This window comes from Strix aluco, chromosome 8 (assembly GCF_031877795.1).
Source record: "Strix aluco isolate bStrAlu1 chromosome 8, bStrAlu1.hap1, whole genome shotgun sequence".
Taxonomy (NCBI): Eukaryota; Metazoa; Chordata; class Aves; order Strigiformes; family Strigidae; genus Strix; species Strix aluco.
Genome location: NC_133938.1, coordinates 18,825,613 through 19,083,647, shown reverse-complemented (window position 1 = coordinate 19,083,647; position 258,035 = coordinate 18,825,613). Strand labels below are relative to the sequence as shown.

Sequence of the window (258,035 nt, the reverse complement as noted above, 5' to 3'; positions counted from 1 at the left end):
CACCCCTGCTCTTCACCTAGTGTGCAAATCTAGACTCATGACCATCTACTGAAACCAGTATTTTTATTGAAAATTTGAGATTGTAGTAAAAGTTTTTCCTTTTTAGAGCACTTTAAAATACAAAAGAAGTAATCTCATTTATATATTAAAAATTATACATTTAAATAGCAAATTGTCTAGCTTGCTTGGAAAGAATTAGACATCTTAGTGATTTAAAAATTACTCTTCTTTCTGTTTCAGACAAGAAGTGGATTCGCATCTGATTTCCTACTTCTGTTGCTCAAATACACCCAAGTTACGGTTACCCCTCACTGCAAGAGTATGGAAATGTCATGCAACTTTTAATAGTAAGTCAAATATTTCTAATACTGAAATTTTAAATTTCTGTGGAGTATAAATGTGAAAGTTAGCAAATTAAATGAAAATAACAGATGTATGAGGTACCCCAACTGCAGTGTTCTAGAGAGCTGTGACAGGACCAACACACTGTGAAGCCATTTCCTGTAACACAGTGGAGCCATGTGCTCTGACTGCATACAAAAATGAGGGAGTTAAGAACATCAGGAATTATTTTAAAATGCAATTACAAAATAATAAGGCAGTTTTATGGTGATTGATGATCCCGCTGACATCTGCCAACGTGAAGTTTGAATTCATGCACACTAAGGATGAATTTGTGTTTCAGTACACAAAGTAAAGAGTAGGAACTATTTTGTTGTAGTGGTTATACTTGATTTATAACACTATAGTGTATCTGAATTCATATTTTGGAATATGTCTAATATGTACATGCATTAATTGAATTGCAACAATTCAGATGGAGAAAAAGAATAGGCAGGAATAGAGTGGAATAAAAAGATGATTCACAGTATAAATGTCTTAACAGGTGAGTAGATTTTTTTTTTCCTTCGGTGTAATACTGTTAGAAATGTATGGTACATAAAAGAAAGGATAAATATTACATTTAAAAAAAAATTACAGAGAGATTTAAACACTGGATTTAGGCTCCTGGGATACCAGCAGATGCCTTTTTCCCTGATAGCCATTTATCATACATGAAGTTGGACACTCCCCAACTCAAAATACCCACTTGAGAGGCATCAAAGTACAATGATGGGTAAGTGCAGGACAATGAGAAAAACCAAAACCTTAACGGAAACTGCTTCCTGTCAGTATTTTGACTCCAGTTGTTATATTTTAACTTGTGTAAATTCTGTGTATCTTAGTTTCATTCAGTTGGCAAAAGGTTATACTGGAAACTTCACTGAATATATTTCTACCTGTCATTACATTTGATAATAGTTCACATTTGAAATAAAAATAAGACTCTGAGTTAGAAAGTTCAGAGGGGAACAGACCCCACTGCCTCCTGCGTAAGAGCCACCCAGGCCTAACACTCATCTGGTCCAAGTCTTACGCAATGGGACATGCTGAGCCCCTGGGCTAGGAACTGCTCAAGGAACAATTCTGGTACTAGTTTGTTTTGCAATGCCATTTGAGTCTGAATCTCTCAACATGACTTGGCTTTCTCTTTTTATGAGCCTCATGTCAGAAGGCTAATTAAAAAGATCTTTGACTCAAAGAAAATTTTTCTAGATTGTGTATTCTTCAGAGCATTCTTCTCCCCAGTAGTTTCTCTTTGAAAAAAATGATTTTGAGGGATTCTGTGCTGCCTGATATTATGAGCTAAATTTATTTTACTACTTACAGTTTTCTCTGCTGTGACAGTTTCTAATATTTTGCTAGTCAGCTTTAAATCTCAAAAGCATTCCTTTTCCACATACCTACATGGTGCATTTCACATATAGGTGAAGCTGCAAGAGAGAAAGAATAGCACTGTGGCTGGCACCATATCAAATAACTCCTGGAAGCAGAGCAAAGAACCCCATTTAGGCAGGAATAGAAGGATCTTGGGATTAGAACTCCCATATGATGAAGATAATGGCTTGAGCATTTGGATGAATAACTAATTTATAACAAGGCAAAATCTTTCATCAAATTAGTGTTTCTCTGTGCTCTCCTGGGCCATATCCTGTATGTTCTAAATCAGCACCACTTTTTGATTTTGTAGGGCAGTTACATAGGTATCTTCCTTCTTTCTGTATGAGAACTGATTGTTCATCTTCACACACATCACCTGTCTTGTTCTCTGATGACATGATCCAAGAAAAAGTAGTTTTTTCCTTTTAGAGGAGAAAGAGGAGTGAAGGTCCACTAAATGGATAGAAGAGGAAGGTAACGCCTTTTTTTGCAATTTACAGAGCACAAATAAAAATTGATGGCAGCAGTCCACAAGTTCAATGAATTACAATGACTCAGCGTTCAAGTTATACATAGGGTTTATTATTTTCTGTCATACAGAAATCAACTAAGACTCTTCAGTATGTAGCATGGGGAAGAAAGCTTGTGGGACTATGCAACTGTACAGAGATTCTGGAAACAGAAGACCGTGTTCACAAGGAGTCATTTGGAAATATGCTTACTTAGGCCCCACCTAATTATCTAGGTTTGAAAAGCAAGCAGGTGGAAAACATGCAAGCATTCAGTTTGAGAGCTTAACACCCTCCCTGACCTTCCCAAAGACTGAGTGGTCAAAATATTCTAGGACCATAAAGCCATGGACTACAGGTAGTGACTCAAAATTTTTCTCCAAATGCATCCCATTATACATATATAGGATTAATCTTGATTACTAGAACACGATAATCCAGAAAATAGAGATTGAAGTTTCCTTCTCTACCACAAAGATACAGGAGGACATTCTGTTACAGGTAGGAAGTTTGACTTATAGGTGGGTCTCATGTTCATTCTATGAAGGTAACAAAAAATTTTCACACTACCTACACTGAATCTGTCACGTACATAAGGTTTGTGCTATTTATACGGATCTTAAGCACACTGATATAATTCTACTGACAGGCAGGATGCCATGCCACACTCAAGGTTATAAAAAAAGAAGAACTAAAATTTTGTTAAACACAAGCGTAAGAAAAATCACACAAATGACTAAATAAGGATTGCATAAACAAGGATGCTGTAGATTTAAGTCATTTGGTAAGATCAGTCTCAAAATTGGCTTATACAGTTGTAAAGTTACATGAGCCAAAATTTTTACTCAGGTTACCAGTCTTTCTTTTCACTTAAAAATATCCTGAATTTTATAAATGTGGATCTGATATCACTCACACTAATTTCAGTGGGAGCTGAGAAAAAATCAGTCACTTTTACTTGTGTGCATAAATACAAAATCTGATGAACTACCTGGGTAATTGGGCTCAGTCCAGGTTCACCAGTCACTCTAATTCAGTTAACAGTCACCATCTGTTAATATAAAAAACCTATTTTGATCATCGATGTCCTTGTTAAATATATCTAGTTACTGAGTTATCGTCAACTCCCCCCAAATATTGAAGCTTCAGTTGCTGAAGATCTGATCAGTATTCATATTTTACTGTGCAATAGGCAAAAGATCTTTTGTTGCATGTAATGCAAAAAGTTAGATTTCTCAGGACTTTGATTTCTCTAATGGAACAGTCTTCTGAGCTGGGAACTTCAGCAATAAATCAAGGAGAACAGGGAAGCAACATAATTGAATTCCATTATTAATTATTGCATACTTTAACTGCATCCAGGTGGTTCATCAGGATTAGAACCTCTCTGAGTACCATGTAAAAATGCAAGTATGCACAGTGCCTGCCCCCAGTGCTTGTTTCATTACCCTTTCTGAAAAGTGAATATTAACCTGAAAGCCAATCCGTAAATGTTTAAGTGGATTCACTCCCATGTTTGTAGAACTGTGGCCTAATTGGCTATACAGTATAGATTGCAATGCAAAGTATAAAAGGAAGGTCAAATGCAAGAAATAAACAGTTGTGTGCACACATGCATTGTATAGCTTCTCTACTTATTAGTTACCAAGGTAAAAAAAAAAAATCAAACCCAGTATTTTTCCGCAATTTATATCCACTTTTTATATAAGTCACTTTCCTCTGTTACAGGTTTAGTTTCCTTAAACACACATAGTACTTGTCAATAGGAGGCTTGGTTTTAAATTAGCCAAAAACCAGATTTGAGCTGTAATTTTTTCAAAATTGAACACATTAAAGCTTATTTTTTAAAAACAGCATGTATAGCTTGTGTTCAAGAGATAGAGCTGAAAACCAGTATGAATTTTCTGCAAGAGATGAAGGCTTCTAATTGTATTGGATTTCAAATCCAAAAGCCCATTTCCATGGCATCAGCCACTGTAACAAAGCTGCTACTCCCATTCTATCTTTTGTCCTCAGTTCCTGTGTAGTCCCAGCAAGAATGTCATCTATCAATGTACAGATGTTAAATCACCCCAGTCATGAAATATTAACAGAATGCATACAATTATGACTTTTAAATTGAAGTCTTTCTAGCTGCAATTTGTCACATCTACAATTGTACAATGTTATTAGTAGAGTAAAACTAGAAAACTATGAAATAGATCTATTGGAAAAATAGCATTTCTAGTACATGCATTTAATATAGGTAAGCCCTGAACCTGCTTCAGCTGAGGTCAACAGGAGTTTTCCCTTTGACATTAGTGGAAGCAAAATAATGACTTCTCAAATGCCTTGATTCTGAGCAACAGATGAACAACATAATACCAGTTCTTAATTCCTTCATGCAAAAGTTTAGACTTTCTGGAACAAAGTAGAATGAGCATGCCAGTAATTATTTTCCAGATGGCAATAATACATATTCAGAGTTTTGAAAGAGTCTCCTACAATTGGTACCTAGAACAGATGCATTAATTTTTTTTTTTTTTTTTCATATTCCCTGAAAGAAACTGAGAGAAACAATGCTAGGGGAACAGATCCTATGGACAGTCTTTGTGAGAAACATGGGAAGTTCTCTGGCCCACTAGTTCCTCCAAAATAATAATAAAATTTGCAAACTCAAAAATTCAGTGTAATTTTGAAATAATTTAAAACTAAAAAGTGTGGAATAAGATTATTAAATGTGTACAGTTCAGTCACATACCATCCAGAACTTTAAAGTATTGCAAGCAACCCATATTTCTTGTATTTCATTACTACTCTTCCAACAATATCCAGAGTAGTTTTATTATAATGAGAATAGTTTTCTCTCAAGTAACTATTTCCTGTGAGCATTGTGTTCCTGCCTGCTGACTTTTTACATTTTACATGCTACGGACCTTGACAAGGCCCTAGCAACCTGTTCTAACTTTGAAGTTACCCCTGCTTTTAGCAGGAGGTTGAACTAGAGACCTTTGGAGGTCCCTTCAAGCCTGCGTTTTTCTGTAGTTCTGTGATTTTTCTGCAACTTTTCTGTAATTCTATGATTCCGCAGCAAGTTTTTCTAAGAGAAAAAATGATGAATATATGGAGTGTCCTCTCCACTACCCCTACCACAGAAGCAGATGTTTGTCTTTTCTTATGCTCTTATCTGATCACTTGTGGTAGCAGCCCAGACTGCCTGCTGATCTTATTTCATGCCTACTTATCACTCCTGATCTTCACTTTAGGTCTCAGTCTCAATTCTTTTGCTACACTATATAAACATGGTATAATCTCATGCCTTTAAAAACCAAACCAAAATATATTCTTAACTGGTGTGCTTTTCTAACCGTTGCATCTCTCTTAATGGTTAAGCTTAGTTTCCTTCCTGCAATTGTCATACTCCACCAAACTGGCTTCTGCCTGTCTTTCATTCTGAGGAAGCCAATATCTCATTTTGATCACAGTCCCTAAGAACATGTTCTTAACCAGCCTCAAAAGTGCTATTTTGTACTCATCTGTCTTGTGGGCCATCTTCAATGAAGCCAATGGTGCATTTTTCTTTATATCCTGTCATCATCATCCTCATTTGACTCCTGTAACCATCTTTGTTTATTCCATTTGCTTCCCTAATTGTTTTTTTGAGCAGATCATTTGGAAGAACCTCCACTTTCCTCTAGGGTTCCAAGTGTTTGGGCCTCCATTTCCTTCTCTTTTCCCTTCGCAATATATGTGTTGGTAATTTATTCCACAAATACTATTTTAGCTAGCATCTATATGTGAAAAACCTGCAGAGCTGCTTCTCCAGTCCAGACTAGACTCTAATTTTCCAAGCAAAAAAAGCGATTATGCCTATTGACATCACCTTTTGGAGGTCTAGCCTATTTTAAACTTAATATATCCATACATGTAAAACATCCTTATTTTTGACTTTCATAACATGTCATTCAAGGTAGGCAAAACCAGGGTCATTATAAACTCTGATTTCCGAGTCCTCTCCTCTAAATTTCACTGATATTTCACTGAATTTCTTGCTACTACCTGTAGGATACAGACATCTTTACCCATTCACATAACAATCTCATGTAAGCTGTCAGTATCACCTGTTGACTGCAACACTGTCTTCTCAGGCTTTGACAAAGCAATTTCATTGCTCTTACTCATTCAAAACACTACAGCAAAGGTAAATTCTTAAACATTATTTTGACTATGCCATCTCTTTCTTTAGTTTCTTCAGCGATGCCCTTTCACTGTTTCATCAGATGTACATACCTTGTCTTTACTTTAGGGGTCATTCAGGACCTCTTAATCACTATTCATTTGGAGCCCATGACACTAGCTTTGATTGCTTCTGTATGAAGTTTTCAAAACAAACCTTTGTCCATTCTCTCATATTTTGGAGAAGAGGCCAATACAGTGGCAAAATCACTGTCGGGAGACATGAGCAGGGCTCCAGAGAACTCAAGTGACTGATACTACATGTGCTTAAAGCTTGAACATTCTCCTGAATGAGGAGGGACTGCTAAACAAGGTCAAACAGGAACAAATGGTTGGTCATGAACAGGGCTCATCAGGAATATAGATTCTTACAGCTCCCTCATTATCCAGCCTCCAAATCCCACCCTCTGATTTCCCCTTCTCATAACACATACAAAGAAAAAAATGACAATATTTAAACTGATGGTATGCTGAAACCATTGCTAATCAGCTAGACAAATATTGACAGTTATTTTACTTTTCCATCCATGTTTTTTTTTGTCTTTTGTCTTAACTTGGATTATAACCACTCTGTGGGAAGTCTTTGTTTTTGTTCTGTGTTTGTACAATGTCTAGCCAGTGAGATGCTGGTCTGATTAAGCCTCACAGGCACTCTGGTAACGCAAATTAAAAACAATACCACTTTCTATTCCTGCTACTTCTACAGACACTATCTGGCTGTGGGAAACTGAATTCTATGGCTGCATATGTACCAAGTGAACAATACACCGAATCCTGATCACTGGTCTACAGCAAAACTATTAAAGGAATTGCAACAACATAACTGGGGACTTGAAGAGAGAAGCTAGTTTAATTTTCATAAAACTGGAAAAGTAAATTCAAACTAAAAAATAATTAAAAAACCCCTATACATGATTGTATTTTATACGACAAACATGGAACTTTATACGCCACTTTTCAGTGTTACTTTTTCAATTCAGCAAGAAGTTAAAAATATGGGTAAAGCAAAAAATAGACAAAAGAAACTATCAGTTTGTTACTTTTCCTAATCCTTTATCTTCTTTCGATCATTTAATTTTGTTTAACATGTGAATGCCCACTACCAGAATATCATCAGGATTTTGAAGTTGATTCAACTTTATTGCAAACAACTTTTACTTTAGTGTTTTACACAGAAATTGAGAAAACACCATTCCTCTGCCTTCTCTAAGAGCTTCTCTAGAGTTTCATCTTTTACTATGGCTAATGCTATAGTTCTTTCATTTATCCAAAAGATTATCCGCTATCAATATACCTTGTAAACTTGAAGGTGAAAAATAGGTTTTCTTGATGATTTCCACTTCTATAAGTTCTAACTCCCTCAGTATGGACTGAGGTAAATATAACATATTACATTTAAAACATTTTGAATATCTAAGACTATTTATGCTCCTGAAAGCTAAGAGTAGGGGAAAGATTTTTATTATGATACTGAACATCTTCCTTCCCTGAGTTTAGAGTCCTACTTCTTCACTGACACAAAGAGAAAGGAAGGCTTTCCTTTTTTTTTTTTTCCTGCCTTGATATTAAAGAATGAGATAAAATTCTTCTTCCATTTATTTGGGGGAAAATAAAACATCACTTTTATTTCCGTATCAGAAGTTCAAGAAAGTGGCTTTCTAGATAAATTATTTTGCCTCACAGCTCTTCATTATGTCAAGTCCAAAGACAAGACAAGTCATAACTTCTTTAGTCATATGCTGGGGCAACTTCATATTTTCACAGAACTGAGAGTTTCTGACTACAAACAAAAAGAAACGAAGTTTCTTAAGAAAATTAAGGTGCACTGTTGGAATTGTGCAAAAGCTTGCAAAACTGACCCTGTTATTGGTTACAGCCATCTTAAATTGTGCACTTATCTTAAATAATTTTAACAACAAAAATGTTAGTAGCCTTTTACTGCCATGTGGTACCCACTTCTGAAGGCACTTCTGTTAATGACTAAGAGGAGGTAGAATACTTCCTGATCAGATTTTAAGCTGTGGGAGTGACAAGCCCTGCTATTTCCATAATGCAGATATCTTAGAGGGCCTAATCTTTGCAGGGAAAAAACCTGTATGTTTCAGGAGGAGTTCCTACTTTGTAAGAATTACAAATATTTTCTCACTCCCTCCCCAACAAATCAGAAAAGACAATAAATAGTCCTATCCACACCCAAATTAATAGCCAAAAGCAGCAGCAGAATGAACAGTACCGAGAAGTATATCTTATTTCAGTCTTAATCAGAAGAATGGTTATGTTGACATTTAGTCTCAATATAAAAGCTCCACTAGAGGTATTAGTGAAGATGCAAGAATGCTGTTACCGCTCCAAAAATGTAGCATCTATGAAAACAAACAAAACCAAATTCCTGAGACTCTTGCTATGCCTCAGACAGCATCAGAAGGGTGCAAATGTAAGGAACTGAAGCCTGAAAGTAATTCTAGTCCATGTCAGACTTCTGATACAACACTGACCACAGCTACAGACTGAGATATACTTTTGGAGATATCAGACATACTGTTTTTTAGAACAGGAGCATCATTCTACCAACTCTGAATTCATGCACTATGCCATTAAAAATATTTACTTAAATATGTGCATTTCCAAGAAAGAAACAATGCTCTTCCTATAGCACACACCCTCTGAAATCTTGTATTTAAAGGAAAGACAATGAAAAAAATTTATTGGAAACTTCTAAACAAAACAAGCCAAAAATACAAAAATCAAATCTGAAAGAAACAGAGGAAACAAGCTGCTCATATTAATAAGGCCCAAGGCAGATTCATGTTGAAACGTTTTCTTTGAACATAAGTATATGTTTCCATCATTTAAAGCAGTGTTGGCACACATCACCTTTCGACACAGCCATTCTGAATCTTTATTGTTGTAAAATGAAGTCACCATATAGAGAGGGGGGGGAAAAAAGGAGGGGAATAGCTCTACTAATTGTGCAGTCATCTTTAAATTCTTGCTCAATGAGAACATTAAATGTCAGAAAGGAAGATAAAAGGGAGGGTGGAAACCAAAATTTTTCTTTCATGTAATCTAATTTTTCTAACAATTCTAGAAAATACATGCTCAAAGTTCATTTTTAGAAAAGACATACATTTAAGTCTTGAAAAATTATTGTAATTGTGATTAAATCTAGATTATAAATTAACATATTTACCTCATTATATCAGAAAGATTGCCTCAGTATCAAGAATTGCTCGTTCTTGACTGATCAGTATTTCAGTATTGTTTGGAAACAACTCATCAAAAATAGATTTGGGGAATGGGTTGGAGTTCAGTTGCAAACAGTTGATCACCTTAATGATGGGTTTCCAGTTCAAGAATTGTCCATTCCCCTTGAGGGGATGAACAGTCTTCAGATGAAAAGCTTGCCACTGTAATGCTTGCTGAGGAATCATCAAGTGGAGACATAAGTTCAGTCCACCTACTGAATGTGTCAACTTGTGATGTACCCTGAGGATTTGAACCATCTCGTGCCAGAAACAGTGTCTGATTGATAAGACATTGTGCTAAGTTAAGGTCTTCAGGAACAGAGTTTTTGAAACCTATATTTGAGTCCTGCTCAGATAACAATTGCCTGAGGAGAGTCCAGTCCTGTTCTGCAAACTGCTGATCTTCAAAATCCACATCTAGAACTGCTGTTTCTGAATCCATCCTCTGCTCAATTGCTTCTCCAACATCCATCTCATATATTGGAGAAAGGGTTTTTGAAGGCCGATGCTCATACATGCAGGTTTGTGCCATTGTGTCATAATCATCTATGTCTCCTGAAATAATTCACAATACTGTACAATGTAAAAATTGCAGATGATCCTCCCCTCAGGGCTGTGTAGAGCAATATTTAACTCATTCAAGAAGGACAATCCAACCAGGTTAAAAAAGGGGGTATGGAGGGTTATACAAAATTGACAAAATTTGAGGCATTTATTTCCTATATAAAAAACAAAGTATGATTTATAAATTAAGTTAAAGCAGCAATCACCACTGGTAATTAACAATAACCTCCATAATTAAGTTTCTGATACAGAAAATGACAATGTAAATATACACTTAATGCACATGAAATTTCTCATTTACTACATAAATTAAATTTAGACCAGGAGGTGCATGGAGGGAATTAATAGAGAATAATTACTGAATGGTGACTTAAGCTATGTCAGCTTAGAAGAAAGTTAAACCCAAAATTGTTTATCCACAGGCTTATTTCTACACTGCACATGCAAGGGCAGCTGCAGGCAAGGGCAAGCAAACTTAAAAAAAAATAGTACAACTTGTAATGTCTTCTTATTCTGTGGTCTGGCTGAACATAGATCATCACCAGCATTTCACTACTCCTGAATACACAATAGTTGTAATCAACACTATTGTATATTTTTGATGGGATAAACAGACTGAATTATAGGTATAAAGAAGACAAAACACAAAACTAGACAAGTATTCATCGAGCTACGTGAAACATTAGAACTTTTCTGTGTATAAGCATTAGTTCTAAGTATAATCTCTCTTTTAGGAAATAAGCTTTTACTGGTAAAATGTAGAATTTTAGACATCTCATAAGTTCTAAATCAGAGTTCAAACCTGCTCCCACTGATGTATATGGCAAATATTCAGTTATATTCAGTGGGAGAAGGATCCAAATTTGTGTATAATATATAAATAAATAAATTACAACAATAATGCATATAGCTGTTCAGGTAAACAGTTCAGTGCGCTTTAGTTAAGGTTATTACTGTAGTTATTGCACATCCCATTCAGACATACTATATGTTGTCAAGCAGACAAAACAAATACTAAGATTCCATCAAAAGCTGATGCTGTCAATGTTAGATTGGATCAAAAATAACTCAAATACAGACAACTGCATCCAATCTTTCTTTTAGCATTACATAAAATCTTTTTTCTTGTAGTCAAGTTTCTCATTGAACAGCAGGGTATTGACGGATATTTCAAACAGACAAGCATTCTCTACCCAAGTGAAATACTTAAAAATATTTAAATATAGTTTCAGCCAAAATTACTTCAGTTCAGGATTCAATCCCAGACAAATTGCCAAAGCTTTCCCTATTAATTTGTTTTTGAATGACTGAATGTTTCTATTTCTGTACATTACCTGGAAGTAAATCAGTATTAGCGCATTCAGTAGTTGCTGGTTGACTGTCTCTCACTTGACCTTCCTGAGTCAGTATCTGATTCTTACTGGCTTCTACAGGTTTTGCAGAGCTGCTCTTTTGCACATCAGAATTAGCTTCTCTCTGATGAAGATCCAAATGACATGGTCTTTCTTGAGATTTTACATCACTGTCTAAGTATTTATTGCACTGGTGAAATTCACTAGCCACCTCATTCTTCATATTTACTTTTTGTTTTTCTCCTGAACATGGACTAGCTGCTGAATATACTTCCTCTGAGCACTTTTGTTCAGTCATTGAAGTACCTTGATTCTCCTTCCCTGCAGTTTCACTGCCACGAAGATGTAGGAGAGAACTTTCACTTTTATCTGATTTATTGTCTCTATCCTTATGCTGTTTGCAATCCAGGAATCCCTCTTCAATTTCCAGTGAGTATCTTGAATAAAAAGTCTTTCCATGGTGCTCTTGAGAAACACTGTCAAATACTTCTGAAGGAGTAAGAGAATCTATTGAATGGTGACGTGAAGTATGAGTTTCCACTCTATCATCAGATCCCAATTCTTCGCATTCATCTACTGAAAGTAAAACAGATCGTTTGAAATTTTTAGTTTTAGAAAACTCTTGACTTGCAGTATCATTTTCTGTTGCATCTTCAAAAGCTAAATTATCAATTCCTTGGAACTGCTGAGTAGGAACATTTGATGGAGGAAAGTTTTCCGCAACATTCTCTGCTTCAGATCTGTCATCTTCTGTTTCATCAGCAGAAGAAGAAACTTGGTCTGCTTCCTGAGTAAACTGTGCATTACCAAAAGCAGAACTTTTGCTTTCTCTGCTATTGGTCCTTGCACTTTCTTGATGGGACCAAATTTCAGGTCTTTTTCTTGGTATTTCATCATCACTCGTTGAATTAACACGGAAGAGATCAGAACCCTCTTTTTTCATTTTCACTTCTATTCTTAGGCTGCTGTCATAAATTTTTAATTCCTCAGGTGTACTTGTGTCACTGCTGCTTCTTCCAAGAAAATCGTGGCATAACATAGTGCTGCATTTAGAAATACCTCTTTCATTGGATCCTTCATCATCCTGAGAGCCTCCAGCATCATAATCTTCTGATCTTGGTTTTATATCATCAGAGGATGTGGTTGCACTGCCAGTATCTGATTCGGGACTCTCTTTTGGATCTAGTGCACCAGTACTCCAGCGGTCCACAAAGGGAATTTCTGCATTTTCATGGTTTTCTGGCATTTCTGTAGGATCTATAGGCTCTGTGTAACTGGGTGAACATTTTTCTGTTATTTGTTCTGTGGAACATTCTGAAACATCATCTAAATCTGCTGTAACTGATTTGTATTCAGTCAAGGCTGATGTATCACACAGCAGATCAGCTGTAAGAAATCCCTCCATATGAATCTGAGGAGATGATGTCTCATCCTCTTTATTGGTTATCGTTCTGGAAAAGCTTAGTAAAGCATTTTCATCATAGTTAAGACCTGTTTCAGAGTTTAATTTATCACTTTGTTCAGTACAGACTTTTGTTGCTTTTGAATGTTTCACCACCTCTCCTGAAGCAGCAGCCTTCTGATTGGTTTCCTTGGAAAAGTCTGAGTATCCATCACTGGAAGACTGCGCATAACAGTGAAATTCAGCTGTATTATCATTTTTTTCTGTATCTTCAATCTGTTTAATTCCAGTCTGATCTCCACAGATTTCTCTTACTTCCGTTTCATTTTGCAGTGAAACGTGCAGTTTAGAAATAGTTTCTTCTGTAATGAGAGGAGAAGATTCAGATTGTATTTTGTATTCCACATTTTCAGAAGGATCTGATAATTTTTGTTTATTGGGTTGACAGGATGCCAGCAGTTTATCTTCACTGCTACTTTCCATCACAGATTTTAAAGATTCACTTTGCTTTGCAGAATAGCATTCGTTATTGTCATGAAGCTGACCTGCCACAGCATCAGCCATGTTTTTTTCAAGTCTGTGTCCTGAACTTCTGTGCTCAGAGGTTTGCATATTCTTCTGGACAACAGGAGATTCACTCCTTGAATGTTTTTGGGCAGAGGTTTGAGATTTTAATACAGATTGCCCTGCTGTTTTTGGTTTTGGGTCTTTATTATTCATAGTATCGGCATGCTTTGGTGGAGCCAGAGTTTTAGATGTTGTTTTTGCAGTGGCTTTTGCTACAGGTGTTTGTGACTGCTTAACACTCTTCTTCTTGGCTGAAGGATGTTTTTCTGGGAGTGTTGTCTGAACCAGATGTTGTAACACATTTTTTTCTTCGTTACGTTTTGGAGACATTCCTGATTTCAGTGAATTTGGTGATTCCCCCTGAGGTCCTAACAAACAGTAAAAAAAGAGACTATAAAGATTGTATATGCCAGTCAAAGTATATTCACCAAATTTATGTTAGTGTTTGTTTAAGTTGAGAAGCAAGTTATTCAACTTCTTATGTAACTAAGGCATTTAAGGCTTGTGAAAGAATTAAGAATTGAGAACTTAAACAGTAGACAAAAATGCCATCTTGCATTTACATGCCATCTTTAAAACTGAAGCACTTCATAGACTATACGTAAAGGAATTATTTCAACCTCTAACTAAAATAGTCATCACTGGGGTAGAAAGCAGCAGCTATCCAACAGAGCATAGAAACACTGCACAGCAGCTTAGCACAAAAAGTGATGAGTACTGTATTCAATTTATATTGTAGAGGAAATGAGAGTAAGCAGAAAATAATTATATTACTTATAATGTGATTAGAATACCAGAATTAATGTCCCTGCTCAGTCAGAATATACTGCGAGGTCTTTAATGACCACAAATTGACAGGACCTGTGTTTTCTACATCATAATGCATTTAAGATAATATAACTTGAGTTTTCTTTCCCCCACCAGTAAGTGCCAAGTCCAAACAGGATTAAAAAGAGCTCCATCCTTAACACTTTGTTTCTCTGTAAAGTAGGGTTTCCTCTCTGTGGTCTACAATGTAATTTCCCACACTTGCTATAAAAAGCTATTGAAATCAAGTATTGGTTTTTGTGGGGTAGGGCAGTACCAGTGGTGCTGCTGCTAAGGGGGATCACCAAAAAAGGGAGGCATAAACTAACAGTTCTTAAAGGAGTTTGCAGTCCAGATCTTTGATATTATAAATGCTTGACCTACAGAATTTCTATTGAACTCTGTCATGGTTCCAAGTGCAGAAGTGCAGGGGATCAAAAAATAACAGACTCTGCAAAGCAGATTAAATAAGCAGAAGAAAACAACAACTGGCAGTGAAGACCATCCTTTAAACATTTTGAAGTTGACACACATTCATTTGCATTTTACAGTTTAGGATTATCACCAAAAATATAGAAAATAAACAGAATTTTTCAGAGGATTTTGTCAAATGCTTGTGCTAAAAAAAAAATAAAAATAATGGCAGACTGTTTCATTGCTGTAGGAAACTTTACCTTGGTTCTTGGGAGAACTGGCAGATGTGTTTTGACCCTTTTGCTGTGCTGCAGAATTGCTACTCACATTCCCTTTTTTCTTTAGAACAGCTTGTGTAGTTTGTTCATTACACCCTTTTCCAGTTGATTTTTTTGTCAGACTGCAAAGAAATTATTATAGCCATTATTTCCAAGCTTAAGATCTAGCAGTGTTTAATTATGTTTAAACAAGCAATAGATGAGCTTTAATATGCACATATATATAAGCATTGAAAATGCAACCTAAAAGGTATACTTTTTGAAAATAAAACTTGTACGTGTGTATATATATACACACACATATATAAATGATCCATTTCACAATTTCACAGTGCTTCAGCTTAATCCAGTTTAATTTAAGATATCCCAGAAGTGGTAAATTTACACCTTGTGTAGTCATTAACTGTTCCATTATGCAGAATTCTGAATGACCTATAATAATTTTAAAATGATTAGCATGAAACAATCCAACACAGAAGCCAAACCAATTTTATATTTACAGCAATGTTTCCAGTAGCTAACTCAAATTGTTTTGCTAATAATGAGCAATAGACAACCATTCTCAGATTAAAAAGAACATGTTAACGGTAAATTTAATAGTTCATCTGAAACTTTTTTTCACAAAAATACACACACATATATATATATATGTAAAGCAGCATATTGATTTGTAACATACCTGCTTGTTGTGACATTAGCCTCAAGCTCAGTCTTTTTTTTTTTGTTGGTGACTCCATTTGATGTCTTCACAGATGACTTTGTTTTCACTACTGTAAAGTAAATTAAAAGTTAATTATATGGGGAAATGCATTGCATCTGAGTACCAAAAAAATTCTAATATATGAAGATCAGCTGTTGAAAACAGCATAGATGCTAAACTTGTAAAACTTTTACTATTTTATGTGGCTATTAGTAGATCATAATATAAGCCAGTTAATAGAGGAGAAATTTAGTATTTTTATCTCAAGTCAATATTCATTTACAGGGGAAGAAGGTGCCTCTTATCAATCTATAGTAGATTTTTTTAAAGCCTCCCAGGCTGTTTTTTCAGTCTATGACCAGCCTGGGACAAATCAGAAGGGGACTTTTAAAAAGAAAAATGTTAAAAAATTACCAGTCTGTTTTTTCCCTTCTTCTACCAATTTATCCTCTTTGGGTTCCTCTGTCTGTTCACTGGCAGTCTGGATATCTGTGTTTGAGTTTGCTGGCTTGCTGGAAGTTCCTGCCACAGTCACTAAGGAGGGAGATTCCTTCCCTGTGGTTTTTTTCAAAGGTTTTGTTTTGATCTGCACACTTGAGGTTACTGTCAGCACTTTAGGTCTGGCACCTGCAATTTTTCCTTCATGGTTCTTTAGTCCTTTGCCACTTCCTGAATTTTTTTGTCCACTTGTAGATGATGTCTTTTCTGTATCTTGCTTGGTAAGCATGCTTTCAGCCTTCACATTTCCATTATTTTCTGTTTTTGTCTTTATAACAGCTCTAGCCTTCGGTGAAGCAGCTTTTTCCCCAGGTTTGGAATCCTTAGTAATCTTGGAACCTAGTTTTTTGCCATCTTTCCCCTTTACATCCTCATGCTTTGAAGCCTTATTAGCACTGTTTCTATTGGTGCTGGATGTATGTCCAGATGCTCCTAATCCATCAGATTTCATTTTATCCTGATTAGTGGAAGAATCTCCCCAGCAATCTTTCTTGCTGTGTTCTGTCCAGGAAGTATTCCTTATACCAACAGATTCAGTAATAGATTTGTTTAGCTAGGAAAAGAAACATCAGGAAAAAAAAAAAACAGAAGACATTTATAACACCAAACTAGCCATAATCCTTCATTTCTGAGACACAGCTACTTTTTAAGTAGTACATGAATCTAAAGCCAAAAGATTCAGCATAGAAATACATTTTTTAAAAATTCTATTTTAGCTCAGATCGCTGGCTTTCAAAGATATAAAAGTACCAGAAATAACTGGAGTGCCTAGTAAATCTCATGTGAAATACTGCTCTATATAGAGGATATAGAGATATCTAAGCAGAGTTTCACTTTTACTTTGGACAAATTACTCTGTAATATTTATTTATATTATTAGTGTCTGCTGAAGTAAGAAAACTTTTTTTGAGTTACATGTGCATATTTTCCCAAGATAAATAAAGACTATGAATTATTACAAACATAAACCCAAAAATGAATTTATAATACATGTGATGTTTTTGACCATTACCAACAGTATATCCACCAGATAAGTGACAATATTCATTTCCTCTCTCAGGTAAAGATATATACTGAAACATGGAGAAATAAGTGCATGAAATGGAATCTTTGTGATGCCAGTGTCATTGCAATGTATCCAAGACTGTCAAATCATGTGAAACCTGTACTGGTTGTCTAGCAAATAGTAATGTAGTTTTGAGTGTGAGTCTGAATAGAAGAGTTGTTGAGGGCACTAAAATATTTTTTCAGGGCAGGGAGTGTAACAGACTCAGTGCTCTGGTGGCTTGTGATAATAGCAGATATTCATTAGCTCAGTAGCAAACCATTTGCTCTGGGAAACAAATCAGTTTCATTACGTAGCAACAGGGGAATGTGTGATTCTGAACACAAATTCCTGTCTTTTATTTGAGCTTATCTGTTTGAAAATGTAGCAGAGCATAGGCTGGGTCCTAAGATGTTTCCAGTAGTGGCCATTACTGATTCTGCATAAATAACGGTTCACAAAAAATACAAATTTTTCAAAAGCAAGTTCCATTAAATAATATGACAAATTAATATTAAATTTAAATCACATGATGAAAATAGTTTAGTTCTGGTATTTTTAATGTTTGGATATAATGTTTACCTGAGAACTAGTGAATACAGGTTTTTTGCCAAGTCTTCGGTCATCACCCTTGTCAAATGCAGCTGTAAAAGTAACAAGCAGTTTCTTTACTATTTAGCAGGAAAGAAGGTAGACAGAAAACAATCCAGCCTACTAATTAACATATCTGAAATCAGAAAGCAGTTCTTCAGGTCCTGTAATTATTCTAGGAAGTCTAACTTTGGTGACATAGCAAATATTAAGTGGAAATACATGGTTTTATGTTCAGAATAAAAAATGTGGTATCTGTAATGAGATCACATGGCCATAAGCAAGTTGTTTAACTCTTCATTTCCCCATTTCCATGGTAAGACACAGTTTATACAAGCTTAGTTTACTTAAAGCTTGCAGTGCACTGAGACCTTTGAAAGTGTACACAATTTACAAAAAGAAAGACACCTTCCAATTTAGAGTACTAATGACTTTTAAGTGATGTACTGTAATTTCTAGAATATTTATACCCTTTAAAGAAGAGATTAAGTAAATTGTACTAGTTTTCAAAAGTGGTAAAGCCAAAATATTGAAGTGCACACAGTAAGATCATAGTGCCTCTTTAGATAGCATGCAGCGTAATGTCATGAGAGTTATCCCTGTGATTGTCATGTGGAATTTTCAGGCAGTGAATGCCTTTTTTTTTCCTTCTGACTGGTTTGCTCTGGGAGGGAAGCATTTTTCAATAAAGCCTTTAAATCAATTGTGCTTGTAGAATACAAAAAGGATATTTATAGACACTGTACAGACCCAGAATCGATAAGGTTTTGGTTTTGTTTGTATTAACAAAGCTGAAAAAAGATTTTACAAAAAATGTTTTAAAAAATTTAACCATTCAGTGGCTCATGTTCTGACATACTATTTATACATGGATACATTTTTTGTATGTATAACACAAAAATTCTGCTGAATTCTTATTGAAGATGCTAAAAAGTAATTTTTATATAGGTCTGTAAAAATGACACAAAAGGTATGCTGAAAATGGCACCCCAGGGATCTAATCCTTTTTCTAGCAATGACTCTGCACATTAATACATACCAATATATTAAGACAAAATCCATATAAACTTGTGCCTAAGAAAACACAAGACATGTTGTGAATAAAAAAACCCTACAATATCATCTGTCTTCTTTTGGCATTTTTCCTTTTCTATTATAGCCTGCTAATTCTATATAGGTTAAATCTCTAGAAGATAAATGACCACCAGAAATCTTTAAGATGAAAGTTGATTTAAGTTATCCTAGACATATTACACCTGAAGATTAAAATTTGTCTACCAGTATTGTGTGATTGCTTTGCCTGTTATTGAAAACAGATAATTTATGCAAACATTTCAGCTTGTCTGTTTACATATAAAATGTATGCTAGCTCTGAGTTATAATTTAATCTACAAGAAATCAAAACAATTTCTGGCAAGATGGAGTTTGGACAACTAAGGCACACCTCGGTTTAAAATATTGTTTTGTATTGAAAGCACTAGTGCAAAGCAGCCTAAACATTATTTACAATAAGGACACGATTATCCTAAAAATAAACCACCCCAAAACAAAAAAACCTCCACCCTTGTTTCTAAAGCCAACTACTCACCTTCTGAAGGATTTTATAATCCAGAAAGAAATCATAAACCTGTTTTATACGGTAGCAGTGAGATGTTATTTGACTACATCCTTAAATCATGCTTAGAAAGACTGTCACTGCATCCTTCTTTCAGCATGTAATTGTAGAATAAAATTTTCATCTACCTATAGCCATAAACAACTTCATAACTATCATATCCTAGCTACTAATGTCTTTAACAAAAAGGACATAAAGATGTTTGTTTCTCCTTTGATCAAAAGTGATTTGATTTTAGAGGAGTCTTCAACACATTCTTTTCTTTTATAACACTGTACTGTCAAAGCTAATATTCAACCATAACCCGAACTCCGTCATCAGTTCTGCATCCTCAGAATACTTGTGTACTTCAAAACAAAGAAACGTTCAGAACAAAAACTCCTTTTTGTTGGAAGTGCTGTCTGTTAAAATTTTGAGAGAACACCATGCAGCTCCTTAGGGGCTCTCTGCAGTAGCATACACAATATCACAATACCAATCAACTGTGAAGTCAAGCTATCTGCATTTACTCACGGTGCACGAGATAAGCATTATGCAAGAGACAAGCAATATTTATACGTTATGGAGAAAAAGATAAAGGATAGAAACTGAATTCATAGAATGGATAATCTGCTTTGTGCCAATTTAATTCATCCACAGTGCTTATCTCCTTAAAAATGACAGAGATGAGGTTTTTAAAATCCTACTGCAGTATTTTCAATAATTTAGAGTAGCTGTAAATAAGCACAGAATCAATCTACATGGTTTTGGTTCCTATTATATACAGTCCTAAAAAACAAAAGCAGGGGAGACTTTTCACAGAACATGACTTACTGATTTCCATGTTTGAAACTAGCTAAGCATTCTGTCATGCTTCTATTCTGAAATACCACTTCAAAAACCTAAAGCATTACAAATTTTGCTTTAATTTCTATCTGGCTCCACCATACCACCTACAGTTTATCTACTAAACAGATTGCTAAAAAATTCTAACGCCATTTGATGCTAGACATACCTGCTTGTATTTTATGTTGATGGTCTGGCCTCATCAGCTTCCAGCCTTCTGTGTGACGAACAGCATAAAAAGACTGAACCAGGAAGACCCAGAGCTTATCACGCAGAGCCTGGATCTTGCACGTAAAACCCTGTGTTCAAGTAACAAATCAGCAGCTGGCGAGGGGCATATTGTCATAGCAACCAGTCATTATTCCTTTCAGAATCTACTTACTCCCTAAGCTAGATCAATGATGTCATCACTTATATTTTATAATGGTCTGGTAGATGGAGATGCTGTTTTTGAAGGATTATTGCCCACCACAGTAATTTTTACAATACTTTAAACCAAGGCATACTACAGCACTAGAAAACACATTGCTTTTTTTTTTTCCTTTTTTTTTTTTTTTTTTTTTTTTTTGAAGAACCCCATAATAGCTCTTTACTGTCAGCTGTGTCACAACAAGGTCAAATACTCTAGGGAAAAATAATGTATCTGATTAAATTTTCATTGCTTTTACCAAGAAGATCTACGATAGCACCAGATTGCAGTAATTCATTTTGCATTTTTCATTCTTTGCTTGTAGCATAATTCTGGATTTTAATCAGTATGTCATACTATTCATGAATTATCCCCAGCATTACAGTCAACCACAGCTTAAATATCATTGTTTAGATTGTGTAGGTATACAGGGTATGTTACACACATGGAGACTGACACCTCCCTCCAAACCAAAACACACACACTAGATCACTTCAGAGGACAGTCTTAAACAAAAGCAAACGTAGCTGTGACTTTTACAAAAAGGGGGGTAGAAGTACACAGAGAAAGAGAATAAGCTCTTTTCCCCCGTAAGTTAAAGGTAATGCAACATTTTGATATTTTTTTTCTCATCACAAATTTAAAGTGATAGTAAAGATCAACAGAGTGCTGGTGCCCATGGGACTTACATTCTCAGTAATACACAATAATTTTTTTATTGCCATAGATAGGGTTTCTCTTTAAAAGAAAAAATTGTTAATATCCAGTAAACAAATGGCAACATTTTCTGCACTTCCAACAGAACCATGGATTTATGCAGATGCTTTTCTGTGTGACTCCAACTGCAGGACTGAGCCACCTGAGCTCAAACCACATCATCTGATTTGAACCATTACATGAAACAAACAGCAGAATAGTTTTTCCTACAAACACTGCACACTGAAAAACCTACCATCTCCTTCACATTTGTGGAGTCCAACAACATATCCACAGCTACAAGAAGAAAGCAGCTATTTTCATTATTAATACTTTTTTCAATTGCATTAAAAATTAGTTCTAGAAGGTCAGGTTTGCTGCTCATTGCCTGTGCCTGAGGAAACAACAAAAGGCAGCCGTGTAAAACAAAAGAGTGTACTTCATATGCAAAAGCATTACTGAGCAGAGAGGATCTGCTATCACGCTGTGCAGGAGGTATTCCAAAGCTGAGCATCTTCCTTTGTATTCATTCCATAACCCCACCCCTCTCCAGGCCTCTAGCAAATCATCCTAAGGCCTCTCACTAACTCAAATTTTAGGAACAAGCATACTGTGATGAATTTACAGCCACATGCAACTCTAGATTCAAAGACAAAATGTTTTAACATCTCCCTCTTTATTTTTTTAACCCTCTATACATATTTAAAAAATCTTTCATGGGAGAAATGAACCAGCTAGATGACTAGATATGTTCTCACCAGGACCTGCAGCATTGCCCCATTCTTGTGACTCACAACAAAAATCAGTAGGAGTTTGAGTATACTGCTAATACTCATAATCATTCTTGTAAGTATATGCTGTTGTTCTAGGGCTCCAAAAGCTTTTTCAAAGCTTATGTATATACTTATCTCTTTTCAGCACAGAAGCTGTCCCACTAAATTCATTGGAACTTTTGCTTCACTGAGGCACATAACCTGAACTCAGTATCAACCCTGTGTATCGAAGTATTAATGTGCTTTAAAACAACACTGAAAAAAATGCCACCCCCAAAACCAACTTAGCACTGCTTAATTTTTTTTTTTAATTTTCCACAGAATTGTACTTTAAAGCAAACGTTGAAACTATTTTGATTATTTAGCAGCCTAAACTATCTCAAGTGTGATATAATTCAATTTATTTGGAAGCATACAATAACTTGAGGGTACTTTTACCTGCAACAAAATAGAGAAGCCTTCACTTTGTACTATGTGTAGGAAGTTTGCCACAATAAATGTTACACATTCTTCTTGTAGACTAGATGCCAAGGCCACAGCTGTCTCTGTCCATTTCACTTGGGGAAGACTATTGATCAGCCGGTCAGTCTCCATCAAAAAGAAAGCAGCATTCTTATGGTTCTTAAAATAAAAACAGAAATCAGCCTGTTGCCAAGTAATCACCTAAAGAATTGCTGCTCGTAAAATAGCTTCTGTTCAGTTACTGAATACTTACACAAGGATCCAATCATGTATTAGTTTTCCTTCTTTAAATAAATTTGGATTTTGATAATTCTGAACATTATACCTTTGAAACTAAAGCAGAAAAAGAAAAATCTACTGCTTCTGGTTTGCCTGCTGAAGTTAGGCAGCAAAGTTTCCAGTAGCTTTTATTGTATTTTTTCAACTGTGTATCATTACATACTGCAGTCCTGAACAAAATAAGGTAAATGTTAACTGGAGAAACTGAATAGAGAAAAACCTTTTAAGTCACCCAAAGATGTAATAAATTCTCAAATAAAATGGGTAAGTGAAAGTTTTAGGTGAGTATGGATGGCCTAGCATTCAGGATTCATAAATACCCAAGCATTTTCATAGTTATGAATCCTTTAGCTTTATTTGAAGGAGACAGACATCAAATATTTGTCTTCCCAGATGGAGTTTTAACTGAACTTACCCTCTTTGTTGTCTAATGTTTCTCTAAGAAACATAACAGTTATTTAAAACAAGCAAACAGATTTGCTAATATTTATTCCCCTGGTCTGTGCCTTTGGTTCTTTCGTGCATTGCATCAGCACAGTACCTGGGGGCAACTTCTACTGACTAACACATCACTTAAAAAGAACTTGCAATTTATTGTTATCCACATTAGAATGGATTGAAAGCTCTACTCAACATGACCTAGCAGGTCACTGATAAATTACGCAGGAAGATCAGTAACACTGAAGAAAGCAACAATTCAGATAAATACTTGACACAAAACTCCCTACTGTAAATTCAGATTATAATCATGTCTGTCCCATGCAAAGTAGAAAGCAGGGAGGATTTTCTTCATGCATACTATAGTTACAACATAAAATCTGGTCAGCCATTGTTCAAGTATATGCTTTTTATTATTTTACTTATCTGTGGGCAAAACCAGTTTGCTTCTATGCATATAAGGTAAATTAAAGATTAAGTATATGCTTATGGTTTGATCTTGCTCTCACTGGACTCAATTACAAGCTTTCTGAACTGTCCAGAATTCAGCCTCTGCTCACAAGGCAATAAGCATTTACTCCCATTAGACACTTCCAGTGAAATATAAAAGGCCTTCATTGACTTCTAATTAAATCAGCACTTTGTAGGAGTGGCTTTAACTGAATTTTACTTCTTTTGTTGTATTTTTTTCCTAACCATTCTCGAGTAGAGTGCACTTATCTAAAAAGACAGTAATTTTCTTGCATGTAGTTGAGGCACCTGGGATAAGTAACTGAACAGTGTTTTAAACTGAACTCCTATTTTAATGTTTCTATGTTCATCATTGTGGCTTCCCAAAGATTTTCTGATCAGCAATCTCCTTTTCTTTGTACCTTTTCTTCCTGAAATGGGCTGCCCCACATGAGCTAGGTTTTACGTTTCCAAGACTGGTAAATGAAAGGATCAGTAGAGTCATACTCTTTAACTGGGTGTAACTATTAAAAAGTTTTACAGCAGAGAACTGTAGCAGTGGAGAAGAGAGGATCTTAAAACATACAGTAGCCCCTGCAAAATTAATGTCAGACCTTTTCTTCTTTCTCCCTCAAGCAGCTTTAAGCATTTTTGCAGATTTTCAAAAACTCCACTGGGAATCCTACGAGTTTTTGGACTGGGTGTCTTAAGAGCTCAGCGCTAAATGATCACTTACCAGAACTGTTCTGTGGACCAAAGAGGCTTATGCTTTATTTTTTAGTTTTGGAGTTCTAAATGCCTTCTAGGCTTCAGTTCATAAAATACTAGTGATTCTTGCAAAGACACACCAATGCAAATTTTAAATTAGTAAAATGGGAACCAAAGCACACTTTAGTTCAGACTGCAAAAGTGTTCCAGAGAAGCTGGGTATGCAGCTGGAGCAGTACTGAGTACCACAGTGTACCACCTGAATATGCAGTAGCAGCTGCCACTCACAGCTGGCCTGCTGGCCTCAGCGCTTGACAGGGTAAGTACTCCATCAAAGAAGTCCTGAGATAAAAACAGTCCCAAGAAGCCTTCACAGCCCTTTCAGTGAGGGGCAGTTCTTGGCCAGAACCACTTAAGAATGCATCTCTTGAATTAGGGGTATGTTTGGCAGCGTGGGTAGCCATACCTGAGCTATTTAGCTTGGATAACAAGTAACAACAGTAACAGAGAGAGGGGGACAAGGACTTCAGCATGAGATATGAGACATCACATACTTAGCTATCTGGTGTGTGCTAGCACTAAAATCATCTTGTGAATGTTGCCTGAGCGAGTTACATGACACTTTGTGTATGCCAGTCCACATTATGGCCACATGCATACACAGGCAGCAGCTGTACAGGTTTACCTTTAGCTCCTCTACGTACTCTTCATATCTCTGTTATAATTCAGTGCATTTACAGGCTAATTGCCAGACCAAATTCCTGTTAACAGGTCTAGTTCAAAACTTTAAGTCAGCTCTGAGGGTAGTTTTATACAGAAACACAATTAGGAAGTAAGTTTAGGCAGATCTAAATTGGAACAATGTTAAGTATATGCCACAAAAAAAGAACGCTAAGCTTTGAGGGGATCAATTCAATAGTTATCTGAGAAGTAGAAGATATATATACTATACTGTTGCTTCATTTTTGAAAAGTCAGCTTGCCTGCAAACAAATGGCTTGTGATCACTGATAGCCAGTGATCACCCAAAGTCTGGAAAAAAAGTACATTTTTTCCGAATTAAAATATAGACAAATAGGAAAAGGCAATCACAAATTATATATGCTGCCACCTAACATAGAAATTGATACAGTGATTTGCTGTTCCTCACTATCCGAATACATAATGCTGCGCTATGATGTCACAGCTCTGTTTTATAACTTATTTTGTATTGTTATGCTGGACTTGGATGTGATTATCACTAGACTGTGTGCCACGAAGCATAACAATGATATCTGCATAACAAAATCTGGTTTTTGTTATTTTAATGGGAACTTTTATATAGTATAAGCATACTACAGATTTAAAATACTGTATTTATTATCTCTTAAATTACATTGTACAGCTAAATAAGGAAAAAATTTACATTGCTCTATTTTTATATAAAGCACACTATATACTACTTACCAAAGAGTTAATCAACATAACAAGACAGTTGTTCTGAAGTTCAGTAGGTAAACTGGCAAAGCTTCTCTCTGACAAACATTTTGCAAAATGTTTTCCTACCCATCTGTTGAAAAGAGAGCCTTTCTTAGGTAAGGAAGATGAAAAATGTTCTATCTTCACTTGTTAGCATAAGTGATACCTCTACATTATTGTGAAGAAAAAAAATGTTTAAAATATGAACATTTCATATGCCAAAATAAACCCAATCTCACAAATAATTTCAACAGAAAGCAGAGAAATTAAAAACATAAACCATCATTTATTTTATTTTACTTACTTCATGCAAGCAGAGTATAGGTTTTCGACTCCCAATGAATGAGCAATAGCCATGCATTCTAGTACAGGTTGCTGTTTTCCAGGAACAGGCTAGAGTTGTTAGCAAATCATCACAATTATTGTACATTCTAACTTATGGAAACTGTACACAAGTAGTTCAAACAGAAGTACTGGTAGCTACCATGGTATTTGTCTTTATGCAGAACAGGGAAATCATCTGCCTCCACCCATGTCAATAAAGTAGTATTCAGCCTAGTGCATGAAAATGCATGAAAATGCTCAACTCTAAGCAGTTGTTTGTTTTTAAACTAATTTTAATTGAACACAAATATTTTCTACATATATGCCAATGAAATCTGATATACAAATATATAATATTTCCATATTCCTATTAAGAACAATTATATATACAATGGAATGTATTAAATTATACTCCATGTAATTTAATATATTGAATGTGTGAAATACTGTTTTTCATCAGTTGTGGTTTACAAGTTTCTATACATACGTGGATGGTATTACAGGCCTTACTCCCATCATCAATCCCAGTGAATTTAGCAGATTTACACATAAGAATAGGGTCCATTGACTTAAGCTAACACTTTGACCACACAGTTAAGTATCTTGTCAATATGATCTGTAAGTAATAGAATCAAAATTCTTCTTAGGCTTTATGGCTCACAAAGTAGCATGAGAACTGACATACCTTTTGGAAAAAATTGCAGTAATCTCTTTTCAGAATGTAGATAGCTACTTCTTTCAGCCCATCTAGCCCATACATATCTGCAATGCCCAACATGCGACTAAAAAGAAAGCAGTAGCAACAGGAATCAAAAATCATTTTGATATATGCATTGTGCTTACAAGACAATTTACATGCTGATTTCACCTCTGTGTTCAGTCAGAATTTACTGCAGAAATAGACTGATAACCAAGTGTGAAACTTGCCAAAGAATAATGTTCAAACAGAAACGTGTATTGACCTAATAACAATCTCTCAACCACTGAGTTCAGTCTGTATAAAAGTTAAGCCTCAGCCACTAGCTGAGAAACTGTTTAGAAGACTCTCAGTTTCTCTATTTTAAGGTAGCAAGTGAAAAAGATATTTGTGCAGGCAGAGTTCTGGCATTTTGTAGGTTTTTTCCAAGGATTACATAAAATGTTATTGATGACATTGTATCTGAGAATTATGTCCGTTTCAAATACTAAAAAGCACTGTGAACAAACTGTTATTCTGTATAATATATATATAAATCATAGTTTTATTTCCTGCATCAATTCATTACCTAAATATTGACATTGTGGCATATTATAAACAATTCCATATTTTTATTTTAGATAGATAAGATTTGAACAACGATTTCTAACATTAAGAAATAGTAGCATTTTAATGTTTAGTGGCAGAGTTCAACAGCTAGTATAGAACTGGTTTCAGGGAATGATTCACACATATCAGAACTTACTTCACTAATACAGGATTATGTGTACACTGTGATTAAAAATTATCCCAGAGAAAATGCCAACATTTACATTGGTTGCTATATATAATCTTTTATGGATCTAAGACTCACTACTTAGCCTTCACATCAACTTGAATGATCATTTAAAAATAAATTCCAAATATTAACTGTTAAATACTATCACACATTGTATATATTATTCTGAAAACTAAAAGGAAGATACAGGAAAATTAGAAATTATTTGGGTCTAAAACACACTTCTGTTTTTCACTCTCCTCATAGAATATTCCAAAAATGACCGGCACACCTTTTCCAGTAGCTGTCAAATAAACAAGATTTCAACAGCTTTATTTTTATAATTTCCTCAAGTATGTTTAGGCGTAAAGATTATTATATTTGACATTTTTGTCTTATTCATACTACAGGAAGAATTTTCCTTACAGAACAAGTTTGTTCCTTACAGAACAAGCACAAACTACAATTAAAAAATAATAAAAGTTGACATATACCCAACATCAACTTTGTCTGGGAAGTCCAGAATACCTCCATATATAAAATGCAAGATGACACTCATTTCTATGTGGCTTATGCTGCAAAAAAAGAAAGAAAGAAAAAAAAAACAAATAAAGATATGTCCAGAATAGAATATAACACATTTCTTAGCCAAAGGAAGTTGGTCAAAAGGCTGATACATCATCCAGCTGCTCTGTGAATGGAAGGTGAATCTGATAAAATTAAAGCTATTTTCAAGATTACTGCAATGTAAAAGTATATGTACGTCTCAGTGTGCAATCTTCAGAACCCGTAAGTGCTGTGTACATTAGTATAAATGGATTATAGTCATGCAGATTGAACTAAGACCCTTTAAAACATTAGTCATGTTTAAGCAACAGACATCGATGACTGAAAGCAAAAGGAAAAAACAAATGTTGCAACATGCTGAGAAGCAAAATCAGCACAGTTGTCTCTCTGCATATTAGTACATGATAGCCATAAAATCAGCAAGAAGAAGTTTCCCCACAGTCTTGCCAGCTGTTATGCAGAATTTTCATTATTTCAGAGTAAGCCATATGTACTTTATTTATAAGTGTTTAAAAAGACATCACGGAAATCTGCACCAAGCAGAAAACTGAACTAGAAAAGGTAATATTATGAATATGATTCTTAGTAACATAAATTATGAGACATTGGCATGAGAATATACTCCTATAAAGATTAAGTACTTCTCAGGAGAAACCCTCTACTGAAAAATAAGGATGAAAATTTCTTAGCCATGTAAAAATCAATTACAGGGAGAGAAGTGTAAATACCAGAAGTAACTGTTGACTGTCAGTCTCTAAAACATACTGTGTATAGCATAAAAGCTAAGGAATCAATTAAATGTGTATTGTTTTATAAGGATTAGGAAGTTATAACCAAATCAACAGATAACCTTCCTGATTTTGCAGTAATATTATTACACTGACAGAAAATGAAAATTATGAAAATACAAGAAAGTATCACTTGGCCAAACAATTTTATATCAGCACAAAGCAATTATATTTTGCAGCACTGTAAGGTACACAGTTCTTTCTGAAGAAAACTGAGTCAGCCAACATCATGCCTAAACAAAAAAGCTAACATGTTACAAGTATCAGTATTAGTTTGCTTTTAAAGAAAATTTAATATATTTCAGTTTATTTTTCTGATAGCGAAAAGAAGTAACCTGGCACTCCCCAGTTTATCTATGAAGTCTTAAGTATTCATCCTACACCGATAGCTCCATTATTTTCAGCTCTCACACAGAAAGCCATTGCAAACAAGCACACCAGTCAAAATTCTTTTAGCGTATGATGCTGAAATATAATTATTAAACACTGTTTGAGAAATGTAATTGTTTATTTGTCTTTACATTGTAAATATACTTATTGTACAAATAGGTATGAAAATAAATTACACTATTCAGACATTCATAATACTTTTCATGACATGTACAACATGAGGTGAAAGAAGAGAATTGTAAAATCGACTGTGAATACTAAAACATACTTTACAAAAAAAGAGTAGTACGCTTCTGCTGATGAAAAAGACTTCTTCCCTGAACCATCTGACAATATTAACAAACACACTACAAGCTGTTTCATACTGAAGTCAAAACAGTGCTCAGGAAATGTATCAGGTTGAAGAAAAGTGTCAAGGCAGATTAATCGTCAGTACTCTATACACAGCACAGTTGTTACATATTTGCAATGATTTTAAATTGCCTACCTTTGCTCCCACACGACTTGCAAAGACAACACTTACCCTTGAAGAGTGATGTGCTCTTGGGAGCTTTCAGCCCAACTTCCACTCAGCATAGCAGCAAAGTAACTAGATCTGGCACATAAAATGGCCCTGAGAGAGAAAAAGTAAACATTATTCCACTAGATACAAAATTTATTATGAGACTCTCTGATAACATTGACTTAAATCTTTGCCCTTTATGCATTAAGGTGTCATCTGTATACTGCATGCCTTTTCTTCCAGTATGTTTGGAATTTCAAAATATGCTAAAGAAAAAAACAAACCGTACTCTAGATTTCTCGGTTAAAGCTTGTTTCTAGTATGACTCTGACATTCACGTGGAGGAAATCTATTACCACAAGCATTTTCCTTTCATATAATATAAAATTGCAAATTTATTTCTTCTGTTTTATTTACCAAGTAACACTAAATAAGCTTGTTTATAAGGCCCTATTTTAGCCAAAATTTTTATATATATAAATATATATTCTTTATATTCTTTTTATACTACAAAATGTGTATTTATTAAAATGAAAAGAGAACTATAAAGCTTTTTTTATTTGAAATTGGCTGGCCACCTACCAGCACATCCTAAAAGTCAAACAAACTTGATACTTAGCATATGATACAACATATCACATATACAACATATGAAACAGTGTGTTTCCAGCACTGTTTAAGAAGAGCTATCAATTACTTCTGTTTAGACTTATTACGCTTGTATATTTATAAGGCATAACTGGCCATAAAGGGACTAATTCAATTTACTACTACTTCCACCAGAGACAATAAAGGAAGCCCAGACCAGTAGTCTGTGTAGCTCAGTATCTTCACCAGTATTACAATCTTCAAAAAAACAGATGAAAAGACGTTTGTAATACAAGCTTCTCAAGGTGGATGTGGAAGTCCAGAAAGGGAGAGATAGTGGATGACAACTGCTTTATGATTTCAGCCTTCCAGATTTACACCAGTTAAACCAGTTTAACCAGTGTTAGCCTTTATATCTCTTACCTGCGCTATTGCAGCTATAGATAATATTCTCATACATACAATTTTCTTCTGACACCTACTAAGCTTCCTATTATTTATAAAATTACTTTATGTCTTGTCTTCCTGTGGCAGAAGAAGCAAAGTGTTATATTAGGCATGTGAATCCCTTCTTTTTACATGTATTTGTTGGCTCTTAAAATGTTTCAGAACGCTCTCATTTTGTGTAGGAAGAAGTATGAAGAATGCTATTTATGGTCTCTTTTCTAGTCATTATATATTCTGGAATCTCTTATCTCTGTTCCCTCCTCCTGCTTCCCAAGTCTCTGTACTTTAAATTAGGAACTTCTCACACATTCCTCCTGGGGTTCATCCAGCAATAATAACAAAAAAAACTTTTACAGAATGTTTCATATCTCAGTGAAATACATCCACATGTAAATGGGTATTACATCACATCTTTGAGTATGTGAAATTCTGAATACACACACAATCTTGTTTTTGTAAGATATAGTAGCACAATATCATGGAGATATGAAATACACTATCTCCAATTTTGTCATCTTCTTCCAAATAAATTTTAGTAATGAACAGGCTAGATCAACTTCAAGGATGTAGTTGAAGTGGATATTTCAAAGACTCATTTTAAATAATATGGACAAGTATGTATTACCTAAATATACATTGATAAAACTTTAACTTTGGTGATACCAAATGAATTTGAAGTAAATTTATCTGTGCTTTCCTACTGTCATGGTTTGTGCCACAAGTTTATTACTGGACAAATTTGACTTGCTCCACTCAGAGCTCTGTAAGAATACAACACAGCACTAGGGAGACATAACTTGGCAACTCTCTCGGAGCACTGCTGCTCACACTGTAAAGTCTATTGGAAGTTCATAGGACTTCATGAGAAAATAAGGAATACTGAGATAAGTGGGTGGGAGAGGGTACAGGCTTAAACTGTCTCCTGTTTGAGAACGTCAAAAAACTTCTTAAAATAAATAAATCATACTGGTGCCTCCACGACAATTATACCCAAAGTTAGATTTCCCTTATTGACTCCTACTGTTCACACGATGCAGTACTAAAACAAGCAAGTCTTATGACCGTTTCAGAACATCCTTGTTTTCTCTATCATTTACTGCTGTATTATTTGATGCTGGTTAGAGTAGATACGTTGCTCCAGGCAGTAAGTGGCCTAAATTAAGGAAGCTCTGCTGATGGAATCTTTCTGTTGACTTTCTTTTTGCACTGAAGTACTTGTTTCTCAAAGTTATGGACCTGAGAACATGTAGTTTTATAGTGTAGACCAGAAGAAACAAACATGCCTAACTACATTCTGGAAATTTAGTATATATCCAAATAATCACCCCCCCACACTATTATGACATACATTCTGTAAAGATATTTGTGATGTCAGGAATATAACCCCCCACACTGGTTTTGTGTTGAGAAAATACTAGAAGTAGTGGAGGGCTTTTATAATCTCTCTGTTATTTATATACTCAAAGGGAACAAAATACAGGCTGTCTAGTTTGCTATCTCAAATGCAAACAGAGTCATATCAAGGTTCACGGAATGGTACTGACACTTTAATTTGCCTTCCCAAGCTACAGAAGTCCAATAAGCCAAAGTTCTTAAATGGTCTTGGACTTTAGATCTAATAAAGGCTGCTGACCAATCTTTACATACATGACTAAATGAAAGTAAAATCAGATTCTGTATGCACAGATCCTGAAGAGCAGGGAAAAAAAATATAATTACAACACCAGAAATTTTCTAGCTGTATGGTAATTTTATTCAGTATTAATAGCTGAATAGTTTATTAATAGATTTTTCATTTTCTTCGGAGAGCATAGATTATTTAAAAAAAGGTTAGCAAAGAAAACCTACACAGTATTTATACCTGAGTATATACACATGATATGAGTTTACAGTGGCAATCTTAGAAGTGCTAAAACCACAATTGTTTTCACAATAGTTGCTATTAATGAGATAAATAATTTTCATTAGTATCAAAGTACGGCCACTTCTCACATAAGACCTAAAAACTATAATGGTTCACAGCTAGATAACAGCACCAGCAATAACTTACTATAGATACATCTTAGCAGCAGCATTTTATACTAAAAGGATTTTGGTTGAAAAATTTACAGTAAATACTTATGTACCTGTGAGCTTGAAAATCTTTGCCTTCTATGCAAATATTAATATCTGGACAGCAGCACTTTTTGTAGAGCATCATTAAGTCTTCTCCTAACACAGATGCAGTTTCTAGTTTGGAAACACCTGCAGACAGAGGGAAATAGCTATTTTTCACTTTGTCCAGTGTAGACTAGACTATTGGCAGTATACAGACAACTTAAAGTGTTTGAAAAGAAGAATCTGACAAAAAGAAATTTTTTAATATTGCATATTCAAGCTAGAATTTTCCTTGAAAGTTTTTCCAGACCATGCATTTTACTTCTTGTTTTATCTTGAGATACCAGATATTTGACCAATGCTTCGTATTTGATATCTACAGAAGTGCTACAGTTACTCTTTTGTAAGATTATATATCCAAGTTCATTTTTTCTACAGAGATCTGGTACCTCTGCATTAAAGAAAATAAGACTCTGAGGAAGTTCAGGGTCATGTAGCACTGTAAGCTTCTACCAGAACAGATTTGTTGCTTGATCCTATTTTAATGACACAGCTGTAGCAGCCAACACCTCTGGTGTAGATGCAGTTACACATTTCCTTGTGTTACTTATTTCATTCACAGTTGTAGTAGGGAAGATTCTGAAAGATTCCAAAATCCTCATAAACCAACAGTGGAACTAGTATAATTTGCTAGAAAAGGAAGGGAATGGAGGGATTCTGCTCTATTGAAGTCCTGCGTGGTGAGGACTCAAGTTTGCTGTATTACAGAGTAAAGATAGAACACAATGCCTGATGCCTGGCAAGTCCTGTCAGTCGACTTAAACTGTGAGTTAAAGTGAACCACTCCTGCCAAACTTCTGCAGCAATTCATTTTTTTACCGTGTGAGAGAATGAGGTATGCCGTAGCAAAGAATATCCACGTAAACTGTGTTATAACAACGCTTTAACCTTTGCCTGCATTTTTACATCTGTATAAGTCTTTGGATAATTATTTAAAAGAAAAAAACAAAAATAAACAAAGATATAGTCCCAAACCTACCTGCAGTGGCTTTGTTGCTTTCTGCATCAACGACTACTTCTGGCATTTCCTCTTCAATACAAGATAAGCAAGCAACTTCTTTCTGAACAGCTCCACTTGGAGTATTCTGACCAACAGGTGTTCTTTTGCCATCTCCAAGACAATTTATATTTTTTTGAGTGTTCTGAAGAGTAGCAATGTTGTTTTCTTGTATTAATTTGGGTTCCAATACTTTTTTCATCATAGCCAGCTCCTCAGCTTCTTTAAGATTTTTATCAGATGAATATACAAGCCTAGAAGATGACACTAAGTTTACTCCTGTAATTTTTTAATTGATCAAAACAAATAAAAATTGACTTTTTTTGTCTAACAAATTTCATGACCAAAACCCAAAAGTAGGACTCTACAGTGCTTAATAATAAACCAAACCTTTTAAAACCTGTATTTCTGGAAAACTTATTTCTGCAATGCTTGAAAAAGCATGAATCATAGAATCCTAGAATGGTTTGGGTTGGAAGGGACCTTAAAGATCACTTAGTTCCAACCCCCCTGCCACGGTCAGGGACACCTTCCACTAGACCAGGTTGCTCAAAGCCCCGTCCAACCTGGCCTTGAACACTGCCAGGGAGGGGCAGCCACAGCTTCTCTGGGCAACATGTGCCAGTGTCGCACCACCCTCACAGTAAAGAATTTCTTCCTTATAGCTAATCTACATCTATCCTCTTTCATTTTAAAACCCTTACCCCTCATCCTATCACTACACTCCCTGATAAAGAGCCCCTCCCCATCTTTCCTATAGCCCCTTTAAGTACTGGAAGGCCACTAGAAGGTCTCCCCAGAGCCTTCTCTTCTCCAGGCTGAACACCCCCAACTCTCTCAGCCTGTCCTCACAGGGGAGGTGCTCCAGCCCTCTGATCATCTTCGTGGCCTCCTCTGGACCTGCTCGAGCAGGTCCATGTCCTTATGTTGGGGGTCCCAGAGCTGGACACAGCACTCCAGGTGGGGTCTCATGAGAGTGGAGGGTAAGAATCCCCTCCCTCGACCTGGTGGCCACACTTCTCCTGATGTAGCCCAGGATACACACTGCCAGGTCATGTTGAACTTCTCGTCAACCAACAAACCCAGGTCCTTGCTTGTCCGTAGACAAGCATTACAAACAAAATATAGTATCAGGTTAAAAGCAACAAAGGTTTCTTTCCCCCACTTTGCTTTTTTAATTTAAGAAACATTTGTCTGCTCTTTATAGCTCAACTACTGGCAAAAGCAGAAGCAAACTGTATCAGTAATGATGACCAATTTATAAATTAGCATGACCAAGAAAAGGCATTTGATTGTCCTTTAATATCATCAAATTTACAAACCCCAAAATATAAAAACCTTCTAATATCAAGGTTACAAGTACAAAATCATAAGAATGGTATAGAGATATAAATAAATGGTATTAGAGACAGAAATTTTAATTTCAAAGGAAGTGCTTGAAAGCATGAAAATTTGCAGTTAAGATTACCCAAGAGCTTTCACTTTGCCCATATAGTAGTTCCAGCTTCCCACTTTCCCATCTGTTTCACCAGCTTATTTTTGGCTCAAGATCTGGAAAGGCTAACAAAGCCTGCAGTCTGTGACTGCAAGGATCTTGTATTTATAGAAAGATGCTGCACTCCAGCAACTTAATGAAGCCTTAAAAAGTCAATGTGAACAGTTAACATGCTTTATCAGTGCTTTCATACCATATAGATGAAGTTAGCAAAGTTTAACAGAAGAGCTACAGTTACTTTGGATTTAGCAGACATGTACTTACAGATCTGCATTTAGTCATTCATTCCATGGCAAAGAGGTTTATTGTTAATACTGGGAACATAGTAATTTGAGTATGCTATTTGAGCACTGTCCTCTAAAGGGGCAGAGAAAACATACAAAGAAATCATCTTCCTTCTTAAGTCCTGTATTTAAAGGATTGAGTTAGGTAGAATTTTTTCATCTGTGTGATACAGGTTGTCACCAAGAGAGAATGACAAGAAACAAGAATGTAGGGAATGGGAATTTTAGTATTTTATTAGATCTTGAAATCAAGGGCCAGAAGAATGTGTGACAGGAGTAATAAAATTTCACATTGAAAGAGTAAGATTAGTGGACCCTCTTTACATGGGTTTTTAAGGTTTTTGTACCTGTATGTGCTTTCAGAACTTCCAACCTGTGAACTTCACCTGACCATCTATTGCTTTTCGTATTTACAGTGCTTTCCAACCCAGCGTAACAATAGCATGAGGGAAAGACAAGTAATAACATGCCGTATTACCAAGAACAGGACCACAGGTTGCTTGCTGGAGCAGGGGGACTTTACAATTCTTCAGAAAATTCAAGACCATGACTTCTACACATTTTCCCTCTTCACTATGCTTCTCAGTACTTAACGTCCATGTTTTACAGCTCTGTGGCAATAGGACTTGAGAACAGAAATTCAGAGTAGAAACCCAATTAACCTAGAGATTTCAAAATCCCACAGAAGTATTCTGAAGTTTTGTCTTCAAGTTATTTCTCCACATTAGATCTTCCAAGAAATGTCACTATTAGACAAAATCTAACCATTCCCGGTTTATCCCTGCATCTTCACCAGATATAAGCAAATACCAGAATTACAGAAGTAAACTGGTAACACATACTGAATGTAAAAAACTGCAGGAAGATCCCTAGTAAGGGTTTGTTGAAAGAAAATTGCCATTCATAACATGTTAGGTTAAATTTGCACTGGAACTTTACTTATTCACCTTTCTGTTGCTGTGGAGCTATTGCATATTCAACATGTAAAGACAGTACAAACTGACTTTGAGGGAGAAAGAAAATTAGGGGCAACAAATACACTGCTTTGCCATAAATTTATTATTTTAATATTCTTGCTTACTTTCTGCCAGTAACTGAAAAACATATCCATAGGGAATCTGATAAGCTAGGCAATGAGGCAACAATCTCCTGGGAATCCTCAGGGTATTTTCAGATAATCAACATAAGAAACCTCAGGAATGCAATTCTATTATCACTAGGCTTAAGTCAATAAAAATGGCATCCTTACAACTAGGAACTCTGTAAATAAAACAAGTAAAGTGGCATGTTGTTAAAGCAGAACTAAGTAACTGGTTTCTAGATATGAAAAAGTTATTCTATTTGAAATGTTTTCTCCTGTAAAAAGTCAAGGAACCTTCATTACTTCAGTTAATGTTTAAAATCCAGTCATTGTCCTAGATTTATTACTTCCAAAAACACAGCAGAATATCTGTATATTAGAGTCCTGCTTAGTACAGACTGTAAATTTACTACTTTGAAACACTCATGGAGGCATCCATTATTCTGCTTCACAGACTGCAATAATGATTTTGGCACATCTTTTAGAAATTTTCCTTTATCTCAGTTAAATCCCATTAGATGTTCCTTCCAGAATGGAAGATTCTGCAGTTTTCTAAAATTGGTTATAGAAAAATTTGCTTGGCAACACCTTTTATTTTATAGGCTCATTTCTAAAGGCAGAGTGATGTTTTCTAGAGGGTCTTTCTACAGAGTATCAAATGGCACCTTCCTGCATAAATAAAAGCTAGGGAAATCTTTCATCCACACCAAAAAGCATAGCTCAGACCTTGGAGCTCACATGTTTTAGTGATAATGTAAAACCATCTCTTTAAAACACAGTTGCTGTAAGAAAACAGGACCCTTACTGCAGAATTATGATAGAAATAGTTTTTACTGTTCCAAACCTCTTGAGTAGGCATCATTCGATGTGACATCTTAGTTTAGTAAGTTAAAGTGCAGAAGATAACAATTCTACAGAGTTACAAATTTCTTCTTTGAATCAGATAGAGGTATCATCAGGAGGTCTTAGAGCTTGACCAGTTTTGAACCGAGTTAAGTATTTACAAGAAAGCAGTTTTCATAGTCATCTGAACAATCCAAGAATGCATAAAAACGTTCCAGTTCTTCTAACATCCCTAATGATGATCAGGGACGGACTAGATTGTACTCACTGTGACCCAACAGCTTCCTAGGACATATAAGCAGTATGGAGTTATATTGTTTTTATAACAACCCATAGCCTACACAGACATCTCAAAATGCACTTAGAAGAAAAGCATGTACTTTGTAGTTTGCAAAATACTAAGAAAATGATAAGTAGCCCAACCAAACTTACTTTTGAGCATCTAAAGATTTCATTCCCAGTTTCATTTTTAAAGGTGTCCTGAAGTTATATCTCCTCTCATTCCAAATGACTTAAGCTAAATTCTTTGGGAAGTTTCTCAGCCTTAGAGCTCTCTTTAGAGCCCACCTATTTCCATGAATTGTAGACGCATGACTCCACACAGTCTTGTAAACCATACAGTCTCACTAGAAGAATAATCATCATGCAATTCTGTTTTCAGAACAGCCACAAAGCCAATACTGACTAGAATGAGAAAGACATTTTTATGCTCACTAAAAATATAAAAAACATGATCACAAAATATCCTAAGGTAATATTTGTGTCGAAAAAGAATTTTGAGTTATGATCCACTTCTTTGGTCCTTTGAGTCAAGAGGTACATTTCACTACTGTGGGCCACATCCACTGTCTGCAGGACTGACAAAATCCCAAACAGAAATGTTACATGCCAATAATGACCCTGGAGACAACACAAATAACAAGGGAAGTGAGAAAGGGCAGGTCTTATTTTCATGAAATACCATATTTAAATGCATGAGGAACTCATTTTTTTGTTACTTCCACAAACACCGAAAGTCACTGGAATTAACATCATCATCATCAAACTTTACCGAATGCTGTTAGGACAGCCTCTCCTATTGTCCCAAAGTAGTTGTTAACCAAATAAATAAATAAATAAAATTTCTCATCTAATTAGGCATCCTCCTTTCAAATGCTCCCTATAGCAGCTTCCACTTGCTCTGAGTGAGAGTTCTTCACTGAGCGGCCATCTGGAGAAGAGTTATCTGCCATCTTCTCCTTACCCACATTCTCCTTAAAGTTATACATACACACACACACACGTCATTGATGTCACTAGAGACGAGCTTTTGAGTTCTCAGCCACTAGCTGTTTAAACAGACAGGCTCTTATACATTTTGTTATGGATATATTGCATATATGTCCAGATTTGCAGAGCATTAGTAAAGAGATTACAAAGCAGGCTTGAACAAAAGCCATTAATGCCAGGAGAGAGGATTTTTCTTTTTCTATCTTGATGTTTTTTTCTGTCCACTAGCAACACAGACTGATTGCTAATGCTAAAGTGTGTCAGAAAACCAGAAACTTCTCCATCATCAATCCTATGGATAGCAAGTAGCTGTCAGCACAAAAGTCTGACACACATAAAAACAAGAAATTCTGCTGTTTGACAGTGTATCAGTTTAATTGCCCTGAAAAAAAAATTACTATGGTAACTTTAGAACAGAGTGACAAGTACAGATGCCCAAACCAGGATACTTACTTGGTAGTGTAAGGGATAATACAATTAATGAAAACAGACAAAACAAGTTATGCTTTTCTTTTATTTACAAGTTGTACAGATGCTGTGTGTTGTTTTCAACAGGAACTTGGTATAGCACATACCAGAACTTCACATAATAACTAGATTAGCAGTGAGATATCTTCTGTACATGTGTAAAACACCATATTGTACAGTTTTACTTAAACAAAGCCATGTGTTATCACAATTAAATGCCAAAATAAAAACAAGATCTATTAACTTTGTTAATAAAAATAACATTGAGAATGTGGGAAGTCTCTGAACCTCTCCCTGCCCACGGTTTTAATGCACTGATGTCTTTAGCAAAACCAACTGCAGCAAATACTCTCATACACCGCATTTAATCTTGGTGGACCTGCAAAAATATTTCAGCAATACACCTGTAGCAGTGAATCTTTGTTAGTGCAAGTTAAGCATGTCATATGCACAACTTCAACCTACCTCAATCACTTAAGATTCTTTCATTTCCCTTTAGATTTGCTAAAAGAACCGTCTGCTTAATTTTTGCAGCTAAGATGGTTATTTTAACTTAATTGATTTCTTGAGACAAGTATTTCAGTAAATTTCTTCTCATGAGATGCAATATCAACTGCTTTGCTGCCTCACACTGATGCCAATGTTCTGATTTCCTGTGAAAGAAGAATCTGGCCCTTAAGCAATCATGGTCCCAGTGAAAGGTTTCTACCAATTTCTCATAAATTCAATTTTTTTTTCTTGAGGCATAAATCCCTGGCATTAGATACTATGTTTTCCAAAGCAAGATGTTAGTATCACACACGTACCAAATATACAGCAACTTGACAGTTTAGCTTCTAAACTTCCTCTGAGAAATTGAGATTAGATATAAACATGGATTTAAAAAAAAAAGCAGGAAGAAAAAAAGACCAACTCAAAGTTTCTATGTATATGGAAAGCAGATAAGGTTGCCAATGTTTGGCATGTGTTTAAAGCCTGTTTTCATCAAAAGAAACAAGTCACCATGGTGAAGGCTTTCTTCCTCCAATAAGGTATAGCATAAACTACAAGACTTACATAGTATCTTACTTATTTCCCTCCCTCCTTCCTTGCTTAGCAAAGTCTCATTATTCTCACTGACTAGCTTAGCTTGTATTTATAACCACAACAAACTAACTTGGTGCTGTAGTAACAAACTCAGACCAGAGAATATTGCTGTATGAACGAAAGCTATTAAGTTAAAATAGCTTAGCTATTCAGAGGAGCAAATTCCTTAATCCCTTAATTTGGGAAATAAACACTTTGGTTCACAATAACTGGTTCTCAACTTTCTCAGTTTTCACTGTTCACTGGAGATAAACCTTTACAGAGCATTTTAACTTCCACAATTCAGGATTTATCATTTCACAGAGTTTAAGACAGTAACATCAAATTTCCCATGTTGCCCATATTTGTAGAGCAGGGTTTGTTAATTCCATTTGTTTTGGGAGGGATGATTTTCTTCAGCTGTACTGCTGATTTCCGTATATCTTAATGCAAGGAAATGAATAGTTGTGGACCCAAAAAATGCACCTGCAAGTACCACAAAAAGCCCTTTTGGCAGTTAGCTTGTTTTCAAGTTACATGAATCAGTCACTCAGAGAAGATACTCCTTGCATGGTAGGGTACACCACAACAGGCACGAGTGATAAGAGGATAAAAGGGAAGGACCATATCAGAATAAACTGTATAACCCACAAAATTTCAAGAACGTGGAAGGCATGCTATTCTTCTGAAATAGAGTGGTCTGCAATCATAACCCACTAGAGGGGAATGCACAAGCCTAGATATTAAGAGTAAGATTGCTGAGGCATAAGCATAAAGGAACTCTGTGTGCATGAGCAGAAGTCACATTTGTTTCCTCCAAAATACCCAGTATCCAATGGGGACTATGACAATCTAGCAATCAGTAAGAATAATCTCAGGCACAAGTTATTTAAAGAAATATTTCCCTTTTTCACTACTTTGTGATCCAGTGTTATGGAACCATAACTGGGAATTGTATGTAAATAACAAATATTCAGAAAAAAGTTGTGTTGTATTTGGTGCAACTGCTTTATGAAAACCTCACATGCAAGAGAAGGTCAAGCTGAAAATAGATGTAAGCCGTCATCTTCTGTAGTGTCAGTCTGATATCCTGTAATTTTAACAGGTACCCCACCTTCTGGCTTGGCTTTTTTCCTCTTGCACACAGAAAAATATTCTGACAGATAGGATCAACAATGATATTGCAAGAGGTGTGACTAAGTGACAGGTGAAACTGGAACAATGCTATAGGCTATCTATTGTATTAATAGCAGTTACTACAGCTGAAGATTTTTTCTACAAAGGAAAGGTGTGCACAGACTCTACAGAAAGAAGTTATTTTCATCATACTCTCTAGGAGTTTACCTTCAAGAACATTTATGCCTGCACTTAAGCTAGATGTAGTGTCCTTCTACTGCCCAATACAGAACTATACAAACATAACACAGTCAGAGCTTATCTGGTCTACTTTGAATCAACTGCTGGTACTGCAAATTAACCCCCGTGGCAGTAAATGTCACAATGACAATTGTATTCCTTTGCATTTGATCCATATTTATTGCTTTGTAACTGGATCTGACTGCCATTAGATTCTTCTCTGTCTGTCCTTAAGTCAGATCCCTTTAATACAAATATTAGGAGACAATGAGAATAATAACTAGATTTTTATTTCTGAAGCTGTATTTTTTTCTGACTGAAAGGGTAAAAAACAGTTTGCCTCTCAGTGGACAAGACAGTAATGCTCTAATGATCTGTGACAGACTATTGTCCTTCAGGGATGCTAAGTTTCTCTCTTCTTGACTGCAATTGTTGACCCTTTTCTAGTTGTGTTATGAAGAGTGATGGAAGGCTATTGGAAGGCAGAGTCAATATTACATTAGCTTCATCGGGCAAAAACATAGGGTGAATGGTGCCTACAATATGGATGCTGCACTTGCTGGTGACCAGCAGTTTCTTGTTGGTGTCCCCAGACAGAGCAAGTATAGGGAGGGAAGCAAAGCAGTGCTCAGTTGCTCATCTATTTCATGCAGAGGCTAAGCAGAAAGATGAGTATGAAGTTCACCATGCCCTCCATCCTGCTCAAAAATGCTCAGAAGCCTGGCAAGAGGAGTGGCACAGCCTTCAGCACACAAGTGACATGTAGCCCACATCTGTCCTGATTAAGAGAGACAGAGGCCCCAAGGAAGTACATCTCACAGAGATGCATGCCAGATAGAGCTTGTGAGAAAAAAAAAAAAAAAAAATATCCCCAAATCCCCAAGGAAAGATGATATTTACTTGGGAAGATAAAAGCTGAACACAAACAGGAAAAGGAATGAGCTTTTATTATAACTCTGATGAACTCTTAATACTGTATGAGTATTCTACTTCTCCTATTCTACAGGGAAACAGTATTTATAACCAGAAAACCTAGAACTTTTGTAGAAGACTACAACTTTCAGGAGCTCAACTGCAGCTATGGGTCTTAGTTAGACTTTATCATGGTGATTCACATGCTCCAAGAACTAGACTAGCTTCCAGTAAACATCAAGCTGTGATTTAAGGCACTGTTTTGGATTTGTGAAGATCTAATTAATATGTATCTTAATGATAAGAAACCACTGAGATGCAACAGCCACTGATACTAGCAGAAGTCATAATTTGAACAATGAAATAAGGCTCTTTTCAACCAAAGCTGCTTCCTTTCCTTGGTCCAAAGCAGTTCACTGTGGTCAAACTCCAGTGCAAGCTGCAACACAAATTTTCACAGAATATGCTAGGTTAGAGGATGCAGAAGCTGAGGTATCAAACAGCACCGAAGACTAAGTTGAAAAAAAACAACCATTGTGCAAAATGCACTTCATACATAGCTTAGAATATATGAGGAGGTTCATCTGAAGTATCTAAACTTACAGTGAAAAGATAAAACGTTTATAATTAGATGAGCTGTTCTGAGTTTAAAGGTGTTTTTCAATACTATGCTTTTTGGAGAACATGCCGGACTCTAGAAATCATTACTTGCCTTCCAGCAAACAGACAAAATTGAAAGCAAGTATCAGTGAACTGTAGACATATTAAATGCTTACCATTAAGAAAACAACGGAATAATGTAACAGTATATAATTAAAATAATTATTCCAAATAATTATTTCCCAATTTCCAATTTAAAATAATTTAGGGTTTTTTTAATTTGCATTATCATGCTTCTGCATGAAAGTCTTCTGTATCACTACTTACATGAATGTGAAGCAAATTAATGAAATCCAAAAAATAAGAAAGATATGAGATAAAAGCCGTGCTCTTTTGTTTCTTACTGCTTGTTTTGCTAATGGTCCTGCCAGACTTTGACAGTAACCTAACAAATGCCAGTCTGTCAGCCTGTTCCACTAGAGTGTGTTTTAAATATTACTCGCAGTTCAAAAAGTTTTCTTTTATACTTGTTGTAATTTTAGTACTGTGAACACATATTTTTAGCTATCTGCTGCCGTATTTACAAATGTAAGGAGAGAATGAGTGAAACCAATAGGGAGACGTCCGCCTAGGTTATAGTTTGGGCACTAAACTTTAAAATTGCACCACCTTTCCCTTCCTTTTGCCAACAATGTCAAAAGGTTGCAAGTGCATACATTTTTTAGGCACATCCTGAAATCATCTGAATCCCAGCGTGCCTAACCACTTTGCTCCTGGGCATGCCCCGAAGTGCCCATCAGCTTTAACATCAACACTGTTTTATAGAAGGTAGGTGGCACCACCACAGCTTTGCTGAAGAAAAGCAAACACTGCTCAGTTCTTTGAAGGAAGGATTAGAGGCACTTACAGGCAAGGAGGATTGCAAGGTCTGGTGGTGGCACCAGCCAACACCCCTGATGTACTCACCAAAGGTTTGGAGCAAGACGAGCGAGATGTCAGATATGTGCTAATAGCTGGCAATGGGAAAACACACTGGCCCTTGCACCAGGCCCTGGGGAGCAGTCAGCCCACGCGACGGTGCAGCACGCCTCGCTCCGGGCTCCCAGTTCGGTGGGAAAGCTGTGCTGTGTTTGGCCTAGCCCATGGATCACTAGGACCTAAGTGACGACCACACAGTTTCTAACGATGTATCCTCTTGATGCATCTTCATCTAACTTGATGGAGTCCTCCCAAGTTTTCAAATCCATAACTTTTTTTTTTTTTTTTTAACATGACACTCGAGTGGTTTTTCTTTGTTGCTTTCATTAGGTAGTCTTGCTAACAAGGGTATTAGCAGGCACAGACAATTTAAAAGGATACATTCAGGATTTCTGCTGTTTTTTCTCTCGGTCTATTACAAAGCCTTTACATACCCTAAAAAACATGCTACGGTGAGAGCATACCCATGCACTGTCAGCAGAGGGACGAAGGCAGAGGAAAGTAAGTTAGTTACAGGAAAGTCCTCTGCAAACGCTGCAGCAAGGCTGTGAAGTTACTGCTTTGACCGGGAAAGCTTTAAAACAGGTGTTAATACGGGAACGAAGAAGAGGAAGGACACCGGAGAGGTAGTGCTGAGGCCAGCCCATCAGCCCGAGGAGCGGGGCCGGTGCCCGCGGCTCCCGACCGCCGCGGCCGCGCACTCACCGCAGGAAGCGCCGGAACTCCGCGGGCCCCACGCCGTCCAGCCGCAGCACCTCGCGGGGCGGCCGCCCCCCGCCCAGCTCGGCGAAGAGCCGGGGCGCCCGCGCCAGCAGCACCGCCCGGTGCGCCCGCACCGCCGCGTCGCCCACACGGATCGTCACGTCGCAGCGCGTCCCCTCCGCCAGCAGCCTGCGGGAGCGCACCGTTACCGCCGCCTCGCCTCGCCTCTCCTCTCCTCCCCTCCCCGCCCGGGCCGCCGCCCCGCGCCTACCTGCCGAGGTCCTGCCGGAGCTCCTCGGCCAGCGCCTCCTTCAGCCGCTGCCGCTCCACCCCCGCCGGGCCGGGGCCCTTCGGCGCAGCGCCGCCGCCGCAGCGCGCCATGTGCCAACAGCCGCCCCGCTCCGCGCCCGGCGCGACGGCGGGAACGCGGGGCGGGGATTGACAGGCGGTCCCTTCGCGACGCCGCCGACGGTCGGCCCGTCGTATTCACGACAACAACCGGGGCGGCGCCTGCCTTCCCGCCAGCGCCAGCCCCGCCGGCAGCCGAGGGACCGTCCCCCGACGAGACGCGGGAGCCCCGCGGTGCGGGCTGCGGCGCCCGCCCCGCTCCCTCGGGGGGCGTGGCCAGAGGTGCCCTCCGCCAATGAGGGCCAGCGGCGCTCCGCCTGGCCCCGCCCCTCCCCCGGGCCCCCCGACGGGGGGTGGGCGGGCCCGGCCCTCCCCTGCGGCCGGGGCGGTACCTCCCGGCGGGGGCGGGGCGGGGCGGGCAGGAGGGGCCTCCCCGCACCGGCCCGCCTTCCCCTGCCGCTCTCCTTCCCAAAGGAAGAGTAACGCCATCGCACGGCATCGGTGCCTGCCCCGGCCGGTTGTTTTAAAAGCGGAGTCAGGCTTGGGATTGCTGCCCGTTGCCTGTCCACCTGCTGCACACAGAACCGAGCGCCAGCCCGCAAACCGGGGCACCGGTGGGCAGCGCTCTGCGGCGGGGCTGCCGGCCAGCAGGTCCCAGCGAGGGGGTGCTCCCCACAAAAAACCGTCCTCCCCAGCACCGACTTTCTTGCCAAGAAATTAAACTGCTGCGGAGGTGATAAAAGTCGCTCTACAACACCCTTCTGAGACAACGTTATAGTTCAAATAAAAGAAATATGTAATCATCTAAGTTGATAAATGCTGAAACTATTCAGGGGAAAATTATCCTTGAAAGGGAGGTACTAGCCATGGATGGAAAGGGTGAGATCAATACCATTATCACCATACTGAGAGCTCTTCCTCAGATTTTGCAAACTGCATGAAAGGAAGCAGCACATCACCAGCCACAAGCTAATACGCAGCTGACAGCACCCCTCAGTCCACTTTCTTGCAAGGATTATGCCAAGCAAGACATCAGCAGGGGCTGCGCCAAGTACCTGTGTGGGGCACCGTGGCTCAAAAGAGATGATGTGTGTGGTGGTGTGGGACTTGTTGGGACTCCCCAGTAACTGTCGTCTCTCTTCTACTGTGGTGTGGACGGTTGTTTCTGGCTCAGCTGGCTCCACTGCCTCTTCCGATGGGTCCCTGTTCATCCTCGACTGCTCCCAGGGCACCGCGCTCACTCTGCAGGTGGAGAGGGAGCCTTTGGGAACCCTATAGGCAGGTGACTCACCTCTTCTGGGGACTCATGTTTTGTGCTTCTTTTTTCTTTGTTGTTAGCATCCAGTTTTCCTCTCCCTTGCCATTACATGCAAGTTAATTCTACCCTCTGCTTCCATAATCAGTGTCTCTTCCTCCTATAAACGCAGGAACTTGGCAGCAGTTCTTGGAGACAAGAACGGTAGTTGCTAACAGAGGAAGAATAATGCCAACAACGAGGCATTATTTCCAATAAACTATAACAATCATAGCATGAGGAAGGCTGCACAGTGGACAGACACTTTAGCTATTCAAATCCAGTTCTTAGCCTCAGTAAAAAATCTCTCCATAGGAAGTCAGATAAAGGGAGTAGTTTAAGTTGCATTTTATTAGACAGAGGTGGATTTGATACAAGTTGTATCTTAATTTTCCATTCTTCTTGTTCAGACATGTTGAGTGTACAGGTTTCCCATTTTTTAGTCAAGAAAGAAAAACACATCGCACAAAGCAGCTGCATTCAACAATACAACAAGATACGTATCATTATTCACTTGAAGACTAGAAATGTGCCCAGAAATTTTTCAATCATTCAGTATGCTAAAATATAGATAATAAAAAGAGTTAGTTACTGTTTAATGGTAAAATACATTAAAAAAATTCAGGCGAATCAAGAATGAAAACACATGACTTCCTTCAGTATGGCACCACTCTATTGTTTCATTATAAATTTGTAAAAGGCACCACACATTAAAACTGTAAAGCAAGGGAGAAAACAAAACCAAGCAACTTTCCATTATTTTCTTTCTGTACAAAGACATATATATCTTAAGGCAGGTGTCTTTATGTGCAAAATACAAGTATACAGATAAAACCAACGTTGGTATCATATATTCTCATACTCACTTCTTTTAGCAGTAACATTGGTGTCCAAATGTACAGTACATTGAAAACACTTTTCTCTAACAGAGCTCAAAATAGAAGGCAGGCTGGAAATATGGCCCTGGTAACAATTAGTTTTTAAATCTGAAGAGCTTTTATGTAGACGCCTTAAAACATGTACAAAGAGTCATTCTCTTTTTCTTGTTGTCTCCTCCTTTAGAAAGGTCCATATCAACTTGTTCACTATGTCAGGCTGATCCTGCTGAAGCCAATGGCTGGCTTCAGACAAAATAGTTAATCTGAAATGATTTTTAACATAAATCCGTGTAATTTCTGCCATCTCAACTTCCATAAATGCATCTCTTTCTCCCCATAACAGCAGGGTTGGCATGATGACTTCATGGTGCTGCAGAGGTAGGCAGCTTTAAAAATAAAACACACTTACTTAGGTCTTATTTTAACAAAAAATCACCAAGACCAATTTCAGTCAACTTAGCTTTTCAAATGAACACAATGAATCTCATTGCAAGCTCTCTAGGTTCCAAGATATCTTCTACAATACCAAGAAAACACTCCTGTGACTCAAAGTCCTTTAATTGTTTTTAAGGATGATAAAATTGTTAGAAGATACTTCTACTCTAACTTGTCTGTAATCAGCGGTTGATTGCAACAGAGGTCTTAGTTTTGGAACATGAATGATGCTTCAGCATGGTGCACAGCTCAGGAGCCCCATGATCTCTGTAAAACGGAATGCGGAACATGGCCAGAATTTTGTAGGTCAGTGGCTTTCTCTTGGCTGATGAATGCTATGGCAAGTTTCTGAACCTGCAATATTTACTGCAAGTAGGTTTTAATGAAATATGATGCTTTAAATCATTTAGATTACGGTGTTCAAGGCAGATAGCTACCTGAGTAGCCAAACGGCCTTACCAAAAAATGGTTGTCCAGGAAATGGAAGGCTGCCATTTTTGGACACTACAGAAGATACCAGCTAGAGTGTTTCAGACCTACTCAAAAGTAAATATCATGTAGTACAACTAAAAATGAAAATATTTATAGTAAAAAATATTCTATAGAACACTGATGTCTGAAATGCTGAACTGAATTCAGTTACATTCACTCATCTATGAAATTCGTGCTAATACTCCAACGGCATCAGAGATCCCTTTACAGAGAGCTACAGTATGTTTTTGAAGGCCTTGGACTTACATACCTACATCTGTATGCAGTGAAAGAAAACTGTTCCTTAAAAATCTGCTTTTCATGGAGTCATAGTCTCTTTAAAACTGCAACATCACAACCCAGAGCTTTGGCAGACTAGAAAGCGTTTAAAGATAAATACATTATAAGACATTTGAAGAATACTTTGAAGAAAAGCCCTTAGAAAGTAAAATGTTAATAAAAATTATACCACCACTATCACCTATTTAAACTTCTAGTAAAAATTTATTATTTTGTCTTAATACAATTATTTTAAATGGAATATTTTATAAAAATTTCCTCACATTAAAGGTAGACATTAGGAAAGATACAAGAAAGAAATGAAAGACTATTTCAACATAAACCATATTAACCCACCAGAATTTATTTCAGCTCATCTATTTTAGAGATGCTGAAAAATTTATCTAATTTATGCTTCAATTGTTTAATGTTAGCTACATATTGTAACAGAGTAGCTGCGGCAATTCAAACCAGATTCCATCTGATCAGATAAAAATCTTTATTGTTTTAATGCTCTAACATTATTATTTTAAACCAGTAATGTACAAAAAAGATTTTCTAAACAAACTTTTACAACATACTTAAGTGCTAAGTTGAAACTTAGGAGTTAGTTCAGGGACTATGCTCTGTAAAAAGGGAAAGAAGATGGCATGCATTAGTTTAAAATAAGAAATGGAGACTTTGAAGACATTCTTCCTCTCTACTTATACATAATGTCAAGAAGTATTAATAAAAGGTCACTATAAATAATTATTTAATTTCATTTTGATTGATGAATTAGGAAAATTCTTAAAATGGCTTTCGTAGCAGTGGATTTAAAAACTCATCTTGCAAACAACCTGACCTCACCCACTGAACCACAGCTTATTCACAGTATCAGTTTTAAAAATTGATAATCTGATTATCTGATTCAGTGCATTTAGACTAATCTCTACCTTTTAAATCCAGTATCCTGGATCTCTTCACTATTCATATGTGTATTTTTTCACTACTGTAGGGTTTACTATTTTTCTTTTATGTCTAAGTGCCTTGCAAAATTTGTAGCTTCACTTTGGAAAACTCTACTAGGCCTTTTACACAAGCTACATAGATAAACAACCTGTCATTTTTCATTGCCTATGAGCTACAATATATTTCTTTTTAGTCTGGAATATGGGACACTATATTATGCCTGAAGTTTCTAGAAATCTCCTTTACAAAGATTAACATGCAGATTTCACATTTAGACAGGGAAGTTCTACTCATGAAGTTTAAGTCTTTGAAAAAACAGACAAACCTTCGTACAGCCCTGTTACACAGTTCTTCTGTAAACAAACAGTGAAGGACTTCTTAATTGCTGTAAGAGAACTAATCCCATTTTCTAAAAAAATTGACATATCAGAAGAAATTCAAGCTTCAACTGCTTACCTATCTCTCTTAACTAAGCATGATATAAAAATGATTTTTATGATACTTTATGATTTTTATTCCTAAAGTGTTTGTATCTAAAGTATAGTGAAGGAATGACTGCTGTGCTTTTTATACAAGGATGTGTTGGTGATGGATGGAACTATGTGATTTCAATCATCTCTTTGGAAATAACTTTCCAGAAAAAATAAGCTCTGAAGAATGAAATTCCAGGTTGACAGTAATGAGTTGGAAACTTTTAACACATAGGTCACCAGTGCCAGCCCACTGGGAGTTACGGTGAATACAAGTCATTAGCATTGGAGTGCTGCTTAATGGCTTATATGAGAAGTGAAAATTTCAATCCAGTTTTAATATTTAATGATTCACATCCCATAAGGTGCGACCATGAGAACTGGCGGCAAGAACTGAATGAGCTGAAGACTAATCTTTTCCTTCCAGTCCAAAGCCTGCTGCACTGTGGCTGATAGCACCTAAAATAATATTCTCTGAATTCAGTACAGGTGTACTTTTAGTAGAAAAATAAAGCAAACAATGCACAAACACACACACATGTACAGAGGAATTAATAGCTGAGAAGATACTTTCTGATTAGTAACTAATACTAGGTTTTTTTGAGCCTGAAAAGGCCTGAAACAATAGTTTAAACATACACAACTGTTATATTCATCTCATTTGAATCCCATTGCAATTCAGCTATCAGCTATCACAGATATTTCACTATTATTGTCAGAGAAGCATCTGGTTAATGTGCATGCTCACTGATGCGAGGCACTGTGGCAAATGTAACGAACAAGGCTCAGGGCGCTCATGCCTCTCTAGCTCCTCATTAGCCCTACCCCGGGGGCTCCTGCAGTGCAGTTGCAGAGGGCCAGGGAGCTGTTGTGCAGCCACACAGCTCCCCATCGCCCTTGGACATCCCAGCTGATGTCATCAACTACTCTCTGCATAGCTTTAAGTATACTGTTACCAGCACAGCCATCTTATTTATTCCCCATTGGTGTCTGTGCTTGGTGTTATCTTGTTTAGAAGAAAATATACCATCTCTCTACTTTCTTGATCCAGTTTTGTTTCTTAGCCTGTACAAGACCTAGCTCAGATCCCTGTTTTCCTCCCAGTATTTTCCTGCTGACTGCTCTCATGACAGTGACAGCACAGAAGGCACAGAAAGCAGTAAAGGTGGCATCTAAATTTAGACCGGGGAAAATGAAAAGTTAATCTACCTCAAACACTTATTGTCTTAAGTTTAGAGAAAGAAGAGAATGGTCATTTTTAAAGAATATTGGGAAGCTAGTCTTGTGTTAGAGAAGCATGCAGGAGATTTAGCAATGTTGAAGACTGGAGGCAGTAAATGAAAAAAGAGTTGAATCCTACTCTTCTTGGCACAGTCCTTCAAGTTGGGGCTGTAAGTCGTAAGTAGAGTATATGCAGAGTTAAAAGACCTTCTGGCCCTGTTAAGTTTTTGGTAGATAAAAAGGGGGCATCAGTCTCTAAGGCCAAGCTGACTCTTTCCAGAAAAGTTAAAACCATTAGAAAACTGCTTGAGAAAATAAAATAATATTGAGCTTGCAAAAATATTTCCTATTATGATACTCTCAGTCTATGTATGCTTCCTGCTGTATGTGCTTACTGCTGCCAGTGAGTCTGATGAGACCAATGCAGGAACAACAACTACAAAAACCCTGTTAGTTTTAGGATTAGTTATGAAAAACCTGCCCCACCTTTTAAAAAAAAGCAACCCAAACACAATAAATTCAAGTCAGACATGCTTTTGTAAAGTTACAAGTGAGGGTAACATACTTGGATGCTATACTATCTAGTAGTATTATCTAATAATAATCTCTTCATAGATATTATTATTAGATAATATGAACTGTAATGCAAACAATTAATTGATGTTAATTTTGTAAGTATTATTTAAGAGATGGATTTTGGTGATTGCCATGGGTTCTGTGAATGAGGAAGGGTCTTTGCTTTATTAGATTTTGAAATAACGATTTTCCTTATCTGCACTCTGGTTGTTTCACCGTTTTGTGTGGATACCGCATACAATTCACTGTGCATCACACTGCTTGACACTGAATGCATTTGTTACCTGTTGAAACTTTAGAAACAGATGCGCATTTTCTCCTTCTACTTTAGCGGCAGAAGATGCAATAACATTTTTGGCCTCCAGGGGTCTCTAGAATATTTTACCTTGTTTCAGAATGTTATACTGACCTGAAAATATTTCTGTAATGGTTAATGGGTCCAGTTAATGCTCCGGGTTGTGAAAAGACATAGAGATAAGCTTCAATATCCTCTGCTGTTAATCTGCAGCCTTTCCTTCCAATTCCAGTGGCCTGGCTGGTAAATAAACTTTTCAGAACCTACAAAAGGAAGCATAAAAAGCCACCACATAAGATAGCTAGAAAATGTGATTTCTCTCCTTCAACAGGACACATCTTTCTAAAATCTATGTATACACCTCTTAGGGTATAGTGAATGGTTTAAATGCTTTTTTTAGAGACCTAAGTGTAAAGCATACGGTAAAACTATTTCTGGTATAACTTACTTCAGAATAACCAAGCCCAAGTTACTCAGTTCTGCACCCTGCCCTGCCATCAGTGACAGGCAAAGGAGTGCAGGCACCGGCTTTCCTTTGGGATGGACCCTGGCAGCTGACAAGGCGGGAGGGAGAATGCTTCAGGATCTCCCCTGCTTGCTGTGCCCTCTGTGCATGCAGCACTGGGAGCTCTGCATTGGGCTGTACGCACCGAGGAGGATGCATGCCTGCAGCTGCTTCTTCCCTTTATATGCTTGGACTTAGTTTTTAAAGTTGTACAAGGTGCTGGCCTTGGTGGTTCCTCAGGCAGAATTAATTGCCTGGCTGAATTTGATGCCCAGACTCCCAGGCTGCCTGCCCTGTAGAAGGCTCCACGGGATAAGAGGATGTCCCGCAGCACACAGGAGCTTCAGATAAGTCAACAGGAGTTCCCCTGGCACCAGATGTGTTCCACTGGCATGGACAGAAGTAAAACCAGCTGACAGGTAATGCACTGTAGTGCTGGATGTTAAAGATATGTACCTGAACACCTCCCAGAAATGCACAAGCAAGAGTTAATCTCAGAGACTCTATGTACTAATACCCTACTTTATATAAATATATAAAGTTTAAGAAAAAAAATCAGAAAGCTCCGTATTTTTTCCAGTAATTATAACTACATCAGAAGTAATCAACGTAGGTGGCAATTCTTCCATCACTCACAGTTAAATATATAAACAAGAGCATTCATTTTGCTCACCTTGAAATCATTTACTGTAAACATGAATTCAGGAAACCATGGCATTTGGAAAAAGAAGTAGTAACCAGATTTAATCAATTGTGATGGATGTCGTAGAATGTATTCTGAAACAAAAATGTCCATGAATTAAAAATGAAAACTGATGACTCAGACAAAATTACTGTTAATATTACTATTTTTTAAACTTAAAGGAATGTTTTAAAAAATATTACGTTAGAGCATGCTATGTGACAAAAGATGATTATTGTTTCAGGAGTAAGTATATGATGTGGCCATTAAAACATACTTCTTTTATATGTGTTAATAGAAACAGTCAGCAAACCACAAGCCTGCCAAAGATTAGGTGAGGGCAGTGACATTGGAGAGTTTAATCACATGATAGGTTTTCACTTAGAGATCTATTTTTGTAGCTAGCAATTCTACAGCAATTTTTTCAGCTGTGGAATAAGAGGCATAAATACAAGCCTTTAAGTATTTCTCTCATCAAAGATGTGATTCACAGAAATCTGTAGATGATAATCCACTTACATTCTAAAGACAGCACCAATCCTGTTTACAAAAGTGCAGAATTTTTCTAACAGTTGTCTTCTGGGCAATTTCAAGAACCATAATCAAGATTATGCAATGTCACTTTTTAAAGACATTGGAGCATATATAATAAAAGAAAATTATATAGCCAACTTTGCATTAAGTATTTTTTTTATTGTAATTTTGTGTCTCCAATGAGTTGCAAGAGCCATCACTGACATTAAAATATCTAACTTCCTCAAAGCAAGCACAGAATGTATGCAGGTACTAGGAAGATGCAAATTCAGGAAGGCAAAACTGCACTCCCAACACAGGAGATCTCTCTGAAATATTCATTCTGATAGTGAATAAAAATGGGTTTTAAAACAAAGTAGATTGAAGCGTCAGCTATCTTCTAAGCTTTCGTATCTTAAACATTCTTAAATTGCATCACCCTTTATATTTTTCCTTAACGGACCATCATCAACGCTGCTCGCCTTACTTTTCTGCACAATTTATAAACCGTGTATTTTCATTTAATCCACAGTAGAACAAATTTGATCCAGGGAGACTTTATGAAGCTACAGAACAGATTTTGTCTTTTAAAAAATATGCAAACACCAAGAAATACTGTAATAAAATGTATTTGTCTTCTATACAGCCTGGCTACTACTCTCGGTGAAAATACTGCAAAAAGCTTCTGCTCTCAGTGAAAATACTGCAAAAAGCTCCTGCTTGCTCAGGTGGTGGTGAACAGACCTTTCTTGGGGTAAGTGAGGCTTAAACTATCTCACAAAATGTTCTTTAATATCTTAGAAAGGTGACCAAGAACACTGTGAGAACAACATGTGTGAATGGTTCTGATTCCATGGTGGTGTAAGGTCAGATTTACATTCAACTGAAATGAAAATTAAAGCTGCACTGAACATTCTTAACTATTTCTGGGGAAATGAGATGAATTTTAAAATGAAAATAGGGTAATGTCAGCAACTGAAGAAATTAAAATTAGTGAGATACTACTTTCATTTTAATTACTGAATGTTGATCTTATCCCTATGAAATGTTTTGTAATTCTGGGTAGTAGACAAGCTCAAAGCTATCACACAACAAATTCTGCTAGTGCACCTAAATCCTTGTTTCAACTCACTACTAGTACATTCCTGAGCCTCTAGTAAGTAGCCTGGAAAGGCTGTCTTGTTCCAATGAATATTGTACCAGATCATAAATTGTCACTTGTCACCTAAATTAGGATTAAATTCTAATGTCTGATTCACATTTATACAAAGGCTGTTTTATGCAGATTTAATAATGCAGTGATGCCTTAGCCTAGGTGTAATGCAATATACACCTCTCTGCAGGGAATTTTATCCTGCCAAAGTGGTATAAAACAGATTACTGTATATGAAAATTATGTTTGTGGACTTCCAAGGATTAAGAACATCAGTAAGTTTGGTTGCACTCCCACTTCTTACAATAAATTATTTCCAAAAGTTAAATACTTGATACCTTACCGCTTCATAAAATACAGTCCAGATTGTGAGAGGCACTGGCAACTTACCTACTGAACATCTAAACAGGCAAGTAGTTGGTTCTTCTTTAGCAACCTCAAAGCAAACACAATCATAATGAAAATGCAGACACTCTGGATTAACAAAGACTACTATAAAACTCACCTGTAAACACAGAAGGATGAGGAAAATTAACCACAATCAGCTTAGTCACCATTTCAGGGTAACATATAGCCACTAACCAAGCGATCATTCCTCCCCAGTCATGGCCAATCAACACACACTTGTTGTATCCTACCACATAAACACAGATTTGTGCTTTTATTTCAATGGAATTTGTATCCATACAAATTATCACATACAATAAAATCATTATTGGGCAAAATAGGTGGTCCAGCACATTTATTAACTATTTAATACTGCACTACTTCCATTACTAATGGCCAGACAAAATAGTGCACTGCTATAGTTAAAAAAATAACAAATAATTAAAATTATTTAATTACACTTTAACTATACTACCTCAATGTCAAACTAAAGTCACTCGGTATCCAAATGGCCACCCTGTTCACATCTTGGCCAGTGCAGGGTCAGATATAGAATTCAACTTGCAGTCATTATAACGCATGTACATGTGTCAGAATTCAACTTGCAGTCATTATAACGCATGTACATGTGTCAGAATTCAACTTGCAGTCATTATAACGCATGTACATGTGTCATGTTTAGGGAGTTAGGAATTTGAAACTGCACACAGAAAGACTGAGCAATCTCCTGAGCCCCCCCTGAACAAAACTAAACCTTATGAATTTCTCTGAATATGGGAGGTTATTTAAGCACTGAGCAGCAACATTATGCAAAAAGTAGTCATTATACTTAATAGGCATGTATATATAGCATATATATACACACACAGAAATACACACATTTATATACTTAGTAGGCCTGCAGCTTTTCTCCATATGCTGTTTTGATGGCAAATTTTAAAGTTCTCAGCATTCACATACTTATGCTTCCATTGATAAAAATAGTAATTTAACAGCAATAAAAGGGGGGAGGAAAATCATGACTAAGTTTTTGAAAGCCTAACCATTCCTCCTTTAACCACTGCTGGAATACATACTGTAGTGTCAGATACCATCACCTTCCTCACTGAGGACTGTAATGTTCAGCACATACACTACAAATGAAATGCACAGAAGTCAAACTGTTTAGAATTTTGACATATATTTGGACACAGTTGTCAAAGCACCTTATAACCTGTCTTGAATAGAAATCTTTTGGAGCACTTCAGATATAATCAAGTAGTCCAAAAGAATTTAACGTGGGGCTAGAACAAACAAAGATAACAAGCCTCAGAAATACCTATTCAAAAAAAAATTAAATCCCTATGAAATTGAATTACGATGAGAGCACTTCTCAAGCATAACCATGGCATTACCATGGAGATTAACACAACCAGCAAAGGTTGGAAAATGTAAACATGGTGTGGAGACTGCCTGCCCAATCTTTTCACAATATTCAAACATCACAAGCAAAGCAAATCCTGTATTCAAACCTCAGAACTGTAATCACTGCTTTACTATTTCTTCATATGAAATGCAGTAAGTTGTTTCACTGTCCCTAGAGTATCCAGGGAATTAAAACAATTCAGAGAAGGACAGTCTAATCCTGTCTTGCTATTGGTATGGAAGCGAAATACCCTTCACTAGGTGTTAAGAGTTTATCACCAGAACAGCTTTTGCTTTGAACCGAACCGGAGGGGCAAATTTTGCAGACTCGCTTCAGCTCTAGACAGTTACACTGTGTATTTGCCACAGGGAGCAATGTGTCCCTTGTTCTCCCTTCTGTTCTCGCTGTTGTATAAGACAGAGTGATTCAGCTCTTGAGAACTGACTACTGTGCAGGAGTAGTATTTTGGGATTTTTTTTTTTAAATTCAGCAGATGTACTGTCATCATCTTTATAAAGCCCACAATATTTATTCTACCCTGTTTGTGGAAGAAAAAATGTCACCCGATTTAAATCCTTTGGTCTTCAAGGGCTATTAGATTCTAATTCAGAACATTATCCACTAAGTGCAATGGTTAAGAGTAAGCAAAGACCTTTTTAGGGAAGAAGACAATAGGTTTGTACTGCTGGATTTCACAGCCCATAGGGAAGATTTTTTTGAAACTCATGACAGAAAATCATCTTTACATATTGTTTATACCAACATTCACATCATAATTAGTAAACAAACCTTTTTCATTGATCATAGTCCATAAAACGAGTATCCTTAGATTTATATCTGTACATATCTGTAATGTGTATATATTAAACAGAAGGCAGTTTTTTAAAAAATCAATGCTAGATCTTTATGGGGTTTTTGCCAGAAAATCAAGTAATCATTGAGCTAAGTAGTTTGTGTTCTACTAACGCACCCAGAGACTCCAAAATATCCTTTATATCTGTTATCAGGCAATCTAACTTGTAATCTTCTTTGTGAGAAGGAGCATCTGTTTCTCCATAACCTCTCAAATCCAGGGCCACCACTCGATATTCACTTTTAAATTCCCGCAACTGATGGCGCCAAGAATACCTAACAAAGGGGAAAAAAAAGTTGGAGTTATAAGGTCAAGCAATATGATACCAAAATGCACTCAATGCTTTTGCTCTGAAATAGTTGAGAGTAAATTAGCATGGCTTTGTTTGTAATGAGATTCTTTTTTCTTTCTGTGGTATGCTGATGGTCCTTTGTGGCTACAGTAGTTTTGTGCTCCCTTCCTGAATTCCCCAGGGAGGAAGTGCAGCTGCCAGAAGGGGGTATGGCCAGAGCCTGGGTGTTTCAACAGTTCCTGGAGTCTGGCATGGTCCCTTTGCTGCAAAGGAAGCAAGCATAAACCAGAGCACACAGAGGACTAGTCTGTTTTATCCTTGGAGCCATAGTACCATCAAAAAAGTAAGGTCTGAAAAGCTTCCTCTTCTCCCTTGCTTGCTTACACACACATTTTGATGGAGTAGGGAAACATGCCTCAAGGCATGTGTTTGATTTTTTTTTTTTGCTTTTCAGAAAAGGAATGTCAGATAATTCAGACACTAAATAAACCAAAGAAAGAAATACAATGAATAACAAATTAACTTGGTGAAGTTTTTATTATGTACACTTTCATCTGTTGTCACTATACTACCAGAATTGTTCCAGAACAATTTCTCAACGTGTTGGTACTGCACAAAGTATTTCACTGCTTGTGTTTCTATGGAAAAAAGTGATAACATTACACACATTAGAAGACATAAAAAACTAAGAACTCAGGCAAAGGCCTGGGCTATTCCTCATTCTGTAACAGTACGTAGTGACTACATGTGTGTTATGAAGCAAAAATAACAACACAATGGTACGTCTCATCCTGCGAGAACTACCTGCCCTTCAGCTGTTATTGAAACCAAGTAAATTTCAAAATAGCCAGTACCAAGACAGACATGGCCTTATCTTGTACTGTAATAGAAAGATATACGAAAACCATGATCTTTCTAGGTATATATAATAATGGCTGCATCCCTCTGTGCTAGGATCTAGCTTTTACTTCTGCTCATTTCAACAGTCTCAGATAAACAATGTATAACATTTGGATCATCAGCAATCTTAAGAGCAATGCACAGAATTCTACCTAAATTCAAACTGTGTCCGTATCAGACCATTGGCTCTTTCACTTTAGCTTTGCCTCCAGCCTATTAGGGACTTTGAACATAAGTAATATTACAGTAACACTCATTAATTTGTATTTATATAAACAGAACAGTCAGAACCTTTTCATTTCAGTGCCACGTAATGCAAATACAAGATACAGCTGAGATCTCCAGGAATGAAATTTTTAAAGGCATTATACAATGACTTGGCAGCTGAATTTGCCATGGTAACTGTTGTAGCTATTCTATATCCTTCAGTAAGAAGAAACAACGAGGCCCATAAATAAATAAACTATTTTTGTTTTCAGAAAATGTCTACTTGCTATCGTCATCTTCTGTTTTCACAACAGTCCATCAATGTCTGACCTACCAAATGGGTAGGTTTTATAGTCAAAGAAACCCTTTCACCACGTATCAAGTATAACTATTGGACAACTGCTTTGCAAGCAGAATTTGGAAACGGTGAACGCTTTCATGTTCATAAGGTTGAATCATGGAAACTATTTTGTGACTTTCCAATCACGTTATTTCTAAAAGGCAGCCTGTACAAAATTTAGCAGCTCACACACAAGTCTAACAGGTACCCAGCTGTCTCAACACATTATGCCCAATTTCAAATATTTTGTCTTTCCACAACATTTATATTGATTTTCAAGGTTTTATGCATCTAAAGCACTTAATGGCTCTGGTGCATTATATTCTTAGGTGATCTTTCATCTTCAGACATTCCCAATCTAGGGTCAGTATTATCTGGTTATAGTTCTCCTACTTATAACCCTGAGATATTTGAAGGCAGAGGATTTGTTACAATTAAGAATTGTAACTGTGAATCATATCTGTATTGGTTTTGTGGGTTTTGCTAGACAAACGATACAAATTTGATGCTGCTTTAAATCTCTTAAATCGTGATTATTTTATCTTGTGCTCTCAGCACAATCTCTATTCTTGCATAAAAAATTCTTCACTGATTGAATTAACAACCAACATCGGTATTGGTAGCGTGACTATTTTATAGACTACTGGCATGTAGTCTTCTTTTTAAAAACAGTTATGTAAAATATGCTATTGGTGGTCCCAGTGACCTATATAACAGTTTCTTATTCATTCCTTTTGAATGGTCAGATAATACAATATATTAACTGTCACTTAAAGTGTGACTCACCATTCTAAACTGTAAGACTGGCTTTCTGCTTTTTGAAGATGTTATACTGGATCTCAGTAGAATACGTATATAAAATGCTAAATTTTCTGTTGTTGTTCTCACTGTGGGGGAAATCAGCTGTAGTCTCAGCTGTCTTACTGTGTTAGAATATGCGTTACGCAATGTATGCATAAATGTTTGTATAGAATATGCACCCCCCATCTAACTGTCTTTTTAATCTAAGTTTACAGTTTTAATCCTTTTAGATAGCAATTTATTATTAGAACAATCTACTTCTTTGAAAATTTATCTTAAATATGACTTTCTACCATCATCCTCAGTATCTACAGGAAATTGCTAAGGGAAGAGAACTGACCTCTGTTTTAACTGGGTCAATTTATCATGGTATGACCCGAGTCCAGCTTGAAAGATCACAGTTCCAACAGTGGACCCTAGCTCCATATCTGAGTTTAGAAAGGAAAAGTATCATTTAACTCGCTGTTTAACTTCCCCTGTTCCTTATTCTTTTATTGGTGCAATGTCTGTAAGCCATGCTTCACTAGTTAAACCTGGCAATGACAGCCTGAGCAATTTGGTTAAATCATTAGACACATGACTGCTTTTCATTGTTATAAACAAACATTTAGGATTGGGTTTGATTCATCATTCATCTTGTGATGAACTAATAATAGAACCTTTTTCCCTGAGTAGCATTCTGAAATTAGGCTGCACAATAGCCTGTAGAACTCACAGTTCTTCCCCTCGCCCAGTTAAAAATTAATGTATAGTGTTTTTAATAAATGCAGCGATCCATATTGCACTTAACATGTAATGGATCCTTATTTTAACACCCTCTGCTATAATTCATAATTTTAGCCATATAGTACAAATGGTATCAAACCAGGAAATTCATTAAAAATGAGCAGTTCCTGCCCCCAGTTTGAAGAAAAGTGTACATACTTGGGGAAAAATGAATTGACAATGCAAAAAAGATGGCTGGTTTGCGTCAGCCTGCAGGAACTTTTTTGTGGATGCTGCAAGTTCCAAAATGTTTCAATGGTTTGTTCTCTACTGAAACTTCATGCCGTTAGTTAGTATTCATAAATACATAAAACGGATCACACTGGGTATACTTAAGCTGAGATGATCACTCTTGTGTATCATAAGCAGCCTCTTTTATACAAGAAAAGCACGTTGGGAGTTTTACCAGAATTCTGGAAAGCCATGAAGCAGCAGCATGAGTGGTTTACCCCTTTCGCCAGCAGCCACATAGTGGAATCTTAACCCTGAATCCTAAAATGAGAGAAAAAGAAGTGTGTTTTTATTGCTGCATTGAACTGCTATACTGGGATTTGAGAATGAATATGGTTTCAGACAACTGTCTAAGAAACAATATATTGCTCCTGAAAAAAAATATAAAATTGTCAGTTTTTGAAGCTGAAGTCTTCTGTGATTCTGAGATCAGTTATCTGCTACACCCCGGCAATGCTGAGTATCCCACACCTGGACTGCCACAGCTTCTTCCAGGGAGGACCGGCTCTAACGCATGTCAGGCTATGTTGAGGATGTGCCAGTTCAGCCGTGAGCATGCTAACATGTCCGAAAGAGCACTGCCTGGCAGTCACCAGACTAGGAAACGCAGATTACTGTCAAAGCTAGCACCTTGATTTCACATGGAGAGCAGTCATGTGCTTTATGGAAAGACTTTAAGACATATTATACTTTAAATGCACCTTCCATCTTTCAGTTAGTTTGTAAGATTATGCAACTATTTAAAACCATCGTGTTGCCTTCTGGCACTATAAAGGACTGCATGGATTCTTAAGAACCAAAAGCAATCAAAATTAAATAACTGGAAAGCAAGTGGTTTTTGCTTGGTTTTACTGTTCAAGGTTTCAGACTCGCTTCAGAAAAGAAAGCCTTAATGTTATAATCTTCTTTCCGCCCTGTCTATAGTCACTATTTCTGAGGCACCTTTTAAGAAAATGGGTCTTATGAGAATTACCAGCAGGCAAGTTACTTACTGTTAGCAGTGCAGAGGCTGAACACTGAAATGCCATTGAAATGAATGAATGTACACAAGCTTACATTAACTCAAGGTCAAATCCAGTAGAATTTAAACAAGCTGAAATGTTGACCTAGAGCATTTACTGAATTCTCGCACAGAAGTGGATACAGAAGTTGGGAAAGAGTTAGCCCACAAAATACAACATGCTGTTTAGAAGTCATGTGAAGGAAACAGCAGGAAGAAAGGTTGTACAGCTCCTGAACGAATGTCAGAGCCTGCACTGTCTCTGCTATTTTAAAAAGGGAAGAAAACCCCCATGTCTTTGCTGTACATTAAGAGCTTGTATCACGCCAAGGATCACAAACAAATACAAAAAGTTCTTCTTGCCAGAGATGCTTCAACTTCTCTGAGTTACCTTGGCATTGCTAAATCACTAACCAGCGACAAAGCCATTAACTTACGTCTTGATTCTTGAAAGGGCTCTGAAGAGGGAACATCTGGGGGTTTTATACTCACTATGGATATAATAGGGACTTTTGCTCAGTTCTGCCCAAAATTACACTCATATTTCTCCTCTGGGATGCCAATGAAGTTGAAGTCCCTAGAGGTAAAAATAAATCCCTAGTAAATTTTAGGGCCATAATATCATCTTCACCATTCTCCCTATCGCTCTGCCTTGATCATTTTATATTAAAGAAGTTTCTCAGTTTCATTCCACGGTTTCTCTTCTCAAATTAGTGAGTAGTGGGTAAGCCTTCCTCCACCCTGCTTCCTTCAGTTGGTGTTCTCTAGGGATTTACCCTCAATCTTTTCATTTTAACGTATTTATTGCTCTTAAGGACATCCCCTTTACTCATACAAATTCAATCATCACTTGTATAGCAGCAGTTTAAATGTCACATGCCCCAAACTAAGCCCACCCTCTACCTTTTCAGTTCCTCCTGTCCCCTTTTTCTGCCCCCCCAAACAGACATAGGATGTTGCCATCTTTTCTGAAACAGACTTTTTCTTTATTCTGTTGAAATCTGTACAGATCTGTACAATACATGCATTTGGAAAGTGACACATTAGCCTGCTGTTATCCAACGGCAAGTTTCGTATTTCCTGAAACGGGTGATAGACTGTCATACTGACTGCAATTTGATTTGCCCCCAAATGCTCTTTTACTGCTGTCATACCCCTCACTTCCCCAGCAACCCGTTCATTTATTGCTTGGTGCTACAGGAAAAAAGAATGGGGCATATGAGTAGAAAAGCATGCACATGCCTCTTCATGATGTTAGAAAAAGAAAACAAGCCAATCGTGAGCAACTGAGAGGCTCAATAATTCCTATCAGTACTGCCTGGCACAAAACCATCTGCACAGAGAACTGAGGTCTTTGTGCTTGTTTTACTCAAAACAACACTTGACAAAATTTGCTGTGCGTTCTTTGCTCACCTATAACTACAAAAGAAATGGAGCTAATACAACTTCATTTAGAGCATGTGGCAGAGGAGCAGATCACAGGGAGAGGTCTAAGACAAGGATACAGATTGACTGGGGGCTGTAAACGGTGCAACCTTAGGGACAGGGCTTACCTCTTTACATTTTCCCGGCGACCCTGATGCACGAAAGATGCTGCCGGGTGCCACTGGGCAAGCCGAAGGTAACAGCGCGGCGCAGGGGAAGGTGCGGGCAGCGGCGGGGCACGTATCCGCACCCCGGCTGCGAGAGGCCCGGGGCCGCCCCCCGAGCCCCCCGCACCGCGCCCGGCCGGGGCCCGCTCCCTCCCAGGGCAGCCGGGCCGGGCCCGGCCTGCGGTCCCCCCCGAGCCCCCCGGGGGCAGGCGCCGAGATGCGCGCAGGTGTGCGAGCGCGCAAAGCCGAGCGGGCACGGTGCCGCCGCTCAGCCACGCAGAGGAGGGCCGGCGGGCAGGCGGGCGCGCAGGCAGGCAGGCAGGCAGGCGGGCGCGCAGGCAGGGGTGCCATGCAGGGGAGGGACCCGCGGAGGGGTGCGTGTGCGCCCCGCCGGGCCCGCCGCCCCCGCCCTCACCTTGATCCGGACGTAGCAGTGGGTGCCCAGGGAGGGGTCGTTGAGGCAGGCGGGGGGGTTCTCCCGCACTACCCAGCGGAAGGTCTCTCCCGGCCGCCGGCCGATGCTCCAGAGCAGCCGCAGCCCGGCGATGCAGGCGCACACCCCGCAGTAGCTGTACACCAGCGCCCAGAAGAGCAGCGCCCGGGCGGCCACCACCACCCGGCGGGCAGGCGGCGGGCACGCAGCGCCGGGTCTCGCCATCGGGCCCCGTCGCCGGCCCCGCCGCCGGCCCCGCCGCCCGGGAGGGGCTCGGAGCGCCGCCGCCGCCAGGAGCCGCCCGAGCGGAGGCACCGGGAACGGCGGCGGCGCGCCCGCCCCGCGGCCCCCCGCGGCCCTCGCCCCGCGCCGCCGCCGGGCACGGCACCGCCCCGCCCGCCCGCCCGCCGCGGCCCGGGCGCGCTAGGCCCCGGGCGGGCAGCGCCGCGGGGGCGGTGGCGCGCCCACCAGCTCGGCCACGCAGGGCTCTTCGCGTCCCCGCGCTGCGCCCCGGTATCGCGTCGTGAAACACGGAGAGACCGTCCCCGGAGCGAAGGAGCGCGGCGCTGAGCCCCGCGCGCTGCCGGGACCGCCACGCGCGCCCCAACTGCCCCGACAGGGGAGCGCGAGGGCGCCGGGGGCAGGCGGGGCGGCCGCGCTGGCTCGGGGGTCACGTACTCCAGCGCCCCAGCGCGCAGGGACAGGGCTGGGGCGTTTGTCAGGGCTGTGCCTTCTTTCGGGGTTGCTTCACTAGTACCCCTTCAAAGGTGATTCTGTAAAGGCATTGCAATTGCAGTTACTACAGGCCGACGAATGAGTAGAAAAGATAGAAATTTTGAGCTCCAGCACCAAAACGGATAATTTTTCAACTTACTCTAATAGAGAAATTTGCTAATAGAGGAACGTGGATCGTTAGTACTAACTGTTCCAACACAGTTAATTTAGTGCTGAGATCTCGGCCACCTAAGGCTCACCTTAGAAGTTGAACAAATCTTACGCCTGTCCCTTAGCTGCAAATTGCTACGTGCACAAGCTGAGGAGTCACAGTCACGTATGAGGCCACAGATGCTGGCTCCAGTCAGCACTTAGCTGGTATTAACCTACTGAGGTGCAGGTTAAAGGGTAATTTAGAATCAGAACGGTTCATGTAATCCAAAATTGTAAAAAAGAAGCATAACTATTATTAAGCAATTGATTTGACAGATGATGAAAATGCAGGTTATGCAAAATTACAGCTTATTAGTTCTGGGAGGTAACAAAACATGGACATAGTAGTTGCTGACTACAAGAAATGTAGAATTGAGCTTGCATGTCAAATCCTGATCCAACTCATCGCACAGCCTGCTCACCTTCGCCCCTTGATCTAAAGCCCTTGCTTCTCAGACTAGAGAGTACAGGCAGGTTCAAGACCTGTAGAGGCCACATGACAATCACAGCTAATAACATAGGCCCATGTGCAACTGCCTGCCTTTGGGGGGGGGGGGGGGGAGGGCGGAGTTGACAAATTTACTTGAATTTGACAAAGACCAAAATTTGTTCTTGGTCCAGGTGAGTTTGGAGAATTAGAATTTAGCTTCCAAGAAATTTTCTTTTGCTTTGTCCAGCAGTGCAAGTAGAAGCTGGTACAAAGACACTATGCATCTGTTAAGTCTAAGATATATAATTTAATAAGTTATTTAAAAAAACCAAATTGGATAAGCATGTATGCAGACAGAATATATATAATTTTTCACTGTGCATGGAACACAGCTTGTAGACAATTTTTGTCTGCAACATACCAAATGCTTTCTCCTACTTGTTCTAAATTCAGCCTTACAAATATAGACACTGATGTTGAATCCTAGTCCCACTGAAGGCAGTGACAGAATTAATGCTGGTTTCAACAAGTTCAAATTTAAAAAAAAAAAAAAAATCAAACAAAAACCTTAAGCAGCAGAAAGGAATGTTAGAAAGAATTACCCATTACTGCATTTTTATGCATTTGAAAGTTTTAATAAGATACAAAACCATTATATGAATTTATTTTTTACTACTAAAGATAACATCTTCAAGTAGGTGTAAAAAGCTGCCTATCTTCCCCTTATCAATCATAGGAATGAAATATCAGCAACTCACATCAGCTGACAACACTGAGTCATGCTGTTCGTGATCCCTGCTCATTGTCTGAATGTGAGCCCTACATAGTTAAGGTCAGGAGCTTTATCAGGCTGCTGGGGAAAAAGATGCTGGGCTGTTTGAGGCTCCTTCCTTCTCTTGGGCAAGAAGAGAAGGAACAACATCAGAAGCTGATGATTCAGTTAAGACACTAACCTCTGCAGACTCCAGTAGGATTATATGAATCATGCCTACCAAGCCTGAGCCTTCCGTTCATGCTCAGATTACTCATACCGCCAACCCTAGGATTAGCATATAGCTAATCTTTTATGCGTCAGACTTTGTGCCAATAACCTTTTTTGTAGGGAAGAAGTTTTCATAGATTCTCAATATCAGACTAGCTGCAGCAGGATTTTCCCTGAAGTGCACCTCAGTAAACCAGTGACCCAGTTAGATAAATTAGAAAGCTTGGCAGGAGCAAAGCAACCAGTGTGTTGTTTATATCACAGTAGTCTGAAGTTCCTCAATAAAACAGTATCAGAATGATTTAGTGGAAAACATCCCCTAAGAAAAACTGGAAAACCAAGGTTGGAAATCCTGGAGTTGACCACAAGCTTCCACTTACCTCTAAAGAAAGGGTGATGAAGGCCCAGCGATGGGTTCGACACAGCGTTCACAAAATGATAGTAGCTGTCTAGAATACAAGAAGGATTAAAGATAGAACCGTGATGTGCCTTATTATAAGCACGTATTTGGCCAAGCTATGCCATATTTCTTGTACAAACAGCAGAGCTAATTTTTTCACAAGAATAGAACTAAGTCTATTTTTAGTTTATACATCACTAAATACCTAGGTAGTTTTATGTCAGACTTCTAAAATTATACAAACCTTTTGCCCTTGGAGCTTGCTGTGTCATCTTCAGATATCAGGTACGGAGCCGTTATCAGAGCTAGGAAGAAGATAGCACTGGGGACCTAGCAGTTCTGAGCGGCTTTTGCCCAGTGAAATCGCTGCACACGCGGCTGCACATCCTAGCTCATCATTTCTGGGCACCTCCAGCTGTGCTACCTCAGCTGTCCCGTTTGCCAAGGAAGCAGTAGAATTCCTCTTTTATTGAGGAATGCTTTCTTTGTACTCTAGGACCATGCTGTCTACATATGTACGGCAAACCTGTTTGTACAAGGCAAATACCTTCCACGCATTTTCCCACATTTTGCACAAGAAAGCTTATAATCTTCTATGTATCTCATATGAATAAGAAAAATTGAGAACCTCAACAATTATTTTTCTGTCTTCCTTATATTTTGATTTTCTCATCTTCTACTCTAAATTATTGTTCTAATGGGTGCCAAGCCAAACCAACCCCAGGGCAGATTGTCTTACATGCTTTAACAGTGTGCTTTGCCCTCCATAATGTGCCATCTGCCTGCTATCTTTTCTCAGTTCAACTAATCCTATTTCTCTGAGAGACAAAAGAGGACAACTTTGCACATCACTGACTCCAGCCTGACCAACTCATAGCTGATAGTAAAAAATTTAACATATTCCGCTTGTTAGCGACAAAGGAACTTTTTAAAGCTTTTAACTGTTTTACTCTTCATTTACATGTAGATACAATCTACTAGTGTAGACACAAGTATAAAAATGACACATTAGTGCAGCTATTTTCACAAATGATCAAGGTAAATTAACGGCATAACAGAACTTAGTACACATTTTAACTGTTAGGTAACTAACAATACTTAGTCTGTTTAAGCAGCTTGTTTGCAGGGGGTATCTACACAAGTGGTATTCCTGCTTCCTTGAGTGTGGTGACAGCTTTGGGCAAACACGGTCATTACAGGCTTGCTACTCACTTATGTTTGAAGGCCACCTCCCTTTGCTCTGAACTCAGCCTTCTGTCTGGAGGTGGGAATTGATTATCCTCTTTGAGGGACTTGCAAGTTGCAAAAAAAGACTTCATCAGATTAGTGTTAGCAGCACTGACATTGTGATGTTAAGTCATCATGACAATATAGAGTCATGGAAGCCGGAATTAGTTTTTGAAGGGGCAAAAGTACAAGCTCACACCGTTAGCAATACCCGTATAGTTATATAGAATGGATGAAATGCAGAGAATAAATTCTTGCCCTTCCCTCCATTGCCTTGTATTTCCAAAGCAAGAGATCTTGAGCTTGCATTAACCCAGTCAGGAAGTATGTCCAGATGACAGCAAGGTAGGGAGTCCCGAATGTCAACTGTAATATTTTATTGTAGGGCAAATAGCTATTAATGGTGTATAAGCTACAAATGAGGGCAGGCCTAAGTCACTTTTGATGTGGATGTGAAATAAGACATCCTAATGGCACCATTTTACATTATAACCAGTCTTTCACCCCAAATCCCCTTCCTACCAAGTATGCAAATCTCCCAAACTGCATACACTTGAGCACGCATCCAGGCAAGGCTCATGTCAGAGGACTTCCCTAGACATTCCGAAGGGTGATACCCCAAATCTGAGCATTTGTCAACACACACTCTTTCTGCTATTGAATGAAATACTACCATTCCAGCAATGGCAGAAGTAGAAGATACAGAGCAGTATTTTATTGCAGAATAGGTGTTTTGGAGCTAGCACTAGCTCATTAGCCTGCTATACAAAAGACCAGGCTACTATTTCTAGGAAGGCTTTAGCTGTCATTTATGAATTTAGATGCAATTTATTCCTTTATCTGAAAATTCAGTTATTGGTAGAAAGTCTTGTGCACTTAGTTTACTTAGTTGGGTGGTCTGTAGCAGACCCTCACCACAACACTGGCAGTGTTACCTTCACTTCCAACTTTGATCTAGGAACTCAACAGACCAGAGGTCTCCATAAGGAGAGAAAGTTTTGAGGGAGAGGTTCAGCTAGATCAGTGGTCTCTGAAGTGGAGTGTGGGCAGAAAATATTTAATACAAAATATTTTTTTAGAAATTATAAAGTAAAACTAAGCAAAATTAAATAGACACTATTTAAAATATTTTTAATTTATCTTTTTGTGCATTTTAAAATAATGTAAATAATGTATTAGTACAGTAGAACATGTATATAGTTTATAAATGAATAAATATACATGTCTTGGGGTGCGTGCTTAAATTTTTTAAATGATGGGTTATGTGATGAAAAAGGTTTGGAGACCACTGAACTAGGCTATCTCGAGGGGGCCCCTTCCACCCAACATTTCTGTAATACACATTGTGTTTTGGTATTAATTCTATAAAAAAATGTTTTATTAGTCCTGTACTTAATTTGAGAGAGCTATATGTAATCAACAAGAATGCAGGATTTTTACACTCTAGTTTCTACTTCAGACAAGTATTCCAACATTAATAAAATCTTGCATTAATCAGAAAGCCTTTCAGACTGGAGCCAGAAGTGGGATGTTTTAGATAATTTCTTTCTATGAGGAACCAGAACTATCTGGCAAACATGCTTACATCCTTACCTAAATGTTATGTTAACATAAAATACATTAAACAGAAGATCAACATGTCTGGGCCTTAGACATGCAAGTATACAGGATTTGCTGCTGAAATTACAGTTCCAGGAAGTGTTTTTTCACTATTACAAATACTGTTACACACCCTTTAGAAATTATCACTGTTATTGAGGTCTTTTGTCACAGCCCAGATGCTGTGCAAGTGTGTCATAGTAAAGTAATCGTTTTAATAGCAATCACATAATTGATGAGACCTTAGTTTAAAGTAGTTTCTATAGGTGCATATTTAGTATGCTATGACTTAATACAGTCCAGCAAGAATTTGGGTCTGCTCAGTATAACAGATCCTCAAGTGTTTCTGAAAAAAACAGTTTTTAAAAACATGAGAAAGAAAGTCTAAAAGATGGTATTTTCTCATTTATATACATAACATATGAAACTAATCAAAAGACAACTACGTTTCACTGTGTAGCAGACTGGATTACACATATTATAAATAAGCAGCAGAAAGATCTTGTGATCCTTCAGGTGGCAATGAACAAGCTTTAACTATTAAGCATTTTAGAGGAGCTTACATGCTTTTTAAAGTGGTCTTAACATTTAAGCTTGTAACTAGTACATTTTCAATGTTGTACAGTTTGTAGTAGCATTGACGTTAATGTCAGCTTTCACTCAAGATATTCTTCAAAAGATGTCATAATATCACTCTGCAGATTCATATCAATTATACAAGCCATCTGCAAGAAAGCAAATTAGTGTATTTTCAGAAGTCAGACATTAATGAATATTATGGAGGTCAAATATTTAACTAATATTTAAGAAGAAACTACAAAACTTCTTCACCAAAAGTGTATGCTTCCTCTGTTATTACAAGTTTGAACGCGCATGTTGTTGAAACCCCCTCTGAAAAGAGCGGAACAGGACAAAAGCATCAGTAGACCTTATCTGAATCTAGCATGACCTCACACTGCAGTTCTTACATTCCATTGTACAATGTTATGAATTTTTAAAAAAATATTTAATCTAAAAAAAAGTAGCAATTAAAAAACATTCATTACCTACACCAATAAAACCAGTAAGTTAGTTTTAAAAAGGCTCAGTTTTGGTATTTCAAACCAGAACAGTATGACTAGCACTTTTGTGGACATGGAATGCATAAGAGGGGATAGGCTGGTTGCAAGACTTCAGGTTTGAAATTATTCAGAGGGCAAGGACTCCTCTTTAAAATTTTATTTTACCATGCATTTATTCAAAGCTTATGGGAGCAATAGGACCAAGCAGATAGTTTTTCATATTGCATCACTTGAATACCTGCTTTGAGTTTCCTATTTAATTTTCTGAACTGACTCTTCAGGTAGCATAGTTCTGTTGCTTTCAATCAGTAAGGACCTTTCCTAACATTTTTTTATTCTCTAAAGTTGAAACAAAATCAACTGGCAAGAGTCAACAGCTTACTACTTCTCTCCTCCTGCGTTCTTGTTCCATTTTTCTAGCCAAGTTACGGTCTTGAACAAGAGTATGTTGTTGAATTTCAGGCAGCTGTTTGCTCTTATGCTCTTCTTTTTGGGGCTCACAGTGTGTCTCTGCCATGGCATCCAATTCTGTGCCTTCATGGCCCCTTTAAAGACAGAAGAGATCAGTGTAGAATAAAAGTTGTTTATTCCTTTTCTTCATAACAAGCCTTTGCACCTAAACAGAATTCTGCAAATAATTTAGTTGATTCATAGTAATTTCCCCTCACAAAAATTATGTGCATGCAATTGTTGGGCTGTAGTAGGTTAAGGTTTCCTGTGTTCTATTTGCAATCTATATGCACACAGGATTTATATATATGCTACACAAAACTTACATGCACTTTCTTTGAAAGACACACACACTTAATGTTCTGTTACTTTCTTGGCCCGTGATGTTTTGCTTCTACCTTTTTCCCCTTCAACTAGTTATTTGAGGTAGATTTCACTAACTTCAGGCAAGCATCTGTAAAGTCTTATTCCATAGAGCTACATGACTGGGTTCCTCCTCATGGAAACCTGTAGTAGCTGAAGGTGCCTGTTCGCTATACTTTTTGAACAAGGAGTGTACTCTTAAGTCTCTCGAATGCTCTGTTTATTGAAATAGTACACTGCAAACAGGTGACCTCTTCTAATACAGCCAGTGATGGGCAAGGGCGGGAGAATTTATGAACCAGCTCAGACTTAATCTTTCACGGGGTCAAACAGACAAGAAAAAAAAAAAATCAAGACTAGAGAAGAGGGAAATATTACAGAAAGCAGAGTTTCAAAAAAGTGGCAAACAGCAATTTAAGATACTACTGCAATGCAGTAATTAGTAGGCACTTACTTATCCCACTCAGCATAATAATAGACCTCAGACTGGGATACATATGCGGGCACTCGGCACTCGCTAAAACAGTGGTGGCAAGCAACTAGGGAAGAATACTACACCAGTAGTTTATTGAATATGTTTCTCTACAGCAATGCAAAGAATGCTGCTGTCTGAAGTGGCGTACCCTGGAACTCCTTTAGCTTATGTTAAAACCAAGTTCTTGAAGATCACGTTATCCTGCTTCCCCTTATGATAGCAGTAAGATGGGGATTTTCCTGGCTACAGATATAGGAAAGTAAGATACTGAGGACGGTGTGAATTCTGGTCATGACCAGAGGATTGAGTGTTCCCAGGGACAAAAGAAAAAATAAAGTACCCAAGAAGTTTGTTTGACTGCTGAAATGATACTTATTTGCAAGGGAAAAAGCACCTTTGTGAATTTTGGATATGCAGTTGTACTTAGAGTAGTACAGCTCCCCCCCTTCAATTGACACATGGCATTTACCTAATCCAAAGCACTTGTTTCTGAATAACTAGGCCACCCAGTACCATAGAAGCAAAAAAATAGAATAATATTTAAACATATGTGGTTACAAACCTCTCTTTTTCTTGAGAAAGGTTTTTCAGTTCCCTCTCGGCTTGCACCAGAGGCCTTTTCAACTCCTGTGCTTGCCCACTCCTCTTCTTTAATGCTGCTTTCCTGAACTGTTTGAAGCTCTCAGCGGATGTTTTTATGGGAGCTGGAAGCATCATCATTTTACATAAGCTTACCCAGGAATCTGTATTCTTAAATCCTGTATCCTGAAGTTATTAGAAAAAAGAAAACGTGAAAGAGGCAAAAACACAGCTATTAATCATCTGTTATCTACTTAGTTCTTATATTAGCACAATGTTGTTTTGACTGGACTTCTTAGGAATATCTACAACAAAATATCCTTATTTTGGCAGAACATTAGTGCAAATACAGCAGTCTAAGCAGACTTCAATATGTTTTCTCGTCAACTTTGAAATTCTTTAGCCATATGCTAAAATTTGTTAGCGTTTGTAGCTGTTTCTACCCAATCCTTAATGCCCAGCTTTCCGTTGTTTAATTCCCAAAAACATGAATTCACAAGACTGAGCTTATGCAAGGTCCGCTAACAATATTGCAGAGAACATCTGTCTCATTTCTACACATCATCCTTACATAACAATAGTTTTGTATTAGGCTTGTGGGTTTTGTTTGTTTTAAATAGCTGTGTTTTCCTCCCCTCTCTGCCCCCAGCGGCATTTTCTTCACAGCGTAAACCCAGTATTCTTAGGAGGTACCACTTCTAGTAGAAGATAACATGTTTATGAAGGAAATATGTATTTTTGAAATTGAATTCAGTAAGTTAGTTAATACCTTTCCGAAAGCTAAATGCCTACAGAAAAAAATGAGAAATATTTCGATTCGACAGACATATACAAACTTTTTAGGTCCAGAGGCTGACATGATCAGTTATTTAGACTAGTAATTTTAATTTGATGTTTTTAAATAGCTGATTACCACAGAAGAATTTAAATAATAGGTAAGAAAATTCATCTGTTCCTCCATTTAAGATAACTTACTGTATGCTAGGAAATAGTAGGAAACCCTTCAGATTATTTATTTCCCAATTGTAATATCATCAAAAGTGTATCATCCTGTTTCAGAACAGGTTTTTCAATAGCACCCAGGGCTATATTCCATGCTACTCTTATTTTTGTTCCTGGATCAGCAAGGCAAAACACACTAATAGCTTGAATATTAGAACTAGATCAAGATCAAGGAACACTACTTCCTTGTTGAAATATTTAAATTAGATGAGATAAGCCATATTTTTAATGACAGTATGGATACATTATTTTTAACTTAATCTTATGTCATTTACCTTCTGAAATGATCAGAGTCCATAGATTGTTTGGTTTTAGCACTAGAAATGAGATAAATCTGTATGGATTATAACAATACCCAGGACTTATCAGACACTAAATATTTCAATCATAAAAGACCAGATTTTCAGAGATCTCAGAACAGGGAATTATTGTTCTTAATAAGTATACTCAAGCTCTTCTCTTAGAATAGGAATTGAGCAACACTTACCTTTCTTGAAAGAATTTTGGATTTCGGCTCTAGCGTGTTTTTACCATTAGGTTTATCATTAGGTGTACAATGACCTGATAGAAGAACAAAGAAGATTTTCACTCATGTTGATATTATGGATTGTATTTGCTCAAATTTAAGTGATAAAAATTTAGTCATTCCAGAAATTGACTTAAGAATTTACACTGCTGTTTTTCTCTTATTATTAGTATTTGGTTCAGAATGATAGAAATTTTCTCAAACATTTCCTAAGCTTAAATTGAACTGGGCCAGTTCTCTCCAGTTTGGGGCAGGGGAAGGAAAGGTTAAGCTCAACTACAGGTAAGGTTAACTCCTGGTTAATTCTAGGAGAGGTCCCAGCAGAATACCCCAAAAGTTTGGTCAGAAAGTCTCAACATAGCACCTTGCCAGTTGCTTACCTCCCGTGCCCTCCCTACCCAGCCCTCTTCCATTTTGATTCCAGCATTATTTAAGAGTAACTCATTCATCATGTAAACTCATTTTGCCTAAAGCTCTCCAGCCTATTTCCTTTTTCCCTTTTTTTTTTTTTTTTAAAAAAAAAACCCCAACAAATAGGTCAGCCAGTAAGGGCTAGTCATCACATTTCCAGTAGCCTACAGGATGTACAAATACTCCATGCTGTTACCTCTTTATTACTTGTGAGGGAAAAAATCCCCCAACACTTACACAGGCGAAGTCAAAGTGCTATTTTGATAACATTAACTTGATTAACATTTCTGATACGCTGTGTTACTGTAGAAGATCCTTTCTATTTTGTGTGAAAAAACACTTTTGCCAAAATTTTTAAGACTTAAAAAAACTTCCTAATTGCAGGAGCAGATACAGTTTCCTACAGTCATTATGGTAAGCCTGAAAATAGACTTTTGTAATGCTAGGGACCAGCCAGGATACCACACTATTAACAAAAGCCACATATTGTAGGGTAGTTTTGTTTTGTTCTGGGTTTTATCTTGTGTATTACTTCATTTTATTCCCTTCTAAAGAGCTTCTGGGATGAAAATCTAGGTGTATTCTGAAGAAGCCACTGTTTTAGAACCAGATATTAACAACAGATATTTTATATCATTCAGCAATGATACTCTTCTGAGGTTTGAGATTTTCAGTACTTAAGTCAATGTTTAATAGGAAACTTAAGATAACATGATGGGGGTTTTTTTTTTGCAAAGGATAAAGTTCTACATGTTTGAATCTAGAATGCTGAAGGCTGAGTATCAAAGCTTCAGCTACTTTGTCATAAAAGGGGTTTTCAGAATGACCTCACAGCCTCCAAAAGTCAAGACAAGAACAGTCCCTGGCCTTTACCCTATGGCCTCCTGCAGTGCCTGTGAGATGGTATAATTGCAAGTGGGCAGGAGACTTTTTATGATACAGTGGAACAAAATAAGCTTGAAAGACCTCTGAAGCCTCTCAAGTACTATTGAAGAGGGTTCCAAATCCTGATATGTCCATTCTCATGGATTCCAGATCCAGTTAAGCAAAGTCTACCTGGATCAAATTCTGTTATCAGAGACTTGTTCTCCTCCAGAGTAGAGGACTAGTGTGTTAGGTGTTCCTCTTAATACAATAGGCATCTTTCTTTCATAATTTATCTTTGTACAGGCAGCTTGAATCTTCAAATAAGAAGCTTGACAGTCTTGAGCACTGAATACTCCAGAATAAAGCAAGAGCTTCACATACCCAAGAATGTCTAATCCCAGTGTTCAGATCAATTTGATCAACCCATTATACCTGTGAAGATCTACCTGACGCAAACTTAAGATGAATTTAAGTTTATAGTCATGTCTGTCTTAAAACTCTCTATATAATACAGGAATATGAGGTTGTGTCAAAAGTATTGGCAGCCATGGGAATCAAAGCATGCCTTTTAGAGCTACTTACAGCAATGCCAGCCTTCATAGAACCTCTCATTGAGAGACACTGCTTTTTAATCTGAAGAGAAACTTGTGGTTACCAGTTTCATAAATTAAGCTTCTTAACAAGTCACCACTGAATTCAGCAATACACCCAGCCTGCACCCATACCAGAGGTGTCACAAGTCTAAAATCAAGAACTCTTGTTTCAGAGATGCAGGTAACCTCACAGAAATGCCCGAGACAGTGGGATTCTCTACAAAATTCAACAAGTTGCTCTAAGCATCCAGTTCTAAAATGAGTTTCCCTGGTTTGATCTAAGTAGAAACATCACGTACTGAGCACCCTCTCCACTTTCTATCAATAGATTACAGGCCCTACAACAGTTCCAGTTTAGCAAAGTTTTTATTGTTGTTTAAAACAAAAAAAACACCAAAAGCCATAATCCTGTATTCTCCCCTCCACTTCCAGTTTTCTACAGGAGTTAATAGTGGAACAGCCAAAATAACACAGAGCACAGCTGGGGCATGTATCATTGCCGGAACAGTGAAACACCACTGTGTTATGGAAGGGTACAAATAACTAAACTCACATAACAGTGTTAAAAGCTCTGCTATGCAACGTAATGCTGAAGTTCAAGTGTACTCAAAGGCAGTTTCATTACTGGATAGTTCCCATATTAAACACAGAGCTCCTCTACAACTGTCTACACAACTGTCCCTTGAAAAAGGGAAAAGATAGAAACAGTACAAATTAAATGAGTATTAGGAATAGGAAAGTTAAGAGGAATAAATACTAAGCAGTAGACAAGAAGTATGGAAGGGAACAAACTTTCTCAATAGTTTTGGCTATGCTTTTTTTCCTCAGATTTAAGCTCCATAACACAAATAATCTAACATATAAATCCTTTAACATATTAAGGTAACACCAGGATCTTGATAGTTACAGTCATGCAGTATATAGGACAGGAATTGAAGTTTTAGGCAGCATCAAAACTTTGTAAGTGAAGATCATGAACTGAATCCATGGAAACTTGTATCAGCTTCAGCTGCTGCAAGTCTAAACAAAGTGGGTCGGTATGTTTATAGACAGGTGTGTTAAGACTATTAAAATACTGAATAGAACATCTTGAAGAATTAAATCTCCATTTTTAGAGTTGTATTAAAGCAACTGAAGTACCCAGCATTATTTTTTGGCAAGAATTAAAGAGTTAATCAGCACGAAGGCTGCGTCTTTTAATTTCATCAAGTTTTCAGAAGCTTGTTCCCTTCCCCACTCAAGCCTATACAGGTAGTCTAGAGAGGAAAGAGTAAAGGAGGAACCAAACCAATCATGTCTGGTAACACTAGGCTCTCAGCTTGGATGTTCAATGTCCAGCTCAGAATTCTTTAGTTTGAAATACGTATGAAGTCTGATGCATCTCTATATGGAATGCAACTTTCAGAGAACCTGTGTTCTTGTAATAACTGCAAGTTTGTTCCATGGTGAAAGCCTATTTGACATTGATTTACTGTCAGATCCTTGTCACCAAGAGCTGGAGATGTTAAGTCAAAATATATACAAAGTGCCCTGAGAAGAGAGCTCCATGCAGCTTCAGCAGAAGACAGCTTAAAGGCCAGTGAAGTTCGACAGATTGGAGCATTGGTTCTCTCAGCCTTCCTGGAAGACTGGGTTACATATGCCTAGTACTAAATTCAGAAAGCTAAGTTCTTAAATCAAAAAGTCATTTGCTTTATATATTTTAACACAGAACAAGAACCAACCATTTAACTTCTTTTTTTTGAAAAGCAACAAATCGAAAAGAAAAAGACCAAGCAAGGAAAAACTGTATCCCCTCCATTATTCTACAAACTGATTAATGTACAAGTGTTCAGCATTTTATTTCTTTAAACCAGCTTCATATACATTTTTAACTTTGCACCCTTGATGTCAGTTACAGTTTTTATTATGACAATACATACTTTGTTCTTGACTTATGGATATTGAATCAGCAGTTCTCTCACTGGCCTTGTTTTGAGGTTTATTTGATTTGTCTAGATGTATTGTTTTCTCAGCTTGTTTACTCCAATCAGCACCGTCAACCTGGGAAGTTGTGTCAGATACCTAGAAGATAAGTTAGTGCTTCAGAACGTATTTTCAAGTCTAAATACGCGGATTCTTATTACATACAGCTGGATTACAGATTTAGGAGCTTAGAGCAGTAAATTGTTACAGATCTAGCTTCTGTGAACACCAGGGAAGAATAAGATTTCATTCATATTATGGTAGTCAAAGCAAGTTCTTACATTAACACTTTGGATTTAGAACATGAACTGCTTGGGGATCCCAAGTGATGGAGGGGGTAGAATAGGCTCTTTAGCCTGTAACATGGTACAATGTAATAGAAGTTGGCTTTTACTGTTGTAAAGCCAGTTGCTCTTCTCCAGCTTATGGATCAGAGTGAAGGCCAGCTGTATTGCTTCAGTTCAGTGGTAGTTTTGGTCTGTGCAAGATTGTGTAGTAACCCCCTTGAACTGGACAAGGTGTTGCACAAACCTGAGTCATAATATATACTGCTTGCTGCCTTGGATAGTGGATGCAAATGGGAAAGGGAGAGTTGCTTTTCTTCCTTTCTTGCAGGACACATTCTTGTGCTCATAGACTCAAGAGGTAGTTTTTCTCCATTTCAGAAAAAAACCTATTAAAACCTGGCTAAAGCAGCTATGTTTGAAACCACGTTGGGAAAGATAAACATTTTAAGATGGAAGAGATCATGCTGCTGCAGTAACATCAATAACTTCCTTTGTAACATAGATGCCCTTCTAACCAGAATACTCTCCAAGAATGTATTGAGACAGAAATCAACAGTAACTAAATATTTCACAACCTCATCTATGACCCTGAAAGCCTCAGTTTCTGTGGCTTTAGGAACAGGAAGAAAAAGCAACACACCTTTCCAGGATAGCCCCTAGAATCTTCAGAGTATTACTGAGCTTATGAGATTGATATTTCTAGAAACAGGAACGCATAGTATAAGCTGCCTATCTCTTTTGTAAAACTGTGGGTTTACAGGGTGGGATTTTAACCTCTAAGTGTGCAAGAGTTGCTTAAGTTTAAGCTATAGAACTTAAAAGAAATAAAATAAGCTTCATAGTACATTGTAAACTTGATATATTGATCAGCCAAAAATCTTTCCTTTTGTGTTGCAGCTGACATGCAATGAATTAATGCCCTATTAAAGCTAAGAATCACTTTGTTAGTGGGGTTTTAGACAACTTTTGTTGTAAACCTTAAGTGGTCTTCATTGCATCAAGATCAAGCCTGAAATATTAGATCTTATTTAAAGAAATAAGAATATGCATTAAAGAAGTTATTTGAAATGAATGCATTGAAGAGAAGCATGTATTCACCTCTGGAAGAGCATGTATGCACTGGGTGATAGAAGACTTATTTGTCCTTGGAGTACGCCGAGATGTTTGCTGGTCTGGAGCATCATGCAGAGCAGATACAGCTGAGATTATACCTGAGAAAGAAGTAGTGTATGATTTCCCCTAACTTGCAAGTGCAGACCTACATCTCAAAATTAGGTCACTGTTTAGATCTGTGAATTAACTGGATATGAAGATATGTATCCTAGCTGCACAATTTGAGACAGTTACTTTTAATTAGTTTTTAATTGATTTCTTAGTTAATCAGCTACCAGCTCAAGCTGTCTTTTACCAAAATCTCACAACTGTCTGAAGTTATTACACCTTTTGAAGTGAGGGAAGGAAAAGAATAGCTCCTTGGATCAAGTTTCTAAGCAACTTAATATTTGCTATGTCAAGACAACAGCAATCAATTCAGATGGCCTATGGCACCAAGCCTTAAATTCAGCTAACAGGGATTTCAGACATAAACTAAGTGGTGGTGAGGGGTTTAAGCATCTAATTCCTGTCTTAAGGTGTTCGGCACTTCCTGCAACCCTAGGTTCATTAAGGTATCATTTTCCATCTCAGAGGGAGTTATGAATACCTCCTCCTGTTTTAATACTGTTCTGCCCCACCACAAGTGCCCCAGAAATCTGGAACCCTAGCCAATCCTCCATGCTGCCACACTTTTACTTACATCATGCTCTTTATAATCTGTATCCTGCAATATCTTTTTCTATTACCCACTTGATAATCTCCAAAACCTCAAGATAAGCTTATTGGGCAATAAAAACATTAGTCCTGGCATCCCTTCTTTCCTCAGCAGTCAAATCTATCCACTATTCTTGCCATAAAGATGTTACCTGAGGGATACTGGGCATTTTGTTCCGATGGTTTAAGTGATCTATTCTGTAAAGGCTGAAGCCTCTGCAGTACATTGGGAGGTGGCTGCTGCAGTTCAGATGATCCATGATTTTGCAAGCTACTTGTAAGAGATGAGGGCTGTGCTTGCAGAACAGCATTGCAGGATGTCCTCTGTAAACACAGTGGTATTCTCTAGAAAGAGATCACAGTAGTTAATACAGCCAAATCTTAATTTTCATAACTATTTGATCCCCTTTTCTCACCACCACCCCCATTTCCACTGTTTATAGGATTCAGTAGTCCTTGTATTGTGATACTTATCTAGCATTTTCTAAGAGTTTAGATGACAAAAACCCGTGAGGTAAAGTGCCACTGCCTTCACCTGACAGATACAGAAAATTCATGAGAACAAAGGGTAATGTGAGGATTTGAAGAATGATGTTTGCTGTTACTCAGAAAGTCAGTTAGGGGCTGTTATGACTGACCAAGCTGAAGCTTAATTCCTGTATCCCATTCTCACATTTATTGCTGTCATTCTGTCACTGCAGAGGCTGCACTTTTTAAACAAAAAAGTGTGTTGCATAATTCCTCCCCTCAGTCTTTGCTTATGAAGGTGCAGAAGGAACAGCTGAATAATAAATTTGCAGCCTAGTTTCCTGTATCCAACTAAGCACTTTAAGTGAAGGCAAGCCTATTGTAAGAAGGATGAAGGCTTTGCTGTGATCTTGCTTTGAAATCCAAGGTCTCTAGCTCTGGTAGCTTCAAGGGAAATTGTGAAAGGCAGCTAACCCTGACAAGACTTAACACCCACTGTATATACACGAATAGAGTGGTTCAATATTAGAGGCATTAAAAATTATTTATAGATAAAACTGCTGTTGCTGATAATAGTACCATAATAAGTAATATAAAGCATCCTGAAAACAACCAGTGTATTGTACAATTTATTTACTTTCAGATGTAGAAGAGAGGTTATTCATAGATAAAGAAAAAAATATTTAAATGGGGCTTGCATGGTTTATTAGGTCAATTCTATACTCAAAGATCAAGTTGGAGAGGATTTTCATTTTCTGGGGGTGGGTGGGGTGGAGGGGTGGGGTGTGTGGAGCATTCTCCCTTCCTCATCTTTTCCTTTCTCCTTCACCCAGCAATGATGGTAAAAAGTCTCAGTTCTTCCAGCACATCAGTTTCTATACAGATACATAAACTACTTTTACACACAGCAGATTTTAAATCTCCATTAAGTCAGTCCTACAGAACAAGTAGCATTCAAGCCATATTCATTATTTCCTGATAAAGTTGTGTCATTTCCAGTACTATTGTATGTAACAAATAACTTTGTTTAGGGCAAAAATATTATATCCATTCCAGTTAGTTTACCTTTGGCTTTTCCATAGACGTTGGACAGTTCTGCCTGGCTCCAGATTGTTTTGAGCAGGTTTCTGTAACAGTAAAGACAGTGAGGTGGGTGGGGAAATAGAAGATCAGTCAGTCATTCGCATATGTTTCATTATTCACACATACAAGATGTGAGTTGCAGTTGTACCTAGAGAGCCAAACCTCAGTGAAAAGAACATTCTTATCTTGAATACTTTGACTTCAGCTTGATGTGTTTAGAGAACTTCTCAAAAAAAAAAAACCAACATAAAGATTCCTGCAGGATCAGGGTCTCTGCTACCATCGACGACTTCACTGTGCTTGCTTCCCCACACTGCAAATGGTTGAGCAATATCCTCACCTTACACTGTTAACTCATACAGATATCTACATTGTAGACCTCTAGTTTGGCAGATCTATTCTATCCTAGAAAAGTGAAGAGAGTTCTGTGTACAGAGAAAAACAGCACTCTGATACCCTGATGCTGCAGCACTGCAATATCCCTTGAACAAGCTTGAGACAGCTTAAGCACCAGGGTAGACTTTGGCTCTACAGTCAACGCTCTTGGCACTTTTGTCCCTTAGGGACTAAGCCCTACCCACAAGGTAAGGCACCCTCGTGCTGCAGCCCAGAAGATGAAAATAAAGTAAATCACACTTTCAAAAAGGAATCAAAACCACAAGAGTAAGCTATAGCCCAATAGCCAAGTCTCCAGGTTAGATACACAGACCTTTTGCTAGCTGATTTCAGTCTCTAAAGTCTTTCACTGAACATCCATTCACTGAGTGGATGTTGTAGTGGTTTGTTGTCATTGTGGTGTTGGATTTCTTGTTGTTTTGTTGTGGGTTTTTTTGGTTTTTTTGGGGTTTTTTTTGTTTGTTTGTTTTTTTTTACCCTACAAACTCAGTATTAAGACACTTGTTTAATAGCACTTGAATTGAGCCTTCAACATGGAGCAAACCTACAAGAATAACTGAAATCCTTGGTAAGCATGTAGAACAGTAGATGCTAACTAAGAAGGCAGATATCTTTTGCCTGCACAGACACAAAAGGAAGCTATCTGACCCGATTCAGAGTCGCTGCTATCTGAGGAGCTAGAACCACTGCTAGTGCTGCTGCCAGAGTCCGAGGAGCTGCTGCTGTCGCTCAGTCTGCTTGGCCCAATGCTGGACTCAGCGTTGTTTTCAACTGCAGGAGAAAAAGAAAGAATTTAGAACAACCTGCAGTAGAGCAGTTTTCATATACAAGACTAGGATCGCTCCCATATAACAGTTTGTCTTCTGCCATTTCCTTGCCCACAGTCCATCAGGCAGTGGATTTGAGACCTTTATAGAGGAGGGAGATTTACCAGCAGCAAGTTAGTTGAATGAATGAAATAGCCAAGGAAGAGCTGTAATCATACAATTTACAATCCTAAAGTAGGTTAAAACTGTGCTGTCTTAAGACAAAATTCAAGCAATTTTCCCCTGTAAGTTTTCCTGCTGCTAACAGCCTGTTTCTGTGCTTGCTGCTGCTGCCAGACTTGCATGCTGAAGTCTATCTGTAGCCAACTCTCTTCTTTCTCAAGCCATATGTACTCCAAAATCGTAATCTTTTGCCACCTCCCCACCATCTGACTATTTTGCAACTGCAGGGTTGATTTAACTCAGTTTATAGTGATTTTGCAGTGAAAAAGCTTTTTCAAGGTGTGTTGCTCTGATGGAAACTTTGAAAATGGATACCTGTTTCCCTGGACACAAGTCTTTTTTAAGTGCCAGCTTAAGCTCCTCCTTGTTTACAAGCCAGATGCCAGTTGTAAAGATTCCCTGGCCTGCCCTCTTCCCTCTCCCTGCAATGTATCCTTTGCTATTGATTTCAGCTGCTTCTTTAAGTTTTTCTTTCTAGGATGTTTTCAAGCCATCATGTATACCAGACAGGAAGACTGTTGACTGAGCTAATGCTGGATGCAAGCCTGTGTCTTGCAGGGCTGTTTCTCTCATTTCAACTAACTGGTTTTACATAGGAGCTTAATAGATATCTAATAGAGGGCAATAATAGCACTCACTAGTTTAATGAGGAACAACTTGACCTATAATAGTAGTGTCAGCTGCATTGATCTGACGACAACTACCAGTAAGTGTAGATATGTTCAAGTACGCACTGAATTTTTGGCTTTGATACTGAAACACATTATTGCCTGAAAAACTGAATTGATTCTCCTAGGACATTTCTTTAAGATGAAGGCAACACAGCACACCTGTCACCAGTGCAGAGGTTTTGCTAGCATGCAGCCTCACTAATGCTGTCAATCTAACAAATATGACTAGGGTTTGTTATTCTTGAATCTTTAGGCCGCAGAAAGTGAATTGCAAATACATAGACTGTGGGATGCTCCTTCCTCCCCACTCTGCCTTCACATGTCAGCATGAGGGAGAAGGTGTTCAGAGTCCCTTAAGCTATGAAGGTGTTATCCTCTTTACCTGTAATAAGGGATTAGGTGCAAGAATAAGGAAGATGTTTTAGACAGGAGAAGTAACTGACCACATTTGCTGCTGTGTCTCCAGCTCACTCAACATAAGAAGAATCTTAAGAGAAGCTTCCCATTGCTAAAGACCTCAACTGTTCTGAGGAGAAAGTCCCCAGCTGCATAACAGTACATAAGCCCAAGGGGAGAATCCCACTTTAAGCTATTTCTGTTGCAAATGAATAAGAGTCACTTTACACTTCAAGTTCTCCTCCTTTGGCTTTAGTTGACCATTGACATCCAGCAGTCTCTTCTCCAGCTCTTGTTTCCTCTCAGAATTAAGTTGTTCTTTTGACTTTGTTGTTTTTTTAGCTGCATGGAAAACAGAAGTTAACATTGCAGCAAACCAGAAAACAAGTCTAGGTTGTGGGGTGGGGTTTTTTTTGTAAAGTATCATTTGTGCTACATACCCTGCTGCTTTCTTGGTCTCTTCCTCAAACAGGTTGCCACATATTTTTCTAGTTCTCTGAGTGTTGAAGCCTTTAAAGTTTCAAAGTCTATTTCTATCTCATCAGGGTTAGAGTTCCTCAGTGAATGTTCTCTTGACTGTATTATATGGACTACTTTCCCAAGCTTATCTCCAGGAAGTTTATTTATGTCCAAACTCAACTGTCGTTTTTCATCATAATTCATAGGCTTGGCACCATCTTCATCTTCTGACTTATGTGCCAACAAGACCTGCTGCATGGTTTTCTTTGATTGACTGCAAGAAAAAAATATACCGCAGTAACAGCAGTTTAAAATAATTTGACACCCACATAAGTCCCCCACACTTACATGTTTAAAGACAGCTTTTTCTTAGATTTCTTCTTATGTTTTAGTTTTTTCTTCTTTTGAATCAGGCTTTTTATTTTAGCTTTTTCCTTGGTCTTATTTTTCTCCCTTTTAGTCTTCCCTTTTTTCTTTTTCAGTCTAGGGAAGTATGCTTTGGTCAAAGACCTCAACTGCTGGTGAACAGCTTTAAGCTATCAAAAAACAAACAAAAAAATGCTGATAATCTTATGCAGTGTAGGAGGAACAATAAACTGGTCCTAAATATCACAGGAGATTTGTGGTAGCTGAGTGGATATTAATAGGATGTTTGCTTTCCAAATCAGGTTTATTTTCCAAGCATCTTACTATATTATAGATTAGTCACAGACTATGGATATAGAAGACATAAGGCTACTTATTTTATGCAGACATTTCTAACAGCATATGTCTTCTAGCATCCTGTGAAAAATTAAAAAAAAGAAAAAAAAAAAATCACTGTAGGAGCATCCAGCAGCCTCTCTTTAGTTTCAAGCATTTGGGAAGTATATAAGCGCCTTATTAGTTTAGACCTCTACAGCATTACTGAATTAGGCTAGTGGGACTGTGCTTGTGCATCTTTAACCCATAAACCCCAGATGTTTTGTGATATAAAATGGCTAGTTGGAACATACTAACAGTTTCAGTGAAAGACCTAACACAAGTTTGTTTAAACCTCACAGGAATTAGAAGGAAGATGAACAGTTGATGAGAATTAGAATTTAGACACACTGAAATAATTCAGTGTTGCGAAGGCTGTCTTATAGACTTTTGGTTGTCCTTGTACCTATATTCATAAATTGATGATGTATTTTCTACTCTGACAAATACTGGAAAATAAACTGTCCCTCCTTTGACTAGGAGAAAAAAAAAATGCTAATTTTCCCCACAATTTATAGATACAGCAGCAGCGGCATTACATTCAAGCAAAAGCAAGACCCATTCCACTCTTAGCCAGCAAAACAAAGCGGTGCTTCACATCGGTGTGAGCACGAGATTCCTTTCATTTTATTTTATGCTGAACTTCCTGAAGTAGAATTTAACAACTTGCTTTTGTGTGGTTCAAAAGAGACTGAGTGTCAGAACAGAGCTCTTCAACCATATGAAGGAAACGTCATTGTTAGAAGAATATGCCACTAAGCTATGTGTGGAGTATCTGGATGCTCTCATCATACCACAGCAGCAGAGTTTTATTTTTTGAGAGTCATCTGAAGAAATGGTAGGCAAGAATACTAAAGCAATGATTTGCTAAGATCAATTTATATTGCTGAGGCACTATTCACTTAACATTTGGAGGTGCTTCCAAACAAAAATAAAGTTCTATATTATGAAAAACAAATTACTATAGAATATTTTAAATACTGATTCTCGGTGCTAAGTCTTAGAACAATTGCAAGTAGCACTATCAGAGAGATGATATCTGTCATACACATTGAGAGCTAATGCTTACTTGCTCCTGAAGCTTTACAAGGTGCACTGTTCTCTCCTGCTCAGAGTCCTCAGATGATTTTTCTTCTGAAGAGTCATCATTACTGCTCTCACTGGAATAAGTTTCTGTCATTTCTCTTGTAGGTTGTGGCAAAGGAACACTTGCAACAGGTTCATCAGGAATTTTGGCAAAGTGCTTCTCAAAAACATCCTAAAGAGTTAGGTTTGGGAACAGCAGAGAGGTCAGCATGTTTTTCAGATTTCTAAAAGCACTATGAAGTTGCTGCTTGTTTTCCAGAACTACATTAATAAATGCTACATAAGGGCATGAGATGACCACAGAGGAATCTTATAGTTCTACTCTTTTTCAAAGTCTGACTTAAGTGATAACTCACCTGAAATTTTCTTGCCATAGCAACTATTGCATGGTCTGGAGAGTTATGTTTGTAGCAGCTCATAAACATTAATCTAACATCTGTAGCAAATTCTTGTATATCACTATATTCAAAGTTATCCATTTTCTTCTAGAGGAAAAGAAAATTAATGCACATTTAAGTCTTAGAAGTAGAGAGCATCACCATGAACTTGCAGAAAAAGAGGAGGAACAAGAATGTTGACAACCAGTATCTGGTTCAGCTTGTATCAAGACAGTAAATATTTTAAGAACCATTATGGAAAGACCTGCTTCTCATTTCAGAATTGTCCCTTTTACAAAGTAAGAGAATTTCCTATAAATAGATTTGCTAACTGTAATTGCTGTAAGGACTTCATAGTACTAGTTTCAACACTAGGTCAAGACAACAATGTTTGGGTGATTTTATTTGGTCATGTACTCAGCACTTGTTTTTGATTCTAAGCACAGTATTTATACAAAGCCTATTCCATAGTTGCTTGAGTCAAAGTAATGGGCTAGAAATTTGGAAATAACCTTTATATTGTGCAAGCCAGTTTTCAAGATAATTCAATAGACTGTTGAAATTCAATCCTCCCCACAAAGATGGATCTTAACTTGACTAAATGTTTCAATCCCAGACAGATGTGTCCAATGTTCAAAAACCACTGGCCACATATCTCCATCTAGAAGGGTTCCTTTTCACAAAAATTGTGAGAGGTGTCATGTAAATATCCAGTGTTGAGGCTCCAGGGCACTTCACCAGGGATAATAAGATTCAGAGGGAAGCAGAAGTTGACATTACAGAATTGCACGTCCTTTCATAGAGCATTAGTAACAGCATTGTGTTTACAGACTGAAAGATTTAACATGCAGCCTGATTGGAAGTGCTTCATGGAGATGGTAGTTCCCTCACTACTTATATTAGCTTGTTCAACAGATAAGTAGATTAGCCACTATGCACATAGTCACAATGAGACTTAGAAGGGTTTTTTCAGCAAGCTGTGGCTTAATTGAGAGAGTTAAGTGTATATGGTTTCTATGCCCATTATTTCTTTCAAAGGAGAAGCAGCTTTCATGACACCTTTTCAGCTAACACTATTAAAATACAGTCATTACACAAGTTATCCAAGCAAGCACACAAATAATTCAGTTCCCTCTGAAACATACTTACTTTAATGGTTCCCAGGTCTGTTGGACATTTGGTGATCCCTTGGTTCTCACCAAGTGAGAAAGATGCCACATCTATAGGTTTTAAGAAAGGCCACGCATATGCTGCATGTTTCTTTGAAAACATTTCTTTAAGTATTTCATTACAATGTTTTAGTTGTTCTGACAAGTGAATCTTTTTAAGAATTTCAGGTGACTGTTGAGAATGTGTCAAGTATCTCTTCAGAAGCTTATTTGGCATCACACATTCATTTTCACCTCTGTGTGCTTTAGCAGCTTTTCTTTCATTAAACATTGCAGAAGATTCACCACTTGCTGTGAATATTGACGTAGTAGGAGTTGTAGTGTCAGCCTTCCTTTTCACACCTTTTTTTGCCTAGAAAAGAAAATTTTACAGTCTAAAATACAGGTGTCCAGAACAGTGAGAGAACGGTCAGCTTTCAGATTACACAAAAAAAAAAAAATCTAACAAGTGTCAGAACTTTTACAGCTATTGAAATCAGAACAGAATGTGGCACTTCCACGAGTTTAGACTTAAAACCTACAAGGCATTACAAGATCAGCATGCCAAGCTCAATCTTAGATGTAGACGAAGGAACAGGGTGTACTGCAGGTCAGGTTGTGGTCAGTTTTTAGCCATTTGAGAAGACTCCAAGAAGCTGTGGAGGGTTATGAAGTTACCATGAGATGACTGCCATGGGGAGGGGAAAAATTACTGCAATTCATTTTTAGGTTGGTTGAAGGTTTATCTCTTTTTCTTTAACCTAGGTGGTATTTGGTTTGGAAGCTATACAATGTGTACTTTGCCATCAGTGTTCAGACTCTTCAGTAAAGTGTAAATATACACTGTAGGAGAGCCTGGCACACGTGTCTATTCCTCATTGGAAGAGCAAAACCAAAACTAAGTCAATACAAGAGTGTTCATCTGATGAAAATGTCAGATGTTCACATACAATTCAGATTGCAGTTAACATAAATTTGCTTTTGTGAGCTACAAACATCTTCCAGGCTAGTTACACAGTGTTTAAGAAAACATGCTATTTTTGGGGAATCAAACATTTGATTTGCCTTGAAAATGTGAGAAGTTATTAAATAGAACTTGGAAAGAGTTTATTTTAACGCAGAAACCATTATCTACACCTCAAGGAAAGAACAGTTTCTACATCAAGGTAAAGCCTGCAGAGGGTATAGTAGTACACTTCAAGAATGACCATCTTAAAGTTCACTTTATTTCTTTGAGAACAACATTTTAAAAATCACATTTATAAGAAAAGATGTACCAAGAAGTCATGCCAATTTCTGCATAGTTTCTAGAATTAGTACTGGCCCAATTATTTAGTAGAGACCTAGAAGATTTAATAGAGGTCTCTTACTATCTTCTATTACAACAGAAGTTTTGAAAAGATATTGCAATAAGCATGCCTCCTATGGTTTTGCTGTTAGTGCCTGAAGGAGCAATCTCAATACCTTTCTTTCTGAAAGTTATTTGAGGAAACTTACTTTTGTTATAGGGACTGCAGCTGGCATTAAAGCAGTCAGCTGAGCTGCTGACAAAGGAGCTAGTGTAACCTGCTGTAGCTCTTGAGTCATCACGGGAGGCTGCTCCCTGCTTTCAGCTTGTTTCTGCATTGTGCTTTGTTCATTTGAAGTCCCAGGGTTGGGCTGCTGTGGTTCTGGTTATTTTAAAACAGAACATTTTAAAGTTAGGTCCTAAATGCTGCAGTTGACAACTGTTTAATTTGATCATGAAAGAAATAAACAGGACCACTCTTACACACCCAAACTATACAAATAAATACAAACAAGAGCATTGTCACATGTAGCAACATTGGTATCTTCCTCTACTCAGCACCTTTAGGACCTCAGCTAGAATACTGTACATGCCAAAGGAATGAAGGGACTTAAACAGCATTAATACCAGCAAGATGGTGTTACAAAAGCAGTGCAACAAGCTGTTGCAATCATTTGAGAACCAAAAAGCTAACTCAGCTTCCAATGCATTTCTGAACAGAAGTCTTTTCTGGGAGTCACCTGTACCTGTTCAACCAACATATTCTGTCAAGGCAATGAATTGCTTGAGATTTTATTCAAATAAGCTAGTAAGAGCAGGAAGACAGATGAGTATCCTCTTCTTCCTCCTAATCCCCTACAAATTATTATGAAAGGACCAAGAAATCCACTGCTTTTCCATATCCATCTATCAGATCACTGAAAGGTAGTGTTGCTCCTCAAATATACCCTGAGGAGAAAGCTACAGAGATCTATCAAACTGTAATACTATTTTGAAGAAACATTTGTTTCAGATACTACCAGCAACAAGGACCACCACACCACAAACAGCAATAAGAGGCAGCAAATGAAGTCATCAAACCCTGAGGAGCTGTATAGTTGCACAGCTAAATAATAAGATCATCTGTTAAGTGGTCCAGTAAGAACTGAGCTAGCTAAGATCACTGGTCTGTGGCCATTGGAAGGCTAATAATTAAGAGGTATTAGGGTGAAGAAGTGTTGCAGCTCTTTCAAGACATATCTAACATTTCCCCAACAACTGACAGCAGTACCTCCAGGGCAGTTTGGAATACTACCTTGGAGGTCTCCAAATGAACCCATTGAGATGCACATCTGATTCCACGAACTGCATAGTCTTACTTCTGTCAATATAAATATTTATTCTTTGGCCATGTTGAGAGCTTAGATGTAGAAATGAGCACTTTGTAAAAGTGAAACAGGTTATAAGAGCAACTAAAAAGGCATAGGAAGTCAGTGATGAGTAATACATTGCAGCTTATCACCTGCCCCCTTGCAATCAGGCTTCCCAATGTTGCTTCAAGCACTTACTATGTAACTCCCTCATAGGTTTGAGATGTCTTGATTGAATCATCCTTTTTGTGGGCAAGAGCACTGCATTTCACCAGAAGTTTGCCTGTGAATATGTGCTGTTACACTACTGGTGAATCTGTTAATTCTGATTTTTACCCCTTATTAAACACACTTTATTACTAGAAAATAGAAAATTTAGCTAGTACCTGTAAAAAAAATATGGCTGCACTGAATCCACTAAAGTGTTATAGCAATGCTGTTGCTTGCTTGATATGTTCTGGGAGGAGTGGAGAACACCCAACTGCTCCAGGGTTGAGTTGTGACAAGCTACAGAGGATTCCCCGTTTCCAGCTTTTGCTTGTTTAATATGTTAACAACTAAACATGTAATACAGGCCTTACCTTCTGGCTTCTTTAGTTTTCTCTTTCCTTTGTTGAGAATCACTAGTCTTTCTTCTGATGGCATTTGGGCTATTTTCTGCATAAACACTTTTTCTAGTTCTTGGGCCATAAACACAATGTCATCACTCGGCTGCAAAATACAGTCAATAACATTCAGAGTAAATGAGAGGCTGCAATAATGGAGGGCTACCTTGTAAAATAAACAGTCTATAGGATCCTGCTCCAATAGATTGAAACAAGCCACCAGTACCAGAGAGGTCTAAGTCCTTGCCCCCACAGCTCCTTTTAGTACAAGTTGCTTCGTTATTGACATACTCTTTCTCCCACTATCCCATTGACCAGTCCTACTTGCTTTATAGCCACATACTTCACACAGCAAAGGGAGAAGGGGACAGATCTGTAACTCCCTTATTCATTCCTATGTTCAGAAGCAAGCTGTTGAAGCTTAAAGATACTAAGACACAGCCAACAAGCATCCAAGCGCAGGGAGATGCTCACACTTCAAGTTAGGTTAGTTAAACTTGTTGGAGGAATGGAGCATGCTTCAGGGTTGCTAGCCTTAAACCTATATAGCAGTTACACAGTGCTTGCTGTTCATGAGCTCTGCAACTAAAACCCAGAGATTTTGCAGGAGGAATCCTCATGCAGGAAAGACTATGCACTCAGTTGTTGTAACAGCAGGCTAGACCTCACTTATGTGCCCCCAGTCAGTCCTAGCAACAGAGCCACCCCACCTTTCAGAGAAAGTAGTTTCAAAAAAATTACAAAGACATTAGACCAATTTCATGAAGGCTCTAATAGTAATTTGCTTGGTTTTAGACTTGCTTGTGTTGTTCAGTAGAATTGGTTACTGGTAAGAGGTTGTGCTTCGCGTACCTTGTTATATATGTAGCAGTTCAAGAACATAGTTTTAAAGTCTTCAATACATTCTTCAGCTTTTGTGTAGTAATTGTGTTCCAGACGCTTTTTTATGGTGCTCAGGTCCATAGGTTTCTTTATGATACTGTAATAATCCTGTGGTTTTGAAAGAATTAGTCACACAACAGGTATCTTTAATATCAAGACATGAAGGGTCTTACACATTTAGTTAAGAAAGTTAGATTGCAAGAGAGAATTGCATTATGTTGGAAGGAATATTTTCTTTAAAAAGAAGACTTTACCCTATAGTCATAGGTACCACAAAAGCAACTATTCAGGAACTCTTCACCTCATATTTTCTCCTTGCTCTGTCATATAATATCGACTGTTCAAAGCCCCAGAGAATATTTATTTCAACAGGATCCAGAGCTATACTGGTAGTAGTACTTATGAAAGTGTATGTACTTCTCATTTGTTATCTCAAAGCCATTTACCCGAAGTAGCACTCCAGTTTAAAGAACAGGGGGAAAAGAAGCAAAAGGCAGACTTTGACAAAGACTTAGTCACTAATAAGAAGCCACCAAGTTTTCACAGTTGCTGATCAAATAACCCCTGGGTTATATTGGCTCATCTCTTAGGGTTAGTCTAGTGAAGATGTGGCAATATGACTGAAAGGCAGCTGGAATGTGAACTATTATGATTATTTTAGTAGCAGGACTGAAAGCTTGTAATTAAGAGCATGAGGCTAGTTCCCTGCTGGTGCATTTAAGAAACCAGGACAGGAATATCCCCCCACTAAGTTTACATATACATTGTAGTTGTGTGAAGTTACTACTACTTCAAGAGTCTTATAAAGCTGTCCTAACAGTCTGGTTTAGTGAAATAAAAAATGCTAAATACACCATAGTGCAGACTGTTGAATTTACTAAAACAAAATGAAGAAAACTTAAATAATGCAGCTAACAATTAAGTATTGTCCATTCTGCATCTTCTAAGACCTGGAGGAGAGAGGCAGAGGCAGCAAATACCTTCATTGTCCCTGCCATGGAGCCAGAGGTTTGCTTGTTATTGTGCAGCATTGAACTAACACACACTTTTAGAAGTCAAGTGGCTGTCTTAGAAATCTGGAGAGGCAGAACTGGCCTGAGGCCAGCTTTAAATGTTGCTACAACTCTGACTGAATGACCCTTAATATTAACCTTAAGTGACAGTTCTTCCAAGAAGGAAAAAGGGTAAGAAAAGACACAGAAAGATAGTCACTTTGACTGTGCTTTTGGACAAACTGACCAAATGAGTTTGTCACAAAAACCAGCTGCAGATAAAGGCTTTTGTCTGTTCTAAACAGAACAAATGATTTTGTAGAATAAGTCTTGGAAATCTGAGAAAACTGAATACAATTTGCTTAAGCTGGGGGAGGAAAAAAAAAAAAGAATCAAAGGAAATGTACCATGGTTTTATTTAACACCTTTCTACTTATCTACCAAGAGCAGTATCTTCCAGGTCATTTCAAATACCATTGTGTGAATAACCAATGTTTTCATTTGACTGAAAAAGCTGGGGTGATCCAAAACTGTAGCTTAAAGATACCTCAATTAAGACAATTTGTGACAGGACATTATATTAATTCACTTTGTTGCAATTAAATTGTAACATAAATAAAACTCATAAGGCAATACAGAACAAGAATTTAAGCACCAGATCTTCTATTTCCTAGAAGAATGTTCTACCACTGTGTTATGATGAGAACACCATATCTCTTTTTCCTTCCCTATTTTTGCAGGGACATTTAATTCCTCTAGAAACTTCAGAGAAAGATGCCAAAGTTGATTTGAAATAAAGAAGTACTACAAGTATAATTACTTCTATGTGTCAAAGTGGATACAGATTTGTCTGCCTACCTTAGGGTCAATCAGATCTGCTTTTCCATCATAGAATATTTGACACTGAAAGAGGCTGGCTGTCTCTTATTAAAAATAAGAACCTCAAAGGCAAAAAAAAAAGTACTCATCATACGCAGTGTCAAGAAATGTGGCTAAACCAGCAGGGAGGAGGAAAGAAGACAAGACAGAATACCAACATCCAGTAACTCCAAGAAGCCTGTTTAAGCATTCTTATTATCCCTTAGAAACATTGATTTACTACAGTCTCAGATCAGAAAGGAAACAAAGATGCAGCATTTCATATGAACCAGAGAGAACACACAGTTTTCTTGCAGACTTGCATTAATGAAAGCAGTTCACATGCAAAAGTAGTCCTCCGTGATCTGTTACATCAGAAAAAACTCTTTTAAACTAACATTTAATCATAAATCCTGTAATACTTTACATACTAATGCTCCAATTCCAAAATGGTTCTTACAGGAAGATTCAGTGCTGCTGCATCAACAGGCTCATGAAATGGCCAGGAAAAGTTGTGTCTCCACATGGCTTTCATGACCACCCTCTGTAAGTACTGAAGTTGGTTTGTTTGACAACCACTATTTTTTTTATTTATGTATTCTGGTGGAGGAGGGTTAATAATAATAGAATGGTGTTGGCTTGGAACAGACATCTTTAGCAAGTTTGTATATCCACTTGTTCAAAGATCTTCATTATACATCTAACCTAGGGAAAAAAAAGAAAAATAAATAGTATTCAAAGAAGGTATCTAGATTTAATGCTGTTTACATGTTCACTTCTGTTTGTAGAGTGTCAATGCTGTAGTCACAGGCATACCTTCATGGTTTAACCAAGACACATTTGTTTTACAGTGCATAATTGGATGTGCTGGACCACTAGAGTCAAGGAATACATCCTCTGCCTCCCCCGCTCCACAGATGGAGCCCTATAGAAGAGGTTTAACTTAAGAAGAAGCTTTACAGCAAGTCTCACTCAGGACACAGCAATAGCTAGGTATTACCTCTCACGCATCTCAGCCAAGTCACCACACAGAAGTCCTACAACTGCAAATGAAATGTTTTAGCATAAGTGTATTTTGAAACAGTGCTTTTCAAGTTTGTGTATATTCACAATAGTATTTTCTGCCACTGCACATCAGCTTTCTTATGTACCAGAGGACTATAAAAGGTTAATTCCCTTTACCAAACAGTTTTGGATCATTTGAAGAATACTGCAAGGAGCAACCATGGTAATTTGTCACAGTGTTGCTGCGCTGGAGCAGAACATGCAGGTACTTAGGAATGGCAGAGGCTGCATTTTGGGGTGCATAACACCAGCACTAAGCTAGGAAAGACCATTGACAAGCATGATTACAGAAGTTCCAGTCCTTGCCCACCTTCTTAGCTCATCATTGAGTTACAAACACTCAGTCAAGAGTCTTACTTTCTTCTCCCTATTAAGACAAAAGACCGCCATATTTTCTTATTCTATAGTCCCTTGGTTTAGCAATGTAACTTTCTTTTTGTGCATCCATTCAATCAATCATTACTTATTCCATTCTCAAGTTCTCCTGCTTTCTGCTAGAAAAAAAAATCTGATAGCCTGCTTTTCATCATGGTATAAAGTATTTCATGAGTTTTGGAAAAGGTCATAATAAGCTAGATGGCTACTGTTATCAGCACACTACTAGAATAGTATCTATGCCCCACTCTTACAACAACTGTAACATTCATCAGATGTTACGTATCACACATCTTACATTTTCATCTTTGTTCTTTATTTCAGAATTCAAAAACATGCCTTGTCTCAAACAGCTCTTGAAGCTAGAGAGCTGTTCTGATTTCTCCCCCATGTGTTCAGTCTAATCATTTACAGAATGACTAGTCTTTCATTGAACAGTACTGCCATCAAGGCAAAAGTTTTCTTTTTTCTTAAATAAGGAAAATGTATCAAACCCAAGTTATTTCCAAGAACAGTTCCGGGCTATGAGCCAGCATACCTACATAGAAACTACATCAGTAATAAGTTTAGTACAAGATCAGATTGTTTTGAAGTCCACAGTAAAGCACGTATCAAAACTACTGTTATTTTTCATAATACTGATTTCACTTGAGAAGACAATTTTAATAGTTTAGTCATGAAGTTTTAGTTTCAAGTCATATAAATAACAAGCTGTGTTAATTTTAAATTGGAGAAAAATCATCCTGTCACCTGTGTCTTCAGATGAAACCAAATCTAGCACTTACTCTAAAGCAAATTTCAGAAAACCCAAAGGGCACCTAGTTTTGCTGGAATAAGATATTCAACTGCCAGGGTACAGTATGTGCAAAACAGCTTGCACTCTACAGACAGAGAAGATAGAGTCTGCCTTGTGCTTAACAGTGTGCTAACTCTGAAGTTAGCTAGTTGGTACAGCAGTAGGTACTGGAGCGTGCTGCAGGGGTGAACTTAGTCTCTCTTAATTCAGAAGTAACTTCACAATCTAGTATTTTTCCTCTGTTCTCAGTCTTTCCTTCCAGAGGGGCTTAGAAACACCATAACTCACAATATCTCCCCTTAAAATACTGAAGTCCCAGCTACTTCCTGACAGAAAAGTTAGGAGTTTTAAACTGTTAGCGATATATCATTTTGGTCTCAGGTTCTGAGGCACTAACAATATAGCACAAAATGCATTGCATTTTTGTGGTTGTCAGTCTTGCAGCAACTTATATTCTTCTGGGAGAGGCTGGTATCAGACTAACCTGCTCTTTTTGCCCACTCATTCTGTACTTGGAGAGGTCCGTAGCTACCCAGAGGAAACCCAGCCGGCTGGAGTATTGAGAACAGCCCGACTGGCATTGTTCTTCCAGTCAGCGCAGAGCCCTGCCTGCCTCCTGGCACAAGCCAGGGGCAAGCTCAGCGGACACCTTCTGTTGATGCGATACCACATAAAGGCATCCGTATCACTCTCCCGCTGTGCAAGAAACATCCATTTATTTTCTAGAGTTTACTGCACACATTTAGAGTTCTCATGCCTTGGAAAATAGCAACACCTGCCCAATACGAAAAGTGAATGCAAATGTAATTTTTATTACGAACTACACAATCTCAAGCCTTGCATGTCTTTTATTCAGATGGAGACACATAAGCAGGTAGCAGTATCCAAAACAAGAAAGGACCAGAACTTCACAGAAAGTTTTATGCTGAACTTAGAATCTGGAAGGCCAAGTGAATTCCAAATATTGAGTTGTTTTGTGTACTTTAGCAAGAGAGGGACGAAAGGAAGGAGCAGAGCACAAAAATGAAGGGAATAACAGCTGCAGAAACTGCAATTTCCTCATCCTTTCCAGCACTGCAGACATACAAAGATTTTATAACAACATGCACAAATAACTAAGTGGCATCCATTCTCTCCATGCCAACATATGTTTCATATTTAAAGGAATATACACTCCCACCCCCAAGCAACATATAGCTGCATCTGAAAATAAACCATTTCTATTGCTATAAGGCATTTCTTGCACCAGCAAGAGCTTACAATAGAAATTAAAAGAAGCCAGGAAAGCTGAAGCTGAACTCCATATACATTACACCTTAGATAAGAAGAGTGCATATAGTTTGCACCATCACATATCACGCTAAATCCTAACCTTTTCACCAGTGCATATAACTCAGAATGGAAAAATCCAGACACTCAGAGGATCTGCCTCTCCTATAACTGGTCAGTATTAGAGGAACTGGGAAAAGTTCTGAGGCAGTTTTAAGAACTCCCACAACCCAGCCAAGTCCATCATCACCTGCTTTCATCTATTAGGCCATGCTATCATTTTCCTCTGATTCTTTTTCTAAAAAACACACTATGTAATATAAAGCACAAGTTGTTTACCTTCCTCACCTGTGGCTCAGAGGCTAGAAACTGAGGACAGGAAGGGAAAGACTACAGTTTGAACTTAAAAAAATGCGCTCATAAAAAGCAGATAAATAATATTTAATACTGAAATAAGAACATAAAACAACATCTAATTTCTGGAATATTTTATGAATTAGCACAGTAGAGTCTTGAAGTAAGCTCAAATTTGGCATTAAGAGTGCCTAAGGAAACCAGGAGATTGAAGTTTTGTGTACATAGCACAGTGCCTTGGGCCCAGATGCCTAGCTTTTAAAGGCTTAAATTTATGCTGTGGAAACCAGCTTCCATGCCAACTGCATCCTCTAAAGGACAGACAAGGGTTTATGTTTTGGTCAATCCCTCCTCTACTGCCTCCCCCTCCCCTTCTCCCTAGTCACATAGCACTCTACTCTAGCTTAAGATAGGTTTATATACTGAAACAAGTGTTATCACATTCTGGCCAGCTAGATTGTTTGATATTTTTCAAAGCATGCCTTCCCAGACGCCTGTGTCCTTAAGCAGCTGATACAGGTCCTAAAGGTCAATCATTCTCAGAAAAGAAGCCTTGAATACTTCCTTAAGGCCCAGTTTGAAGTTTTTAGCTAACCTGATAAAGATATGGTTTTTAGTTTAAGAGTAAAAACCAAATAGCTCATGTGAATTACATCACTAGAGAAGTCAAGACAAAAATATCACATCTTGTGAGAATTAAACCATTTTTATTATTTAAGAACAAATGATTTGCTATCACTGATAGCTATCCAAAAGCATGCATTAGCTAGCCTACTGAAAAGGCAACTGTTTCCCCTTGTTTTAGCTTAACATTATAGCTACCAGTATAGAACCTGTATATATCATCCTACTTGTTAGGAACAGCAGCTCAGAAAAATATTAACATACCACATACAGAAGAGAAGCATACAGTCTACCAGACCCTACATGCTAAGAACATTTCATTCTTCAAGACCTTTTTAACAGTTTTTGTTTAGCTAATAGTCAATTGTCACATAGAAATTTTATAAACAATATTGAAGAACCCCTTAGATTGATATACTAGGGCCACCCAAAGCAGAGCACAGCCTTCTTACTCCAAATAGCACAATCTCTTCTTTCAGAAGAACAGCTACCCACTTACAAATACCCATAAAATAGCATTTCATTATTTTTAGGACGTCTCCTAGGACACATCAAACAAACATTAATCATAGAGACAAGGCATATAAATATTACATCCTAAAAAACCTCTGACTTACAGCTACTACCATAACTAACCAGCCTTACTAGCCTTGAGCAATTCAAAGCTGAACTACCACCCTTGGAGCAGACCAGACATCTTTTTACCTTAATTTTCAGGAAAGCCACAACTCACTTGTTCCCCATATGAAAGGGCAGAACTTTAAAAGAAAGGCAGAGAAGTCTTTATAATCTACTCACTTCCTCATTTTGCTCTCTAGCACTGTCAGCCACACACCTGCAACCCTAACAAAAATCTGCCCTATCAGTGGTTTTCACTGGGAAGTTATTAGTATAAAATAGGAACAGCTGCTAAGGGCTAAGATACACCAAATGGTTATTTATGCTAGATCTACTTGCTCTTTAGTCAATAAAACAAGATGGAGGTATGCAAAAAGATGAGTGTTTTTGTTTAGATCAATTTTGGTTTGATTTTCTTATCTTAGCTTTAAAGTCTTAAGATTAAGATAATGAAAATGTTTATGTTTTTTCAATTTTCCTGGGTAATACTGTGTTATGGCATAAGAGGGATACATAAATAGTAGGTCTGGTTAAGGACTGTACAGTATGCACACTTTCCTTTGCTCTACAGATCCATTACTTAATTTGAAAAACAAATATATTTAGTAAGTACATAATAGCATAAAAATGAGGGCCAGATTGTTTCCTAATAAATTTGATTTGTTGTTATTAAAACTACAAAGACTTGGAGTTTAGCCAGCTTGTTTTGAATTTTGGCTATTGACTAAGCTTTTGTTTCTCTCAGTACACCAAAAAACTTCTTTCTGAGCATACTGTTGTATAAGGTAGCTCTGCAAAATCAGATTTGTATTTAATGTAATGTTCTATTCAGGTGCATGTGTTGAGACCAAAACCTGCTTGGATTCTTATCATGCAAGTGTTTAATCTGTATGCTTTTCTTTTTCTCTCTCTTTCCCCCCCCCCCCCCCCCCCCCCCAGCAAGATGTCCTGGTGACTGGACCAACTTTACTTGGACAACTTTGTATTTCTGGCAAAAACGTGAAGTACTTGTATAGGGTATAAAATATCTAGATAGATCCAGCATGTATTCTGACTTAAGCAGCCCAATATGTTAGGAGCATATGGATGAAGTCATTGGGGAAGCAGTAAACAGCTGCTTCCTCTGACACCTCTACTGAGCTGGCAGTAGGTAATGCAAAGTTAATTCTTTACAGGTGACAGGAAGGGGATATTTTTACGGGGATGGAAGCAAAGTATTTGAAGCAGGGCAAGTAATAAGAAACCTTGCTTAATAAAGTGAAGCAAGGAATGGGAGCGGAATCCTCTGTAGGTAGGTCTTACAGTTTGCTGAACTGAGTGATTTTCTTGCTAGCAGACTGTTATTGGGGAGTGTGAGGTTTTGTCACTATTGATGAGACTGGGCAGTGAGATGGGAAGAGTACTGACAAAAATCTCAGTGGTGACAAAAGAAAAGAGACGTTGTTGTCCATTAAGCATACTTGTTTGCTGTTTTATTCTGCTTTCTGCCATTAACTTCCAGATTGTCACTGCTTAATCTTCCTTTGAATCTTTTTGTCTTGTAAAAATTTAAGTTAGCTGAATTTGCTAGGCTACACTGTGAATGGGGAAACACTGTGTTTGGAAATTGTAGTGGTTTGGTTTGTAATCACTTAGAAAACTAAGTTTTAAAGAAATTGCTATCTTTGTGTATCTGATGTTAAAATAAGCTGAAAAATAGTGTATTACAATAATTTTTGATTAATTTAAATATGATGTTGAAAAAAGAGTTGAAAAACATTGCAGTTTTCCTTGCTGGCTCTGCAGTTACAGCACTTGCTACAGGTTTTGATTCTGGCTGTCTGTGACCTGTATGTAGGTAGCTGCTAACAATTCTTTTGGCAGTTCTCCCAAAGATGATAACAAGGTAGAGAGGAGAAGAGGACAATGAAAGTGTGGAGAGAGGTGGTTGCCTTTATGTTTTTGTCCTCACTCAGCATCTGCTACTTCTGAAATAGTCCTAGTGCCATCCACTTACATGAGAGATTAGAATGATATTCCTGCTATGCTCGGGAGAATTAATTTTACAAGTCTGATAGGATGGCTGAAATGAAGTGGTATTTCAGTGGCAGACTTCTTGACAGTCTTCTCCTCCTGCAGTGGGCTAGACTGCATCTTTCTGAAGATATTCAGTAAAGACTTTTAATAACTTACATCTGGGAGACTGTAAGACAATGTCTGAGTGAGTAGCCTTAGACTCCATAAATGTGGTGAGTATCGTGGAAATAGATTGATGACTCTGGATTTGGTATAATATTTGAAATTATTCATTTGTTTAGAATGTTAAAGCAAGTATCACTGATCATTCTTAAATGTCACAAAGGTAGAAAATATGTTATGAGTGGGATCTGACCTACTGAACAAAAACATTTGAAGGTCCTGTGGGTAGCAGGTAAATTTTTAAATGCTTGCGAAGGAGATGTGAAATGCTGAAGTATCTATTTCTTGTCATCTTTAAATAAAAAATGGTATCTTGCTATAGGATATGTTTTTCAGTTGCTATAGATCATGTTAGCTGAGGTTTGCAAGTTTTATACTTTCTGGTGAAAATTTCTCTTACAGATAGCCATTTATTCATGAATCACAATGAACTCAATTATAACCATCCATGTAAAAATTGTTTAGTGATGATAATGCCAACTGCACACTGGGTCATTGTGAAAGCTGAGGTTCAGAAATTAAAAACTAGTGTTATCAAAAAGGAATTTGGGCATGCAGTTTGAGCTAACAAGGAGGGCTTTGTTGTTTGTTTTTGTTACTGTGACTGGAAGGACCTCACTGACTTTAATCTCCTCTTGTCACCAACAACCATGTATGATACCCCTCATAAAATGTTTAAGCTCTGTCCTAAGGATAGCTGGATTTTCAGCCCCTATTCCTTAGCATTTGGAATCACAGAATCATCTAGGTTGGAAAAGACCTTGAAGATCATCCAACCATTAACCTAACACTGACCGTTCTCAGCTATATCGTATCCCTAAGCGCTATGTCAAACCCTATTACTTGTTTCATTGACTATCCCTTAGATCTTTCATATGAGATCACATTTCAAGTATAGTTTCTAGAGTTGCCACAGTATGCTCCATCCAGTAGAAATTCTCTATGGAAACCTTTGTCTGCCACTAATACACCTTTACCATATATCACCTTGAAGTGATAAATGCAGTCTTGTCCCTGGAAATGTCCACGTTTCCTTATTATTCCTAGGCCAGTAGCAAGAGGCTAAGCAAAACTATAAATGTGTTGTATATGTGGTGCAGCTTTAATACTGAATGTACAGCCAATGGGAAACTCGGAAGGAAAGATCCCTGGAAGGAACAGGAAGAAGGTGTCAAGAAAACAGTCTTTGCGGACAAAGGATAGTGATTATAGTTGTTATCTGGATAAAATTTTCATATAAAGAATTTGATTTAGAAGCATGGAGGTTATCGTGCTTTGTCAATGTAAAACAACAGTTTATAACACTGGAGTCTTTGTGGTAAGAAAGGTAATGTGTTTGGGTCACAATTAAGTTCTTAAAAAATCAATTCTATTCTTTCTAATAACATTAAAATACTAAATGGAAAAAGGGAACAGGAAGCTGTATTTTCATAGATGTCTATACTAAAAGAACTGTCTGCTATTCCTTGCTTATAATGTAAGATGATATTGTGGTTAAGATACCAGCAGCTGTCTATAGTCTTCCTACCTATTGTACTTTTTCTACAATGCTTGAATTACTTCCCTGGAGATAGTGCACTGATGAGAGTGCTGACATAGTTGTTCCTGAAACAGTTCTCTGTGCCCACCTAGATCTGTTCTGAATAGGATTTCATGAAATGGTGTCTGAGCTACTGTAGCGTTACTTCCTATTATTAGTTTAAAAACAACCCTTGAGGTGCTGCTGTGGGTACTGCTGCATTTCAACAATATTGTCTCTATGTTTGGAACAGAACAATGAACGAAGGCAAACTCTTTGCAGGATTGTACAGGCTGTGTTCTGCAAATAAGATCTTGGGGAGAAATGGAGATAAGTGAGGCAAGATAATTTATAAATCAGAATCCTGACACTTTTTTTTTTCTTGTCCCTCACCATGCACTTACATCTTAGCAATTCCTAGGTTTAATCATTATGGAGAGCACTAGCCTAGATAGTAACATTAATTTGATGCATATGTTAATAATTTACATTGATATATGCTTATGTAGTTTTGTCTGTTGCTCTGAGACTGCTGAATCAGCCTCACAACACATGGAATGCAAACAAAATTGAAACATTGTGAATTAATACTTTGATTTGTTTTAATTTATTACAGTTGAATGGTATTTCCCAAAAGTATTCACTTACAGCATGTTAATTTTGTTCTCCCAGTGAGCATTTAAAGCACTGCTTCACACTGTGAATGCTGTGTGACAGCACACATAACTATGCAAGTAACAAATACTTCAAAAACCATGGGAAACATAGTAATGGTGGCTGAAGCTCCCCACAAACAAAACATCATTACAGGAGTCGGGTCTGCATCCCAGCAAGACACAGAAATTGAAGTTGATGACTACTTCTTTAATTTATAGGCCAAATTTGGCTCTCGGATACCACTGTAAATTTGGAATAACTCTACTAACTTCAACAGAGTTGCCTTAGGTTTCCATCAGGGTAAATGATAACAAAGTGTCATTGTCCTATGCTATTCATTTAATTCATTGTATTGTTTTCCCAGTTATGTATAACTATGTTCATCTCGGACTCTATGGCAGAATACCCATGAAAGTTATACTGGCAGGTCTTTGGCACATACAGGAAATGACAGTGAAAAAATTCATCCGTCCCAGAAAGCTGCACTGTTCCTGATTACTGCTGCCTTTCTCCCCCATTAGAGTGGTCTCACTTGCTAGAGAAATCTCACACTTCATTAACGCAGCCTTCAGCTAGTGTCCAACCAAGGGACTATTGCAGAATGATCCCTGACTGGGGCCATATTACATCAGCTGCTGATGGAGCTGGCAACTACTTATTGCTCTCCCTGAAAATTAATTTCTAAACTCTTTCATTACAATAGAGTCAATTATTTCTGACATTCAGACAGTGACATACTCCCTGTACCCCTGCTGCTGCTCTCCTGGTGTCTGCCAGCCTGCAGATGAGCAGTCTTCTCTGCATTGCTCTCCCTTCTGGCACTTCATCTTCTCACCCAAAACAAATGTGTCTCTCCAGCTGCTTTGCTCCCACCTAGCCTTACTGTTCATTGGGTCAGTAAGGGATGTCTGCTTACTCTTGTTCTTCTAAGGTCCTTCTTTACCCATATTCCCTTCACTAATTATCTCCTCAAAATAATTTCTGTCTGCTCAGGACTTCAATTGTGATGGGCAGCTTGCTTCTGTGCTTCCAGAGACCACACCTGAATGCAGAGATGGGGACTGCTCTGCTATGAAAGAGAGGGTGTCCTGTGAAAGCGCCCATTCCTCTGTACACTGAGCATGAAAAGAAGCCCTCGGTTACTTAAAGACTGGTGTGTGATTTTCCTTATATAGGACTTCAATGCATTATTCTGAAGAATTCAAGTGCATATCAGTTCTTTGTCCCATCCCATGACTTCTAGGCATACAGAGAGAACGGGGGGGGGGGGCGGGGGGAATCATAAACTCCTCTGACATGGAAAAGGGGGCTCTCTTCATGGTGTGTAAAACTAGCAGAACCAAATTCTCAGCATGCTTTTCAGAATCGAAGATTTAAATAGGTTACGAAGACTGGGTTGTTCAGTATTTTTTTATACTCCCCAGGAGGCTGATACTCCATATCAGCACTAAATTTGTGTAAAGTTTGTGGTTATTAGAACCAACTAGGGTTCAACGAACAGGAGAAACAAAACATATTGAGTGTGAATTTCACTTTTTTCTTTTCCTTCCCAGGATACCCTCTTTGAGTATGTCAGAAAAGGGCCTGCTCCTTTCTAGGAGGTTCTCTAATGTTCACCTAAAGCAACAGTACATGATAAAATCTTATGTGTTTAGTCATAAATCAGGGATGTAATTTCTGTTATGTAAAATATGTTAAATCACATAATTTATCATGGTTTGGACAGAATTTGTGGCAGTAATTTTCAAGTGCAGCTATAGTGTGGCAGTGCTGCTGTCATATGATTGACTCCAGAGAATGTAAGTGCCCCTTTTGTGCGTATTGAAAGGTTTAGATGCTCCCCATACTGACCGTGTCTTCATTGGGCTATGTGAGAAACTATGGGTGGAAAAGATGCCTTCACAGCCTTATCTGCATACTGAATGGATTTTGTTGAAGTAGGGTTCTTACGCTACTTCAAGTCCCTGAGAAAATAATCTTTTTTCTGATTTAGTAATGGCTTATTTCAACATAATTTGAATTTTTTAACTCTCTGGCTTTGTGCGAGCTGGGCTGACTCTACATTGCAGCTGGCTAGGAGGAGGTGCATGTTATTAATTACTGTGCCTCAGCTGAGACCTAAGAACTTTTTCAACTGCTCTAACACAATTGCAAGCTATTATGTGTCCATACCCTTTATCATCTAAGCAAACCCAAAGCAGATCTGACTAAAATGAATTGCAGTACAATTGTTTGTGTTAATAAAATTGTCTCAAAGTTAAGCTTGAAAGACAAAGCTTGAGGTGATGATTGAGGAGTTATATCCCCCAGCAATGTGCCTGATCCCTCTGTGAGAGGTTACTACCCTCACAGCAGAATTGCATGAAATTTATACTTTTAAGAGCTCTCATCCTTTCCAATCCCAGATCATTCACCAGGTACCCCTTGGAGATCCTTTACAAAGTATCTTGCTGTATGTTTCCTGATTGTGTTGTGTCCTACACTGTTGCAATCTTCTACCAGTAGATGTCAGCTCAGAACTGGTGAAAGTTTATTGTTTGTTTCAAGGTAGTTAAAATTAGTGGTTCTGTGGCTTTGGCCTTGACTTCTAATATCAGATTGCTTGTTCAGAACATCAGGAAGCATGACGTCACTATTCAGACATTCAACATATGACCAGTGTGACATTTGCACACTCTGTGACATTTATAGAGAGAGACAATTCAGACTGAATAAGTGTGTGATTGAAAAAAGAAAGCCAGTTATTCTGTAGGTTATTAAACTTTAAGGAAAGATTTTTCAAGATTGGACTCTAGTTCTAAGTTGACATACTTCTAGATTAAGCTAATAAGGGCAAAGGAACCACTGTGGTGCAGAGGGTGGTAGGAATTTGGGCAGCCTCTACGCTGCCAGAAACAGAATTACTGGAGCATTTGGAGTCTCTGTGAGACAATGTGAGGGGGCATATGCTTAGTCTCTACTGCTCTATTGGGGTTTTTTTTGTTTTCTTAGGACTATAGGGCTATTTGTAGTTTGTATATGTTGCTGGAACGTCATCTGAGAGGCAAAAATTTGACCATTGGTCTTTAGAGTAGTGTGGCACTGTACACACAACCACGTGCTGGAACAAGAAGAGGTATATTTCTCTATATATTTGTCTATATACTGTGGAGACAGGTGCTGTAGTGCTGTCTCTGCTTGCTTTATTGCATCTGCTCTCCAGGCAGACAGAAAGACTTACTACCATGCTCTTGGGACATGTTCTTGCTCAGTATGTTCCTGTGTTTTGTGAGCAAGCATGCAAGGGACAGTCTTACATTCAGAAATTCCTGCTTGGGGATAAAAGTATGCTATTACTATATTCCCGCACTTTCTTTACTGATGTAGCTATTTCTTCTGAGGACTTCTGGAGGCCTACCCCAGAGATCTTGGTGCCTCAGCCATGGAGCTATGCTGAGTTGGGCTGTGGTACACGGGGAGGGCTTGCTGTGCCTGGTGAGGCAGTGACTTTATCCCACCGACACATCTAACAGGCTTTTCCTGTCCTGTGTGTTCCTGAGCCTTGCCTGCTCAAACCTGCTTTTAGAAGTGGGTTGGTTGCTCCTGCTTGCAGGCGAGTTGTTTATGCTGTGGAGTAGATGTTTGGTGCAAGCAGTGGCACTCAGAAATGTTTTTTCCCTTTGAAATGCAGAAGGCATGGGACATGGAGGATGAGGACAGAGACTCAACAGGTGTGTGAATGCTGCAGTTGCCGTGCAGTTCTGTGGAGGGACTGGAGCTCTGGGATGGGCTGAAACCGCGTTGTTGTACACATCTGGGAGAACCAACAGTGGGACATCCAGGAACTAGACCATGGGGCTGAATAAGGAGCTTCCTCCCAACTGTCAGGACCTTGAGTGCACCAACAGGCTGGGCAGCACCCTTCTCCTCTCCTGGGAGTGGGTTTGGCTGCTTATGTTCAAGGCCAGTCCTGACACAGTGCAGCTGTGTAGCCCTGGGTGAGACTGCTATGAAAAGAGCAGTGTGAGAAGGGGCTGTGAGGGGCTGCCTTGGGATCTTTTGGCTCAGGTCCTTGCTCTTGACTGAGCTGTGTGGTACTCATGCCCATGCCTGGCCTTATTTCTCCTAGTCTTGACCCCAGCTGGCTTCCTGGCTTGGCCTAGGACCTGCCTCATCACCATGAACTTGTCTGATGATCACTGAACCATTGGCTGACCCTGGTTACTGTTGTCAGACCTGCTCTGCTCACCTTGCTTGGGCGTTTTGGGATGGGGACCTTGCTGGTGAGGCCACCATCACCATTGGCTCCGTGCTCACCTTCCCTGGTGGAGCAGCCAACTCCTGCTGCTCCTTGAGGCTAACCTGTTGCTACCGATGGGTAGCTATCACAGGCTGATTTATGTATATTACAAATTATAATTTATAAATGCACGTATAAGTTAAAATTAAACTTGGCAGTTCAGTTCTCTATATTAGTACCATGGAGTCTGTAAAGCAATTAATGATGTCTCTCCTCAAAATTCATGAAGATAAGAAATAATAGATGATTTTCAGAGATTAGGCCTTTTGAACTGATAAGTGTCTTATAGACCGTATACCTGCTCCCGCTTGGTCCTCTAAAAAGAGAAAACAGATACATCAGTTTTAAGGGAACATTATTCCTCATTTTTGCAGACTGTGGCCTAGATCAATGCACAATTGTCAATGCCAATATATTAAATTCAGAAAAGTTAAGTTGCACAGTTCTAATGTCTTTAGGAGATTAACTGCCTGTTTGCTTAAAAACTTGGCTCTAGTGACATTGCTGTTTACCATGTGTCATTACTTGGGGGGGGGGGGGCTTCCTCAGTATTGCCATTGTTCACCAAATGGTAACTCATTAACATCAGAGGTTCAGGTACAGTAGAACTGTCTGTAAATGTTTGACAATGGAACGAGGGTGATTTTCTTGAGCTGAGTGAAGGTTGATGCTGGTGACAAAAATCCATTTGGATACCAGTGTGGTCAGGGCCACCAATTAGGTTGAGCTAACAAACCCTGCACCTGCAGACCCAGAGGTGTTTTCATATGGGGTGTTTCCAGGAGCCTGCTTGTTTACAGAGATGATACAGGCAACCAGAGAGAGTCCCTTCCTTCCTGGGGCTGGAATAAGACAGGTGGGGAATTAAGAGACACCCTGCATACTTACATCCAAGTGACATAGAATGTGAGGTTCTAAGGGGGGCTATAATAGTTTGAACAATTTTAATCAGTTTGTAATCAGATTTAACTATACAACCATCAGTTAATTTGTCACAGGTTTTATGGGATTATAGGTTTAGCAAGATTTTTTGAAGTGTTAAGTGACCATATGTTTTACAGGTTTAATGTGGCTTTAGCTTTTAGGTGATTGTGACATTTTGCAACTTTTTAAAAGCTTAGTATTCTGTTCCTTGGCTCTTCTGCATGTGCAGAACCTATGTAGCAACATATTTTAAAAACAAACCAAATAATTAACTTATTCAGTTAAAGCCAAATCATTTTAAGCCTACTAGCTCCTTGTTCATATACAGAGAAAATAATTCATGTGCAGTGTGAATTGAAATGATCTGTATGTTTGTGTGCTCAAAACATTTTAAATAGTTATAGTGAAATTATGTGAGTCACAAATAAGATTATTGAAGGTCAGTCTCATTGGTAATGGCTTCCTGAAGAACTCTTCCACTTCTTGGCCATCCCCAGACTTTAACAGCTTCTATAACTGCTTGTATGAAGTGACTTGGAGCTGAGCGTATGGATGCTGGTGCTTCAGAGCAGTGGCACTGGTATTGAAGCTGATAGAGAAGCTGCTATGAAACTGCATATGCAAACTCTTGGCCCCAGACTGGTGAGTGATTTCATGAGCATGAGGTCCTGCTCCTGAGCCTCTAATCCTTCTGCAGGGAACCTGCCCTACCTTTTCTGCCTGTGCAGATTGCATCCACTTATGTGGAAAACTCATCCAAGGCCTGCTTGACTTTTCTTCGTGGTTAAATGCTCCTCCCTCTGTGCATGTCAGCAGCAGCTCTTGCTATTAGTGTCTACAGGCACATGATGTTAAGAACAGTTTAATAATGTTAGAATTTGGCCTGGGAGAGTCTCTGTTACCAGTCCTGGTTTTAACTTTGTTTCGGGCCAGAGAAGTCCTGGAGAGTGTAACAGTTGCTAAAATACCATAATGGAAAAAAAGAACTAATATTCGAGACCAGTGGGAATATTCCACCTCTCTGTGCCAAGAAGCCTGTGAAGGGAGCAGTGTATCAGCAAATGGAGAGGCTTAGTAAGTGACCAGTGCAGTGCTCAGGAGTTTGCCCTGTCCAGAAATCTAATAGACTGTTACTGCTCTTGCTCTAATAAATAATGCTGGATAGCATTATTTATTAGGGAGGAGAAGTGATAACGCAGTGATGCACTGGCATGCAGATGCTTACTCTTGGAAGAATGACTTCTCCCCCTTCATCCTCTTACCTCGGCTGTGGTTTGCAAATAAATGAGGAAGGATGAGCAGTGTGGATGTACAGCTTTATACAGCTGTTCTTGCAATAGTAGTAGTCCTTCACTAGTCAGAAATGTTTATCACCATATCAGTGTCACAATATATGCTTTTGCACAGGGTGAGGTGGTGTGTTAACTAAAACTACAATGCATAGCGAAGGAATGAGGAACCTCACACAGGAGGAGACGAGAAGTCCTTGCTGAGTCCCACTCTTGCAGCTAGGACTGTCCCAACTTCTGCATGTCCTTGGCGATTGCCTGAAGCTGAGCAATTTATACAGGGACAGCTTTGAAGGTAGCAAAGGAGAACAGACTACTCGGGTTGAGACTGCAGCCTGTGTGCTGATACTTCTGACCCAGCTCCGAGAGCTGAAATGTCTAGAGCTGCAATGGGCAGGGGAGTGTATGGAGAGGCATGTTTCTGGGGGTGAGAGATGTGGCTAAATTCTGGACTCTGGTACTTGTGGACAACAAATAATGAGCAGAGAGAAGGGAAGAGGGTTTTGGTACAACCTTTCTTTTAACTGATGCTAAATTAAATGTATGTTCAGTAACATTATATAATATTTAAACGAATGTGGAGGACTAACTGCTCCACAGGGTGTGTGCAGAAGCTTCAATATCTGATTCTCTGAATCCTGCACTTGGTCCTCCAGCATGGAATTGCATTGTGCATATCTGGTTTTCTTCATAGGAGGGTCAATATATGTTAAAATCATATTTTAAAACAAAAAATAAAATACTGAGGATTTGCAGGTAAGAAAGAAGCTGAAGGCAAGTTGTAGATGGGAAAACTGTCTTTTTGGAGATGGCTAGCTGGAGTCTGTGTTTTAGCTTAAACAAGGGTAATACTATTTACGTAAGACTGCAACAGCAGAGCATATTTATCTAACTTTTGTTTATTATTATCTAGTTTTCTGAATTTCTAAACCTCTGTTTCAACATATTTAGAATTCCTATTTAATTTTCACAAGACACTACATTTTGTGTTATGCATTTGGCTGTATTGCATATGCAAGGGTTAAAAAAAAAGGCACTATATGTGCATTACTGCTGTACCTTTGTATTTATCTACATGCCAAGATTAATCCAAGATGCGGTAATGTTTTGCCTTAGAGCAATTGTACCAATGAACCTTAACCCTGATCTTAAGAGACTTACTCTCTGTTCCTGTGACAGTTTGTTTATTCTTCACTTCAGGGCCTCTTTTGAGCTAAAACAGCCATTAAGAGCAAATTGTTCTGGACAGCTTTTCTGCCTCTGAGTAACAAAAACTGTGCAACTTATTTTCATTTCTCCCTATACCTTTTCCAGGTGATTTCTGCAAACATAAATCCTCTGTAGTATCCATCCAGCACTGGAATATTCTAAATGTGGAGAAATAATGCGACTCATTAACAGTGTGACCTTTCAGCATTCTCTATTTGTAAAAATTGCTTCATGCAGGGAACAAATCCCACTGTACTTTGTGTAATGATCATTGTGAACACAACGGGTACAGTGTCCATATTGGAAGAAAAAATTATGTCCAGGTACTTGGTATATTTTCAATTATTTGTGTAGGTTCTTGTGCTGTGTGAGTGGCAGATAATATTCTTTTACAATATGGCTATAATTTTATGTGTTGAGGGGTTAGTCCTAAAATAAATCTAAACACCTGTAATTCAGTGGAAGGTGTATTTGATTAATCCAATCAACTACTAATAATTATTAAAAAGAATCAATAATCTCAAAGTTACTGAAAATGTATCTGTATATTAAGCAGGAAATATTAGGGGTTTTACTTCATTATAAACAAATATATTATCTGTGAAAGGGTAAAAGAACAGAAATGAAAAAGGATTGTTTGCCTGTAGTACAGTGGATATACCAAGGGAAAAATGGAGCCTACTTCAGCTGCTCTTAAAGTTAATAAGAGCTGGATCAAACCTAGGATTTCTTGCAGCTCTCATGAGGCACCACAGCTCTTGACTTCACTAATCAAGAATTAAAACTGAATAATTATGAATTATATCTTTCTATTCACTAAAGAAAAAATAACTCCTGGGTAGATTTAACACGGTAAAACTTGTTTTATTAAACCTTTTTTAATTAACCAAATACCTTACAGTATTTCAGGTCCTGCTATACTGTTTTTTTCTTATCAAAGAACTACTGAAACAGTGACAAAGGTCAGTTTAGGAATAAAAAACTATTTTAGAATCATATCTAAAATGAAAAGAAGTTAATCAGAGATGAAGGTATTAATCTTTATCAAGCTAAAATCTCAGGTTGGCAGTGCAAATAAGTTTATATTAGAATAACAAATTATTTACTATCCTTTTAAAAACATATTTTGTTGAAGTGCAGTTGCAACATAATTTGCAAATTCCTGGAAAGGAGATAGAATTTTTTTGTTTGTTTGCATTTTCACAGAGATTTTTCTTCCTTTGTTGCTGCTGCAGAACAGAGACAGCAGTTATTTCTGTAATATGTCAAGTATTCTTCCTTTCTCTTTGCATAATCCTAACATAAGTACAACATTTCACTACTTAGATTGAGTAAAAAAATATTATGTATGTATAGATCCATACGTATAATTTTATGCAATTACTGATTTTTTTAATATAAGTATTTGTATCATTAACTCTAATTGAGGTTTCTATCTTGTCCCTTCTATTTCTATTTATTAGAAATTAAGATCTAGGAAAATATGAACAAGACAAAAATTGATATAGTGTTTCATATTGCTTCTCATTAATTTTAAAGCTGCATAATTGTAAAATTTACAGTAATAATTCTGAACAAATTTATAGGCAGTTGGATAGATTGAGGAGCTGAAGTGGAGTCTTACTGGATACTTAAGATATTCTGTGAATACTTTGTACTACATGTATTAATGGTAAATTCTGGTAAGTGTTAAATGTTGATGGATGCCGTGAACAGAGCTGGGAATAAGCTTCATTACAGCTGCATCAGTTTGTAAATATGAGGGTTATGACAGCTTAGAGAAGCTGAAACCAAGAAATTCTTGCAGAATAAGCACCTGCTCATTGGCTATGCTACCAAGAAAAATGAAACACTGATCTCTGACTGGTTTTTCTGTGTAAAATCTGGTTATGTTCAGGTATTATTGTCCTGCAGTGAGGATATGCGAACCTAAGCAGATTTTACAACATGGAGAATTCTTGTCTTGTCGGTATGATTTTACACAGAATATGTAAATTTCTCAGGTGGTATTCAGTTAGCTGTAGTTTTCAGCAAAATTATGTAGAAACATAAATAATTCTAATAGTTCATGAAATATGAATAAAGGCCTATTTAATACTTTATTTTTTTGAGGCTCAAGGGAAACCTAAATTGAATGGTGTTGCTGAAGCTCTTTTGAAGAAAGATTCTGTAAAATTTTTAATATGCTTCCTACTTTCCATTAATTTGAAATAGTTTTCAATTCTTTCAGTGTTCCCTTATGATTAAAAATTTTGTCAAATGCCAGTCCTCAGTTATGCAAGGTTTCCAGCAAGGGCTGTTGGACTTGTCCTAAAATTGTTAACCTCAGTGCTGGAAACATTTAACTTTTCTGCATTGCTGCTTCTTGTTATTACAGAAGGAAACAGTCCTCTAACTGTTGGGCAAAGCGTTTTGCCCCCAGGTAAAATTATAGAGATATTGGTACTTGTCTACTTGACATATATGAACACAGAAATCCCAGTGCTGCTGCTTGCAAGGAATCCTCAATTCCCTATGTGTCCACTCACGCAAGGGTCTTTCCCTGCATCATGTCTTTGTGTACTGTGAAAGTAACAGGAGTGGAAAAGACAGAGTATCTGTCACATATGTCACAAAGACTCCTGCTGCCACAACATCTTTCTCACCCCAAATTACAGCAGGCTACAGCAAGATTAGTTTGGCCAAAACAAAGAGATAAAAACCCAGAAAAGCTTTCAAACAGAGAGAGGTGAAAAACTCCAAATAAGATAATTATATACCTTAGATAAATAAGCTGTGTCGTGATGCATCTAGTCTTTTACAAAGTAATAGCAAATGTTGATACGTTAGTGCAGGAACAACTATTCACTTTACCTTACAAAAACACTGTGAATAAGGTATTAACGAAACTGCAATGTTTTGCCTGCAAACTTGAAAGGAAGTTTTTTCATACAACGTTTATTTTCCTTGGGGAAATCATTATTTCAGGATACTGTTTGATACCTAGAGTTTAGTGGGATCTAGAAAAGGAGTTGACAATGAAAAAGAATACCCAACAAAAACTAAAATCCAAGCTTACTCATATTTGACTTACTGTTAAGTAAAGTATGAAGCATTTTAGAAGAGATAAATTCTTATGCTACTAACTCATGGGCTCTAGAAGAATCTTTACCTGAGGCACATGTGACCTACTTACCTCTTGCAAAACTCCTTGAAGTTTTATGAAGCAGCTGTAGCCAAGGACAAAGCTCTGCACCAGCTGAACCATGGGCCTGATCCAGCATGATTGTTACGCCTCCATTCCAATAGCAGTAGTTCCCCCATGATGTAGAACAAGGTCCTTGCAGCGCCCTGATACCTACTAGTTGTAGGGGAAATCAGCTTGTGTGCAGGCAGTTTCCTAGGTCATACCAGGTAAGAGAAGTCAAGCTCAACCTCCTACATTGCACTAGCTTGTAGAAGCAACAAGCGTTGAAAACTGCTACTGCAGTTTTGGAGACATAAATGTAGCTCGAGTACATCAGGTACACAGGCTCTGCTGACTCCCATGTAGCTGGTGAGGAGCAGGAGCTTCCACTCTTCCTGCCAGGAGGCCTGTGTCCCTCTGCAGAGGCCGGACACTGCCAGGTACATCTTGCTGTAGTGACTGTTTAGGACTGGGGAAAGGGAGTATTGGGCCACCTTCTGCTAACCTCCACCATGGGGGTCTCTGAGACTCCAGGTGTGCCTTTTCTTTCCTTATCTGCTCCCCTTTTAGCACACCTTGGTGACAGATGCCTTGGAACTTGTGAATGAAGCAGAGAAGGATGAAGAAAATGAGTTAAACAAGGAGAAAGATGAAGATCCACCAAGAGGGTCACTCTAGACCAGGTATTAAAACCAATTCTAAAAAGAACCCCAGAAGGATCATTGCAGTGGGTGACTCCATTCTGAGGCGTGTCGAAGGCCCAATATGCAGACTGGACCCGCTTCATAGGGAAGTCTGGTGCCTTCCTGGGGCTTGGGTAAAGGACCTCACAGTAAAACTCCCCACTCTAGTGAGACCTAAGGACTACTACCCTCTCTTGGTTTTTCAGGTAGGTAACAACGATGTTGCCAGGAGAAGTCCTAAATCAATGAAGAGAGATTTTAGAGCCTTGGGGAAACTGGTTAAGGGGTCAGGGGCACAAATTGTGTTCTCATCCATCCCTTCAGTTGTGGGGATGGATGAAAAAGATTACAAGAGAACTCAACTGATGAACTTGTGGCTCCAAGACTGGAGTTACCAGCAGGACTTTGGATTTTTCCATTACAGGTAAGTATACAGGATGCCAGACCTTTTGGCATCAAATGGGATGCACCTGTCCCAGAGAGGGAAAAGGATCTTGGGGCAGGAGTTAGCTGGGCTCATTGAGAGAGCTTTAAACTAGATTTGAAGGGGGAAGGGAACAAAACTGGAACTCCCAGACATAAGCCCCAGGGTAGATTACCAGAGTTTGTGGGCTGTTGTGCCAGTGATGACCCTCACCCTGCCATCTCAGTGGAGGTAAGGGATGGAGACATGCAGCACAACAAAGATGCAAGGGACATTGATGGATCAGTAACTGTGGTAACACCTGTGAAAGGTCAGGCCAGACTTAGGACCTCTAAATGCAAAAAGGTTCTGGGGACATCAGCCCAACTGAAGTGCATGTATACCAATGCACACAGGATAGGTACCAAACAGGAGGAGCTTGAAGCCATGAAGAAACAGGAAAATTATGATGTAGTGACTATCACAGAAACATGGAGGGATGTCTCCCATGACTGGAGTGCGCCAGTTGTTGGCTACAAGCTCTTTAGAAGGATAGACAAGGAAGGAGAGGTGGTGGGGTGGTGCTGTATGTCAGGGACTGTTATGATTGCTTTGAGCACAAGTATAGTGAAGACAGGGTGGAGTGTCTTTGTGTTAGAATCAGGGGGAAGGCCAACAGGGCAGATGTCATAGTGGAAGTCTACTATAGGCCACCCAACCAGGACAGAAAGGTGTATGAAATATTCTGTAGGCACTTAAGAGAAATCTCACAATCTCTTGCCCTTGTTCCTTGGGAGACTTTAACTTCCCAGACGTCTGCTGGAAACACAACACAGCAGAGCAGGACCAGTCCTGCAGATTCTTGGAATACGTGGAAGATAACTTCCCGACACAGCTGGTGAGTGAACCGACCAGAGAAGGTCCTGCTGGACTTCTTGTTTGTGAACAGAGAAGGACTGGTGGATGTTGTGGCAGTTGGAGGCTGACTAGGACACAGTGATCATGAAATAATAGAGTTCTCTATTCTTAGAGAGGCCAGGAGAGGGGGAAACAGAACTGATGTCCTGGACTTCCAAAGAGCTGACTTTGACTTGTTTAGGCACCTGCTTGACAGAATCCCTTGGGAGATGGTCCTGAAGGGTATGGGGGTCCAGGAAGGCTGGACACTCTAAGAAGGAAGTCTTAATGACACAGGAGCAGGCTCTCCCCAGGTGCTGTAAGAGAAGTCGGCGCCAGAGAAGACCACCGTGGCTAAACAGGGAGCTTTGACTGCAACTCAGGGAGAAAAGGAGAGTTTACAGCCTTTGGAAGAAGGGGCTAGCCACTCACAATGATTACAAAGATGCTGTGAAGCTATGCAGGGTGAAAATCAGGAGATCTAAAGTCCAGCTAGAAATTAATCTGGCCTCAGCAATCAAGGACAACAAGAAATGTTTCTATGTCAACAGCAAAAGAAAGACCAGAGAGAGCCTCCATCCCCTGCTAGATGCAGGAGGAAATGGTAACAAGTGATGAGGAAAAGGCTGAGGTGCTTAATGCCTTCTTTCCCTCAGTCTTTAATAACAAGACTAGTTGTATTGAGGGAATCCAGCCTCCTCAGCCAGCAGACAGAGACTGGGAGAATGTCCCTCCCTCAATCCAGGAGGAGACAGTCAGTGACCTACTGCATCACATAGACATACACAAGTCTCTGGGACCAGATGGGATACACCCGAGGGTGCTGAAGGAGCTGGCTGGGGTGCTTGCCAAGCCACTTTCTATCATTTACCAGCAGTCCTGGCTGACCGGGGAGGTCCCGACAGATTGGAAATTGGCCAATGTGACATCCATGTATAAGAAGGGTCGGAAGGATGATCTGGGAAATTACAGGCCTGTCAGCTTGACTTTGGTGCCTGGGAAGCTGATGGAGCGGATCATCTTGAGTACCATCATACAACACACGCAGGACAACCAGATGATCAGGCCCAGTCAACATGGGTTTATGAAAGGCAGGTCCTGCTTGGCAAACCTGATCTCCTTCTATGACAGGGTGACCTGCTTATTGGATGAGGGAAAGGCTGTGGATGTTGTTTACCTTGACTTCAGTAAGGCCTTTGACACTGTTTCCCACAGCATTCTCCTGGCAAAACTGTCTGCTCATGGCTTGGATGGGCACATGCTTCGCTGGGTAAAAAACTGGCTGAATGGCTGGGCCCAAAGAGTTGTGGTGAATGGAGTTAAATCCAGTTGGTGGCTGGTCACGAGTGGTGTCCCCCAGGGCTTGGTTTTGGGGCCACTCCTGTTTAACATCTTTATTGATGATCTAGATGAGGGGATCAAGTGCACCCTCAGTAAATTTGCAGATGACACCAAGTTGAGTGGGAGTGTTGATCTGCTCGAGGGTAGGGAGGCTCTGCAGAGAGACCTGGAGGGGTCTGGAGATCTGGAGAGAGGCTGGAGCGATGGGCTAAGGCCAACTGTATGAGTTTCAGTAAGGCCAAATGCCGGGTGCTGCACTTGGGTCACAACCACCCCCAGCAGCGCTACAGGCTTGGGGAGGGGTGGCTGGAGAGCTGCCAGTCAGAGAGGGACCTGGGGCTGTTGACTGACAGCCGGCTGAACATGAGCCAGCAGTGTGCCCAGGTGGCCAAGAAGGCCAATGGCATCCTGGCTTGTGTCAGAAATGGCGTGGCCAGCAGGGACAGGGAAGGGATCTTACCCCTGTACTTGGCACTGGTGAGGCCACACCTCGATTACTGTGTTCAGTTTTGGGCCCCTCACTACAAAAAGGACATTGAATTACTCGAGCGTGTCCAGAGAAGGGCAACGAAGCTGGTGAAGGGTCTGGAGCACATGTCGTACGAGGAGCGGCGGAGGGAACTGGGGTTGTTTAGTCTGGAGAAGAGGAGGCTGAGGGGAGACCTCATCGCCCTCTACAGCTACCTGAAAGGAGGTTGCAGAGAGCTGGGGATGGAGAGGGAATGGCCTCAAGTTGCACCAGGGAAGGTTTAGACTGGATATTAGGAAGTATTTCTGTCCAGAAGGGGTTGTTGGGCGTTGGAATGGGCTGCCCAGGGAGGTGGTGGAGTCCCCATCCCTGGAGGTGTTTAAGAGGCAGGTTGACATAGCGCTGAGGGATATGGTGTAGTTGGGATCTGTCAGTGTTAGGTTAACGGTTGGACTACATGATCTTCAAGGTCTTTTTCAACCTAGATGAATCTGTGTTGCTTCCAGTCACACTCTACTGTCTTTTTGCTGGTAAAAAATGCTGATTGGCATCCTAATGAAAATCTAATTGATACAATCAAACTGTTTCTTGTTGATCCTGAAATGCATGTGGTGACACACTGTAAAAAATTTATTTTCATGTGTAAAGGAAACATGTCACCTTCAATGTGCCCCTGCTTTACATTAAAGATACACTGTTTAGAGTTTTATCTGATAATTAAGAACCTACATGAAGATCAAAAGTTGATTTTAATTTATACAAATAATTTCTATTAAACAGCTTCTATGAATGAGACTCTCTGAAATTGAGACCTTGAAAGTGCTCTACAGTAAATGTAATCTTAATATTAGTACAGTAATCTTAATATTTGCTGCTGAAATATGATTAATTATATATTATGCTATTTACTGTGAAAGTTGGATGTTCTTAAACTCTCCTTGATGTATATGAGCTGCCCAACTTGGATGCTTTTTCATTCTCTTTTTGGCAGTGGATTTCATACATTCAAAGTGAAAACTCCCATCTTATTAGTGTTGCATGTCTGAATTCAAATCTCTCTTACAATGCTGGGTGTGGTTTTACTTGCTTTGTCATTGGCATTTCCAATAGTTCTATGGTGGTGATTTGGAACCTAAATAGTAGAGACATCCCATCTCTAAAGTAATGTCAAAATCATAAGAAAAACTGAGTGCAATACTACAAAATTAGGCCCTTTACCCCCTTTGCCCCTCCCTGTCCCCAGGGCTGAAGTTGGCTGAGCCACAACTACTTCAGTGGAGAAGTTTGTTTACAGTCTTATGCAAGGGGCTTTTATTCTGCATATGTTACAAATAATAGCTTTGGACTAATAGGAAGATCCTAGAACATTACTCTGACATCTGTAAGTCATTATTGGAAGTTACATTCCTGGTAGAAGGATCTTTCCAACGCTCCCCTTCTCCCAGACCTCTGCTGGAAAAAAAGCCAGCCCCTGTATGTTTGAAGAAACTCGTTCTGATATCGCTTATAGTAGCTACGTGGATAATCCTTACGGTAGAAGTCTGATCTGTCTTATATGTATCAACAATGGCTTAACTACATGAGAATTATTGCAGTAACAGAAAAAACCCTAACTTTTGGGAGAGCAAATTGTCTGGTGAACATATGTCTAAATGCTAAAGTTCACAGGCTCTTTAATCTGAAGTGGCCTGATTCAGCCACCCTTACTTGTGTCAAATAATGGGTGAATTTTCCCAATTAGCTTAGCTAACAGGACTGGGGCCTCAGCTGAGTAATGCAGTATCCTACAGAATAGTATGTACTTTTTTCTTTGCTTATTTTGGCCTGAGTCTCATCTTTGTTTGAGTCTTGGTCTTTGGCTAGTATTTGTTTGCTAGTACCACTAGGAGATCTGAACTCACATAAACTGAAATAGTGAGGGGTTCCAACTTGCATCTCTCCAGGCAGATGACCTCATTACAGCTTTAGGCAATGCAACTGAGACACTCAGGCAATCTCATTAATTCTGAGGGGAACAACTTATTAACTTATTGGTAAAACACATCAGTAATTGCTTGAACTGGGGCTTGATGAAGATGTGCATTATGGATAAAGTTCCTGAAAAACTTCACTAGCAAAGATGGGTAAGAAGATACCCTAAATCAGAGTACCAGAATAATCCATTCACTGTTCTGGCATGCAGAAGAAACATAAATTAATACTAAAAGTAGTAAAGTAAAGCCACTTTGTAAAAGTTGGGGATTTTTTTTGACATGTAGTATACAGAAAAAGGAGAGAGCAATGTAATTAGACATTATAATCAAAATGTTTTGTGAAATTTCTCAAATTAGCTGACAGTTTTTATAAGGTCTTTTGTCAGATCCATAAATCAAATTAAATTGATTTTTGCTAATTTTTTTTTAAATTGAAAGGAAAACTATTTTTTAGTCTGACCAATTTTAGTGTATATAGAAAACGTATGGTAGATAAATTGAAAGACTTGCAAACAATTTGTATGTGCAATTGATTGCTTCTCTTTTCATACATGCTAACTTTAAAATCTAAGTGATAGCACATTTCTACAGTATATAGTTGGTCAAAATATAATTTTAAAAATTATGAATGATTTTGAAAGTTTTCGAAATAATGCTTATTCTTTTGAACATCTTAGAAGGACTGTAAGAAAGCAGAAAAAGGGGTGAATGAAAACAAGATTGCTCACATTTACATAGCTAAATTAACAGTGGGCTTGTATAACACTTTCCTTTCTAGTGTGTGATAAGCCCCATGTGCAATATCTGTATTTGTTGGCAGATGGAAGATGGGAGCAGAGGGAGGTGTTTCTCATTTAAATGGATCTGCTTTCTTTTTTTAGTAATAACCAAGAATAGCTTGGCTATATGTATTTTGTTGCTTAAAATTGCCCTGAGCATATTAATAGTATAGCACAGCATTCAAATAATATCATTTGTGGTGGGTGTGGGAGTGAAGACCTCATAGTTGGTTTGGGAATATCTACCATGGGAAATCTTTTATGAAATAACTGTTACTTCACACAGTGTGGTCCATTCCAAATACTAACCATTTACTCTTCAGATATTTTTCATGAGCCTTGCAGATAAGATATCTCTGTGGGGATTGATTTAGCTGCGTTCAGAAAATAAAGCTCTCACCAGAGATGGGGAAATCACCACACCTTTCTTTCAATTTGGTGGTAGAATATTAATGAGGGGAGTGTTAGTCTCTGGAGCTTCCTCCCACCCTTAAACAAATCAGATTCATATTAGCAATATTTATTATCTAGAAGGGTGACTCAGTGTCAGCTGCTTTCAATTTTTGCTTATAGCACCCTGGAGAAAAATGTATACCTAAGTAACAATTTACATTTTCATTTCTATTTTATTGCAGTGGAGCTGGTCACAATACCATAGTAACAGTTGCTTTGCAGATTTACTTTTGACAGCATTTGATTCTTCGCCATAGTGAAGGTGGTTAAAAGGCTTGCTTGCGGTAAGAACTGGTAAACCTTCAATTCCGAATAATTAAGTACTATTATTTTGTTGAAAGGATATAAGCAGGAAACATTTGTCTTTCTTTAAATAAAGACCAATATTTACAAAAATAAGTAAAAAGAAGTATTTAGTGCATTATTTTGCTTTGGGACTTTCTTCATACATAATGTGTATGCATATTATATTCAACAGCATATGCAATGTGTAAAGACAGTTTTACAACTTCTACAGCTGTTCACCACATGTGTGGCTGCATGGGGAAAACAAGTATGAGCTAAGAATGGTCCCCAGCTTATGCCCCTATGAGAAATGTATATGGTTACAGTAAAAAAATGTACATATAGGTGTTGTTAATAAAATGCTTATAGTTACCAAGGACTGAAGTTTTGAGTAGTACAACAAACTTGTATTTCAAAAACCTCATGTAGAACAAGAAAATTGAACTAAGCTGATGAATATGTTGGTTTGGACTTGTTTTTTTTAACCCATAGAAATTCAACAAATAAACAAAACCCAACACAGGCTTTAGTTTTACTAATTAGGATAGGAATTGCTCTCAAACATTAACTGCAATTCTTGTAGCTAGAAAAGAGAGCAGCCCAATCATATGTTTTGTGTCTTTTTACTAACTTGACCTAACAGATGATAACTTAGCCTTTCCGCTGGATAGATGGTTTCATTTGTTGCCATCACACCTTTTTTACATAAAACGTAAAAGAAAGTATGTTGCATGAGAGAAACCACTCTTGGTTTTGGTTTAAAAAAAAAAGTGTTCTCGTACCTGTGCTAAATAAGTCTGTATTATCATGAATGCATGTGAGATTTATTATGCAGCTGTTAAAAAAATTACCTTTGTAATCCATTCTGCACTAAAAAGAATTTGCTACCTTTTGTATTTCTAACACTGAAACTTTGGACCCAAAGAATTCAGTTGCTTTTCTCTTCAGGGATCTGAATTTCATCCCATACAATGAAACAGGACTGTGGTTGAATATTTTTACCTTGAAGTAAAAGCATTTAAGAAATAAAGGTAAGCACAAGAAAGGATCTCCTCTGGTATATCTGCCTCACACATACATGTATGGATACATAAAGCTCCAAGTGTAATGGAAGACTCCTTTGTGTTTTGTTTGAGAGGGGAAAGAGGACTGGGGATAGGGATCCTGCAATCCCTTCATGGACAGTCAGTGACGTTCTGCCTAGCAGAGGGCCAGTACAAAGTCTGGACACCACATGGAGTCAAAATATGAATGAAGAAGGACAGAGCAGTACATGAAAGCTGTTTCTCTGTATTGGCATAGATGTCAACCCTGAGAAGCAGAGATCTAAAAATGTTTTGTGAATTTGAATTCACTTTGAGTGTGAACATCTTAGAATAGTATCAGATGCATCTATTTGGCAGGCAGCAAGGGTTAGTGCTGTCGGTGCCCTGCAGTATCTTGTCTGTAAGTTCCTCTGGCCCATGTGGGTCCCTATAGAGCAATTAGACTAAAATTGCATCCTGTGAGGTATTTGGGATATGCCTACTTCAGCATTTTAGGTTGGATCAGGAGAGGGCTTTGGAAGCGAACCTCCTAGTCATTCCTACATGTGGGGTTTTGGTTATCAAGATGGTTTGCAGTGTCAGAGTATACAAATGGGATTCCTCCTGAGTGAAATTAAACTGTGACCCAGGACCTAACATGCTCCCACAACTAGTGGATGTGCAATCCACACTGGAATTTGTTGGGAATAACTCCCCATAAACTGTGTGTAGTGTAGATATCAGATCCTCAGCACATACCGTTTTATTCTGTAGACTCCTTCCTATTGTACTATACTTGTTAATAGAGAGATACCCACAGTCTGATCATTAACACGTCTTGCTCTTTTTAAAAAGTATTATGAGAATCTGTGCCTGTATTTCCTATTCCTTCTGGAATTAATTACTGTTCATTAACAAAGTGGTTGGTCTATTTCATGGGAGAAACAGGATGAGACAGATGGAGGCCAGCCAATGTTCTTTAGCACGAGGCCTTTCTCACCCTTATAGTGATAGTTTTGTGGCTTACATGTTAGGAACAATTTTCAGTGTAGTTAAATATTCTGCTTCTGTTGCCTCTTCATACCAAAATATCTTGATGTCTAAATATATAGATATTGAAGTAACATTAAAAATGTGTTCTCTTTATCTGTGAGATAACAAAAGCTCTCTCTCTCCTGTCTGTGTGTACTTGGGATGTATCAGTATACTTTCTAGTGTGGGCAAGTGTTTTCCTTCCATGTTTTAAAGAGTATGTCATGTAGAAATGGTTTGTGGCTTTTTTTTTCTTCCCAAAGAGCAATTGAATGAAACAAATGAAGTATCAAAAAGAAAATGTAAGCATATGATGTTTCTTTCTTAGTAATTTTTGCTACTTAAGCCCTATGCAAGTTGAATTTATAGGTATGCTTTGGCTAGTTCAGAAAAGCATTAATTTTTCAGCGGAGCTTTGAAACCTCTTGCAGATCTATATTGCTATGGTGGATACGTACCATGACAGCCTGTAAATACCTCAGAAAAAAGATTTTTGTGGTGCAGATGGAACTCCCAGTCCTCAAGATAAAATTAATCCTTAAGGCAACAGCAAAATTGAGAGACCTGAATAGCAAATGTACTGGACACATAAATTTATGATTTCTGCTAAAAGTATAACTTGCCTTTGATTTCTTTCTTTTTGTCCATGGTTTTCAACAGCACCGAGTGTGGAATTTTGTTGTCTGTCTGATAAACTTCGGATGGTTCAACAGATGCACAGCTCACACATCGTAAGCAAACCTGTTTTGTACAAAAGGTTCTTGGCCTTGTGATATAGCAGGGCCTGGATTGTCCCTGCTTTTAAGCAATTTCCATGTGATAACACTGGGGGCACTGGCTCTGATGTACTTCGTTTGCTGATGTCCTTCAGCTCATTATCTCCTTCATAGTTGGCATTGCCAGTTCTGTGGAACAAATAACTTAGTAAGAATTTTATGTATTTCTAAATTGTGCAAGGCAGGGAATGTTGGTGGGTTACAAGAAGCAGCTGTGAGAATTACCAAGGCTAATGTTTGGGCCTTTAGTGAGGAATATTAATGAAAATACAGCTAGCTGAATATACTCTAGACTGCCTGTGAACTGATGTGTCACATTTTTTGTCTTTGAATCTGTGCTATGATTGGTATTGTTGGTCAGTTTGTTTCAAGGTGCTTTCAACTGCTTTCAATTTAACTGCATGGACTTCTACGTTGAAAGATTGTCTTTCTCCATGACCCCCATTCTCACTAGGGCAATCAAGAGACTCAAGAACTGGACAGACCAATCTCTTCTCTCAAGGTTTGTTAAAGGAGCAGATAGGAGGTTAGGCTGGTTTTCTTCCTCTCTTTCTTTTCTCAAGACCTCTCTTGATCTTTTGTTTATATACTAAGGAAAAAGAAACTTATATTTGGCTTTTTTAATGTGTGAATGGCAACAAAGAATGGATTTTGATAGCAATTCACATGTCTACACTAAATAATCGATACTTTATGAATCAATGTATGTCACAAAAGTCTTCCAGTAGCAAATTACGTGTCAAATTTAAGTGTAAACCCTTCAAATATTGTATGTATGCACTTCTCTTACATCTCCACTTAGACTCAGTGAAGGACAGTTAAGATTGATAGGTCACATTTCCTGGCACATGTGTTATTGTAATTCCAAGGACGATGAACTAACATGTGGGAAAACCAAACAAATATCCAACATAAGGCATTAATCAGTAGCAGTCTAAAGCATAATAAGGATTACAATGTATTACAGATCACTTGAAGGGATGAAATTGAGATCCAATGCTTGCAAAAAAGACTCCAATTCTCATACATATACACAAAGACAAAAGAATATGTCCTCTGAAATAGTTAACACTACACAGTATATATGAAGGAAAAACTTTTACATTCATTCATAATTCCAGCTAGATCTAAACTGTAAGTCACATAGGAAAGTATAAAATTAAGCACTCTTACACATTTCTTCTGTAGTAGTATTGGTAATTTTCATTGCAAAAGAAAAATAAAGGTGTGTTCTCCAGGAGCAGTTCTAAACCTGAGCATGGAGCAGCAGTGCAGAATTTCTTCCTTGAACTTCTGGAGTTCAAACACAAAATAATTTGGAGCCTGGGCAATAGATTGCTTGGTGATTCCCAAATCCAGAAATTTTGCCACAGGTTGGTATTTAAGTTTGTATAGTTAGCAGCTTTAAATGGGTGACTTTTCCTTGCATGGCAACAATTTTGGAAACAAACTGTATACTAAAGAGAAGCTCATTTAAGGTTCTGCTTTAAACTGTGGTTACCTAGATTGGGCTCCAAAAATGTCATGTTGTACCGCCTTATAAATATTTTGTGACCTCCTCATCCTCAAGCCCCTTTGCAAACAGACTGATAACAAATCAGTAGCTTTATTTAATAAAATAAGGACTTGCACTTCTGTGTTTTTGTGGGGTTGGGTTTTGTTTATGTTTTTTTGTGGGGTTTTTTTTTAGTTTTTGAAATTGTCTAGTTTCACTGGGATCTATAGCTAGATTCTGAACACCTAGCCAATTTATTTTGGGACAGAAATATAGCTTAAGCAGTCTTATTTCAGGCATTTTTACTGTGCTGGATGAAATTTACTTTAGGAAAGATAATGACTATGTATCCAACTGCTTGATTTTTGGTTCTGCTTCATCTGTGAGGCAGGCTGTACTTGAATCTCCTTTCCATTTTGATGTCATGGCCTAGTGGTTCGTGTCCTTGCAATTAAATCAGATTAGGAAGGCAAGAAAAAGAGAAAAAAAAATCAACAAAGGATCAAAAGGGCTAAAAGAAAATATCCAAGCCACATAACTAATACAGTGTGTCAAACCTCAATGCTCAATTACTTTGTCTTGCATTCCTTTCTTTCACTTACCTTTGCTAATTGAAGTTGTTAGTTCTCTATGCAGCAACTTTGTCTTGATGTTTTTCAGTAAAACATTTGGCACCCTGTGGATATTATATAAATAAAAAATAATAAAGTAATTAAGCCATTGTATACATGAGAAGATTTTAGCCTGTGATATTTATGTCTTGGCTGCTAAGAATTCCACCCATAATATGGTCTTGAAACCACAAGCATGCAGTATAAAGTTCATAACAGAATACAGCAGTTTGGGACCCGATTCTGCAAACCACATTTGCAATTTTAGTCATGTGTATAATTCCATATTTTATATATGAACAGGGGTGAATGAGTTATTTAATACGTGGGCTTGAATCTGAAAGTATGTGTATATGTTAATAATTAAATATTTTATATTACTAAGTTTTAGGTGTGCTATGAATAAACTTAAAGAGAATTGTCCAGAACTGAAGAGTTTAAAGTCACCTTCTGCTTATTTGATTAGGTTTGGGATTGGGCTCTAAACAGACAACATGCAGTATGAGGAGTGGGATCCAGCCAGGAAGAAGTGATTGAGCAGTGAAGGTATGCTAGTTTCACATTTTTCTTGTTTGATCTTTTGTTGACTTTTCCCTTCTCTCATACAATCTCTCTTTCTTTCCTCCCTCTTCTGGTCTGTTGTGTTTGCACTTGTTAGGTTGAGGACCTATAAACATCTTATCAGAAAAATGTTGGAAGGAGGTTAAGGGACATATCAGAGTCAGTAAAGGAGGAGTGCTTGGGTATAGGGGAGCCTGTGTAAGGCATGCAGGTCTGAATGGGAGGCACAAAGACAATGGTTAGTCATGCTGGAGGGTTTTAGTCTTTTTCCTTCCTTTTTTAAATCTGAAATCTTTAAGAATGTGTTATTTGAACTGGATATGTAGCATTGGCTTTGGGTTCAAAACCCATGGTACCTTCCAGGATTGGGTTGTATGTGATTTGTTTGTGTTTGGACTTATTCCAGGTTTGCTGCTGCACTTGAAATTCATTCCCTGCCTTAATCCAAAGTAACTTTCAAGTGTAGACAAGCCTAACAGTTCAACACTAACGTTTACTTACCTTTGGCAAAAGTTTTGGGTGTTCAAGGAATGCAGGATCATTCAGTAAGGAATGTAGTATTTTACCTCATTAGTTTATATTAATGAGTTATTTCCTAAGAACCTTTTAATGGCTTAATTTTATTAACTGAGCCTTCCTATTAAAGATTGTATGGGTAGAGTCATATAACTGTAATGATGGAGTTACTGCAGCATAACAACCCATACCTAGTCAGTGACCTACAGTTAAGGCTTAGACCTTCCCTTTCCCTGCCTCCAGCTGCACAATAAAGCACTTCATCGTAAATCAGAAAGTTAATTTTAAATAGTAGCATTTTACCTCAGAGAGGGACAGAATGGGTGACCTGGGCCATAACTGGACTCATCTGAACATACTCCTTGTGCTTGTCCAATTCCAAACCAGTTTTATGTATAAGATATCCTTGCAGGATGCCATTTCATTAATTCCTTTTTAAAAATTTAGTGAATTAGGATATTTACTCTTTTCTGGACTTTCAAAACTACCAATGCTTCTTTAGTATTTCAAGAACATGGCTGCTTGCCTGCTTTCTGGATCCAGGGTAATAGAACCAGTGTTGACTTAATGTAGAGCATGACCTATAAATTTAAAAACAAACAATCCAACAGTTCTTAGAACAGTGTGGTTCTTCCTATCTTTGATTTCTTTTAGCCTTGAAAAGATTCTTGGCACTGTATGAAGTAAGACAGAGTTTTGTGAGAATTAGTCCTTACTAATGTCCGAGAATAATTCTTGTGATCTTGAAATACTTTGACAAGAAAACATTTTCATACTAAGTTGCTCATTTATGGAAGGCTGTGCTTTCAGGGTTATAATCTCCAAGTCAATTTGAGAATAAACATTTTGTAGAGCTTTTGTACTGTCCTTTCTTTTGGTGGGTGAAGTACTTTTAAATAATGCTATAAATAGGCACGTGATCATCAGATGCCTGCATCCTGCAGTGACTATTTAAAGCCCACTTGTGGTAGTGGATTCATCCTAAGAATATTTTCATTAGTAGGAAGTATATTCAGTGCTGTACCAACTACAGCATGTAGTCCTTAGCTCCATGTTTAGTCCCAAGGCCCCAGTCTAGCTCCTTACATAAGGCAGAGTGGATTCTGTGTTTCTTAAAACTGCGGAAATTACCCAGGCAATAGTGTTTTTAGTATGGTAAGGTTTTGAGAACAAGTGAACTCTAATTCTGTCATTAAACTCCAATGTACTAAAAAATGTTAGTTTAAGTGAAATTTGATTTCACAAGAAGTTAAATGCTGTGGCTTTGGTTCAATAAAACAGCATTTGTTAACTATAACACTGTGTGATCTTCAGTAGTGTCTGCTTAGAATTATGTGCTTAAAGTTGTTTGTTAAATCAGTGGTAAATGTGCTAAACTGAGCTTCTTGCTGGATATCCAGGATGTTGGGCATTCAAGAACCTGGCTGATGTGAAGGCTGTTAGGCTCTTTTAAACCCAGAGTAACACGGGAGGTGTCTGTACCTTATAACAGTGTGATGTGAAGACTTTTGACTTAGGGTTGATGAAGGCTGGTATATGTATGCTGCTTATTACTGTAAAGATCTAAAATAATATGAAGAAAAGCTGAGAGAGTTGAGGTTCTTGAGCATGGAGAAGAGAAGGCTCTGGGGAGATCTTATTGTACCCTTTCAGTACTTAAAGGGGGCTTATAAGAAAGATGGGGACAAACATTTCAGCAGGACCTGTAGCAATAGGACAAGGGGTAATGGTTTTAAACTGGAAGAGGGGAGATTTAGAGTAGATATAAGGGAGACATTTTTTACGATGAGGGTGGTGAAACCCTGGAACAGGTTGCCCAGAGAAGTGGTGGAAGCCCCATCCCTGGAAACATTCAAGACCAGGTTGGACGGAGCTCTGAGCAACCTGACGTAGTTGCAGATGTCCCTGCTCATTGCAGGGGGGTTGGACTAGATGATCTTTAAAGGTCCCTTCCAACCCAAACCATTCTATGATTCTATGAATATAGAATGGTATCCACATTAATAAACTCTGTCCTGGGAAGGATTAGTTTGTTCAGGTTGGATGCCATTCTGGCTTGGGTGACATGAATTCAGCTGACTCTTCAGTGCAGGTTAGAGCTTTATGACCATAATGTGAAGTTAGTAATTTAAGCTGGCCCTTAATTTTGTGTGAGTAGTAAATGAGTAGTTATTGTCCACAGAAGTATCCCTTCTGAATTTCATGGGCCTTGTATAAATAAAAACGTTGGTGCCGATGTCTCAGAATTGATGCTGTCTTTAAAAAAAAAAAAAAAAAAAAAAGAGAAAAAAAAGAAATTAAAGCTACCAAATTATGTTAATAGTTTTTACTTGGTGCATAGTTTTTAAGGTATGAATTGACATTTACTTAGGCTTAATTCTGTAGCACTCTGAAAACCTCTAAACCTCTTGCAAGAGAGAACTGTCACAGCTTTCGTACATCTTAGTGTTACATTGCTGGATTGGGCCAGTGTGTGCTAAGTGAAATAATCCTGCCCTGGACAAGAAGTTAATCACTAGATCAGCACATGCTTAAAAAGTAAATAGAAAGGTGAATTATGTATATAATTGTGTTCCACAGCTGCAAAGATTGAGCAGTACAGCTAAGATTACAGGAATTTTCCTTGGTTTTAATAGGAAATTAGGTGTTTCCTGTTTATTCTGCCATGAAATGTAAAAAAACAAATTTGCCAAAGCCAACTGTATATCATTATGTTCCTGGGTGAGCCAACACATGCACCTAATTGTACTTTTATGTGGCAGTTTTTTGTCTTCAGTCCTTGAACTTCATATACATCAACTCTCAGATGAGTTACATATTAGTTTATAACTAAAAATCAATGTTGAGCATGTCTTGGAAAGTCTTGAACTATTTCAGACACCAGGGGAAACAGTGTAAAGTCAACTATGGTCAAGGATGCTCAGTACCTAACAAAGTTGGCCCCAAGGACAAGAATCGGTTCTTAACCAACATCGGTGAAAATGGTGAAAATAATTTGGCTGGGCTCAGCCCTGTGTACAAAGAATTTGATTTTGCCGAGACTTGTGCACTCATCTGTCTTCACCCCCTTGAACAGCTCTTGTGGCTGCTCATTTGAGTGAACCTAATCTGTTTAATTTAATCTTTGCCAGATTGGCACTTAAATGGGTATTTAAAATAAAAATAATCGGTTTGCTTAAGTTTCAATCCCATTTTCAATCAGTGCTCTGGAATTTCAGCTAGCGGAAATCTAGTAGACACACAATATGCATTGAAATATATACGTTGCATTTAGTGCTGTAGAATATTAATTTTCTTCTTTGTTGAAGGGACTTCCCCCACCTCCACATCTCTCCTTGCAAAGATTGTGCATCCTACATATAGACTGAGAGTGATAAGAGAGGAGTATGTCATGCTCCAACATGCGCAACTTTTCAAAAATTGTGTAAGTGGGCTTAGGCTGTCAACAAGCAGTCTGAACTTGTATTTTACTTGTTTCTGCAGGTTTTATAAGCCTGTTCGTGGAAATATTTGATGTAGACTAAATGCTTATTTATAGCAACCTTCGATTTACTTGCTAGAGGTCTCTTATATACAGATAATGTGGACGTTTTGAGGCCTAGTCTTCGGGGGTGCTCAGCACTTCCCAGGACCCGGCCCTTTACTGATGTATGGTACGTGCAGCAGAACTGTACAAGTAAGACTTGTCCAAATAGGTAGAGATCAAAATTAAGTATAAGTGACAATGGTTTATTCTAGGTTGCAAACTGGCATTTCAGGCATGGCTAAATTGTGTCTGAACTCTTTTAAGACACCTTTTGGGTAGATGCAAGAACTCAGCATTGATGATTCAGGGACAAATGGCCCAATTTGTTAATGAAGTCAAAACAGCACTAGAAAAAAAAAATCAACCACCCCCACTCCCCCCAGTAAAAAAGCAGATTAAACCAGTACAATTCTGTTGAAACATTCTGAAACCGCTCTGCATCTTCGCATGGTCTCCATGCCTATACAGGAATATTTGCTTGTTTGGATAATACAATGTTGTGATGGGAGCTTTGCTGTAATAATGCTTGCAAAGGGCCAATAGTGCTAAGAATTACCATGACTTTTAAAGGCTGTATAGGTAATGAGAACAGCAGAGCAGCACAAACCTGTCTTTGTACTCTTAGGAAGCTGTGTCAGAAACTAATTCTCTGCTCATCCTTGCTGAAGCAGAAGACGATTGTTGAGCCGGGCTATGGGTGGAAAGGTTTCACCTGTGATGCAGCTTCCTTAATGGCAGTTTGCTCCAAAATTAAATAGTCTTGACATTGAGACTGAAGTTTTGACAAGCTTCAAAGTGTATTCTGGAGTCTTCACAAGTTTAAAAGTGTATTCTGTACTATACAACCTTTTCTGCTGTCTTCTATCACAAAGTAACAAGCCGCGCATGGTCTGGACTATTCTGCCCAGTGTATACCCCGGCAGCTGCGTGGGGTTGACTGGAACTCCCTGACGGAGGCTTTGGGAGGGGATCAGCGGCCTTCCCAGCGCGGGTGGCTGCGCTCGGGGGGCGGCCCGGCCTCGCTCCGGCCCTCTCCGGCCGCGGCGGGAGCAGCGCCGGGCTCCGGCCGCCTCCACCGGCCGCTCCGGGGACGGGACCTTCGTGCTGCACCGGTGCTGAGGTGCTCGTTCATACCGCGGCTTGTACTTAGCGTCCGGTATTGCGGACGAGTGCAGACGGAATTATCTGCCGTGATGTGCCGGCTGCTTTGCCTGTGTTTCAGCGCAGACGCTCGGCAGCTGGTGCGGCTGCGGGCCGGAGCTGCCCTGTGCGGCGGGGCTACCGCCGTTGTGCCCCCTGGCCCCGCTCCCGGCTGCGGCTGCCCGAGCCGCCGGGCTCCGCGCCCCGCGCGGGGGCTCCGCTGCAGGCCGGGGGCGCGCGGGGCCCGGGACGGGGCGGGCGCGAGCGGCCGTCACGGCGCCGTCCCCGCCCCGCGCCCAATGGCGGCTGGGTGCCGCCCCCCGTCCGCCCCGCCCCGCCCCGCCGTGTGCGCGGCGCTGCAGCGCCATGGGGTTACTCGCGGGCTGGGGGCCGGGCGGGCGGCTGCGCGCCTCCTCCGCCACCGCCTCCCGCGCACCGCGGGCCGGGCAGTAGTGGCCGGCGCTGGGCGGCCTCGGTGAGGGCTGCCCTCCCGTCCCGTCCCGTCCCGTCCCCGCCCTCCCTCCCGCCCGGCCGGCGCCGCCGTGCCCATGGCGTAGCCGCGCTGCTGCGCGCCTGCCCCCGCGGGACGCGGCGTGGACAGACCTGCTGCCAGGTGGGTGCGGCGGCCGCGACCCCCACCCCGCCGGCGGGCGGCCCGGGCCGAGGGGAGGCGCCGGGCGCCCCGCAGGGATGCGCCGGGCGTTGGGGCGGGCGCGGGGTGTGCTCCCCGCGACATGTCACCCTGAGCGGGGGCAGCAGCGGGCGGCGGCGGCGGCGGGAGGGTCCCCGGGGGGCGCCGCCGGCCTCCGCGGAGCCGCCCGGCTCGGGGGTGCGGGACCTGCGCGGGGGTGAGACGGGCAGTGTCCGCGCGTGGGCGCGTGTGCGGTGCGGAGCGCTGGAAGCGGCTCGCCCGTGCGGGCTCCGTGTGGGAATGAAGCGGGGAGCCGTGCGGGGGCCTTGGGGCGAGTGAAAGCTGCAGGTGTCCCAGCGAAACTCGTCTGGGTCAGGCTGGTCGGAACGTGCTGGGCCAGGTGACTCACCCAGTGAAACCCTTTAGAGGTGCTAACGCCACTGTGCGTGTCGGGGTCATTGTACCTGCAATGAGGCCAGCTGGGAACTTAGTAATGCACGAGCAGAGTGTAAATTCAGCACATGGGAGAATACTATAAAGGCTGACATCGTGTCACTCGTTATAGTTTCACTGCGGAGTTGCTGACCTGTGGGATTTACCGTTGTGCATTTTGCAGGGGATGTACTGGGGTTGATTCACTGCAGCCTTCCGAGCACGTCTCTCCTAGCAATAACCATAATATGCCATCAAGGTTACATGTAAATGAAGTAACTTTTTAAACTTTCCTCAGTTTCAGATGTGCTTGTAATTCCAAAGTTATTGTCATTGAAGTCAAATGGTATGGGAGATGATACTTCTTGTCTTTTTCAAAATAAAGGACTTCAGGTATAGCTGCATGTGTGGTTATGCCTTTTCCACTTGCTGTGGATGTAACTAGATATAAATCTGTTTATTTCAGTTCTATTAAGCTGTAGCTGTTATAATTTAATTGCTATCATTTATTGTTTTCTTCTCAAATGTATGGTCATCAGCATAGTTCAGCTTTTACGAAAACCTCTCGATAGAGTTTGTAACCTCTTAGAAAGAGACTTGGATGAACGAGTGCCATGATTTTGTTCTCAGAAAGAAATTTTTTTGGTTGGGTCTGTATTTATACCAAACTAAGTATTTACCTTTTTTTTTTTTTTTGGATGAGGCCAAACAGGCTGATATTAGACCCCCTCTGGGGAGAAAACCCAAAGGGAGAGTGCCATTTGCGCTCTAATTGTGGGACCAGTTAGGTTCGACTCATAGTGACCTGGACCACTTGTTGCCATCATAGTCTCACATGTGAAAGACTTTAAAACTACGCGTGTAAATACAACTTCTTCCAAAGACAAAATCTATTTGTTTATCACTTCTTGCTAGGAATACTTTCTTCCCCTCCAGTCCAGATTTCTTCCATGAATGCTAGGGACAACATGAGTTGGTAGCTGGGTTTTAATTAGCACTGCACAGGTGTCCTGTCAAAGTATTTCCAACAAGAGTGTTAGCAAAATGTTAGTGGAAGATGCTTATTCATTTGAAGGCTCCGGTTTAACGCGTGGAAGCTTAAGAGGGCTTGAATTCTAGCTGAGGAGGAGCTGCCCTTGTTCGGACACAGACCTGGGCTGACACCAACCGCTCAGCATTCCCGGATAGCTGGGGGAGGAAGGGAGGGACGGGTGTTGGAGGGGGGGCAGGTTGTTGGCTTCCTTCAGTGAAGAGTCCTTTACTCTGAAACTTGCTTCCCCCAATTGTTTGCTATAGTCCAACGTTGTTAAGTTTAAAGTGACACTTCAATTTTTTTTCTTCTACCATGCTTTCTCCCTCTGGCGAGGTCTTGTTTGATCGTTAATTCTGATGGATGTTTTGCGTGTCCAGAGCTTCATCTAGTCAGAGTATGTAAATGATATCCACCATGGATGTGATTTCTTTTAAAAAGTAAGTTTCAATTTTTGTTCTCTGGCATGCAAAACATCTTTTAAGATCCCAGCATCTTGATGCCTACCTCTAGGAACAGTGTTTTGAAGTTAATTGCTAAACCAGCAGGGGGAACACAAAACTTTCTGTCAGTGAAGTCTCTCTTCCTACCACAGTTGCAACTTGTTAAAACTTTGGGCCTGTGATTTTGATAGTATTTCTTTAGAAGATGAATATCAATTTGCTCAAGGAAAAAAAAAAAAACAACCATACATTGGAAAAAATGCATTATTTTTGAATGCTTGTTTATTAGTTTGCTCTAGCAGGCATGTCTCCCACTCTTCTGAATGGAATTTTTGTCGGATTAGCCAGAACTGAACTTGAAAAAACATTGGAGGTTTATTTAAGTGAAATTTCTCTTTGAAGATGTTTGAGGTGAATTAATTAAACCCAAGAAATTATATTTTGAGTAATCCCATAAAATTTTAGATAACGAGCTAGAAAAAATATTTTCACAGTAAAACTACTACTGTATTACATTTATGATTGTATATAGAAATCTTGAGAGCTACAGCTGAGTCACAAAAAAAGTTGTATTCTCACAAGAAACTATTCCTAATATTTAGGGTTTCCATAAGAGAGAATATTTTTAGATATTCTCTTAGGTTTTAAGAAGTCATTACTAGCTTATTACTAGGTCAACTGACGTTCCCAGCACAGCTCAATAATGCTTTTTCTCTTTAATTTGTATTGGTGTAAAAATTGATGATGTCTTTTTTGCCGGGAATACTGAATGTAAAGGCAGTTGCCAAAGAAGGTTATCTGGATGACTTGAGTAGATCCATATTGCTTTCTAGTCTGTGAAGTCTGATGCAGCCAAATGGCAAATACTTAAGGTATATAAACAGATTGCTGAACGCTAAGTGAAGAATGGGAATTTGCAGCATGTCAGCTATTCCCCAGTAAGAGCCAGGGAATGGGCTCTTACCCTGCAGTAAATGTGAGATATCTTGCTGTTTATACCTGGGGTTAAGCTGTCTTTCACTGATGGTGGGGTCAAAACATGCCTGGGAGCACTTGCTACAGAGTAGCTGAATTGCTACTTGTGAGTGGTAACAATTGGATATTCTCCTAGCATTTGGTCTTAGAGCAAGGGGAGACAAAATACAGTTCAATTGATATTAACAGTCCCGGGTCAGGTTTAAAAGAAGATATGTAAGCTCCTCCGTCTCTGGCACTGACGGCATACTGAGGTACTAAATGAATCTTCTTTCCGTTGTTTCAGTGACCAGGAATGCATATATTCCAATAGCCACGCATTCTTCTCTAATAGCATTATCTGAAGTTGCCAAATACTGAAGGAGCAAAAGGATGTATCTTAAGTAAACATTGGTGATCTCCCTCTTCCCTCACTTTTGTGGAATCACAAAACTTTCTCCCCTGTACGGTTCTCTGAGATGCTGAAGTACATAGTTGGTAAAGTCAAAGTGAGATTTCTGTTTTAATGTTATTTGAAAATAGAACTAAAGCTTTGCCTGATTTGACTTAGGGTTCTTTTGTTTGATATCTCCAGTAATATTCTGCTAACATTTAAGACATGAATTACCAAGTCTTGGGCAGTTTATGTAGATCTCAAAAAATACTCTGTGGGAGACAGCTTGCAAATATCTTTGCAATCATATTACTTTTGATCTAGTTCCACAAAATATTTGTGTATTATAAATAGGCATTACTTCTATAGCAGTAATATTTGTGGTGATTAACAGCGGTATGCTAGTTTCTAGCCACTTCATGAATAGAAGCGTGTTTTGCCATAAAAACGTACTAGCAAAAAAGTAGTGCAATTGGAACTGCTTTATCCATAACTGTGGATTCACATTTTTATGTGCTGGCAGTCACCCAATAGAGCAACATTTCTTGCGCTATTACAGCAACAATTAACTCTATGGTAGCCAAACTGAAACAGATTTACACGTTTCTGGAAATCACTGAAAGAGGGACTTTAAAGCTGCTACTTAGTATATATCCCATATTTTTTATTTCCACTCTGACAAAGCAGATTTTTTTAAAAGAACATCCTTTATGACCTTGAGGATCTGAATAGTCAGCAGAGAACATTTTATATACTGCATTGTAAGTGTTATATTGTTGGATTGTACTGCTTACAAATAATTGTCTGGCAAAATATGCTAGTTTATGATGTATTTATAATGAAATAAATTAATTTACTGAGGGAAGTGTGAAAATCATTATTTCATATTAATTCTGTGGATAGTAGTTTAAAATGAGATATATCTGTTTATTGCTAACAAATTTAATTCTGTTATATTTAACACTTCTCTTTAATGGTCTGTCTAATTTCAATACACTAGTTGGTCAAGTTCAGATTTTTTTTCTGTTGTAATATGTTCTAAGATCTCAGGAGTCAGCTGGGAAGGGCCCCTCTTTTAAAAAAGTTTAGTTGTGACCTTGCAAGGGACCTGTTTAGATTGCAGGAGAATAGCTTATCTAGAGGTCATGGGTCTGGAACAGGTTAATTACAGAGCTAACGTATAGATTGTTTTTCTGCACAGAAGGCAGTAGGGGCTGTGATACATAAGGTAGCATTCATGATTCTGAAAAAAGAATGGCAATTCACACTCCCATTTCCTTTGTAAGCCTAAGCATTTTCTGTTGGAAATTAGTGAAGGTTGTGTGAATCAGGGACAATTAAAAAAATCTCAAAGTATCCAGTGAGTTTACTGTATAGTATAGATCTGCTGAATGCATGTATTTCTTTGCCAAGAAGGTAGAGGTGGATTGGGGACTGATATGTCCTCTTTTGTGATAGATTTATAAAAGTATTTTTTTAGACTATAGCTGCATTTACCATAGTTCTCAATCACATTGTGTCAGTGTTTTATCATCAAAGCAATACTTTGTTTTTGACAATGGTTTGAGTGAAGCAAAATTCTGTTTTGATTTAGAAAACAGCTATTATGTATGGTATTTGAAAACATAGGCCTTTTCTTATATTAAGGCTATTACATTAATGGACCAAGTCATTCCTCCAGTATGTACAGGTTGTGTTATGTGATGGATTAGTTCCTCACTTCAGTGTTTAAAATGACAAGTATTTCTGAATACTTGTAGATCTGGTGGTTCAGTTTGCTCCAGTGATGAGGTGCAGTGATTTTCTTGTGGCATACAAGATGCACAAATTATTTGTATGAATATAGGAATTTATTGTGGCCTTCCATCTCCCTAAACTTGTGTTTGAACCTTTTTACAGTCTTCATGTGTGCATGTAATATGAAATAATGAAAGGCAGGAAATTCTATGTGGTAAAAATTATATGGGAGTATATCTCTATTCTGAGTGGAACATGCCAGTGATGTGTATCTTGGTTGAAATAAATCCTCATCATCATGCTTATAAATGATAATTTTTATGAAAAAAGTTGTGCCTCAACCTGAATGTGTTTCTCTGCCCAACAAATTAAACTACACTGGTTATTTGGCAGACAACTAGGGAGAGGGTAGATTACTCCTACACAAAGGGAAGCTCCTTTTGACTCATTCTTTTAATTGTGTGGCACTTTAAGGTCTTCCCTATTTGTGTGGGAGAAGTTTCCTATCTTACAGATGCGTATCTGAAAATTTAGTGGCTAACAGCTAACTTTTGATAAACGTGTTTATCTTGTGTTCTTGTTTAGCAACCTGAAGAAATAATCTATTAATCTACCTGCTTTCTAGAGTATGCCTTATTCTAGAGAGCAAAATTCAATACATGCTGCGTTTGGTGTTGTTTTTTTCCCCAAATACTTACATCTTATAATATCTTATGGCCAGTAGTAGTAGTGGGGAGGGCTGATTTGTATCACCTCGTACAATTCCCATGTAATGGGAAATGCTGGTTTTCAATCCTGTTCAATTTGCTGACACCCCCACCCCCCAAAAGGATGGCATCCTTATATAGCAAATTTCTGCTTAATGCCATAGTCTTGCTTTTCACCCCTTATGGGTGTTTCACAATTATCCCAGAGAATTTTGAGTATTTGTAGGCCATGATTTCACAAACACTTTTCTAAATGTGTAGAGGTCATTTCAAGATTTGAAATCCAACAGAGATTGATGTAGCTTTTTCTCCTGGTAGGAAGGTTCCAGCTATTCTAGCTAGAATATTTCTAGGTACAGTTCTAAAGTTTTGTAGTTTAGTCTTGGAAAAATAACAGCATTGAGCATTCATTGACAGAATAATGTGCTGAAATCTTTTACCTTGAGTGGAAGAAGTCTTGCTGAGTTGTTGGTAACTTTCCATCCTGCTGTGGTTCCGTCTCCACAAGGAGATGCCTTCCCTAGGGTTATATCTATCTTGATAGGTACATTAGAGCTGTTAGCTGTTTAGTTTAGGTGTGCAATTAGAAACTGAGCCAAGTAAAACTTAAGATAAATTAAATTTGTGTGAGGTTGTTGGCTGCTACTGTGTTTGTGAAGAGTAAGATAGTCCAGTGCCAGGAAACCTATTCTGTTTCCAATTAGAAACCATTAAAAAAAAAAAAAAAAAAGTAATTAGGCCAAGGAAATTTAACTATGAGGAGGAAAGGTTGTAGAGATTTGTTTTCATGCAATTTATGATCTTCTTGTTCAGCCTGAAGATTCCTATGCCCTAGAAATGTTTTCGCTTCAGGGTAAACTTTTCAGAAGCGGCAGGTCCCATTTCAAAAACACGAGCCTGGTTCCTGTTAGTTGTGGTGAGATATTACTGTCCGAGTTCAGTGGGAACTTGAGTTTTATTTAAATGTAGGTTTGAGACTCATAGATTTCTTGGGCTGCCATGAAAACTTTAACCTAGTCTTTATGTATGTACATTTCTAGAAGTCTGCTCTTCAACTCTGCTCCCTGACTGTTCGTCAGGAAAGTGGTGTATAATTGTGCCACTGGTATTCCCTGATAAGAGCAGTGAGATTTTTTCATCCCTTTTATAACTAGAAGACAGAATCAGAACTGCCTAAAGTAGTGTTGTCTTTCTAGGTAGGTGTTAGGGGGGAGCTGCTGTGGCCATGTTGAGGTTCTGTTATGACTTTTTTGCTTGTGAAAGAATGGCCTACCTGTGAGTTGCACAGAAAATATGTGGTTGAAGCTGGTACTAGATTGCAGATTGCTCAAGCCATTATAGTACAAGAACTGTACAGCATCCCAATATCTTGCTTTCTCCACTCCCTTTAGAGATGCTCTGTTGTAGGATATCCCTGAGGAGTCCACATTAAAGCAGAAAAGTTCTGTTTCGGTACTTGAATTACACAGAGGGTGTTGGTCTTGTTAAACTCTGTCTTCAGTGCCATGTGTGCTCCTTTCTGTAGAGATTTGGTAACCTCTAGGAATTTCTGCTGTTGTCCAAAAGGAATCTGTTCCAGTCTCTTTCTCGTGGAAGAGTCTTGTGTATTCCTTCCACTAAGAGTCCTGAATGCATTTCCTTCCCTTCCACCTATTGAAACTCTCCTACATCCTGATACTGTAAGAGGCTATTCTCTTGTTTACATTTGGTAAGCAAAACCTTGCCCCTCAGCCTATAAAGATTCAGCTGCATACCTCCTTGCCTTTGGGGGAAGGGAAGTCCTGGGAACATACAACAGAATGATTTTTATCCTGTTTCTGTAAACTGTCCCTTTTGTGCTATATTGTGCAATGGTTATTCAGCTGAAACTTCCACAGTGTCTGGTGTCATGACTTTATTTTGCTGATCTAAACTCAGAGTAATTCAAGTCAGGTGATTAGAAACCAGAAGCTGGGAAGCTGAAGGGAAAGTTGGTTATGAAATGATACTGAGAATAGACACCCTCATTCAAACTGGAGCTTCATCCTAGCTGTGGGCAAAATACATACCAGGTAACAAAATCAACTTCAGTAAACCGTTAGTAAAAAGGTGGAATGGTTTCACATCTTTTATAGACTCATTTGTGTATATTTTGTGGCTTCCTGTAATTTGGCAGGCTACATTGTAATACGTTAATAAGAAAATAAATAAACAAAATGTTAAAACAAAAGTCACATGGAATAGAGGGGCACAATTGCTAAATGGCATAAAACATCTTCCCTTGGCACTTGTCCAGTTCCCATAGCCTTTAACTGTGACTTGTTGAAATGTCCCATTACAAGCACAGCAGCATGTGAACTGCAGGACATCAGAGTTACTTTTTCCCTGGGCTTTTGATATGTCAGGATTTTTAGTTTTATTACTATTCATATATTCTCTGAAAATGAAACCACTTTGTTGTTCCTAAAACAGAATCTGGCCCCTTAATAGTTTATGAATAAATTACCGGTTTGAATTTTGAATGGTGGAACTTCATGTATATGCCTTGGACATAGGCATTAAAAAATTAGATACAAATTTTCAATTCCACATTAATATTTGTTAACACTGTTAGCTGTCCAACTTGTATGTGTGCAAATAGTCCAGAATTGACAGAGGATAAATGTAATCTAATAAAAAAGAAATCTGCTAAAATGCATATTTAATAGGACTAGGGTTATAAATAAACTATTTCAAATAGTTCTATTTCTAAGTTTATAGAACTGCTTGTGTAGTTAACCATTTGTGAATTTTTTTAAATTGAGCTTGGATGTACTTGATTACAAATGATTGCCTTTTTTACTTGTGCGTGGAATGCATGTATTCATTGCATTCACGTAGAGAACCAACATGAACAAGTGGGAGAAAAACTGGTTAAATAAGTTAAATGGTTGCCATGCGTAAAACAAACAAACAAAAAGTGGAAAAGCTTTGGCCGTGAAGGCTTTCTTGGATGGCCTAGAAACTTGGGTTCATGTTGCTATGGCAAAACAACACAAAGGGACAGATCCTGCTGGCTTCGCTCGAGTATCCCCATTCACTTTGGTGGGACTTGTGACGTGACTTAGAGGAGGAGGATTTTTGGCTTGCTTTGGTAGAGAACTGTTTGTTACCAGTGTTGTAGAGAGCTGTGCAACCCCTGGCACCATGCATGGAAAGAGGAGGGAATTACCAGAGTCCATGTTGATAAGGAGGAGAGGAAGTGGAAGTTATTCTTTAGGCAGTAAAGGAAAAGGTTAGACAACGAGGAAGATAGAGTTAAGGCAAGGGAAGAACATGTATGGGAAGGGTAGGTGGTGAATAAAGAAACAGATGGTGACTATTGGGGAAAAGGCTTAAGGGAGCAGAAATAAAAGGGGAAAATAAAGCAATAAGAACCCAATTCAGCAATAAATGTGGCAAATTCCTGTGCTGTAGAAGCCTTTAATAAGAAACAGAAACACCCCCAAATCTGTGGCTGTGGCCACCTGCAGGCATATGTATTGCTACGTTGGACTGTGCAGAGAAGCTTTGAAAAAGTAGTAAAAAAAAAAAAAAAAATTATCTGGAGAAGAAAAGTGAGTAAAAATTGAAGCTAAGGAGGCCACTGATCTTGAGTAATATGTAATAGATATTTTGCTAGAAATACAGAAACAGGTTGAGGTAGAAAGGTGCTCAAATGTTCTGAAGACAGAGCTTAATCTTAGGGCTTTATACTTGGTCATTTTCATTTGTAGTTCTTCAAGCACTTCAGAGCAGAGTCCTGTCCTTGTTTTGGAGAGCAGTAATCAGGCATGGGGATGGATACCTTTCTACTGGTGGCAGAATGGTGCAGAATGTGATTTCTTAGTAACAAGCCATCCATAGACCACAAAGCCTTATGTCCTGGTAGCTCCTGTCAGTGAGTGCTGGGAAATCCTTAGGGGAAAGGTGTTTTTTTTGAGAGTAAGCAGCATGCTTCTAGCTTCTGAATTCTTTGGTCATGTTGTAGTATTAAAGGTGACTTTTTAGTTCAAAGGATAGCATCAAAAATCCACAAAAGACTGGAATTCTGAGGAAGATGAGTAGCGGATTTTTACAAAGAAAAAGTATTTCAGTTAATGAGAGGTAGAGATATCAGTAGTGCACTGAAGTGATTTGCACTTTGTGCTTACTGCTGCTGGTTCTCACAAAGATTCTTTTAAATACCATTGACTTAAGGAGCGTTTGTTGTCCATTAACTTAGGGTAGCAATGAGATCCGTCCTTGTGTGGCTGGCCACACTCACAGGCCAGTCAGTACATCCCAGTGTCCTCCAAAAGCATCATATTTTTCACTGGTTTCTAGCTAAGCTTTATGCATTAAACTTCTCATGGACATTAGAGGTTCCTACTTTAAACCAAATTAAAACCTCATACTTCCTCCTTTTCTTGTCTTCACATACTTAAAAATGTGTTTTTTCCCTTCCACTCCCCCAGTCGTCTTTCAAACCTAATAAAATCTAGTAGTAGTAAGATCCTTCCTGATGTTCCCAGTAGCACCCATTCCTGATTGCATCTGCAAAATGATACTTCTCAATAAAACACGCTCTTATGTGCTTTTTAGACCCTCAGTTTCATCACGACTAGTGGTCTTTTATGACAGCAAGCTTCAGTGAAAATTACCTCAGCAGACTGTGCCTCTTAGTAAGTCTTCAATGGCTATGGCTGCAGATGCCCTCTTTTGTCAGACTTTCTTGCAGCTTGTAGTAGTATAATGCATTGGCATGAAAACTGTTTAGTAAACCCAAAACTCTCATGTAATTTTCTTTTCCTCTTCCTCATTGGGATTTTTTGGTTATACTTTTAGTGTGCCCTTTTGTGACCTCAGTTACAAAAATAGCTACCCAGATATACCCCAAAGGAAAAGATGATTCTCTCGGAAATTTCTTTTGAATCTTGAATTGACTAGCAGTTGTGTTTACTCCTTGGATAAATAGCTTAGGTTCCTGATCCCTTTGTGCAGCTTTCTCCTCTTATTTCAAAGGAAATGTCCCCCTATTCTGTGGACTACCTCAACTTTTTCTAGTTTGCAGGTTTCACATATTCCTCTAGTGACAGCAGTTTTCACATCGAAGCAAGATCTGGCATGTTTTGCACCACAGCTGAATTTTTCTCACCTATTTTCATATTCATTTCTATTTGGTACTGTCAGATGATCAGATAATAGCAGCTTTGTAGCTGACTTTCGTCACAGGTGAGGATGATCAGGTTTTCCAAAATGCTGACAAATGGCCTGCTTAGTAGGTTTATTCTTAAATGAATTACTAGTAGCATTTTTGTATGTGCTTTTTGACTTGAATTGCTGCTGTGTAGCTGACAGTTTGGAATTAATCCATCCTAAATTCATGAAACTCACTGTCTGTCACCCTTTCACATTGTCTTTCAAGGTTTGAAATTTGCCCTCCTTCTTGAAGTTTGTGAATGTGTATCTTCAAGCAAGTGAGCCCTTTCTTTAGAAAGCTCTTCCTAATTTTCATTTAGGTCTGCATTATTCACCCTTCACAAGCTGGCAGAATCAGTAGAAGCCTAGGGCTTTTTGATCATATACTGCCTGCCCCAAGTTATAACTTGTACGTGTTAGTGGTCAGTGGGTTGTGGTAGGAATCAAATCAGTCTTTCATTTTTACATACAGATGGAAATGTGTATGTATTCTCTCTCCCTTTTAAATCATCTTTCCCAAATCAAAGTGGAATCGCAACTTGGCCTTTTAACATACTTAGGTGGCTGACACAGAATGGGATTCTCAGCTGCTCTCGGCAGCATTGCTTTATCTCCAGTTCTTTCCCTGCGTTCCCTATTTCTGCACAACTGTGTGCCTCATAAAAATGTCACTGAGGAATGCGAGGTTTGTGATGATGGAAGAGTGATCTAAGTAATGTCTTGTGTTTTCCTATTTAGTATATCACTGAGCGTATGTGCTGTAGTTGCTCTTTTTCTGGTTTCTCTTTTGTTCAAAGTTGATGAAATGTTATACATCAGTAACTCAGGTTTCAGAATGTTTATTCATTGCCTGTTTGCACATATGACATCTTGCAGGACATTATGATGGTCTTTATAGCTTAGACTGACTAGAAACCTCATGATTTTTTGTATTTGATCATTTTTCTTTATGGCAACAATTGAAAAATGAGTTAGCAACCAAATGCTCTCACTGAGTAGATCGCATTTCTTTTCACCTAGAGAAATAGCAACAAATGATTCCAGCTTACAATTGAGTTCCCAAATGGTGTTCGATATTTGTCATAAATTCCTTATGGCTTGCCATTTTGGCATTAAACCTGTTTGATTTGGATTTTCATGTTCAAAAGCTTCTGTGTTAAAGGATTGTCCAACACTCTTGTCAACAATTTATTATTTCTGTTTAATAAAGGTTGGCCTTAATTTACCACAAAGTTTAGTATCCCTCGTGGATTTGAGGGTTTAGCTATATAACCTTACACTCTACGGGGAGATGAGAGATATCTAGGAACGCATTGAATGCTTCCAGTAGGTTCAGGATGAATAATTTTTACAAGCCTTTTAAATTACCCAAGGAAGCTGTCATTTTGTGAGGTTCTCCTGTTTTGAGCTGTTTCTAGCATTGGTTTTGTGTGTGTGTGTTCATCATTCTCCAGAACTTTTTTTTTCTTGAAGATGAACCCGCCTTCTACAAAATGTTGTGGAAGAAATCTCTAGGTAAATCATACTTGTTTGGGGTTTTAGGGTGGACTATTGCTGCTTTACGAGTCTGTGTTGTTTCTCTTGCTATTAATGATACAAATTCATTGCAGTGTCTTGTTACCTCAGTCATGTTGTGTGGTAGTATTGTAGTCTCATCTAACATTTTTTTGTATGTATTGATCCTAGCAAGCAGTGGAAAGACTAGTTCATGACAGAGAGCCTATAAGTGACGAAACATTCAACCTCAGTAACACTGATATGTTTTACTATGGAATAAGCAAAATTGTACAGAACTGATATTACATGAATGATAAGTAGGTATTTATTTATTGAATTTTTTTTCCTCTTAGATTAATTAATATGTATTCCTAAATTTCTGGCCAGTTTTAAAAAGGACAGTGCATGGAAGAGAACAAAAATGCAGTTTGGGCTTTGGGGTTTTTGGGTTTGGTTTTGGTGTTGGTTTTGGTTTTTTTTTTGGTGTTTTTTGTTTGTTGGGTTTTTTGTTTTGTTTTTGTTTGTTGGGGTTTTGTTAATTTGTTTGTGTTTATTTTTGTTTTTGTGGGGTTTTTTTTGTTCCGCTAAGGCTATTTTAAACATTCCAGGATAGTTTTACAGGTTCTTGATTTTTGAGGTCAAGGTTTTAGGTTAGTATGACTATTTTCACAGATAGTGACAATGTTGTATAATTTAATTCTGATGGAAAAGAATCATACATTAATCATACATAACTTTGTGAATAGCAGATAACAAGACACCCAGATCTTGTTTACACTGTGCAAAATGATAAGCGTAGCACTTCAGAATCAAGAGTAAACTCCCTTTCCTCAGATTGAGGCCAGTAGGTAGAAGATAAAGATTACTAGGTAGCATTACTAGAGTTACAGTTTCTCTATGGGTTTCCTTCATTCACTGCTGTGGTCTGACAATGTTTCTAAGCCACTGGAAGGGAGGCGATGAGGAGGTATACACAGGGGAGAGAACCAGTTACAGAATTTCAATCTAAAATACCCTTTGTCAAAAGCAAACAGGAAACAAAAGCAAATGTGTTTCTTGTATGGGACACTGAGCTTGAAAGTGAACTGCATGAAACCCAATGTTGTAATAGGTACTCAGCTCCTCCCTTGCCTCATGTGTTTCTGTCCTGCAGAAGCGTGGTGTGTGGGTGCTCCCACCAGCCTGCAGGAGCCCTCCTGAGCTCTCTACCCACCCAGGTGGGATCTGGGGCCCCGCTGAGACTGGTCAGAGGTCTTAGGGGCTGGGTGCTGAGTGAAGAATCTGTTGGAGGCTGTAGTTCTGGTCTTAGGCACTCACAGCCCTTTCTTGGTGGGTAACCGCAGCTCCCTCTGCACAGGGCAGTGCTGCCTCTGCTGAATGACCCCTGGAGAAATTCTGCAAAGGAGTTTCTGGTGTTTTCCTCATAGCCGTAGGAGTGCTATCAGCAGATATCTGGAAGTGCTGGTCCAGGTGCAGGTTTTCCTTGTGCAGACTTTTGATCATGCACAGCATGGCACACACTGTATAACAGAGACTAGCCTTCGTACTTCATTCCATTTTAATGTCAGCAAGAACCTTTTAAATGGTATTCATGTTGTCACAGTTTAGATTTTGGTCCTGATTCAGCATTTTGCTATCGCTTAGCCCTGTGATGGTTGTTTGTAATTGCTTGCCTTGCTTTGTGGTGAGTGTTAGTGGTTGCTGAGGCACCATCTGTCATCTGCTTCTGTGGGCTGGTAATGAAGTAAATTAGATAAGATTTTTATTTGATTGAATATGATACTAATGTTCTGGTTCCTTACCTACTTGGTCTATAGTTTTATTCTAGACATCTAGATGACTGAGAATAGATTTTTAAAAAAGTATAAGAGGATATTGGGCATCTAGTAAGTGTTTCCCCTTAAAAATCTGCAACATGCATTCTGGGGGCAGAATTTATGATGTTTTTAATGCCTGCAGCTGTCAGCTGTATCGTCATTTATTTGTATAGCACATTTAAGTTGTTTTACTGACCTGGTATGTCATGTCTTGAAATCTCTTAAAGTAAAGGTTCTGAACAGCTTTATATTTAGGGTCAAGTGGCCTTGAGAAGTTTTCAGAATTTGTGATACTGAGAAATGATGAGTTAAATTTATTGTGTTACCTGTAAACCAGCTAGAGCACATGTGAAACATTTCTCCATGGTATAATAAAGGTTGCAGCAGATAAATAAGCAAACAAATGTTTATATGTCCCAGAGAAAGTCCAAATACTTAAAATAAACATGTCTGAGGCTATGAGTACCATTGACAGACTTCAGCAGGACTCCAGTATTAGTCAACAGAAAGGACTCTGGAATTTCACTTCCAAGTAGATCACACCTTGCACAATGTATAATATGAAAGAGCAACAGCTGCAATATGGGGGGGAAGAGAACTAAGCTATCAGTACCTAGGGTATCTGGCAATATAAAATGCACTCCTTTAGTAGTTCTTTAAGAAAGAATTCTGTTTCTCTTGTTACAAGAGAGATAATTTTAAATATCTAGTAACATTTCTGTAAGTTATATTTGTATCAAAATGTATTTTTACTTCTTTCTGTAGGCAGTTAAAAGTCTGGAAGATTTCATTTCAAAACATACCACAAATTTCAAAGGAAGTAAATCTACATGAAGAGCTACAAAGGGAGTTGATTTGAGAAGATACAGCATTTGCAAAAATGTCTTCAAGTTGTGTGACTTCAGTGTTTGCTTTGATGATTTTGTGCTTTGCAGCTGCAGGTAGGTGACATTATGTAAATCATGCATTCAGTGTAAATTATTGTATATATTCAGAATTATTGATCAAAAATACTTTTTCATGCTGGAAAAATGTAGGTCAGCTAAAGTTTATATTTATGTCTAGGTTTTATATAAAACTATTGTGATCATAACTGCTAGTATAGTGATGTGAGAAACAATGCTGTTCCTATAAGAGTTTTCTTGCACCTGTGTTCCCCCTTAAAATCATTAAAGAACTGCAGTAGTAATGTAAATTATTTTTGTAATATATTTATTTGAAAAAAAAAAAAAGGAATTGCATGGTGCATATATATATATATATAAGGTTGCTATAGAAGCCTCTGGGAGTAGAAGCAGGGTAGCTCTGCCAGCATGATGCTGAGGCCAAACTATTAACTCTGTCAAGAGGCTGGATTTATTACCCTGGGTGCAAGGTTGTGCTAGTGAAGCTGAGCTAGGATCTTTCTACAGAGCTGGTCTGAAAGGGTGTAGCAACTCAGCTCAGTGCTGCCTTCAAGGTCTGTAATCTGGAATTAAGTCCTGATTATTTTAGTTCATAAAAAGAAAGTTCTGACACATACCCAGAAAGGTTCATAATGGGCCCATCCATCCTTCCTGCCCTCAATCATTCCTGACTAATTGGTTTTAAAGTTAACTGTCAATGGTGATGGCAAAGATCTTTTAATAACACTTGTCAGTGTTACTGGAGGTGTCATAGGTTAGGAAGATGCATTACCATTTATGGGGATTGTTCTTGTCCCATGATTTATCCTAGATAGGGATTCTTAAAGCAGTGTGTTGTAATAACTTGTGACAGAGAAAGGAAAGATCTGTAGTGTTCAAGTACCTAGCTTATACTGTAGTTTCTTCAAGTGCTGAAGTGATTCTTCTCAGTATGTATGTTTGTCAAAGTTCTTCCTGTGGTTGCAAGGGGAAGCCTCTTCTTATGTGTCCAGCTTGCATACAGCACGGGTCACTGGAGAAGAGGCCAAGTGGATATATAGTCAGTAAAAATGAGGTAGTGGGAAAAGTGGACAGTGGACAGATGGCTAGCTTAAATCTGAGATGTCCTCACTGTGGAAACGATGACCAGCTTTGGAAGAGACAGGGCTGAGCAATTAAATGTGTTACAATTTGGCTTCCTTTCATCATCAGCATGGAAAATTATGTTGTTTCAAGCCCTCAAGCCTTGTGGGACTTTCTCTGGGGTTGACCTCCTGAAGGCATCCATCCAACATTAGTAACTTCGATTGTTTAATAGTACGTGATGCTAACATTTTGCAATAGCTTCATTACAGATGAACTTTCAGCAGTCCAGGGCGTGTCTGAGTGTGTCTGTGGCTTGAGCTGAGGATATGAATGCTGGTCTTGGCTGAGAGGAGCGATTACTTGGAGCAAATCTGAATCATTATAGATGCATAAAAATCTACTTTAAAAGAAAGAGCCAATGTAGAAAAAACTGTTCTAATTGGTCACAACCACAATTCCATTTTGCTGCTGAGGAGATTGCTTGCCTAAGAAGTCAGCTTACCTCTTAATGCCAGCTTTAATTAAAACCCACTAATTTAAAAGTGCTATCAACATAATACTACAATTAGAAAGTTATCCAGTGTTCAGAAACCTTAGCATGTCTGTCCTGAAGTTTATTGTGGTTTTTTTGGTTTTACTCCCTTATTCTGTGTTTTCCTCTGGCAGCTGTTCTTGAAACAAACTCTTAAAAAGCACGATGGCCTTGGATTTGATCAGATGCTTATTCATAAGTAGAGTCATAGAATGATTTTGGCTGGAAAGGACCTCTGGAAGTCTAGTCCAGCCGCCTGCTCAGAGCAGGGCTAGCTTCAAAGTTATTTCTTTCTTGAAGACTGATTCTTCCCACTATCTGCATGGGAAGAAGATAGCTGAAGGAAGTAGAAGGGGTCACAGTTTGTTAGGGGGAGGTGAGGAAGCACAATCATTGTGGTTTCTAGCTGTGCCTGTCCTGTGGGTTTTGGTTTTCTTCCATGCTTTTTATTTTTGCAGTAAATTCTTAATGAGAACAACTAGTTAATGTCCTTTAGAGAGTATCATGAGTACAGTAAGATAAGAGCAATAAGGAACTGATGGACTCTGATGAAGGGGGGAGAGAAAGAAAGAGATATCTCAGGCAGATATAATAACAGCTGAGGAAGGACAGCTCTCTGAAGGTTATTTAGATAGAGCTTTTGCAATCTTTTTCTGTTAGTAGTCACTGAGTCGTGTTAACCCAAACAATTATACTTTAAATGAAGGGTGTTTGTGACTATAGGTGAAATACAAGTGGGAGCAAGCAATGTATTCTAGTTGTGTGTGGAAAAAGCTGTGGCAGATGCCCATGAGCTGTTGTCAGCATGATGGCCAGGATACTGCAGGCTTGGCTCTTAATTGCCAGTGTATAAAACCCACACTTTTTCAGTCTTGAACCATTAACATACTAGTATAAATAAAACTGAGAAGTATAAATAAAACTAAGATGTATAAATAAAATCCCTACATGCCTGTGGTGAAGCCTGGGGGAGGCAGGGGGCAGCATGCCACCTCCCTAGGGTGTTGATTTTTATATAGTGAGCCTTTTTCCAGCTTACTCTTTGTGAAGTAGTGACGCTGCTGCAGGAGAGCACACCTTTCTTTCGTTTGCCAGTCCTACACTGACACTGCTCTTATTGGTCTAGGTTTCGTTGCTGACTTTCCAGTATCTTCAGCATTGTTATCTTTTTCAGATATAGGTGATCTTCTAGACAGAATATGTGGGGTTTTTTTGTGGGGTTTTTTCCTTTCCATTCCTGGTTTTTAAGGTATTAATGTGTTAAATATATCTCAAAAAAACCCGAGTTAGATGACATGATGCACAGACATGCATATTCAAACCTGAGCCACAAAACTGCATGTTTTCGTGCTAATAGCTTAAAGAATACACCTCACTAACTTTGCATTGAAAATGGTCTGTGTAAATACTCAAAGAATATTTGTCTATTTCTCTATCTCCTCTTACTTCCTGATGTATGTAGCTAAATGCTTATCTGAATCTGATGTACTTTTAGCTTTACACAGATTCCTTGTAAGCTCATATTGATACACCTTAAATTGTACATAAAAAGACTGCAAAGAAATCCTTGATTACGGTGAGATTTTTCTTCCCTGTGTAAAGTCCAAGGCAGGATGGAGAGGAGATCTGCTGGCAAACTACCTGCCTGTCTGAAGGAATTATGTTTTTGAAGTGGGCTTAAACCTAAGGTCTGGCAACCTGCAGCAGGAACTCCACACAAACACTCAAAACTGCACACGCTACAGCCTTGGATAACCTCATAAGCAAGTCTGGCTTTGTAGTCTTGGGAGCAAAAATATTCTGTCCTAATGTGGCTTAAATCAAAGGCTGAAGCGTATTTATTTTTCTTGCTGGCAAATTTGTGCAGTTGGGTGCATGATGTCTGTCTTCATAAAATGTCTTCGAGGACAGCTGAAACGCACACCTGCCCTAGACACCAAGGGCCAAACTTTCAACAAGATATGTTCTTCCATGAACGAATGGGAAACTTTCTTTAACTTGAACTTCTTTTCTTCCTTTTTCTTTCCTGCCTTACTGTGCAGCTGGAAAGAAGATAGAAAGGTGATACAGCTTGTGTATCTGCACTGGCCAGGGGTCTCATTCCAGCCTGCTGGGGTAGATCCTCTGGTGGTGAAAATCATTCCCTCTGCTGACAAAGCCAGTGCAGCTCTGGCATCTGATGCCAACTAGAATTTGCCCATGCAGCTATGTTCTCTTTCCCTCAATCCCCTGGACATTTGGTGTTGCCTGTGCTTGCTTTGTAGACACCTCTTTCCTTGTGACAGTTTCATGGTTGTGGTCAGGCTGATGGAGAGAGTGTAAGAATTGGATATATTGAAGAATTTACAAATTTTCTGTAATACTGAGCTTAATGGTTTATCTACTCACACTAGTTCTGTCTCTCTGGTCTTCTTTCAACAGCTCTTTATTCCCTGGTTCTCTACTGTATTGTTAATCTAGCTTTTTCTTTCTTTCTACATACTTGTTCTTATAAGTAATCTTACGTTGTTCAGAGCATGTGTGCTTCATTTTCAATAAGTCTGTTTGCTTGTAAGCTAATGTATCTTCTGGATCTGTGCCCCCCGGATATGGTGGTGATGGGGTGCCATGTTAATAAGAGTAATGACAGGAAGAAACAGGCCTTGTCATGACTTTTGTTTTTAAAGAGGAACTTCCCCTGACTTTGAACACTGTGCTTCCAAAAGCAATATAGGATCCTTCAAAGTATAATAGAAAGTCCTTCCACTGGAAGGTGAAGGACGTGATTTAAAAAAAAAAAAAAAAAAACAAAAAAGCGCTGGGAGTCACTCACAAATTTCCTTCCTTTTCAAACAGTGTTTGCTGGGTATTTCCCTGATGTAATTAAATTGTAAGTTTTATTTTTCCTCAAAATATTTGTTGCAGAGGTGTGGCATTTTTTGTTTGTTTAAATTGTGGTTAGAGGATGAGAACCAAGGGACAGAGTCTGGCTCTTGAATTATTCGGACTGAAGTAAAGCACATACTGGTTGCAGCTTTTGAATGGATAGAGATTTCACTCTCCACCTCTCTTTTCTTTCAGTTCTTTCTCTTTTGTTGGCGGGGTGGAACTAGATGATCTTTAAGGTCTCTTCCAACCCAAACGACTCTATGATTCTATAATCAGCCAACTTCTGCCTCCCTTGAAAAACTACCCTGTCCTATCACTTTATGGTCTGGATAGTCAGTCTTTTAGAGGATGCGATGAATCACTACTCAGAGTATTTAACGACTTGCAAGCTCAGAGAAGATTTAGAGGAGCAGAGGGCTGCTTTGCGAGCTGTGCCTTGCTTGTTTTCTATCTGTGCCACTGCCATGCTTTGGGTCAGAAAGCCTGGGAGCCCTCCTGTAGGGGCCATAAGAGAGTGGCTGTGCTCTTTTCATGAGAGCCCATCATGCTCTCAGTTCTGAGGAATGTTAATTAGGAACCACTGACTAACTTTTAAGGGTGGAAATTGTTCTAATTTTTTTAATCCTTTCAGTGCTGTGATGGTGATTTGAAGCATCTTAATGCCAGATGTTCATCTGATAGGGAACCAAAGGTTGAATTCCTAATTTGTCAGTGAGTTTGGTGAGATAACTTTAAGAAGCCAAAATATACATTAAAAATTGATAGTTAATCTTCTTTTTGTGTGAAATCAATACCTTTCAAGCAGTAAATGATGTTTTTAAGTGAGCAGTTTAAATACAAAGACCAATTAAAACTGGGAAACTAGACTAAATCTGTAGGTCCTCTGAATTAACGTTTCTTCGGCCCTGCCATTTGGTGATCTGTTCCTGTGTAAATTCACTTCTGAATCTGATTTTCTGTCTGTCTCTCGACCAACTCCATTGAGTCAGATCCTGTGCCATTTCTGTGTGGTTTATGCATAAATAGTATTTTTATCTTCCAAAACCACACAAAAATTCTGAAGAATTTTGAGTGTCAGGATACAGAGAAAGGTTATGTATTTTAGAAGAGGTAACTGTATCACAAACTTGAATGGCTTGAACTCAGCAGACTGCATTTTTCCTGTATCAGCAAGGCTCTGAAGCTAAAAACAGTTGAATTTTGGCAGAGTTCTGCACCCACGTGGAGCAGTAGGATGTGGGGTTGTGGGTCCTGATTCAGCAAAACACAACTGAGCATATATCTAAGTGCTTTGCTGAATGAGAGCATTTATCAGTAAACATGAAAGTCTGGTCCTTTGATTAAAACTGACTCTGGATGATGCCAAAGGAATTCTAAGAAATATCAAGCCCATAATGCAGTACTTGAATTGGATAGATACAGGCAAATGGCAGCATTACTGACTGTCTCTGGAGGGAAGTACTCAACTGATGAAAAGTAGTTTTGCAGAAAATTTTATGGCATGGAATGGTGAATGGCATTAATCCTTGTCTTTCTAAGGAAATTTATTGAAGTTTTTTTAAAGAAAAACTTGTCTTTAACAAATTCTAAGCATCAGATAATTATTTTATAAATACTGAGCTAAAAATAATTATTTTGTTTTCTGAAGGGAGTTGGGATTGTGTTTGTAGATCTTTTAATATCCTTTCTGTACTGTAGGCCTTTATTAACTCTTTCTTAGCTTCTCCATTTGTCATTTATCTTAAAAATAACAAACTCTTGATCTCTTTAATTAAAAAAGAAAAGCAAAAAGGGCATATTTACTTAACTAAATATGGTATTTTTGTCTTATCTGATAAAGGAGAGGTAGAGAAGTTTTCTGAACTCAAGGGTCTATGGAGTTAAGTGGTAGATACTTTGGGGCATATCTAAAAAAAATTGTCTTCTAACTAATATGTATTTGCCTTTTTTTTTTTTTTTTCTGTTATCAAAATGACCGCAGAGGTTGATATGTTGAACCTGCTTACCTTGCCTCTACAGAATGATAACTTTATTTTGTGCTTGTTTGGCTTTTTTTCTGCAAAATAATATAAATTCTGTCATGTGGACTAAGCAGGGCATGTACAAGAATCAAACATCATAGTTTTATCTGTTGCCACAGGAAGAATTAGGCTCCAAGGGCTGTAGCACCCCAAACCCAACATTCCCGAGTGTGATCTTAGGGTGTCTCAACAAGAAATGGAGCATCTGCTATTTAGAAAAACAGTTGTTATTTTCACATGAAAAATGTAATGAGTTTCTGCAAGTTTTTTTCTTTTACAAGCTTTTTCCATTTTTCCACTGAAATATATTTGCATGAATCAACATTGCTGTTTTACTACTGGTTACGTTACAGTGTAGAGAGAATATAGGGACCAGATATATGTGTCTTCAAAGAACAGAAATAATTTCATCCTCTGTAGGTAATGACAATAAAAGGAACTGAAGTCCCTCAGGCAGTAAGTCATAGGAGAGATGAATTTGGAGGGAAAAAAAACATATTTAGCACAAAGACTCTGTGCCATGTTTCATTACCTGAAGGCATTGAGTTGGATTCCTCTTTAGTGTAAACTTGTTTTAAGTCAATGGAATTTCACCAAGGATAAATTTTGACCCCAGGTGACAAAAGCAAAGGTTTTTAATAATTTCATAAAGCGCAGCTGCTTCAAGCACAGTGTGCTTTTCTTCATATTTTTAAGTATACTTTATAAAAGATGGATGGTATTGTTCCCTTACTTGGCAACTACTTCACTGTGAGACTTACTAATAGGCAGTTAATAAAAAAGGGATTTTACATGTCAGGGATGGAAAGAACTAAACTGAAAATGTTATTACACTCATTATTGGAAGCAGTGCATAGAAGAAGTAACAAATAAAGGAATTCAGGGCTAGACGATGGAAACATTTGTAAGGTTCGTTGCTGGTTTATCTCCTGAGCAAAAAGTTTACTTTCCTCTAGAACAGGTTTGGTGTTTTGGTGTTGGGTTTTTTTGTTGGTGTTGTTTTGTTTTTAAATTTTTAATGCATTTACTTAACACTTGGAGCCAAGAGGGGGTGAAGAGTTGATTTTGTGGCTATCTTCTTGTCCTCTTTTCTTTTTCTTCACTTCCTAGATCACCAAATTTGCTTTGTGTCTGGAAAGGATGGTTGATGCAATTTTTCTTTGAGTAAATAGAATTTTTCTTTATATTATTAATTTCCATTTAAATGGAGCAGTAAAACATACGTCCTACTAGAGGTTCTCCTCAAGCTATTTTGATTCAAGCTAAGTCAAGCTGACACCTTTTTCCTTCACAAGACTGTGTGCCTTTCAATAATATGTAATAATCAGTGAGCGTAAATGGCCATTTAGCATTACAATGTCATAGCGGTTCTCTAGGCTTCAGCAATGGTATGAAAGTGAGTAAAGGTGAAAAGGTTATTTGAAAATGTAGCTATTGCTTAAGTAGTTTAAAGTAGTTCCATTTGCACATTTGGAATTGCTTTAAGGAAATCTGTAGAAGATGAGAAACTTTTATATCAATGGCCACAGATTGTATATATTTGTGTGTGCGGTTTCTGTGTTTAGTCCAAATGGATGAGTCCAGGTTACTCTTGGGGAAACAATTGCTCTAAGGCATAAAACCTCCATGTGGCTCAGGGCACTGCTGGGCAGGTGTACTGCCCGCTCTGCTGTGTCTGAGGACCGTGGTGGAGTCTTCTCCTGCCTGTTGACTGACGTGCACTTTTCATACAGCCAATGCACAGCTGCCCTGTGTGACTTGACATGCGGATGTTCATCCTGTGTGGTGACTAAATGTAAATGCCTGTGTCTGAAGAACCCTTGGGAGAGGGTGGAGTGAGTTACGGGCTGTCAAATCGATTCTTCCCAGCCGTGGCCTGTCCTCAGCCAGCTCCTCCAGGAGCAGGGACTCCTGGAACAGAGTGCAGCGATGGCTGGACTGCCAGCTGGACCAATTCTTCTTGCAGAGTCCCTGTGGCCCAGTGGCCATAGGTGTATTAAATGCATAGGACAAAGTTATGAGCCTCGGCTTTTGACTGAAAGATGAAAGGCTTGTATCTGGATTAGTGACTTTCTCTGTGATCTTGCCACGAGTTATTTCATCTCTCAATCTTGGTCTCTTGATATGTAAAATAGATGCGTTCTGCCCCATAGTCTTCCATCCAGGACTGTTTGAAGGGCTAACGCAATAGCTTTAAAGTACTCGGATCACATCAGTGCTAACTGCTGTTATCTCGTGAATTCTTCAAAACCTTATGCCTGTCTCCCCCCCCACCCCCCCCTTCCCCCTGCCCCTTCTTTTTTGGAGGCATAAAAATAGCAAAAGGTTTTATTTAAAGGTCTGTCAGACTTTTTGCCTTCCTTGTTTGTGTTTAGACTAATGGATGCTGAACTGCACAAGTTCCTTGTGGTCTCGGATAAGGAACAAGATGGTTGAAGTTTTGGCAAGTCATAAATTAGTTATGATGTCCTGAGGAGTGTCTTAACTGGTGGAGCTGCTTCTCTTTTCTCTTTCTTCTCCTGCCATGCCAACCCTGATTTAAAAAAAAAACAAACCACACCATTTTTACAGGAAGTAGAATCAGTCATACTCGAAGCAAGGGAGTGAGACACTTCCTTTACTGTAGGCAAAAGGATTTTCAGGTGAAATGTGACTCTTTTCTTGCATCATTAGAAGAAAGCTTACAACAGCAGGTAGGACTACATTACATCTCATGCATAGTTTGAGCAACATGTTGCAAGTTTAATGTGTGGCTCGTTTCTTGCATTAGGGCAGACTTCATCTTTGGAGATGATTTGTTAAACTATGTAATTTGTAGGAGTTGCCAGCTTTCTGCATTTTCTGCTTTGAAATGTTAGATCGGTCTGGCAAAATTTCCTTTTATAGCACTAATGAATTCAAAGGAGTAATTAATTGTTCTATGGGATATTTTCACCTTCAAGCTGAAAAAGTAATGGGTGTTTGGGAAAATTGGCAAGAAAACTGTTCAGAGATTACCTTGGATATTACTTGCCTCAGTTGCTTTTTGGAACTAGGCCAGTAGTAGTTGTTTTTCTTGCTGAAATAGTGCTTGTGGCCATATTGTTAGTTGTATTCGCTTTCATTCTCCCAGTGCTAATGTTTGATCTCTGTGATAACATGTATCATCACAGATGGAAGTGAGAGAGCTAAAATATGCATCATAGGAAGGGCTCTGAGTTTTTTTTAAAAGATTACAATTGCCTAAACTGTAACACCTAGGCAAATGCTTCTCCAGTGTCTCTTGTTAAAACACAAGCTGACTTTAGTAATAGCTTCTATAATAAGAAAAAAAAATAATCATATAACTGAAGTGCACAGAATAAGGAATGCTTTATGCCAGTAGCAGAAAAATAAAAGCAATCTTGGAAAAGACCCTGTTCTGTTGCTTGTGAATTCTGTTGAAATCTCTATTTTTTGAAATTAGCAAAGTTAGGTTTTTTTAAACAATTTCATGCCCAAAGTAAAACAATGTTTAAGATTCTCTGCGATGGTTGATTTTGAATAAAAGAATTTTAAAAAATGAAGTTGCTTAATTCCAGGTCTCTCTTACGTTTACTGGATCTCAAAAGTACATTTGCAGTGAGAAGCGTGTGAGTAAGTCAGCTCTTATGAATACCAGACTGAACTTCAACTTTATTGATATGATTCAGGAGAAAAGAATTCTAATGAAGCAGTTCTGAGTATTGAGCTGCTTTATGGTGTTGTTAAAATCTTCCTGTATGTGGAGAAAACCTAACCAGCTAATTCTTCTGTTTGTTTCAACATCACACGAGCACTACACAAAAGTATTCAACAAAAAAAAAGTCTAACACATTTCAAGTAAAGGTTGCTAACAAAGAACTCTCTTTTTTTTTTTTTTTTTTTTTTTATCCCTGCCTCTAGGAGTCCTAGAATGTAGCTTCCCTCTTTCTCCAGAGAAATAATAATGCACTTAAGATGGTTTTATAGGTCAAGCATTCATGTATGTGTCTATGATTTGACAAGATTGCTCAAAGAAAAAGTAGAGTGAAATCAGGATTTATTAGGGAGGATTTCTGAGCAATGAATCAATGCTTTTTTGGCCTAGTGGACTGGATTAATTTAATTAGAGCAATAAAGATTTTTTGTTCTAGTTGACTGAACTAATTAAGTTGATTCAGTTCTGATACCTGTGTTTTCTCCTTGTTCCAGTTGCTTTCATTACATTTTTGAAAGGAGCAAGTCCAGTAGGAGTGTTGTGATTTTTCTAGAGTGCTCCTCAGTACAAGCTTGTATGCTGGTGTCCCAGTGCTCCCTGGTGGGGTCCCTTGCTGGAATGCTTCTCTGGGGATTCAGTTTGCTGCTTTGCAAGCTACAAGTCCCTGCAACTGGAAAGGGTTCTTGTCTAGACCGTAACATTTTGCAGAGTTGCTACATTTTCTGCCCTTTAATCCCATTCTAAACCAGTCAGTAGGTGTCTGATCCTGATATGGTCATATAACATTACATCTCTAGGACAATTTTATGGCAGAAAGTTTAGAGCAGTGTAGCACAAATCCTTCTTCCTTAATGGAATTAATCCTAGGGTTCATGTCCTGAAGTGGTAACAATACAGTTGTCCTGGTCTGAAGTCTTGATATTCCTCCTCCATTTGTGATACATGTGTGGGTTTGCTTTTTCTTCCTATCTACTTCTTGTTAGGTCCTCCACACTATTTTGATAAATAGGCAATGACTTGTACAGTTAGAGAGAGATTTAGTGGGAACCTGCTGTGCAAGGGCTGTAGTGCCCATGGAGGGACTCACGCTATTACACACTTCTAGTGGGATCCTGCAATGAATGTGATGCTCTCTGCTCCCCTCTTTCCTTGGGGGTACATTCTTCCTCCTGTGTCTAATTGTAACTGTCTGTATCCAAGACGTGTGTTAGTATGTTTTCTTAGTTAGGGTGATCTCATCACTAATAAGCATTTGATGCCTTTGTAATGCTCTTAATATATGCGTAGAGCAGCTGGCACAGACTTTTTAAACAACCATCCTTGTAATCTCCTGGATAATCTCAAAGAACGTTTAAATACAACAGTGCAGTCACATTGGAAGTTTTTAATATAAACTTTTTTTTTCATACAATGGCTTTACAAGGTATTGTGGGTTATATATGGGCTCTCTCTTTGCATTTATGGTGAATGAAAACTGCAGTCAACTGTCCTAGGTGGTGAACTAAACTGTTAATGGCAGTTAAAGAATTGGTGAATGAGAGTACGCTTCTGTGCTTTATTTCTGAATATATTTGATTTGATACTCTAGCCTTGTTATCCAGAGAAAAGGGCTTTTGTGCTCAACAAGAACTTTGTTCTTCCTTTCCAGCCAGGCTTGTGGCACTGGTAGTAGGGCTGAGAGTAGTGGGACTGCTGAACTGCTCAGCCTTGTTTCTTTCTTTATTATAAGTCAGGTCTGTGTTGACCTTGCGGGGAGAGGTGCAGTGGGTGGGTGTCTGTTTATTCAGTTGTTTGTGTTCCATTAAAAAATATTGGTACCACTCTTCAGTTAATCAGTAGGTGGTGGTTTTTTTAAAGCAGGGATACAGTCAGGCTTACACTTAACCAAGTAACTTCTCTTGCAGTGTAATGTTAAGACTGTCTCTGCATTGTACGGCCAGTAAATTATCATGAATCTCATGAGACATTAGTAAAATAATGGGTGTTAACTTCATTGAGGGGAATGGAAGTTTAACCACTGGTCCACTGATAGGAAGAACAAGTTTCAGCCTGGCTCCTGTGTGCTTACGTGAGAGTTTTTGAAGTCCTAGAAGAGTGGTTGGTTTTCCATGCACCTTCATGATTGCTAGAGCAAACACAGCGACCCTTGAAGGTGGGTGGCAGGGGTAGTGGAGCCTCCGTATTTTGCAGCAGCTCATGTTTGTACTGGATCAAAACTGAATTTCCTCTTACAGAAGTAGAGTATCAAAGTATTGTTCAAGTATTTTGAGTAACTTGATCTGTGATTCACCTGGTGGCAGTTAGACATCAACCACCAAGTAAAACATATACTGTCAGAATTGGAGCATATGGCAACAAAACGATTTGATTTAATGGCATAGCTACACCTCCTTACCCAAAAGTACGCTATAAGCTGATAGAAATGCTTTGTTCATGTAACTGATGTAACTGTACCCATAAGAAGGATTTGCCAACTTAGAGTTTCCAACAGTGATATACAATACATTATGGAAAGGAAATGCACCATTGTACAATGCAATGTTGAAACTTGCATTATGTTCCTATTAAAATTATTAAATAAATGAGAAGCAGCGGTCCTTGTCAGGACTCTGAGCTGGAACCCTTCACGGCCAGTGTGTTATGCTACAGTGCTAGCAAGTGAAAGCCTGAAACATCTGAGCATATCTAAACCCTACCAAACAATATGCAAAAAAACCTTATGGTGACTTAACTGGGCCCTGTATTAGGTTCTTTGCTTGTTTTTTATTAAAACGCTATTTATTTAATATGCAACTTTTGTCAGCTGGGAAAGACACCTAACTCTTGTTTTTTGCACCAGATCAAAACCTGATGTTACCCCCTAATTATGGATATGTTGAAATGGGTCATTTGAATGCTATTTTCTTCTACAGAAATAATAGTAATAATTTAAAAAAATCTAGGTATGTGAGATGCATAGCAGTGGCCACCTTCAGACTTATAAATTCCAGCAAACCAGATTTTACTGTACAAACTGCCACCACCAAGTGCTGACTCAGTGATAGCTTTTACGTGTACCTCTAATGTTTAGCAGGAAGATATATTACTCATTTTATTTAATGCCCTTTCTGGAGGACTGTTTTAAAGCTTGCAAAACATGTATGAGGCCCCACAGACTGCTGACTCTACTGCAAAGTTATTTTACATCTAGTAAGTTGCAGGATATGGTGACTCTTTTCTAAATAACACTATCCTTAACTTTGTTTTCAAGTACAATCAGTAATGCTGTTCTAAGTGTTGCCAAGTCACTCAGAAAGTCTCACTGTAAGGTGTCTCACTGTAAGGTTTCTCATGGCTCACCCCATACGTAGGGCTGGGCTGTTGGTTTGTCTTTTTGTTGGAAGGGAAAAGCCACCCTGCTCACCGAGGTATCTGCTTCCAGTTAAGTCACATGGCAAGAAAGCTTCTGTGATCTTGCAGCATGAACATCCTCAGGCTTTTAGATCTAGTTAATATTTTTGCGGTTAGTTTTTACAGAATCTACCTGCATTTTTTTTTTTTTCCTGAAGACTTGTTTGTTTGATTGTTCAAGAAGGAGCATCTAGAATTTTTGTGGACTGGAAAAGAGAATGACTTCTACTCCATCGCTGGCAGTTGGGTTCCCTTTGTGAGTCCCTGCTGTCTGTAGTGTCAAGGGGGCTCCTGCTGTCTTCAGGCAAGCCCTTAAATGGGAGTTGAACCCTTGCCATACAGGATTTAGGCACCTGTGGGGTCTCTGCAAGGGATGTACTTCAGATGTGCGTGTGAACATTTTATGTTTTTGTGAAACCTGAATTGGCTTTGAGGTTCCCTGAGACTTTTTTTCTGGGCAGCAGTGATACTAAGACACAAGCCTTATAAAGGCTGTGTTAGCATTGGGCACAAATGACTTATTTCCTGAGTTAAAACTCCTTTCCCCAACTTCCCTTTACAAAAAAAAAAAAAAAGCAAAAGTCAATAAAAGATTATTTGAGGAGAAGAGCCATTGTGATTTCGTATGGAGGCCATCTCAGTTCTCCTTTTATATCTGATGCTCGCTTGGGAGTATATGCTGTACTCATGTCCTGGGCTTGAATTGTTTTCAACTTATTAATAGTTTTGAAAATGCATTTAACAGTTAACTGCCAATGTGCATGCTCTTTTTGGTTACAGCTAACAAGCAGATGGTCAGTACATTAACAAAATGTGGACTCGGTTAACTCTTGTGGAACCACATCTCTGAATTTCTTCAAATGCTCTTGTCAGAACTATATGGGGAGAAATCTGGTAGGATAAAACAAAGGGCACATGCTTAATAAGGGAAGGAATGATCAGAAGGAAGTCAAGGAAGAGAAAATTTTTTTGTATTTTGAAAGGCAAGAAGGAGTGCAATGACCAGGGTGTGAGTTGTTTCCTAGATAGAAACAAGATGAGTGAGTGGTAGCATTTAGTAAGAAACTCCTTAAACAAAACTTTACCTCAAGGGAAATGGAAAGAGAGGCATTAGTTAGTAATTCATTTAAGAGCTGTAGCTGATATTGCAGATAGCCTTTTGAGAGATATTTCTTAAGTGAGCAGTTTTACTTGTTCATTGAGAATTATTTTGTTCTGGTGTGGGGTTTGTTTAATTTCTGGTGGAGGTCTGGAGGGCAGAGAAGAGACTCAAGGGTACTAGTTAGTGTTTTATTTTACAATAGAATTTATATTCTTTTATGGTTACTTTAACAGTTTTGAAAATCTTACTACTGGACTCATTCTGTCAAAATCTACATTTTGGATAATTGAAATCATGCCTGTCCTGTGATGAGCCTTTCTCCCTTCAATGAAGAAGAGGCGCAAGTATAGGATATATACGGCCAAATCTTTTTACATGTGGCTGCCATCTGCGTGAGCTAAATTACTCCCTATGAATCAGGCGTACAATATGCATGCTCTCTGTTCTGTATAAAGATCTGCTCCCAAGTTGTTTAGAGTCATCCTTTCTCACTCTCCATTTAGTCCTTTCTCTGGCAAATCTCCCATGGACCTCATCTGGATTCTTGCCTGATTAAGGACTAAGAGCTTGACCCTGTGAGATAATAAAAAACCCAGCATCCCCACAAGAATCTACACATTTCAATGGGAGTTGAAGGCGGTATGTGCTGCTAAAGCATTCAGCATGTATGCTGGGTTTAAGGTAATGATTTCAGGATTTGGCTGTGTTACAATATACATACTTGCTGGCCCTAACTTGATTAAGCTGCAAGTATATTACCATGATTTGAATCCTCTATGGAAAGGAAAACATATGGTCTCTCTGTGGATTTTGTGGCTTATTTAGAATGAATTTTCATTTTTTGCATGTGTATATTGAGATGTCCCTCACCAGAAAATTCCAGTTTATTGGTACTCGTATTCTTTCGGAGCTGTTTTCCTAAAAGCAGGGAACCAAGAGAGCAGATTCCTTTGGGAGGTGGAGGCCATGAAATTGTAAAGATCTAGGAAGGGTTATAACTTTGACTCTTATTGCACACAGCCTTCCAAAATGATTCACTGTTTCCTTAAAAGATTCTGGTATCTCCAAGTTCTTGTTAAAAACAAAGAATCACAAAGCTAGTTATCACATCACAGAAGAAAACACATTACAGAATTAGGCCATATAATGAGATAATGAGCACGGTTGGGTAGTGACCTTCAGCTGTTTGTGTGGATAATGCCCTTTAGACTCTCTTTGTTTTAAGAGTGAACTACCCAAAACCAAGGCTTCTCGTTTAAAAAAGAAAAACAGAACTCCCACAGAATCTCACCATTTAGAAGGGAGAAAGAAGTATTGAAATTCTCACACAATCCCCAGATTAGCTTTTAATTAAAAAACAGGTAAGTATAATGCAGTTTAACTTGCAAATAATTTTTGATGTTAGCAAAATGTTGTTCTTTAATGTTGTAATACTGCTTATAGATTTATCTCTGAATGCTACTGTGCCTAGGCATAAGGAGGAGCCTGAAACTCAATTTTAGGTTGAAGGGATAACCCTTAAAAAACAAAAGTTTCTTGAGTTGAAGGCTACAGCATGGCTACAGGATGCCTGCCAAGAAAAATCACTTTCTATTGAAAAGCAAACTACAAACATAGGTAGTATTTAATTAAAGCAACATTTGTTGAAAACGTAGATGTATTTGTCACTTAAAGAACTAGGTAGCTTTTTGGTGGTAAAGCTCTTTCAGTCTTTCAAGGCAGGCATTTCCGTTTTTATAAAAGCATTTTTTGGTGCATATCATCTCTTTTTTTCCCTATAATTGGCTCCATACAGGGTTCATGGAGCTGGGTTACACTGTGATTGGACACATGGTTGCATCTGGTCAAACAAGATAATACTTGTGTTAAAACATGTCATACTTGTTATCTTCCTGCAACATGGACTTCTGTAGTGATGACCTAGTGACACATAGTGTTTATGCAGATAGAAATAGTGGAACTTGGATGCTTATAAATCAACCTCCATGGATATCCTTTTGCTAAGGCCCAAGTGATGCCTGACCCAAAGAGATCATCATGGAAAAAGGTATGAAACAAAGACTGGCAAAGGCATTCTTGAACATGCAGCAGGGTGTACAAGATGATGGTACCAACCAATTTAACTTGTTCATTTAACATTTATTGTAGAGGCTTAAGGAATTAAATATGGGGTTTGACTGAGAAGAGAAGTGAGAAGCTGCGGAAAGAAAAAGTAGAAGGCAAAGACTGTGAAGGGAAAAAATGGAGGAAATAAAGCATAATTTCTGTTATAAAATCTATATTGTACAGTTCATGGATATCACTGATACATGGGAGGAACAGGAAGGAGGAAGCATAAGGGCTTGCCCCTCACCTGTAAATGCCTTTTGTTGTCTTCAGCTGGGGAAGTCCTTGGTGTCCCTCAGCCTGTGAGGAAAGGAGCTGGTAGGGTACAGTGCCTGGAAGAGGAGGGAGCATGTGCCTTCATGCCCTGTTTCTCCTGGCAACTGGTACAAAATAATCTTTCCAGTCCCAATTTTTTTTAAATAATTCTGAGATTTTAATTTCAGTAGAGTTTGTGAGCCTCTGTCATTTCCCATTTATGGCTGGTATTGGGTTTTATGGCTGGACTAGTATGTTCAGGGGAGTGGAAGATAGGCAGGGCATGCGATGTACACTGTACAGTGGCACTCTGGCCAGGTGTTGTATGATTACATACTCCCACTGTCAGTTTCTCTTCCATTAAGTGTGTTTAACAATATGCTTTTTTTTTTAAAAAAAAAGGAAGATGTAAATAATAGTTAAGTGGTGTTTTTCAAGTAAAGCATTCAAAGAGAACATGCTGTCTTAGGTAAATAGGGTTAATTTGAAATCTCAATTAAAAGCCACCAAGTTATTTGCCTAAGGACAAGCTAATTTTTTCAACTCTAGATTTCTTTTCCCTATAAATCAGTGGCAGTAATGTTAACAGGTTATAAAAGGGAAAATATAGCCATGGAGTCACATTAGTGAAAAACATTTATCTAGAGTGCTAAGCTGCCCTTTAAATAATAGTTATGTATTTAGGAAAGCTACGTCTGTTTTGCTGCGTCCAAGCATTTCAAAAGTCTCAGATCCTCAACTCCTTGAAAATATTCTGAAAAATATTTGTCTAGGCGTATAGGTGGATCTGGCATTTCTGGTTTAGGTCATCTTGCTTTGAGATAACTTCCCTGTGATGATGGCAACACTGAGCTGTGGTGGAATGGCCTGTGGACTAGTGGAGGGCTGGCTGGATGTTTTTCACACTTCAGTATTTGCTTAACCACTGAGTTTAATATGTAACATCACACTTTAAACAGAGTATTTTCGGAGTGTGGTGTAAGCACTGATCTTGTTAATGTTCAGGTATTGTTTCTGTTGTTTCTGGTCAGCCTTTTGGTGTGGAGGTTCAAAACAGGGATTTCTTAGGCCACTTGACCTCTGCACTTTTATTCCAATCATCCTGTTGAGTCAGCCTTATCAAGAGGACAGAGTTCAATTTCTTCCAGTTTTGGGAGGAAAAACCAGATGGTTTCTGCTTTTCATAGCTATAATCCAAAAGCAGTTGGTTTGAAGAGCAGATCTATCTAATTGTCTGAATATTAATAGTTTTATAGAAGCAGCAGCAGAACATGATAAAAAAAACATACACTTGATCTAGACAGCAAACAAACCTCTGGATGTTATTGATGAGAAGATGTTGTTGTGTTTTGTTTTTTTTTTTCTTCTTAAAAAAAGCCCTTTTATGGTTGAAGACCATAGATACAGCTGTTTATGATTAGATGGTTTCAGAGCTGGTCTGAATCAGAGGTGCTTTTCCTCCTATAGACAGTTTTCTTCTCCTTTGAGGCAACAAACTGTTATCAAGTCATCCTGCACAATAAAAGCCAATAATGGAAAGGGATTTGAATTTTGTCATTCAAATTCTGTGTTGATGTTTCAGACTTTCTGGTTCCCAGCTCTGTGTATGGTGGATATGACTGATAGTGTCTCTGTAGTGGAGAGGCTAGTGACTTTAATACAGGTACCTGGTAGCAGGGGGTAATTTTGGCATAACCCAAACAGCCAGCTAGGCAGAATGGTTACAGACATTGAAATACGTGCAATTCCCAGAAACAACATGTTTTAATCTGACTTTGAGCTACTTTTGACCACTTGGGCCTTTACCTGTGTTTTAAGATTCAATCTCTGTAAATGTAGCTGGCCTCTTGAGTTAGATGTTTCCCAGCTGCAGCAGGCTACCCAAAACTATCAGAAAATAGTCTACTCTTTCCTTTTTCACCATGTTGTCTCTTTTTGCCTGGAAGCTTCTTCTGGACAGAATAACAGGAGTTTGGCTGTTTGTTCAAGACTTTCTGGGATCTAGGAGCTTGGTTAAAGGTACTGTTACTGATCTGGAATTGCTTCCAGGTGTTTGGAAGTCCTGGACAAATGGCTGCAGTGCATGGACATACTGGACACAGGTGCTGCATTGCTGTATAGCCACCCAGAGTCTCCCCATGATGGGAACCCTGAATTGGAATGAAAATCCTTCTGTTTTTGAAGGAAAAGATTGAACATTGCAGATCATAATTTTCAGGGGTTTGTTTTGGGGTTTTTTTGTGTTAGTACCTGACAAATGGTCACTCCTCTTTATATTAAAAAAAGTTCAGTGAGTGCAGGGCGAGACAGCATTTCACACTGATCCATAAAGCGTTTATCCCAAACTCTACTATGGCAGGGCATTTGTGTACAAGCAACCTTTTCTGCCATGGCAGAAGACTTTAACTTTTAATATTGACCCTTCCTATATCCTTGTAAATTTATCCCTGGATATACTGTTATATTTTAGAAAATCACCCCATTTCATTAGTTATGTAGGTGAAGCTGTGTGTGGTGTGATAGTTATTTTAGGCCTTCAGATAGTATGGTGAGCTGCAAGGTGAATGTGTAGAGAAACTGCCAGCAAAATAAGAGATGTGCAATAGTTTTTAAATCTGTAGCATCTTTTAAACATACATTTTGTCCCATAAAAAGATGATATAACAGTAGCCTGGGATAATTATAAGAATCTGTAAACCAAACACTGTTTACTCAGTATCTGTTTAATCAAAACAGTAAATAAAACTTCCCAATCCTCATTTTCAGGTGTTTTTGTTGGGGTTTTTTTAATAGCATTTCCCCCTCCTCTTACCCTCCCCTGAAAGCTAGAGGTAGGTCTAACTTGGACCAAGAGCTGCTCTGGTGAAAACATTTGACAACTCCTTCAGTCTCCTTGAAAAATGATTCTCTGTGGATAAAAAGCATTAGGTTAATTCAACAAGAGTAAGTAACTTCATGGTATCTGAAGGACTGTGCCATGGGATCCCAAATATATAAATGAATTGAGGCTACAGTATATCCATTTAATAAACTTAATAATTTAATAAATTATTAAAACCACTCAAACTTTAGACTTCTCCCATGTTGGGTCTAATACTGCTACATCTAAGACGATCTTTGCAATGTAGCTGTAAATGCAGTTTCCAGAAGCTTAACACAGAAAGTGAAGATGGGAAGGAGGGGGGTGTGCTGAAATGTCATTTGATTACCACTTAAAAAGGAGGTAGCCCCAGTCTTGCCTTCCATCTAAGGTATTAATAGCAGGCTTATGGGATTGCTGGTTAGGGAAGTAATTTTAAGAGACCTTGTGTCATGACTGCAATGTCCTGTCATTGTAAGTGGTGACTTCATTAATGCTGAGGAAAGTAAATGAAATTGCTTCAGGAAAAGCTTTTATGTTCAAAAACAACAGTCTTCTGTGTGCTCTTCAAAAGTATAATACCTTTATATGACTTAAGTGTGATTGATCTCATTTCCACTGAATTTTTTGTCAACATATAGGTCAAATAGTTCTGGAGAATGTGTGTGTGTATATTTACATATGCACATATATACATGGAACTTAGGGAGGTCTTTTATGAAGCCTTTTTGGTAATCAGAGCAGTTGCTAAGCTGTGATTATTTGTGTTCTCCACCATGGAAAGATTTAGTCAAAGTGAAAACGTATGAGGGGCTTTTGAAAGTGGTAGTTTGTGTCACTGTTTTGCTGATCGTGGACTAGAGGGAAAATGTATTTGCACAGTCAGCACATTTCCTAAAATCAGCAGTATCTCTTTCTAGGAAGGTCTCTTCACATTCAGTCTGTGGTTTCATGAGCACAATCAAGTCTGATGGCTCCCTGCTGCCCACAGTGGGGACAGGGGTGCAGGTTACCCCACTGCCCTTGGTGGGAGCTAGCCTAGGTGCTCCTCAAGGCTTCTTCCCTGCCATTCAGTACACCAAAGACCAACAGAAACCTGCTTAGTCTCTTTATTACTGGGTTAGTTTCCTGTCATGTTAGTGAGTTGAATCAGCTCCTGGGGAAGGCAGTTCTGACGAGCATCAAAATAGGCATAAGGTAGCTGGGAAGTGTTGGTGGGAAGAAGAGTGGTGGAGGGAATGAGACACCCTGGCTTTGGCTGTGGTAAGATGCTGAATGATTCATCTTGTCTCGTAAACCTGCAGCACTAAGTTTCAGTGGTTTTTCATTCCTCGGCCTGTAGAATTAGCTGATCATGTATAGGTTTGTCAAACCTGCCATCCCAGAATAGCCGTGCCCTAGATGCCAGTCACAGCATTTGTCACCAGCCAGCCAGCCATCCGGTGCCTGGGGCCTGCCCTGCACCTGGGCTGGTGCTGCCTAGCAAGCTTCAGATAACATCCCGGCACCAAGTCACAGTGCCCAGGCACTGCCTTGGCTTGGGGCTTCATCCCAGTGTGTGGCCCAACTGCTGCACATCCCCACTCATCTGCTTGTGCCATTCCCTGGCATAAGGGCTCCCATCTCCTGGACAGGAAGCAATGCTGCAATTTCTGCAGACAGAGTTTAACTTGTTCCAGTGGTTGTCCTATGATTTTTCACCTCAGAGGATGGTCTACTTTAATAGACTGAGGTTTTTTCAATCTCAAGTACAAATTGAGAGTAGATATAAAGGGGGGAGACTGTAATTGTATAGTGTGTGCGAAATCTAAATTCCTTGATTTTTCACTACTAAAATTGTGTGAGGAACATCCTCTGAGAGGATTTATGTTTGGTTTTTCTATGTACTTCTGAATATGCTGAGCCAAGTCCTTACTGGTTGATGGCTCTAGGAATATTCATAGTTTTGCTGAGCTACATAAGCCATCATGGCTACAGTCAGCCAACACTGATTGTGCTTAGATGTCTTAAAAACGATGGTTATGGGAATTAGCTCGCAATGGTAAACTGCATGGGTAATGCCTATTACCACGACAACTTAAAGACAGTTCGTATCTCTGCTGTGGTGATGCTTCTGTTTTAAACAGAAAATCCAGGTGCAAGTTTCAGTAGGCCTTGCTTTTTTATTTTGCAATTACTTACCTGCCTTGAGGATTAAAGTAATTTTGCAGCTGACCTTGTCACACAGCAGGGAATCCAATATCTGGTAATAAGTATTTAAAATAATGTTTTAAAGATCTTAGCATGTGGACTTTAGAAGACTCTTTTTTTGTCTTATTGTGCAATGTGTCATTTGACACTGTTTATAAAACATGGGCAGATGCTTGTGGATCTGTATTAACATATAAAGTTTATTGTTTAGCTTAAGATAATCAGTCTATATGGGATTTATAGTATAATGTATATCTTTACCAAGGAGCTTGAAAGCTAACATGATAAAGGATTTTTTTATTATTTTAAACAAAAATCTCACCATGGGAGAGATTTTTGAGAAATAATTGGCATATATGGAAATAGTGAAGAAAAATGCTTTTTAAAAGCCTAAATTAGGTTAGCTGCTCACATTACTCTAGAATATGTCTGCATACATTTTCTTTGCTCCCCAAATTTTTCCTGTATTTTTTGATTTTTGGTGTACTATTACTTTAAGTGAAATAGAGGGGAAATTTTGAGCTGGAATAAAGAGCGACTTTGGGTGATCATTTTGTGCTTAAATGAAAAGCAGGGGGAAAGGTATTCAAGTAAAAATTTTTCAAGTTGCATTCTTGAAAAACTTGATGGCAGGTGGGATGCACTGTATTTGGGCAGTCCATGGCCTGCTAGACATTGTGCTAATTTCTGTCTCTTTGCTTAACACCAAATGTGCCTAGAGTTCTCCAAATATTTTATCTTTGCTTGCTTGGTGAAACTTTTTTTTTTATTGTTGGTGCTGACTGAAGGCTGTTCTGATTGATTTCTGTTCATAATGACTCAGAAGTGTGGAGTTTTTTTGTCTTCTGCTGCAATATCTAGGTGTGTAGTCAACCCTCAGAATTTTTCAAGAACAGCCATGCACCTTATCCGTCAGACTTTTTAACTGAATTTGGTATACAGACCGCATATGAGCAGCTGAGCCATCAGTGACCTGTGGATGGCAGTTCTAGGACCATTCCTCTGTTATGCTTGTAGCCCTCATTGGAGATTCAGCTGTGTCTTGAGCTATCTCCAGCACCAGCCCATTCAAGCCAACTTGTCTGAGGTACCTTGATGAACTTGGAAAAACATTTGCCAGCATTTAGCTTTATGGCTTTTAAATAGGGGAGTGTGGACAATGTTCCCCTGTCCAAGGCGATGCAGTCCTTGAGTTCAGGACAGAGCAAGGACTTCTATAAGCATTCCTCAGCACTGGGTACAACCTGGTGTTTCCTCCTCTCTTTTAGGCACAGAGCCTTGAACAATTTTGGGCACAAACCAGATAATAAAATTCACAAGTCGAAAGAGAAAACATGTAGCTGGACATAATCCAGAATTTATTTCCTTGCTGATCCTACAACAGAGACTCAACAGAGTTGGTTAACTGAGTGGGGACTGGGGAAGAGTACAGTAGTTTCTGCCTTTCTTTTCTTTCTTTTTTTGTATAATTTTTTTTACATTTTTCAAGACAAGACTGAAACTTTAAGTGTTTTGAGGAGGGAAGATTTATTTTGCTTAAGCACTTGACACAGATCAGTTTTCAAGGTTTGTGCAGTGAGACGTTTAGTGATAGTGAACTCATCCTTAAAGGGTCAGTTACAGGAATTCAGCCTTCAATTGAACTTGTAATCTTGTTATTTTTAATTAGGAAAGGGCTGGTACTCTTTCAGTTATGTACATATCTTCCCCCAAGACTGTTTCCTTCCTATTTTTACTCTATGTAGGCTTTTGCTGCTTCTGAGGTCCACTGCATTTGATGGGACGAAGGCAAGCAATTGCCAACTGCCACAGCAGGAAGCCTGAGTAACAGAGAAACATGCCTTCATTTTATGAAGGGGTCTGACCACTGATCGGCATTTTCAATATGTTTGCAGCTGAGGAGGTGGGAAAGGCAGCCCCAGCATGTCCTGGTCTGGCTGGCAGCATGCAAATTGCACATTTCAAAGCCACTGCTCTTGCTCTGACTCTGCAGCCAGCAGCATGTTTATCAGATCTTTCTGACGTTCAGCACTGAGCAGATGTTCCCTTTTTTAGTAGAAAGTGATGTTCCTGACATGCTAGCTGAGATTAGGGAGGGGAAGGCTTATAAAGTTTCATGCTTGAGTGAAGCACCTATATGTCAGCACAGAAGGGCTTCTGACAGGCAAAACCAAGTGGGGGGGGGAACCAAACCCCAAACCAAAAAGCCCTCTCCATCTGCTTTTCACTGAATGTGTGGTGTTGCAAGCAGGGTCCACATGCTTTGGTACAGGCCAAAGATTAGAGGTGGTGACTGCTAGCTGGTTCTTCAGATGCATTAGACACAAATGGGAAATCTCCCATGTGCCCCTAGGGGCAGTGGTAAAGCTAAAGCAGAAGATGACTGCACGCAAGTTGCTGTTGAGCTGAAAGCTGCACCATCTGGTACTCTGCATCTCTGTGGCTGTCAAAAAGACGGTATCTTTGAAAGGAAATCACCTCTCTCTCTCCAGATGTGCATCCATCCATGTGCACCAACATCCAGAATTCATTATTTCCTCTCTGAAGACCAAAAAATGACCTGCCAATAATCCAAATGACAGATAAAAGCAACGCATCTTATTGAAAGAAGAGCCCTTTGTATGTAGGTGTAATGAATGACAAGTGCTGGTGAAGCTGAGTGGACTGTGTAGGAACTGTTTAATGAAATAATAAGGGTTGGATAGAAAAGAAAACAAATCACGGGGAAGTTTAGGAGAGTTGTGGAAAGGAGCGCATAGAGAAAAAAAAAGGTACAGACAGAGCCCCTGTAAGTTCAATGTGTCTATGTATGTGAAGAAATGGAAGCAATTTGGGCCCAGATAAAAGAAATTAAATAAAAAAGAAAACTTTGTCTATGCTTTTGTTGTGAGCTTGGATGACCTATCAAAAATGATGTTAAATGTTCTGAATTAAAGGAAAAACTGTTAATGGTTTGTAGAAGTCTGTAATACTGTAACTGTTTAGAACTGCTTATTGGGTGTCTAATAGTTTCAGTAACAGCAATTATCAAATTTTCTAAATTGGAAGAGTAGCTATCAACTCTATGGTTGGTAGGCACCTTTAATCTCTCCTGATGTCCTTGAGGTTGCTCTCATTAGCCATCAGATAAGACTTTGGATATAAACTCTTTTCACTGCCTGATAGTGCCCCTTGGACAACCAATATAGCACCATGTATTTTTAGGCAAAAGATGGCTGTGTATGTAGCTCCAAATGGAGTCAGTGGGGATCAAGAATGTAACAGCTACTTGTGTTTCTGAAAAACTGCTATAAGATTTTTTTATTTTTAAATCATTCTGAACTGAACTTTGAGAAAGAAAAACAAACAAATGACAACAAAATCCACCTAAACCAAAAATCCTACCCCTGTCCCCAGTCTAATGAATATGCTCTATAATGTTACTATTACTGTGTATTTTGGTACTTTTATCTATACCTATTGATGCTGCCTGAGATGGGATACCAACATTTCTTGTGTTGGTTCAAAAATCGCTAGAATTTGTATCGGCACTTTCAAGAGTAGCCATGAGTATCCAAAGAACTGAAGTAAACATTTGCAATTTAAATAGGTAAATTTTGCTGAGAGAGACTCAGAAGACTTGTTTTCTTAGATAAGCATAGACTGCTGAGGCCTGATCTATGTTTACACGTGTGTTTTTGTGCATGCTCTTTGATGATGCATGAATTCTTGTGTGGCTGATTGTGAAAGTAAGTATGGTTCTCTCTCTTTGCCTCATGAAAATGACTTTGTGAAGTCTGGAATTTCCTGCTCTGTCATCTTTAATTTACTCATTTTCAGGAATACAGTAACAGCAGTAGTGTAGGTAGGATGGTTTGAGGAGTTTCAATGCTGATTTATTAAAAATACAATGGTTTTGAAACCTGTTTTAGTTATTTTTACTCTATGTAGGCATTTAATTTTTACAGGCTTTTTTTTCCCCTTTTGGCCCCAATACAGAGCTCTCATGTAAACTGAGCAGAATGCTTCCTGTCGTTGTCTGATAAAAAGTGCACTTCCATTCATTGTTTCCATGCAACTTCCTATCCTTTCTACGGTAAAGAGGGATAAATCTGAGACAATTTATGGACGATCTCTGGGGAAAAGAGACTTTCACAACAAAAAGTTTGAATGTTGTTTGGAATAATGAACAAGGGATGTTAGAAATAATTTGTGTTTTGTTCACTTCTTCCTCTTTGTACAATCACGGTGCTGAAGACAACTTCACCCATTAACAATGATGAAAACTGAATGCTACATTTGGTTCTTACATTAAGGCTGTTAAGGCACAATGATTACTTGCATTTTAAGTACTGCTTGTTATCTGACATAATTCTGTATCATTTACAGTCTTGATACAAATTTCTGATGGAAGTGAGGCATTTCTGAACTACAGCCATGTCTGTGGGGGGGAAGCTCTCAGTCTGAGTAATATTTGCCACTGTTTAAAAAAGGATAGGTGCTCCATGGGATTTATGCAAGAGGATCACCTATGTTTGAATTTTAGACCAGTTGCTGGAAACTTGTCTGTTTTCTACTACTTGAGGATAACAACAGGAAGAACAGCAACCTTTTCTGAAACATTGGTGGACTACTTTGTTTTCAGTTCTTTGACATGGAAAACAGAAATTGTGCTTTCTGGGTTTATTTAAATGAAAGTCAATACATTCATGCTCTTCTGTTTATAATGATTAAAAAGATGCTCTTATGTTAGTGGAGTGTTTTCCAAATACTCACTTGGGAGAAGGGATGGGGAGAGAGCATGGATGAGTGTACACATTTAGGCATGGAAAAATACTAGAGAAGAGTTCCTGTAAACAGCATTTTCTGCAAACCTCAAGAGAAGGTAGGGCTCTGACAGTACTGGTCAGAAAGAAGTACAGCAGAGGTTACATAGAATGTAGCTCTGTGGTGCAGTATATCTGCTTTGAAAGACTTCTTTGTTTTCCAGGTACAAATGTTTGTTTTCTAAGATTATGCCTCATGTGTAGCAATGTCTTAAAATTGTGTTCAGCGGATGTCAAACCAAACAGGTTTTTCATTCATTGCCTTTTCTGTTTAATTAGTTCAATAGGTGTATAAACAAGGCATCTGGAGTTTCTTTTGTTAAACGAGATACTGATTGACATTGCCTAGCTTTTGTGTTGCTTGCTCAGGTGTTGATATGAGTTTTGCTGTATAATGAGTGAATTTGACTCTGTCGATTTACATTTTTTCATAAGATGGATAGTTTAGGTATAATTCATCATTTCTAAGTAGAAGTACGTTGCTACAGAAGTTGAGTTTTATTTGATAGTTAACTTTTCCAATTGAACTCACATCAATTTTATGTCCTGGTAAGGACAAAACATCAATACAAGCTTATTTTTAAGAAACAGGAAGAAAGCATTTCAGCTTTCAAAGTGTGCTTTGAATTTTTTCCCACATGGAAAAAAATGTGAGATTTGTGCAGGCAACACTTGAGGTTAGATCATCTCTGCTGAACAGATAAGCCTCATGCTTTTACCAGTGGCTAGAAGCAGTGGGAATGGATATTTTGCAACACATCCTCCAGAGAGGCATAGAAGATTATTTTGCATAGAAGGAGAAACCAGCATCAGGAGTTTGTACCAAACGTGACAGCAACCCAAAAAAGGTATGGCACATGTCATCTGTAGGTCTGAATGATTCCCGGTGGGCAGGCAGGTACTAGATAGACTTTATGCATACGAGAAATGTCTAGAAATACTGCAGAAAATAGAGAATCAAAATACATTGCAGATTAAGTGTAATCTAATATATTAAAACATCTGAATAGTTTGGCCCATACGTGGAGTAAGTCTGGACAGAGTTGATGATAGTGGAATGGGAATTAATTGGGGGCTGGTAGTTAGAGATTGAGAGCACATAGAGCAAGGGTCTGATTGCACGTAGCATTAACAGTAGAAACCAGTGTAAAGGTGAAGTATGTAGGCTAATGCATAGTTTCAGAGGATAGGGGTTTTTTCCTTGGAGAAAGGGGTAAGGAGCAGGGAAGGTGTCATGAAGTGGAGTTGCTGAAGATTAGTGGTCTTCAAGCACTGGAATGGGGAATCTCTGCTGTGTTTTTGAATAAGCACGTTTTTAGTTAGTACAGCTTGTATGTTTTAACTCCTTCTACAACTAAATCTTGCCATCTCTACTGAATATTTCTTGAGGATATATTTTTCTTCTTCTCTGAGATTTTAGGTGTGTTGGTTGGTTGGTTTGGTTTTTCAAAATAGCCAAAATCAGTCCATATCCGTGAATCTTTTCCCCTGTAATTTTAAACCTCTCCCCCTTGCCCCTATGGTAATTCAGTCAAAAGTTGTTCCACCATGAAAAATACTCTTTTCTTGCTGACAAAAAGCCTGTGCTAGATGTGGCAGTAAAAAACTGCCTGAAAATGAAGGATTTCAAGGGAAACTTACCAAGCCCAGTGTATAACAGCTATGCTGTGTTTGTGTTTTCAGTACAATTCTTCTGTCTCCTTTTTTCATATGCCCCCACTTGATTTTTTTGTGCGTGCCATTTTCTCACGGACTTTTTTGCTCCTTCTGTCCATTTCTGCCGAAGCCCTAAAATGTATTCAAGGGCTTTCAAGAACATTTACTCAATTTCAGTCCTGCTTCTGTTGCAGTTCACAAGGGGTCTGCTGTTCCTTCTGCTAAAGTAAAATCTGCTCTAAATTCAGTGATACCGGTCAGTGGTTATGTTGCAGTGATTGAACAAACTCTCATCAGCGTTACTCAACATATGTGGAAAATGTGAGCTTTAAACAAGTTTTAAAATATTTTTCCTGGGCTATTCCTAGTTCATGTAAATAGTCTTTTTAAAGGGAGATATCAGCTGCATTTCAACGCAGTCCATAGTTGCATGAGAAAAGGCTTATAAGACCTAATACGTAGTAACAATAATAGAATAAGTACATAAGTGTTGGGACATACTATAAAAATGCCAAACTTTTTTCTTTTTTCCTGGTATCAGGTAAACTAATAAAAATGAAAAAGAGGAGAGAATATCCAAATTAGAATGGAATTTATTTAATACTGTAAACTTATTTCTTTTTTCTCATTCCCCAGCCCTGTGAAATATCAAAGCTTTTATTGAAATACTGACTGTATCCTATGCTAGTTTTTTGAAACTTAAGGTTAAATTACTAGGTGCAGAGTATAAATAAAAGCTAATTAAAAGAGCCCACTCCACACTTGAAAATATATTTCTTAAATACTAAAATATCCAGAAATTGCTTTTTTTTTGTCAGAACAAATCTACAACATTTGTTACTCCCATGCATTTCTGACTATGTACTAAGGCAAAAAAATTGTATTGAAACACACCAAAATTTTGTTGGTCATTGAATTTCTTCCTCCTCCTGTACCAAAATCATGGCAGATTAGCAGTTTCATTCTGTGTTACATGTGCTGTGTTGCATCAGAGTTGGAACTGCTTCCATGAGCTGTATAGAACAAGGAAACCATAACACTTTCTCCTCGCTTCCCAGCCAAACAGTCTGGAAGACACAGAAAATAAATCAGCAGTAGATTAATATAAATATAAAATGCTTTGGACAGTAATCTTCTACTTTAGTCTTCCTACTGGCCCATATGAAGGTCCAATGTACAAATCTTCCTTTCAATATCTTGCTTCTCTCCCCTGCATCTTTCTTATGGTGATCACACTTATTCAGAGAGCAAAATCGCGTAAACCAGGAAGAGTCTTGGATAGTCAAGCTCCTGTTGTTGGTGATTGTGGTGGAAATGCTTCTCCTTTTCCATGAGGAGAAATGCTGCAGTTTCCTCTATGCCACTGCGTCTCATCGCAAAGCAGCTGTGATATTTCCTACTATCTAATCTTGTTTTTTCCATCTTTCAGGCCTTAGGGCTGCTTGCTAGCATTGACTGATCCTGAGCAGGGATGTCTTACTCAAGTGCTTACTTAGGAGTGTGAAACTGTTTTTTCAAGGTTGTCTGTAGTAAAAGCTGCTCTTTGTATTAATGGTGGAGGTTGTCCGTTATCCTTTACACCATTTGAATCACCAGGAATTTGGCTTCCCAGGTGGTCTTCTGTGAAGGGGTGTGCAGGAAGGAATTCAGTAGTTGTTGTTACAGACACCCATACTAAATAAGTAGTAATGACTTATATTTTCTTTGAGTGACAGACATCGCTTCTCCCTGTAGACTCTTACTGCCTCAATCCTTGAGTATAAATTTTTGGTATAAATGCTTCCCTCATTGAGAAACCCTTTATGAGAATGTTGTGTAGGTGGCAACAATTACTCCACATGGAACAGTGGCCCTTTGCCCATGCACTTGTATCTTTAGAAATGAATGATGAAGGTTATAGGAAGAAGTTATTACTAAGTCTGCTCAAGTGTTCTGCAGTGAATCTTAAGCTTTTCAGTTCAAGAGAAAATGGCTTCCCCTCCTCTCATTTTTACAGAACCCTGTTGTCATTCAAAATTAGGTTTGAGGATCCTGTCTCTTTTCTTCTTTCTTGTTCCAGTCATCATTGTCACTAGCTGATGTAAAAAAAAAAAACCCAAAAAAACCCCACCCTTAAATTAACATTATTCAAAAGAACTTTTGTGAAAATCTGTCATCTGGGCATACTGAAATCTCTGCTTGGATAGTTAGCCTCCTCTAAGACTTACTTGCTTTTTCAGCTTATAAAGTGATGAATTCTAGCAGGATTTGCAGTAATTTATATTATTTTGTACCTGACAGCACAGACATCCCTGGTGTTCCTCAAGTCTGGATTTTAAAATCTTTGTCTTTATGTATAATGATTAGATTTGTGTCATTCCCTCATTGAGAAAACAATTAGAATAAATCTGTCCTCCTTCTACGGAGTGTTATATCCCATTGGTGTGGCTTGTATCCTCTGGCGTGGCGTATAGGAACCATGCTAATGTGCTGTGGAGCCTCCAGCACAGATTCACGCAATTTGCAGGAGCTGGTCACACTTTTCAGCTGACAACACTTTAGAAATCTCCATGGAAATACAACAGAGAGTATATTAGCCTTCACTATTTGAATAAAATCCATCACAGTTATGAGTTGGTCTTGGGTTGTTGTATTATCCCCTTTAGTGTCTTACTCTCATTTTTGCTACTTTCTTACAGCAGAGCACATGTTACTCATTAGTACCATGGATGATATGGGAAACAAGAATGTTGAAATTGTATTGAATGTGTTCCAGATGTTAGTATCAAACAAGGTTGGGTCTGCATTAAGATTTCCTTTAAAATATTCTTATTAATTGGAAGTGGAAAATAATTCAATACTAAATGCTTCTCTCAAATTCTAAATTCACTAAACATTTGCCATCGTAAAACACATACATAATAAGTGGTTCTTATAAAAATGCCTGACCTGCTTTACATCTTCAAAAGGCTTTGCAGGCATTAAGCAACTAAAATTTGATTGTGGTAAGAGCCAGGATTCGCTAACAAGGTTAAATGGATACATGCTCCAAAGTTAAACAAAAGCTGAATGATGGCTGTGCATGCACACTTACCTTCTCAGCAGAGAAGGGACTAAAGGCTTGTAACTGCACTGGGATGTATAAACTGGAAGATACTTTTGACTCTTGTCAAGATCATCAAGGCGATGAGATGCAAGACAGTATCTGTATGTGCTTGAAGCTGATGAGGCAATCTTGATGAGTTAATTGGATGAAGTGGCCCTTAAGCAGTGATGATAGTGAATTTTGGGAGGATGTTGGTGTCACTGATGCAGGTGAGGTCAACAGGAGCAGAGTGTGGGGCTGGAGCAGGAAGCTTAGCAGAGCCTGATCCTGGTGTTTGTGCAGGACAGAGCAGCAGAACAGTAAAGCTCAGGCAGGATGAGGCTGTGGTTTTGTGTTGGCTTTCAAATACAAGCAGGTGGTGTGGAGGTGATAAACAGTCAGATTAGTAGTGTCATAGAAAGGGCTTTCTGTTTGTTTTTTCGAAGTGGTAAATATGCATTTTGTAGGATTTAAAGTACCTAAGGGAAGTAACTAGCTTTGCAGAGGAAAGTGGCAGGAAGGAAGGAAGATAAGCAGGAGGGGACTGTTACGGAGCCAAGAAGAACAAGAGCCCCTGACTTGAAAAGAGAGCTCTTGCTGCTCCCACTGGAGTGACAGTGCCTCGGAGTGGCACCTACCTGTCTTTGACTGGGACAGATCTGCAGGTGCAGTAGGAAGTGCTGGAAAGAAATGTTGCTAATAAATGTTTAGCAAATAGCTCAGGCAGTGCTTGGGTGCATGCAGGGTAAGAATAGACTAACATACAGCATAAATTAAGAGAAGGTGACAGAAAGAACTGTCTTGTGCCATGTACAGGCTGAGCATCAGTGGACTTTGTGATCTAGAAAAGTTTTCCTTTTGCTTGGCACTACCTCCAGGTATGCAAGCATATGCTGGGCATGGCACTACATCCAGTTTAGAGGCTGGGCAAACAGGCAAATTTGTGTGCATGAAGACAGCTGTTTGGTACTGCCAGCACATTTAAGAGAGACAATGTTCGTAAGAGTCTTGTTCCTAGGAAGGGTAGTATGGGCCTGGGACATAGCTACACAGGCACCTATGTGGAACCTGTCAAAAATGCAGCATCTGGAGTAACCCCTCTGTTATTTACCCCACCATCATTCTGTGTATGTGGGCAGTCTTGCAGCATAAGTGGTCTGAATGCAGTGGAGCCAGCCTCCAGTAGATACTCTGAAGTTTGGTTAAAATTTCAAGGTCTGTATCTTGGTCACTCATGAGGCTGGTCTGAAAGCAACTCTAACCAAAGGCAGTAACTCCCCAAAAAGTTGGTTTCTTATACTGAACAGTTTAGAGCAACTCTGTGCACCCCTTCCTTCAAAACAGAGCTGACAGAAGTGGCATGCCCCAGGCTGGCGGGGCACAAGCCAGCACGCGTCCAGACACCATGCAGCTGTACTGGTGTGAGAGTGGGCCTATGCCAGTAAGCCCTGCTTAAGAAGCCCTGCTTAAGACTGGTACAGCCGCACGGGCTCACTGCCAGCAGGGTGACGGGGTTTCTGTGGGAGATCTGGCCCACGTCCAGCCGGGACGGAGCACAGGCAGAGTGGGCATGCTTCGGTCTGCCCTTCGCTCTGCAGATAAGCTCAGCTGCACACAGTTATCCAGGATGTCAACTTCTGCTCCTTCCGGGGAGTATTTCCATCTTGCATGTCGACCAGAACAGAGGGCATTGAAAGAAGGGCCATCTTAATGAGCACTTGAGGTGCTGGCGAGGGAGGCAGTTACAGATGGCCTGAATGTATCAGTCCCTATCTTCTTCATGTGGATGAGTCCTTGTAGGAAGTGAGGGGAAAATCTAGATGTCTTCTCCTCTAATGTGGCAAATTTGTACAGAATAAAGACCAGATGAAGGCAGAAGGGGAGGATTGGTAGATGTACTGCATGGAAATAGGTGTTCACAAGGGAATCCATCTCCTGAGAGGAAGGTATTAGCTCTTTCTCCTGAACCTTTGCTAAGGAAAGCACACATTTTTGTCAGCAACTCCATTTCTGTCTCGTTCAAAGTCTTGCACCTTGTTCTTCATATGTGTTATGATAGAAGCATCTTAACAAATGTCAACTCCATTCTAGTCTGAGAGAAACAATTCAGTGAACAGGTGCTCCTTGGCTCTCAGTTTGTTCCCCAGCCCAAGAAATGCTTGTGGAGTTTAGAAATGCTTTTAATGCAGGTTGTATAACACCGTCTGCTGCAGGACTTACACATCAGTGGCTGAGCTAATTGATTAGTAGGTTCTCTGATCTGCCCTTGTACATCAGGAAAATAAGGCCTCTCTCCTGGTTGTGGTGGTGTTACAAATTCTAAGTTTTTGGTGTTTTTTAACTGAGCATCACTGTTTGGACTGGTCCCATTTTGTATGCATATTTCTAAAAAGGAATTTAAAACCCCCAGATAAACCTCAAATCTTCTAAGCTGGTGGTCAGTGCTGCTACCAAGCTCCTCATATAGAAAGTAGAAGGTTTGTTTATCTTCTGTACCCCAAGCACAGGCATGCGTAATTTATGCCTTGAGCATTGCCTTTAACAAATATTCCTGTTCTGTGGGAGCTGGCAGGATATATGTACTATGCACCGGTGGGTTTCAGGAACGGCCCCTTTGGCAGGACAAGGCATGCACAGCCCAAGGCACTGCAGAAATCTCTCTGAAATCTCTCTGTGCTCAGGGGCTTTGCTTTTTCTGGATAAAGTCTGTTTTAAGATGGACACTGACTTTTAAATGGCCAGCTGCTAACTGTATCTTGAGTGAACTGTCTTTTTAACCAGCAAGGTGTAGCTCAGTGCTAATATAATTAAACATATGTGTACACCAAAGTCAAATGATCTCTAGTGCTACAATAACTAGATGAGGATGTCACAAAACCAGACAGAGCTCTGCAATTTGATCAGTTGACGATTTTCTTTCATTCTGAACTTTTTTGAAAGAAGCATTTTACTTCAATTGCAGATGTATGCTATCTGGAAAAGAAAAATCATGCTTGTAGCTTATATTTCTCTTTCATGCCTTGTAGCCTCTGAACTGACTGGTTCATGTGAGTCTAATTCTTATCTGAGTGACTTTGGTGCAAATTAGGGGTTAAGTCAATTACGTTCTCCTGTGACCTGAATCAAAAACATACTGTATCTGTTACTGTCAGGGGTGGGTTCAAGCCATTTTGGAAAAGCAGAGCTGCTTTTCATAAATATTTGTCTTGCTTTAGTTTCCTGAGATATAGTTTAAATGTAAACTGCTCCGTATGTTTCAGCTTTTGTGCTATCTTGCTATATCACATCACACTGTCTCACGTACTGTATAAGAGTATGGCACTACATCATGCTGTGGTGATTATTTGAAAGGGCGTACACTCTGGTTTGGACTAGATATCTGTTATCAGTGTAGATAATTGCTGTCAGACACAAAATAGACTCAGTAAACAAACATTTCATTTTATCATGTGACAGATGCCTGCTGTTTTGTACAGTGTATTTGAACAACGTTCACTATAAATCAACACTGATTCAAAGGCAACAAATCCAACTCGCCCAAATCCTTCCTTATGTAATTACCTTTATACTAGAGATTAACTTCTTATTGTTATATATACATGATTACATTTTTTAATGTTTGGAGATAACAATGTTTGACATAAGCAAATAATTCACATCTATGACGAACCAATTCCTCCTACCACTATCACTGCTTTGTTTTTATTCCTCTGGGGATTTTTTGTGGCTTTTTTTCTCTTTTATCCTTGGTTTCCTCCATGGTAAACACAAGGCTACCTTCATTTTTGGAGTTCATACTTTAAATTTAGACTTTCAGAGAGAAATGAGTTAGCATATTCAGGAGAACTTAAAATAAAAGTGGAAATAGATGTCTTAATTTTGTAGATAATGAACGTGAAGCCTCTGCTTGTGTTCCTATGGGTTTTGTGGCCAAAAGGATGATGATTATTTGACAGGTATCATCTATGTATTGTTTTTTTCTCCAAATGATGTGCATCTATGTTTTCCATTGCAGGTCCTGTGCCTAGGAGTGAATGTGTCTTATCACCCGTTAACAATTCACACCCAGTCCATGCCTTATTGGAGAGTTTTACAGTTTTATCTGGCTGTGCAAGCCGAGGCACAACAGGCCTGCCGCAAGAGGTGCATGTCCTCAATCTCAGAAATCCCGAGGAGGGTCTTGGTCATCATGAAAGAGAGGTAAAGGGGAAAGTACTTTTTGTCCAGATCCCTGGCTACAAGTGTGTCTGCAAATGGGATTGTTCTACATTAATTTGCTGAATAAAGTTATTTCTGAATTGTGATCAGAAATACTACAAAGAAGCATGCACTACTTGCGTGGATAGCGTCCACCTTTTCGTGTCATATGAGTAAACTTCTTTCATACCCAGCCACTCTCTCCATCACCTTTCACAACCACAAAGTATACTTAAAAAAGGTGACGGGGTGGGCAAAAGAAATAAGAAACAGATTTAGATCTACAAGAGGCCTTTACAGAATTGGCTGTCTTCAAAAGCAGATCGTTTACCTAAATGTGTTGTAAATTAACATGAATACCTTTGGATCCCTGCCATGACCACTATAAACAAATATGTAAGTTCAGATTCTTTTACCCCTGTAATACGTCCTTAATGCTTCACTGAGGGGGAACTGCCAGAAAGCAACTGTTGTTGACTATGGTAGTACTTAAGTACAGCCCAATTACTTATTTATGTACGTTGCACTCGGAGGGACTGGAAAGAACTTTAGCTGCTCTAAAAGCAATAGCACAAGAAGAAATTTTTTGATGTTATGTTGTGCAGTACTGTTGTTTACTCTTAAAACACATCAAGACAGAGTGCCAAAGTGAAAACATTGTATGCCATGACAGCTAGGCTTCTTAGTTCATGTTCTTACAGTATTACACACACTAATCCTTAGTACTGCTGCATCCTGCGAGAGCAACGTGCGTGTACGCAATGAGCAGAACTTGTAATGAGAGAACAAAGATGATGATCTAGCAGGCGGAAGCTTAGAAGAAGTGGGTCTAAATCTGTGCTGAAAGAACTTTTAAGTGGAGTCTTTTATAGTGATTTAAATAAAGGCAGATACTCTTGGCCATAATCAAAGTCTTTCCACTGAGTTCAATAGCAGCCTTGTTGGGTTTGTGGTGTGTTCAGCTCAATGTGTATTGTATGCATCCATGAAACTTAAGCTGTTGTGTTCACTTTCAGTATATACAGTCTGATCTGTCTGATGTATTATGAAAAAGTTAACTATTTTTTTCAGTAGGCACCTCATAGGCTTCCCTTAATCAAAAATGTCAGGTCTTCTTCAGTTCTGTCATGAAACGAATAGAAAAATTACACTTTTTTTTTTGTAGGGCTGGGAATGAGAAACAGAGATTTTTATATTTGGTTTGGGTTTTTTTTGTTTTGTTTTTAAAAGCCTTTCTTAGTTTGCCAGACACTAGATTATCAGCCTGATGAGTGCACTGTGAATGCCTAAAGAAAGTGTAGGTATAACCAGTTATCTGGGAATGAAAACCAAATTGTACTTGGAATCTCTTTTTTTTTTTTTTTTTTTTTTGGTAACATGGTCTCTTATGAAAACTAAACAGCCTTATGTGATTCTGCTATGTATTTGTCAGTGCCTCTCTCATCACACAGGAACCTTTAAATCCATTGTCAAGTCAGCAAGTCATAGACAATTTTGGTATGAGGGATAGATGTCACAAGGTAATCACAAATTTTGTTGAAAACAGAAAAAGAGTGCCCTTGCTGTGGGGACATGGTATAGTGGCAACTTGTAACTTCTTAGTTATTAAAGGGTGCCTGGGGATGGGATGAAGCAGGCTACAGCTGGAGCTTATACCTCCTGAGAGACCAGAATTAATCAACTGCAAAGCACACATTTGATAAAATTAAACTTCCCTCTGGTTCGATGCTCCTAGCACTACTTGCATAACAGGGCTGTTTCTGCAGTTGTGTGCACACACGACATGAGCTCGAGTCACGCATGCATAAGGTTGCAGGCTGTGCCACTACTAATTGTCTTGACAGAACGATAGAAGATTTAAATATCTGGCTTTGGATAAAAATAGTTGCTGTCTAGCAGAAAGAGGTTGCTTATGCCTCTAACGCACTTGCAGTAAGAAAGCGGTTTGCCCCAAGCTGTCTTCTGTGTATGTCTGTGATATACCTAAGAGCAGGGCACAGAATATATTTCACAATTTGTAGCCCTTAGCCTCCTTCTCCCATCTCCCAAGCAGTTTCCAGTCACAGCTCTTGGAGATGGCTGCTCTAAAAATGCACAGGAAGCTGGAGCAAGGTTTGCTGGCAACAGTGTTGAGCAAAAGAGTGTAAACAACTTGGAAAGATTGGATTTTACTTATAGGATCAGACTTGGAAAACAAAGCAGAACAAATGTTATCTTTTCCATTATTGTAAAAATCAACTCCAAGTGGCCTTTTGTCTTAAAGTAGAATGTACCCATCACCTCAAGTTACATTACTTTGATTTACCAGCTGAGGTCTTTCCTGTTGCCTGCAAATGCTGATAGCAAAGGTAGAGAATTGTTTGTCATGCAGTATTTCTAGTATACTCCAGAATAAAAACAGTATTTTTGTTCAACAGTATGTTACTTAGATTCAGCAGCATTGCAAGCATATTTAAAATAAATCACACATTCATTCAGAGGTTGGCTGAAGTTCTGATAACATGGAATGCAAGATCTGGAAATCTTTAAATGAAGGGTTGCTTTGGGGGAGGAGGTCGGGTTTTGTTTTGTTTTTAACCTGCCCTGTGCTAGATGCTGCTAAATTACACATTCCTTACTTGCTGGGAGGAGTGTAAACTTCCCCTAGCAAATTCCTTGGAGGGCTCATGCATTAAACATACTTGTGCAGTTATCCTGGTTCTCATAAATATGCAACATACATGTATGCATTAATTTAACTCACTTTGGCACTTGTGTAGAATATACAGACAACAAGGTTCGCAAATTTAAACATAGGAAGGTGGCTCTGATGTGGGGGGAGGGCATGACAGGGGCATGTGTTCCTCCTATAACACATGCAGGCTTTTCTGTAAAGACTAGTAAGGTTTGGGTGCTTTTTCTTCCCTGTAAACTAAAAAAAAAAAAAAAAAAGGTAGTCTGGAATGGGATTATGTATTCTGAATAAATTTTGCAAAACTAAACCAGTAATTTAGCACTTTCATGTTAAGGCTGAACTCTGGTAAGTATAAATGCTGTGATCATATCTGTGATCTTCAAGGAATTTGTTTGTGTTTTACTTCATTAATTCCTGTTGGAGTGACATCTCATTTGTTGAGACTGTGAAGACACTTTCTTCAAGTAAGAACCCCAAAGTTCCAATCTTTTTCAAGTATTTCTTAGAAATGTGTTTTATCACAATTCATATTGGCCATGCTTTATCATAGGAAATAGAATACGGGTGCATGTAATAGTCACAAGTGTTTATATTGAACTTGGCATGAAAAATGCAAGCCTTTTTTGTTTGTTTTAGTTGATCAAATATTCCTGGGGAAGTGAGTGCATGTGTGCGTTTCTGTACTGATCCAGGTCTCAGCTGAAAGCCAGGAACTACTGAACTCTTACAATAACTTTCTCTTCAGCTCTGGGTATCTTCACTGCTTCAGTTTCCCAGTTTTTAGAAAGGAAATAGTTGCTTTCTTACGGAGCTGCTTGTTCTGCTAATGAGAAAGAATTGTTGTTTGTAGAGGCACTTTGAAAGTCTAGAGATTTGTACCAGAAAAATGTGTATAGAAAAATGTAAAAATTATTTTAAGATGAAAGTCACTCCTTGCATAGGTGTTTTATCAAGTCCTAAATTAATGGAGGATTCTCTTATTATACCTGTCAGTTGAATTTCCCTGAGCTGCTTCAGGCATGCTGCCCACAATTGAAATAGCTAAATGGAGAGCAGGGGCATATAAAATTAATCTCATGTGAATACTTAAGATTGAACACATAATGAACACATGGAATCAGAGTTCCTGGTAACCAATTCACTATTGTTTTCACTGACATCCTCATCCTCAGTAGCTTTAAGATGTTATGCCCAATACAGATGTTTAACATGCGTTATATGAAACGAAGTCAGGAAAACGAAAGACTCATCTTTATAATTTTGAGTAACGCCACTGAGGCTGTAATAATTTGACAGACTTTTTCCTGACTATCAGTGTTACTTGGCAACAATTTCATAATAAAAAATATTTTCCTTTGAGAGCAAACCTGATATTAAAATGCCTGTTAGTTCCTGTGGAGCAGGCTAATTATAATAACCAGGTACTTGCTAATGATGTATCAGGTTCCTGAGCCAACCCACTTATATAATTTTGCCCATCATTTTATGACTTTTAAGTCCAATATTTAAGAACTTTCTGAAGAGATCTTCTAAGCTGTAAAAATGGGACAGGAAAAGACTCTGAAACAGTCACCCGATAATGTATATCTACATTCTGACCTTTGCAGTGCATCCTGAATTCAGGATAATCCTGTGTCACAATGCTTTTGTATTTTAGGACTATGAAGATGTGGACAGTGAGGGTGATGAAAACCTTGTTCATTTTGCCTATTTTTCTATATATTTATGGTATTTCCCAGTGTGTTCATTTTAACACAGAAGCTTAACACCACAACAGCCTTATCCAAGGCTATGTCAGGGAAAAATGTTTTGTTTCATGCTCAGACATCCAGAGATCTGGGGACAGCCTTGAGATTCAGCCGCTTTCTGAAGGGGCCGCTTTCTGGGCGTGGTTTAAACATGCTGACCTGCTGCACCAGAGCTGGTTGGGAGGGCCTGGAGGTCTTGTGCTGACAGCAGGCAGGAAGGGAATTCAAGGCTTGTTATTTGATGGCTGGAGTTAGTGAGGGTTTTGTTACCTAGTCATTTGTTTTATTCCATTTTGTTTATTTCTTCTTCTAAAAGTGCATTTGTAAATACAAGTTTCCATTTAGTACCAATCAAATGTCCACTTAGGCTGTTTTCTGAGACTTCAGGTTCTCACAGTAAAAATAAGGTCAGCTTCTTTTTTTACTGTGGCTTTTTAGTGCTGAGCTCTTGGTGTCAGCTTGATGAGCAGCACTAAAACTGACAGGACAGGCTAGTTTGACTTAAATTTTTGAAACACCCTGCAGTTTGGGCTTAATAATCCAAATTAAAATAATTAGATCATTATCCTATGCAGTCCTAAACTCAGACCAAAATAAGAGGCTCAAGAATAAAGTTTATTACTTCTGTGAGATTAAACTTCTGAGTGAGATCACACATTTCACTAACATTAATACTGGATCTGTGCACTGCCAAATTACTTGGCTGTACAAATTTGATGTTTCTGGTGAGCTGACCAGAATATGTGGTGCAGAGTTAGGCTGGGAAATGAAGGACATGTTGCTTGGTTTGCCAGGCTGCATTGCATCTGCCCTCTGCTCATTTACTGTGGTACAGTGGGAAGCCTATGCTGCTGCATGTGGGTATGTTTGGTACTTCTGGTAGGCCAAAGGCCTTTGTTTTTAAGAAAAATAGTTGCTGCTTTAGAATCTTTCAAAGATAAAACAAAGCACTGTGCTTGTGCTTCTGCCAAGGTACAGACTGGATCTGAACACTGCAAGGGTATTTTGCAGTTCTTGCCTCTCCACTTTCTGACCATCTTTGCTTGGCAGCAGTAATGGATATCTAACTATGGCAGCAGACTTACAAGTGGCGATGCAAGTATACACAGGGTTGAACCAGAAGTGGCATGAGCTACCTGTAGTGAGATGGCTTGAGAGAAGGGTGGTGCAGGTGGCTATGTTGCTGCCCAGCCTGTCTGTGGATGAAGGAGAGGAGATGAAAGTAGTGGAGATGCTTAGTCTTTCTGGGGATGGAGAAGTCTGAGGTGAGATTTCAGATGAGAGGACTGATAACTTGGTGGCAAAGGATCTTGTTCCAAATGTGAGACAGTAAACCCTAAAAAGAAAACTACAGTGTGGGAAAGGTTTGTCGAGAGTCTCGTCTGATCTCATCCAGCTTCATGAGTCAACCAACAAGAGACTGTCTTTCAGGAAAGATTGTCAGTTGGAGTCTGATACCCTAAGTTGTGTAGCCAACCAGTTCAGTATTGGGAGTTGATAGACTCCAGAGTAGTTTGGGAAGCGACTTTTGCCTTTTGGCAAGTTCTTGCCTCATGCTTCCTGTGCTTGGCTTTGCAGTTTTGCTGCCACACATATGCTACACTTTGCTCACACTGGCTTCCCCAGCTGTCAGGGTTTCAGTGGGGCTGTAGATCTTTCCTGGTAATACATTACCAAGGAGTGGTATTTATTTTTGTACTGCATGTTTTTGTGGGCCACTGTGAACATTTTAAGACACCGTCTCTGGGTCTGGGTGGCTGTGTAATATTCAAGTTTTCCACAAAGCTTGGTTGGCTTCAACCTTGTATATGCAGGCCAGGTGTCCTGTTATGCTGATCCCATCAAGATCAAGTTGATCACTTTCACTCTGTTACTGCTTGTTTCTTGATGATCTGTGGCTCACAAAGTCATGCAGAGGCAACGTTATCAGCCCAACAAGGACCTGCAGTGGAAAACGAGTTTGGCCACCTGCAAACCTTTCTGTCAAGGCTGAGGTTGAGTGCTGCTTTTTATCACAGTCTTCTTCCACAGTGTTTTGCATACCACTTGTAAGAGTGAGGAAAGGGGCCCACATCAGAAGATCGAGAATGGGAAGCCCAGATAAATTACTGCTTCCACTAGTGCTCTGTGCCAGTGAGGTCTCAGAGTCAAGTGTGAGTGATGCTGTGGCAGACGTACTCCAGGAACACCCTGTATTTGTTCCTTGGAAAGCAGGAGTCCCTCATCACATGCATCTCTTGATCCTGGCTATTTTCCAAAGCTTGTCCACAGCCTGTGGTAACTCCACTGGCTCACCAGGGTGGTTTCAGTAACAGACTGCTTTACTCCCTTTCCCCACAGCCTTGCCTAAGAGCCCTTTCTGGGCTGCCAGAGTACTGGACTAAATCAGAAGTGAAGCACTTGATAGACCTTATGAAGCCTTAAAGATACTGGCAGTGTGCTCCACAGAAACTGTAATTGTTGAGTGTCTTTCTCGGATGATGCCATGTCTACTGAAAGCTGCAACTCCCATGCAGTTAATACACTAAAATCACACTGATGTCTTAATTGCTTCAATTGATAGACCCTGCATTGCTGTGTCTTTAAAAAACAAAGAAACCAACAGACATTCCAGCCTCCATTTCTTAAAAAGCCCTCACAGCCCTCTTCCCCCTCTTCTCTTCGTTAGCACTTTGAAGCATCTGTGCTTGCATAAAATCCAGCCTTTTTTAATGTGGCTTTTTCATCTTGTTTGCTCTGGATTGCAGTCTTTGTGGGTTGTTTTTAGCCAGCTCAGGATTTGCTGGTCATTGGATTTGGCAATTGTTTCAAGTTCTGCCCACCAGAACTGCCAGAGGAAGTTATGTGTTGGCCAGAGGAGCCTGTTTGTGCAGAGCCTGCTGTCCTGCAGGAGCATGGCTTGATGGGTGTTTACCCTTAAAGAGGCAGCATTGACTTCTCATGACTTGGAAAGTGCTGTGCAAACCCTCGGTATTTTCTGGTTTTAGAAACAGGGCTGTTTGCTGTGCACAGAAAGAGACCTGCTCTCAGTTTGAAAGCTGCGTGGAATGGTGTCTGAAGCCATGCCAAAGGCCCACCACAGAAGGCTAAAGGGTTCAAAAGTAAATATGTCAGAATGACTTCTGATTGCTCAATTTTTTTGTTTTTGCTGACTGCTATTTAAAATGACCTGTTTGAAGCTGAAAATTGGACTACTTTGTTTTCCTCTGCTGCAAGTGCCCACAAGTACTGATGTGCTGTTGCAGGACTGTAGAGAGAAATGGGGCTGCTACTGCTGTATTTACTAGATGGACTCTTCTTCCTCCCTCTGTGTTGCTTGTGTGTGTAAGCACACTGTGCACATGTGCTCACATGTTCTTTCAGGCAGATGGTTGTGTTTTGATTTTGATCATAAACTGTGATTCACATTCTTGGTCTCCAGTTCCCTCTTCAAAGCTTCTATCTGACGTGCCTTGGAGTATTTCTAAATTACTGCTTTGTCTATAGTCACTTTCCCCAAGAAAAGATAATTAAGGAAGCGATGACATTTCCAGGAGTCAGTTTATATTGCAAACTTGATGGACAGGTTCTAGTCTAGCTTTGTGCTTAGACGTGTGTGTGTGATATTGGAGCAACACTTGCCATGAGTGGTCATGTTTATGTTGTTCTCTGGAGTGTCTGTTTGAACCAAAAGCTGTAATAAATGAAGTTGTTCTCCTCCAACCTCCCAGCATCGGGGAAAATTTCCAACATAAATTGTGTGGAGCTTGCTGTGCCTGACAGCTATGCTTCTGTATCAGCTGAAAAAGTAAAACCTTGCAGTGGCAAGATATGAGAAGAGGAATAAATGTTTTAATTTTTTTTTTTAATGTAGATCATGCTTTTGATAACACTTGTCATACACAAGTTAGTGTTTCTCTAGAAGAATCTCTTATTTTCCCTGTGAAACATAAAAAGAGTACTTCTACAGTAGTAAAACGTCTTATTTAAAGAAGATGCGAAAATAGCACCACCGTGAGGTACAAACATCTGAAACTTAAATTGCTTGAAAAAGTTTGAAAAAATTATAGGTTATTTTTAGCTGATAGTGTCTCTTTAACAATTGCCATGGCAATTTCTAATACAGAAATATTTCTGTTATGATTGGAGCTTATGCCGTATGTGATAAACATGATGGTGGCAGTAGTTAGTGTTTCTAGATGAGAGGTAGTATTTGGTGATGACCCAAATCTCATCAGTGAGGGAGAAGTGTTAAAATCTGTCACTTGTCTGGAAATAACCAGCGTTCTCTAACCCTGAAGACTGATTGAAGTCTGGCTCACTCTTCTGTCATCACTCAAGGAAGCAGAGTCTTCATTTCTTCTACATGAACACGATCTGCTAGTGCACATGAATACCTAAGGAAGTTTTGAGGCCTGTTGGGAAATGTGACTCTATGACATTGGTTTTGCAGAGAAGCACAGTGGCACTTGCTTTGTAGGTATCTTTTCATAACAGACCATTGGAACATGCCTTCTTTCCTCCACTAGTTGGGTTTCAAGTGATACTTGCAATGAGGTAACTTGAGCACTGAAAATGCACCTGAAGCTGCATGGCAAAATACTGCACAGAAGGAGCAGCTGTCTGTTTTTACACTGTTAGCTGGAAAGCAAGACAGTATTTTCTTCAGTAAATCTGTTTTCAAGCAATAATCGTCAAGACAGTGTAGATACAGAGTGCATGGAATGGCATCATTGTGCAGGAAAATACTTGCATGACAGCCTCAGTAATGTCTTCTGGAGGATTTTGTCAGTTTTCATGGCTTTGATTCTGGAAGTATATACAGAACTGAGTAGTCTTACTTATGTGCGTAGGCCTGATTAAATAGAAAATTTGGTTCCTTAGGGGTTTGGTGGTTTTGCGTTTTTTTTTTCCTGTATAGTCAGTATCATAAATTCATTCTTTGAAATATTCCCAAAATACTGTTTTATTTGTAAAGAGCGTAAAAGTTCTCATTATTTTCTGAAGTTTGAAAATAGAAAAAATTCGGGAAAATGAAGACCTGCCACAGGGGAGTAGAGAGACAATGTATGGGTGACAGTTACTTTTAATCTTCTGAAAGCAGTTTCCTTTGTATTTAATTTCTAATACCATTTGTGAGCATATGTATTACCTACACACGCTTGCACCAATTCTTACTCAGGCTGGTGGGTTACTGACAATAAAGTAAACAAAGCTGTTTCCTAAATCTGGTGCTGCTGCTTAGGTTTTCAGTTTTTTATGACTCATGCACACACGCTGTTCTTTACCCTGGCTTGGAAAGCAAGAATTTAGTTTTACATGTCCAACAAAAATGTGAACTCCACATTTTACACTTCCCTGTGACTGTGCCTCTCTAAAAGACACCTGTAGAATGATGTTTCTTTTTTCCAGTCATCTGGATCTATGTGTGGTCTGGCTGCAAAACCTTTGAGGAGCAAATTGTTTTATATGTAGGGGCTTTCAAATGGCATAACCTTTTGTCCTGCAGTCTTTCCATCATCTGTTTCATGTTTGTTTGTAATCTTTTCTTGCTTTGTGAAGCCTTGTTGTCTCAGCCTCTTCCCGTTCTCCACCTGCAGATTTTGAAACAGTGGAAAGTAGGGTGTTCATCTGTTCAGGATTTACCCTGAGATTTGCAAATTCTGTATTTGGATTCCAGTTTTGCCATGATGTTCTTATGACACCATGTGCTATGTTACATCTGCATGGTGTTTTGCAGTTGAGATGAACTATGAAGTTGCTGTGTCTACTGTTAAAGCCTGGTAGAGATGAGATAGTGCTAACACAGAGTCTCTGAAACCACAGTTAGTATCATACTGAGCTATCACTAATAAGACCTGTTGAGAGGCAAGGTGTATCAATACCATAATGTTACATTAATGCAGCTATGTAATTTCTGGTTGGGTGGCTAGCACCTGTCTGACTTGCTGAAAATACAGACAGCAGAAACTTGTGTTTTCCTGGAAAGGCTTGTGTAGATTTGCTCAGAATGCCTCAAATGTGTTTAAGGACAATGGTCCTGGCAGAAGTTTGTCGTCTGTCTCTTATCTGTCAGTTTAAGAAGCATTTTATTTGGGACAAGAGCTGCTTTTTAGTATGTACTCATATATCCTCCAACATAGTAGTGACCTCCCTTTGTTTTTTCAGGACATTGGGCACTATGTTATACAACTATCTGGTAATAGTTTAGGAATAGCAAAAGTGGAGTATAAAATTAAACTTACTTTGCAGCCCAGCTGATTCACCAAAAAAACCCCTTAGATCTGCAATATATGTATGCATAAGTGCAGAATAGAATATTCTCTGGGAAAATGTTTCCTTTTCACATGAGTTTTCTACCCTAATTGTAAAGTAAAACAGTCTGATGTGATACCATTTTGTGAACAGGCCACTTAACAACAGTAGGGGTGTACTTGTAGCATACAGGAATGGATCCTGTGCCCTTAAACAGATCTAAAGCCAACAAGAAATTTTCCCACAAAATGTATAAAAGGAGAACTTTCCCCTTAGGGTTCATTATATGGCATGTGAACAGTATTGACATCTACTGATTTATGCATTGTGTTTTTAGGTCTCGAGTGCTGGGAAGCCTGACTGCTTTGTGGAAGGGCAGATGACACAAATGGTTTCACTTAGTATTTGAGAGTCTGAGTGTCTAGCTTGGGTCACAGGAGAAGTGGGCGAAGTGGTTCCAGCCTTGCACTGGTGGGCATGGGCTTTCCATTGAACAAACCGTGGGGCTGATCGCTGTGGGCAGCCTTTGCTCTGCAGGTGCCCAAAGCGGAGATAGTGTGTGAAGATTAGATTTGGCTGGCAGAGATGAGCAGAGATGCTTGTGCAGAGACTGTCTGCTTTCTTTGCTGTAGTCAGAAGTTTTTGAAAAATCTTACTTTTCAGGAGAACTTGGGTTCTCCAAACTATATATGCATGAGATAACACTGAAGACATAAAAAACAGATTGAAATATATATGCACAGGGAAAGCTGGATCTTTTATTGTTCAGGTAAACAAAGCTAAAGTAAGCAGTTTACACATGTGTATGATCTCTACATAAAAGTTATCAGTAAACTGTATGCTAATACAGTTATTACCCTTTGTATTCTGAAATAGTTGTCCTTATATAAAGCCTCAAGTTTTTTCACTTTTATTATTCTCGCACTATGAAAGTAATACCACTTTCTAGTGCAAATAGGACTTCAATAACTGTCCTGCCTGTTTGCCAAGTTATTTGTATCAGGAATAGCTTTGGATTTTTTTGATTACCTAGGTATTTGCATAAATGATTAACATCTAACATAATGTGATTGCATTTGGCAGCTCTAGCTTAAAATAACAACTTTGGAACACTAGAAATTAACTGGCTACGTTTTTATCTGAAGATAAATTATGTCACTGAGCTGTGGGCAGAAATGATCCAACATCTTCATGAAGTTAGAAGTATTTTGTAATGTCTCTTTGTGTCAGAACTTTCTGACACTGTGTGAGCTGTGGTGCTTTCTGAATGGGCACTTCAGTGAATGCATTTCCAGGAAAAATTTACAGGCATGGTTGCCTACTCTTACACTTTTGAGGAGAAAGTATCGCTGGTGCAGTAAAAACATCAGTTATGAACGAGATACAAGTGACAGTGCTGCCAGGTACCGAGCAGTAATTTTAATGCCATACAGCATGCGACTGTACTATACTGTACTCATCTTACACATGATGTATTTGATAATGTTATAGTACTAAATTTTACTTGTAATTTGCTTTTTTAGTCTTTTGTCTGGAGCAGCTGAATTATGAATCCATATGAGGAGATCTAAACGTGCTGTAATTCCATCCTGTTACACAGATCCTCAGCTTGTTCATTTAATATTTAGGGCTAGAAAGGTACCAGAACTTAGACTGGAGGAAGAACTACAGATAATATTTGAATATGCTGCAAGCACTTAGGCTTTTTTTCTGATGGACTCTCTTTCATCAGGCTGTTGGATACAACTACTGTGTCAGTGGATGGGCAGGTCAGTTTTCAAGCTGGTTCTGAGGGTAAACCTTAGATCTTCGTTAAAGACGGTATGTCCATTTGAGTACATTGCTTTGCTCTGAGCATAATAGATGCCAAATGCAGGGGTGATGCTCCATGCTAATTGAGGGCAAAGGGAGCTTTGCGTAGTTATCCACCTGAACACATGCGTTGGGGCTGCCATTTCTCCTCTGCATCATTAATAATGCATCTCCATGTTAAAGTGACCTTCTGGGAACATCATGCATACTTCAGAATAGTTTGTTAGTGGATGTTGGCATGCATGTGTGGTGCAGGACTTGAATGTCTTGATTTGTAAGCTCTTTGGTGAGGGAACTGTCTGTGTCTAGGACAGCGCACCCTGACCTTTAGCCCCTGTTGCAGGACAAATAGGAAAAAAACCCAGGAGATTTCAAACACCTTTCAGTCAAAGGTTTCTGACAGTACTTCTTAATGAAAAGCATGCCATGGGCCGTAGATCATAGTTGGGTAGTCCTTATTAACTTTTCTGTTTTCTTGCCGCCTTTTTCATGGAGCCCAGTTTTCCAGTCTGGGTGGTAGACCGTAAAGGGTTAGCAGATCGTGCAATAGTACTCTTTTTTATAAGGTAACATATGGGACCACATCAGTCTCTGGCTTAATGCCAGTAGTTTCAGTGGAATTATACCAGGGGTGAACGTTTCCCATGATTTTCACAATTGAGCTATAACTGCTGTTTAGTCCATCTGATTCTTTCTGCAGAGCATGGGTGAGAAGGTCCAGGCAATGCTAATCCATTTGCAACCATGTATTTAGGATAAAATGAGCAAAGGGTTGATTTTGGAATTAGTTTAGTGTTACCTGAGCCTTGGAAATAAACTTAAGTCCTTCACACACCTGGTAGATGCTACCAGGGACTCAGACCCGTTCCCCGAGGACTGAGTTGTACCTCATCCTGGCAGTAATGCAGAAAGAAAAGGACTTTCCTTCCCCATGTATGCCTCATGCATCATAGCCCCCTTCCTCTCTCCTGAAGGGGCAGGTCCCTGCCACAGCAGCATCCTTTAGCACTGGCCTGACAGAGAGAAGAAAGCATGGTGCGTCTCTGGCAGGGGCTGCGAGGGTGGCACAGCTTCGAGTTCTGCTGGAGAAAAAGTAACTGTGTGTGGGTATGAGTGCTTGTTTTTTAGTGGTATAGCATTTTTCCTGAAAATATTTATTACTCTTTATACTGTTCTGAGGATCATCTGTCTCATTGCTGGGGTGAGTTTTCAAAAAAACAGGTGCTTGCCCTGTATGAATAAATGAGTCTGCATTGGAAAACCTTTCCAGAAGGGAAGTGGTGGGGTCTCATGTGCTTATAGGAACTTGCTTATACAATTGTTTGATTTAAGAGTGCAAATATGTAACCCCTTGAGCAAAAGTACTTTCAATCAGGCTTACCATGCGAACATATTTTGTGTTTCTTGGAAAAATCAGCAAACTTGGTCTCAGAAACTGTTGGCTCCTAAAAACTGGACATTGCAATCTACTACAGCTGGCTTGGTATCAAATCTGTAACACAATATTCAATGAGCATAGCAAAAATACAGCGGGGGGAAAGTGGTCCGTTTTGAATTTACAGTCCCTGCCTAAAGAATACCCTTTTTCTTTACTTTCATCTTCAAAAAGAAAAGAATTGGCCAGGAGATCCATCCCAAAGCAATAGATAAACACTTTTGGAAAGAAATACAGTACTGGCTCCCACCACTTGAGATGGATTCATGGATTAATTCTTGACTGAATTCTTTTATAGCCAGTGTATTGACATTATATTTTTCAAGTGAATTTCAGTAGAAATTCTAAACCTCTTATTGTATAATACACACTGATGAGCTGTAAAGCTAAATTTCTTCATATTAGTTGCTTTGACTAACCAGAATAATTTATGTCCTATAAATATTATATTAACAAAAAGAGTGTGAACAGTTATAGAGGGCAGTGATAGGAGTAAATTCTCAGATTTGTGTTCTAAATTTTGCCACCTTTGTACTAATTAATCTTCACAGCTGAATAATGAGTTAAGATGTCATAAATCCATCTTTAGTGCATCCCTTATAAGTCCAAAAATGTGTTTATATGATCTGAGAGTTAAAATTAATTTTTCTCTTCTCCTTTAGAGAACAGCTGTCCTAGCCTGGGCAGTGTAATTCAATACAACACAGAATATTTTGTCCTGGTTTAGTAGCACAAATTTGTAATGGCTGTTTTGGAAAATGTGCTATGAATTTATCTAAAGGCCTTCACACTGGAATAGTTAATTCAACCTTACAAGTCCTTGGCACTTGACTTTCATCTTTTTAGAACAAAACACAGAGTCTGTGATTTGATGCCTTGCAGTCAGCAAAACAAAATGGTGCTTTAACAGCAGTATTTACTTTGATCAGTTTTCAGCATTTGTGCCCTTGCCTTTCACGTAGTACAAATTGCTTTACCAGAGTAACGGGGCAGGAGCCCGTAGACTGTTTTTGTAGTTGGTTTCTGTGGTGATACTCAGCCTTCCATGAAACTGTGATCTCTGGGGACAGAGAAGACTCTGCAGCTGCCTTAACCTTGCTGCTGCTAGAGACCTTAAAGGAACTCTTTGCAGACTGCAGGCAGCAGTGACCAGCCTGAATACATGCACATATAGCTGACTAAGTAATGCCAGCCTGTTTGATAGACACGGCACCTATGAAATGGGGTATCTTTTTAGTCTTTATTTTATTTTTTTACAGTGTTTATAATATATATTGAAAAATGTGTTCTAGCGAAAATGATAGAACTTCTCTGTGGTTCACGTCCTAGTCAGAGTTATATGCTTTGTTGTTGATATCCTTTTTAAAAATGAATGTGTAAGTTTTGTTGTAAGATTTTTAGAATACCTTCAATCTTTAATTTTTGCTTATGACCAAGTTGTCATATTCCTTTCAAGTTAGTCATGTATTATTTGGAGGAGTATGTGCCAAAGGAGGCTGCGAAGGGCAGACATGAGTCTGGAAGAGGAGCTTGCTCTGACAAACAGCAGCTGAAGCTGAGCCTTTCTGAGAGGACCATTGCTGACACACATGTCCAGAAGGTCTGGCCTAACTATTGATTGCACAATGAAAATACTGGCTATGCAACAGCTCAGTGATCAAATGAGTCCTTTGCTGGGAGTGAGAGATGTGTTGGACCACATTGACTTATTTTCCTGTACTGTTGTTATGCTGCTGCCTGCTTGGTTAATGTGCTGTCCCTTAATGTGTTTTAAAAATAACATAGGCAGAGCAATAGCAGCTGCTTCTTAAATGAATTAGGTGACCTGAAAGTGCTTTAGTCTGTTTAATGATTCTGGTTTAATTTTCTTTGGGTATTGTTTGACCAAACTGCTCAGAGAGCTGTCTGAGATGCAGAAGACTTTTGATTCAAGTAGTACGTTGCTGAGAAGTACAAAATGTGTGTATTTTATAAGCTCACTTGAACCTATAAGAATGGATGGAGAATATATCTTTTTAGATCCCTCATTTAAAGAAAAAAAGCTTATATGGGAGTTTCAGAAAAATAATGAATTTTGCCACAGAGTTCAGTGAGTTCAGAATTTCACACCATGTCTTCATATCTAGCTGTACAGTGCTGAACACACGTAGCACTGGTTTCTGATGGAGTTTCTGGGCAATGCTTCACATAAATATTTAATAATATGGATTCTGCCAGTTAAAATACAAAAAGAAAGGGAAAATTTCTAGTTAGTTCTTCTGCTATTAGTTAGAAACATTTTGTTTGGTGGTTTGAAGTGATCCAGTAGCTTTCTATTAATTTGTGGAGTATTTAGAAGGTGCTATGAACTGTCTAGACATTTGAGAAAGTACATGCCTTGAAGAGCTCACAAGCTAATATGAGACAGAAAGGTGGCTGGGGAAAGGGGAGCACCACTTAGGATTCAGCCAATATATGGTTTAACTAGAGCCACAGTGGGGACACTCTAGCAGAAATGATGTTTTGGTGAGAGATATTGTTGTAAAGAGTAGGGGTGAGGATCTTCCACTGCAGTGCTGTGGATGGAGGCAGCTGTGCCAGAAGTTAGCAAAGGGGCAAGAAGGTGGGAGCACAGATGTGACAGCAGAATATTTAACAAGGCAGAGCTAGAGAGAGGGATGGTGTCACGCTGGAGGTGCTGGTACAGCTGAAGTGTGGAACTTGTGTTTGTGTCAGTGGCATAAGCTTATAACAGCTTACAGTCCTGTTAAGGCTTTCAATTTCTAAAGCAGGAGTGGAAGAGGCATTTGCGTACCTCTGGTGCATAGTTGAAGTCCAGGCTCTTACTTGGACTCCACAGTTCAAACTACTGCCTTCCACACAGAAACACCTCTCACCTCCCTGGTGAGCTGTTTTGACCACGTCTACCTTACTTGGGCTGAAATTTCTATGTGATAGCCCACTGACTGTTGTTATGCAACGTAAAACCTGTATGTTTGGCAGCTAGGTTATTGGCAAAAAGCTCTTGAATGCTAGTAACTCCCCAGCAGTTTGCTTGAAAATCTTTCCAAGGACTAGGAAAACGTCTCCCATAGTAGATACCCCTGTTGTGCATCAGAAAGCAATCATAAATATTAGGAGGGAAAATAGTTCCACTGTGAGGAGTCTGTTAATTTCGTGCGAGTTGTCAGCGGGAACAGTCACATTCAGGCTAGGCTACCCTCTACTGCTCATCAGTGCTAGCTCTGAAGAAAAAATGAATTATGAAAAATATGATGACCAAGATGGTGCTGAGTGGTTTTTAAGCAGCTCTGTGGGGTTTTTTTGGTCTGGAAAACCAAGTTGGTGCCGAAAACTCTGTTATGCCAAGAAGTATAGTGACAGCGAATACATATGCCAAGGAATATAGTGACAGAGGCAGCTGCAGAAGCATGCTCATGTTAACTATATTCTTTCTCAAGTTTAGGACTGGGAATATGAATTCCACATTATGTGTTTTGTTGCTGTCTTACTCGTAAGCAAGCTGAGGAGTGCAGTAATGCAAAATTAAATTTATTCTGAAAATTTTCACAGGAACACTTAATTTACTTATAAAAATTAACTGATTTTGTGTTAAAGTCCTGTAACTTTTCTTAAGGATCAGCTTGCACGTTTCAGGCAGAAATGTAGGAAAATTCCATTATGTGATATAACTTATGCTACAGTTCCAGCCAAAGGCATGGATAGATATGTCACCACTTCTGAATAAGGCTCAAACTTTGTTGATTATTTCCATGCATGTATGGAAATAATCATATATGTGTATATTATATACATATTTAATTTCCAAAGCCTAAAGGAATTGCAACTATGAAATCTGATATTAGATCCAGTTGCAAAGAGTCTCTGACTTTCTCACTAAGGTAGTATGATTGCTCTGTATGCTCTCTCATATGACCAAACCAACAGGCAGAAATCTTCATGAAGTCTAAAACATCTGTCTTGTCTGATAGATGTTGGCTTTGAATAAACTTGTCTGAGATCAGTTGAAACAGAGATACTTCTCCATTTCCTTATTATCCAAAGGACTTGGCCTAGCTGTTTCTGAGCTGAAGTTTTCAGTGTGTGCTATATTTCTTCTATCATTTCTGGTTTTAATAAACACCAGCAGTTTTTAAATAGCAAAAATTTCAAACATTTCTAATAGGAGCTGCTTCTTAGTATTGACTTGACAGTCTAATAAAAACACAGCCAGGGTGCAAACCCAAGTTGAGTGCCCCCGTTGGCCAGTGTGAGAGGATTGTTACTGTTTTCCTGTTGTTGGTTATTAAAGTACATAAACCTATATTATAGCTTATTTCATCAATATTTACATTAGTCTACTTCATTTAGGATCAGAAGAAATCCCTTATCATTACGTGTGAAAATGTGGCTATGGGTGCGTATGATAAGAATGGATGTGTTTAATATTTACTCAATTTAGTGTAGTAGATTTTCTCTTTGATGCTTTAAAGTTTAGAGAGTTTAAAACTGAATGCACTTTATGCCATTTGGAGCTGAAAAAATACCAAAATAAAATTTGAACTCATATTGAAATTCAACAAGGCCAAGTGCAAGGTCCTGCACATGGGTCAAGGCAATCCCAAGCACAAATACAGGCTGGGCGATGAGTGGATTGAGAGTAACCCTGTGGAGAAGATCTTGGGGGTATTAGTGGGTGGAAAACTGACTATGAGCCAGTAGTGTGCACTCACAGCCCAGAAAGCCAACTGTATCCTGGGCTGCATCAAGAGAAGTGTGGCCAGCAGGTCAAAGGAGGTGATCCTCCCCCTCTATTCCACCCTCATGAGACCCCACCTGGAGTCCTGTGTCCAGCTCTGGGCCCCCCACCATAAGAAGGACATTGAGCTGCTTTAGCACGTCCAAAGGAGGCCACAAAGATGATCAGAGGGCTGGAGCACCTCCCCTGTGAGGACAGGCTGAGAGAGTTGGGGGTGTTCAGCCTGGAGAAGAGAAGGCTCCAGGGAGACCTTAGAGCAGCCTTCCAGTACCTAAAGGGGCTCTACAGGAAAGATGGGGAGGGGCTCTTTATCAGGGAGTGTAGGGATAGGACAGGGGGTTACAGTTTTAAACTGAAAGAGGGGAGGTTTAGATTAGATATAAGGAAGAAATTCTTTACTGTGAGGGTGGTGAGACACTGGCACAGGTTGCCCAGAGAAGCTGCGGCTGCCCCCTCCCTGGCAGTGTTCAAGGCCAGGTTGGACGGGGCTTTGAGCAACCTGGTCTAGTGGAAGGTGTCCCTGCCCACGGCAGGGGGCTGGAACTGGGTGATCATTAAGGTCACTTTCAACCCAAACCATTCTGTGATTTGCTAGATCAGGAGTGCAAAAGATAGAACCGGGCTACTTTGGTAAACTTAGATTACAGTAATTTTATTGCTTTAAGAAAACATAACCCCGGAACAAGGTAATTATATTTAATAGTTTAAAGAGCTTATTACTAATTAGCTGTGATTACAGCTGAAAAACCACAAGAATTAATGAAAGCTTTTTAATAGCTGTAAATTTAATAGCAGTTCTAAACACCTTTTTCTTTCCCCTTTTGCCTCTTCATTTCTAGACAGAACAACAAAGTGGGAGTCTTGTAAAACAAATAATTTTTGTCTTCTCTCTTCTTTTCAACTAACAGAATTATTTTGGCTCTATAGCCTGATTCTGTAAAGCAGTATTTATAGCTAAGATCCATGACTATTTGACATTTGAAGCCTCTGTCATCCTGTTAGCATTCAGAGTGCTAACACCCTGCAGTTTCCTAAAATGAGGTATTTTATTCTTTTGAGACAGAAATAGAGAGAAATGGGGTCCCTGGAACATGTGGTAATCTGTGGTACTTAATGTTTTCTTTTGGAAGTGCATAAATACAACTAGGGCTCCTGCTCCAAGAGGCCAAGTACTGAGAAAGGTGACTGCCTTTGGGTGGAAGGTGGCGGTGCCCAGCCTTCCTCCAGGCAGAGCTGGCACTGCCCCTGGCTGCTGAAGAGAAAAGGTGCTCGTTCTTTAAAACAATCTGGTTTTAGTACAAATACAGAATTATTCTTTTAATATCAGTTTTCCAACAAGTTTAAATCAAGCATAACAAAGATGAAGATAGGGACATTTGACATCTGTTTCACTGTGGGGACTTGAGACATGTTCATTCAGTGGCTTTTAAAAATCTAGTAAATTCTCCATATAAGCATCTGCTTAACAATTGGCCTGGTAACACAGCCAGTTGTTTGCTAGCTTTTTCACAAGTTCTTTCTGCTGCTCTCCAGGTGTCTGTCAGACCTGAGACCTAGGTTTGACTTTGTCTTTGCAGTGATGGCAAACTTTTCACTTGGGGCGGGGGTGAGGAATAAAGGAGAAAAAAAAAAAAAAAAAAAAGCAAAGCTAACTTTTTGTTTTGGAAAGATTTTCAACAGTAATGGGTACCTAATATTCAGTTTGGTCTCTAACTGTCATCTAGTTAGTTGGCCAGATGAATCTGCATTTACTTTAATGGTAAACTAACTCATACTTACCACTATATAAGAATAATGCAATAAACGATACATAGTGGCTTCTGTGTCTCAGATTTCCTTTCAAATTCTCTAGCAGGAGACAAAATTCATTCTGAATTACCTGTATGCTCATTTCTGTGGGTCATGACTCGAATTGGTGGTTGTGTTCATGTTTGCTCCCTCTATACCTTTTCTAGAAAGAGCTGTGATTGTCAGAGAACCTACCTGCCACCCACTGTTGTGAGACATCAGCTTGCCTGCTTAGTCTGTGTGATGTCTCTCCATTGCACACTAAAGCTTTTTACATTTAAAGCAGGATGAACTATCAAGCCAAATGCTGACTGCTTAAAAAGCTTATTAGATACTGCAAAAACACTGTGACTTCAATTACAAGATGTTATATGCTAAAAACTGACAGGCTGTTCTGTGTCATATGTTTGGTTAGGGTTTTGCCCCACATTGGCCCCGTTCTAGAAGGACAGCACTGGGATATGAGGAGCTGGGCAGGAGGGGCTTCCAGCAACCACAAGCTGGTTGCTTAAAAATCACCTTTAACAGGTTGCCTCACTTTTGTGATGTCTACTTTCCTCGGATCATTTTCCCCACGTATCCTTTTAGTCCCTGAAGACAGGCATTTTCCTTCCCTAGTGTATGTTAAAATTTCTGTTGGAATTCCTTCCATAAACTAGTGCGGTGCTTGCTTGTGTTTCTGGATTTGTTCCTGCTGTTTTTTGTTTGTTTAGTTTTATTTGTTTTGCAGGTTAGATTTATGCCCTAATAGCAACAACAGATGAGGTTTGTACTCTAAGCCAGCTTTGTAGGCTACCATCTAGAAACCAGAAATTGGAGTTTGCCTTGCAGTTCTTTTTATCTCCTTGTTCTCCAGCTCTCAGCTTAGTGGCTTGACCTTTTGCATAAGCTATTTTTCATCAGCATTTGCCAAGGTTTTCTTAAACACTTTAGCAGTGCTTTGCAAGCGTAGAGCACAAATGTTAACTATTTCATTCTTTGTATTATCTGTGCTCTGTTGACTGATTTTTTTTTGGAAGTAGATTAGTCTATAAACGAGCCAAGATGTCTGAATGCTGAAAACCATGATATAGATATAATATAAATATAATATAAAATGACCTTTGATTCATTTTCAAATTTCACTTTGGTTTTGAAACTTATAAGGAAGTATTAATGTATTTCTGTGTTTTTCTGTAGGTCACATTACATTTGAATCCAATTTCATCAGTGCATATTCACCAGAAGCCTCTGGTGTTTCTTCTCAACTCCCCTTTGCCTCTGGTCTGGAAGCTGAAAACAGAAAGACTGGCACCTGGAATCCGAAGAGTTTTCTTTGTAAGTATGCACAGTCCTCTGGCCTGCTCTATATCATAGCTACTTGTCGCACAAGACATGGAGTTAATGGCATTCATTTGGAAAGTTTTCAAACATACATTAAAAAAAACAAGTTAACAGGAGGTCAAGTTTCGGTGTAGGGCTCTGGGGAGCAGTTAAGGTGGTAGGGCAGAGCAGTTTGGAAAAAGTACCCAATTACTTGTTATGTGAATTCAAGGAAAAGAAAGCAAAACTGCTTTTTCAGAATCTGCATATCATGTAGTTATTAACACTAGCAGCCATTCCAGTTCAAAAGCTGTGAGGTTATAACAGATTGCCAGTCCTGATTAGAAGTTTAATAGTACCATAATACAAAAAGCCTTAAAGCAATGGGAAGTGTTATGGGTGGACGCTAGTTGTGTGGTCTGTGACCAGACCGAAAATCTGTATGTATTGAGCTCAACATGTACAATTACGGTTTATGTCTCTGATGAAGCTGGTCTATGGAAATGACCGAGCTAAACCCAGAATGAAGTCATTTTTATTTCTCAGAAAGGCTGGAGCACTGCTTATAATGTAGGATCCAAATATTACCTAGTATTTGTAAATCATGTCCTTACAGTTTGCCAGGACATTCAAGTTTGCTATTTGTAATGAAACAGACAAGTTGTTTGGATTAAATTTTTAATGTGTGACATCATGTCTAATCATGAGTTGTCTTTATTAAAGTTGCAGATTTTACTATATTCAACTCTAATTGCAGAACTAAACTTGATTATTTTTAGCTGTATCCTTATAGGGTTTAATTTTGCTCCTCCAGCACAGCTGTAAGAAAGACTGTTTCTGCAGTACCTGATAGGAATTTAATGGTGTCACTGTGCATCAGCAGGAGGGGAAGGTGGACAGTGCTGCTGCATTAGCACACTGGGAAGGGACACTGCTCTCTCAGTTGATCTGATATGGTGGTGACACTGTTAAGTGCACCAAGAGTCCTATCACTTGCTGGACACCAAAAGCTTTCTGGGATTGTTTTTCTTTTTCCTGTCGTCAGGGTACAAGAGTAGGAGTACCCTTGATATTTTGAACTTTGAAGGACTCCCTTCTGTTTCCAGTACAGTGTGTTACTGATTGGTGCAAAGAACGCGGGCTTGTTTGTGTTCTAAGGTATTCACAATCTCAGGTGTTCTTATTACAGTTAGAGGCTCTTGGTTGTTATCTTCTTGTTGACCATTCCTGGTATATGTCCTTAATGCAACCAGTACAGTTCAGGTACGCTTAGAAAATGACTGAGGAACAAGATGATAAACAACAGTATGATAAGAGTCCTCACTCCTCTCCTGGCCAAAAGAAACAGCAGCTTTCATCAGTTAATCAAGTCTTGGACCTACTTGCAGTTTATTTTTGATTTCCTCCTACAATTACTACATCATCACTCCCACTTCATATCAGTTAGTTTGTGTTCAGCTATCTCTTTCCCTTTCTGCTTCCTCCTCCAGGATTTTCCCTCTCCCCTCGCCATGCCTCTGTGAGTGAGGAGGAGCTCTGCTGAGAGCCATCCATTTCTGCTCAGCAGACTGCCCTGGTGTTCAGACTGCTCTGCTTGCATGGTTTGCCTCAGCAGGGCTTCAGCAGGCTGCATTAAGGCATAGGAACAATTGGAATGTGCCTAAAGCCTCAGCTGCCAAAACCGTACCATTAGCTAAGTGTTTGCTTCAGAAAACTGTTTGAAGCTCTTGTAGTTACAAAAACAGGCTTGAAAACATCAGCAGCAGCACTCACAATTTGTTCCAAACAAGATGTTGTCTGACCTCGGGAACAGCCACAGTAAACCTGGCCACTGATGCTGGGGCAGGAGTACCTGGCAGACACTAGAGGTTTGGTTCTCTGTTGGTGGGACTCAAATGCTTCCTCTCAGTACTCCAGCCACTTAGGTTCTGCAGGCAATTGTAAGGGCTGAAAGTTGTGGTGCCTCACACCATCCTCCCAGCATGCACCCATGGCACTGGAATAACACTGCTCCCCATAAGTGGTGCACGTACAGGAGCTCACCTTTCTGTTGCAAGGAGTGAAATGGCTCTCAATGTTGACCCATCCCTAATCATGTTTAAACAACTGAATAGCTCTCCATGACAATTTGGGATCTCTTCAAGTGCCATGTAATTTATGTATCCTTCTTTCCACCATGTTAAGGTTTCTATTTGTCTTTTCTATAAAGACCTTGAAGAATGAGATTGCAGAACAAAAAATGCCGGAGTAGCAATCCACCATTATCTCTCCCAATTTAGTCCCTGAAGTCCCTCTCACTCCAGCTCTTCATTCTCTGTGTTCTTCCTCAAAGGCAATATTTTTGCTACAAACATAAGCTAACTTCAATCACTTATCAGGGGCTCATCAGCCTTACCACTTTTCATGCACCAGTTTCTCAGTTGCTAGTGTCGCTTGGGATGATAGGCCATGAGGTTACAGGCTGAACAACTTAAACTCTGGTGATCATCCATTGCTTTTCCACAGTTCCTCTGTGCTTGCAAAGACAAATGCATTGTTTTCCCAAAAGCTTTCTGAAGAAAAGAGCACAGAATCATGCAGCACAGAAAACATGGGAAATGCTGAGGAGTACCTGTGGGCAAGTGCCAAAAAGAAATCAAGGGGCTCTAGTTTTGCAGCAGAGCTGTTTGTCTGTGTTGGGCCGTGCCAGTCTGCAAGCTCTGGGACTGCCTCTGGCCTTCTCCTTTTGCAGAATCAAGGGTTCTTGTTGTGGGGCAGATGGACATACTGCTTCTACTCTAGTAGCAGAGAGGCTCCCTGGCACCTTGCCGCCTTCAGTAAGTTTCAGAGAATTGAGCCTAGGAGTGTAAATGGCAGCTCCAAGGGCTATGAAGTGCAGACCTCGCTTCCTTGGCCCTTGTTTGAAAATATTTGGCTTATTCGTGTACTTCTGCAGCTCTGTCTTGTTCATTCTCCTTAAATGTATAGCCAAGCCAGAAAACAGAGTATTTTGAATCATAAAATATTTCAAATTTTAAAAACCTTTTTTAATTCCCATGAATTCTATGCTCAAAACAGAAATCTGTGTCACGCATACCATAGGAGTGTCATAACTATTGTGTCTGTCTCTATGGAAGCCTTGGTGAGGATAATCATTGACTTTCCAGCTTCTCCTTCAGACTTTTCATACAATACGTTCATTCACAATTTTATTAATATACTTTATGTAAAGTATGATTTGCACTGTTTTATTGATTGATCCCTAGTTAGAAAGGTAAGTAGTGTAAAGAAGTTTAAATGGCAACTTCTGGGACTTATTGCTTGATAGAGACAACGCCCCTAGAGTCAGGTCAAAGTTTGTAGTTAAAGGGTCATGTAACCATTAGTGAAGTCCTAGCTGTTTATTTGTTTTTATTACTAGCTATTATTTTTTCCCTGTAAAACATCATAATAAAGGTCTCAAACTGTTAAAGGGAGGTATGTTTTGAATAAATAAATAAATAAATAAAAAATACAAATTAATTGTATTAGAAGATCCAAGGTTATTTCTAACAGAGAAGATAACTCCAGGATATGAGCAGATAATGAATCGGAGCACTCTGTAAAATGTTGTTAGTTCCATTGTACAGATGGAGAAACTAAGGCACACTGATGATGTTTATATTGGAGCAGAGGGTAGAGTTAGGGCTGTGTGTTCTCCGTGTCCTCATTAGGAAGACGGTCTGCTACCTTTGCTCTGTGAATTCATTGTTTGAGTTTCCACTAAAGCTAAGCTGCCCCAGATTGCTTTATTTAAAGGAAAGGATGAAAAGATATAAAGCTTGTGTCACCACATATTCAAAAGACCAGGAAAATACCATACTGCGGAGTTGGGCTGGAGTTTAACTTCTTATCATATTGTTCAAGCTTGGATTTTTGCCTTGGGCCATCCATTGGTCCTCCATTAGGAAGAAGTTTAAAATGAATGGGGGAGAAATTCAGCCTTTGGGTGTATGGTTATAGTATAGAAGGAAGCACAAAATACCTTCTTGGTAAACATTTTTCAGTATAAAAATGTAAATTTGGTGTATATGTGTGGTTTTGCACTTATTTTTATCATGTGATGCACATAGCTTCACTCAGCACAGTGACTCGTCACATGCTTTATCTTCATGGAAGCAACTCACAGTCTCTACTGGTGGCTAAACCTCACAGTGGAATAAATTATCATTAAAATTAAATAGCATGCCCCAACCAAACCAAAGGTATGTTCTGTTAGCATCAGAATTTTTTTTTTTAATGTCATGTTTTGAAGACTTTTTTCCAAACCCATGGCACTGAATGGAAGCATGGTGATGCTTATGGAGTGACAGTACTTTGGAGGAAGCCATCTGAGATGGGGCACGGGTGCTAAAGGGAGTTATTCTTTACAAGTCTATTGCCCTATTGTGTTGTCATTTTGCTTCTTGGAACATCTTTCCCCATCTATAAACCAGAGAGAACACTAGTGAGCAGTCTTAAGAGAAAATTTTGGCATCTTGATAAAAACCTGACATAAATTTCTGTGTGTGTTCCAGAAAAGTAAATATATGGTGACTAGTAGTTCGGTGTTAACAATACATTTGGCATAGACAGGGTTATTTTCAGGCTCTGCATGAGTTATACATCTCTTGATGGGTGGTGCTGGGAAAATTATTGTGATTTTAGTAAAGTAAGTCTTGAGTTTATTCTCATCATATTAAAAATAACTATACCTAAGTATCATGGCATTTCAATCTGAAAATACCTGAAATGCGTTAGTGCATGAACTCTGCCTGACCTAATTAATTGTAAATCACCACTTTGATTACTAGTATATCTAGTCATATTAGTCTGATTGGATATTTTTACATGTCACAAAAATACAACAGTTTGGGAATGGGCATTTTCTGTTCAGGTGTTTCTGGGCTGGACCATCAGCCCTCTCATCATTCAGAAGAGCAGAAGTGCATGGATGGGAAGGTCTGCTCAGTTCAGCAAGGGAAATACTCAGCATCTGTGCTAATTTTTTTTTTCCTCGGCAGGAAATAAATGCCAAAATTATATTGTAAAGGGGGAGTAGGAGAGGAAGTTGAAGGACATCTTCACTGTGATTAGGCTGCTTAGATTATGACAGATTGCAACTCTACATAAGATAGGCAACACCTGTAGAAAATGCCTTTGCCTGTGATCTTATTGCAGGTCAATCTTGGAGAAAAACCTTACCAGACCTCTCCCACTACACCACTCTTTTCACATAACAAAATAATTTTCATATAACAAAATAATTTCCTCCCTTTCCATCAAGTCATTATTTCTCTCCTTCCCTAAAAGCGGTTTATTGTGAACATGTCTTGGCAGAAAACCAGAAATTTTATGGAACTGCCGAGAAAGAGTTTTATAGGTGCTACTCAGCAAGTTAATTTTTTCTTTAGATTTGGTAGCTTTCTCAATTGCTTTTATAGCCTAGGAATGTCTTTACTGGGCAAGTAAAGTAGTGAGAATTAAATCAAAGCAAGAAGGGACCCAATCCTTTGTGATTTCCTGTTAGAATAGATCCAAAAACCCCTTAAATATCTACATGTGTGATTTTATATAATATTTAATTTAAGATGTGATGCTTCAGCGCTCTCTCCAAGTTCAGGCGATTGAATGAGTAAGAGTTATGGATGAGAAAGCACTTATGCAAGCAAATAACCTTACTCACAAGAACCCCTTTAATAGGACTGAATGTGTGTGTTAAGTTAGTAAAATAGAGGAAGCAACAGCAGTAATGATAAATACAAAACCAGATCACATGCTCTTGGCTTGAGATTTGAAAAGAAAAAAGAAAAGCTTTAAAGAAGAGTAAGTGATAGAATGAAGAGTTTAATTATTAGTCATTGCTGTATTTCTAAGAAGAAATAAGCCATGTTCTTATTACTTCAGCCAATAGCTGGTTTATTCCTTTCACTTCATGAAAATATGGTTCACATATTTTGGGTCTCTGCCACCAAACCACAGGCTGTTCTATGGTTTGCACTAGATTTTGGATGACTGACAAAACTCACTGAAAAACAAGTGCTATTTGTTTTCCTGTGCCTAGTATTTAACGGGAAATCAGGAGGCTAAATTTCCAATCACTGGTTGAACAGACCCAGATGTGAACAGAGTGCTCTGCTAGAAGAAGAGTGAGGAAGGATAGGAAATGCATGACTAGTGATAGATTTAGTATAAATAGTGACCTTTCACTATTCAAAGTAAAAGCAGTAGATTTTTAGTGTTGTGTAACAGTGTGAAGAGGAATTTAAAAGGACGTTTACATTTCTATAGAATCCTGGTTTGGGGTTTTTTTTTTTTTTTTAATCTTCATCGTTCTACTCAGGAGCTGGAAATAATCCTGTAGTTGCCCTTTTCCACTTGGCAGAGTTCATGTTCCCCCTTCCCCTCCCCACGCCATTTCCTTGCCTTTTGAAAGAATGTGAAAATAACATTAAGTGTCTAATTAAAAGCAGTATTTAGTAAATAGTAACTCTTATTATGCTTTTCACAATAGTAAATTTCCCTGGAGACTATCTCGTGGCCTGATTCAACCCCCTGCAAAATCCTGGTTTTCTAAAGTCTATATAAGTGGTTTACTCCCAGAAATATCAGGGGGACCTTAGGCTATGTATGGTGCTTGTTCTTACATTCTTGGCAGTAGAGTGGAAGGATTTGTCAGAAGTAAGGATGGCAGAAAATGACAGGGTGGTAAATACATGTTTGAAGTGGTGCATTGTCTGCATTCAGTAAAAGGAGTACAATAACCCTAGTAAGGCATCTTTAAATATCTAGGCTTGGGTGTTTGGTTTTTTTTTTCATTCAAAGCTTGCTTCAGGAAGGTGTTACAGAAGAGAAGTGATATTTCTGGCTTAAGAAGCAAGATATAGTACATGAAGCAAATATGCAGTGTATTTTAAAAATGTCTATATGTGGTAGTGTGATGTCCAAAAATACGGAAATTTTATGCATAGGTGTCCTCTGCTTTCACTGTAAGCACTCTAGTTTGGGCAGAAATATTTCAAAAATACCAGCTTGCCAGTAAATTTCAGAGGAAGCACAGCAGGTCCATGTGCCTTAGTTCCTCCTTTCATGGGACTTTGAAGTCCTGTGCTTTTCTGGAGCCTGGTTTGCTAAGAGTATCACATAGTTCATACTAGATCTTCTCCTGTCCCAGGTGATTTAAGCCATTCTTCAAAACTCAGGCTTTATTGCTTGGTATTTCTTTCAGCTTCAAGAGTGGGCTGTCTTCATGGGTCACCACTCCAACCAAAACTTTGTGTTAGGTGTGTGGATGGGCCAGATCTAGATGCTGTTGCTGCTTGGATCTCATGCTGGTCTTTCTCTTTGCTGCCACTGACTGATCCTGACTGCTGTTCCTTCTCACGGTCCCTCTGGGAGCCTAGACCCATCACTTCCAGAGCAAAGGAGGCTGATAGTTAGAAAGACTTGGGCTTTAGGTTAAACCAGGCTTCAAAAGTAAGGAAGGAACAACATTCTGGCATTTTAGTGGTTGAGGTGTGTTCCCAGACCCATCTTGCAGGAGGCTGAAAGGCCTGGAACAGGCGTCTCTTCTCTTCTGTATGGTCAGAGCTCCTTCCTTTCTTTGCTTGCTTTGGTAAACAGGGGTTTAGCTAGTGGAAGTTTACAGAAGCAGGCAGTGGATATTGGCAGACTACTGGTGTTAGTGACGTGGAGATAATAAATCACAACAGGTTGTGTTACTGAGTCATCAATTCCAGTGGAAACTATAGCTGCAGTTGCATAGATATGCTTTAATTCTCCCCTTCTCTTCTTCCACTAAATTGAATCTAACTTGAAACAGAATCCCTGGAAAAGCTTCTGCTACCTTATTTTGTTCAGATCAAATGGGTGTTACATTGAGTCTATTAAGATTTTGTTAGATTAATGTGAAATGAGTGGACAGTTACCTGTGTGCGATTAATAAACCCCTGCTGAGCCCTAAACTTTGAGAGCAGATTTCCCCTTTACGTGGATTTTTTGTTTGTTTGTTTCCTTTTTATCATTCTAGTAACTGTTCCATGGGGGTTTTGAAAGTTGCACTTGCTTTGACACAGTTTCAGCTTTGATGGAAAATCCCAGGATCTTCTTTCTAGATACGTAAAGATGTGCAAGAGTCTGATCCCACAAGATTCTGCTTTCATTCCGAGAAAGTGTTGATCAGCCTTAATTCCAAGATCTTTGGTAGCTGGCAAACTGAGCACCTCCTAGGAAGTAGAATTAAAATCTAAAATGTAATTAAGATAATGCTGCTTCTTTTATATGTTTATTTTCAAAAATGTGAAAACTGGAAGTGGAATTTTATGATGCCTGTAAGTGGTCTTGAGAACACTAAACTGAAAATGAAAAATTTTACTACTGCCTGATACCATCACACCTCTGTGACTGGTAAGGACTATGCAAAGCTAATAGGTGATTCACAGATGTTGCATGTCATTTCAAAAGCAGCATGTTTCTTAGTCACTTACCAAAGAGAATTGTTCTGTTGGTGATTACTGTATGTTGCGTGTGGATTTATGAACAACAAAGGAGATCATTTTTAGTTTCTAAATACCTGATATTTCTCCATCCATGGCTTTACCTTTCCTCTGTAAGGGGACCAAAGCACATCAAAGTACATTATCAAAAAACACCATCTGAGTCTGAATCCCATGTGGGCTGCTCTGAAAGTTGGTTCAAGTTTTTGAATTTTATTCTGAGCAGATTTATTTCTCTCCTACGTGTTCCACCAAAGGTCTGATACTGTATAGCTCAGATAAAAATATGAAGGATGATGCTTTTTGTCTGCTAGTATATTTGCCTTAGTCTTGGCTTTATGGGTGGCTTTGTTGGTCACTTGTGCTGGAGGAACCTTGGTGGGTAGTGGTGTAGCTGTTGCTGTGAGGCGAGGGATTGGTTCATGCTGTGTAGCTGTGGACACCTAACTTTGTATTCTGAGTCATCTCCCAAAGGTGCCTACCTCCCTCTCAAGGCTGAATTATGAACTTGCTTCCTACTTGGAAGTTCTGAATTATAACTACGTTAAATACTTAAAATGTTATAAAATATAAAACAAACAAAGTAAATATTCCCCTTGGATCAGGTTCAAAGGAAAAAAAAGCAATAAACATTTAAAAGGAGAGAAGGAAATAGGTAAAATAAGAAACAGAAGATACTATTTTGAGTATGTGCAGTGTTCATGGTCACCAGTGTATATATTTGAGACGACTCAGGGTTGGTTCTGAGAGTTGCTCCTTCTGGGGAATAGTAACTTACACCATTTGGCACTTCTGCCAGGTAGCTGGTGTCCTGAACTACCATGGCAGCCTTGCAAAGGCAGTTTTTGTAAGACTGGAAAGTTTTCTTAAGGGACATATAAAGGCACTTTTTTTTCTAGTGTGAGGGGTATATGTTTCCCTGCCTCTGTACAGTGCAAAGAAAGTCGCAGTCCCTATTTTCCCCAATGATCAATGGGGTAGTAGTGTGTGTAATCAAGATGTGTTCCTAAACATGTTTTGTTCTTCAATAGAATACTCAAGTTTTGGTAGCAGATTTTCAAAATACTGTACTGGATCCGCATTTTCTCTGACTGCAGAGGAGCCCTTTGAACTTCAGTCCTTGCTGTAGTTAGTGGCCATGGCCAGTATTTTTTTGTCTTGCAAACTGATTTTCCATGCCAAGCTTGGAAGTTTCCTCATTTAGCCTCAGAAATGTGACAGGGCACGTAGGTGAACTCAGCAGCAGAGGATGTTTCTGGTGCAGTCACTTTTAATGTCCTCACAACGACAGGAAGAAATAGAGCTGGGGCACTTTTTCCACTCTGCAACCTCTGAAAGTAACCACTGAAGGAGATGAAGTGAGGAGATAAAAGTGCATGTGGCAGCAGTTTCTTAATCCCCCAATCGGCTGCGTAATGAGTGCTCAGATAAAAATTGTTGATATATTCCCAAATATTTAAAATATTTTCTGGTTTTAATGCTCTGGCTTATCCTAAGTACATTAGAGAGATCTACTTTTGGTTTGTTCTGAAGAGTAAGTAGTTAATGTTCAAGGCAGGTGTTGAAACAGTGATGGTTGCCTTTTTTGGACGAGTCTGTTGAATTCTTTCCAGAAAAAATAACGTGCTTGGCTCACTTAACTTTGCCTTAGGTCTGTGTAGTAAAAATCCCAATATTGGCAGGCATAGCAGAACTCTGCACTCCTTTCTAAAACCTGGTAGTGGAACCAGCATTTCAAATAGACTTTAGTATGTGATTAAAAAAATAAATTATTATAAGCTTCATGTTTATTTAAAGATGTTTACTGTATGATCATTTAGTGAGGATGCTTGTGCCAGACTTTTTAGTTGCTCTGCTTTCTGTCTGTCTGTTCCTCCCTAGTAGGACTCGGTAACTTCGGAGTTCATTGATAGGATCTGTCTCTCAGGAAGACATTTGTCATGCTGCAGGATGATGCAGAAGGTTTTCAAGTTTTAATTAGTAATAAATGGAAAACCAAGCATATTCTGAGGGAGAAAGCTGTTGTGTTAGCAGACATTTAAATATCTCAAATCTCAAATGAAAAATACAGTGAAAATGCATTATTGCAAGCTAATGCATTTCTTTGGTCAGTATTTAGAAGGAATAATATTTTCTCTCATGCTTTCCTCAAATGTCTTAAAAAGTTACACTGATACTTCTTTACTCTGATACTGACCATAAAAAATACCAGAAACTTTGTGAAATAGTGTCCATGAAAAGTAACTACTGTACTTATTGGATAAACTAGTATTTTTGAGGTAGTTAAGGAGATTTGTTCCTGAGAGTGGAATGCCAGCATCTATTCAATATCTGTGCAAAATAATAACTGTTTAAGTCCTTAAATCCTGTAATTTTTATGCACAGGAGATTTTTCTAGTTAGGCCAGAGCTCTATAAAGATGTCCCACATGCCTCAGATATAGAAGACAGCATTGCTAAGAGGTGTGCTATATGCAGTCCCTTCAGGACCTGGCTTGTGCTGTGTCGGTGTTATCCTACGAGACTGTGTACGCTATAAAATTTAATGTGTTAGGAGCATTGTAGAGATGCCCCATAAAATCAGTCCATGCTGTGGCTGCTTCTAAGTGGTAAAAGTAAGTGAATGCTATTTGCTAAATATGTTTTAAAGATAACTATTGCCCTCTTTTTCCTAGTATTGTAGACTTGGGGGCAGTGGATTTACTCTAATGGCTGAGTTTACTTTCTTGTTTAAGAAGTATGAGAGTATTGAGAGAATATGGTGTATTCTGTGTTACACTGAATAAAGACTTTTTTCATTTAAAGGAAATGTTTTATGGTGTAGTCATATGAAAAACAACAAATAAGGAAGATCATTCAGAATTGAAACAGATGTTAGTTTAAACTTTGAAAACTATTCTGGCAAAAGGATTCCTAAGCTGGTTGTTGTGACAAGTCTGGTCAACCCGAAGTCTGAATTACAAGGGCCTTCTCTTAGAGGAGAGTATGTGATATGTGCATAATAAATGCTAATGTAATGGCTGGAAGCACAGAAGAGAACTTTGAAATTCTTTCTGTGTGCCAAAGGATGTAATTTATGTGTCTACTTTGACAAATATTTGCAGGTGCTAAACAAACTGAGATATAACATCCTGAAATAGTACTGGGAACAATAGCTCCAGGGCAGGTAATAGTTGGTTGCCATTAGGTAATTTATGTAGTTGGAACCTGACTTCAGATAATCTCTGTTAAATAATTGCTATTGATGTATTTTGTTGTTTAAAAGGTTAGAGATACTTATGACCATTAACCTGCTATAACATGTAAGTAATACTCAGGACAGGTTAGAAATTGTTATGATGTATTTTTTACACTCTCAATCATCATCATTAGTAGTTTTGGATTTTCAGTTGGAGAAAAAAATATACTTTTGTTCCACCGAAGAAATCTGGGTTAGTAGAAAGACAGCAAAAGGGAAGGGGGATGAGAGCAGCAGAGTGGCTCAGACTTCTCCTGGGCTTCTCTGAGAGCAGCACAAGAAAATGGTACTTCTTTCATGAAGCCTTGTCTACTGCAGCAGTCTGGAAGTAGAGGCTGTATGTTATATCTGGGCAAGCACTGCTTACACACTACTACAGGGAATATGTCCGAAGATATCTTCACTGATGCATTCAAACCTGAAAGCTTATTCATCTCACTGTGCTTTCTCACTCAAGCGCATGTTATTCTTGACTTCATGTTTTACATCTTAGTCAAAGCATTCATGGAAGGACCATCCTGGGTAGGGCATGCAGGCCTCAGTCCTCAAGCACCTTGAAGGAGGATACAGTGATGTGTATGGATGGGTGATGGCTCTTGAGGCTGGGCAGATGAAGGAACGCTCTTCTTTCACCACTTGCTATAGTCAGCTCTTGAGAACTGACAAATGTTCTGGAAGTGTTGACCACATCCCTCTGCAGGGACAGGAGAGTCAAAAGGCTGTTGTTGGGATGATCTTGCTTTGCAGTAAATCTGGAATGACTTGTTTATCTCTCAAGACCAATGAAATTGAAGCAGATCCCAATCTGAAAGAGTCTGACCCTGCGCTGCCTTATTTTCTTGAATGATGCTACTGCCACTCCAATGAATTTGTATTTGAAAATTTTAGGCTTTCCCGCAGAACCCATTACACTTCTACTTACTGTTTTTCCATTTTGACTATTTTAAACAACATTTTAGTTTTTCCAGTCAAGACCTAAGTTAATATAGCCTATTCATAAGGATTTTTCTAAAGATGTGTAACTCATCTGCTTTATGCGTTAGACTAAAACATTTCCTTGCTTCCTGTAAATAAAGCAAAAGTAAATATCTTCCCTTTCTCTTAGCCTTTCTCTTTCCTTACTCTGTGTTTCTCTGTTGGCCTTTATCTGTCACTGAGCTTAGGCTCATGTTCTTTCTGATTTGGGATTTACTTCACTAGTTCCCAGTTTTATTGAGCTTCACATCCTTCTCTCCCTTCAGTTTCTCAGACCATCTTCTTACTCTCTCCTGTCTTAATTTTCCTCTTGTCTTCCAGCCTTCCCCTTGCCCTCACAGTTCAGCTCCCCTTGCAGCACTGTTGTACCACTTCTGCAGCAGTACAACTTCCAAGAGGAGCTCAGAGCCCTCTGTTAGTCAGCTGCCATGTGCACCCCAGGCAAGCTGATGGATGGTTCATTTTTTAAAAACATCTCTGAAAAAGGAATCATTATGCAGATGTTAAAGCACGTGAAGTTTAGGCATTGTTGGAAATAAGCCATGATCACCTTCAGTGAATGCAGTGACAGATTACATTGCTTAGACAATGGTACCTGTCTGTGCAGATAAATGTATCACATTGAAAATATGTTTTTATTCCCATCAGGTGTCTTTAGGTTCCGTTGTTCAGTTTGAAAAGGGAAATTTCTCCTTGTCAGCAGAGACAGAAGAAAAGGTTTTTCCTGAGAAAAATGAACATCTGCTACAGTGGGCCCAGAAGGAATATGGAGCAGTAACATCTTTCACGGAGCTCAAAATATCAAGAAACATCTATATTAAAGTAGGAGAAGGTAAAACAAAACAAAACCAACAGAATTGATACATGCTTCTAGATGCTGAGAATAAGTCTCACTGTAGTATTATTTCACATTTTTTATTTTAATCTTTAAACATGCCTCTCATTTTCTAAGAGATGTGGTATGAAAGGGGAAGGCAGAGATATAAGAACAAGTCTAAAGACCAGACCTTGGATTTAGGCAACTTTTAATGGATTCTGGTGCCATAATTTTATGCTCATAAATGTGGATGCGATTGGCCAGAATCTTACAGGAGTCAAAGCTTCACCTTTTTAAAAGGAATAAACTACTCATGGTGATTGTTTGAGTGTCTTTATCTAAAGGACTGAAGTGGAGAACCTGAGGTACGGGTAATTTCTAGAAAGACCTGAGGTGGGGTGGGGCGGGGTTCAGTATTTGGTTGTATAAGGATCCAGACTACTCTGGGCAAAGAAATACTGCTTTCCTCACCAAGATAAGTTGCCTCAGTCTGATGTCCTTGTGTATTTTCATTCCAAGGAGAAAGATTTCCTGTCCCTGTGAGCTGCATGCCAAATTCATCAGGTGGCCTAGGGCAGGTGGGAGAAGACTCCATCTCCTCAGGGATTTCAGAGGCCCATATTAGGGGAGGGTTTGGGCTGTAGCTCTGTAGCTGAGCAGTGTTGGAACAACTTAACACTATGAGCCTCTGTAGCACCTTCTGGCTCATGCTTTCCTTTAGCTGGCTGCCAGTCACACAACATGTCTTCTTCAGGGAAGTTCCACCTGAGCTGGTCATAAACTGTGGATAACACAAGAGCCACAGCTCTTCTCTTCCCTACGTTCTTGGAGCAAGGCAGTCGGTTCAGGAGGGTTTATGTCCCACTTATCTCTATTCAAGTTCATTTTCTGGAAAATATATCGTTAGTGAAGGGAACTTTGCAGGGAGGGCAGCCTTTCCTCTATTGTGCAGGATGATTGGGGGTGAAATTTTCTTTTTCACAGGTATGTTTTAAGATATTAGTGTTCTTTACCTAATGGCCTGCAATTCACTGGTTTTTTCTTTCTCTGAAGATGTCATCCAAGTTCAGGCTAGAGCAAACATCCAGGTTTAGGCTAAACCAAAAGCAGTAAGAATAAAGGCTGGTAAAAGTGAACTGGAACTGATTTGCATTGCAGCTATCGGTCCAGATATTTTGAAACTAATTGTTGTCTCAAGAATCTCAGTGATGAGAAAAGTAGAAATCAATAAAACATTTTATCAACATCCAACGAGTACTGGTGGGCTCAGCATTTGCTAGCACCAGCAACCTAATTTAGTAGTACTTCAGCAATACTTCTACAGAAACTCATGCATAGCTGAACTAGTTGGCAACAAAAAAATCCCCAAAAACCTTCTGTGGAGAAAACACTCTTTCCTAACCACCTGTATCTGATCATTTGATTTCCTGAAGCATGAGGCTTGCCCCCCAAAATCGGAACATGCCTCTGTTGGTTTTATCCAAATCCTGCCAAATTTGTACAGGATTCCCCGGCATGATTTTTGTTCTACTTGGCACCAGTCTTGGATTTTAATGCCAGAAAATCATTCAGAAATATATTTATTAGCTTATTAAAGTGCTCTTGGAACGTATACATGGGAGTAGTGGTCTCTGCGTTGCAGAGATGAACATTTAATTAGATATGTCAAAAAACAGATAAAATTTTGTTTGTTGATTTGCATGTCTCCAGTCATACTAGGCGGCTAAATAGGAGAGCTTTACATCATCTCTAGAATGTGTTAAAACACAATTTTATTATGAGTAGGTACACAAAATGGAACTTGGCAGGCAACCAAAATAGACAGTTTCTACAAACTAGCTCAGCTGTAGCCATATTCGATTTTTGATTTAAATTCTTGGCAGAAGAATGAATATGTGTGTATGTGTGGGGGTTATGCATGTGTTCAGGGGTGGGGAGAGGGTCAGTTCTTGAACTGCAGCAGTCATGCGAGGAGTTCTATGGAAACCACGTGGTACGTGGACCTGGTCTGCTTCTCTGAAGAGTGAATGATGGAATCGCTGGATTCCACAAACCACAGTGCATGCTGATGGACATTTCAGGCTTTTCATACAAAACTCACACTCCTCAAGTGCTTTAGTCAAGTACCGTCAGCTGCCAGTCTGTGAATCACAGCTAGTATTACTCATAATCTATAGGTGGTCATATGAAATAGTTCCTTGCTACTTGACCGATACAGAACTAATGGCAGTATTCATGTAATTGTCTACATTTGAGCTTCACTCAAGTTAGAAATATCTGAAACTGAAAGATGCAACATTTCAGAAGTGGAGGCTGTAGCTGAATACAGCAAATTGCAAGCCAGAGGACAAAAAGATCTGAAGAAGGGTGATCTTTCATAGATCTTTCAAACTGCTTCTGATACCATGGGTCTCCGAAATCATTTTTGAAGGTGCAAAAGAAAGGCAGCTGAGCAAGCTAGTGAACTGGGTCAGGGCCAAGTGCATCTGAATCATGTTGATTCAAAAGAGGGGCTGATCAGATACTTCAGGGATGGTGAGCACAGTGAGAACTTATAGGGACCAGAATGAGGGTTTGGACGAAGGGGGCACAAAAAGTGGGGTTCTTGTTCTTGCTTTGATTTGTATAGTGAAGGACATGGCCATGTGATTGCTGTGATAATTGCTGTCAGATTCTAGAAAGTGGGACTGTTTATGGTGAAAGTGATCTTAGTACATGTTTTTCAGCAGAAGTCAGTTTACTTTCTCATGCTTCAATAAGATACGACTCTACAAGTCAGGAAGACTTATCAGTTAGCTAAATGTTGCCTAACACATCCAGTACCACCAGTGGAAATCCAGGGCAGATGTGCTAGCCTGGAGGGAGCCTAATTTCAATGCATTTCTTAGCTAAATAAGAAAAAAAATAGTCAGCTATAACAATAACTACACTGGAAAATGTACAGGCTGTTTACAGATGGTAACACTGTGCTCCTGTCCTTGCAGAAGCTGAAGCTTCAGTCCTGACTCTGAGTTTGTAGCCTGTACACACTAGTGCACGTATCAGGCACACCGTACTTGGTTTAATACTTGTAGATGATTGCGTTGTGTCAGGCTTTAGCTGTGTGTCGTGCTGGGGGTGAGTACCACTGAAAGTTTCCACCCTCCCTCCAGAGACCTCTGCAGCCCCTTCCCTGCTCCTGTTTATACCCTGCTGTTAAAAGTCAGTTGAGGTTCTGATCTCTGTCATGCTAAGGGCTAGTAAACTGCAAAATACACACAAAAAAGCGCCACTATGAGAGTGGCTGAAGAAAATCCCAAACACCTTGCTTATCCTTAGCTCAGACTTTGAAAGGCAAGCTCTGCCTGGATGGGATTTTTACTGCTGAATCAAACTGCTGCTGCCCAGGGTGCCTGTTTTGGAGAGTGACACCTGATTAACGGTGCTCATTTTCATAAAAACCTCCTCATGATTTTAAGCTGGGATACTCAACAGTTATCCAATTTAGCCAAGAACCTGCGGATGGCACCTAATTTGTGCAGAACAGAGCAGATGGTGTCTGTCCTCATCTGTAAAATGGAGGTGCTGTCCGCAGAAACTACAGATCCCAGTGTGCAATCCAGCATCTTCATCCGAGCAGCCTGGCACATGCTGAAGGAGAAGGCGGCTGCCGGCTGCTGCGTGTGGCTCTGCTGCCTGCCTTCTCACTCCTGGGGCAAGCAGGGCCCCACAACAGCCGGGCATTCTGGCCAGAGACCCTCTGCGGAGGGCATTGCAAGTGAACCTCATGTCTGATTCCATACTGGGAGCCTGTGGAGATTAGAGAGGCACAGGGTCCATAAATTGACTGTTTGCTGGCTGGTTTAGTAGGGTTTTTAATTGATTGCAGACACCTGCAGTCCCTTTCCAAAGTAAGTAGACAGCCCTGAAACTAAAAAAGAAAAGAAGTGGGGTGACTAAAGAAAGATGAAGTGGATCCCCTTTTCTTTTGTGTTCCAGTCCAGATCTTGGTAACTAGTATGGATGAGAGTAAATATGTTTTGCTAAAGTAAGGGAGTAAACGTGTATGTCAAGTAGCCAGTGACAGAGTTAAAATTTGCTACAGAGAAAAGCGTGCTATCGAGCGGAGGCCCAGGCTGGGGAGCCTCTGCACTGGTGGTGGCAAGAGCAGCGGTTTTTGAGAGCTCCAGAGACATTTAATGGCAGTGCCAGGAGCAGGAACCAAGTTCTTTGCAATGGCAAACAATAGCACGTGTGGTAATTATCCACAAACTACTGAGGCTGCTATTTTATGGCTTGAATTGTGTTGTGTGGCAGCTGAGAAGCAAATACTTAGTATCTGTGTGTGTGTGTATATATAAATTCAAGCTCAGCACAGACCATTTGGGATCATTTTCCATTCTGTGCTGTTGTGGGAGGAGCTGGCAGAACTGCAGCTGCATTCAAGGCTAATCTGGCAGGGCACATACCAGATGTTAGAGGAGTGCTTTGCTTGGGCAGTATGAATAGCTACAGCCTCATACAGCTTTCATAGATTCTGTAGGGAAGACAGCAAGGTTAATATTCAAAGACTACTTTGTGTAAGATCAGGAGAAGAAACTCCCCTAATTGTTTCTGCAGTGGCCAGGGTCACAGGAGTCTCTGGTCTCCCTGCAAAGTTGTGTACCGCCCAGAAATGTGCTTTAGGGGTGACATTTCAGCTCTAATTTAGGGAGCAAATGCTAACAGTGGTCTCAGCTCAGCTTTTAAGAGTTCATCCGCAGTTTTGCATTCATAATGCATTATATTTGATTTTTTTTTTCTTTTTTTATCTTGCTACTGACCTTAATAGGAAAGCCTTCTTTGTAAAGTAAAGGTCAAAGAGCCAGCCATTTGGAATTATATTCTTACAGGACTTTGTGTCTTTGAACACGATAACTAGTTCTTCTGTGTATTATAACAATTCATATGTAAAGTTATCTCAGAAATACAAAGTATTTCTATTTTTCAGTGGAAATACTGCTTCTTGGGGTACAGCAATGTAGGCTGTGCATGAGAACTTCATACCAAGTGACTATTTTTTATATTTTGTATTGTACCCTAGTTAATGCTTGTGATCAGGTGGGCAGTTAAAACCAAAAGAAACACTAAATATCTACTCTAGAATTTCTTCATTTCAGTTATGGATATTATGGTCAGACTTCCTTAATAGCAACAACCGATTTCAACCTTTTCTTGCTATATTTGATTTTCCATGCACAAGAGAACTACAATATTTCTAGACAACACTGACTCTGCCTACACAATATATAGGAAAATATATTGAGTAAGGAAATGGAAAATACTGTCTGAGATCTTTTAAATAGGGTAAATTTATCATAACAAGAATAAAACATTTTCTAAAGGGAGAAGGAATTAATCACAAAAGTTTTCTATGAGTTAATTTCAAAAGAAATAAATATTTTTTTAAAGCTGCAAGGAACAAAATAAATGTATTTTATTCATTTTGAAAAATGCTCACATATTTTGCTTCAGTATTGGTTTTAGATTTCTCTTTGTATTTTCTTTAATATTTAATCTGTAAATAGAAAATGTTCAGTTTAGAAGTATATACTTTGCACCAGATATGTGCTGTGTTGTTGCAAGTGATCTTCCTTTTAATATTATGTTTATTTGTCATAAGTGCTTGTGATAGATAATATATCTTTTAGCCTAAAAACCTTTGTCATAAAATATAGTGCCTCGCTGAAGTAGATGCAGTACAGACATGCATGTAAGCTGATATCTATGTGTAAAGGTGCATATACTTGCTTTTTTTTTCCCCCTCCAGATCAAGTTTTTCCTCCCTCGTGCAACATAGAAAAGAATTTTCTCTCTCTAAATTACCTTGCGGGATACCTACAACCAAAAACAGCAGAGGGGTGCCTTATGTCTAGCTTAGTCCAAGAAAGAGAAGTTCATATCATTGAACTAATCACTCCAAATTCCAATCCATACAGGTAAAGTATCATCTAAATAGAGTCAATTTGTTTGAAATCACAGCTAAAGATTTCACCTGCCTTTTGAAAATTAACTCAAAGTAGCTATTTCATCCTTACAAGAAGAGCTTGGACCTTAGTATTTTGCCTTAAATAGAAATTAGTTCTTCAGTATGTAAAGATTTTGAATAATGCTTCACAATCCCAGGATTTTTCTGGACAAGACTGCAAAACACAGTTTTTATGGACTGTATCCTGCCCCCCTTCTTGCTCAATCAATCAAATATTTCCAAGAATAAGGTGCATAAGGGAATATGAATTAGGGCAGCATCTGACAGACAGGATTTAAGATGGGACCACTGTATAAGGAGTTGAGAGAGGTTAAAAGTAATCTTGACCTGTCACAGGTAGGGATGACTGACAGCAAGGCATAGGGCAGTGGCTCCCAAGCAGTGGTCCAGAGGTCACAGGTGATCTGCAGTCCATGATAATAGTTCCACAGTTGGTCTGAAGAATTGTAACAGTATTTTCTGTCAAGTTTCCAGTTGAGTTTAAGAGATAGTTTGATAATTGCAAGAAATGTTAAGGGTTGACTGTGGTCCACTGACCAAAAAAGTTTATAACTAGTGGTTAGGAAAAATTACTTAACTCTCTGCACAGTTATGAGGATTATCTAAATTGTCAAAGGTACCTTTGGGAGGTAAGACATTTAAAACATTCATCCTTCGCTGGTCTCTTCTAGGTGTTAGTGGGAGCACGTGAATGAGGTTTGCTTCAGGTAGTCATACCTGGAAAAGCTCTTCATAAGTGCTGAGTATGCCTGCTAGAAGAGAAATTTGTTATGAAACTTAGATGATTCTCCTTTTTGCAAGAAGAAAAGTACAATTCCATCAGAGATAAGGTAGAATTAAAATCCTGTCTGCATATTGCAGACACTGGATATCCAGCATTGTCCAGCTGTGCTCCTCATGCAGTTACATTTGAGTGCATCCCATCCTTAGTGAGGAAATCACATGGGGAGATAGAGGTGGGAGGAGGGGTCTTTGCAAGAAGGGTATTTATCTCATTGCAAGATGGTGAACTCAGAGCCTACCAACCTTGGGAGAGTAAGAAAGTGCTGAGATGTAGTGGAAGTGGAGTAGGTAAGCCCAAATGATCTGCCTCTGTGTGGTGTGAGTTGCAGCCCCATCCTGAACAGAGCTGTTCTTTACCATCACCATCATTGTAAGTCCCTTGCATTGTCACACAATGACAGCCCTGTCTCCCAGCCCTCTGGGCTTTTGGCTTTGGCTGATAGTATGATAGGAATCTGTTTTTCAGATGATAACACTGCAAAATGTTTAAATGTTTTGTTGTTAAAAGTAATAAGACAAACTCCTCCTGCTTTATTTTTAGTTTTATGTATTATCCACAGCTATCTTTACATTTCATATCCTCAAAGAAACATAGAGAAGCTGAGCTGGGCACCTGTAAAACTGCAGGAGGTGAAGTGAAGTTCCCTAGATACTAAGTCTCGGAGCGTAATATTAGTTGAAACCTATTACTTCGGGATGAGCACGTTCTTGTGACATATGGCCCCATAAGACAATGTGGAAGTAAAGGTTTTTCTGTTGAATTAATAGTTTGCATGACAAGATGTTATTGATGGGTACAAACCCATTTGCTCTACTTACTTTACCAAGGTCTTGAAAATCTGGATAGTGTTCATCTATTTTCCAGCAAGCAATAGGCTGGACATCTGTTTTCTTTTCTTTTTAAAGTAAGTATATATCCAGAAGTATTGGAAACTGAATACACAGCTTAATTCCTCAACACATGCAAGATTCTAAGCAAAGTAATTTCCACAATTTAACTGCCTAGGCAGAGACACTCCCCAATATAGTATTTGTGCATATTTTTGGTATTAACCTGCTTAATTTGTCTTTTTGCTTTCTTAAGGTATTATTTTGAGTTTTAATACAGTTATAGCCAGAGGAAACTGAAACATCTATATTTAGGCACTGTCACAGTGAAATATGAAAACTTTATTTACTTTATAAAGTAAACTGCTGGTCATATAACTAACCTGCTCTAAATAATAGCTGAAATGAGTGACACACTTGTAAACAAGAGACAAAACTATTATTTGTCTAAAAAGTATTTGTTTCTATTGTTATGCAAAATCATTTAAGCATATGTGGAATAACAATGTGTTTTGCACATGTTGTGTTGCCTGGGATAATCTCCAGCATTTTAATCAGCTGGCCAGACAGTGGAAACATGATGGATTGGAAGAAGGCTGATAGCTGAAAATTTCTGGCATACTGGTCTAACTTTCTCTCTATTTTCCACATACAGTGCTTTCCAGGTGGATATAATCGTTGACATTAAACCATCTCAACCAGGCGCCAAACTTGTCAGAGACGTCATACTTATCCTCAAGTGTAAAAAGTCTGTCAATTGGGTTATCAAGTCGCATGATGTCCAGGGAAAGCTGGAAGTGATTGTAAGTTAAGGCACCTTTATTTTTTGAAAGATACCATACTGCAACAGTATAGAATCCATTTAAATATGATATAGTGCTAGACCATATTGATTTTTCACTGCTTTCTCTTAGTTGCTTTCTTTAATTATTACTGCATTTCAGGGAGTAAATACAGAAACTATAACTTTTTTTCCCATTAACTTTTAATATATGGGCTATTAAACTGACCAGCACATCACAGAAACCAGGTGGCTAGTGCAAGGATTTAAGATCTACGTCTTTTGTCTTCTGTTGAAGTACCCTAAACACAGAGTTGGATGTTCATCTCCCTTTTTGCTGTTGCTTTGGTGAGTTGGATCTACAGGTTCATCTCAGAAGTTGGAAAGATGCCTGTGAGTGTAGAATGGATACTCCTAGATACACGGCACACACTCACATCCCTTTAGAAGTGGAAACTTTTTTACTTCTTCCACTTGTGGTTGTAGTATTCTCTAGCCCTCTTCCCTGCCAGTACTTCTGTCCCCAGAAAGTGTTTGGTCAAATTGACCTCACCTCTCCTCAGACCACAAATAATAAGTTTTTAAAAAATTAAAACTAGGATCTCTAAAGCTAAACGTCTGCAACTATACTTACGCATAATTGGAGGTTCTGATTCAGAATGATTTTTGGTGCAGACTTTGTGGCTCAACACCATTTCTACTAAGAAAATGTGTTTTCCCTTGCTCTGAAATAAATAAATAAATAAAATTGGACTGATCTTGCAGTCTATAAATGTGTGGCCTATTTCTGTCTTAAGTGATCATTTAGGAGCACATTGTACAGTTGAGCTCAGTGTTTGCTCAGGACCACCCAGTGGCCTCCTGATTAACAGTTTTGCAGTAATTCAAATACATTTTCAAACTCCAGCTATCCGTAAGTATAAGAATTTTACTTTGTTTAGTAGCTTTCTCCTTTTAATGTGTGCAAGGGCAATTCTGACAGGTTCCAAAGGCTGCTTGATCTAAATCTTCTAAGAGGACAGATTGGTAGGCAGGATTTCATGCTAGATTTTGGGAGTGAGGGAAATAAAAGGAAATAAGTTATAGTGTTGCTCAGAAAATTGAATGGAAAAATTAACTAGGATGGATGATGAAATTCCCTTTTGATCCCTGACACATCTTTATCCTACAGAGAGGAAAGGATGTTCTGGTCATTCTGTAGGTCCTAAATAATCAGCCCTTAAAGAGAAAGGTCAAAGTTAGTTGCCCAGGATTACCACACATGTAAGTAGAAGGACAAAAAACAATGCTTGACTTGAAAGTTTCATTCTGGGTTATTACATAAAATTCACCAGTGTATACTGGGTCTACTTTCACAGGATAGAGAATTGTACATTAGTTTACTCATGCTTGGAGACAGCCAAAGTGCCATATTTCATATCCATGAAGCTACCTCTTTATGAATGATGAATTTTCAGGGAAAGGAATTCTAGAGAATTTTAAAATGTCTAAAGTGCTGCACTTGAGTATAGAAAAGCAAGACTGCTATTCTTTCTTTTAAAAGTTCTTCTTTATTAATTGTTGGAAGTATAAGTAAAAAGTATAAGTGAAAATTCTTTCTGTAATGAGTGGCAGAAGTTAACATTTTATTTAGATTAACAAAAAGAGAAAGGAATACTATATATGGAAATGTCAGTATATAAAAGTCTTTGTATATTTATATTAGGATTTGGGAGTAACTGTTTGCTATACTGCTTCATTTATATAGATGCTTCATTTTCTGAATGTTTGTTTGTTCTCCTTTTATTTAGAGGGCGGGTGTAGGAGAGAACTAAACACCCCTATGTCATTAAAAAGCCTGTACATCCAGTATTTAGGCTCTGCTCGTGTCTCTATTAAACTGAAGTCCTTTCCAAGCCCAAATTTAGACAATGCATAAAAACATTACTAAACAATTAGGTAATGTTTCACAATGTTCTTTTTATTAGTTGAAGCGGTTCCATGCACTTCAATTTTCCTAACTTCTTGCCCTCAGTACAAATCAGAATTGTCTTCAGGGCATTGGCAAACCAAGAGGGAAAGGTTAGTGCTAAGCTGTCTCAAACCCAGGACTGTCAGTTATTAAGGTCTAAGTTCATAGACAAAAAATGAAAAAGACTTTTCAGGTCATCTAGCACATCTCCCAGCTTGCTGTTTTTCTTGAAGCTCTAAAAGAGTATGGACACAAAACTTAAGTAAAATGGGAATAGTTTAGGTAAAGTAATTAATTGCCCATAACGTATGTGCACTGTTTTCCTCCCAACCTGTGTTTAACTCCTGTTTGTAGTCAGTCCTTACGTCAAACCCTGTGCAGTGCTTCTGTGCTTGTGGACTACGTGCCGCTCACATTGCTTCCTTTGGATTTGGTGTCCGTTTACAAAGCTGTGGGTTGCACTGTGGACAAGGAAGCGAAATTGCAGAAAGAAAATAAGTGTGTTGAGGGGTGAAGAGTGAGAGAGGGGAAATGCGCAGAACAAACCTGTGAGGGTTTCAGAAGCTTGGAGGGACTGTTCTTTACATGAGAACAACTGCTCACCACTTTCTGAAATGGTGTCTCTCTGTTTTGAGTAGGTTAGTAGGTGGCTCTGAATACCTGGTTTCATACACTGCATGTGAAGGTGTTGGCAGGGCAAGTGAAGGAAGGTATGTCTATTCCTGCAAGCCCTTGTGCTTGGTTTTGTTTCATTGAGGAGATGCAGGGCTGAACGTTTACAGGCTCAGCCTGGAGTGGAGAGGTATAAACAAGCCCTGGAAATGGTCATATGCCAGCTAGAACAGTAAAATTCTGAGATAATATTTGTTCAGCTGTCTCCTTATGACAAAAAATAAAAGGAAGGCAGAGAGGGAGATCCAGCAAAGTTGGGGTAACATAATAATTCCAACTAGTCAAAGCTGTGTGGTAGTATGAAAATGTGTGGTAAATCATGTCCAGATTTGTAGCTGTTGAAGAATAAAAGATTATTTGATCCAAAACAGTAGTAATGCACTAAAATTAGGATACCTATTGCTTCCTTTTTGTTTCTTATCTTCAGTGGCCTTTGCTGGTCATTGATAACTGTACTGGTAACAGTATCCTCAAACCAGACACTGCACCTAAAATTACCTTTAAATTTCAATTATGAAGCTGTGAGTGTTTAAAGGGTGCAGAAACTATGCTGTTCCATCAGGACTCTCTATGAGCTTTATTCACTTTGTTCAGAAGCTCCATTTCTGAGGTCAGGTAGAGAAGTGCAACTGAGCTCTGTGATGCCAGGTAGCAGGTCCATACAACCATGGTCTAAAAGTGTTCTGGGCAAGAGATCAGTGCAGTCAATCTTTTGATGTTCTAGGGTGAAAGAGAATTAAGATTTGTTCACATTGAGGAATCCAATGGGGATTTACAAAAATGTAGCCTATATGATGGAGAAGGTAATCAGGCATGAAAATGAAAGTGTTTGTTGTAGAGCATTCAATGGTATCATCTGCATATAGGAAGTGCAAGTCATTCACATTGAAGAATTGTTAAAAAGTGGGTCATTGTGCCTTTCCTGCTGTGTGTATGTCCAGCTTGTTCTCTAGTTGTTGATGTGATGTTATAGTGATAGTAATGTTGTGAATGTAAAAATATATATGTATTTAGCTTTGTGTGAATACATGTTAAAGTTTAAGATGCCAAGCACTTAAAAGCAAGTTAAAGTGTAATACCAGTGTATATTTTCTAACTACCCCTCTAAGAGCTAGAGATGCTTGTTATATTCCTTTAACTTGCACATTTGGACAAGAAAATTTGAAGTTTTGCAAAAGGTTTACAGGAAAACAAAAGCTAACTGACTCTGAGTCATCTGTGTTCCATGGCCAACTTTGATGAGCTGTTATTTGTAATTATATAATAATAAAAGTAAGAGGTCAGCAAGTGCATTTATGAGTTTGCTGTATCAATGTATTTCTGTAAAACTTATATTGTTAATTAAATTTTATTTATGTGTGGAAAGTATGTGTTGTCTTTTAAGTAGTTTGGCCTTGCATAAACGTGTGCGCTCTCATTTTTCTCTTGATTAAGCATTTAATTCAGTCCTGTTTAACATACTCAACATTTTGCAGGAGGCACACAACATTTCTAGTATGAAGCTCATTCAGAGAGTCACAGAGTATCCTCAGTGCCAGCTGACTTTAAAGCATTAGCTGGTACCAGCTCTACTTCATGAGCATGCTATGTTTTGCCTTTTTCAGTAATGCTCATTTGAGCAAAGGTTTTCCCATTATGTAGCTTAAGTAATGCTCTAATCAAGAAATGAAGGGGACATTTGAAAAATCAGTTGTCATCTTGAGTTGACTTCAGAAGTAATTTCAGCTCAGTTTCGAAGAAAACATGGCATTATACAAATGGCTGTAAATATGTATTTCTCCTTTAGGGATTAACAGTTTCTGACTACCTTGATTTATTGTACTCCAGGCAGTAGCTAGGAGGAAGGGGGGGCTTTTCTCCATGTGTGCAGCAGCTCTGTGCCTAAGATGGCAGAGTTTGGTTTATTTCCCAGGTGCTCTCAGATTGCTGTTATTTAATAGAGTAAAAACAGAGTAAAAAACATGTTCATTCAGTGTCACTATTCCATTTTAAGTATCATTAAATGGTAAATCATGAAACAAGTTTTCCTTTGTTTGCAGACATCAAATAGTATTGGCTTTGGAAAGGAAACGGAACGATCCATGACTATGAGTAAATTAATAATACCTGATATTCCCTCATCACATGAGAGTTTGATCAAGTGGGCTTATGAGCATAACTATAGTCCAGTTACGTCCTACACAAAAGCCCCTGTTGCTAACAGATTTCATCTGCAACTGGAAGATACAGGTAAGCTTGAAGATGGACTTTTATCATATAGAAAAAATATATCTTGTATTTCCAAGAATATGATGATTTGATAGGTGCTTTCTCAGTTTTGAAGCTTTGTTGTTGAGGGTTGCAGTACTTCAACTGCTCATCATCAAGAATGCTGGTAATCTATGAATGCTGGTTAAAAAAAAATCTGTGGCTTTTTTATTAGAAAAGGCCAGGCAAATTGTGTTATTTCCTGAAATGTTGGTGGAATTAAATGGTTGTAATTTATCCAACTCACAAGCCATTATAGCTGACCGTGCTCAGTGTTCACTGAAATGGACTTCAGCAACTGGGTATCTTGTTAGTTAATAAATCCAGCTTTGATTTTTTTTTTTTTCTCAAAAGTATGAGCATAGTGTTTCCTTGAGAAAATTAAATAAATTTTTAAATTGTTTACAGACAAAACTGGCTTACCAAAAAAATCTGAGCAAATGGAATAAATACAGCTGTTAAAAATAATAAATCAGTTATTTGGCCAAAGTCACAACTGATGTAAAGATATCCAGGTCCCCTGAAGCAAGTGGAATTGTATCTGCTTTTACACCAATTCTAAATTTCAATCACTAAAAAATATTGTTCAGCTGTTTTGATAAAACTTATGTTCACATTACTTTTATCAATTGCACTCTCATTTCTGTCCTGAGCAGCTGCATATATAAGACAGTAGATAGTGTTCTCATTTACTCAGTATAAAGTTAACTCTTGTTTAGCTTCACTCTGATTATGTAAGTAGTTCCACAACAGTGGAGTGACTGAATTTGTGATGGAGCAGGTAGTGAAAGAATTTCACCCAATGATTTGCACTTAAGCTATTTCAGCAGTGCTAAAATAGTGTATTTGCTGAATGTGATGTTTCTTTTACCTCTGTGGCTGCCTTTTGCATATAATAGGCCCACTCCTCAAAGTTTATTTTCAGCTCTTAGTGAGGCAGATTTCTAGCAGGGATTAAATATACCAAGATTAGATGCCTCAGTAACAACTAAATCCTTAGTGGAGGAATTGTGGCTAGTTACCTGAAAAGTACAAAGACGCTGCTTTGGATGCGCTTCAAGAGCTTCCTTTCTGGATAATATTTTTTTTTGTATGAAAATGAGTAGTTCTGGATACTTCTAGGAAAAATATCTAATAACCTAATGTTCTTTTTTTCCCCTCCTTTTTTTTTTTTTTTTCCTTAGAAGAGATGAATGATGAAGAAGACCATTCGCTTCCTCCGGAGCTGACAGAATTGCTGGGTGCTAACCCACTACCTGCCCCAAAGAATCCTGCATTAAGTGATGGCCTGACTTTTCCTTTTCACATCAACAGAGGAAGACATGACACAGTGGGAGAAGGACTCTTCCCATCCAGGGACTCAGTGGATACATTAATAAATCATGACTTTGAGCATTCCCTCTCAAAACATCAAGAACCTGAAGAGGTTCAGGGCAGTGCTGATGTGGCCCTGTCAATAAAGTGTGATGACAAAGTCATGACAGTAGCTGTAGAAAAAGACTCTCTGCAGGTTGGTGTGATCTCTTGTTCTCAAATTTGGGCAGGCTTTTTTGGGTAGACCATTTTATTTGTATTTTGATTGAAAAAATAAACATTCTAAGATCTACAGCCATCACCACCTAACTGCCCAAGCAATAGTTTGATGAGGAAACTATACTGTAGATATTCTTTGCCATAACTCAGGGTCATGTTTCCTTTTCCCAACAGTCCAGTAGTTTGTAGAGGGATTTCTGATTAAAGCTTTGCAGGGTTGGTTCTGTCAAAAAATTACTGTACTCAAACATCAGTCTGAGTTTTTAATCTCCAAAGTACAAAGAAGCTGCTTTTGATAGCTGTATGGGACCTGAAAAGATCTCTCTTTACCATCTACCAGCTGACAGGTTGCTTGTGTCCATTTGTATTGTGGAAAAGAGCCTGATACAGACAGCATTTTTAGCTCATTTCAGACCAGAGTCAGCATTATTAATCAGCAGATTAATAATGAACCTGTTGTTTTCTTTGTTCCATGTTACATTTATTCCCTGTCTTCCCACGTATAACAGTGTTTTGAGAGTGACCTTCCCTGGATGTCAGTACAATGAACTTCACTTCCTTGTATCCGCAGTCATGAACAGTATTCTGAGCTGTACTTTAAGCAAGAGCCTAACACAATTGTGTTTCAGCACTTACAAAGCATCTTTGTTTCAGGCTAGTGGCTACACAAGGACAGAACTCTCGCTGCTGGATCACTCTTGCAAAGCCAGGATGAATGGTACCCATTTCATTTTGGAGTCTTTGCTGAACAAATGTGGGACTCGGACAGCATATATCTTGAACAAGATTGTTTATTTTAACTCTGTGAGTATTTTACAAAGAGGAGGCACATTCTGCACTGCACATCATAGTGGTACAAGGAAGCCATTGTAGTTAGCTTTAGTCTTAGCAAAAAGGAGGCATCCTGATCTTTTCCTGTCTAGCTCAAACCTGGTTGCAGCTACAGTCCCTGTATTCAAGGAGGTATGAAGACTGCACATTCAGTGCGCTCCTGTGGTCAGATAGTATCCTAAAGCAAAAAGGAGGAATTGGAGTTAAATACTTTTACAAAACTGCATGTCTGCGCTTTGGGGACCATCTGTACCAGCCTCAGAGAAGTTGCACCAGCTTTCCCTATGCAGCTTTGATATACCCATGCATGAATAGTACTACATAGCTGTAAGGAGGAATAGGAATGAAGTTCTGTGATTGCACAAAGCGATACCATTTGATTCATATGCTGAATTATTTTAAGTGAAATTTTTTCTTCCAAAACTGTGTGTGAAAAAGGCTTTCAAAATGTGAGGAAAAGACATTATCTGTGCATGCTTCTCTCATAATTTGGATTCATATTTGCTATCAGTTGATGTACATGATGAAGGGACTCTTGAGTACTTGTATATGAGTGATGATGCTAAGGAGCCCAGTTAGGTTCTAAGCGGCTGCTCCCAGACTGGCTCAGTTTATGAGCTTGAGTACAGTGCAGCTAATCTGGATTGGAAAGTAATGACACGTTTATTTTGCTGAGCTTTCCAGTACATAGAAGTAACCTTGGCAAATGATGGAAAGCTTGTGGTCCAATCCAAACACAGCTAAGGCAATCTGATCTGACCTTGCCTGGTTAAAACTGTTCTATGCTGGCAAGTCTGTAGCACCTAACTTTAGAAACAGGCCCAAACCAAAACGGTGGATAGAAACATCTCCAAACTACAGAATAGCGTGTGTCCAGAGCTAAATACAGTCATTGTCCTTGTATTCTATTATGGCCCAAACTAAAATCGATATTTGCCTCCTCTCCTTTCTCCATCATGTCTTTTAATAGTCTTGGCTACTCACTTAACTTTGAATCATGTATGGTATCTTCCAGAATTTGGGATCATTTCTCCTAAAAAATAAACACCATGCAGTGGAGTCTCAAAAGCGCATATGTCACTTCTTAGCAGTTGCTCTAGGTCCAAGAAAACAAAGATGAACTCCTGGAAGGGAGGGGGCTAACTGAAGAGCTGCAGGGCATACAGAACTAGAGTGCAGAACATTGGAAAATAAAACCAGGAATTTTCAGGTGAAGAAATAGAAAAGTGTGCAAAGGAGGAGAAAGAATCAGTAAAAATTCAGATAAAAACAAAGAAGGGAAAAATGAAGAAAGGGACATCATGTTTTTGGGTGTACATCTCTGAAAAAAATATGCAAATGACAGAAAAGAAAATCCTTTAATGACTTTAACACAGTGATTTTCCATGAGTGCATTAAGGAAAACTAAGTTGCAAAAAATTACTTTAGAAAACCATTTCTTTTTTCAGTGTTGGTTATAGAAATACCAGAAATAGAATGGAAATGCTAGGCAGACTGGTGTCTTTGCTGGCTCTGAATTCTGGAAAAAACCTAAGGGGTGTTCTCTAAGTATAACCTATGTATCTTACATGCTCAGCACAAGGCTGTTTAAGATGTGCTTTCTCCATCTGCTTAGCTGATGCACTTCTTTTGGCCTTTGCTTTGTTCTGAAGAGAGAAGAAAATAATAACCATGAAGAGAGAATGCTTGATTATCACCTAATTTTATGCGTTTGCAATACCTTTTGTGCAGATTGTCATTCAGCTGTCATCACCAGCTGAAAGCAGTGGCTTTGATGATGATGACATGGAATCAGGTGATAATGGATTTCCAGGGGATGCTGATGAGGGAGATGTTGTTTTCTCAAGCTGGCCTGAAATAGCGGTATGTAACTCTTGGGTTTGCACCTGACAGTAGACAAACGCCTATTGTAATAAGCACTTCCCATAAATCACATTAATTGTATAGCAATTAGTTTGTCTTTTAACACATTTCTTCTCACTTCTATTTCTTGTGACCCTGTTGAAGATTGCACTAAGTAGATGGAGCATGGGAGGGTGTGTATTGTACGCTCCAAATTTGTCTTTATCCAGCTACCACTCCTGACTCAGGATGTTATTGTATTGGTTTTTACATTTCAGTTTAATTGCACGTTGCACCAGCCAGAGGATGACAGAAGCATGTTCTGGCCTTCTGAACCACGCATCACCAATGTGACCTTCAACATGGAGCTGTACAAAACAGATCTGTTCCTTGCTCCCTCCCAAGGACTCTTCTCTGTTGCTGAGAACGGGCCAATATATGTAGAGGTAACAAACTGAAAAAGGCTTTCAAACTACAGGAAACATCTTGCAAGGCCATGCAACTGAGCCAGATCTGTTCTTGTCAGTTGAAAGGTCTCGTTGTGCAGTTGCTTTAGGCAGACAGGTAGGTACTTTGGTGGCTGCAGAGAGTAGAGACTAGGATAAGAAGCAGGACAATGTTTAGGGTCAAAACCAAAGGATTCTTGCAAAATGGATGAATTTAACTACAAGGTAAATTGGTCATTCTTGCCAAATCTGCTTTTCTGGTCTCTGAGCTCTTGCTCTGAACTGGCATTTCCTGATGAAGACTTCAGGGTTCATCTTATTGGGTAATATGGCTGAACCTGCTTTGAAAGATGTAAAATGCAAAAAATGATTATGAGTGTCTGTCTTCCATATGCTAGTGTTCTCGGGTTACAAAGTTAATATGGATTCTGATCTCTCTCCGATCCACTTACAAACACCAGTTACAATCCTTTTGAATGCTACCACATAAGATCTAACAGCTTTAGATAAATAAGACCAGCAAAGTCAACAGCCAGGTACTCTTGATTTCAGCTGTGTTTTATTTCCATGGTAATATTTCCATGTGTTGCTAAGTTGCTTATGAAATCTGGGGAATTTCAAACCAATACAGTCAGTATTTCAAAGATAGTCATGTGAATAGAATTCTGCATTTTTCAAATAATGGTAGGCATTAATAAATACAACATTGGCAATGAAGTTGTATCACTAGTTTATAGATGAGTAAATCACAAGTGGTGACCTATGGGCTTGTAAGACCAGGAAAATTAGTATATTGACTGAAGCAGTGCTGTGCCATGTTTCTCTTGCCCAAGTTAGTTCCTCTTTGTGAGCCCATGTTTCACATGATAAGCATAGTGGCCCATTTGACATTGGAGCAGTTTTCTTCATTGTTTCAGTGTGTTGTCTCTTCCTCATTCTCTACCCAGTGAAAAGTACTTAAGGCAGTTGAAGCAAAAAGAAAGTATATCATGCTCAGTTAAGAGTATGTTGGTAAAAGACACTTTTTTTTTTTTTTTTTTTTTTTTTCATTTGGATAAAACCAGCTGCTTCCTTCAGCAATCTGGGATGAATCCCCCTGGCTCTGAGCCCTCTGGATTTGTCTGGTTCTGGAGTTGTTTATTCAGACAGATGTTCTGATTTCTTCATCACCTGTCCTGGCAGAAGCCTTTTTTTTCTGTTTCTCCTCCTTGCACAGTGGAAAATCTGTATCGGTTTTGAACTTCTGTGACTCCATTTTTAGCTGACACAGATGATTTTTTCTTTTTTTTCTTTTTTTTTGTTTTGTTATTAACAAATATTTTTGGGTTTTGGTCAATAAATTGCTTAGGTCATAATCTGTAAGAACTCTATCTCTGCTAAAAATGTTTTTTGTATTTTAATATTTTGGCTTTTTTTCTTTGTTCTCTACTGTCAATTTCTTATCATATTTTGGTCTCACCTTCCTCCTGTAGTTCTCTTCTTTTCTTGAGATATTATTCATACTTTTATTTACCTGATGGTGTTTCATGATACTGTAGTATGCCTGTCCTCCTTGCCATAATCTCTTTTGTAACTAGTTTACACCATCAACTTGTTTACCTGTCAGTATCTGTGGCTTGACTTTCATTTATCAGTCTTTATTTCTGTTCTCTTTAGAAGATGATCTTTCTTGCTTAGATGCTTCAGCACATCCCATCATCTCTAATTTGATTCCTGCTCACATAAGGGAGAGAAAAAATGAGAAATGCCTTTATTCACTGCACAACTCATAGCATCCAAAAATTTCTGTGTAGACCACAGGAAAATTTGGCAGGCTCTTCTTTAAATATACATGCAGTGCATATGGATTAAGTACACATTTAAAGCACATATCTTCTAAGGAAATTATTTCTTGTGGAACTGTTTTCACCAGGTAGTGTTAATGGCAAAACACTTCTGTTGTTTATTAAGAACAACATGCTTCATTTGTTAGAAATTCCATTTAAATCTTTTTCCTAATTATTCTGTAGCATTTGTTGTCTGCATTCCAGTCCAGCTGAACAACATCAGTGCCCTGGAAGTTTGCAATCTTAATTATTTTTCATAAAATAATATGAATTTTAGGCTTACAATAAAATAAAAGGATCATTTCAGAAGAAGTTATGGCATTATAGGAGGCTCCCCTGCCCCCCAGTCCAGGAATGCCACCCACACATCAGACCATGACCTCCTCTCTGCCTCTGCATTCCTCTCCTGGCTGGGGGTGGGTTCTCTGTTGTGTCTGTGGCTTTTATTTTTTTTCTTCTTTTTCATTAAAGTTTCAAACAGATACAAAGACATGGAATTAGTAATTGACTTCCATACAGCTCTATTATAGTCTGTGTGTCTAAGGGAAGAAGCTCCGTCTCAGGTGGCGATTGCAGTCATTACCTACATGTCTGATCTGGACTGTGTTTTTCATCTGCTTTCAGAAATATAAGGGATTACTGTATTTATGCATGGTTATGCTATTAAACAGCCGCTGATTTTTGAAACCACAGATTTTTTGACTCTCAGTTTGACAGTCTACCCTTAGTGTTTAGCTTTCAAAATAGTTCAGACTGGAAGTGGCACTGGAAAACTGCTTAAAAGATTGTTGAAAGCGTTAATGAAATGTGAACTAAAAATGTCATTTCTGAGATCTTACTGTCTCTTTCTTTTTAATGCAGGTGTCTGTGACTAAAGCTGACAGATCCTTGGGCTTTGCCATTCAAACATGCTTTGTTTCCCCATTTTCAAATCCAGATAGAATGTCTGACTACACTGTTATAGAAAACATTTGTCCTAAAGATGAATCTGTTAAATTCTACAGTATTGAGAAGGTGAACTTTCCAATACCACATGCACAGAAGGACAAAAAAAGATTTAGCTTTGTGTTTAAACCAGTGTTCAACATCTCACTGCTCTTTCTTCACTGCGAGTTGACTTTGTGTACAAATAAAGACACAGATACTCAAGGACTGCCAAGGGTCAGTAATTTATTAGTCTAAACTTCTGATTTAGGGGAAAATAAGATATTCTTTTCATCTGACTTTGAAATCAATAAATGGTTTTCTATGGAATTGATGTAATGAACATGATATCTCTAGGCTCAAGTTATGATGCTATGCATTTTGACTGCATAATTTACAGTTTCTGTTTAAATTTCATTAGGTGGTTTCATGGGATAAATAGAAATTGCTTTTTATAATGCAAGTGGTTCAGATTTATCATTGCTATCCATATCACATCCATATCCAAAGTGCAAAAAATGTTAGCTTTAATTTCCAAAACCATGCATAATATCAGATAATATTGCAATTTGATTGTTACAAAAGAGCATTGCCAAATTTTGATTTATAGCTAATGGAGATGGCTGTAAATTAGTTGTTAAAGAATTTGTTCTAAGAATGTTTTTACTTTGGGGTTTTTGCACATCTCCCTTAAAATGTGGGGGTTTTTTAAGGTGGTTTGTCATTGTTGGTGGCCACAGTTTTGGCTACGAGATTTTTAAAAAACATTTATCTTAAATAAAATCATTACTACCATTCAAGTTCAGTAGTAACACTCTCATAAAGGTTAGAGGATCCTTAATGAAGGCAAGGGTTGCATCCTGAAGCACAGCTAAGAATTACCTTTGCCAGTACATTACACAGGGGTGGTTTGGAGGTTTTCCTCTTTTTTTGGTAAATAATACAGGATAAAACTGATAAGGAGGCAGCTGTGCAGCTGGCACAGCTGTCCTAGCAGACGGGTGACTCTCTGACCTCACACACTGTTTTTTCTACCTGCAGTGCATTCCTCCTGATGAAGCTTGCACCTCTCTCAATGTGGATATGATCTTGGCCATGATGCACAACAAGAAAACCTTCACCAAGCCCCTTGTTGTAATAACACATGAAGGAAAACCAGAAGGTATGAAAATGAGCTTGAACTGTTTGTTAAAGCTATATATATTATATTGTGTATACATGTTATATTGTGTATACACACAGCTGCTTGAAATGAGGGAGTACTCTAAGTGTGTGACATCGTATAATCTTGCGGTGATACTGTGTTTGTAAGATGTTATTTGTTTATCCATCTCCCTAGCAGCCATCATCATGGCAGTTCATTGCCGTTTTTTAACTGACTTTATTGATCTCTGGACATGTGGTTTTTCCAGGCATTGAGAAAGGAATACTGTACTACACAACACTATGGGTTTCAGAAGTATGAATATAGCAGTAGCACTTCCAGCAACTTCTTGTTGCCCAGAGATCAAAGGCAGTGCTCTGCTCCCTGCTGTTTCATTTCTTTATTGTGCTTGTAAATGCATATTTAGAAATAACAACAATGGAATTACAAAGTACTGAGAATGATAAAGCCTGATAAGTTTGTAAAGCAAAGGGGTGGCCACCGGACAGAGGCTCATGACTGTTAAACTATTAAGAGCGAAAAATGAGGTGCACAGAAGTATTTTAGCTCCACTTTGGTGGGGCTTGTTTGATTATGTAATCTTTATGGAAAAAAAAACGAGTATGGCTAGTAACTGGTTGAAGGAGTTGGAAAGGCTGAAGAGCATTATGAGATAATGCCAAACGGCATGATGAAACTGTACTCAAGCCTAGGAATATGCCCTGTGAGTGATGAAAAATAAGAACTGTTTCCACAGTTTCACTTAATTTGAAAGTTTTTCTTACTGAATCCCTCTGACAACAGCATCAGTCATGTTTTGATGCATTTGTAGAAGAAAATATATGTGCATTATCTTTTCTTTTTTTAATCCTCATGGGAGTTTAATCAGAAGCTTCAGTGGCTTCACGTGCACATCAAAATCTTCCAATTGTGTTCAAAGGCTGTTTGACCTTTGGAATGCTTTTGGGGGAGTGTCAAAAGGATGGGGATCAGAAGTCCTTTAACCTCTGTTGTACAGTGTGTGCTTTTTAGTCTTCAAACAATTTAAAGTACCATACAGCCATACAGCATTGCTAGGGAACATAAGCAACAACTGTTTCTGTTTAACTCTGCAAGTCAGCTCATGTTTAGTTTTTGGGTTTTTTTACAAATTTGTTAATACAGATCAAATGCACTATGAGTTAAAGGCAAGTATTTGATCTGTCAGTGTGGTACAACTAAAACTATGCTTTGGGCATGATTCTGTGCTCTTTCTTTTTGCAAAGCTCTCATTTTTTTTCAGTGGTTATTCTATCGGGAATGAGTAAATCCTGCAACTGAAGTTCAGCTTTCAATAAACAGACTCATACTCTGAGCTCTCTTGCCCTTCCGATGTGTGGAGCATTGTGCGCAGCTCCCGTCTCAGGCTCCACTCAGAATGTTGTCTTTGTCAGAGACACAAGGTCTTAGTGTGCAAAGACGAGCTAAATTTATAAAGATTAGTTACAAGACAACAGTGTGATAGAGTATTTTGTTGCATTGTGGGTGATTTAGTCTAATTGTGGGATGTTTGGTGGAAATCTCCCCAGCATATCACAGCTTTCAGGCATAATACAAAGTGGCACATTAACAACGTAGCTTTGTTGGTATGCAGTTGTTCTGCAGTGAATCAAGCAACCCCTGTCTAAAAGCCAAATGCCATTGTTGGCCAATACGTGAACCTAAGATTTGGAGAAGAAATTATTGCATTACTGAACAGGAGAATTTACATCTTGGAGGTGGTGTTCTTCATTTTATTTCATATGAACAGGCCAGCTTTCATTGTTGTGAACCATATTATGTGGGTTACAGCCATTGGATCTCCTCTCCAAGCCCAGTGTAGAAGTCATGCACTTGACATTTCAAAAGTCAGAACAAACTGGTCATTGCAAAGGTGTAATCTTTTTTTCTTCAGACATAAGCTTGTGACTGTTATTGACTGTAATAGAAATCACAACTGTATATCTAAATGAGAGTAAATCTTCCTGCCCTCCTAATTTTGTTAGTTATTTTACAAGCTCAGTTTCTTACATTATTGCAGTAGATCCTGATGGAATTGTCTAAAACCTAACTCCATGCCACATTCTCTTTTCCTTTGTATTCCTGCACTTCACACACATGCTCTCCCCCACTTCAATGAAAGGCATATGGATGGCCATTTAAATGCTAGGAAATACATGTTCTTCTGTTGAAATAATCTACCAATGTCATTGTTCAGATTTTTGCTAAGTGTGGAAACTTCAGAGGTCAAGTGAGCAGCTAGTAAGTGCCTCTATCCTACAAATGTATAGAAAATCATGATAATTTCTAAAGGCTGGCTGCTGATGTTTTTTAATTAGATGCTTTTCCTGGACCTCAAGGATTCCCACAGCTTCTGTGTTGCTCTGAGCACACCACATTAAAATAGATGTAAGAAATGGACAACTGGGGAGAATTGATAATGAGCTACACAGCCTATCATTAATTAGCAGACTTTATATTCTTTGTAGAGAGGCCAATGACAAAATGAGCATGGAAAATTCATTCTCCCCTCAGCTCAGAAGGCATTTTCTTGGCACTTGGGATATGTTAGTGGCGTGCTTGGACAATCTGATAGTGCCATTACCCATGTTTGTACTGTTTAGTGCTCTTTGGTTTCAGTCCAGCCCTCCTCACAAATCTTACATTCAGTTATGCTTTTGCTGTTATGTGCGCTTGATGACTTTCCAGCTTATTTGTGCATGCACACACACCCACCCGCATGCCCCTCTATGTCCTTACCTGTTTCCTACAATTGGTCCACCTGTTTCCTACCATCCTGCCAAGAGTGTTCTGGAAGAGATACTTGTGTGTTAGAACAGGTGACAATAATGCAGTTTAACAATAAAATCTTTTTTGGATTTTGTAAGCACATGTGTCTCGGAACCTAATGATCTTATAGAATATTGCTGAAAGTTTAGTGCTGCCATTTGGGTTTTAGAAGTTAGAAACATAGTCTTAGTTTAAGAATGCTTTAAATAAATAAATAAATATATTTTCAGTATTTTTGAGCTGCTATGTTTACATAGTGATTAAACTCCCTTTTTTTTTTTTTTAGTTGCAAAAGATACAAAAACAAGTATTGGGACACTGTCTTATCAAACCCTTTTACAACTGTTGCACCGAACACACTCAGATATGCCAGAATTTAAATGAGTTCTCTAGGTTACTGAGTTATCCAGAAGTAAACTGCAGCTAACCAAACAGGTTCTCAGGTCTGAAGCCAGAATCTCTGGCTCTTCTGCTTGAGGTGCCATTCTTGGAGAAAGATAAGAGAAGCCAGTTAAGCAAAAGAAAGGAAAATTCTTCATTTTTTTAACATATGTTTACTCATCTCTTTCTGTTACATGCTGATAATGATGATGATATTTGATATTCTTGCCAAGAATAATAGCTTTGATATAACAGCTATGATCTTTTATTTCCTATATATAATTAAAAAACAAAACAAAAAAACCACCCAACTTCCAAGACAGAATACGGAGTAGGACTCAGGAAAATGTGTGAATCAACACATATTCATGCAATTTGGACAAAGCAGTGTGTTTCATGCCATAATACTGACTTTTCTTTAGAGCTGATAGTCAGTGTTGATTTTAATTTTGTTTCGTGATTTACCATGCTGGTATCTCATGTTTGTGATTAGTGAGTAGTCAGATGAATATAATCACCTTAAAACAGCCTTTGCAATCTGTGCTTTTTAAGAGCTCCACATAGGGATAACCAGAGTTACTGTGGGTCTGACCTGATGACATCTGGATGGGAAAGGTTGGAGTGTACTTGCCAGCAAAATATGTGATGCATGAACTATACTGTAGATATGTTCCCCCAAGGAATGATCAATATACAAATAGAATTTTTCTGAGCTGAGCAAGATTATTGAATTCAGGCTGGTTTTCCTGAAGTTCCTGGTTTGTAAAAATTGCAATTAATGTCTTTATCAGATCCTGAAGGTTGCTTGTGTAATTTGTAGGCTGGTTGTGGAACCCTGTCTAATGTTTTGGGGCTTTTTGTTTTGTTTTTTTAAATTAGATCCTTCCCTTCCAAAGCCAAATGTGAGACAACCACGTAAGTAACTCTTAAACCAATCTCTTTTAAGCCTTAAACTTTTGTCTAGAAAGTATTAGGTCAATGACGAAAATTATCCTCAGTCTTTCCGAGTGTGTGTATATGTGTTAAACTCTGGGACAGAACAGAATTCTGGCTGTATTGCTGATTGAGAGAGTCCCATCAGCATTTAGAGAGAAGGGCTGTGACCTTTTGTATATGTAAAAATTGAATTTGGGATTGAGAGACTAGCTCTTAGCAAGTTCATTTGCTGATGTGTGTGTGTTACTTCCCCCTTCTCTGCTAAGTCCACTGCTTCCCAGTACCAGGGTTTCACCAGCAGTGCCATCTCACAGAGCTCCTGTGTCCTACTCCAAGCCTCGCTCCTACCCTGCGCTGCAGCTGACCACATCCCCAGTTACTCTGGCATCAGCACTTACAGGTCATGCTGTATATGAGATCACTGACTTGATAGGGATTTGTTTCTTTGGTTTTTCTGTTGTCTTGGTGTAGTGAATTATAACTAAGGTCACTACTGACCCAGGAAGGGAAGAAAAGGAGACACACAGCACTAGAAGACAATAATGAACAGGAAGGTAAAGATGATTTGTAGCCAAAACCAAGAATGAATGGAGAAAAAGGAAGATTAGAAGAGGAAGTGCAAATAAGGTTTTTTCCTCTGCTCCTGTCCCTATGTCTTTGGGACTAAATTTGCTCAAAATAGCAAGGGGAATGAGAAATCATGCTTCTGCCACTTCAGCCTCCATGTGACTTTCTACTCTCCACTAAGTTTCCTCCTAAGAGGAGAGGACACTGGCTGGTGCCTTGTGGAAAAAACAGTTGAGTTTAGGAGAGTCTTTTCTGTTTGCATTTAAAACGACCAGATGTGGTCAAAGGAATCAGAAATAGTCTGATAGAATAAATGGGAGAAAAACCTTCTAAGCCACTATCTGTCAGGTGTTGCATGTACAGACTTGGTCACAGGCACCCAGAAATGGGTCCTGAAGGCCCTTGCCAACAGAAACTGCTGGAGAAGACATTTGTCAACAGGGGAAAAGGGGAATGGCCCTGAAGGTGTCAGGAGCTGTTGGGCTAGGGGATGTCCATAGGGACATCTGATGGATGCAAGAACGTGTAAAGTGAGGGTGCTGGTTGTGTTTTCAGAACTGAGATTCCTCTGAAGGATACTACTGAGAAGATCCAGTCAGCTCATTTCCTGGCCAGCTTAGTAAAATGTTATTTACTGGCCTAAGCCATTTTGTGCACTGGGAGACATTAAAAATACTGAAACTAGAAATCAATTTTGTAAGAAGAAATTTCCCCAAATGTTGCTAAAAGAGTGATGATTATTTTTTTGAAGTATTTCTAATCACCAAAAAGAAAAACACAAAAGCTGAAAGTTGGTCTGTTTGGATGGTTAACATGGGGAGGCAATACATCCAGGAACCAGATGCTGTTACCCTTGAAATGGTACTGCAAAAGAGCCTCTCCCCTAGAAAGTTTGTGCGCGTGTGTGTGTTTCTATTTTTGCTCTGGAATTAATTTCAGTTATTGAAAGCATTGCCAAATGTGAAAAACAATTGTTTCTATTTATGTTTTCACTGACTTTTTGCTGGCATCTCTTCCCTCTTAACAGCAGTTCCGTTCTCCACCTAGTTTTCAGACTGAACTTGCAGGAGATGTAGGGGAAAGTTTGCTTGAATGTTAGGGCATTTAAGTGAAAAGCATATTTTGCCAAAAATCTCAGGCTTTTTAAAACACATTTTTAAGATAAATGGATATTTAATTGTAAGCAAGTTATTAACAGCCAACTGAAAATGCTTAATTTTTGCAACGTTTTCCAGATTTGGGTGTGCTGAGCTGGGGTTTTGTTTTGTGATGTGAAACAGTTGGTTGGACTGAAGCCAGTCTCTGAAAGCATCACTTTTATTTCCTTGATGCAAATCTGCTAGTCTGTTCCTTAAAATGGTGCTTAATTAACTAAGAATTTTTAACAAACTTTTCCATGAAAGTGTAAGGGTGAAATTTGTAGCACAGTATTTGCCACTGAAAATAAAAAGTCCTTATTATGTGTGTTTCCCTTTTGTAGCTGTGTTCTACGGTCTGGACACGCTTACTGTCGTGGGCATTGCCTTTGCGGCATTTGTAATTGGAGCCCTGCTAACAGGAGCACTCTGGTTTATCTACTCTCACACAGGTAAGGGTGAAGGCTTTTACAGATCTCAGTGCAGATCATGCCACAGAAAATGCAGTGTGAACTCTTACAAGGTGGGAGGGAAGGGGAGGGGGGCCTTTTTTTTATTACTCTGTTCTTAATAGAGTGTTTTCCAGCAACTCCTCCCATGAGCCTGTTGGTGCATATCAGCAGATTGATACCTATCCTTCCCTAAAGGGAGGTGTTATGCATTATGAGCATGATTTAGAATTTGCTAAAATAATTTTAAATGCGAATCTTGAAAACTCACCTGGGGCATAAGTAAAACTGAGTATTTCTGGCTTGTGCATTATCATTAGTAGCATCTCTGTATTTCAAATTTAGTTAACATTTCAGTTAATGGATCCCTTTTGGTTCCCATACTCCTTTTTTAAAAATTTTTTGCAGTTACTATATTAGACTATGACTGGGAATAGGATGTGATCAATACAAGGACTGGGCCAAATGTCTAAAAGAATGCTTTATTTACATAGATGTATTCTGAATATATCTAGACTTCAAAATGTTTCTTGGGCCTTGATTACATATAATTTTTGCCCCAATTATTTATCCTTCCATTCTTCAACTGTTACATTAAGTTGATAGAAGTCATCTCACTTAATTGTGTCCAATCAAATAACCAGGAATGTGCCTGAATTGGTGCAACCTTTATGCATAGATAATTTTTATGTATCTCTTCAGAATTTTTTTCCATACTAACCTAGGTTAGCAGAAATACAATACTGTATTGGAAGAAGAGGGAGTTTTGGGAGCTTTCTGTTGCATGTAATCTGCAAGGTGGTACAGACAGAAACTGGACACTGATGGTGCCTTGATTTGCAGCATCAGACCTTGGCTGCTTGTGGATTATGGGGTATCTCAGGATCCCTACCACATGCTGGACTCCCAGCGACTTCCACTTTTGACTTCACAAGACCCTACCAAGATCTCTGGGAGGTGGGGAGAATGTGAGGTCAATTACTCCAAACCTGTGCAGCTCTGGAGCACTGGAATTCTCCTGTAGCCCCTGCAGGGTTTTTTCAGCATCTAAAACTTCATGAAAGCTATGCAGGAGTAAGAATCTGGCCCTGTCAGGTCAGAGCTTCTGTAAATATTATGACCCAGGAGATTATGTTAATTTGGGAAAAAAAACCCTCTGTTGGTTTTTTTTCCCCAGTTGGCAGTACAACAACTTTGTATAAGCAGTTTAATACTTCTCAATGCATGAGCTATGTATGAAGCTTGTTTGGAATTGAAGCAAATGTGTAATATTTAAAGTTTGTGATATGTATAAATAGTATAATTCTGCCTCATATAATACTGAAACATTGTGGAAGAAAAGCAAGTGCAGTTTCAATGAGTAAATATGTAAGGTAAGAAGGTAATTTCCAAATAGGTAGTCTTTCTTAACAAAAAATTAAAACAATTGTTAAACTAATATCGTTGGTCCTGCATTTGTGGAAGTTCAATCTCTGTTCATATACAGAACCACCTATAGACATGTGTTGTGTGTCAGTAGCCAAGGAACACTGGGAAGCCAACATGATAAATCCTTCAGCAACAATAGGACTTGGACCAATCCCATTAAAAGAATTACATTAACAAAGTACAGAAGTCATAGTGACCTTGTACAAGCAGTGGAGGGGGCAGCTACTCTGGCTTTGTGTTTGAGAGACGAAAATAAGTGGAGAAAAAGGCCAGACAAAAAAGTAATAAATGAGAAGAAAAGAAAGGAAGGGGACACTGTAACTCATCAGATCAGAGAATCACAGAAATAATAAAAAATATCTAGGAAGTTATCTGGTTCAGATTTTCAAAGGATTGTGAAAGTGAACCTATGCTCCTGTGCACATAATTTTTCTGTGCATAATATCTTGTATCTACACAGCAGAACTTGTATCAGAGTGCAGTGAAGGCTCTGGCAGGGACAGTCTCTTAGAGGACGACTGCTGTGGCAGACAAGATAATCCAGCTACAGTGGAAACATTTTAGAGCTGGCTGCAGACTTTTATTAAAATAAGGAGGAAAAGGAGGAAAAAATTCTAAATTTAATCTACCTAGTGGCTGGTTTTTGCCATTAGAGAATTCATGCATTGCTGAATTGTGTTCTGAAATATCATCTTTTGTTGAAAGTAACACTGGGTTTTTAACACATGATTTACACCAAAGGTTGGAAAATGAGTTCTTTCTAAAACTGTGTTTTGGTGATACTCAGAGCATGGACAAAAGCTACTGCTGTTGGAGAATGGCAACTTGGGATGTGTGAAGTAAGGTATTTTTGTTGCTGTAGTGCTAGATACAATACAGCAAAAGGCTGCCTTTTTGCCAGTAGTAAGGTTTGCCCATACACTCTTATTAGTATGTCTCTACTGGCAGACTCATGCTAGCATAGAGAAAGCTTTACATGAATGAGCTCTTTTGTTCATCCAGATAGTCTATTAACATTAAAACCTAAACAACTGATAGCAGAAAAGAACTACAAAATAAGTAGAATTTCATCTCCAAATACTGAACAAGGATTGTTGTGTTTTTTCACATAGGGTTTTTGCTGATTTCAGTCATGAAAAATTTCTGCCACAGCATCAGAATTGTGCTTTATGATACGCTAAGTTCTCTGAAACAATTCAACGTGGAGTACAGGTGTCCTAAGACACACAGGTAGTAGGGGAAGCTAGGATTATAACAGAGGAGAAATCTTAACTGACTTTTCTGCAAAAGGACTCTGTACTTCTGATCCTGTCTCCAGTTAGTTAAAGGAGGTCAAAGGTGGCTGAAAGCTTTCCACAGCAGTGTTGGTCCTGCCCAGAGAGGACCCAAGAACAAAGGGAAACTAGGAGAGATTTGCCACAATTAACTCAATTTACCTGGGTGTCTTATGAAGAAGCAACAATTTTACAGGATGGATGCATAAACCCTTCAAAGTTTCACTTAAACCCTTTAAAAATTAATTTAATAAATATCTATCTATGTAATATCTGTCTTAAGAGGGATAATTGACTATGTTTAGGAAGGCTCGTGCACAAGTCTGATTAGTTAGGCTGCTAAACTAAGTAAACTGTGTTATACAGAACATCAGTTGCTTCATTCTCTTAAAAAGCGTGCTTTACTTCTTCAGGCAGTGTTGCATGTTGAGAGGATAAAATGTTCCAAAATCTGGGAAGTTAAAAGCGTCCCTCCTCCCCCACTTCTGCCTTTTTTATGGGATCTGATTTAAAATAAACTGACATAGCAACCAATTATATTTGGCAAATGGAGATAGAAAAGCAAACATTCAGACTTCCTGGACAGGGAGTACAACTGGCGGCTTTCCTAAGTGTGAATAATAAAGTGCATGTTGTTGCATTCAGATGGGTAAAAGCTTGTTTACTGTCAATAGAGGAGACATGTCCATTTTGTGCAGTTCTGATTCAGTAACATGAGATACATGAAGCTGTTTACACAAAAAAGACAGATGGGGAATGCCTCTTCAGTGATAGTTTACATTTCTTTACGTCCTTTTCATGAATATTCTTTAAAAAAACTTCGCTACAGATTAGCTAGGTGTTGAGGAAATAAAATGCAGGAAAAATCAGCCAGTCCAGATTTAGTTCCTAGACTGTGTTCATAACATCACTGAGATTTCGATTTTTTTTCCTTGAGGACATGAAGAATTTGTTATCGTTCAACAAGTAATAGTGGTATATCAGAGCTGCTGATCATGCTCTAGAAATGAGATGCTGCAGAGGCAATTGAATTACAGCAGAGGGAAGGGGGCTCCCACCCCAAACTGAAGGGATGGTGCCTCCTAAGACACTTTCCAGAGGAGCCAGGAGGAGTAGAACACGCTGTTGGGCTCCCACAGGGACTCCAACACCGGGCTTGTCACTGTGCCATAAAATAAAAACAACATGTGTTTAGCTTATAAATGAATTTATGGTTAAATGCATACAGATTGTATTGACATGCCGAGGCTGACGCAAAGCTGTGTGTAATCATGTGGTTTGTGAAATGGGTGACAGTGGAGCTGCACAGAGAGCTGGTGGGAGGGTGTGGGGGCCGGGGGCCCCGCGGGGGAGCGAGGCGGCCGCGGCTCCTCTACACGGTCCTGCCGGCTTCTCCTGCTGCTGGGGGTAGCGGTTCGCCGGCTTGTTTTCTGACGTTTGTGTTTGCTTGTTTTGTTTTAATGAAAGGGAGTTTGCTTATCACTGCCTGTGTAAATATATCCTGTAGTACAAAAGGAAGGAAGACATGTACACAAACAACTGGAGGAGAAGGGAGCAAGTCAGGAGGGGAAGACATCCAAACAAGGCTTATGAAAGCTTTTACAGCACGATGACACAGACATTGATTTGATACAGTTTGTTCTGATGGGTTGCAAAGTCGTTTCCAGTGCAAGTTAGAGCTGAAACTCAGTTTGTTTACAGATAACTGGGGGTAGATTCTGACCTGCTGCATGTGAGCAGAAATCCGCTGCTCATGGACAAATGACGTAGTTATTTCTTACACTGGGAAAACCAGAATCAAAATGTGCTCGCAAGAGTAAATGCTGGACTGAGTGCTGAATTCAAGAGCAAGATCCTCACCCTCTTTTTAAACATTTCATTGGCCTCCTGGGTGATGTGGTTTAGTGGTTTAGTTTGTTGTTTTTCTGTCCTGTCCCGTCCCTTCTTTCCTCCCCATTCCTAAACCAGTGGGGTGTAAGGCAAGAGCTGTGCATTGTGGGGCCTTACATGCACTTACAGCTGTGGCTGCAGCGAACGCTAGCAGCAAACCTGCTGGTTTCCATTACAAAGAGCATTTGCAGCCTCTGCTGTGAGAAATCCTCAGACCTCCCTTGTTTGTAGCAGAGCTCTGAATACTGAGCAGCCTGCAGAAGGACATTTTCTGGCCTGAGACACAAAGTGTTAAAGGCGCACTTCCTCCGTGGCCACATTCCCGAGGAGCTCGGGGCTCAGGCAGCTGGGCAGCAGCACAGAGGGCATGGGGATGTGCCAGAGCAGCTCCTGTGGGAGGAAGCTGGCTCGTCCCTGCTCTGTAACCCTCTGGATGCAGGCTGTGCCTCCAGCCTTCAACCTGTCACTGAAGCAGTCACTGGGGAACAGGAGCTATACCAAATCCTGAGCAGAGAAGAAAAATTGGACTCTGCAGACCTGGCCCATAGTGTCAGGTTTCGGATAACCTAGGGCAATGTGAAGCAGATCTGCGTCACTGTAAACTCATGAGGCGGGAGATGTACCAGCCTTTGATTTATTTTTTTTTTTTTCCAGTCGTTCCTGCCCATGCTCCGGCAAAACATTTCCGTCTTGCTCCTTTGCTGGGAAAGCAGTCATGCTGGTGCTGGCTGCCACGGTTAGTCTGCAGCTCGAGCAGCAGCAGTCTGTCCGTGTTAACTGGGCTGAGATCACAGGTTCACATCCGGAGAGATGAGCTCAAGAGAGGGGGCAGCTACAGTGCACATTATACAAACTTAGTCTTGCCATCTGTTTTGAAGAGACTATTTTGTAATATTGCTAAGGTTGCAGATTTGACCACTGTAACAAAAAATGCCACAGTTACTGTTTCCTACGTGGCCTCATTATGATTTTTTTGGGCATTCACATAATGGTGCAATTTTTACTTCCATGCTAGTTGAGAATTAGGTTTTTTTCCATAGGATCTCAGCCACAGGTGCAGAAGAAGTGTGAGGAGAGCAGACAAAAATATAGGTTTTATCAGGAGCCATAAATCTGGCTTTAACTCCCAGTGCTTGGTTTGGTAATGCAAATAACAATGGGCTTTTAATTTGTCAGTAAACAATTAACAAGAAATACTAAGACTTCTTCTCACTACTGGTTATAAGTGCTACACGTACTGTGGTAGCTATAGGGGAACATCCTGCATGTTATATTTGGAGTAAATCAAGTCAAGCTTGCAGGGTAGCCCGTTGTTTTTCTACATGAAGAACACTGACCATGTCTCAGGATATGCGGTATCCGGCTGATTGAAGAACGTTGTCTTCAGCTCCACTTTCAGTAAATATGCTGCTTTATAAAGTGGCATTAAAACTAAAGCCTGATTTTCATTGGCCTTTCTCCATGAAACTGCAAAGCTATAAAGGGGTCTGAGTCATGTAACAGGACCCATTTGAGTGACAGCTGACAACAGAAGATGGACAGTGTCTATCTTGGCAGTTTCCATCAGCTGCTTTTAAAATGCTTGAGAAAACAGCAGTATTATTTTCCCCAGGTGCCAAAATCTGGTAATGTTTTCAACAGCACTTTGTCAGAGGTCTGTCACCCAAGATATTAATTGCATGGAAATACAAACCATCAGAAGAGGAAGACTGGGAAGGAATGGATTATTGTTTTCTATGGCAACTAACATGTTCAATTCCCTTCTCCCGACCCCACTTCTTCTCTCTCCTTTCCCTCAGGGGAGACAGCGGGAAGACAGCAGGTCCCTACATCCCCACCAGCCTCCGAGAACAGCAGTGCAGCGCACAGCATCGGCAGCACGCAGAGCACCCCCTGCTCTAGCAGCAGTGCGACCTAACGCGGGGGAACACCGCTGAGGAGCAGCATAGGAGTGCAGAGGTTCAAAGGACTGTGTGTGGACATCAACTTTCTTAAGTTAAAAGGATTGGTTTAGTTGCTTTTGAAAAAAATGAGGAGGGATTTTTCTACAGAAAAAAAAAAAAAAAGACGACTGATTTTCTTTTGGGGAAGCCACTGTGTGTGTGAGTGTGTATATGGGCACACAATGCATGGATAAACACAGCCTGTTGGATCTTCTATAGCATGTTGTGCTACATGTGACAAAGCTACTAGTTTTACAGTACTGCAACCTGTTCTAGGGGTCTGTGGGCCCGCAATGTGAAATCTATGCCAGTTTGGAAAAATGCTGCTTTGTCTATATGACTTTTTTTCTTTCCCTAAACCTTCTCATTGACACAAGGTATTCATTAAGGGAATTCAACAAGATAAGCAGAACAAAGATAATCTTAGGTCAAAGGATTTCTATTTGTCTAAGCGAGCAAGCCTCAAGGTCAGATCCCTTTGGTTAATAACATTTTATTACTTCAGCTATGTTTAGCCACTTTTGAGTAACCTTTGTTTTGTTAAGCTTAAGCTACAGCATCTCATTTGCTTTCCTGTTGTGTTTGCAGCTTCAGGTTTGTTCCAGGTATTTTTATTTTAATATGCATTGATCTGCTAATTGGAGAAGAGCACAGTCTAACATTCCCTTTCTTGTTCTCTGGGCCAAAGCTCTTTAATAAGAGATTTTTTTACTCTACTATACCAAATACAGGCACACACACAAACATTAAAACAAACAATGTTCTTGTGCACTAACATAGATGTGTGTGTACCTTTAATGGCAATGTCTTTATGCAAATAGATGTATATCTAAGTATACAGAGCCTAACTTACCACTTTAACAATTGGGAAATTAGCTCAGTGTTCCTTCCATACATAAAATATGTAATGCGCATATATATATAAACCAACTGTCTCTTCAGTTTATAATAGGTAGATAGAGGAGATAAAAAAGATTATTTGGTTCTAATCCTTTAGCTAGCCCAAATTCCCTTTGAAATAAGAGATGGTTTTGAGGGCACAAGGAGTGTACAGTAGAGCCTGTTGTTTGTGCAGAATACTGCCTGTCAAAATGAAGCTCTTAAGACAGTTGCGCAGTTGTTTGTGTCAAACTGTTGTATGAACATTGCAATTGGATAGTCCCAAAGTAGTGTTGGAATATGGAAATGGCAGAAAGGTACTTATTGTCACAGTATTTTTTTAGTGTCATTGACATATCTTGACCTTCAAATCGATGCCAAATGAAAAGAAAAAAGACACTTTTCATGTGTAATTGTTTGACTGTTACGTTGCCACTTTGTAATTTTAATGTGTTCTACTGATCCTTCTCCTTTGAGGAAAAATGAGCATTGTTTTCCTCTAAAAATGAGATGAGTAACTTTCATTAATTTTAGTGAAGGTTACCTGTGTTCTGCAAGAGGAGAAGGGAATTCATTACACTAGAGTGATAGTCTGCTCTGAAGTCTGAGCTGGAGATTTCTTTTGCTGATTCTACACTCGTGCCTTGCTGATGCCAGGGTGGTCAAAGTGCAAGATATGCAATAGATGCAAGTGCCCAGGATCAGGTGGAATATTACTCACTTTAAATCAAATCTGTTACTAATCCTGCAAACATTTATGCATATGAGTAACTACACACCTCGTCTTTGCTAGTACAAGCACATGCTCAACTCTACATATTATGGCTATTCTGAGTCCATGCAGATAGTCAGTGTATAGAGTTACACATACAAACAGTGTTTTATGTTACCAGTCCAATGAGTAGTCCTGGTAACATTGACAGGATTGTCAACATAAGCGTAGTTATCCCCATGCGTAAGGGTATGCAGGATTGGCTCTGTTACGAGGTGTCGGGAGGATGAATGTGCTACCTGTGTGGTTGAAAAGAAAGCGCTTTGCCTAACCTTCAGCAGAATGTATTGTATAAGCATATTCTATGTGTAAAGTCTTTAAAGATGTCTTCAAAGAAGACTAGAGTCTTTTAAGTTCAATCATAGCTATATTTTACTACATTAAATTTCTGTATAAAGATATATTTAAATGTTTTAGATAAATGTAAGTTACTCTATAAGAAATGTTTAATTTCAATTACTGTGAAATTTACATATTTTGTAAATTCTTTTCCCTGTTTTAACCCTTTCCTTCCTCAGATATTTTATTAAGTAGTTTCTCATAGGAAGTATTAGATTTGGTTGTTGGGATGGACAGGTTGAAAACTTTTATGTAAAATAGATAATTGTATATTTTTGAACATGCTGCATTATCAATGTTTTTATCAAAAATTTACTCTAATTTTAAAATAATTTACAGATTTATATTACCATTGGATAAACCAAAAATATATAAAGATCAAAGATTCAATTTGTTGACTTGTATTCGAGATACAGTTTAAATTAACTGAACTTGGTGTACTCAGCTATTTAATTCAGGAATTTTAATCGATCTATTGGAGGTTACCAAAACTACATGTAATTACTTAGCAGATAGATAGAACAGCCATTTCTGTTTCAAGAAAGAGAGAAGAACCAAACCCGGGCATTCCCAGTTAATAGCTTTATTACAAAAATGTATAGTACTTTCCAGCAGCTGTTAAGCTGCCTGCAGGTCAGAGTACTGATACACCTATAAGCTCTACTTTTATAGCAACCCTTTGTCTCTACTGCAAGTTTCTGTGTGTGATGTGTCAAGCTCCTGAACGCATAACTGCAAAGCCCCTGGTTCCCACCTCCATCAAACCTCATCTTGCCACGCTGGACTTCACGTGGCAGATAGCAGTGGGGTGTGGAGGCCGGCGAGACACGCCTGTCCCAGCGCAGGGCTTTAAAGCAGGGCTTCAGAGGGACAGACTCAGTGGTAAATTTCAGCACAATGGAATCGACTGCAAAGGAACTTTTTATATAAGAATGAGAGGATTGGGCTTAAAAGGGACACCTTCTGTTTGTAAAAGCTATTAGTAATGTAAACTCTGAAGTTGACTGCTCATTGTGTCATGTGTTGTCTAATCACTAAGTCTAACCTTTTACAGCATTTAGTTTTGGACATTACTATATTCATGTTTCAAGAAGTCAGATCTTTCTCTGTTAGGCTATTTTTGTAGCATTTTCCGTATGGAAATGGATTTTGCAAAATGTCTGTAGATGCTGATGATTGTAACCTTCCCCCTGCCCTTTTCTTACCATTTGTCTCCTGTATGTACCGTTCTTTGTTATGTATATCTACCTCATGCTTCACAAGAAGACTGTACTGTTGGTTGTGCTGACCAGCCCTTCACGTGAGGTGACTGTTCTGCCCTGTTGTTGTGTCATTCATGGGGATGTTCATAGAGTTATCAGATCTTTGCTGCCATGTTCTCACCTTTGAATAAATAAGTACAGTTCTTTAAGATCCAAATGCCAGATGTTTTTTTAAATCTAAGAATGGGAGAAATTTACTTGCTAATACCTGTGGCCAGTCTGAACACCCCATTTGTATTTCATATTATGTTCAGTATTTCAGAGATTTGTGGAAATGCGTAGTTGTACAGTTTTGATAACCACAGTGTCATGTCATCTTAGTCTCTTGTGCATAATAAAGTATATATCAATTTATTAATAACTGGTGCTGTGATTCATTTATTTGAAGTTATACAGAGCCAATAGCAGTAAATCAAGTTCTGTCTCACTTCCGTGTCCTCATGTCTGTAACTTTGGTGGGAATTGTGTGTGTTAAGGCACGATTTGATTTTGTGTGACCACCTCCATTTTCTCCTTTCTGTGTTCTTTTATCCATTGGCTTTTGTTGGCTTCTCAGTATCATGGCTTCTTGCAGAAGCCAGTAGATATATTTAGTTATATGCTGCTGTTCTTCACTCTAATTTGAAGTCCAGAGCTCTGATCCTGTAGACGTTTAGTTGTTGCATGTCAAGACACAGCCTCAGTCCCATCCTGCACAAAGCCTGGCTTGAGCACAGTCAAGCCTCAGGGTCTGCTCCTT

General features: G+C 38.9%; 4 protein-coding genes across 11 annotated transcripts; 1 reads left to right on the top strand and 3 right to left on the bottom strand.

Annotated features, from left to right (window-relative positions):
- Positions 1 to 2,321: 2,321 nt before the first annotated feature.
- BTBD8 (BTB domain containing 8) lies at positions 2,322 to 45,885 on the bottom strand. 3 transcript variants are annotated; one of them, XM_074832474.1, is made up of 18 exons: positions 45,599 to 45,883; positions 45,331 to 45,516; positions 34,257 to 34,528; positions 33,247 to 33,364; positions 30,107 to 30,196; positions 28,333 to 28,413; positions 27,070 to 27,166; positions 26,365 to 26,453; positions 26,049 to 26,151; positions 22,705 to 22,887; positions 21,750 to 21,887; positions 20,558 to 20,687; positions 17,940 to 18,001; positions 16,229 to 16,865; positions 15,794 to 15,884; positions 15,097 to 15,236; positions 11,629 to 13,983; positions 2,322 to 10,285 (listed from the first exon to the last, which is right to left on the bottom strand). In XM_074832474.1, exons 1-18 carry the CDS (start codon positions 45,706 to 45,708, stop codon positions 9,816 to 9,818), a joined length of 5,352 nt encoding a protein of 1,783 aa, XP_074688575.1. In that variant the 5' UTR covers positions 45,709 to 45,883; the 3' UTR covers positions 2,322 to 9,815. The 3 variants fall into 3 exon arrangements, with proteins under 3 accessions (XP_074688575.1, XP_074688576.1, XP_074688578.1); XM_074832475.1 differs by having other exon boundaries at positions 22,705 to 22,854; XM_074832477.1 differs by having other exon boundaries at positions 10,144 to 10,449; positions 45,599 to 45,885.
- Positions 45,886 to 47,297: 1,412 nt separating this feature from the next.
- EPHX4 (epoxide hydrolase 4) lies at positions 47,298 to 64,875 on the bottom strand. 3 transcript variants are annotated; one of them, XR_012624144.1, is made up of 8 exons: positions 64,587 to 64,875; positions 61,755 to 61,840; positions 58,161 to 58,318; positions 55,904 to 56,032; positions 53,724 to 53,827; positions 52,660 to 52,808; positions 49,025 to 49,128; positions 48,111 to 48,233 (listed from the first exon to the last, which is right to left on the bottom strand). XR_012624144.1 is itself a non-coding variant. In XM_074832489.1 (7 exons), exons 1-7 carry the CDS (start codon positions 64,827 to 64,829, stop codon positions 47,999 to 48,001), a joined length of 1,104 nt encoding a protein of 367 aa, XP_074688590.1. In that variant the 5' UTR covers positions 64,830 to 64,875; the 3' UTR covers positions 47,298 to 47,998. The 3 variants fall into 3 exon arrangements, 2 of the variants coding, with proteins under 2 accessions (XP_074688590.1, XP_074688591.1); XM_074832489.1 differs by lacking the exon at positions 49,025 to 49,128 and having other exon boundaries at positions 47,298 to 48,233; XM_074832490.1 differs by lacking the exons at positions 48,111 to 48,233; positions 49,025 to 49,128 and adding an exon at positions 48,278 to 48,549.
- A 5,905-nt stretch (positions 64,876 to 70,780) lies between these two features.
- Positions 70,781 to 94,997, bottom strand: BRDT (bromodomain testis associated). The gene is given in 19 exon segments (XM_074833198.1): positions 70,781 to 70,894; positions 71,613 to 71,775; positions 73,081 to 73,283; positions 74,587 to 74,660; positions 78,419 to 78,560; positions 79,847 to 79,959; positions 80,710 to 80,902; positions 82,091 to 82,152; positions 83,153 to 83,275; positions 84,789 to 84,902; positions 85,001 to 85,293; positions 85,368 to 85,555; positions 86,830 to 87,018; positions 87,203 to 87,331; positions 88,373 to 88,744; positions 89,869 to 90,041; positions 91,590 to 91,719; positions 92,466 to 92,603; positions 94,806 to 94,997. Coding segments are annotated over 19 exon segments (3,105 nt in total).
- Positions 94,998 to 127,394: 32,397 nt separating this feature from the next.
- On the top strand, positions 127,395 to 257,657 carry TGFBR3 (transforming growth factor beta receptor 3). 4 transcript variants are annotated; one of them, XM_074832471.1, is made up of 17 exons: positions 127,395 to 127,435; positions 148,218 to 148,393; positions 183,984 to 184,168; positions 205,774 to 205,911; positions 219,249 to 219,432; positions 225,206 to 225,374; positions 227,691 to 227,838; positions 232,479 to 232,668; positions 233,871 to 234,196; positions 234,874 to 235,023; positions 236,782 to 236,913; positions 237,171 to 237,338; positions 240,026 to 240,325; positions 241,130 to 241,250; positions 245,301 to 245,336; positions 247,405 to 247,512; positions 253,901 to 257,657. In XM_074832471.1, exons 2-17 carry the CDS (start codon positions 148,333 to 148,335, stop codon positions 254,017 to 254,019), a joined length of 2,535 nt encoding a protein of 844 aa, XP_074688572.1. In that variant the 5' UTR covers positions 127,395 to 127,435; positions 148,218 to 148,332; the 3' UTR covers positions 254,020 to 257,657. The 4 variants fall into 4 exon arrangements, with proteins under 4 accessions (XP_074688572.1, XP_074688574.1, XP_074688571.1 ...); XM_074832473.1 differs by lacking the exon at positions 127,395 to 127,435 and adding an exon at positions 133,027 to 133,245 and having other exon boundaries at positions 233,874 to 234,196; XM_074832470.1 differs by lacking the exon at positions 127,395 to 127,435 and adding an exon at positions 133,027 to 133,245.
- The last annotated feature ends 378 nt before the right edge of the window (positions 257,658 to 258,035 follow it).

Coding starts and splice junctions, on each gene's coding strand:
- EPHX4 (XM_074832489.1), bottom strand. CDS start 64,829: ATGGCGAGACCCGGCGCTGCGTGCCCGCCGCCTGCCCGCCGGGTGGTG. Junction 58,319..61,754: donor CATGGCTTTCCAGAATTCTG/GTAAAACTCCCA, acceptor CCCCTTTGTTAG/GTATTCTTGGCGCCATCAGT. Junction 52,809..53,723: donor TTACAGTAAATGATTTCAAG/GTGAGCAAAATG, acceptor TTCCTTTTGTAG/GTTCTGAAAAGTTTATTTAC.
- BTBD8 (XM_074832474.1), bottom strand. CDS start 45,708: ATGGCGCGCTGCGGCGGCGGCGCTGCGCCGAAGGGCCCCGGCCCGGCG. Junction 33,365..34,256: donor AAGCAACAAAGCCACTGCAG/GTAGGTTTGGGA, acceptor CTCTGTCTGCAG/GTGTTTCCAAACTAGAAACT. Junction 28,414..30,106: donor GAGCACATCACTCTTCAAGG/GTAAGTGTTGTC, acceptor CTTTTTTTGCAG/CATAAGCCACATAGAAATGA.
- TGFBR3 (XM_074832471.1), top strand. CDS start 148,333: ATGTCTTCAAGTTGTGTGACTTCAGTGTTTGCTTTGATGATTTTGTGC. Junction 148,394..183,983: donor TTTGTGCTTTGCAGCTGCAG/GTAGGTGACATT, acceptor TTTCCATTGCAG/GTCCTGTGCCTAGGAGTGAA. Junction 234,197..234,873: donor TAGAAAAAGACTCTCTGCAG/GTTGGTGTGATC, acceptor TCTTTGTTTCAG/GCTAGTGGCTACACAAGGAC.